The sequence below is a fragment of the Pseudophryne corroboree genome, unplaced genomic scaffold, assembly GCF_028390025.1.
Source record: "Pseudophryne corroboree isolate aPseCor3 unplaced genomic scaffold, aPseCor3.hap2 scaffold_705, whole genome shotgun sequence".
Taxonomy (NCBI): domain Eukaryota; kingdom Metazoa; phylum Chordata; class Amphibia; order Anura; family Myobatrachidae; genus Pseudophryne; species Pseudophryne corroboree.
The window spans coordinates 32,610-309,765 of record NW_026970288.1 but is presented as its reverse complement, the minus strand read 5'-3'; the positions used below and the strand labels follow the sequence as shown (position 1 = coordinate 309,765).

At 45.8% G+C, this 277,156-nt stretch overlaps 117 non-coding genes and 4 pseudogenes across 117 annotated transcripts; 17 read left to right on the top strand and 104 right to left on the bottom strand.

Moving 5' to 3' along the window:
- Positions 1-31,639: 31,639 nt before the first annotated feature.
- Positions 31,640-31,713, bottom strand: TRNAN-AUU (transfer RNA asparagine (anticodon AUU)). The gene has a single exon. It is a non-coding gene; the product is annotated as a tRNA-Asn (tRNA).
- A 7,844-nt stretch (positions 31,714-39,557) lies between these two features.
- Positions 39,558-39,631, bottom strand: TRNAS-ACU (transfer RNA serine (anticodon ACU)). The gene has a single exon. It is a non-coding gene; the product is annotated as a tRNA-Ser (tRNA).
- An 8,922-nt stretch (positions 39,632-48,553) lies between these two features.
- Positions 48,554-48,711, bottom strand: LOC135038261 (U1 spliceosomal RNA). Its single transcript, XR_010232649.1, has one exon. It is a non-coding gene; the product is annotated as a U1 spliceosomal RNA (small nuclear RNA).
- A 671-nt stretch (positions 48,712-49,382) lies between these two features.
- Positions 49,383-49,545, bottom strand: LOC135038246 (U1 spliceosomal RNA). The gene has a single exon (XR_010232635.1). It is a non-coding gene; the product is annotated as a U1 spliceosomal RNA (small nuclear RNA).
- Positions 49,546-49,697: 152 nt separating this feature from the next.
- LOC135038195 (U1 spliceosomal RNA) lies at positions 49,698-49,861 on the bottom strand. Its single transcript, XR_010232587.1, has one exon. It is a non-coding gene; the product is annotated as a U1 spliceosomal RNA (small nuclear RNA).
- Positions 49,862-50,531: 670 nt separating this feature from the next.
- LOC135038229 (U1 spliceosomal RNA) lies at positions 50,532-50,694 on the bottom strand. The gene has a single exon (XR_010232621.1). It is a non-coding gene; the product is annotated as a U1 spliceosomal RNA (small nuclear RNA).
- Positions 50,695-50,846: 152 nt separating this feature from the next.
- Positions 50,847-51,010, bottom strand: LOC135038304 (U1 spliceosomal RNA). The gene has a single exon (XR_010232689.1). It is a non-coding gene; the product is annotated as a U1 spliceosomal RNA (small nuclear RNA).
- Positions 51,011-51,681: 671 nt separating this feature from the next.
- On the bottom strand, positions 51,682-51,844 carry LOC135038259 (U1 spliceosomal RNA). Its single transcript, XR_010232647.1, has one exon. It is a non-coding gene; the product is annotated as a U1 spliceosomal RNA (small nuclear RNA).
- A 152-nt stretch (positions 51,845-51,996) lies between these two features.
- On the bottom strand, positions 51,997-52,160 carry LOC135038185 (U1 spliceosomal RNA). Its single transcript, XR_010232577.1, has one exon. It is a non-coding gene; the product is annotated as a U1 spliceosomal RNA (small nuclear RNA).
- A 671-nt stretch (positions 52,161-52,831) lies between these two features.
- LOC135038223 (U1 spliceosomal RNA) lies at positions 52,832-52,994 on the bottom strand. The gene has a single exon (XR_010232615.1). It is a non-coding gene; the product is annotated as a U1 spliceosomal RNA (small nuclear RNA).
- Positions 52,995-53,146: 152 nt separating this feature from the next.
- On the bottom strand, positions 53,147-53,310 carry LOC135038281 (U1 spliceosomal RNA). The gene has a single exon (XR_010232666.1). It is a non-coding gene; the product is annotated as a U1 spliceosomal RNA (small nuclear RNA).
- A 671-nt stretch (positions 53,311-53,981) lies between these two features.
- Positions 53,982-54,144, bottom strand: LOC135038218 (U1 spliceosomal RNA). Its single transcript, XR_010232610.1, has one exon. It is a non-coding gene; the product is annotated as a U1 spliceosomal RNA (small nuclear RNA).
- A 152-nt stretch (positions 54,145-54,296) lies between these two features.
- Positions 54,297-54,460, bottom strand: LOC135038189 (U1 spliceosomal RNA). Its single transcript, XR_010232581.1, has one exon. It is a non-coding gene; the product is annotated as a U1 spliceosomal RNA (small nuclear RNA).
- A 670-nt stretch (positions 54,461-55,130) lies between these two features.
- LOC135038266 (U1 spliceosomal RNA) lies at positions 55,131-55,293 on the bottom strand. The gene has a single exon (XR_010232652.1). It is a non-coding gene; the product is annotated as a U1 spliceosomal RNA (small nuclear RNA).
- A 152-nt stretch (positions 55,294-55,445) lies between these two features.
- On the bottom strand, positions 55,446-55,609 carry LOC135038191 (U1 spliceosomal RNA). The gene has a single exon (XR_010232583.1). It is a non-coding gene; the product is annotated as a U1 spliceosomal RNA (small nuclear RNA).
- Positions 55,610-56,307: 698 nt separating this feature from the next.
- Positions 56,308-56,442, bottom strand: LOC135038244 (U1 spliceosomal RNA; annotated as a pseudogene).
- Positions 56,443-56,594: 152 nt separating this feature from the next.
- LOC135038199 (U1 spliceosomal RNA) lies at positions 56,595-56,758 on the bottom strand. The gene has a single exon (XR_010232591.1). It is a non-coding gene; the product is annotated as a U1 spliceosomal RNA (small nuclear RNA).
- Positions 56,759-61,557: 4,799 nt separating this feature from the next.
- Positions 61,558-61,631, bottom strand: TRNAS-ACU (transfer RNA serine (anticodon ACU)). The gene has a single exon. It is a non-coding gene; the product is annotated as a tRNA-Ser (tRNA).
- Positions 61,632-70,554: 8,923 nt separating this feature from the next.
- LOC135038260 (U1 spliceosomal RNA) lies at positions 70,555-70,712 on the bottom strand. The gene has a single exon (XR_010232648.1). It is a non-coding gene; the product is annotated as a U1 spliceosomal RNA (small nuclear RNA).
- A 671-nt stretch (positions 70,713-71,383) lies between these two features.
- On the bottom strand, positions 71,384-71,546 carry LOC135038245 (U1 spliceosomal RNA). Its single transcript, XR_010232634.1, has one exon. It is a non-coding gene; the product is annotated as a U1 spliceosomal RNA (small nuclear RNA).
- A 152-nt stretch (positions 71,547-71,698) lies between these two features.
- LOC135038194 (U1 spliceosomal RNA) lies at positions 71,699-71,862 on the bottom strand. The gene has a single exon (XR_010232586.1). It is a non-coding gene; the product is annotated as a U1 spliceosomal RNA (small nuclear RNA).
- Positions 71,863-72,532: 670 nt separating this feature from the next.
- Positions 72,533-72,695, bottom strand: LOC135038235 (U1 spliceosomal RNA). Its single transcript, XR_010232627.1, has one exon. It is a non-coding gene; the product is annotated as a U1 spliceosomal RNA (small nuclear RNA).
- Positions 72,696-72,847: 152 nt separating this feature from the next.
- On the bottom strand, positions 72,848-73,011 carry LOC135038303 (U1 spliceosomal RNA). Its single transcript, XR_010232688.1, has one exon. It is a non-coding gene; the product is annotated as a U1 spliceosomal RNA (small nuclear RNA).
- Positions 73,012-73,682: 671 nt separating this feature from the next.
- On the bottom strand, positions 73,683-73,845 carry LOC135038258 (U1 spliceosomal RNA). The gene has a single exon (XR_010232646.1). It is a non-coding gene; the product is annotated as a U1 spliceosomal RNA (small nuclear RNA).
- A 152-nt stretch (positions 73,846-73,997) lies between these two features.
- On the bottom strand, positions 73,998-74,161 carry LOC135038184 (U1 spliceosomal RNA). Its single transcript, XR_010232576.1, has one exon. It is a non-coding gene; the product is annotated as a U1 spliceosomal RNA (small nuclear RNA).
- A 671-nt stretch (positions 74,162-74,832) lies between these two features.
- On the bottom strand, positions 74,833-74,995 carry LOC135038222 (U1 spliceosomal RNA). The gene has a single exon (XR_010232614.1). It is a non-coding gene; the product is annotated as a U1 spliceosomal RNA (small nuclear RNA).
- Positions 74,996-75,147: 152 nt separating this feature from the next.
- On the bottom strand, positions 75,148-75,311 carry LOC135038280 (U1 spliceosomal RNA). Its single transcript, XR_010232665.1, has one exon. It is a non-coding gene; the product is annotated as a U1 spliceosomal RNA (small nuclear RNA).
- Positions 75,312-75,982: 671 nt separating this feature from the next.
- Positions 75,983-76,145, bottom strand: LOC135038204 (U1 spliceosomal RNA). The gene has a single exon (XR_010232596.1). It is a non-coding gene; the product is annotated as a U1 spliceosomal RNA (small nuclear RNA).
- Positions 76,146-76,297: 152 nt separating this feature from the next.
- LOC135038188 (U1 spliceosomal RNA) lies at positions 76,298-76,461 on the bottom strand. The gene has a single exon (XR_010232580.1). It is a non-coding gene; the product is annotated as a U1 spliceosomal RNA (small nuclear RNA).
- A 670-nt stretch (positions 76,462-77,131) lies between these two features.
- On the bottom strand, positions 77,132-77,294 carry LOC135038265 (U1 spliceosomal RNA). Its single transcript, XR_010232651.1, has one exon. It is a non-coding gene; the product is annotated as a U1 spliceosomal RNA (small nuclear RNA).
- Positions 77,295-77,446: 152 nt separating this feature from the next.
- On the bottom strand, positions 77,447-77,610 carry LOC135038190 (U1 spliceosomal RNA). The gene has a single exon (XR_010232582.1). It is a non-coding gene; the product is annotated as a U1 spliceosomal RNA (small nuclear RNA).
- A 698-nt stretch (positions 77,611-78,308) lies between these two features.
- Positions 78,309-78,443, bottom strand: LOC135038243 (U1 spliceosomal RNA; annotated as a pseudogene).
- A 152-nt stretch (positions 78,444-78,595) lies between these two features.
- LOC135038198 (U1 spliceosomal RNA) lies at positions 78,596-78,759 on the bottom strand. Its single transcript, XR_010232590.1, has one exon. It is a non-coding gene; the product is annotated as a U1 spliceosomal RNA (small nuclear RNA).
- A 2,637-nt stretch (positions 78,760-81,396) lies between these two features.
- On the bottom strand, positions 81,397-81,559 carry LOC135038250 (U1 spliceosomal RNA). Its single transcript, XR_010232639.1, has one exon. It is a non-coding gene; the product is annotated as a U1 spliceosomal RNA (small nuclear RNA).
- A 152-nt stretch (positions 81,560-81,711) lies between these two features.
- On the bottom strand, positions 81,712-81,875 carry LOC135038278 (U1 spliceosomal RNA). The gene has a single exon (XR_010232664.1). It is a non-coding gene; the product is annotated as a U1 spliceosomal RNA (small nuclear RNA).
- A 672-nt stretch (positions 81,876-82,547) lies between these two features.
- LOC135038221 (U1 spliceosomal RNA) lies at positions 82,548-82,710 on the bottom strand. The gene has a single exon (XR_010232613.1). It is a non-coding gene; the product is annotated as a U1 spliceosomal RNA (small nuclear RNA).
- A 152-nt stretch (positions 82,711-82,862) lies between these two features.
- LOC135038186 (U1 spliceosomal RNA) lies at positions 82,863-83,026 on the bottom strand. The gene has a single exon (XR_010232578.1). It is a non-coding gene; the product is annotated as a U1 spliceosomal RNA (small nuclear RNA).
- Positions 83,027-83,697: 671 nt separating this feature from the next.
- Positions 83,698-83,860, bottom strand: LOC135038211 (U1 spliceosomal RNA). The gene has a single exon (XR_010232603.1). It is a non-coding gene; the product is annotated as a U1 spliceosomal RNA (small nuclear RNA).
- Positions 83,861-84,012: 152 nt separating this feature from the next.
- Positions 84,013-84,176, bottom strand: LOC135038293 (U1 spliceosomal RNA). Its single transcript, XR_010232678.1, has one exon. It is a non-coding gene; the product is annotated as a U1 spliceosomal RNA (small nuclear RNA).
- Positions 84,177-84,847: 671 nt separating this feature from the next.
- LOC135038212 (U1 spliceosomal RNA) lies at positions 84,848-85,010 on the bottom strand. Its single transcript, XR_010232604.1, has one exon. It is a non-coding gene; the product is annotated as a U1 spliceosomal RNA (small nuclear RNA).
- Positions 85,011-85,162: 152 nt separating this feature from the next.
- LOC135038277 (U1 spliceosomal RNA) lies at positions 85,163-85,326 on the bottom strand. Its single transcript, XR_010232663.1, has one exon. It is a non-coding gene; the product is annotated as a U1 spliceosomal RNA (small nuclear RNA).
- Positions 85,327-86,000: 674 nt separating this feature from the next.
- LOC135038253 (U1 spliceosomal RNA) lies at positions 86,001-86,163 on the bottom strand. Its single transcript, XR_010232642.1, has one exon. It is a non-coding gene; the product is annotated as a U1 spliceosomal RNA (small nuclear RNA).
- A 152-nt stretch (positions 86,164-86,315) lies between these two features.
- On the bottom strand, positions 86,316-86,479 carry LOC135038289 (U1 spliceosomal RNA). Its single transcript, XR_010232674.1, has one exon. It is a non-coding gene; the product is annotated as a U1 spliceosomal RNA (small nuclear RNA).
- Positions 86,480-87,150: 671 nt separating this feature from the next.
- Positions 87,151-87,313, bottom strand: LOC135038230 (U1 spliceosomal RNA). The gene has a single exon (XR_010232622.1). It is a non-coding gene; the product is annotated as a U1 spliceosomal RNA (small nuclear RNA).
- A 152-nt stretch (positions 87,314-87,465) lies between these two features.
- On the bottom strand, positions 87,466-87,629 carry LOC135038292 (U1 spliceosomal RNA). Its single transcript, XR_010232677.1, has one exon. It is a non-coding gene; the product is annotated as a U1 spliceosomal RNA (small nuclear RNA).
- Positions 87,630-88,297: 668 nt separating this feature from the next.
- On the bottom strand, positions 88,298-88,460 carry LOC135038215 (U1 spliceosomal RNA). Its single transcript, XR_010232607.1, has one exon. It is a non-coding gene; the product is annotated as a U1 spliceosomal RNA (small nuclear RNA).
- Positions 88,461-88,612: 152 nt separating this feature from the next.
- LOC135038295 (U1 spliceosomal RNA) lies at positions 88,613-88,776 on the bottom strand. Its single transcript, XR_010232680.1, has one exon. It is a non-coding gene; the product is annotated as a U1 spliceosomal RNA (small nuclear RNA).
- Positions 88,777-89,450: 674 nt separating this feature from the next.
- On the bottom strand, positions 89,451-89,613 carry LOC135038225 (U1 spliceosomal RNA). The gene has a single exon (XR_010232617.1). It is a non-coding gene; the product is annotated as a U1 spliceosomal RNA (small nuclear RNA).
- Positions 89,614-89,765: 152 nt separating this feature from the next.
- On the bottom strand, positions 89,766-89,929 carry LOC135038283 (U1 spliceosomal RNA). Its single transcript, XR_010232668.1, has one exon. It is a non-coding gene; the product is annotated as a U1 spliceosomal RNA (small nuclear RNA).
- Positions 89,930-90,600: 671 nt separating this feature from the next.
- LOC135038209 (U1 spliceosomal RNA) lies at positions 90,601-90,763 on the bottom strand. The gene has a single exon (XR_010232601.1). It is a non-coding gene; the product is annotated as a U1 spliceosomal RNA (small nuclear RNA).
- Positions 90,764-91,441: 678 nt separating this feature from the next.
- LOC135038214 (U1 spliceosomal RNA) lies at positions 91,442-91,604 on the bottom strand. The gene has a single exon (XR_010232606.1). It is a non-coding gene; the product is annotated as a U1 spliceosomal RNA (small nuclear RNA).
- Positions 91,605-92,282: 678 nt separating this feature from the next.
- Positions 92,283-92,445, bottom strand: LOC135038213 (U1 spliceosomal RNA). Its single transcript, XR_010232605.1, has one exon. It is a non-coding gene; the product is annotated as a U1 spliceosomal RNA (small nuclear RNA).
- A 152-nt stretch (positions 92,446-92,597) lies between these two features.
- Positions 92,598-92,761, bottom strand: LOC135038288 (U1 spliceosomal RNA). The gene has a single exon (XR_010232673.1). It is a non-coding gene; the product is annotated as a U1 spliceosomal RNA (small nuclear RNA).
- Positions 92,762-93,432: 671 nt separating this feature from the next.
- Positions 93,433-93,595, bottom strand: LOC135038208 (U1 spliceosomal RNA). The gene has a single exon (XR_010232600.1). It is a non-coding gene; the product is annotated as a U1 spliceosomal RNA (small nuclear RNA).
- Positions 93,596-94,266: 671 nt separating this feature from the next.
- Positions 94,267-94,429, bottom strand: LOC135038210 (U1 spliceosomal RNA). The gene has a single exon (XR_010232602.1). It is a non-coding gene; the product is annotated as a U1 spliceosomal RNA (small nuclear RNA).
- A 6,875-nt stretch (positions 94,430-101,304) lies between these two features.
- On the bottom strand, positions 101,305-101,467 carry LOC135038239 (U1 spliceosomal RNA). The gene has a single exon (XR_010232630.1). It is a non-coding gene; the product is annotated as a U1 spliceosomal RNA (small nuclear RNA).
- A 152-nt stretch (positions 101,468-101,619) lies between these two features.
- On the bottom strand, positions 101,620-101,783 carry LOC135038262 (U1 spliceosomal RNA). The gene has a single exon (XR_010232650.1). It is a non-coding gene; the product is annotated as a U1 spliceosomal RNA (small nuclear RNA).
- A 674-nt stretch (positions 101,784-102,457) lies between these two features.
- On the bottom strand, positions 102,458-102,620 carry LOC135038224 (U1 spliceosomal RNA). The gene has a single exon (XR_010232616.1). It is a non-coding gene; the product is annotated as a U1 spliceosomal RNA (small nuclear RNA).
- A 152-nt stretch (positions 102,621-102,772) lies between these two features.
- Positions 102,773-102,936, bottom strand: LOC135038276 (U1 spliceosomal RNA). The gene has a single exon (XR_010232662.1). It is a non-coding gene; the product is annotated as a U1 spliceosomal RNA (small nuclear RNA).
- Positions 102,937-103,607: 671 nt separating this feature from the next.
- On the bottom strand, positions 103,608-103,770 carry LOC135038236 (U1 spliceosomal RNA). The gene has a single exon (XR_010232628.1). It is a non-coding gene; the product is annotated as a U1 spliceosomal RNA (small nuclear RNA).
- A 152-nt stretch (positions 103,771-103,922) lies between these two features.
- Positions 103,923-104,086, bottom strand: LOC135038287 (U1 spliceosomal RNA). The gene has a single exon (XR_010232672.1). It is a non-coding gene; the product is annotated as a U1 spliceosomal RNA (small nuclear RNA).
- A 677-nt stretch (positions 104,087-104,763) lies between these two features.
- Positions 104,764-104,926, bottom strand: LOC135038256 (U1 spliceosomal RNA). Its single transcript, XR_010232644.1, has one exon. It is a non-coding gene; the product is annotated as a U1 spliceosomal RNA (small nuclear RNA).
- Positions 104,927-105,078: 152 nt separating this feature from the next.
- On the bottom strand, positions 105,079-105,242 carry LOC135038275 (U1 spliceosomal RNA). Its single transcript, XR_010232661.1, has one exon. It is a non-coding gene; the product is annotated as a U1 spliceosomal RNA (small nuclear RNA).
- Positions 105,243-105,913: 671 nt separating this feature from the next.
- LOC135038220 (U1 spliceosomal RNA) lies at positions 105,914-106,076 on the bottom strand. Its single transcript, XR_010232612.1, has one exon. It is a non-coding gene; the product is annotated as a U1 spliceosomal RNA (small nuclear RNA).
- Positions 106,077-106,228: 152 nt separating this feature from the next.
- Positions 106,229-106,392, bottom strand: LOC135038274 (U1 spliceosomal RNA). The gene has a single exon (XR_010232660.1). It is a non-coding gene; the product is annotated as a U1 spliceosomal RNA (small nuclear RNA).
- A 9,645-nt stretch (positions 106,393-116,037) lies between these two features.
- On the bottom strand, positions 116,038-116,200 carry LOC135038217 (U1 spliceosomal RNA). Its single transcript, XR_010232609.1, has one exon. It is a non-coding gene; the product is annotated as a U1 spliceosomal RNA (small nuclear RNA).
- Positions 116,201-116,352: 152 nt separating this feature from the next.
- Positions 116,353-116,516, bottom strand: LOC135038285 (U1 spliceosomal RNA). Its single transcript, XR_010232670.1, has one exon. It is a non-coding gene; the product is annotated as a U1 spliceosomal RNA (small nuclear RNA).
- A 2,296-nt stretch (positions 116,517-118,812) lies between these two features.
- Positions 118,813-118,975, bottom strand: LOC135038216 (U1 spliceosomal RNA). The gene has a single exon (XR_010232608.1). It is a non-coding gene; the product is annotated as a U1 spliceosomal RNA (small nuclear RNA).
- A 152-nt stretch (positions 118,976-119,127) lies between these two features.
- On the bottom strand, positions 119,128-119,291 carry LOC135038267 (U1 spliceosomal RNA). The gene has a single exon (XR_010232653.1). It is a non-coding gene; the product is annotated as a U1 spliceosomal RNA (small nuclear RNA).
- A 676-nt stretch (positions 119,292-119,967) lies between these two features.
- LOC135038242 (U1 spliceosomal RNA) lies at positions 119,968-120,130 on the bottom strand. Its single transcript, XR_010232633.1, has one exon. It is a non-coding gene; the product is annotated as a U1 spliceosomal RNA (small nuclear RNA).
- Positions 120,131-120,282: 152 nt separating this feature from the next.
- On the bottom strand, positions 120,283-120,446 carry LOC135038296 (U1 spliceosomal RNA). The gene has a single exon (XR_010232681.1). It is a non-coding gene; the product is annotated as a U1 spliceosomal RNA (small nuclear RNA).
- Positions 120,447-121,117: 671 nt separating this feature from the next.
- Positions 121,118-121,280, bottom strand: LOC135038219 (U1 spliceosomal RNA). The gene has a single exon (XR_010232611.1). It is a non-coding gene; the product is annotated as a U1 spliceosomal RNA (small nuclear RNA).
- A 152-nt stretch (positions 121,281-121,432) lies between these two features.
- On the bottom strand, positions 121,433-121,596 carry LOC135038273 (U1 spliceosomal RNA). Its single transcript, XR_010232659.1, has one exon. It is a non-coding gene; the product is annotated as a U1 spliceosomal RNA (small nuclear RNA).
- Positions 121,597-122,267: 671 nt separating this feature from the next.
- On the bottom strand, positions 122,268-122,430 carry LOC135038227 (U1 spliceosomal RNA). Its single transcript, XR_010232619.1, has one exon. It is a non-coding gene; the product is annotated as a U1 spliceosomal RNA (small nuclear RNA).
- Positions 122,431-122,582: 152 nt separating this feature from the next.
- Positions 122,583-122,746, bottom strand: LOC135038272 (U1 spliceosomal RNA). Its single transcript, XR_010232658.1, has one exon. It is a non-coding gene; the product is annotated as a U1 spliceosomal RNA (small nuclear RNA).
- A 672-nt stretch (positions 122,747-123,418) lies between these two features.
- On the bottom strand, positions 123,419-123,581 carry LOC135038226 (U1 spliceosomal RNA). Its single transcript, XR_010232618.1, has one exon. It is a non-coding gene; the product is annotated as a U1 spliceosomal RNA (small nuclear RNA).
- Positions 123,582-123,733: 152 nt separating this feature from the next.
- Positions 123,734-123,897, bottom strand: LOC135038271 (U1 spliceosomal RNA). The gene has a single exon (XR_010232657.1). It is a non-coding gene; the product is annotated as a U1 spliceosomal RNA (small nuclear RNA).
- A 676-nt stretch (positions 123,898-124,573) lies between these two features.
- Positions 124,574-124,736, bottom strand: LOC135038257 (U1 spliceosomal RNA). The gene has a single exon (XR_010232645.1). It is a non-coding gene; the product is annotated as a U1 spliceosomal RNA (small nuclear RNA).
- Positions 124,737-124,888: 152 nt separating this feature from the next.
- LOC135038302 (U1 spliceosomal RNA) lies at positions 124,889-125,052 on the bottom strand. The gene has a single exon (XR_010232687.1). It is a non-coding gene; the product is annotated as a U1 spliceosomal RNA (small nuclear RNA).
- A 675-nt stretch (positions 125,053-125,727) lies between these two features.
- LOC135038234 (U1 spliceosomal RNA) lies at positions 125,728-125,890 on the bottom strand. Its single transcript, XR_010232626.1, has one exon. It is a non-coding gene; the product is annotated as a U1 spliceosomal RNA (small nuclear RNA).
- Positions 125,891-126,042: 152 nt separating this feature from the next.
- Positions 126,043-126,209, bottom strand: LOC135038192 (U1 spliceosomal RNA). Its single transcript, XR_010232584.1, has one exon. It is a non-coding gene; the product is annotated as a U1 spliceosomal RNA (small nuclear RNA).
- A 671-nt stretch (positions 126,210-126,880) lies between these two features.
- Positions 126,881-127,043, bottom strand: LOC135038203 (U1 spliceosomal RNA). The gene has a single exon (XR_010232595.1). It is a non-coding gene; the product is annotated as a U1 spliceosomal RNA (small nuclear RNA).
- Positions 127,044-127,177: 134 nt separating this feature from the next.
- LOC135038301 (U1 spliceosomal RNA) lies at positions 127,178-127,341 on the bottom strand. Its single transcript, XR_010232686.1, has one exon. It is a non-coding gene; the product is annotated as a U1 spliceosomal RNA (small nuclear RNA).
- A 671-nt stretch (positions 127,342-128,012) lies between these two features.
- On the bottom strand, positions 128,013-128,175 carry LOC135038207 (U1 spliceosomal RNA). Its single transcript, XR_010232599.1, has one exon. It is a non-coding gene; the product is annotated as a U1 spliceosomal RNA (small nuclear RNA).
- A 152-nt stretch (positions 128,176-128,327) lies between these two features.
- On the bottom strand, positions 128,328-128,491 carry LOC135038197 (U1 spliceosomal RNA). Its single transcript, XR_010232589.1, has one exon. It is a non-coding gene; the product is annotated as a U1 spliceosomal RNA (small nuclear RNA).
- A 671-nt stretch (positions 128,492-129,162) lies between these two features.
- On the bottom strand, positions 129,163-129,325 carry LOC135038202 (U1 spliceosomal RNA). Its single transcript, XR_010232594.1, has one exon. It is a non-coding gene; the product is annotated as a U1 spliceosomal RNA (small nuclear RNA).
- A 134-nt stretch (positions 129,326-129,459) lies between these two features.
- LOC135038300 (U1 spliceosomal RNA) lies at positions 129,460-129,623 on the bottom strand. The gene has a single exon (XR_010232685.1). It is a non-coding gene; the product is annotated as a U1 spliceosomal RNA (small nuclear RNA).
- A 671-nt stretch (positions 129,624-130,294) lies between these two features.
- On the bottom strand, positions 130,295-130,457 carry LOC135038206 (U1 spliceosomal RNA). Its single transcript, XR_010232598.1, has one exon. It is a non-coding gene; the product is annotated as a U1 spliceosomal RNA (small nuclear RNA).
- A 152-nt stretch (positions 130,458-130,609) lies between these two features.
- LOC135038196 (U1 spliceosomal RNA) lies at positions 130,610-130,773 on the bottom strand. Its single transcript, XR_010232588.1, has one exon. It is a non-coding gene; the product is annotated as a U1 spliceosomal RNA (small nuclear RNA).
- A 671-nt stretch (positions 130,774-131,444) lies between these two features.
- Positions 131,445-131,607, bottom strand: LOC135038233 (U1 spliceosomal RNA). Its single transcript, XR_010232625.1, has one exon. It is a non-coding gene; the product is annotated as a U1 spliceosomal RNA (small nuclear RNA).
- A 152-nt stretch (positions 131,608-131,759) lies between these two features.
- On the bottom strand, positions 131,760-131,923 carry LOC135038193 (U1 spliceosomal RNA). Its single transcript, XR_010232585.1, has one exon. It is a non-coding gene; the product is annotated as a U1 spliceosomal RNA (small nuclear RNA).
- Positions 131,924-132,594: 671 nt separating this feature from the next.
- Positions 132,595-132,757, bottom strand: LOC135038252 (U1 spliceosomal RNA). The gene has a single exon (XR_010232641.1). It is a non-coding gene; the product is annotated as a U1 spliceosomal RNA (small nuclear RNA).
- Positions 132,758-132,909: 152 nt separating this feature from the next.
- Positions 132,910-133,073, bottom strand: LOC135038291 (U1 spliceosomal RNA). The gene has a single exon (XR_010232676.1). It is a non-coding gene; the product is annotated as a U1 spliceosomal RNA (small nuclear RNA).
- A 671-nt stretch (positions 133,074-133,744) lies between these two features.
- Positions 133,745-133,907, bottom strand: LOC135038248 (U1 spliceosomal RNA). The gene has a single exon (XR_010232637.1). It is a non-coding gene; the product is annotated as a U1 spliceosomal RNA (small nuclear RNA).
- A 152-nt stretch (positions 133,908-134,059) lies between these two features.
- LOC135038294 (U1 spliceosomal RNA) lies at positions 134,060-134,223 on the bottom strand. The gene has a single exon (XR_010232679.1). It is a non-coding gene; the product is annotated as a U1 spliceosomal RNA (small nuclear RNA).
- A 695-nt stretch (positions 134,224-134,918) lies between these two features.
- Positions 134,919-135,060, bottom strand: LOC135038264 (U1 spliceosomal RNA; annotated as a pseudogene).
- Positions 135,061-135,212: 152 nt separating this feature from the next.
- Positions 135,213-135,376, bottom strand: LOC135038298 (U1 spliceosomal RNA). Its single transcript, XR_010232683.1, has one exon. It is a non-coding gene; the product is annotated as a U1 spliceosomal RNA (small nuclear RNA).
- Positions 135,377-138,271: 2,895 nt separating this feature from the next.
- On the top strand, positions 138,272-138,436 carry LOC135038228 (U1 spliceosomal RNA). Its single transcript, XR_010232620.1, has one exon. It is a non-coding gene; the product is annotated as a U1 spliceosomal RNA (small nuclear RNA).
- Positions 138,437-161,667: 23,231 nt separating this feature from the next.
- LOC135038284 (U1 spliceosomal RNA) lies at positions 161,668-161,831 on the bottom strand. Its single transcript, XR_010232669.1, has one exon. It is a non-coding gene; the product is annotated as a U1 spliceosomal RNA (small nuclear RNA).
- Positions 161,832-162,502: 671 nt separating this feature from the next.
- On the bottom strand, positions 162,503-162,665 carry LOC135038247 (U1 spliceosomal RNA). The gene has a single exon (XR_010232636.1). It is a non-coding gene; the product is annotated as a U1 spliceosomal RNA (small nuclear RNA).
- Positions 162,666-162,817: 152 nt separating this feature from the next.
- Positions 162,818-162,981, bottom strand: LOC135038251 (U1 spliceosomal RNA). The gene has a single exon (XR_010232640.1). It is a non-coding gene; the product is annotated as a U1 spliceosomal RNA (small nuclear RNA).
- Positions 162,982-163,652: 671 nt separating this feature from the next.
- LOC135038255 (U1 spliceosomal RNA) lies at positions 163,653-163,815 on the bottom strand. Its single transcript, XR_010232643.1, has one exon. It is a non-coding gene; the product is annotated as a U1 spliceosomal RNA (small nuclear RNA).
- A 152-nt stretch (positions 163,816-163,967) lies between these two features.
- Positions 163,968-164,131, bottom strand: LOC135038297 (U1 spliceosomal RNA). Its single transcript, XR_010232682.1, has one exon. It is a non-coding gene; the product is annotated as a U1 spliceosomal RNA (small nuclear RNA).
- Positions 164,132-164,802: 671 nt separating this feature from the next.
- Positions 164,803-164,965, bottom strand: LOC135038249 (U1 spliceosomal RNA). The gene has a single exon (XR_010232638.1). It is a non-coding gene; the product is annotated as a U1 spliceosomal RNA (small nuclear RNA).
- Positions 164,966-165,117: 152 nt separating this feature from the next.
- LOC135038270 (U1 spliceosomal RNA) lies at positions 165,118-165,281 on the bottom strand. Its single transcript, XR_010232656.1, has one exon. It is a non-coding gene; the product is annotated as a U1 spliceosomal RNA (small nuclear RNA).
- A 4,007-nt stretch (positions 165,282-169,288) lies between these two features.
- On the top strand, positions 169,289-169,452 carry LOC135038269 (U1 spliceosomal RNA). The gene has a single exon (XR_010232655.1). It is a non-coding gene; the product is annotated as a U1 spliceosomal RNA (small nuclear RNA).
- A 152-nt stretch (positions 169,453-169,604) lies between these two features.
- LOC135038232 (U1 spliceosomal RNA) lies at positions 169,605-169,767 on the top strand. Its single transcript, XR_010232624.1, has one exon. It is a non-coding gene; the product is annotated as a U1 spliceosomal RNA (small nuclear RNA).
- Positions 169,768-170,438: 671 nt separating this feature from the next.
- On the top strand, positions 170,439-170,602 carry LOC135038299 (U1 spliceosomal RNA). The gene has a single exon (XR_010232684.1). It is a non-coding gene; the product is annotated as a U1 spliceosomal RNA (small nuclear RNA).
- A 152-nt stretch (positions 170,603-170,754) lies between these two features.
- LOC135038254 (U1 spliceosomal RNA) lies at positions 170,755-170,906 on the top strand (annotated as a pseudogene).
- A 657-nt stretch (positions 170,907-171,563) lies between these two features.
- Positions 171,564-171,727, top strand: LOC135038183 (U1 spliceosomal RNA). The gene has a single exon (XR_010232575.1). It is a non-coding gene; the product is annotated as a U1 spliceosomal RNA (small nuclear RNA).
- A 152-nt stretch (positions 171,728-171,879) lies between these two features.
- LOC135038231 (U1 spliceosomal RNA) lies at positions 171,880-172,042 on the top strand. Its single transcript, XR_010232623.1, has one exon. It is a non-coding gene; the product is annotated as a U1 spliceosomal RNA (small nuclear RNA).
- A 671-nt stretch (positions 172,043-172,713) lies between these two features.
- On the top strand, positions 172,714-172,877 carry LOC135038282 (U1 spliceosomal RNA). Its single transcript, XR_010232667.1, has one exon. It is a non-coding gene; the product is annotated as a U1 spliceosomal RNA (small nuclear RNA).
- Positions 172,878-173,029: 152 nt separating this feature from the next.
- LOC135038201 (U1 spliceosomal RNA) lies at positions 173,030-173,192 on the top strand. Its single transcript, XR_010232593.1, has one exon. It is a non-coding gene; the product is annotated as a U1 spliceosomal RNA (small nuclear RNA).
- Positions 173,193-173,863: 671 nt separating this feature from the next.
- Positions 173,864-174,027, top strand: LOC135038286 (U1 spliceosomal RNA). The gene has a single exon (XR_010232671.1). It is a non-coding gene; the product is annotated as a U1 spliceosomal RNA (small nuclear RNA).
- Positions 174,028-174,179: 152 nt separating this feature from the next.
- Positions 174,180-174,342, top strand: LOC135038238 (U1 spliceosomal RNA). The gene has a single exon (XR_010232629.1). It is a non-coding gene; the product is annotated as a U1 spliceosomal RNA (small nuclear RNA).
- Positions 174,343-175,013: 671 nt separating this feature from the next.
- On the top strand, positions 175,014-175,177 carry LOC135038240 (U1 spliceosomal RNA). Its single transcript, XR_010232631.1, has one exon. It is a non-coding gene; the product is annotated as a U1 spliceosomal RNA (small nuclear RNA).
- A 152-nt stretch (positions 175,178-175,329) lies between these two features.
- Positions 175,330-175,492, top strand: LOC135038200 (U1 spliceosomal RNA). Its single transcript, XR_010232592.1, has one exon. It is a non-coding gene; the product is annotated as a U1 spliceosomal RNA (small nuclear RNA).
- Positions 175,493-176,163: 671 nt separating this feature from the next.
- Positions 176,164-176,327, top strand: LOC135038187 (U1 spliceosomal RNA). Its single transcript, XR_010232579.1, has one exon. It is a non-coding gene; the product is annotated as a U1 spliceosomal RNA (small nuclear RNA).
- Positions 176,328-176,479: 152 nt separating this feature from the next.
- LOC135038205 (U1 spliceosomal RNA) lies at positions 176,480-176,642 on the top strand. The gene has a single exon (XR_010232597.1). It is a non-coding gene; the product is annotated as a U1 spliceosomal RNA (small nuclear RNA).
- A 671-nt stretch (positions 176,643-177,313) lies between these two features.
- LOC135038268 (U1 spliceosomal RNA) lies at positions 177,314-177,477 on the top strand. The gene has a single exon (XR_010232654.1). It is a non-coding gene; the product is annotated as a U1 spliceosomal RNA (small nuclear RNA).
- Positions 177,478-177,629: 152 nt separating this feature from the next.
- Positions 177,630-177,792, top strand: LOC135038241 (U1 spliceosomal RNA). The gene has a single exon (XR_010232632.1). It is a non-coding gene; the product is annotated as a U1 spliceosomal RNA (small nuclear RNA).
- Positions 177,793-277,156: the final 99,364 nt, after the last annotated feature.

The following is a 277,156-nucleotide window of genomic DNA, read 5'->3' as shown; positions in this document are numbered from 1 at the left end:
TAGTAGTACTCCTCCTAATAATGCTCCCCAAAATAGTATACTGTGTCTCTCTCTTCTCTAAACGGAGAGGACGCCAGCCACGTCCTCTCCCTATGACTCTATAAATATCACTTCAGCAAGTAGTATAGTAGTATACAGTATAGTAGTACTCCTCCTAATAATGCTCCCCAAAATACTGTGTCTCTCTCTTCTCTAAACGGAGAGGACGCCAGCCACGTCCTCTCCCTATGACTCTCAATGCACGTGTGAAAATGGCGGCGACGCGCGGCTCCTTATATAGAATCCGAGTCTCGCGAGAATCCGACAGCGGGATGATGACGTTCGGGCGTGCTCGGGTTAACCGAGCAAGGCGGGAGGATCCGAGCCTGCTCGGACCCGTGGAAAAAAGCTGAAGTTCGGGCGGGTTCGGATTCAGAGGAACCGAACCCGCTCATCCCTAATGTGTATCAAACCTATGTGAGGCTTACATTGATAGTGCAAGATCAACACTCTATCAACTGTGCAAACTAGACTGCACATAAATGCCATAAAATTTATCTGAGATTTTAGTAAATAAGGCCCGTTGCTGTCCGGGTCACACAGCCGTCACGGCCCGCCCCCATACGGTCCGGTCATGTCTGCGTTGTCCTGACTGTGCCCCCAAAATGGAGGCACAACGCCGCTGGCCCGACTCCTCCTGCCCAGTGACCTCCTCTGCCTGTCAATCAGGCAGAGGCGCTCACTGGGCAGAGATGCTGATCGCATCTCTGGCATGTGCCGGTGCACTGCGGCACCAGCACACACGCACTTCAGACCTGATCTCCTGTTGTGTGAATATGCACAGCAGGGATCAGGTCTTAATTAGGCCCTATATACAGCTGTCAGTAAAGCAGGGATGTGCTGCTGCCAGTGAGGCAGGGATGTTCTGCTGTCAGTGAAGCAGTGATGTGCTGCTGTCAGTGAAGCAGTGATGTGCTGCTGTCAGCGAGGCAGTGATGTGCTGCTGTCAGCGAGGCAGGGATGTGCTGCTATAAGTGAGGCAGGGATGTACTGCCGTCAATGAGGCAGGGATGTGCTGCCGTCAATGTTGCAGGGATGTGTTGCTGTCAACGTTGCAGGGATGTGCTGCTGTCAGTGAAGCAGGAATGTGCTGCTGCAGTGAGGCAGAGATATGCTGCCCACTATCTCCCTATCACCCCTGCCTGAGTCACACACTTTCCCTGTCACCCCTGCCTCAGTTACCCACTATCTCCCAGTCACCGCTGCCTCAGTCAACCACTATACCTGCGACCCCTGCCTCAGTCACCCACTATCCCTGTCTCCCCTGCCTCAGTCACCCACTATCCCTGTCAACCCTGCCTCAGTCTCTTACTGTCCCTGTCACCCCTGCCACAGTCATCCACTATCTCCCTATCATCCCTGCCTTATTCATTTATTATCCCTGTCACCCACTTTCTTCCCATACTTACCCAACCCCTTCCTATCACCCCTCGCTCAGTAACCCACTATCTCCCTGTCACCCCTGCCTCAGTCACCCACTATCACTGTCACCCCTGCATCAGTCACCCACTATCTCCCAGTCACCCCGGCTTCAGTCACCCACTATCTCCCACTCATACATGCTTCAGTCACCCACTATCTCCCAGTCATCCCTGCCTCAGTCACCTACTGACACCAGTGCAGATATTTCTGCTGCAGCCTCTCCACTCTCCAGCGTGAACGTCCTGACGACTGAGGAAATCCGCTTCCCAGTTGAGGACTCCGGGAATGAACACTGCCGATATTGCTGGCAGATGACGTTCTACCCAACTGAGGATTTTTTTATACTTCCAGCTTTGCCATGCAGTTTCGAGTGCCGACTTGATGATTTGTGTACACTACCGTGGTGGCGTTGTCCGATTGTACTTGAACAGGCCTGTTCTGTACTAGAGGCAGGGCCAGTATCAATGAATTGAACACTGCCCGCAATTCCAGAATGTTTATCGGGAGGAGAGATTCCTCCCTGGTCCACCGATGGTGAAGGGTCGTCATCACGGCCATGACCTTGGTGAATTTCCGAGGTGCCGTGGCCAAACCAGAAGGCAGGACCTGAAATCCAAAAACTAACCAGGCACAACACTGCTTAGCTTCCAACATCAGATGAGATTGGACATATCCAGTGTGATGCGGCTGTAGATGATTTTTGCTGTTTCTAACTTCTACATCAATGAATAAGTTTCAAAATAGAATGCATCAAGAGAACGGTGTTGGTAGTATAAAACTACCTACAGCACCTGGTATTCCCAGGTGGTCTCACATCCAAGAACAAACCAGGCCTAAGATCAGGTGATATTGGGCATATACAGTGTGGTGTGGCTGTAGATGAGCTTAGTGGTTTCTGTTAGAGTTCTTCTACTTCTAACTACTAGTACATAAATGAATAAGCGGCCGATTTATTAAACCTGGTGAAATGATAATTTGCATGGTGATAAAGTACCAGCCAATCAGCTCCTAATTGCCATGTCAGAGGCTGGGTTTGAAAAATGACAGTTAGGAGCTGACTGGCTGGTACTTTATCACCTTGCACTTTATCAGTTCACCAGGCTTAATAGATCTGCCCCAATGTTTCAAAATGGAATGCATCAAGAGAACGGTGTTAGTATTGTAAAAATACACACAGCTCCTGGTATTTCCTGGTGGTCTCCCATCCAAGTACTAAAACCAGGACCAACACTGCTCAGCTTCCATGATCAGGAGAGATTGGGCAAATCCAGTGTGCTGTGGCTGTAGATGAGCTGGTGGTTTCTGTTAGAGCTTTTCTACTTCTAACTTCTGGTACATAAAAGAATACGTGTAAAAATTAAATGTACCAAGAAAAGGGTGTTGGTAGTTTAAAAACACCTAAAGAATCTGATAATACATGGATGGGAGACTGCTTGGTAGTAACAAAGTCCAATACTGCTTTGCTTCAAAGATCAAATGAGATTGGGCATATCCAGTGTGGTGTGGCTTTAGATAAGCTTTGTGGTTTCTGTTAGAGCTCTTCTACTTCTAACTACTGGTACATTAATGAATATGTATAAGGTTGTAGTTTATCCAATATGCCTTTACTACCTTACCTTCCCCCCCCCCCTCCCCTCCCCTCCTTATAGCTTCCTTTGTTCTCTCCTCCTCGTGTGTGCGTTATTTGTTTTCTCATACGTCCTAGAGGATGCTGGGATCACATTAAGAACCATGGGGTATAGACGGGATCCGCAGGAGACATGGGCACTTTAAGACTTTCAAAGGGTGTGAACTGTCTCCTCCCTCTATGCCCCTCCTCCAGACTCCAGTTTTAGAATTGTGCCCAGTGAGACTGGATGCACTACAGGGGAGCTCTACTGAGTTTCTCTGAAAAGACTTATGTTAGTTTTTCTTATTTTCAGGGAGGCTGCTGGCAACAGTCTCCCTGCTTCGTGGGACTTAGGGGAGAGAAGTATGACCAACTTCTAGTGAGTTCAATGGCTCTACTTCTGGCTGACAGGACACCATTAGCTCCTGAGGGTGCTGATTGCTGGGTACGCCTAGATGCCCACTCCCGTAGCCTGCCGTCACCCCCTTACAGAGCCAGAAGTCAGAAGACAGGCGAGTAGCAGAAGAACAGATGGCATTCTGAGGTACCACGCAGCGAGCGGAATGCTGTGCGCCATGCTCCCACACAAACACAGGCACTGCAGGGTGCAGGGCGTGGGGGGGGGGCACCCTGGGCAGCATAAATTCCTCACAAAAGGCTGGCAAAAGTGGACATTAGTGCCTGGGCACTGTCCTTACCCCACCAGCGTAATTAATTATTTGTTTCTGAGCGGGACAGAAGCGTGCCATTACAGCGGCGGGGCTTCTTCCTCACCTCACCAGCACATCTATAGAGCGTTACAAGTCTATCCCTATAGAGTTTATTATTTCCCAGACTGTGTACTTTTGACGCTGGGTTGTGAGCTGAAAAATCCCATCTGTCCCTCTGACAGATTTACTGTAGGTCTATCCCCCATAAGCCGATGTGTCTGTGGGTACTTGGTACATGTGTGTCAACATGTCGGTGGCTGAATGTTTTTCCCAAGAGGAAACTATATTAGGAATGCAGACATATGATGGTGGCCCTGTTGGCACCACCAATAACTGACTGGGTGAAAGTTTCAGTAATATCAGAGTGAGGTTGGATAAATCTGTGTCCCAGACACAGACGTAGAGAAAAGATGTGATGTTCATGGCTATGCTTCTTTTCCCTCAGGCCCCGCAAAAATGTTATTTTGCCCAGTTACTACACACTGATACTGACTCGGATACTGATTCCTATGTCGACCATAATATTTCCTGATTAGATCCAATATTGGCAAGGAGCATTCAGTACATGATTGTGGATATTAAGGACATATTAACATCACTGAGGACCCTGCTGTTCCTGACAAAGGGGTCTATATGTATGTATATATAGATATATAATGAAAGCTGATGTAACGTTCCTCCATCTCTGTTTGAGAAAGTCTGGGCCAGCTCGACAAGATGGTTTCAAATCCCCAAAAGGTTTCCGGTTGTTTATTCATTTCCTGCCGCGGACAGAATAAAGTGGGAGTCACCCCCTGTTCTGCACGGGGCCCTGTCACAAATCCAGCAGATCGTATGCAGGAAGCTACATTATTTCTAGTTATGTAACCACGGGTACATTACTTAGACCTGCCATTACATGCGCATGGGTGAGTAGTAGTATTCAAAAATTGGTCGAATAACTTGTCATCCGATATAGATATCCTGGAGACATGGGATGCTCCTTACGTTGGATCATATCAAGGACACTGCAGCATACTTACGACTGCAAGGGATATAGGACTCTTGAGTTCACGGGCCAATTTCATGGCAGTCTCGGATAGGAGGGCATTGTGGATTCACCAAGGGAATGCTGATGCTGACTCCAAGAAGAAAGGGAGTCTCTTCCCTATGAAGGTGAAGCCTTGTTTGGCGACGGCCTAGTTAATTTGATCTCGGCAGCTACCGCAGGTAAGTCAACCTTCTTGCCCTATGTTCCCTCTCAACGGATGAAGACGCATCATTATCTAACGCAGTCATTTTGGCCCAATAGATATGCAAGAAGTTAAGATTCCCCTTTCTTTGCAGGTAGAGGAAGGAGAAGAGGGAAGAGGTCTGTAGCCTCTTCAAGATCGCAGGAGCAGAGATCGTCCTCTGCTTCTGCCAAATCCACTGCATGATGCTGGGGCTCTCTTGCAGGAGCCCACACCAGTGGGGGCACGTCTAAAACACTTCAGTCAGTTCTGGATTAATTTGGACCTGGACTCGTGGGTTTTACAAATAGTGTCCCAAGGGTACAAACTGGGGTTTCAAGACGTTCCCCCTCACCGATTGTTCATATCGGCCTTAGTCAGCAGGGAGAAGGCTTTTATTCAAGCCTCTTCGTGGTCCCGAAGCCGGACGGCTCAGTCAGACCAATCTGAAATCTGAAATCCCTCAATTTCTACCTAAAGAAATTCAATTTCAAGATGGAATCTCTCAGGGTAGGGATCTCCAGTCCGGAGGAAGGAGATTTCATGGTTTTGGTAGACATAAGGATGCCTACTTACATGTTCCCGTTTAGCCACTGCATCAAGCTACCTGAGGTTTGCAATTCAGGATTGTCATTACTAATTTCAGACGTTGCCGTTTGGTCTCTCCACGGCTCCGAGGATTTTCACCAGGGTGATGGCGGAAATGATGGTTCTCCTTCTCAAGCAAGGAGTCACAATTATCCCGTACTTGGATGATCTCTTGATAAAGGCGAGATCCAGGGACCAGTTGTTGCAAAACATTGCACTCTCCCTGACAGTTCTTCAACAACATGGTTGGCTCCTAAACTTGCCAAAATCGCTGTTGGTCCCAATGACGTGGTTGTTGTTTTTGGGAGTGATACTGGACACAGAAGAGGTTTTCTTTCAGTGGAAAGGCTATGGAGATCCAGAGTCTGGTCAAACAAATTCTGAAAGCAGCAAGAGTGTTAATCCATCAATGCATTTGTCACAACTGAGGGCCTGAGCTGACGGGAGGCAGCCTCAGTTGTAGGGGCTGAGATGTACCGGAACCTGGGAGGTTGTATCAGACCCCTGGACATGTAAGTAACATGAATAATAACTGCCCGAAGGCGTGACCACGACAACTTGGATAAAAGTCAATGATGTTTATTATGACAACTCCGCAACACAGCAGCAGTAAAAGAAAACGTAAAAGTCAGCAAAGAATAAATACAGTTCCTGGGTACTACAGGATGGCAGGAGCCACAGGGCACTGGTAGTGTGAGATAGTTCTTATGATCTTCTAGATGGAAAGTCCTTACCAGGCCCGACTGTAGCAATGGAGATAACCCAGGATTGTGCCAGCTGGTGTTCCAGGAAAAGCTGGGTTGCTGAAGATAAAACAGCTGCTGTGGATACTGGCTGGAACCAGACTGTTGTTAGCACGGAGTGGATACTGGCTGGAACCAGTTAAATAATAAATGAACTTGGGAGCGATGAAATATGAACTGAAATGTAGAACTTGAGAGCGGAGAAATAATAATACCGGTGGAGAGTGGTAAAGTGTAGAAAGGACACCGGCCCTTTAAGGGAAGCTGTACTCTGCTGGAAGCTGAGCTGGAAGCAGGTAATGTTGTAGCTGGAAACAGATGAACCACAATGGATTGGAGAGTCAGGCTACACCGCAGGTGGAATGCTGGTGCGGGTCTCTATGGTGGAAGTCTTGAGACAGGAGCTGGAACCTGGAAGACAATCACAGGAGAGAGACAAACAGGAACTAGGTTTGACAACCAAAGCACTGACGCCTTCCTTGCTCAGGCACAGTGTATTTATACCTGCAGCAAGGAAGGGATTGGCTAGGCAATTATGCAGATTATCAATACTGAGAACAGATTGGTGGAAATGATCAGCTGACAGAATCCAAGATGGCTGCGCCCATGCAGACACTTGGAGGGAAGTTTGGTTTGTAATCCATGTGGTAATGAAAACAGTAATGGCGGCGCCGGCCACCGGAGACAGGAGGCGCCAGGCTGACAGATGCACATCCAACCACGCGGACACAGCGGAGGCCGCGGCTGACGTAATCGCCACTCAGACACTCTGCATGCAGAAGTTCAGGGACGGCGGCGGAGGCCGCGGGAGACGCCATGCCAGGTGTAATATGGCGTTTACTGTGACAGCGTCCCAGAGTGACAGGAGAGGATACAGGAATGTACACATCAGGATAACAGATGGGATCCGGTCCTGGAACGCTGAGCCAGCCTTAGGAGGCATCTGATGGGTAAGAAATGGCGTCCAGATACCCGGATCGTGACAGCATTCGGTTGCTGGGGAAGATGATTGCGGCCTACGAGGCCATTCAGTTTGGCAGGTTCCATGCTAGAGTGTTCCAGTGGGACCTGTTGGACAAGTGGTCCGGATCCCACCTACACATGCACCGGAGGATAATCCTGTCTTCCAAGACCAGAATATCACTCCATTGGCGGCTGCACAGTTCTCACCTCCTAGAGGGGCGATGGTTCGGGATCCAGGACTGGATCCTAAAGACCACGGATGCAACCCTCCGAGGCTGGCGAGCAGTCACACAGGGGGAAAACATCCAAGGAAGATGGTCAAGTCGGGAAAGTTGTCTCCACATAAATGTTCTGGAGTTAAGGGCCATTTAATAACTGCAGACACAGTACGCACTGGGACGGGTGCCCAGCATCCTCTACGGACTAAGAGAAAAGGATTTACCGGTAGGTATTAAAATCCTATTTTCTCTAACGTCCTAGAGGACGCTGGGGACTCCGTAAGGACCATTGGGATAGACGGGCTCCGCAGGAGACATGGGCACTTTAAGAAAGACTTTAGTTCTGGGTGTGCAGTGGCTCCTCCCTCTATGCCCCTCCTCCATACCTCAGTTTGATACTGTGCCCAGTGGAAACTGGGTGCTTTTCAGGAGCTCTCCTGAGCTTTCTGACAGAAAGTATTTTGTTAGGTTTTTAATTTTCAGGAAGCACTGCTGGCAACAGACTCCCTGCATCGAGGGACTGAGGGGAGAGAAGCAGCCCTACTCTCTGAGTTGCAAGGTCCTGCTTCTTAGGCTACTGGACACCATTAGCTCCAGAGGGATTGGTACGCAGGATCTCACCCTCGCCGTCCGTCCCAGAGCCGCGCCGCCGTCCCCCTCGCAGAGCCGGAAGATAGAAGCCGGGTGAGTATGAGAAGAAAAGAAAGACTTCAGCGGCGGCAGAAGACTTCATGATCTTCACTGAAGTAACGCACAGCACTGCAGCTGTGCGCCATTGCTCCCATACACCTCACATACTCTGGTCACTGTAAGGGTGCAGGGCGCAGGGGGGGCGCCCTGGGCAGCAATTTAAACCTCTTTTTGCCAAAAATATAACACATATACAGCTGGGCACTGTATATATGTATGAGCCCCCGCCAATTTTACAGTTTAAGCGGGACAGAAGCCCGCCGCCGAGGGGGCGGGGCTTCTCCCTCAGCACTCACCAGCGCCATTTTTTCTCCACAGCACCGCTGAGGAAGCTCCCCAGACTCTCCCCTGCTGAAACCACGGTAGACAAGAGGGTTGAAAAGAGGGGGGGGGGGGCACATAATTCGGCGCAAATTACATACAGCAGCACTACTGGGCAAACATTAAGTTACTGTGTTATTCCTGGGTTATATAGCGCTGGGGTGTGTGCTGGCATACTCTCTCTCTCTGTCTCTCCAAAGGGCCTTGTGGGGAAACTGTCTTCAGAAAAAGCATTCCCTGTGTGTGTGGTGTGTCGGTACACGTGTGTCGACATGTCTGAGGAAGAAGGCTATATTAGAGAGGAGCGGGAGCAAATTAATGTGGTGTCTCCGCCGACAGCTGATTGGATGGATATGTGGAATGTTTTAGGCTTCTTTCCCTTGTACTTATGTACCCTCTTGTCAGGGACAGGGGGTTCCTCTGTGATGTGCAAAACATCTTTTATTGCCATAATCCTATATCGAATGGATTTTGCCAATTTTGGCTGTAACTTTGCATCATCGTAATCGACACTGGAGTCAGAATCCGTGTCAGTATCTGTGTCAACAATCTGGGATAGTGGGCGCTTATGAGACCCTGACAGTCCCTGCGACATAGGATCAGGCATGGGTTGAGACCCTGACTGTCCCGAAGCTTCAGCCTTGTCTAATCTTTTGTGCAATGAGTTTACACTAGCATTTAAAACATTCCACATATCCATCCAATCAGCTGTCGGCGGAGACACCACATTCATTTGCTCCCGCTCCTCTCTAATATAGCCTTCTTCCTCAGACATGTCGACACACGTGTACCGACACACCACACACACAGGGAATGCTTTTTCTGAAGACAGTTTCCCCACAAGGCCCATTGGAGAGACAGAGAGAGAGAGTATGCCAGCACACACCCCAGCGAACTTAATGTTTGCCCAGTAGCGCTGCTGTATGTAATTTGCGCCGAATTATGTGCCCCCCCTCTCTTTTCAACCCTCTTGTCTACCGTGGTATAAGCAGGGGAGAGTCCGGGCAGCTTCCTCTCAGCGGTGCTGTGGAGAAAAAATGGCGCTGGTCAGTGCTGAGGGAGAAGCCCCGCCCCCTCGGCGGCGGGCTTCTGTCCCGCTTAAACTGTAAAATTGGCAGGGGCTCATACATATACAGTGCCCAGCTGTATATATGTTATATTTTTGCCAAAAAGAGGTTTATATTGCTGCCCAGGGCGCCCCCCCTGCGCCCTGCACCCTTACAGTGACCGGAGTATGTGAGGTGTATGGGAGCAATGGTGCACAGCTGCAGTGCTGTGCGTTACCTCAGTGAAGATCATGAACTCTTCTGCCGCCTCTGAAGTCTTCTTTTCTTCTCATACTCACCCGGCTTCTATCTTCTGAATCTGCGAGGGGGACGGCGGCGCGGCTCTGGGACGGACGGCGAGGGTGAGATCCTGCGTACCAATCCCTCTGGAGCTAATGGTGTCCAGTAGCCTAAGAAGCAGGACCTTGCAACTCAGAGAGTAGGGCTGCTTCTCTCCCCTCAGTCCCTCGATGCAGGGAGTCTGTTGCCAGCAGTGCTCCCTGAAAATTAAAAACCTAACAAAATACTTTCTGTCAGAAAGCTCAGGAGAGCTCCTGAAAAGCACCCAGTCTCCACTGGGCACAGTATCAAACTGAGGTATGGAGGAGGGGCATAGAGGGAGGAGCCAGTGCACACCCAGAACTAAAGTCTTTCTTAAAGTGCCCATGTCTCCTGCGGAGCCCGTCTATCCCCATGGTCCTTACGGAATCCCCAGCATACTCTAGGACATTAGAGAAACTAGAATTTTAATACCTACCGGTAAATCCTTTTCTCTTAGTCCGTAGAGGATGCTGGGCACCCGTCCCAGTGTGTACTGTGTTTGCTGTTATTAAATGGCCCTTAACTCCAGAACATTTATGTGGAGACAACTTTCCTGACTTGACCATCTTCCTTGGACGTTTTCCCCCTGTGTGACTGCTCCCCACCTCGAAAGGGTTGCATCCGTGGTCCCTAGGATCCAGTCCTGGATCCCGAACCATCGCCCCTCTAGGAGGTGAGAACTGTGCAGCCACCAATGGAGTGAGATTCTGGTCTTGGAAGACAGGATTATCCTCCGGTGCATGTGTAGGTGGGATCCGGACCACTTGTCCAACAGGTCCCACTGGAACACTCTGGCATGGAACCTGCCAAACTGAATGGCCTCGTAGGCCGCAACCATCTTCCCCAGCAACCGAATGCATTGATGGATTAACACTCTTGCTTGTTTCAGAATTTGTTTGAACAGACTCTGGATCTCCATAGCCTTTCCACTGGAGGAAAACCTCTTCTGTGTCCAGTATTACTCCCAAAAACAACAACCGCGTCATTGGGACCAACTGCGATTTGGGCAAGTTTAGGAGCCAACCATGTTGTTGAAGAACTGTCAGGGAGAGTGCAATGTTTTGCACCAACTGGTCCCTGGATCTCGCCTTTATCAGGAGAACATCCAAGTACGGGATAATTGTGACTCCTTGCTTGCGAAGGAGAACCATCATTTCCGCCATCACCCTGGTGAAAATCCTCGGAGCCGTGGACAGACCAAATGGCAACGTCTGAAATTAGTAATGACAATCCTGAATTGCAAACCTCAGGTAGCTTGATGCAGTGGCTAAATGGGAACATGTAAGTAGGCATCCTTTAAGTTTACCAAAACCATGAAATCTCCTTCCTCCGGACTGGAGATCACTACCGTGAGAGATTCCATCTTGAAATTGAATTTCTTTAGGTAGAAATTGAGGGATTTCAGATTTCAGATTGGTTTGACTGAGCCGTCCGGCTTCGGGACCACGAAGAGGCTTGAATAAAAACCTTCTCCCTGCTGACTAAGGCTGATTTGAACAATCGGTGAGGGGGAACGTCTTGAAACCCCAGTTTGTACCCTTGGGACACTATTTGTAAAACCCACGAGTCCAGGTCCGAATGAATCCAGAACTGACTGAAGAGTTTTAGACGTGCCCCCACTGGTGCGGGCTCCTGCAAGAAAGCCCTAGCGTCATGCAGTGGATTTGGCAGAAGCAGAGGACAATCTCTGCTCCTGCAATCTTGAAGAGGCTACAGACCTCTTCCCTCTTCTCCTTCCTCTACCTGCAAAGAAAGGGGAATCTTAACTTCTTGCATATCTATTGGGCCGAAATGACTGCATCAGATAATGATGCGTCTTTATCCGTTGAGAGGGAACATAGTGCAAGAAGGTTGACTTACCTGCGGGAGCTGCCGAGATCAAATTAACTAGGCCGTCGCCAAACAAGGCTTCACCTTCATAGGGAAGAGACTCCCTTTCTTCTTGGAGTCAGCATCAGCATTTCCTTGGTGAATCCAGATATACAGGGAATGGGGGGAAGGGGATGTGTTCTGCACCAGCTATTAAATTCTAAATATTTGTAAGAAGAGGCCCCAATAAATGTCCATCAGTTATATTAAATATTAATTGTAGGATGTTCGGGGGTGCTACCAGAGACAAGTAATGTTATGCAGGAAAGGAGAAGAGAAAAGAATGTCTCTTTTGCTGGCGCACAAATGATGATTTAAAAATTAACTTTTAATAAATTCGTTAAAATTGTCTAAACACGAAATAAAGTACAATAAGTTTGTATAATGTAATTACCATATATAATAAATGGAAAAACATTTATTAATATCAAGGTTCGCTACCTGTGTTGTGTCTTTATTATTGATCCAAATTGACTATATCAATTAGTCTGATACTGAATTACTGGACACTATGTAATATTAGTTGAATGTATATTAGTAATTCACTTGACAAATGTCAGAACCTGGCAATAGTTCTACATATCATACACTTACAGCACTCTTTCCACAATATTTTCCCTTTATTCCAGATCAAATGGTATAATCCCCCACAGTAATTATTCCTGTTATAGTATAGTACAGTATGGTTGCTGGGGACGTCTTTAATGAAAAGAGAGGGAACATCTAATGTGTCTCCTTATGGGTAAAATACTTGCAAGCTAAGTGCTATGAATAGCATCAGCATGTAGATAAATGCTGAGTGTTAGGTGAGTAATGCAGATAAATAGGGATATCTAATAATTCTATAGAATAGTGGGTGAATTATTAGATATCCCTATTTATCTGCACCTCTAAGCACACTATTTGACTGTCCACACCCTGCTGTGGCTATTACCCATCTCCTCCACCACCCTCAACACTGACCCACACATCATTCACCCACAAAGATACAATAAAGGTAGTTTGGATAAATTAGCTAAATGAAATGGATTTAACCAATTTATCTAAGTGACCATTTTTGGATGTTTTCCAGTGTTTGGGAGCAAATGGTCAATTGTCATTTGCTGCCACATATTAGCATAATTTTGTTTCAACTAGAAAAAAAAATTGGACAGATAATCTAAGTGTGGATCCAGTTTAATGCTGATTTCAGAGCCAACTATAGACTTGATTGAGGTACTGTGTCCCCGGTACCAAATACCAATTAAAATAATAATGTGAGGTGTGAGGTGTTCAAAAAAGACTGAAAATGAGTGGAAATTATGGTTATTGAGGTTAATAATACTATGGGATCAAAATGACCCCCAAATTCTATGATTTAAGCTGTTTTTTAGGGTTTTTTGAAAAAAACACCCGAATCCAAAACACACCCGAATCCGACAAAAAAATTTCGGTGAGGTTTTGCCAAAACGCGTCCGAACCCAAAACACGGCCGCGGAACCGAACCCAAAACCAAAACACAAAACCCGAAAAATTTCCGGTGCACATCACTACTTAATTAGAACTTCGGTCAATGTGAATTAACCATTGGACTCAACCATGGTTATCCTTAAAACCCAGGGGTCTATTTAAGATCGATCTTAATCGATGTTGGGCTTCCAGGTTGAAAAAAACACACACAATTACTAACATTTTAAAATTTATATAAAAAATCATCTGTTCGTAAATGCAGTGCACATGGTTTTGCCCAACTGCTAACAAAAATCCTGCTGCGATCAACTCAGAATTACCCCCCATGTGCACTGCAGGGAAGGCAGATTTAACATGTGCAGAGAGAGGTCCTCATTCCGAGTTGATCGCTCGCAAGCTGCTTTTAGCATCATTGCACACGCTAAGCCGCCGCCTACTGGGAGTGAATCTTAGCATCTTAAAATTGCGAACGAAAGATTCGCAATATTGCGAAAATACATCTCTGTGCAGTTTCTGAGTAGCTCGAGACTTACTCTGCCAGTGCGATCAGTTCAGTGCTTGTCGTTCCTGGTTTGACGTCACAAACACACCCAGCGTTCGCCCAGACACTCCTCCGTTTCTCCAGCCACTCCCGCGTTTTTCCCAGAAACGGTAGCGTTTTTCCCCACACGCCCATAAAATGACCAGTTTCCGCCCAGAAACACCCACTTCCTGTCAATCACACTCCGATCACCAGAACGAAGAAAAAACCTTGTAATGCCGTGAGTAAAATTCCTAACTGTATAGCAAATTTACTTGGCGCAGTCGCAGTGCGAACATTGCGCATGCGCAATAAGCGGAAAATCGCTGCGATGCGAAGAAAATTACCGAGCGAACAACTCGGAATGACCACCAGAGTTAGATTTGGGTGTGGTGTGTTCAATCTGCAATCTGATTTGCAGTGTAAAAATAAAGCAGTCAGTATTTACCCTGCACAGAAACAAATTAACTCACCCAAATCTAACTCTTTCTGCACATGTTATATCTGCCTCCCCTGCAGTACACATGGTTTTGCCCAACTGCTAACAAAATTCCTGCTGCGATCAACTTGGAATTACCCCCATCGATTGATGTTTTCACACTGCTCGTTCCAACCGCAAAAACTATGAAGAGGATGGGGGCATATACGCAGGGTCCATCCTGTGCATGTGCCTACATTTTCTCCGGGTGCCCCGCAGAAAATGCGAATGCCTCTGCCTGTCAATCAGTAGAGGGCGTACCTTCGCAGGTATATCGCGATCATGAGCCATGTCTCCCATTTTTGTCATTATAGGTGCTCTGTGAGCTGCAGGCCATGCCCCAGCCCCTCTGTCTCCCGTGAATAGACATTGGGGCTTATTCAGACCAGATCGCTTCAATTTATTTTCACCCAGCGGGCAATCAGGTCTGCACTGCACATGCGTATGCGCCACAATGCGTAGGTGCGACGGTCCGGAGATCACAAGAAGATTGACAAGAAGAGGGTGTTTGTGTGGGTGGCAACTGAATGTTTCTAGGGAGTGTCCGGAAAAACACTGGAGGGACCCGGCGTTTTGTGGGAGGATTTGTGACGTCACCTCAATGGCTGAGTAAGTGCTGAGCTGTGCAGCTCTTGTGCACATGTGATCACACACCTGCACAGCAAATTTTCCCTTCCGCTGTAGGCGGCAACTACCTGATCACAGGGATGCAAAAAATACACCCTAGCGATCAGGTCTGAATTACCCACAATGTGCATATTTGCAGAGCAACAAGCTACAGGGAGCCTTCCCCCCCCCCCCTTCCCCATGACTATGGGACACTGGGGGGGGGGGGGTTGTTTGGGTTAGCTGGACATTCCCAAAAAAAGTGACTGTCCTGCAAAAATTGGGTTAGTTGGGAGGTATGTGCAAATACATTTATTGTTTTGCATGCAGGGTAAATACTGGCTTCTTTGACATTTAGCCACAAATGCTGCACAGTTGAATTACAGTATTACACTGCAATTAACAGTTATGCTAGAACATTCCTTCTCCCAAAATCTACCTCTCGCTGCATGTTACATCTGTCCCACAGTGGCGTGCGGTGGTCAGTGGCTAGTGAGGCACTACAGCCATAATGTCCGCCGAATCCTGCCAATGACCCTTAGCCAATGCCCGCTACTGCCTCTGAGCCGATACCCACTGCCACCGCCAATGGCTTACAAACTCTCCCACAATCAACTGACCCAGCCCTCCACCACTAATTTCTATCTCAGTCCGATGCCGCCAATGCCCGCTGCCTGCCTGCTCATTGTTCTTGTGATATATTGTAAATTTTTAAAGAAAAAAAAATGAGTGTTTGGGACTGGGAAGGGTGAGGGAGGAGGACATGAATGCAATTTTGTTGTCCAGGGCTTCCATTAACTTAAAGGAGAAGGGTCTGAATGGGTTAAAAAAAAAATGTGTGAGGTCCCCCCTCCTTAGTATAACCAGCCTCTTTGAGCCGGTCCTGGTTATTTAAATACTGGGGGAAAAATTGGACAGAGGTTCCCCGTATTTAGACAACCAGCACCGGGCTCTTAGACGGGTCCTGGTTCCAAAAATACGTGGGACAAAAGATGTAGGGGTCCCCCATATTTTTAAAACCAGCACCGGGCTCCACTAGCCAGAGAGATAATGCCACAGCCGGGGGACACTTATGTAGGTCCCTGCGGCCCTGGCATTACCCATCCAACTAGTCACCCCTGGCCAGGGTTCCCTGGAGGAGTGGGGACCCCTTAAATCAAGAGGTTCCTCCCCTCGAGGCACCCAAGGGCCAGGGGTGAAGCCCGAGGCTGTCCCCAGCACCCCTGGGTGGTGGGTGCCGGGCTGATAGCCATATGTGTAAAAAAAGAATATTGTTTTTTTGTTGTGGAACTACAAGGCCCAGCAAGCCTCCCCCACTTGCTGGTACTTGGAGAACCTCAAGTACCAGCAGGCGGGGAAATAACGGGCTCGCTGGTACCTGTAGTTCTACAACAACAAAAAATACCCAAATAAAAACACAAACACACACACCGTGACAGTAAAATTATTGAGACAGGCTGTAGCATGTGGATGCATGTAACCCTATAAAAGTGATGGATTGGGTGACTATTACAATACCCACTGTTGCTGTCTGAAAAATGATGGATTTATAGATTGCTCTGCCGAGATATGTTTTTTTCTAAAATGCACCACAGGTATGGATGGATAGTATACTTGACGACACAGAGGTAGGTAGAGCATTAGCCTACTGTACCGTACTGCTATATATTATATTATTTATTATTATTCTCCTTTATTTATATGGCGCCATAAGAGTTCCGCAGCACCCAATTACAGAGTACATAAACAAATAATCAAACAGGAAAACAGCAACTTACAGTTGATGACAATATAGGACAAGTACAGGGTAAATAAACATAGCTACATCAGCAGATGACACTGGAATAAGTATCAGGTGGCAGAAGACTGCTGGATTTGGTGCATCTGACAATTATTAAAGTAAGAAAAGAGTAAGCACATGAGGGAAGAGGGCCCTGCTCATGAGAGCTTACATTCTAAAGGGGAGGGGTAGACAGACAGGGGTGAGACAGATGGGGTACATAGAGAGCGTGGAACAGAGGTTTAGGATGAGATTTGGCTGGGTTTGGTGAAGAAGTGGGTCTTGAGAGCCCATTTGAAGTTTTGTGGAGAGTCTGAGGGGGAGAGGTAGGGAATTCCAGAGAAGTGGTGCAGCACATGAAAAATCTTGGAGGTAGGAGTGGGAGGAAGTAATCCGTAGGCAGGAGAGTCGGCGTGCATTAGCAGAGCGAAGAGGACGGGTGGGAGTGTAAAGCGAGATAAGATCAGAGATGTAGATGGGAGAGGAGTGGGTGAGGGCTTTGTAAGCAAGTGTGAGAAGCTTGAAATGGATTCTGAAAGGGAAGGGGAGCCAGTGAAGGACTAGTAAGAGAGGAGAGGTGGACGTAGTGCATTTGGTGAGGAAAATGAGCCGGGCAGCAGCATTGAGGATAGATTGGAGTGGAGAGAAGTATTTGTCAGGAATGCCAGTCAGGAGGAGATTACAGTAGTCCAGTCTGGAGATGACCAGTGAGTGGATAAGAGTCTTAGTAGCATCCTGGGTCAGAAAGGGTCTGATCCTGGAAATATTTTTTAGATGAAAACGGCAGGTTTGTGAGAGGTGCTGAATGTGTGGTTTGAAGGAGAGGGAGGAGTCAAGGATTACTCCAAGACAGCGCACTTGGGGGGTAGAGGAGATAGTAGTGCCATCAATAGATAATGAGATTGTAGGAGGTGAGGTTATGCGGGAGGGAGGGAAGATGATCAGCTCGGTCTTAGACATGTTAAGTTTAAGAAAGCGCTGGGACATCCAGGAAGAGATAGCAGAGAGACAGTTGGAGATACGAGTGAGGAGAGTAGGGGAGAGGTCTGGAGAGGAAAGATAGATTTGAGTGTCATCAGCATAGAGATGATATTGGAAACCAAAAGAACTAATGAGCTTACCTAGTGAGGACGTATAGAGAGAGAAGAGGACCAAGGACAGAACCTTGGGGTACCCCTACAGTTAGTGGAAGTGAGGGGGAGGTGGAGTCATGAGAGGAGACAGAGAATGAACGGTCAGAAAGGTAGGACGACAACCAAGAGAGGGCAGTGTTACGCAGACCAATGGAGTGAAGGATTTGCAGTAGGAGAGGATGGTCCACAGTGTCAAAAGCAGCAGAGAGATCAAGTAGAATAAGTAGAGAGTAGTGTCCCTTAGATTTAGCAGCATGGAGGTCATTGCATACTTTTGTAAGGGCAGTTTCAGTGGAGTGGAGAGGACGGAAGCCAGACTGGAATGGGTCAAGCAGTGAGTGTGAGGAAAGAAAGGAAGTAAGGCGGTTGTAGACAATACGCTCAAGGAGTTTGGAGGCAAAAGGGAGAAGAGAGATGGGTCGGTAGTTGGAGAGAGTGTTTGGATCAAGGGTAGGTTTTTTAAGAATAGGAGAGATGAGAGCGTGCTTGAAGGCAGAGGGGACAGTGCCTGATGAGAGGGAGAGATTGAGAAGGTGGGAAAGATGGGAACAAGCAGAAGAAGAGATGTGGCAGAGGAGGCGGGAGGGGATAGGGTCAAGTGGGGAGGTGGTAAGGGGACAGGAACGAATGAGGGCCATGACTTCCTCTCCAGATGCATGGGAGAAAGATGACAGAGTTGGTGCGAGGGATGGGGGGAGGGTTGGTAAGGGATGGGAGAAGGCTGGTTACTGATAGTCTGGTGTGATGTAATGTCCTGATGTATGGAGTCAATTTTGGATGTGAAGTAAGTGGCAAAGTCAAGAGCAGAGAGTGAGGAAGGGAGACGAGGTGGAGGTGGGCATTGGAGTGAGTTGAGAGTGGCAAAGAGGCGCCGGGGGTTGGAAGACTGGGAGGAGATGAGGTTCTTGAAATATGACTGTTTAGCAAGAGAAAGAGAAAGGGCAGCACTGAAGGATGAGAGCATAAGTTTGAAATGGAGGAAGTCTGCCTTAGAGCGTGATTTCCTCCAGTGTCGCTCAGCAGTACGTGAGCATTTTTGCAGATATCTGGTGCATTTGGTGTGCCAGGGTTGAGGTGTTAATTTGCGAGGGTGAATAGTGGTTGGTGGAGCAACAGAGTCAAGAGCAGAAGTAAGGGAAGCATTGTATGTGGAAGTGGCTTGTTCAGGGCATGAGAGAGAGAGAGAATAGGAGAGAGAAGTGAGTCAAACAGGGAGGAAAGGAATGTGGTGTCAATAGCTTCAATGTTACGCTTAGTGATGGTAGCCTTAGGAGGTAGAGATGGGGAAGTCGAGAGAGATAGGTTGAAGGAGAGCAGGTGGTGGTCAGAGAGGGGAAATGGGGAGTTGGAAAAATCAGAAATATCACAGCGGTGAGTGAAGACCAGATCCAGTGAGCTCCCATTCACATGGGAGGGTGAGGAGGTCCACTGGGAGAGACCAAGTGAAGAGGTGAGGTTAAGGAGTTTAGAGGCAGGGGATTGTGTGGGGATGTCAATAGGGATGTTGAAATCGCCTAGGATAATGGTGGGAATGTCAGAAGAGAGGAAGTGAGGAAGCCAGGAAGCAAAGTTGTCGATGAATTTGGAAGCAGTGCCGGGGGGGGGGGGCGGTAAATGACAGCTACTCTAAGATGGACTGGTTGGAAGAGGCATATGGAGTGGACCTCAAATGTAGAGAATATAAGGGATGGTTCTGGTGGTATGAGTTGGTAGGAGTAACTAGAAGGTAAAAGGACCCCAACACCACCCCCATGGCGACCCCCAGGTCGGGGGGTGTGTGTGAATGTAAGGCCCCCAGCAGAGAGAGCAGCAGCAGAAGTAGTGTCAGAGGGCGTAATCCAAGTTTCAGTATTGGCTAGTAGGTGTAGGGAGTTGGAAATGAAAAGGTCATGAGTGGGGACCAGTTTGTTACAAACAGATCTGGCATTCCAGAGGGCACAGGATAGGGGGTATGAGTTTGTGGGAGAGATGTGAATTAGATTTTCAAGGTTGCTGTAGCGATGAGGTGGGATTAACTTTGAGGGCAGGGATGAGAGAGTAGTGATGGTACGGGTGCCTGAGCTAGGAGGGGAAACTGCAGGAGGTGGGCAGGGAGGGAGGTCAGTGTGATGTAGATGGGGGTGTGGGGAGGTGACAGGGAAGGGAGAGAGGGAGCAGGGCTGAGTTGTGGGGTAGCAGGACCATGGGGCAGAGGTGAATGAAAGTGGGGTAACAGGAAAGGTGGGGGAAGGAAACAGAGGGATGGAGGGGAGACAGAGGAGGAGGTGGAGGAGACTAGGGGGGAAGGATAAAGATACATTATTAGGTAGACACTGAGTGATGTGGGGAGTATAAGAAAGCATTGACATAGTGTTAAGTAGGTAAATAGGTTGAGGGAAAGTGGAAGTAGGAGAGGAGACTGTAAGGGAATCCAAGCAGAAGAATTGTAGAAATGCAGGTGAGAAAAGCAGTGTAGGCTCAAGGGGTGTAGATTTAGTATGAAATGAGTCAAAAGCGTAGATAAAGTGGGTGCAGAAATGTATTTGGAGTGTAAGAAATGAAAGGATTGTGAGAGGTTTAAGAAGCAATGGTAATTATGTTAGATGTTTTAAGTGTTTGCAGGTAAAATTGCATTGGTGCAGCTGTGCTTAAAAAAACAAAATTACAATAATACAGATACAGGCATTTGTAGGTGAAATGGATGGTTTATGAAATGTCCAAGTAAGGTAGTTCTGTGCTATGTAATCAGATGCAACAATCAGGAGGTGAGTGATCTGAGGAGTAAGTGACTCACATTTGTTATCAGTTCTTCAGTTTTCTTTGTTTTGTTAGATTGGTGTGCTTCTGTTTTCCTTCTTTTTCACTTCGATTGAACGCTAATTGAACACTGCTGTTATGTGTCAATTTTATCACGCTTTTATAAAAATGCACGCTTAGATCAATAAATGCACAGCCAAATGGCTTTGCACAGCCTACACCATTGGACTTAAGTAGAAGACTATTACAAGTGAAACCAATAATTGAAATCTGTAACCACACCCCACCCCCTCAAATGCCAGGCAATAAATTACCTTAAAAGCTACAACCAGGCATTCCACAAAGATTAAACTGGGTCTATATCATTCAAAACTTTAAAAAAGTACTTCAAAATCACATACTATGCAATAATGTTTCAATTTGCATTACCCAGCAGAATTAGCTTTGCATATATAGATATAGTGCAGCAGAATATATTGGTGGTTGTAATCAATTGTAATTACCCAGCAGAATTAGCTTTGCATATATAGATATAGTGCAGCAGAATAGATTGGTGGTTGTAGTCAATTGTAATTACCTGTAGGTGACAAGAAGAGAAGAAACGTCAATTCACAATCGATATCAGCTGAAGATAAATTAACGCTGATTGAACGCTGCGTTATGTGTCAATTTTATCACGCTTTGATAAAAATGCATGCTTAGATCAATAAATGCACAGCCAAACGGCTTTGCACATCCTACACCATTGGACTTAAGTAGAAGTCTGGTGGTCAGCAAAATTTTGCACTGTCCTCCTACTATATATAGTGCGCACAACTACTAAAATACACCACAGGTATGGATGGATAGTATACTTGACGACACAGAGGTAGGTAGAGCAGTGTACTGCTATATAATACTGGTGGTCACTGGTCGGCAAAATTCTGCACTGTCCTCCTACTATATACTACAATGCAGCACAGATATGGAGCATTTTTCAGGCAGAGAACATAGATATTTTCAGCACACTGAGCACAGATATTTGCAAGCACACTGAGCACAGATATTTGCAGCACACTGAACACAGAAACTGAGAAAACGCTGCACGTCCTGTCCCTATCATCTCCAATGCACAAGTGAAAATGGCGGCGACACGTGGCTCCTTATATAGAATAGAATAGCTGCTGACGGGCACGATTGAGGGAGGAAAGGGACATTTGAATCCAGCCCACAGATGCAATGTGAATATGTAATTTGTACCTTCCTATCTTAAAATGTATATTCAGTGTATATGTCACAACTGAGGGCCTGAGCTGACTGGAGGCAGCCTCAGTTGTAGGGGCTGAGGTGTAGTGGAACCTGGGAGGTTGTATCAGACCCCTGGACATGTAAGTTAAATGTAGAAGAATTGCCCGAAGGCGTGCCCACGACAACCAGGATAAAAGTCAATGATGTTTATTTTGACAAACTCCATGCATCACAGCAGTAATAAAAGAGAAACATAAAATCAGCAGAGAAATAATACAGTTCCTGGGTACTACAGGAGGGCAAGGACCACAGGGCTCTGGTAGTATGAGACAGTTCTTATTATCTTCTAGTTGGAAAGTCCTTACCAGGCCCGACTGTAGCAATGGAGATAGCCCAGGATCGTACTAGCTGGTGTTCCAGGAAAAGCTGGGCTGCTGTGGATAAAATGGCTGCTGTGGGTACTGGCTGAAACCAGACTGATGTAAGCACGGAGTGGATTGCTGGATGGAACCAGCCAAATAATAAATGAAGCTTGAGAGCGATGAAATATGATTGATATATGGAGTTTGAGAGCGGTGAAATAATAGTACCGGTGGTGAGTGGTAATCTGCGGAAATGATACTGGCACTTTAAGAAGAGCTGATCTCTGCTGGAAGCAGGTAAATCTGTAACTGGAAACAGATGAGTCCCAGAGGACTGGAGAGTCAGGCTGCACCGCAGGTGGTAGACTAGAGCGAGTCTCTTTAGTGGAGGTTTGGAGATGGTAACTGGAACCTGGAAAACAACCACGGGAGAGAGACAAACTGGAACTAGGTTTGACAACCAAAGCACTGACGCCTTCCTTGCTCAGGCACAGAATACTTATACCTGCAGCAAGGAAGGGATTGGCTAGGCAATTATGCAGATTACAATGGAAACAGCGGATTGGTGGAAATGAACAGGTGACAGAATCCAACATGGCTGCGCCCATGCAGACACTTGGAGGGAAGATTGGTTTGATAATCCATGTGGGAACTTTAACAGCAATGGCGGCGCCGGCCACAGTAAACAGGAGACGCCAGACTGATGAGTGCACATTTGAACCACGCGGGCAACAGCGGAGGCCGCGGCTGACATAAGCGCCACTCTGACATCCTGCATGCAGAAACTCAGGGACGGCGGCGGAGGCCGCGGGAGATGCCATTCAAGATGTCACATGGCGCCGCAGTGACAGCGTCTCAGAGTGACAGGAGAGGAGGAAGGAATGTGGACATCAGAATAACAGATGGGATCCGGTCCTGGAGCGCTGAGCCAGCCTTAGGAGGCATCTGAAAGGTAAGTAATGGCGTCCAGATACCCGGATCGTGACAGTATACACTAGAGTTCTTTCCGAACCTCCTAATCCTAACATTGTAATTTGCTTTAGGGCGCACCTCCAATTAGTCTAGTGTTTCTTGCTGCCTTTCCAATAAAGCAAGTTTAATTTAGTAATAGGTGAAAAACCATCCCTACAAAGGTGTTAATCAGAGACTTGGCTTTGTGGACACTTTTCAGAGAACAAATTTGTTAGCATAAAAATAAAGCCAGAAAATTAAGAGCTGTTTAATCACTCAATTGGATTTTTTTGCCAGCATATTTCTTTTTCTCTGCAACCCACTGCTAAATTGTGCTTCCTAGCTGTTTTTATAAAATCACTGAATCAAATCTAACTCTGATTACATCAGAGAAGGCCAGGTACCCTACACCATAAAAGGGGGTTTGAAATTTTGACTTGTCTACTTAAATATCACCAAAATCTGATCACAAGGTCAATTACGTCCCAGGGTGGGATTGAACCACCAACCTTTTGGTTAGTAGCTGGACACACTAACCGATTGCGCCACAGAGACACTTTGCGAAAAGTACATCCTGACAAAGGCTAATAAGCATACATCTAGAACGTTTCCTAGAAAAACTTTAAAAAGTCAATAATCTGGAGAGTTTTTGTAAGATGTTTCTTTCATCAACCAACGAAGAAACACATTGGTACTTTCCCATGATGAGTGAGTGCTTCAGGATCTCTTGCACTTACATGTGCAGCAGAGTACAGCAATGGAAGCATGCTGGGCCCATAACCCAGAGGTAGGCAGATTGAAACTATCCTCTGCTATATGCATTTTTTTTTTTAATTAAAGTAATCCAAAACTGGGATTGATATTTTGGCTCTTTTATTTTTACTTAAAGTACAATAACTTTTACCATTTTAATTTGTTTTAATAGTATATTGACAGTATTGTTTTCTTTCAAAAATCCACTTAATTTTCTTTACCCTATTATTAAAATGGTAATTGACAAAAACAAACTACATTGTCACCAGAAGAGCAATACAAAATGTACAAGTGATATATTAAAATCATCTTTCCAGCTTGAATTTCAATGATGCATTGGGGCAACGATTTTGTGAGAAACATTTTCACCCTTAAATAAAGATTTTCTTAATTCCTTACCTGTGTGCTAATTAGATATGACCTTGTTTTCACATTAAACAGACTTCCACATGAGAAAGCAGCAAGGATGCAGTGGCGTTAATGTTTCCTGGTGTCAACCTGTATTATTTCAGTAGACATTGAAATGAGGATGCATCTTGCTGCCTTTCCAATGAAGCAAGTTTAATTTAGTAATAGTTGAAAAACCATCCTTACAAAGGTGTTAATCAGAGACTTGGCTTTGTGTACACTTTTCAGAGAACAAATTTGTTAGCATAAAAATAAAGCCAGAAAATGAAGAGCTGTTTAATCACTCAATTGGATTTTTCTGCAAGCATATTTCTTTTTCTCTGCAACCCACTGCTAAATTGTGCTTCCTAGCTGTTTTTATAAAATCACTGAATCAAATCTAACTCTGATTACATCAGAGAAGGCCAGGTACCCTACACCATAACAGGGGGTTTGAAATTTTGACTTGTCTACTTAAAGATCACCAAAATCTGATAACAAGGTCAATTACATCCCTGGGTGGGATTGAATCACCAACCTTTTGGTTAATATCCGTACACACTAACTGATTGCGCCACAGAGACACTTTGCAAAAGACCATACTGACAAAGGCTAATAAGCATTCATCTAAAACGTTTCCTAGAAAAACTTTAAAAAGTCAATAATCTGGAGAGTTTTTGTAAGATGTTTCTTCCATCAACCAACGAAGAAACACATTGGTACTTTCCCATGATGAGTGAGTGCTTCAGGATCTCTTGCACTTACATGTGCAGCAGAGTACAGCAATGGAAGCATGCTGGGCCCATAACCCAGAGGTAGGCAGATTGAAACTATCCTCTGCTATATGCATTTTTTTTTAATTAAAGTAATCCAAAACTGGGATTGATATTTTGGCTCTTTTATTTTTACTTAAAGTACAATAACTTTTACCATTTTAATTTGTTTTAATAGTATATTGACAGTATTGTTTTCTTTCAAAAATCCACTTAATTTTCTTTACCCTATTATTAAAATAGTAATTGACAAAAACAAACTACATTGTCACCAGAAGAGCAATACAAAATGTACAAGTGATATATTAAAATCATCTTTCCAGCTTGAATTTCAATGATGCATTGGGGCAACAATTTTGTGAGAAACATCTTCATCCTTAAAGATTTTCTTAATTCCTTACCTGTGTGCTAATTAGATATCACCTTGTTTTCACATTAAACAGACTTCCACATGAGAAAGCAGCAAGGATGCAGTGGCGTTAATGTTTCCTGGTGTCAACCTGTATTATTTCAGTAGACATTGAAATGAGGATGCATCTTGCTGCCTTTCCAATGAAGCAAGTTTAATTTAGTAATAGGTGAAAAACCATCCTTACAAAGGTGTTAATCAGAGACTTGGCTTTGTGTACACTTTTCAGAGAACAAATTTGTTAGCATAAAAATAAAGCCAGAAAATGAAGAGCTGTTTAATCACTCAATTGGATTTTTTTGCCAGCATATTTCTTTTTCTCTGCAACCCACTGCTAAATTGTGCTTCCTAGCTGTTTTTATAAAATCACTGAATCAAATCTAACTCTGATTACATCAGAGAAGGCCAGGTACCCTACACCATAACAGGGGGTTTGAAATTTTGACTTGTCTACTTAAAGATCACCAAAATCTGATAACAAAGTCAATTACGTCCCTGGGTGGGATTGAACCACCAACCTTTTAGTTAATAGCTGTACACACTAACTGATTGCGCCACAGAGACACTTTGCAAAAGGACATACTGACAAAGGCTAATAAGCATTCATCTAAAACGTTTCCTAGAAAAACTTTAAAAAGTCAATAATCTGGAGAGTTTTGTAAGATGTTTCTTCCATCAACCAACGAAGAAACACATTGGTACTTTCCCATGATGAGTGAGTGCTTCAGAATCTCTTGCACTTACATGTGCAGCAGAGTACAGCAATGGAAGCATGCTGGGCCCATAACCCAGAGGTAGGCAGATTGAAACTATCCTCTGCTAATGCATTTTTTTTTAAATTAAAGTAATCCAAAACTGGGATTGATATTTTGGCTCTTTTATTTTTACTTAAAGTACAATAACTTTTACCATTTTAATTTGTTTTAATAGTATATTGACAGTATTGTTTTCTTTCAAAAATCCACTTAATTTTCTTTACCCTATTATTAAAATGGTAATTGACAAAAACAAACTACATTGTCACCAGAAGAGCAATACAAAATGTACAAGTGATATATTAAAATCATCTTTCCAGCTTGAATTTCAATGATGCATTGGGGCAACGATTTTGTGAGAAACATTTTCACCCTTAAATAAAGATTTTCTTAATTCCTTACCTGTGTGCTAATTAGATATGACCTTGTTTTCACATTAAACAGACTTCCACATGAGAAAGCAGCAAGGATGCAGTGGCGTTAATGTTTCCTGGTGTCAACCTGTATTATTTCAGTAGACATTGAAATGAGGATGCATCTTGCTGCCTTTCCAATGAAGCAAGTTTAATTTAGTAATAGTTGAAAAACCATCCTTACAAAGGTGTTAATCAGAGACTTGGCTTTGTGTACACTTTTCAGAGAACAAATTTGTTAGCATAAAAATAAAGCCAGAAAATGAAGAGCTGTTTAATCACTCAATTGGATTTTTTTGCCAGCATATTTCTTTTTCTCTGCAACCCACTGCTAAATTGTGCTTCCTAGCTGTTTTTATAAAATCACTGAATCAAATCTAACTCTGATTACATCAGAGAAGGCCAGGTACCCTACACCATAACAGGGGGTTTGAAATTTTGACTTGTCTACTTAAAGATCACCAAAATCTGATAACAAAGTCAATTACGTCCCTGGGTGGGATTGAACCACCAACCTTTTAGTTAATAGCTGTACACACTAACTGATTGCGCCACAGAGACACTTTGCAAAAGGACATACTGACAAAGGCTAATAAGCATTCATCTAAAACGTTTCCTAGAAAAACTTTAAAAAGTCAATAATCTGGAGAGTTTTGTAAGATGTTTCTTCCATCAACCAACGAAGAAACACATTGGTACTTTCCCATGATGAGTGAGTGCTTCAGAATCTCTTGCACTTACATGTGCAGCAGAGTACAGCAATGGAAGCATGCTGGGCCCATAACCCAGAGGTAGGCAGATTGAAACTATCCTCTGCTAATGCATTTTTTTTTAAATTAAAGTAATCCAAAACTGGGATTGATATTTTGGCTCTTTTATTTTTACTTAAAGTACAATAACTTTTACCATTTTAATTTGTTTTAATAGTATATTGACAGTATTGTTTTCTTTCAAAAATCCACTTAATTTTCTTTACCCTATTATTAAAATGGTAATTGACAAAAACAAACTACATTGTCACCAGAAGAGCAATACAAAATGTACAAGTGATATATTAAAATCATCTTTCCAGCTTGAATTTCAATGATGCATTGGGGCAACGATTTTGTGAGAAACATTTTCACCCTTAAATAAAGATTTTCTTAATTCCTTACCTGTGTGCTAATTAGATATGACCTTGTTTTCACATTAAACAGACTTCCACATGAGAAAGCAGCAAGGATGCAGTGGCGTTAATGTTTCCTGGTGTCAACCTGTATTATTTCAGTAGACATTGAAATGAGGATGCATCTTGCTGCCTTTCCAATGAAGCAAGTTTAATTTAGTAATAGTTGAAAAACCATCCTTACAAAGGTGTTAATCAGAGACTTGGCTTTGTGTACACTTTTCAGAGAACAAATTTGTTAGCATAAAAATAAAGCCAGAAAATGAAGAGCTGTTTAATCACTCAATTGGATTTTTCTGCCAGCATATTTCTTTTTCTCTGCAACCCACTGCTAAATTGTGCTTCCTAGCTGTTTTTATAAAATCACTGAATCAAATCTAACTCTGATTACATCAGAGAAGGCCAGGTACCCTACACCATAACAGGGGGTTTGAAATTTTGACTTGTCTACTTAAAGATCACCAAAATCTGATAACAAGGTCAATTACATCCCTGGGTGGGATTGAACCACCAACCTTTTGGTTAATAGCCGTACACACTAACTGATTGCGCCACAGAGACATTTTGCAAAAGGCCATACTGACAAAGGCTAATAAGCATTCATCTAAAACGTTTCCTAGAAAAACTTTAAAAAGTCAATAATCTGGAGAGTTTTGTAAGATGTTTCTTCCATCAACCAACGAAGAAACACATTGGTACTTTCCCATGATGAGTGAGTGCTTCAGAATCTCTTGCACTTACATGTGCAGCAGAGTACAGCAATGGAAGCATGCTGGGCCCATAACCCAGAGGTAGGCAGATTGAAACTATCCTCTGCTATATGCATTTTTTTTTTTAATTAAAGTAATCCAAAACTGGGATTGATATTTTGGCTCTTTTATTTTTACTTAAAGTACAATAACTTTTACCATTTTAATTTGTTTTAATAGTATATTGACAGTATTGTTTTCTTTCAAAAATCCACTTAATTTTCTTTACCCTATTATTAAAATGGTAATTGACAAAAACAAACTACATTGTCACCAGAAGAGCAATACAAAATGTACAAGTGATATATTAAAATCATCTTTACAGCTTGAATTTCAATGATGCATTGGGGCAACGATTTTGTGAGAAACATTTTCACCATTAAATAAAGATTTTCTTAATTCCTTACCTGTGTGCTAAATAGATATGACCTTGTTTTCACATTAAACAGACTTCCACATGAGAAAGCAGCAAGGATGCAGTGGCGTTAATGTTTCCTGGTGTCAACCTGTATTATTTCAGTAGACATTGAAATGAGGATGCATCTTGCTGCCTTTCCAATGAAGCAAGTTTAATTTAGTAATAGGTGAAAAACCATCCCTACAAAGGTGTTAATCAGAGACTTGGCTTTGTGGACACTTTTCAGAGAACAAATTTGTTAGCATAAAAATAAAGCCAGAAAATTAAGAGCTGTTTAATCACTCAATTGGATTTTTTTGCCAGCATATTTCTTTTTCTCTGCAACCCACTGCTAAATTGTGCTTCCTAGCTGTTTTTATAAAATCACTGAATCAAATCTAACTCTGATTACATCAGAGAAGGCCAGGTACCCTACACCATAAAAGGGGGTTTAAAATTTTGACTTGTCTACTTAAATATCACCAAAATCTGATCACAAGGTCAATTACGTCCCTAGGTGGGATTGAACCACCAACCTTTTGGTTAGTAGCTGGACACACTAACCGATTGCGCCACAGAGACACTTTGCAAAAAGTACATACTGACAAAGGCTAATAAGCATACATCTAGAACGTTTCCTAGAAAACTTTAAAAAGTCAATAATCTGGAGAGTTTTTGTAAGATGTTTCTTCCATCAACCAACGAAGAAACACATTGGTACTTTTCCATGATGAGTGAGTGCTTTAGGATCTCTTGCACTTACATGTGCAGCAGAGTACTGCAATGGAAGCATGCTGGGCTTATAACCCAGAGGTAGGCAGATTGAAACTATCCTCTGCTATATGCATTTTTTTTGTTAATTAAAGTAATCCAAAACTGGGATTGATATTTTGGCTCTTTTATTTTTACTTAAAGTACAATAACTTTTACCATTTTAATTTGTTTTAATAGTATATTGACAGTATTGTTTTCTTTCAAAAATCCACTTAATTTTCTTTACCCTATTATTAAAATGGTAATTGACAAAAACAAACTACATTGTCACCAGAAGAGCAATACAAAATGTACAAGTGATATATTAAAATCATCTTTCCAGCTTGAATTTCAATGATGCATTGGGGCAACGATTTTGTGAGAAACATCTTCACCCTTAAATAAAGATTTTCTTAATTCCTTACCTGTGTGCTAATTAGATATCACCTTGTGTTCACATTAAACAGACTTCCACATGAGAAAGCAGCAAGGATGCAGTGGCATTAATGTTTCCTGGTGTCAACCTGTATTATTTCAGTAGACATTGAAATGAGGATGCATCTTGCTGCCTTTCCAATGAAGCAAGTTTAATTTAGTAATAGGTGAAAAACCATCCCTACAAAGGTGTTAATCAGAGACTTGGCTTTGTGGACACTTTTCAGAGAACAAATTTGTTAGCATAAAAATAAAGCCAGAAAATTAAGAGCTGTTTAATCACACAATTGGATTTTTTTTGCCAGCATATTTCTTTTTCTCTGCAACCCACTGCTAAATTGTGCTTCCTAGCTGTTTTTATAAAATCACTGAATCAAATCTAACTCTGATTACATCAGAGAAGGCCAGGTACCCTACACCATAAAAGGGGGTTTGAAATTTTGACTTGTCTACTTAAATATCACCAAAATCTGATCACAAGGTAAATTACGTCCCTGGGTGGGATTGAACCACCAACCTTTTGGTTAATAGCCGTACACACTAACTGATTGCGCCACAGAGACACTTTGCGAAAGTCTATACTGACAAAGGCTAATAAGCATTCATCTAAAACGTTTCCTAGAAAAACTTTAAAAAGTCAATAATCTGGAGAGTTTTTGTAAGATGTTTCTTCCATCAACCAACGAAGAAACACATTGGTACTTTCCCATGATGAGTGAGTGCTTCAGGATCTCTTGCACTTACATGTGCAGCAGAGTACAGCAATGGAAGCATGCTGGGCCCATAACCCAGAGGTAGGCAGATTGAAACTATCCTCTGCTATATGCATTTTTTTTGTTAATTAAAGTAATCCAAAACTGGGATTGATATTTTGGCTCTTTTATTTTTACTTAAAGTACAATAACTTTTACCATTTTAATTTGTTTTAATAGTATATTGACAGTATTGTTTTCTTTCAAAAATCCACTTAATTTTCTTTACCCTATTATTAAAATGGTAATTGACAAAAACAAACTACATTGTCACCAGAAGAGCAATACAAAATGTACAAGTGATATATTAAAATCATCTTTCCAGCTTGAATTTCAATGATGCATTGGGGCAACGATTTTGTGAGAAACATCTTCACCCTTAAATAAAGATTTTCTTAATTCCTTACCTGTGTGCTAATTAGATATCACCTTGTTTTCACATTAAACAGACTTCCACATGAGAAAGCAGCAAGGATGCAGTGGCGTTAATGTTTCCTGGTGTCAACTTGTATTATTTCAGTAGACATTGAAATGAGGATGCATCTTGCTGCCTTTCCAATGAAGCAAGTTTAATTTAGTAATAGGTGAAAAACCATCCCTACAAAGGTGTTAATCAGAGACTTGGCTTTGTGGACACTTTTCAGAGAACAAATTTGTTAGCATAAAAATAAAGCCAGAAAATTAAGAGCTGTTTAATCACACAATTGGATTTTTTTTGCCAGCATATTTCTTTTTCTCTGCAACCCACTGCTAAATTGTGCTTCCTAGCTGTTTTTATAAAATCACTGAATCAAATCTAACTCTGATTACATCAGAGAAGGCCAGGTACCCAACACCATAAAAGGGGGTTTGAAATTTTGACTTGTCTACTTAAAGATCACCAAAATCTGATAATAAGGTCAATTATGTCCCTGGGTGGGATTGAACCACCAACCTTTTGGTTAATAGCCAAACACGCTAACCGATTGCGCCACAGAGACACTTTGCAAAAAGTACATACTGACAAAGGCTAATAAGCATACATCTAGAACGTTTCCTAGAAAAACTTTAAAAAGTCAATAATCTGGAGAGTTTTTGTAAGATGTTTCTTCCATCAACCAACGAAGAAACACATTGGTACTTTCCCATGATGAGTGAGTGCTTCAGGATCTCTTGCACTTACATGTGCAGCAGAGTACTGCAATGGAAGCATGTTGGGCCCATAACCCAGAGGTAGGCAGATTGAAACTATCCTTTGCTATATGCATTTTTTGTTGTTAATTTAAGTAATCAAAACTGGGATTGATATTTTTGCTCTTTTATTTTTACTTAAAGTACAATAACTTTTACCATTTTAATTTGTTTTAATAGTATATTGACAGTATAGTTTTCTTTAAAAAATCCACTTAAGGGCGTGGCCTGACCGGGATGAGGGATAGCAGCATTTACAGCCAGCTCCTGCCTCACAGTCTACAAAACCCATCTTACAGCCCCTGTACACCGGAACCTGTGTCCCCCACACTGTCCCCTATCCCTACTGACGCCAGCGACTAACCTGGCAGAGCGCTGCGGAGCCGGGAGACACTTTTACAGGTCTCTGCGGGTTGCGGCCTTAACTTCCACCCAAGCCGGGGACTCGAGTTGCGTGGGTGCCCGACGGCCGAGCTCCAAGCCGGAGGCTGCGGGAAAACGGACCCGCGGACGCCGCAGATCCTCCAGCGGACAGCACCTCTCTCCCCTCAGGGGCCCGACGAGCACCACTAGCACTCAGGGCAAATAATCCTACACAATAAAAGAGGTGAGAGAAGTATTTAACAACAGAATATACTCCCTGGATTGTGCTGCTGCGGCAGCCATTTTAAAAATCTTTTATTCTTCTTTCTCCCTCCTGGTGCTGGTTCTTTCCTGGACAGTGTGGTGAGACATTGAACACACCACAGTAGAAATAACAGGAGCATTTATCATTTATCAATAGAAAAATTTTCACCTCTGAACAAGATAATATATTTATTTATCTCATGGTAAATGTATTAATCCTATACACCCGGTCTGTTGCTACCTGAGGATTTTAACATCTCCTAATCCTCCCCCACGTTTCCCGTGCACTCAACAGCTATAATTCTGAATATACTGATTAAGGTCCCTGTGATTTACTGCATACTGTGGAGAAGCTTGCGGTACTGCTGGTCAGACCATTGGCTATCACCACAACACGTACTGCCCTATTAACTCTGTCAGGGATACATCCACGGGAAAAATCATCTACGAGTTTTGATATTTAACCTCGCATATACAATGCGCAAATAGCCTTCCCTGCAGGCCTTGGCTAGATAAATCACTCTCTCTCATTTCGAATTTGTTACCTACCTCCCTGGTCCAAGATATTGCTTATATGGAAAAATACCTTACATCCTCTGCATCCACGCAGCCGCTTCAACAACGCCAAGAAAAATGCAGGGCTGACGCAAACATAACCTCAGACGCAGACACCATGGCTCTATCCCCAGCAACCAAAAAATCTGTAGCTCCTCCAGACTCATATGTTACCTACAATGATGTGGTGGAAGCAATCAAGGCGACTATGGGGCCGTTATTATCACAAGCAGTATCAGATATCACTTCACAATTAAACCGGCTGACTCATCGAGTTGAGGAAACGGAACACAGAGTAGGCACCTTGTTTCAAGACGTCTCACAGCTTACTCAGGTGGTCCCCAAATTGGAGAAAGACAATTACTATCTCTGGAATAAAGTAGACGACCTGGAAAATCGATCGAGAAGAAATAACATCCGCCTCGTTGGACTACCAGAGTCAGTAAAAGGCCCGGCACTGGCCCACTTTGTGAGGTATACCTTACCAACCATCTTGGGAGTAGAAGCGGAATGCAGTGATCTTGTCATAGAGAGAGTTCACAGAGTGGGTCATCAGTCCCCCACTGCGGCTAACCGTCCACGGGTAGTCCTTTTTCGCTGTCTTAATTACTTACATAAACAGACGTTGTGGGCGGCCTCCCGTACAAAAGAACCCTTTAATTTGGGAATCAGCTAAACTTTATCTTTTCCAAGATTTTTCAATTGAACTATCCCGAGCACGAAAAGCTTTCTCTCCCATTTGTTCTCGCCTGGTGGAAGAGCACCGAAAATTCGCTCTGATGTATCCAGCCAGACTTCGTCTATTTGATGGAACGTCCTACAAAGACTTCAACACCCCCGCTGATGCCGAAGCCTTTTTGGCTGAAGCCGACAACACTAACTCTCAATCAGACATTACTGACCCTCCAGCCGCCACCGCCCGCTAGTCTGCGATTAACCCTCTACTTTTTCTTATGGCAAATACCCACTTAACATGCTTAGATTTCTACAGGTATTTTTCTTTGTTTCTGCCTGTTGTATTTGTTTCTCTTTTTTCTTTTTTGCAATAGGTCCAGATGGTAAGGCTTCAATTTAGCAGCTCATGATACTATGCCATGTGCACCGCTGAGGCCTGCACAAGTTATTTTTATTTTGATTGTACTATATTCGCTAAGGCATTTCTTGCACATTGTACTTTATTGTACTCTATAATACTTCATAGTTTTGCTTACATATTACTCATTCTCCTTCTGAGGATGCAGAATTTTTTAGTTCTGTTATGCATATGTTACTGGTCATGTTTCCCATGTCCGTCTGTTTGTGTTTTCCCTACTGTCTCTCCCCCCTCCCCCCTCCCCTATTTCTTTTTGATTGACAGGTTGAGTCTGGATGTTCCTTTCTGGCCCTTGTTTGATACCCCTATCACCTAAATGTCAGTACGAATAGGTACGTGGAATGTGGGAGGGATCAATTCTCCAGCTAAAAGACGTAAGATACTTACTTATATATCCAAGATGAAATTAGACATTGTTTGCCTTCAGGAGACACACCTAACACATTCTGAGTCGCTGAAGTTGCAGATTCTAGGTTGGAAATTGCTGGCAGCCGCCCCTTTCAATTCCAAATCACGTGGAGTAGTCATTTTAGTTAAAAAATCCCTACCCATCTCTATCTCCACTACAGTGATTGATCCTGAGGGTCGGTATCTGATTGTAGAAATACTACTTAATAAATCCCCTTATGTCCTTTGCACGATTTACGCTCCAAATATCTATAAGAAATCTTTCTTTTCTAACTTACTTACTAAATTATTGCCTTATAGCTCCAGCCCTCTCATTCTTATAGGCGATTTTAATCTTATAGCATCTCCTATATTAGACAAATCCTCCTCACAAAAGTCTCATACCAGCCTACCAAAATTGGGAATCCCCGCCCTTTCTGAACAACTATGCCTAATCGATGTTTGGCGTACAATGCATCCGACTGACAAGGACTATACTTGTTTATCGGCCGCACATCAGACCCTATCTCGCATTGATTACATTTTATTAGCTACCTCATTGTTTCCCTCAATACATGAGGCTAACATCGAACCTATAGGTTTGTCAGACCATGCACTAGTCTGGATTACATTGCAGTCCACATTAGATAAAGGCACGTTTAGACTTTGGATATTTCCTAATTACTTGTCTCAATCATTAAAATTTCGCCAAAAAATAGAGGCCGCATGGATGGACTTTAAACATACTAATTTGGAGTGTGAATCCTCAAACCCCTCTTTATTTTGGCAAACAGGGAAAGCATACCTCAGAGGTGTAATCATCGCATATGTCGCTGCTGAAAACAAACGTTTAGCCGCTTCATATTTGAATTTACAATCCAAATTAACTGAATCCTATCAAAGGTATATATCTGCCCCTTCACCGTCCAATAAATTAGAGTATTCCACAGCCAAGATCCACTTCGATGAATATTTTAAATGTAAAAGTGAACGTTCACTTTTCTCTACCAACTACAAATTCCATAAATTCGGTAATAAGACAGGACGCCTTCTCTCCAATCTACTGAAAGGCTCACAGCCGCAAATACTAGTTCACCCCCTCCGTCGTGAAGATGGCTCGTTAACTAACTCGAGTGACCAGATCACTGCTGTCATGAAATCTTTCTATGAAAGAATATATTCTAACCCTAACCACGACAATTCTCCCTCACTTATTAATGATACTTCGCAGTCCTGGACGTTTCCCCCCCTCCCACAGTTTCCTGAGGAATTCTCCCATATGCTGGCGGCCCCTATCACCATTGACGAAATTATGAAAGCTATTCAGTCTTCCAAACCCATGAAAGCCCCGGGTCCGGATGGCTTAACAGCAGAATTATATAAAATTTTATTGCCTAGGTTTGGAGAAAATTTAGTCGCATTTTACAATGACATAATTACCACTCAGTCTGTGCCTCTTCATTTTAACTCAGCACTCATTAAATTACTTCCGAAACCGGGAAGGGAGTTATCCCATCCGGGTTCTTATAGACCAATTTCTTTATTGAATTTTGACTACAAGATGTTTACCAAGATCTTGGCAAACAGACTGAAACTGTATTTACCCCAAATTATACATCCGGACCAGACAGGTTTTATTCTAGGCAGACATTCAGTTGTTAATGTCCGCAAAATCTTGGCAATGATCCATCACTCAACCTCTATTAATTCTTCCCCCCCTAAGATGCTTGTATCCTTTGACGCCGAAAAGGCTTTTGATTTAGTAAACGGGAATTATCTTTTTTCCACTTTGCGTAGGTTTGGCTTACCCCCTTTTTTCATATCTACTATACAAACATTATATCACTCCCCCCAGTCACATATTTCCTGCAATGGCTCTCTCTCACCTTCTTTTACTATTTATCGAGGAACAAGACAGGGATGTCCTCTATCTCCCCTTCTATTTGCGTTTGCCATTGAACCTCTGGCGATCGCAATACGGAACTCACCATCAGTTGAAGGCATTACTATTAGGTCTAAACAACTGAAAGTGTCCTTATACGCAGACGATATGGTTCTTTTTCTTTCCAATCCAGCTTCCTCTCTTCCAAATGTCCTAAACCTCATCTCCTCTTTTGGAACGGTCTCAGGCTATAAAGTCAACCTAGATAAATCTGTGATTCTCCCTATCCATGGCCCTCCCTCATATTTTCAATCGCTTCCTATACTCCAATCCTTTCAGATCTCCCAATCCACCGTTAAATATTTAGGAATACATATATCGAAGGATTTATCAGACCTTTATAAACTCAACTTTACCCCAATCATTGCCAAGATTGCAAACTATCTAGACAACTGGCTGTCGCTACCCATCTCCCTTTTAGGTAGGATAGCAGCCATCAAGAGTGTTCTATTTCCAAAAAATTTTTATGTAATGCAGATGCTGCCGATAAGACTCCGTAGGAAAGACGTACAACTCTTGAATTCTTTATTCTCCCGTTTTCTGTGGCAAGGGAAACGCCCTAGAATAGCTTACTCCAAACTACGACTACCCCGTAAACGTGGAGGCCTCGGCTCTCCGGATTTAAATTTATATTCTAATGCGATATTTTTTCGCTATATCAATGACTGGTTGCTCGACACTAGTTCTTACACAGACAACCATCTAGATTCTGCCTTATTCTCTCCCTGTTCTCCAAATGCCCTGCTACACTCTAAATTGTCAGATATTCCGAATGCCGTAAAAAATAATCTCCTATTTATAGACACATACAGATCCTGGATTATGATTAATAAGAAATTTCACTCCAACCCCAGATACTCTCCGTACATATCACTGTGGGGAAACCCAGCTTTTCCCCCCTCTCTATCCAATGCCTCTTTTCTCCAGTGGAAGGATAAGGGCTTGGCCTCAACAGCAAAAGTATTTGATCCTGGTGGCAATCTACTCTCGTTTGCTGATCTCCAATCTAAATATTCCATACCATCTCAACATTTCTATATGTATCTGCAAGCACGTCATTATATTCAATCCCTCCCCACGCCTTCGAACACAGATAAAGAAACGTCGACATTCACTTCGCTTCTTAAACTTATTTCCTCTGTACCATACAAAATTAGTTTATTATATGAACCCCTAGTTTCCATTTCAGTTTCATCCCACTGGGAATCCTCATTACAAAAATGGTCCAGAGATATCCCAGATATCACTCTGGTATCAGACTTACTTGCACAATATGACACTTCTCTAAAATTTTTGCAATCATCTTACCTGCAGGAAGTCCATATTAGAATAATACATAGAGCATATATTTCCCCTGCTCAAAGGAGATACATGTCACCCCTTGAATCCGGGGCTTGCAATAAATGCGCATGTCACATGCCACATTTTTCCATTGTGTATGGGAATGAGGTAAAATTAAAAAATTCTGGAACAAGATGATCAACTTGATTAACTCCATGTTCACTTCCACCTTAAGCCCTGACCCTTTAGCATGTCTATGTGGAAACTTTAAAAACTGGGATTTAGGTTCTAATAAAAAAGACAAACTTCGTCTACTGATCACTGTAGTTACGGTAGCAAAAAAGGTTATCCTCATTCATTGGACCCAACATTCCGCTCCCTCTATATCAGAAGTCAAACATAAATTGCTACAAATACTATATTATGATAGACGTACTACTATACCAGATATTGAACAAGGAGTCGAAAAATTTTACCGTAAATGGGAATATTTTATTAATATATTAGACATACATTCACAGAATCATATCCTGCAATTGTTCGAAAATACTTCATGGAACTTACTTAGGAAACTTAATTATGACATAGAGCCTTTACCATAGGTTGGCTAATATTTACTTAAATTCTGGCTGACAACACGAACCTGTCAGGTCAGAACTCCAGACTTGAGATGATCTATTTCTTTCTCCCTCACCTTCTCTTCCCCACCCCCTCTTTCCTTATATGTGTTCAGTGTTCCCCCACCCCCTTGATTCTTAATTGGTCTTGTTTCACTCAGTTATGTTCGCACAAATAACCAAAATTGATATTAAATTCTTGGCGACTGCCAGGTATTCTTCCTTTCCTGGCATATAGTTACAACAGGTGCAGTATGCCTGGATGATAATACGTCCAAGGAAGACCTTTGTTCCTGGATTATTGTACGATGATATATCACTGTCTAGGCCTCTGTTTTTGTTTTCTTAAACATTGATGTCCTATGTACTCTGCTTGGCTCATCTTTAGCATAATCTGAACTGTACAATATTTGTTTGGAAAATCTCAATAAAACATATTTAAAAAAAAAAAAAAAATCCACTTAATTTTCTTTACCCTATTATTAAAAGGGTTATTGACAAAAACAAACTACATTGTCACCAGAAGAGCAATACAAAATGTACAAGTGATATATTAAAATCATCTTTCCAGCTTGAATTTCAATGATGCATTGGGGCAACGATTTTGTGAGAAACATTTTCACCCTTAAATAAAGATTTTCTTAATTCCTTACCTGTGTGCTAATTAGATATCACCTTGTTTTCACATTAAACAGACTTCCACATGAGAAAGCAGCAAGGATGCAGTGGCGTTAATGTTTCCTGGTGTCAACCTGTATTATTTCAGTAGACATTGAAATGAGGATGCATCTTGCTGCCTTTCCAATGAAGCAAGTTTAATTTAGTTATAGGTGAAAAACCATCCCTACAAAGGTGTTAATCAGAGACTTGGCTTTGTGGACACTTTTCAGAGAACAAATTTGTTAGCATAAAAATAAAGGCAGAAAATGAAGAGCTGTTTAATCACTCAATTGGATTTTTCTGCCAGCATATTTTTTTTCTCTGCAACCCATTGCTAAATTGTGCTTCCAAGCTGTTTTTTTATAAAATCACTGAATCAAATCTAACTCTGATTACATCAGAGAAGGCCAGGTACCCTACACCATAAGAGGGGGTTTGAAATTTTGACTTGTCTACTTAAATATCACCAAAATCTGATCACAAGGTCAATTACGTCCCTGGGTGGGATTGAACCACCAACCTTTTGGTTAGTAGCCAGACACACTAACCGATTGCGCCACAGAGACATTTTGCAAAAAGTACATACTGACAAAGGCTAATAAGCATACATCTAGAACGTTTCCTAGAAAAACTTTAAAAAGTCAATAATCTGGAGAGTTTTTGTAAGATGTTTCTTCCATCAACCAACGAAGAAACACATTGGTACTTTCCCATGATGAGTGAGTGCTTCAGGATCTCTTGCACTTACATGTGCAGCAGAGTACTGCAATGGAAGCATGCTGGGCCCATAACCCAGAGGTAGGCAGATTGAAACTATCCTCTGCTATATGCATTTTTTTTGTTAATTAAAGTAATCCAAAACTGGGATTGATATTTTAGCTCTTTTATTTTTACTTAAAGTACAATAACTTTTACCATTTTAATTTGTTTTGGTTCAATCATTTTTATTGAAATAGGGTTTTGTATATTTCAAATACAGCAAATCAGCAATAGTATAAATGTAACAGGCAATATAACAGAGACGAGAAATTCCGTAAAGGAATTCTGTTGTATTCGCCAGATCTCGTAGTGAAAAACAGTACAATTCTTAATTCAAAGGAAGGTAGGTCAGAGACCCACTATGTTTCTACAAAGTTAAACCTTAATAAAATAACCAGGAGGAGGGGGGGAGACAAACAAAGACGTGACAGGAGAAGGAGGGGCAGTACATATAGGGAATACTCAATCGGATCACTTTACATTATGTGACAATCAAAGTTAGAACTGAGGAGAAGGATGAGTTAAACTAACAATATAGAATCGAATGTTAAAGTGCTTCAAAGTGGGTGGGGCTAGTGACAGAGATCAGGAAAAAAAAAATATTGTTTCAGTAATAGGGCTCGCCATCCTATCCTTGTAAACCCTGATAGTAGTATAAGTATTGAAAAAGAGGGGTTAAACCATGCTCATGTGAGTAGGGGAGCCTAGAGCAATAGGGGCTGTTGTGTCATATCAAGGGTAGATAGGTAATACTTCCATTTTGGGATAAATTGTCATAGGAAAGAGAGGGGTCTAGTGCTAAGGAGCGTTTGTCAAAAAGGAGTAGTTGTAGTATACTATTCTTCAGGTCATATAGGGACGGGGCTGATCGTACTGTCCAGTGTGTCAAAATCAGTTTTTTGGACATGGTCAGTATGATTGTGAGTAGAGGGATAATCGATGATGAGTTTTCCGGGAGCGTCCAGTTACTAAAATTCATACAGAGGCAAGCAAGAGGGTCAGCTACCAAGGACGTAGAAAAGAGGTTATTGATAAAAACTAGAACCTTCCTCCAGAATTTTAGTATTTTTGAGCATGACCAAAAGCAATGAAAAAATTTAGCATTCACCATTTTGCATTTGCAGCATTCACCTGTCTCAGAGGGATGCATATATTTTCTCTGGGCCGGGGTGATATAGAGTCGATGTAAAGTCTTAAAATGAACTTCTTGGAGGTAAGCAGATTGGAGGATTTTCATAGTGGTATGATGATGAGAAATTAATACTTGGGTAGAAGTAATTTCCGGACAATCCGTGGACCAGGACGTTAGGAGAGGGGTAAGCGGATCTTTATCATTGGAGTCAAGAAGTAATTTATATAGTAAGGCTGTTTTATATTTTCCATTATGTAAGGTCAGGAAAAGTGAGAGTAATGGGTCTGGAGGAGAGAATGAGAGGATAACTGAGTTAATGGTGTCAACATAGTGTCGAGCTTGGAGGTACATGTAGAAGTTGGAGTGTGGAATATCATAAGTCTCACGCAGTGAGGTAAAGGTAAGTATCTGCCCTCCAGGATCAAATAATTTGGTGGCAAGGTCAAGTCCTTTTGTGTGCCAGTTTGAGAAGAAGGGGTTGTGCAGTGAAGGGGGAAAATTAGGGTTGCCCCAGAGAGGAATGTAAGGTGAAATTGCATGATTTCTATTCAGGAGTTTATTTATATGTATCCAGGCGTCGTATGACCCCCTAAATATAATATGATTCAGAATATGGTGTGGGAGGAGGCGTAGTGGGGTATGTAATAGGGCACTAGGTGAAAATGGGGAGAATATAGCATCATCTAGAGAGCGATCTGTGTATGTAGATTTATTGAAGAGCCAGTCCGAGATATACCTGAAATGTATTGACAAGTGGTAGAGAGTGAAATCCGGGATGCCCAGTCCCCCCAGTCTAGTCGGATATGTTAGCTTAGATTATCTCATCCTGGGTCTCTTACCAGACCACAGAAACGAGGAAATTAGTGAATTTAACATTTGTACATCCGACTTTGGCAGGGGGGAAAGTATCATTTGGAGACAGTAAAAGATTTTTGGAAATATTATAGTCTTGATTACTGCAGCTCTGCCTAGTAAAGACAGGGGGAGTTTGGTCCATGAATTGAGTTGGGTTTTAATCTTGGAGAATAGGGGCAAGAAATTCGCCTTATAAATCTGAAGGGGATCTCGAGTGATAAGGATACCTAAATATTTGATATGGGAGGGCTGGATTGTGAATTGTGCTAAAGTGGGGTTAGTGGCCAAGGACGGTGCTAAAGGAGTGATAGGAAGAATTTCTGATTTGTGTACATTTATTTTATATCCGGAAATGGGTCCAAAGGAGGCTACTATGTCTATGATTACCGGTATAGAAACTAAAGGGTTGGACACAAAGAGCAACACGTCGTCTGCATAGAGTGCAAGTTTCAATTCCATATTTGCTAGGGGGATACCAGAGAAATCAGTAGATGACCGAAGAGCAAGTGCTAGGGGTTCTAGGGCGATGGCAAAGAGGAGGGGAGAAAGGGACAACCTTGTCGTGTGCCTTTCTTGATCGGGAAAGGAGGGGATTAGTAGCCATTACAGGCAATTTGGGATGAGGAATTGGTGTATAAAGTCCGAATGAAGGATATGTATTGATCAGGGATTCTAAATTTGGTCATAGTGTCAAATAGATGTGGCCAATAGACAAGATCGAAGGCCTTTTCGGCGTCAATAGATAAGATAAGATTTGGGGAGTCAGTAGACGTCACTGAGGTTAGCTTTTGGGTAGCCGCCAGAACTTTGCGGACATTGCGTACCGAGTGTCTGCCCTTAATAAAGCCGGTCTGGTCCCGATGGATTATATGGGGGAGGAGGGGATTAAGACGTTCTGCCAAAATCTTGGTTAGGATTTTATAATCACAATTCAGTAGTGAAATGGGGCGATAAGAGCCAGGATTGGAGAGATCTCTACCCGGTTTGGGAATCACTTTGACGATGGCAGAATTAAAGTATGCAGGGACATTTTGAGTAATTAAAATATGGTTAAATACTGATTCAAGAACTGGGGTTACTTTATCAAGGAAAAAACTGTAAAATTCCCCAGAAAATCCATCAGGACCAGGAGCCTTGGCAGGTTTGAGTGACCTAATAGCCTTGCTTATTTCAAGAGTGGAAATAGGGGCAGTGAGGGAGTCTGCGAACTCTCCCGGCAATTGTGGATAAGTGAGTTGGGACCAGGTATTGGTCAGCTTACGTTCGTCCATTAGAGGCGAAGTTATAGGTGGGGTGCTGGGCGTAGGGTTAGGGGGGGCATAAATGTCTGTATAGAAGTCTGACATGACCTGAGAAATTTGCGCAGTGGATTTGGTAAGGGAGCCATCTTGTAGTTTGAGGGGGTGGACTATCATCGGTGTCCTGGTGCCATTGAGGATATTGGTAAGGAGTTTACTCGTCTTTTTACCGAATTTGTGATATCGATAATGAGAGGAGAAAGTAATCTTATCAGACATAGACTGAAGCAATTCTTCAAGAAGGGACTTGGCAGAAAGATATTTGGATCGTGTAGTAGTGGTGGGTGTCTGGACATAAGAAGCATAGGCTTCCGTCAATGATTCCTGGAGGGTGGTATAAGAGTGGGAGAGTCGTTTTCGTAAGGAAGCCTCAAAGGCTAAAATAGAACCTCTCAGTACTGATTTGGCCGTCATCCAATAGAGTGAGGGGTCTGTAGCTAGAGTATGTTCATTATGGAAATTAAAATCAGTCCATGTCTGGTCTAAATGTTCTCGAAATTTCAGGGAGCTAAGGAGGTAGGCTGGGAATCTCCATGTTCTATATGGGGATAGCTCTTTTTTCGTGTAAAATGAGAAGGTGACAAGTGCATGGTCAGAGAGTATGATAGGGTGTATGGTTGTATCTTGGACTAGGGGGAAAAGAGAGGAAGAGGGGAAAATAAAATCTATGCGAGACAGTGTGTGGTGCGCTGCAGGTAGGCAAGTAAATTCTCTCTGGGTTGGGTGTAGGGCCCTCCATACGTCTATTAATTGGAGAGTTTTCAACAGTGAAGGAATCCCCAGGGAGGGGGGCGGGGTACGTATTCTTCGCGTGGAGGATCTATCAAGTGTGGGGTGAGCAGTCAAATTGAAGTCGCCACAGAGAATTATAGGGGCAGACATATGTGGGAGGAGTAATTTAATGAGCTTCTGGAGGAAGGATCTAGAATAGACATTGGGTGCGTAAATGGAGGCAAGCGTATACGTTGCGTTAAATAATGAGAAAGATAGTATCAATATCCTGCCTTCAGGATCAGAGTAAGAGGAGAGTATTTCTATAGGTAATGTCTTGGAGCTTAAAATTACAATACCTCTGGATTTGGAATTATAGGGGGCGGAGGCCAGAATTTTTCATTTAAGCATTTGGAGTTTCAAAATCTCAGGGGGTAATAGATGGGTTTCTTGGAGACATGCAATATCTATTGACTGTTTTTGTAAGTATAATAAAACCTTACGGCGATTAGCCGGAGAGTGGATGCCACCGACATTGAAGGAACCTATTTTCAGCTCAGTCATATGTGTCTGGGTGAGGGGAGAATCCATCCATCTGGGTATAATTCTGCCGGGGCAAAATGGCGGTGAACCTAAATGAGAACAAACACGAGGAGAGAAAAGGGGAGGGAAACATGCAATGACAAGACATGGGGAATACATGAAAACATGGCAGTGGCATGGTCAACATGCCAGGAGTCCAAAGGACATAAATGACATTCCGCAAATGTAACAATAGATATAACTGTGGGCTGATCCCATATAGTGGGATAGCACTAGACAACTGTAGATACCGGAGCATGACAGGTGTTCAGGGACCCTGTAAGAAGGGCTAACGTAATGGACCTTAACAACAATGTTGAGGAAAACTATAATCTCTATGTCAAATTGAATTAAAGGGTGAGATTATAAGAAGGCCCAGATCAAACAGTAAAAAAGGGGGGGTGGGGAAGGGGCTAGAGTAATAAACGGTGGACGCAGATATATTTCACATAATAACTGGGAGAAAGCAGAATTTTTTAACCATAAAGAGACAGTTCCAAGGGTGGCGAGAGTTCAAGCAGGGGTGTCAGTGATGTCTGCAGCGGAATCCTCACGGTTACCAGATAGGAAGGCGTGTGCATCTTCAGGCGTCGTGAAGTCGTAGTGGGTGTCATTAATGAAGATCCTTAGCTTAGCCGGATACATAAGGGCAAAACGTCGGTTCATGGAGACTAGCTTCGAGCAGATAGGAGAAAAGGATTTACGCATACGTGAAAGTTCCATAGAGAAGTCTTGGAAAAGGCGTAGTCGGTTTCCTTCCCAGATAAGGTTCTGAATCTTTCGCGAAGCCCTCCAGAATGCCACTTTGTGAAGATAATTTAAACATCTGAATAATGTGACCCTAGGGCGTGATTCATTCGGACGGGGTGGCGGGCCGACTCGGTGAACTCTTTCCATCACCAGGTCCTTACATTCCTCCTCGATGCCTAGTAGCTTAGGGAGAGTCACAGAAACAAAAGTTGCCAATGCTGGGCCTTTAACATTTTCAGGGAGCCCTACCACCCTGATATTATTACGACGTGAACGATTTTCAGCCTCATCAAGTTTGTTCCATAACTGATAATTTTCCTTCTGCAGTTTGATAATGTCTCCTTGTGCCAAATGCATATCATGACATAGCGCTCCTATGCGATTTTCAGAATCTGAGACTCTGGCAGTAAGGTGCTGCAGTTGCTGTGAGATGTCTGCCACAGCCTTAGATAGCAGAGGTGACATTGTGGATTTAATAGCATCCACGATGTCGCCATACGTAGCGGGAGTATCCGGGAAGCGGCGTACCTGTGGAAGATCAGTGAGCTCCGGGGTGAAGCCACCTTCTTAGAGGCCGGGGTGGACGGGGCTGAGGAGGCGTCTGGCGCCATGTTGGGATCGGCGAGGCGCTTCTCCTGACGCGGAGGCTGCGGTTTATGTGAGGCCCCTGGTGCCAGGTATTTGTCCATTGGGGAAGAGGGGGTGATGCGCTGGGTAGCGGTCGCTGTGTGTAGCCGGGAACAGCTACGTATAAGCAGGTGAGCGGTTCCCTGAGCGGAGCAGCGTTTTCAAGCTGCACTCCGCATGCAGCCGGAAGCGGAAGTCCCATTTTAATTTGTTTTAATAGTATATTGACAGTATTGTTTTCTTTCAAAAATCCACTTAATTTTCTTTACCCTATTATTAAAGTGGTAATTGACAAAAACAAACTACATTGTCACCAGAAGAGCAATACAAAATGTACAAGTGATATATTAAAATCATCTTTCCAGCTTGAATTTCAATGATGAATTGGGGCAACGATTTTGTGAGAAACATCTTCACCCTTAAATATTTTCTTAATTCCTTACCTGTGTGCTAATTAGATATCACCTTGTTTTCACATTAAACAGACTTCCACATGAGAAAGCAGCAAGGATGCAGTGGCGTTAATGTTTCCTGGTGTCAACCTGTATTATTTCAGTAGACATTGAAATGAGGATGCATCTTGCTGCCTTTCCAATGAAGCAAGTTTAATTTAGTAATAGGTGAAAAACCATCCCTACAAAGGTGTTAATCAGAGACTTGGCTTTGTGGACCCTTTTCAGAGAACAAATTTGTTAGCATAAAAATAAAGCCAGAAAATGAAGAGCTGTTTAATCACTCAATTGGATTTTTCTGCCAGCATTTTTCTTTTTCTCTGCAACCCACTGCTAAATTGTACTTCCTATCTGTTTTTTTATAAAATCACTTAATCAAATCTAACTCTGATTACATCAGAGAAGGCCAGGTACCCTACACCATAACAGGGGGTTTGAAATTTAGACTTGTCTACTTAAATATCACCAAAATCTGATCACAAGGTCAATTACGTCCCTGGGTGGGATTGAACCACCAACCTTTTGGTTAATAGCCGAACACACTAACCGATTGCGCCACAGAGACACTTTGCAAAAAGTACATACTGACAAAGGCTAATAAGCATTCATCAAGAACGTTTCCTAGAAGAACTTTAAAAAGTCAATAATCTGGAGAGTTTTTGTAAGATGTTTCTTAAATCAACCAACGAAGAAACACATTGGTACTTTCCCATGATGAGTGAGTGCTTCAGGATCTCTTGCACTTACATGTGCAGCAGAGTACTGCAATGGAAGCATGCTGGGCCCATAACCCAGAGGTAGGCAGATTGAAACTATCCTCTGCTATATGCATTTTTTTTGTTAATTAAAGTAATCCAAAACTGGGATTGATATTTTGGCTCTTTTATTTTTACTTAAAGTACAATAACTTTTACCATTTTAATTTGTTTTAATAGTATATTGACAGTATTGTTTTCTTTCAAAAATCCACTTAATTTTCTTTACCCTATTATTAAAATGGTAATTGACAAAAACAAACTACATTGTCACCAGAAGAGCAATACAAAATGTACAAGTGATATATTAAAATCATCTTTCCAGCTTGAATTTCAATGATGCACTGGGGCAACGATTTTGTGAGAAACATCTTCACCCTTAAAAAAAGATTTTCTTAATTCCTTACCTGTGTGCTAATTAGATATCACCTTGTTTTCACATTAAACAGACTTCCACATGAGAAAGCAGCAAGGATGCAGTGGCGTTAATGTTTCCTGGTGTCAACCTGTATTATTTCAGTAGACATTGAAATGAGGATGCATATTGCTGCCTTTCCAATGAAGCAAGTTTAATTTAGTAATAGGTGAAAAACCATCCCTACAAAGGTGTTAATCAGAGACTTGGCTTTGTGGACACTTTTCAGAGAACAAATTTGTTAGCATAAACATAAAGCCAGAAAATGAAGAGCTGTTTAATCACTCAATAGGATTTTTCTGCCAGCATTTTTCTTTTTCTCTGCAACCCACTGCTAAAATGTACTTCCTATCTGTTTTTTTTAATAAAATCACTTAATCAAATCTAACTCTGATTACATCAGAGAAGTACAGGTACCCTACACCATAAGAGGGGGTTTGAAATTTTGACTTGACTACTTAAAGATCACCAAAATCTGATCACAAGGTCAATTACGTCCCTGGGTGGGATTGGACCACCAACCTTCTGCTTAGTAGCCAAACACACTAACTGATTGCGCCACAGAGACACTTTGCAAAAGTTCATACTGACAAAGGCTAATAAGCATTCATCTAGAACGTTTCCTAGAAAAAACTTTAAAAAGTCAATAATCTGGAGAGTTTTTGTAAGATGTTTCTTAAATCAACCAACGAAGAAACACATTGGTACTTTCCCATGATGAGTGAGTGCTTCAGGATCTCTTGCACTTACATGTGCAGCAGAGTACTGCAATGGAAGCATGCTGGGCCCATAACCCAGAGGTAGGCAGATTGAAACTATCCTCTGCTATATGCATTTTTTTTAATTAAAGTAATCCAAAACTGGGATTGATATTTTAGCTCTTTTAATTTTACTTAAAGTACAATAACTTTTACCATTTTAATTTGTTTTAATAGTATATTGACAGTATTGTTTTCTTTCAAAAATCCACTTAATAGTATCTCACCTGGCAGGTAAGTAGGAGTTGGGCTAGAGCTGGGGAGGGTCGCTGCTCGGGCACCCCCCTGTCAAGTGAAGGAGATCCAACTGAGGCAGCACAAGGGAACTCTCGAAAGAAGAACAAGGCTAGAGGAAGATCTGAGACAAAGAAATCTGACTTTTACCAGAGCTGACCAGAAGAAAGCACAAACACAGTCCCCCACTACCACAAATAATGCAGTCGAGTTTCCCACATTTGGGGAAATCACAGGGGTCAGCATACACAGAATGCAATGAATGAACCTCACAGAACAATCTTCATGACCTTGGTATCTCCTATGCAAAATAAGTATGATTTGGGATAGGGCTGGGGAGGGCCACTGCTCAGGCACATCTCTGTCAAGTAAAGGAGAATCAACTGAGGCAGCACAAGGGAACTCTCATCTGGGGATAACAACTGCAGGGAGAACACATATTTTCAGATGAACATGGGAGGGCAGAAGGCTGCCTAATACTGAAGCACCCCCAAACAACAAACCAAATGCAACAACTAGTGCAAGCATTCCTGGGGGAAGGCATGCAGCAGATGGATTTGCATATGGTGATGTCATCCAAGCAGTGGGTCAAAGTTGGCTTCAACCCTCGTCTGCATATGAAAAGAGAAAAGGGGCGTGCAGGGCATGGCGGCCTTTTGCGGCGCTTGGATGACCCCTAGTTCGCATTAAACACCTCCACCCTCCTTCGGTGTGGGGCTCATGTTGGCTATGCCCCAGCCCCTGAAGCATTCAAGCTGATTTCTTGCAGCAGTTGGGCACTGTAACAGCTTCAGAGCTGCTCTGTAAGGCAAGTAAAAGGGTGTGGGCCCTGCAGCACTACCTGTAGTTCGCATTGTGCGTTGGAAGGCACAAAGTAAGCAGACGGGAGAAGTCAGGATAGTGCGCAAGGGCATAGAAGGGAGCGGCTCAAGAAAAGAGAAGTGGAAACAGACAGCAAACTAGGCTGGAGAGAGACCTGAGACAAAGAGATCTGAATTATACGAGAGCCGACCAGGGGAAACACAAATTATGCAGTCAAATGTCCCACATTTGGGGAAATCGCAGGAGCAGCACACCCAGAGTGCAATGGGTGAGCCTTGCCCTGGGAGAAGCACCTTCCTGATCATAGTATCTCACCTGGCAGGTAATTAGGAGTTGGGCTAGAGCTGGGGAGGGTCGCTGCTCGGGCACCCCCCTGTCAAGTGAAGGAGATCCAACTAAGGCAGCACAAGGGTACTATCGAAAGAAGAACAAGGCTAGAGGTAAATCTAAGACAAAGAAATCTGACTTTTACCAGAGCTGACCAGAGGAAAGCACAAACACAGTCCCCCACTATCACAAATAATGTAGTCGAGTTTCCCACATTTGGGGGAATCACAGTGGTCAGCATACCCAGAATGCAATGAATGAACCTCACCCTGGGAGAACAATCTTCATGACCATGGTATCTCCTATGCAAAATAAGTATGATTTGGGATAGGGCTGGGGAGGGCCGCTGCTCAGGCACATCTCTGTCAAGTAAAGGAGATTCAACTGAGGCAGCACAAGGGAACTCTCATCTGGGGACAACAACTGCAGGGAGAACACACATTTTCAGATGAACATGGTAGGGCAGAAGGCTGCCTAATACTGAGCACCCCCAAACAACAAACCAAATGCAACAACTAGTGCAAGCATTCCTGGGGGAAGGCCTGCAGCAGATGGATTTGCATATGGTGATGTCATCCAAGCAGTGGGTCAAAGTTGGCTTCAACCCTCATCTGCATATAAAAAGAGAAAAGGGGCGTGCAGGGCATGGCGGCCTTTTGCGGCGCTTGGATGACCTTTAGTTCGCATTAAACACCTCCACCCTCCTTCGGTGTGGGGCTCATGTTGGCTATGCCCCAGCCCCTGAAGCATTCAAGCTGATTTCTTGCAGCAGTTGGGCACTGTAACAGCTTCAGAGCTGCTCTGTAAGGCAAGTAAAAGGGTGTGGGCCCTGCAGCACTACCGGTAGTTCGCATTGTGCGTTGGAAGGCACAAAGTAAGCAGACGGGAGAAGTCAGGATAGTGCGCAAGGGCATAGAAGGGAGCGGCTCAAGAAAAGAGAAGTGGAAACAGACAGCAAACTAGGCTGGAGAGAGACCTGAGACAAAGAGATCTGAATTATACGAGAGCCGACCAGGAGAAACACAAATTATGCAGTCAAGTGTCCCACATTTGGGGAAATCGCAGGAGCAGCACACCCAGAGTGCAATGGGTGAGCCTTGCCCTGGGAGAAGCACCTTCTTGATCATAGTATCTCACCTGGCAGGTAATTAGGAGTTGGGCTAGAGCTGGGGAGGGTCGCTGCTCGGGCACCCCCCTGTCAAGTGAAGGAGATCCAACTGAGGCAGCACAAGGGAACTATCGAAAGAAGAACAAGGCTAGAGGTAGATCTAAGACAAAGAAATCTGACTTTTACCAGAGCTGACCAGAGGAAAGCACAAACACAGTCCCCCACTATCACAAATAATGCAGTCGAGTTTCCCACATTTGGGGAAATCACAGTGGTCAGCATACCCAGAATGCAATGAATGAACCTCACCCTGGGAGAACAATCTTCATGACCATGGTATCTCCTATGCAAAATAAGTATGATTTGGGATAGGGCTGGGGAGGGCCGCTGCTCAGGCACATCTCTGTCAAGTAAAGGAGATTCAACTGAGGCAGCACAAGGGAACTCTCATCTGGGGACAACAACTGCAGGGAGAACACACATTTTCAGATGAACATGGTAGGGCAGAAGGCTGCCTAATACTGAAGCACCCCCAAGCAACAAACCAAATGCAACAACTAGTGCAAACATTCCTGGGGGAAGGCCTGCAGCAGATGGATTTGCATATGGTGATGTCATCCAAGCAGTGAGTCAAAGTTGGCTTCAACCCTCGTCTGCATATGAAAAGAGAAAAGGGGCGTGCAGGGCATGGCGGCCTTTTGCGGCGCTTGGATGACCCCTAGTTCGCATTAAACACCTCCACCCTCCTTCGGTGTGGGGCTCATGTTGGCTTTGCCCCAGCCCCTGAAGCATTCAAGCTGATTTCTTGCAGCAGCTGGGCACTGTAACAGCTCCAGAGCTGCTCTGTAAGGCAAGTAAAAGGATGTGGGCCCTGCAGCACTACCTGTAGTCCGCATTGTGCGTTGGAAGGCACAAATTAAGCAGACGGGAGAAGTCAGGATAGTGCGCAAGGGCATAGAAGGGAGCGGCTCAAGAAAAGAGAAGTGGAAACAGACAGCAAACTAGGCTGGAGAGAGACCTGAGACAAAGAGATCTGAATTATACGAGAGCCGACCAGGGGAAACACAAATTATGCAGTCAAGTGTCCAACATTTGGGGAAACCGCAGGAGCAGCACACCCAGAGTGCAATGGGTGAGCCTTGCCCTGGGAGAAGCACCTTCATGATCATAGTATCTCACCTGGCAGGTAAGTAGGAGTTGCGCTAGAGCTGGGGAGGGTCGCTACTCGGGCACCCCCCTGTCAAGTGAAGGAGATCCAACTGAGGCAGCACAAGGGAACTCTCGAAAGAAGAACAAGGCTAGAGGAAGATCTGAGACAAAGAAATCTGACTTTTACCAGAGCTGACCAGAGGAAAGCACAAACACAGTCCTCCACTACCACAAATAATGCAGTCGAGTTTCCCACATTTGGGGCAATCATAGGGGTCAGCATACCCAGAATGCAATGAATGAACCTCACCCTAGGAGATCAATCTTCATGACCATGGTATCTCCTATGCAAAATAAGTATGATTTGGGATAGGGCTGGGGAGGGCCGCTGCTCAGGCACATCTCTGTCAAGTAAAGGAGATTCAACTGAGGCAGCACAAAAGAACTCTCATCTGGGGACAACAACTGCAGGGAGAACACACATTTTCAGATGAACATGGTAGGGCAGAAGGCTGCCTAATACTGAAGCACCCCCAAACAACAAACCAAATGCAACAACTAGTGCAAGCATTTCTGGGGGAAGGCCTGCAGCAGATGGATTTGCATATGGTGATGTCATCCAAGCAGTGGGTCAAAGTTGCCTTCAACCCTCGTCTGCATATGAAAAGAGAAAAGGGGCGTACAGGGCATGGCAGCCTTTTGCGGCGCTTGGATGACCCCTAGTTCACATTAAACACCTCCACCCTCCTTCGGTGTGGGGCTCATGTTGGCTATGCCCCAGCCCCTGAAGCATTCAAGCTGATTTCTTGCAGCAGCTGGGCACTGTAACAGCTCCAGAGCTGCTCTGTAAGGCAAATAAAAGGGTGTGGGACCTGCAGCACTACCTGTAGTTCGCATTGTGCGTTGGAAGGCACAAAGTAAGCAGACGGGAGAAGTCAGGATAGTGCGCAAGGGCATAGAAGGGAGTGGCTCAAAAAAAGAGAAGTGGAAACAGACAGCAAACTAGGCTATAGAGAGACCTGAGACAAAGAGATCTGAATTATACGAGAGCCGACCAGAGGAAACACAAATTATGCAGTCAAGTGTCCCACATTTGGGGAAATCACAGGAGCAGCACACCCAGAGTGCAATGGGTGAGCCTTGCCCTGGGAGAAGCACCTTCCTGATCATAGTATCTCACCTGGCAGGTAAGTAGGAGTGGGGCTAGAGCTGGGGAGGGTCGCTGCTCGGGCACCCCCCTGTTAAGTGAAGGAGATCCAACTGAGGCAGCACAAGGGAACTCTCGAAAGAAGAACAAAGCTAGAGGAAGATCTGAGACAAAGAAATCTGACTTTTACCAGAGCTGACCAGAGGAAAGCACAAACACAGTCCCCCACTACCACAAATAATGCAGTCGAGTTTCCCACATTTGGGGAAATCACAGGGGTCAGCATACCCAGAATGCAATGAATGAACCTCACCCTGGGAGAACAATCTTCATGACCATGGTATCTCCTATGCAAAATAAGTATGATTTGGGATAGGGCTGGGGAGGGCCGCTGCTCAGGCACATCTCTGTCAAGTAAAGGAGATTCAACTGAGGCAGCACAAGGGAACTCTCATCTGGGGACAACAACTCCAGGGAGAACACATATTTTCAGATGAACATGGGAGGGCAGAAGGTTGCCTAATACTGAAGCACCCCCAAACAACAAACCAAATGCAACAACTTGTGCAAGCATTCCTGGGGGAAGGCCTGCAGCAGATGGATTTGCATATGGTGATGTCATCCAAGCAGTGGGTCAAAGATGGCTTCAACCCTAGTCTGCATATGAAAAGAGAAAAGGGGCGTGCAGGGCATGGCAGCCTTTTGCGGCGCTTGGATGACCCCTAGTTCGCATTAAACACCTCCACCCTCCTTCGGTGTGGGGCTCATGTTGGCTATGCCCCAGCCCCTGAAGCATTCAAGCTGATTTCTTGCAGCAGCTGGGCACTGTAACAGCTCCAGAGCTGATCTGTAAGGCAAGTAAAAGGGTGTGGGCCCTGCAGCACTACCTGTAGTTCGCATTGTGCGTTGGAAGGCACAAATTAAGCAGACGGGAGAAGTCAGGATAGTGCGCAAGGGCATAGAAGGGAGCGGCTCAAGAAAAGAGAAGTGGAAACAGACAGCAAACTAGGCTGGAGAGAGACCTGAGACAAAGAGATCTGAATTATACGAGAGCCGACCAGGGGAAACACAAATTATGCAGTCAAGTTTCCCACATTTGGGGAAATCGCAGGAGCAGCACACCCAGAGTGCAATGGGTGAGCCTTGCCCTGGGAGAAGCACCTTCATGATCATAGTATTTCACCTGGCAGGTAAGTAAGATTTGGTATAGAGCTGGGGAGGGTCGCTGCTCGGGCACCCCCCTGTCAAGTGAAGGAGATCCAACTGAGGCAGCACAAGGAAACTCTCGAAAGAAGAACAAGGCTAGAGGAAGATCTGAGACAAATAAATCTGACTTTTACCAGAGCTGACCAGAGGAAAGAACAAACACAGTCCCCCACTACCACAAATAATGCAGTCGAGATTCCCACATTTGGGGAAATCATAGGGGTCAGCATACCCAGAATGCAATGAATGAACCTCACCCTGGGAGAACAATCGTCATGACCATGGTATCTCCTATGCAAAATAAGTATGATTTGGGATAGGGCTGGGGAGGGCCGCTGCTCAGGCACATCTCTGTCAAGTAAAGGAGATTCAACTGAGGCAGCACAAGGGAACTCTCATCTGGGGACAACAACTGCAGGGAGAACACATATTTTCAGATAAACATGGTAGGGCAGAAGGCTGCCTAATACTGAAGATCCCCAAACAACAAACCAAATGCAACAACTAGTGCAAGCATTCCTGGGGGAAGGCCTGCAGCAGATGGATTTGCATATGGTGATGTCATCCAAGCAGTGGGTCAAAGTTGGCTTCAACCCTCGTCTGCATATGAAAAGAGAAAAGGGGCGTGCAGGGCATGGCGGCCTTTTGCGGCGCTTGGATGACCCCTAGTTCGCATTAAACACCTCCACCCTCCTTCGGTGTGGGGCTCATGTTGGCTATGCCCCAGCCCCTGAAGCATTCAAGCTGATTTCTTGCAGCAGCTGGGCACTGTAACAGCTCCAGAGCTGCTCTGTAAGGCAAGTAAAAGGGCGTGGGCCCTGCAGCACTACCTGTAGTTTGCATTGTGCGTTGGAAGGCACAAAGTAAGCAGACGGGAGAAGTCAGGATAGTGCGCAAGGGCATAGAAGGGAGCGGCTCAAGAAAAGAGAAGTGGAAACAGACAGCAAACTAGGCTGGAGAGAGACCTGAGACAAAGAGATCTGAATTATACGAGAGCCGACCAGGGGAAACACAAATTATGCAGTAAAGTTTCCCACATTTGGGGAAATCACAGGAGCAGCACACCCAGACTGCAATGGGTGAGCCTTGCCCTGGGAGAAGCACCTTCCTGATCATAGTATCTCACCTGGCAGGTAATTAGGAGTTGGGCTAGAGCTGGGGAGGGTCGCTGCTCGGGCACCCCCCTGTCAAGTGAAGGAGATCCAACTGAGGCAGCACAAGGGAACTCTCGAAAGAAGAACAAGGCTAGAGGAAAATCTGAGACAAAGAAATCTGACTTTTACCAGAGCTGACCAGAGGAAAGAACAAACACAGTCCCCCACTACCACAAATAATGCAGTCGAGTTTCCCACATTTGGGGAAATCATACGGGTCAGCATACCCAGAATGCAATGAATGAACCTCACCCTGGGAGAACAATCTTCATGACCATGGTATCTCCTATGCAAAATAAGTATGATTTGGGATAGGGCTGGGGAGGGCCGCTGCTCAGGCACATCTCTGTCAAGTAAAGGAGATTCAACTGAGGCAGCACAAGGGAACTCTCATCTGGGGACAACAACTGCAGGGAGAACACATATTTTCAGATGAACATGGTAGGGCAGAAGGCTGCCTAATACTGAAGCACCCCCAAACAACAAACCAAATGCAACAACTAGTGCAAGCATTCCTGGGGGAAGGCCTGCAGCAGATGGATTTGCATATGGTGATGTCATCCAAGCAGTGAGTCAAAGTTGGCTTCAACCCTCGTCTGCATATGAAAAGAGAAAAGGGGCGTGCAGGGCATGGCGGCCTTTTGCGGCGCTTGGATGACCCCTAGTTCGCATTAAACACCTCCACCCTCCTTCGGTGTGGGGCTCATGTTGCTATGCCCCAGCCCCTGAAGCATTCAAGCTGATTTCTTGCAGCAGCTTGGCACTGTAACAGCTCCAAAGCTGCTCTGTAAGGCAAGTAAAAGGGTGTGGGCCCTGCAGCACTACCTGTAGTTCGCATTGTGCGTTGGAAGGCACAAATTAAGCAGACGGGAGAAGTCAGGATAGTGCGCAAGGGCATAGAAGGGAGCGGCTCAAGAAAAGAGAAGTGGAAACAGACAGCAAACTAGGCTGGAGAGAGACCTGAGACAAAGAGATCTGAATTATACGAGAGCCGACTAGGGGAAACACAAATTATGCAGTCAAGTTTCCCACATTTGGGGAAATCACAGGAGCAGCACACCCAGAGTACAATGGGTGAGCCTTGCCCTGGGAGAAGCACCTTCATGATCATAGTATCTCACCTGGCAGGTAAGTAGGAGTTGGGCTAGAGCTGGGGAGGGTCGCTGCTCGGGCACCCCCCTGTCAAGTGAAGGAGATCCAACTGAGGCAGCACAAGGGAACTCTCGAAAGAAGAACAAGGCTAGAGGAAGATCTGAGACAAAGAAATCTGACTTTTACCAGAGCTGACCAGAGGAAAGCACAAACACAGTCCCTTATTACCACAAATAATGCAGTCCAGTTTCCCACATTTGGTGAAATCACAGGGATCAGCATACCCAGAATGCAATGAATGAACCTCACCCTGGGAGAACAATCTTCATGACCATGGTATCTCCTATGCAAAATAAGTATGATTTGGGATAGGGCTGGGGAGGGCCGCTGCTCAGGCACATCTCTGTCTAGAATTTATAAAGTCTATACATATATATAACGAAATGTCAATATATATATATATATAGAACCCAGCGCTCCTATCAAAACGTATCTATTTCACCAATTTGTTGCTTATTTAATCTTTATACATCTATTAATTTTCACCATATATTATAAAATGCTGCTCCCACAGGTAGTACTGTTCTACCAATAATAAACCAAATTTTAAAGATAATCACACTTGTTATCAAGGGAGCGCAAAAAATAAAATATACATGCTCTTTATTTAAAAAAAATATATATAGACAGAAGAAAACCACATTCAATAAAATACAATGGAGTCAACATATATAGGCACCACTATCCATATCTAAATGTAATCAGTATCTATTTCATATTGCCCTTGATGACAACGGAATGTCTATTATAGTGTCCAAAAAATCCTCCTGGATACAGCTGTTGTAATTTAATCGTTACTTTCCAATTGTAATTGATACATTAAATTCCTTCTTGTGGATGAACAGCAACAGTTGTAACCAATGCCTCTTATTTACTGCAGTTAAAGTTCATATGTAACTCACGTGAGTAATGAAAGAAAACAGGGGGAGAGCGCTGTGATGGTTGGTGAAACACAGCGGTATGCTACGACCCCCGTTAACCGTGGCTGGATCTTATTGGCACTCGCGGTCGGGATATTCCTCCCTGCCGTGGGGTAAAGACCTCCTTTTGCTCGGTCTCAAATTGCTTTGAGATGAATATTTTAAATGTAAAAGTGAACGTTCACTTTTCTCTACCAACTACAAATTCCATAAATTCGGTAATAAGACAGGACGCCTTCTCTCCAATCTACTGAAAGGCTCACAGCCGCAAATACTAGTTCACCCCCTCCGTCGTGAAGATGGCTCGTTAACTAACTCGAGTGACCAGATCACTGCTGTCATGAAATCTTTCTATGAAAGAATATATTCTAACCCTAACCACGACAATTCTCCCTCACTTATTAATGATACTTCGCAGTCCTGGACGTTTCCCCCCCTCCCACAGTTTCCTGAGGAATTCTCCCATATGCTGGCGGCCCCTATCACCATTGACGAAATTATGAAAGCTATTCAGTCTTCCAAACCCATGAAAGCCCCTGGTCCGGATGGCTTAACAGCAGAATTATATAAAATTTTATTGCCTAGGTTTGGAGAAAATTTAGTCGCATTTTACAATGACATAATTACCACTCAGTCTGTGCCTCTTCATTTTAACTCAGCACTCATTAAATTACTTCCGAAACCGGGAAGGGAGTTATCCCATCCGGGTTCTTATAGACCAATTTCTTTATTGAATTTTGACTACAAGATGTTTACCAAGATCTTGGCAAACAGACTGAAACTGTATTTACCCCAAATTATACATCCGGACCAGACAGGTTTTATTCTAGGCAGACATTCAGTTGTTAATGTCCGCAAAATCTTGGCAATGATCCATCACTCAACCTCTATTAATTCTTCCCCCCCTAAGATGCTTGTATCCTTTGACGCCGAAAAGGCTTTTGATTTAGTAAACGGGAATTATCTTTTTTCCACTTTGCGTAGGTTTGGCTTACCCCCTTTTTTCATATCTACTATACAAACATTATATCACTCCCCCCAGTCACATATTTCCTGCAATGGCTCTCTCTCACCTTCTTTTACTATTTATCGAGGAACAAGACAGGGATGTCCTCTATCTCCCCTTCTATTTGCGTTTGCCATTGAACCTCTGGCGATCGCAATACGGAACTCACCATCAGTTGAAGGCATTACTATTAGGTCTAAACAACTGAAAGTGTCCTTATACGCAGACGATATGGTTCTTTTTCTTTCCAATCCAGCTTCCTCTCTTCCAAATGTCCTAAACCTCATCTCCTCTTTTGGAACGGTCTCAGGCTATAAAGTCAACCTAGATAAATCTGTGATTCTCCCTATCCATGGCCCTCCCTCATATTTTCAATCGCTTCCTATACTCCAATCCTTTCAGATCTCCCAATCCACCGTTAAATATTTAGGAATACATATATCGAAGGATTTATCAGACCTTTATAAACTCAACTTTACCCCAATCATTGCCAAGATTGCAAACTATCTAGACAACTGGCTGTCGCTACCCATCTCCCTTTTAGGTAGGATAGCAGCCATCAAGAGTGTTCTATTTCCAAAAAATTTTTATGTAATGCAGATGCTGCCGATAAGACTCCGTAGGAAAGACGTACAACTCTTGAATTCTTTATTCTCCCGTTTTCTGTGGCAAGGGAAACGCCCTAGAATAGCTTACTCCAAACTACGACTACCCCGTAAACGTGGAGGCCTCGGCTCTCCGGATTTAAATTTATATTCTAATGCGATATTTTTTCGCTATATCAATGACTGGTTGCTCGACACTAGTTCTTACACAGACAACCATCTAGATTCTGCCTTATTCTCTCCCTGTTCTCCAAATGCCCTGCTACACTCTAAATTGTCAGATATTCCGAATGCCGTAAAAAATAATCTCCTATTTATAGACACATACAGATCCTGGATTATGATTAATAAGAAATTTCACTCCAACCCCAGATACTCTCCGTACATATCACTGTGGGGAAACCCAGCTTTTCCCCCCTCTCTATCCAATGCCTCTTTTCTCCAGTGGAAGGATAAGGGCTTGGCCTCAACAGCAAAAGTATTTGATCCTGGTGGCAATCTACTCTCGTTTGCTGATCTCCAATCTAAATATTCCATACCATCTCAACATTTCTATATGTATCTGCAAGCACGTCATTATATTCAATCCCTCCCCACGCCTTCGAACACAGATAAAGAAACGTCGACATTCACTTCGCTTCTTAAACTTATTTCCTCTGTACCATACAAAATTAGTTTATTATATGAACCCCTAGTTTCCATTTCAGTTTCATCCCACTGGGAATCCTCATTACAAAAATGGTCCAGAGATATCCCAGATATCACTCTGGTATCAGACTTACTTGCACAATATGACACTTCTCTAAAATTTTTGCAATCATCTTACCTGCAGGAAGTCCATATTAGAATAATACATAGAGCATATATTTCCCCTGCTCAAAGGAGATACATGTCACCCCTTGAATCCGGGGCTTGCAATAAATGCGCATGTCACATGCCACATTTTTCCATTGTGTATGGGAATGAGGTAAAATTAAAAAATTCTGGAACAAGATGATCAACTTGATTAACTCCATGTTCACTTCCACCTTAAGCCCTGACCCTTTAGCATGTCTATGTGGAAACTTTAAAAACTGGGATTTAGGTTCTAATAAAAAAGACAAACTTCGTCTACTGATCACTGTAGTTACGGTAGCAAAAAAGGTTATCCTCATTCATTGGACCCAACATTCCGCTCCCTCTATATCAGAAGTCAAACATAAATTGCTACAAATACTATATTATGATAGACGTACTACTATACCAGATATTGAACAAGGAGTCGAAAAATTTTACCGTAAATGGGAATATTTTATTAATATATTAGACATACATTCACAGAATCATATCCTGCAATTGTTCGAAAATACTTCATGGAACTTACTTAGGAAACTTAATTATGACATAGAGCCTTTACCATAGGTTGGCTAATATTTACTTAAATTCTGGCTGACAACACGAACCTGTCAGGTCAGAACTCCAGACTTGAGATGATCTATTTCTTTCTCCCTCACCTTCTCTTCCCCACCCCCTCTTTCCTTATATGTGTTCAGTGTTCCCCCACCCCCTTGATTCTTAATTGGTCTTGTTTCACTCAGTTATGTTCGCACAAATAACCAAAATTGATATTAAATTCTTGGCGACTGCCAGGTATTCTTCCTTTCCTGGCATATAGTTACAACAGGTGCAGTATGCCTGGATGATAATACGTCCAAGGAAGACCTTTGTTCCTGGATTATTGTACGATGATATATCACTGTCTAGGCCTCTGTTTTTGTTTTCTTAAACATTGATGTCCTATGTACTCTGCTTGGCTCATCTTTAGCATAATCTGAACTGTACAATATTTGTTTGGAAAATCTCAATAAAACATATTTAAAAAAAAATAAAAAATCCACTTAATTTTCTTTACCCTATTATTAAAAGGGTTATTGACAAAAACAAACTACATTGTCACCAGAAGAGCAATACAAAATGTACAAGTGATATATTAAAATCATCTTTCCAGCTTGAATTTCAATGATGCATTGGGGCAACGATTTTGTGAGAAACATTTTCACCCTTAAATAAAGATTTTCTTAATTCCTTACCTGTGTGCTAATTAGATATCACCTTGTTTTCACATTAAACAGACTTCCACATGAGAAAGCAGCAAGGATGCAGTGGCGTTAATGTTTCCTGGTGTCAACCTGTATTATTTCAGTAGACATTGAAATGAGGATGCATCTTGCTGCCTTTCCAATGAAGCAAGTTTAATTTAGTTATAGGTGAAAAACCATCCCTACAAAGGTGTTAATCAGAGACTTGGCTTTGTGGACACTTTTCAGAGAACAAATTTGTTAGCATAAAAATAAAGGCAGAAAATGAAGAGCTGTTTAATCACTCAATTGGATTTTTCTGCCAGCATATTTTTTTTCTCTGCAACCCATTGCTAAATTGTGCTTCCAAGCTGTTTTTTTATAAAATCACTGAATCAAATCTAACTCTGATTACATCAGAGAAGGCCAGGTACCCTACACCATAAGAGGGGGTTTGAAATTTTGACTTGTCTACTTAAATATCACCAAAATCTGATCACAAGGTCAATTACGTCCCTGGGTGGGATTGAACCACCAACCTTTTGGTTAGTAGCCAGACACACTAACCGATTGCGCCACAGAGACATTTTGCAAAAAGTACATACTGACAAAGGCTAATAAGCATACATCTAGAACGTTTCCTAGAAAAACTTTAAAAAGTCAATAATCTGGAGAGTTTTTGTAAGATGTTTCTTCCATCAACCAACGAAGAAACACATTGGTACTTTCCCATGATGAGTGAGTGCTTCAGGATCTCTTGCACTTACATGTGCAGCAGAGTACTGCAATGGAAGCATGCTGGGCCCATAACCCAGAGGTAGGCAGATTGAAACTATCCTCTGCTATATGCATTTTTTTTGTTAATTAAAGTAATCCAAAACTGGGATTGATATTTTAGCTCTTTTATTTTTACTTAAAGTACAATAACTTTTACCATTTTAATTTGTTTTGGTTCAATCATTTTTATTGAAATAGGGTTTTGTATATTTCAAATACAGCAAATCAGCAATAGTATAAATGTAACAGGCAATATAACAGAGACGAGAAATTCCGTAAAGGAATTCTGTTGTATTCGCCAGATCTCGTAGTGAAAAACAGTACAATTCTTAATTCAAAGGAAGGTAGGTCAGAGACCCACTATGTTTCTACAAAGTTAAACCTTAATAAAATAACCAGGAGGAGGGGGGGAGACAAACAAAGACGTGACAGGAGAAGGAGGGGCAGTACATATAGGGAATACTCAATCGGATCACTTTACATTATGTGACAATCAAAGTTAGAACTGAGGAGAAGGATGAGTTAAACTAACAATATAGAATCGAATGTTAAAGTGCTTCAAAGTGGGTGGGGCTAGTGACAGAGATCAGGAAAAAAAAAATATTGTTTCAGTAATAGGGCTCGCCATCCTATCCTTGTAAACCCTGATAGTAGTATAAGTATTGAAAAAGAGGGGTTAAACCATGCTCATGTGAGTAGGGGAGCCTAGAGCAATAGGGGCTGTTGTGTCATATCAAGGGTAGATAGGTAATACTTCCATTTTGGGATAAATTGTCATAGGAAAGAGAGGGGTCTAGTGCTAAGGAGCGTTTGTCAAAAAGGAGTAGTTGTAGTATACTATTCTTCAGGTCATATAGGGACGGGGCTGATCGTACTGTCCAGTGTGTCAAAATCAGTTTTTTGGACATGGTCAGTATGATTGTGAGTAGAGGGATAATCGATGATGAGTTTTCCGGGAGCGTCCAGTTACTAAAATTCATACAGAGGCAAGCAAGAGGGTCAGCTACCAAGGACGTAGAAAAGAGGTTATTGATAAAAACTAGAACCTTCCTCCAGAATTTTAGTATTTTTGAGCATGACCAAAAGCAATGAAAAAATTTAGCATTCACCATTTTGCATTTGCAGCATTCACCTGTCTCAGAGGGATGCATATATTTTCTCTGGGCCGGGGTGATATAGAGTCGATGTAAAGTCTTAAAATGAACTTCTTGGAGGTAAGCAGATTGGAGGATTTTCATAGTGGTATGATGATGAGAAATTAATACTTGGGTAGAAGTAATTTCCGGACAATCCGTGGACCAGGACGTTAGGAGAGGGGTAAGCGGATCTTTATCATTGGAGTCAAGAAGTAATTTATATAGTAAGGCTGTTTTATATTTTCCATTATGTAAGGTCAGGAAAAGTGAGAGTAATGGGTCTGGAGGAGAGAATGAGAGGATAACTGAGTTAATGGTGTCAACATAGTGTCGAGCTTGGAGGTACATGTAGAAGTTGGAGTGTGGAATATCATAAGTCTCACGCAGTGAGGTAAAGGTAAGTATCTGCCCTCCAGGATCAAATAATTTGGTGGCAAGGTCAAGTCCTTTTGTGTGCCAGTTTGAGAAGAAGGGGTTGTGCAGTGAAGGGGGAAAATTAGGGTTGCCCCAGAGAGGAATGTAAGGTGAAATTGCATGATTTCTATTCAGGAGTTTATTTATATGTATCCAGGCGTCGTATGACCCCCTAAATATAATATGATTCAGAATATGGTGTGGGAGGAGGCGTAGTGGGGTATGTAATAGGGCACTAGGTGAAAATGGGGAGAATATAGCATCATCTAGAGAGCGATCTGTGTATGTAGATTTATTGAAGAGCCAGTCCGAGATATACCTGAAATGTATTGACAAGTGGTAGAGAGTGAAATCCGGGATGCCCAGTCCCCCCAGTCTAGTCGGATATGTTAGCTTAGATTATCTCATCCTGGGTCTCTTACCAGACCACAGAAACGAGGAAATTAGTGAATTTAACATTTGTACATCCGACTTTGGCAGGGGGGAAAGTATCATTTGGAGACAGTAAAAGATTTTTGGAAATATTATAGTCTTGATTACTGCAGCTCTGCCTAGTAAAGACAGGGGGAGTTTGGTCCATGAATTGAGTTGGGTTTTAATCTTGGAGAATAGGGGCAAGAAATTCGCCTTATAAATCTGAAGGGGATCTCGAGTGATAAGGATACCTAAATATTTGATATGGGAGGGCTGGATTGTGAATTGTGCTAAAGTGGGGTTAGTGGCCAAGGACGGTGCTAAAGGAGTGATAGGAAGAATTTCTGATTTGTGTACATTTATTTTATATCCGGAAATGGGTCCAAAGGAGGCTACTATGTCTATGATTACCGGTATAGAAACTAAAGGGTTGGACACAAAGAGCAACACGTCGTCTGCATAGAGTGCAAGTTTCAATTCCATATTTGCTAGGGGGATACCAGAGAAATCAGTAGATGACCGAAGAGCAAGTGCTAGGGGTTCTAGGGCGATGGCAAAGAGGAGGGGAGAAAGGGACAACCTTGTCGTGTGCCTTTCTTGATCGGGAAAGGAGGGGATTAGTAGCCATTACAGGCAATTTGGGATGAGGAATTGGTGTATAAAGTCCGAATGAAGGATATGTATTGATCAGGGATTCTAAATTTGGTCATAGTGTCAAATAGATGTGGCCAATAGACAAGATCGAAGGCCTTTTCGGCGTCAATAGATAAGATAAGATTTGGGGAGTCAGTAGACGTCACTGAGGTTAGCTTTTGGGTAGCCGCCAGAACTTTGCGGACATTGCGTACCGAGTGTCTGCCCTTAATAAAGCCGGTCTGGTCCCGATGGATTATATGGGGGAGGAGGGGATTAAGACGTTCTGCCAAAATCTTGGTTAGGATTTTATAATCACAATTCAGTAGTGAAATGGGGCGATAAGAGCCAGGATTGGAGAGATCTCTACCCGGTTTGGGAATCACTTTGACGATGGCAGAATTAAAGTATGCAGGGACATTTTGAGTAATTAAAATATGGTTAAATACTGATTCAAGAACTGGGGTTACTTTATCAAGGAAAAAACTGTAAAATTCCCCAGAAAATCCATCAGGACCAGGAGCCTTGGCAGGTTTGAGTGACCTAATAGCCTTGCTTATTTCAAGAGTGGAAATAGGGGCAGTGAGGGAGTCTGCGAACTCTCCCGGCAATTGTGGATAAGTGAGTTGGGACCAGGTATTGGTCAGCTTACGTTCGTCCATTAGAGGCGAAGTTATAGGTGGGGTGCTGGGCGTAGGGTTAGGGGGGGCATAAATGTCTGTATAGAAGTCTGACATGACCTGAGAAATTTGCGCAGTGGATTTGGTAAGGGAGCCATCTTGTAGTTTGAGGGGGTGGACTATCATCGGTGTCCTGGTGCCATTGAGGATATTGGTAAGGAGTTTACTCGTCTTTTTACCGAATTTGTGATATCGATAATGAGAGGAGAAAGTAATCTTATCAGACATAGACTGAAGCAATTCTTCAAGAAGGGACTTGGCAGAAAGATATTTGGATCGTGTAGTAGTGGTGGGTGTCTGGACATAAGAAGCATAGGCTTCCGTCAATGATTCCTGGAGGGTGGTATAAGAGTGGGAGAGTCGTTTTCGTAAGGAAGCCTCAAAGGCTAAAATAGAACCTCTCAGTACTGATTTGGCCGTCATCCAATAGAGTGAGGGGTCTGTAGCTAGAGTATGTTCATTATGGAAATTAAAATCAGTCCATGTCTGGTCTAAATGTTCTCGAAATTTCAGGGAGCTAAGGAGGTAGGCTGGGAATCTCCATGTTCTATATGGGGATAGCTCTTTTTTCGTGTAAAATGAGAAGGTGACAAGTGCATGGTCAGAGAGTATGATAGGGTGTATGGTTGTATCTTGGACTAGGGGGAAAAGAGAGGAAGAGGGGAAAATAAAATCTATGCGAGACAGTGTGTGGTGCGCTGCAGGTAGGCAAGTAAATTCTCTCTGGGTTGGGTGTAGGGCCCTCCATACGTCTATTAATTGGAGAGTTTTCAACAGTGAAGGAATCCCCAGGGAGGGGGGCGGGGTACGTATTCTTCGCGTGGAGGATCTATCAAGTGTGGGGTGAGCAGTCAAATTGAAGTCGCCACAGAGAATTATAGGGGCAGACATATGTGGGAGGAGTAATTTAATGAGCTTCTGGAGGAAGGATCTAGAATAGACATTGGGTGCGTAAATGGAGGCAAGCGTATACGTTGCGTTAAATAATGAGAAAGATAGTATCAATATCCTGCCTTCAGGATCAGAGTAAGAGGAGAGTATTTCTATAGGTAATGTCTTGGAGCTTAAAATTACAATACCTCTGGATTTGGAATTATAGGGGGCGGAGGCCAGAATTTTTCATTTAAGCATTTGGAGTTTCAAAATCTCAGGGGGTAATAGATGGGTTTCTTGGAGACATGCAATATCTATTGACTGTTTTTGTAAGTATAATAAAACCTTACGGCGATTAGCCGGAGAGTGGATGCCACCGACATTGAAGGAACCTATTTTCAGCTCAGTCATATGTGTCTGGGTGAGGGGAGAATCCATCCATCTGGGTATAATTCTGCCGGGGCAAAATGGCGGTGAACCTAAATGAGAACAAACACGAGGAGAGAAAAGGGGAGGGAAACATGCAATGACAAGACATGGGGAATACATGAAAACATGGCAGTGGCATGGTCAACATGCCAGGAGTCCAAAGGACATAAATGACATTCCGCAAATGTAACAATAGATATAACTGTGGGCTGATCCCATATAGTGGGATAGCACTAGACAACTGTAGATACCGGAGCATGACAGGTGTTCAGGGACCCTGTAAGAAGGGCTAACGTAATGGACCTTAACAACAATGTTGAGGAAAACTATAATCTCTATGTCAAATTGAATTAAAGGGTGAGATTATAAGAAGGCCCAGATCAAACAGTAAAAAAGGGGGGGTGGGGAAGGGGCTAGAGTAGTAAACGGTGGACGCAGATATATTTCACATAATAACTGGGAGAAAGCAGAATTTTTTAACCATAAAGAGACAGTTCCAAGGGTGGCGAGAGTTCAAGCAGGGGTGTCAGTGATGTCTGCAGCGGAATCCTCACGGTTACCAGATAGGAAGGCGTGTGCATCTTCAGGCGTCGTGAAGTCGTAGTGGGTGTCATTAATGAAGATCCTTAGCTTAGCCGGATACATAAGGGCAAAACGTCGGTTCATGGAGACTAGCTTCGAGCAGATAGGAGAAAAGGATTTACGCATACGTGAAAGTTCCATAGAGAAGTCTTGGAAAAGGCGTAGTCGGTTTCCTTCCCAGATAAGGTTCTGAATCTTTCGCGAAGCCCTCCAGAATGCCACTTTGTGAAGATAATTTAAACATCTGAATAATGTGACCCTAGGGCGTGATTCATTCGGACGGGGTGGCGGGCCGACTCGGTGAACTCTTTCCATCACCAGGTCCTTACATTCCTCCTCGATGCCTAGTAGCTTAGGGAGAGTCACAGAAACAAAAGTTGCCAATGCTGGGCCTTTAACATTTTCAGGGAGCCCTACCACCCTGATATTATTACGACGTGAACGATTTTCAGCCTCATCAAGTTTGTTCCATAACTGATAATTTTCCTTCTGCAGTTTGATAATGTCTCCTTGTGCCAAATGCATATCATGACATAGCGCTCCTATGCGATTTTCAGAATCTGAGACTCTGGCAGTAAGGTGCTGCAGTTGCTGTGAGATGTCTGCCACAGCCTTAGATAGCAGAGGTGACATTGTGGATTTAATAGCATCCACGATGTCGCCATACGTAGCGGGAGTATCCGGGAAGCGGCGTACCTGTGGAAGATCAGTGAGCTCCTGGGGTGAAGCCACCTTCTTAGAGGCCGGGGTGGACGGGGCTGAGGAGGCGTCTGGCGCCATGTTGGGATCGGCGAGGCGCTTCTCCTGACGCGGAGGCTGCGGTTTATGTGAGGCCCCTGGTGCCAGGTATTTGTCCATTGGGGAAGAGGGGGTGATGCGCTGGGTAGCGGTCGCTGTGTGTAGCCGGGAACAGCTACGTATAAGCAGGTGAGCGGTTCCCTGAGCGGAGCAGCGTTTTCAAGCTGCACTCCGCATGCAGCCGGAAGCGGAAGTCCCATTTTAATTTGTTTTAATAGTATATTGACAGTATTGTTTTCTTTCAAAAATCCACTTAATTTTCTTTACCCTATTATTAAAGTGGTAATTGACAAAAACAAACTACATTGTCACCAGAAGAGCAATACAAAATGTACAAGTGATATATTAAAATCATCTTTCCAGCTTGAATTTCAATGATGAATTGGGGCAACGATTTTGTGAGAAACATCTTCACCCTTAAATATTTTCTTAATTCCTTACCTGTGTGCTAATTAGATATCACCTTGTTTTCACATTAAACAGACTTCCACATGAGAAAGCAGCAAGGATGCAGTGGCGTTAATGTTTCCTGGTGTCAACCTGTATTATTTCAGTAGACATTGAAATGAGGATGCATCTTGCTGCCTTTCCAATGAAGCAAGTTTAATTTAGTAATAGGTGAAAAACCATCCCTACAAAGGTGTTAATCAGAGACTTGGCTTTGTGGACCCTTTTCAGAGAACAAATTTGTTAGCATAAAAATAAAGCCAGAAAATGAAGAGCTGTTTAATCACTCAATTGGATTTTTCTGCCAGCATTTTTCTTTTTCTCTGCAACCCACTGCTAAATTGTACTTCCTATCTGTTTTTTTATAAAATCACTTAATCAAATCTAACTCTGATTACATCAGAGAAGGCCAGGTACCCTACACCATAACAGGGGGTTTGAAATTTAGACTTGTCTACTTAAATATCACCAAAATCTGATCACAAGGTCAATTACGTCCCTGGGTGGGATTGAACCACCAACCTTTTGGTTAATAGCCGAACACACTAACCGATTGCGCCACAGAGACACTTTGCAAAAAGTACATACTGACAAAGGCTAATAAGCATTCATCAAGAACGTTTCCTAGAAGAACTTTAAAAAGTCAATAATCTGGAGAGTTTTTGTAAGATGTTTCTTAAATCAACCAACGAAGAAACACATTGGTACTTTCCCATGATGAGTGAGTGCTTCAGGATCTCTTGCACTTACATGTGCAGCAGAGTACTGCAATGGAAGCATGCTGGGCCCATAACCCAGAGGTAGGCAGATTGAAACTATCCTCTGCTATATGCATTTTTTTTGTTAATTAAAGTAATCCAAAACTGGGATTGATATTTTGGCTCTTTTATTTTTACTTAAAGTACAATAACTTTTACCATTTTAATTTGTTTTAATAGTATATTGACAGTATTGTTTTCTTTCAAAAATCCACTTAATTTTCTTTACCCTATTATTAAAATGGTAATTGACAAAAACAAACTACATTGTCACCAGAAGAGCAATACAAAATGTACAAGTGATATATTAAAATCATCTTTCCAGCTTGAATTTCAATGATGCACTGGGGCAACGATTTTGTGAGAAACATCTTCACCCTTAAAAAAAGATTTTCTTAATTCCTTACCTGTGTGCTAATTAGATATCACCTTGTTTTCACATTAAACAGACTTCCACATGAGAAAGCAGCAAGGATGCAGTGGCGTTAATGTTTCCTGGTGTCAACCTGTATTATTTCAGTAGACATTGAAATGAGGATGCATATTGCTGCCTTTCCAATGAAGCAAGTTTAATTTAGTAATAGGTGAAAAACCATCCCTACAAAGGTGTTAATCAGAGACTTGGCTTTGTGGACACTTTTCAGAGAACAAATTTGTTAGCATAAACATAAAGCCAGAAAATGAAGAGCTGTTTAATCACTCAATAGGATTTTTCTGCCAGCATTTTTCTTTTTCTCTGCAACCCACTGCTAAAATGTACTTCCTATCTGTTTTTTTTAATAAAATCACTTAATCAAATCTAACTCTGATTACATCAGAGAAGTACAGGTACCCTACACCATAAGAGGGGGTTTGAAATTTTGACTTGACTACTTAAAGATCACCAAAATCTGATCACAAGGTCAATTACGTCCCTGGGTGGGATTGGACCACCAACCTTCTGCTTAGTAGCCAAACACACTAACTGATTGCGCCACAGAGACACTTTGCAAAAGTTCATACTGACAAAGGCTAATAAGCATTCATCTAGAACGTTTCCTAGAAAAAACTTTAAAAAGTCAATAATCTGGAGAGTTTTTGTAAGATGTTTCTTAAATCAACCAACGAAGAAACACATTGGTACTTTCCCATGATGAGTGAGTGCTTCAGGATCTCTTGCACTTACATGTGCAGCAGAGTACTGCAATGGAAGCATGCTGGGCCCATAACCCAGAGGTAGGCAGATTGAAACTATCCTCTGCTATATGCATTTTTTTTAATTAAAGTAATCCAAAACTGGGATTGATATTTTAGCTCTTTTAATTTTACTTAAAGTACAATAACTTTTACCATTTTAATTTGTTTTAATAGTATATTGACAGTATTGTTTTCTTTCAAAAATCCACTTAATAGTATCTCACCTGGCAGGTAAGTAGGAGTTGGGCTAGAGCTGGGGAGGGTCGCTGCTCGGGCACCCCCCTGTCAAGTGAAGGAGATCCAACTGAGGCAGCACAAGGGAACTCTCGAAAGAAGAACAAGGCTAGAGGAAGATCTGAGACAAAGAAATCTGACTTTTACCAGAGCTGACCAGAAGAAAGCACAAACACAGTCCCCCACTACCACAAATAATGCAGTCGAGTTTCCCACATTTGGGGAAATCACAGGGGTCAGCATACACAGAATGCAATGAATGAACCTCACAGAACAATCTTCATGACCTTGGTATCTCCTATGCAAAATAAGTATGATTTGGGATAGGGCTGGGGAGGGCCACTGCTCAGGCACATCTCTGTCAAGTAAAGGAGAATCAACTGAGGCAGCACAAGGGAACTCTCATCTGGGGATAACAACTGCAGGGAGAACACATATTTTCAGATGAACATGGGAGGGCAGAAGGCTGCCTAATACTGAAGCACCCCCAAACAACAAACCAAATGCAACAACTAGTGCAAGCATTCCTGGGGGAAGGCATGCAGCAGATGGATTTGCATATGGTGATGTCATCCAAGCAGTGGGTCAAAGTTGGCTTCAACCCTCGTCTGCATATGAAAAGAGAAAAGGGGCGTGCAGGGCATGGCGGCCTTTTGCGGCGCTTGGATGACCCCTAGTTCGCATTAAACACCTCCACCCTCCTTCGGTGTGGGGCTCATGTTGGCTATGCCCCAGCCCCTGAAGCATTCAAGCTGATTTCTTGCAGCAGTTGGGCACTGTAACAGCTTCAGAGCTGCTCTGTAAGGCAAGTAAAAGGGTGTGGGCCCTGCAGCACTACCTGTAGTTCGCATTGTGCGTTGGAAGGCACAAAGTAAGCAGACGGGAGAAGTCAGGATAGTGCGCAAGGGCATAGAAGGGAGCGGCTCAAGAAAAGAGAAGTGGAAACAGACAGCAAACTAGGCTGGAGAGAGACCTGAGACAAAGAGATCTGAATTATACGAGAGCCGACCAGGGGAAACACAAATTATGCAGTCAAATGTCCCACATTTGGGGAAATCGCAGGAGCAGCACACCCAGAGTGCAATGGGTGAGCCTTGCCCTGGGAGAAGCACCTTCCTGATCATAGTATCTCACCTGGCAGGTAATTAGGAGTTGGGCTAGAGCTGGGGAGGGTCGCTGCTCGGGCACCCCCCTGTCAAGTGAAGGAGATCCAACTAAGGCAGCACAAGGGAACTATCGAAAGAAGAACAAGGCTAGAGGTAAATCTAAGACAAAGAAATCTGACTTTTACCAGAGCTGACCAGAGGAAAGCACAAACACAGTCCCCCACTATCACAAATAATGTAGTCGAGTTTCCCACATTTGGGGGAATCACAGTGGTCAGCATACCCAGAATGCAATGAATGAACCTCACCCTGGGAGAACAATCTTCATGACCATGGTATCTCCTATGCAAAATAAGTATGATTTGGGATAGGGCTGGGGAGGGCCGCTGCTCAGGCACATCTCTGTCAAGTAAAGGAGATTCAACTGAGGCAGCACAAGGGAACTCTCATCTGGGGACAACAACTGCAGGGAGAACACACATTTTCAGATGAACATGGTAGGGCAGAAGGCTGCCTAATACTGAGCACCCCCAAACAACAAACCAAATGCAACAACTAGTGCAAGCATTCCTGGGGGAAGGCCTGCAGCAGATGGATTTGCATATGGTGATGTCATCCAAGCAGTGGGTCAAAGTTGGCTTCAACCCTCATCTGCATATAAAAAGAGAAAAGGGGCGTGCAGGGCATGGCGGCCTTTTGCGGCGCTTGGATGACCTTTAGTTCGCATTAAACACCTCCACCCTCCTTCGGTGTGGGGCTCATGTTGGCTATGCCCCAGCCCCTGAAGCATTCAAGCTGATTTCTTGCAGCAGTTGGGCACTGTAACAGCTTCAGAGCTGCTCTGTAAGGCAAGTAAAAGGGTGTGGGCCCTGCAGCACTACCGGTAGTTCGCATTGTGCGTTGGAAGGCACAAAGTAAGCAGACGGGAGAAGTCAGGATAGTGCGCAAGGGCATAGAAGGGAGCGGCTCAAGAAAAGAGAAGTGGAAACAGACAGCAAACTAGGCTGGAGAGAGACCTGAGACAAAGAGATCTGAATTATACGAGAGCCGACCAGGGGAAACACAAATTATGCAGTCAAGTGTCCCACATTTGGGGAAATCGCAGGAGCAGCACACCCAGAGTGCAATGGGTGAGCCTTGCCCTGGGAGAAGCACCTTCTTGATCATAGTATCTCACCTGGCAGGTAATTAGGAGTTGGGCTAGAGCTGGGGAGGGTCGCTGCTCGGGCACCCCCCTGTCAAGTGAAGGAGATCCAACTGAGGCAGCACAAGGGAACTATCGAAAGAAGAACAAGGCTAGAGGTAGATCTAAGACAAAGAAATCTGACTTTTACCAGAGCTGACCAGAGGAAAGCACAAACACAGTCCCCCACTATCACAAATAATGCAGTCGAGTTTCCCACATTTGGGGAAATCACAGTGGTCAGCATACCCAGAATGCAATGAATGAACCTCACCCTGGGAGAACAATCTTCATGACCATGGTATCTCCTATGCAAAATAAGTATGATTTGGGATAGGGCTGGGGAGGGCCGCTGCTCAGGCACATCTCTGTCAAGTAAAGGAGATTCAACTGAGGCAGCACAAGGGAACTCTCATCTGGGGACAACAACTGCAGGGAGAACACACATTTTCAGATGAACATGGTAGGGCAGAAGGCTGCCTAATACTGAAGCACCCCCAAGCAACAAACCAAATGCAACAACTAGTGCAAACATTCCTGGGGGAAGGCCTGCAGCAGATGGATTTGCATATGGTGATGTCATCCAAGCAGTGAGTCAAAGTTGGCTTCAACCCTCGTCTGCATATGAAAAGAGAAAAGGGGCGTGCAGGGCATGGCGGCCTTTTGCGGCGCTTGGATGACCCCTAGTTCGCATTAAACACCTCCACCCTCCTTCGGTGTGGGGCTCATGTTGGCTTTGCCCCAGCCCCTGAAGCATTCAAGCTGATTTCTTGCAGCAGCTGGGCACTGTAACAGCTCCAGAGCTGCTCTGTAAGGCAAGTAAAAGGATGTGGGCCCTGCAGCACTACCTGTAGTCCGCATTGTGCGTTGGAAGGCACAAATTAAGCAGACGGGAGAAGTCAGGATAGTGCGCAAGGGCATAGAAGGGAGCGGCTCAAGAAAAGAGAAGTGGAAACAGACAGCAAACTAGGCTGGAGAGAGACCTGAGACAAAGAGATCTGAATTATACGAGAGCCGACCAGGGGAAACACAAATTATGCAGTCAAGTGTCCAACATTTGGGGAAACCGCAGGAGCAGCACACCCAGAGTGCAATGGGTGAGCCTTGCCCTGGGAGAAGCACCTTCATGATCATAGTATCTCACCTGGCAGGTAAGTAGGAGTTGCGCTAGAGCTGGGGAGGGTCGCTACTCGGGCACCCCCCTGTCAAGTGAAGGAGATCCAACTGAGGCAGCACAAGGGAACTCTCGAAAGAAGAACAAGGCTAGAGGAAGATCTGAGACAAAGAAATCTGACTTTTACCAGAGCTGACCAGAGGAAAGCACAAACACAGTCCTCCACTACCACAAATAATGCAGTCGAGTTTCCCACATTTGGGGCAATCATAGGGGTCAGCATACCCAGAATGCAATGAATGAACCTCACCCTAGGAGATCAATCTTCATGACCATGGTATCTCCTATGCAAAATAAGTATGATTTGGGATAGGGCTGGGGAGGGCCGCTGCTCAGGCACATCTCTGTCAAGTAAAGGAGATTCAACTGAGGCAGCACAAAAGAACTCTCATCTGGGGACAACAACTGCAGGGAGAACACACATTTTCAGATGAACATGGTAGGGCAGAAGGCTGCCTAATACTGAAGCACCCCCAAACAACAAACCAAATGCAACAACTAGTGCAAGCATTTCTGGGGGAAGGCCTGCAGCAGATGGATTTGCATATGGTGATGTCATCCAAGCAGTGGGTCAAAGTTGCCTTCAACCCTCGTCTGCATATGAAAAGAGAAAAGGGGCGTACAGGGCATGGCAGCCTTTTGCGGCGCTTGGATGACCCCTAGTTCACATTAAACACCTCCACCCTCCTTCGGTGTGGGGCTCATGTTGGCTATGCCCCAGCCCCTGAAGCATTCAAGCTGATTTCTTGCAGCAGCTGGGCACTGTAACAGCTCCAGAGCTGCTCTGTAAGGCAAATAAAAGGGTGTGGGACCTGCAGCACTACCTGTAGTTCGCATTGTGCGTTGGAAGGCACAAAGTAAGCAGACGGGAGAAGTCAGGATAGTGCGCAAGGGCATAGAAGGGAGTGGCTCAAAAAAAGAGAAGTGGAAACAGACAGCAAACTAGGCTATAGAGAGACCTGAGACAAAGAGATCTGAATTATACGAGAGCCGACCAGAGGAAACACAAATTATGCAGTCAAGTGTCCCACATTTGGGGAAATCACAGGAGCAGCACACCCAGAGTGCAATGGGTGAGCCTTGCCCTGGGAGAAGCACCTTCCTGATCATAGTATCTCACCTGGCAGGTAAGTAGGAGTGGGGCTAGAGCTGGGGAGGGTCGCTGCTCGGGCACCCCCCTGTTAAGTGAAGGAGATCCAACTGAGGCAGCACAAGGGAACTCTCGAAAGAAGAACAAAGCTAGAGGAAGATCTGAGACAAAGAAATCTGACTTTTACCAGAGCTGACCAGAGGAAAGCACAAACACAGTCCCCCACTACCACAAATAATGCAGTCGAGTTTCCCACATTTGGGGAAATCACAGGGGTCAGCATACCCAGAATGCAATGAATGAACCTCACCCTGGGAGAACAATCTTCATGACCATGGTATCTCCTATGCAAAATAAGTATGATTTGGGATAGGGCTGGGGAGGGCCGCTGCTCAGGCACATCTCTGTCAAGTAAAGGAGATTCAACTGAGGCAGCACAAGGGAACTCTCATCTGGGGACAACAACTCCAGGGAGAACACATATTTTCAGATGAACATGGGAGGGCAGAAGGTTGCCTAATACTGAAGCACCCCCAAACAACAAACCAAATGCAACAACTTGTGCAAGCATTCCTGGGGGAAGGCCTGCAGCAGATGGATTTGCATATGGTGATGTCATCCAAGCAGTGGGTCAAAGATGGCTTCAACCCTAGTCTGCATATGAAAAGAGAAAAGGGGCGTGCAGGGCATGGCAGCCTTTTGCGGCGCTTGGATGACCCCTAGTTCGCATTAAACACCTCCACCCTCCTTCGGTGTGGGGCTCATGTTGGCTATGCCCCAGCCCCTGAAGCATTCAAGCTGATTTCTTGCAGCAGCTGGGCACTGTAACAGCTCCAGAGCTGATCTGTAAGGCAAGTAAAAGGGTGTGGGCCCTGCAGCACTACCTGTAGTTCGCATTGTGCGTTGGAAGGCACAAATTAAGCAGACGGGAGAAGTCAGGATAGTGCGCAAGGGCATAGAAGGGAGCGGCTCAAGAAAAGAGAAGTGGAAACAGACAGCAAACTAGGCTGGAGAGAGACCTGAGACAAAGAGATCTGAATTATACGAGAGCCGACCAGGGGAAACACAAATTATGCAGTCAAGTTTCCCACATTTGGGGAAATCGCAGGAGCAGCACACCCAGAGTGCAATGGGTGAGCCTTGCCCTGGGAGAAGCACCTTCATGATCATAGTATCTCACCTGGCAGGTAAGTAAGATTTGGTATAGAGCTGGGGAGGGTCGCTGCTCGGGCACCCCCCTGTCAAGTGAAGGAGATCCAACTGAGGCAGCACAAGGAAACTCTCGAAAGAAGAACAAGGCTAGAGGAAGATCTGAGACAAATAAATCTGACTTTTACCAGAGCTGACCAGAGGAAAGAACAAACACAGTCCCCCACTACCACAAATAATGCAGTCGAGATTCCCACATTTGGGGAAATCATAGGGGTCAGCATACCCAGAATGCAATGAATGAACCTCACCCTGGGAGAACAATCGTCATGACCATGGTATCTCCTATGCAAAATAAGTATGATTTGGGATAGGGCTGGGGAGGGCCGCTGCTCAGGCACATCTCTGTCAAGTAAAGGAGATTCAACTGAGGCAGCACAAGGGAACTCTCATCTGGGGACAACAACTGCAGGGAGAACACATATTTTCAGATAAACATGGTAGGGCAGAAGGCTGCCTAATACTGAAGATCCCCAAACAACAAACCAAATGCAACAACTAGTGCAAGCATTCCTGGGGGAAGGCCTGCAGCAGATGGATTTGCATATGGTGATGTCATCCAAGCAGTGGGTCAAAGTTGGCTTCAACCCTCGTCTGCATATGAAAAGAGAAAAGGGGCGTGCAGGGCATGGCGGCCTTTTGCGGCGCTTGGATGACCCCTAGTTCGCATTAAACACCTCCACCCTCCTTCGGTGTGGGGCTCATGTTGGCTATGCCCCAGCCCCTGAAGCATTCAAGCTGATTTCTTGCAGCAGCTGGGCACTGTAACAGCTCCAGAGCTGCTCTGTAAGGCAAGTAAAAGGGCGTGGGCCCTGCAGCACTACCTGTAGTTTGCATTGTGCGTTGGAAGGCACAAAGTAAGCAGACGGGAGAAGTCAGGATAGTGCGCAAGGGCATAGAAGGGAGCGGCTCAAGAAAAGAGAAGTGGAAACAGACAGCAAACTAGGCTGGAGAGAGACCTGAGACAAAGAGATCTGAATTATACGAGAGCCGACCAGGGGAAACACAAATTATGCAGTAAAGTTTCCCACATTTGGGGAAATCACAGGAGCAGCACACCCAGACTGCAATGGGTGAGCCTTGCCCTGGGAGAAGCACCTTCCTGATCATAGTATCTCACCTGGCAGGTAATTAGGAGTTGGGCTAGAGCTGGGGAGGGTCGCTGCTCGGGCACCCCCCTGTCAAGTGAAGGAGATCCAACTGAGGCAGCACAAGGGAACTCTCGAAAGAAGAACAAGGCTAGAGGAAAATCTGAGACAAAGAAATCTGACTTTTACCAGAGCTGACCAGAGGAAAGAACAAACACAGTCCCCCACTACCACAAATAATGCAGTCGAGTTTCCCACATTTGGGGAAATCATACGGGTCAGCATACCCAGAATGCAATGAATGAACCTCACCCTGGGAGAACAATCTTCATGACCATGGTATCTCCTATGCAAAATAAGTATGATTTGGGATAGGGCTGGGGAGGGCCGCTGCTCAGGCACATCTCTGTCAAGTAAAGGAGATTCAACTGAGGCAGCACAAGGGAACTCTCATCTGGGGACAACAACTGCAGGGAGAACACATATTTTCAGATGAACATGGTAGGGCAGAAGGCTGCCTAATACTGAAGCACCCCCAAACAACAAACCAAATGCAACAACTAGTGCAAGCATTCCTGGGGGAAGGCCTGCAGCAGATGGATTTGCATATGGTGATGTCATCCAAGCAGTGAGTCAAAGTTGGCTTCAACCCTCGTCTGCATATGAAAAGAGAAAAGGGGCGTGCAGGGCATGGCGGCCTTTTGCGGCGCTTGGATGACCCCTAGTTCGCATTAAACACCTCCACCCTCCTTCGGTGTGGGGCTCATGTTGCTATGCCCCAGCCCCTGAAGCATTCAAGCTGATTTCTTGCAGCAGCTTGGCACTGTAACAGCTCCAAAGCTGCTCTGTAAGGCAAGTAAAAGGGTGTGGGCCCTGCAGCACTACCTGTAGTTCGCATTGTGCGTTGGAAGGCACAAATTAAGCAGACGGGAGAAGTCAGGATAGTGCGCAAGGGCATAGAAGGGAGCGGCTCAAGAAAAGAGAAGTGGAAACAGACAGCAAACTAGGCTGGAGAGAGACCTGAGACAAAGAGATCTGAATTATACGAGAGCCGACTAGGGGAAACACAAATTATGCAGTCAAGTTTCCCACATTTGGGGAAATCACAGGAGCAGCACACCCAGAGTACAATGGGTGAGCCTTGCCCTGGGAGAAGCACCTTCATGATCATAGTATCTCACCTGGCAGGTAAGTAGGAGTTGGGCTAGAGCTGGGGAGGGTCGCTGCTCGGGCACCCCCCTGTCAAGTGAAGGAGATCCAACTGAGGCAGCACAAGGGAACTCTCGAAAGAAGAACAAGGCTAGAGGAAGATCTGAGACAAAGAAATCTGACTTTTACCAGAGCTGACCAGAGGAAAGCACAAACACAGTCCCTTATTACCACAAATAATGCAGTCCAGTTTCCCACATTTGGTGAAATCACAGGGATCAGCATACCCAGAATGCAATGAATGAACCTCACCCTGGGAGAACAATCTTCATGACCATGGTATCTCCTATGCAAAATAAGTATGATTTGGGATAGGGCTGGGGAGGGCCGCTGCTCAGGCACATCTCTGTCTAGAATTTATAAAGTCTATACATATATATAACGAAATGTCAATATATATATATATAGAACCCAGCGCTCCTATCAAAACGTATCTATTTCACCAATTTGTTGCTTATTTAATCTTTATACATCTATTAATTTTCACCATATATTATAAAATGCTGCTCCCACAGGTAGTACTGTTCTACCAATAATAAACCAAATTTTAAAGATAATCACACTTGTTATCAAGGGAGCGCAAAAAATAAAATATACATGCTCTTTATTTAAAAAAAATATATATAGACAGAAGAAAACCACATTCAATAAAATACAATGGAGTCAACATATATAGGCACCACTATCCATATCTAAATGTAATCAGTATCTATTTCATATTGCCCTTGATGACAACGGAATGTCTATTATAGTGTCCAAAAAATCCTCCTGGATACAGCTGTTGTAATTTAATCGTTACTTTCCAATTGTAATTGATACATTAAATTCCTTCTTGTGGATGAACAGCAACAGTTGTAACCAATGCCTCTTATTTACTGCAGTTAAAGTTCATATGTAACTCACGTGAGTAATGAAAGAAAACAGGGGGAGAGCGCTGTGATGGTTGGTGAAACACAGCGGTATGCTACGACCCCCGTTAACCGTGGCTGGATCTTATTGGCACTCGCGGTCGGGATATTCCTCCCTGCCGTGGGGTAAAGACCTCCTTTTGCTCGGTCTCAAATTGCTTTTTCCCCTTCACCGCTGTCTTTACATCAGACGTCCGCCGTGATGTAGCTCGTTCATGAACGGGCTTATATCTCAGCAATCAGAGTGTTCGGTAGTCACCTACCGTACGCGTTTCTCTGCTGTTATCCAAGAGCGGTTTCGTCAGAGGATACATCAGCAGCCTAGCAGGCTCTTTTTAAAATGCACCGGACCAATAGCATTACTAATTAGTTGATTGGATACATACATGTACTAATTGGATGCATACATGTAATGACTCACATATGGAACAACTTTCTAATTGCAATTGCACATATAAAGGCATTTCATAATATAAAAATAAGCAACATGGTGATTAAAAATAATAATAAAATAAGCAACAAGGTGGTTTAAAAAATAACAGAAAATATATAATCTATATACAGATTAACCTCTAATCTTTCAATCAATACCTCATATCTATAATCACATATACATAATTCAGAGACTCAGCACTAAGGATCCCCATTTACTTATATAAAACCTTTTAGGGTAACATAAATCCATGCCACTACTAAAGCTGCTCTCGTGGCGCAGGGGAAACATCACCTGCACTCTATGCAGCGAGTCCCATGTTCGAATCCAACCCGCTCAGCTTCACATCCATATTATTTATTTACTTTTAATGGGATCATTCTATCAATTCATTTTTACCTTTAATTTTTGTTAATATTATTTCTATTTTTCATTATTTTAAACCCTGGAATAATTACATTGCTGCTTAAACAACAAAAAGAATTGAATAAAAAATAAATATTAAACAGACAATTTAAGGATTCGAAGATTTAAAGATCTAAAGATTTAAAAATTTAAAACAGGGAGGGGGGGGGGGGAGAAGGGAGGGGGGCCTTTTGGGAGAAGGAGGGGAAAAAATAAAAAATAAAAATAAAAAAATATATATATAGAACCAAGAGAAAGTGTAAAAAGAGGATGGAGGAAGAAATCTAATGTTCATCATTACTAGTGGATTTTACTAAAGAACTTTAAAGGAACACACACAACAGGATTATACAGTTTCATCCTAAGAGGAAAGCTGTTCCCAAAATAGCTACTTCTAATAATTTTGTTTATTTATTAAACATACAATAAATGGATATTCAATAAATAATATATTAGGTAAATCAATAGATAAAATCTTCAGAGACTGCCAATGTTGTTCAGTTCGATGCTCTCATTCAGACCATCAGGTGTAAGGGTACCCAAAGAAAAAATCTAAAATGCCTCCCTTGTCAAGTAAAGGAGATTCAACTGAGGCAGCACAAGGGAACTCTCATCTGGGGACAACAACTGCAGGGAGAACACATATTTTCAGATGAACATGGGAGGGCAGAAGGCTGCCTAATACTGAAGCACCCCCAAACAACAAACCAAATGCAACAACTAGTACAAGCATTCCTTGGGGAAGGTCTGCAGAAGATGGATTTGCATACGGTGATGTCAGCCAAGCAGTGGGCCAAAGTTGGCTGGAACCCTCATCTGCATATGAAAAGAGAAAAGGGGTATGCAGGGCATGGCGGCCTTTTGCGGCGCTTGGATGACCCCTAGTTCGCATTAAACACCCCCACCCTACTTCGGTGTGAGGCTCATGTTGGCTATGCCCCAGCCCCTGAAGCATTCAAGCTGATTTCTTGCAGCAGCTGGGCACTGTAACAGCTCCAGAGCTGCTCTGTAAGGCAACTAAAAGGGTGTGGGCCCTGCAGCACTACCTGTAGTTTGCATTGTGCGTTGGAAGGCACAATGTACGCAGACGGGAGAAGTCAGGATAGTGCGCAAGGGCATAGAAGGGAGCGACTCAAGAAAAGAGAAGTGGAAACAGACAGCAAACTAGGCTGGAGAGAGACCTGAGACAAAGAGATCTGAATTATACGAGAGCCGACCAGGGGAAACACAAATTATGCAGTCAAGTTTCCCACATTTGGGGAAATCGCAGGAGCAGCACACACAGAGTGCAATGGGTGAGCCTTGCCCTGGGAGAAGCACCTTCATGATCATAGTATCTCACCTGGCAGGTAAGCAGGAGTTGTGCAAGAGCTGAGGAGGGTCGCTGCTCGGGCACCCCCCTGTCAAGTGAAGGAGATCCAACTGAGGCAGCACAAGAGAACTCTCGAAAGAAGAACAAGGCTAGAGGAAGATCTGAGATAAAGAAATCTGGCTTTTACCAGAGCTGACCAGAGGAAAGCACAAACACAGTCCCCCACTACCACAAATAATGCAGTCGAGTTTCCCACATTTGGGGAAATCACAGGGGTCAGCATACCCAGAATGCAATGAATGAACCTCACCCTGGGAGAACAATCTTCATGACCATGGTATCTCCTATGCAAAATAAGTATGATTTGGGATAGGGCTGGGGAGGGCCGCTGCTCAGGCACATCTCTGTCAAGTAAAGGAGATTCAACTGAGGCAGCACAAGGGAACTCTCATCTGGGGACAACAACTGCAGGGAGAACACATATTTTCAGATGAACATGGGAGGGCAGAAGGCTGCCTAATACTGAAGCACCCCCAAACAACAAACCAAATGCAACAACTAGTACAAGCATTCCTGGGGGAAGGCCTGCAGCAGATGGATTTGCATATGGTGATGTCATCCAAGCAGTGGGTCAAAGTTGGCTTCAACCCTCGTCTGCATATGAAAAGAGAAAAGGGGCGTGCAGGGCATGGCGGCCTTTTGCGGCGCTTGGATGACCCCTAGTTCGCATTATACACCTCCACCCTACTTCGGTGTGGGGCTCATGTTGGCTATGCCCCAGCCCCTGAAGTATTCAAGCTGATTACTTGCAGCAGCTGGGCACTGTAATAGCTCCAGAGCTGCTCTGTAAGGCAAGTAAAAAGGGTGTGGGCCCTGCAGCACTACCTGTAGTTCGCATTGTGCGTTGGAAGGCACAAAGTAAGCAGACGGGAGAAGTCAAGATAGTGCGCAAGGGCATAGAAGGGAGCGGCTCAAGAAAAGAGATGTGGAAACAGACATCAAACTAGGCTGGAGAGAGACCTGAGACAAAGAGATCTGAATTATACGAGAGCCGACCAGGGGAAACACAAATTATGCAGTCAAGTTTCCCACATTTTGGGAAATCGCAGGAGCAGCACACCCAGAGTGCAATGGGTGAGCCTTGCCCTGGGAGAAGCACCTTCATGATCATAGTATCTCACCTGGCAGGTAAGTAGGAGTTGGGCTAGAGCTGGGGAGGGTCGCTGCTCGGGCACCCCCCTGTCAAGTGAAGGAGATCCAACTGAGGCAGCACAAGGGAACTCTCGAAAGAGGAACAAGGCTAGAGGAAGATCTGAGACAAAGAAATCTGACTTTTACCAGAGCTGACCAGAGGAAAGCACAAACACAGTCCCCCACTACCACAAATAATGCAGTCGAGTTTCCCACATTTGGGGAAATCACAGGAGTCAGCATACCCAGAATGCAATGAATGAACCTCACTCTGGGAGAACAATCTTCATGACCATGGTATCTCCTATGCAAAATAAGTATGATTTGGGATAGGGCTGGGGAGGGCCGCTGCTCAGGTACATCTCTGTCAAGTAAAGGAGATTCAACAGAGGCAGCACAAGGGAACTCTCATCTGGGGACAACAACTGCAGGGAGAACACATATTTTCAGATGAACATGGGAGGGCAGAAGGCTGCCTAATACTAAAGCACCCCCAAACTACAAACCAAATGCAACAACTAGTGCAAGCATTCCTGGGGGAAGGCCTGCAGCAGATGGATTTGCATATGGTGATGTCATCCAAGCAGTGGGTCATAGTTGGCTTCAACCCTCATCTGCATATGAAAAGAGAAAAGGGGCGTGCAGGGCATGGCGGCCTTTTGCGGCGCTTGGATGACCCCTAGTTCGCATTAAACACCTCCACCCTCCTTCGGTGTGGGGCTCATGTTGGCTATGCCCCAGCCCCTGAAGCATTCAAGCTGATTTCTTGCAGTAGCTGGGCACTGTAACAGCTCCAGAGCTGCTCTGTAAGGCAAGTAAAAGGGTGTGGGACCTGCAGCACTACCTGTAGTTCGCATTGTGCGTTGGAAGGCACAAAGTAAGCAGACGGGAGAAGTCAGGATAGTGCGCAAGGGCATAGAAGGGAGCGGCTCAAGAAAAGAATAGTGGAAACAGACAGCAAACTAGGCTGGAGAGAGACCTGAGACAAAGAGATCTGAATTATACGAGAGCCGACCAGAGGAAACACAAATTATGCAGTCAAGTGTCCCACATTTGGGGAAATCGCAGGAGCAGCACACCCAGAGTGCAATGGATGAGCCTTGCCCTGGGAGAAGCACCTTCATGATCATAGTATCTCACCTGGCAGGTAAGTAGGAGTTGGGCTAGAGCTGGGGAGGGTCGCTGCTCGGGCACCCCCCTGTCAAGTGAAGGAGATCCAACTGAGGCAGCACAAGGGAACTCTCGAAAGAAGAACAAGGCTAGAGGAAGATCTGAGACAAAGAAATCTGACTTTTACCAGAGCTGACCAGAGGAAAGCACAAACACAGTCACCCACTACCACAAATAATGCAGTTGAGTTTCCCACATTTGGGGAAATCACAGGGGTCAGCATACCCAGAATGCAATGAATGAACCTCACCCTGGGAGAACAATCTTCATGACCATGGTATCTCCTATGCAAAATAAGTATGATTTGGGATAGGGCTGGGGAGGGCCGCTGCTCAGGCATATCTCTGTCAAGACAAGGAGATTCAACTGAGGCAGCACAAGGGAACTCTCATCTGGGGACAACAACTGCAGGGAGAACACATATTTTCAGATGAACATGGGAGGGCAGAAGGCTGCCTAATACTGTAGCACCCCCAAACAACAAACCAAATGCAACAACTAGTGCAAGCATTCCTGGGTGAAGGCCTGCAGCAGATGGATTTGCATATGGTGATGTCATCCAAGCAGTGTGTCAAAGTTGGCTTCAACCCTCGTCTGCATATGAAAAGAGAAAAGGGGCGTGCAGGGCATGGCGGCCTTTTGCGGCACTTGGATGACCCCTAGTTCGTATTAAACACCTCCACCCTCCTTCGGTGTGGGGCTCATGTTGGCTATGCCCCAGCCCCTGAAGCATTCAAGCTGATTTCTTGCAGCAGCTGGGCACTGTAACAGCTCCAGAGCTGCTCTGTAAAGCATGTAAAAGGGTGTGGGTCCTGCAGCAAAACCTGTAGTATGCATTGTGCGTTGGAAGGCACAAAGTAAGCAGACGGGAGAGGTCAGGATAGTGCGCAAGGGCATAGAAGGGAGCGGCTCAAGAAAAGAGAAGTGGAAACAGACAGCAAACAAAGCTGGAGAGAGACCTGAGACAAAGAGATCTGAATTATACGAGAGCCGACCAGGGGAAACACAAATTATGCAGTCAAGTTTCCCACATTTGGGGAAATCGCAGGAGCAGCACACCCAGAGTGCAATGGGTGAGCCTTGCCCTGGGAGAAGCACCTTCCTGATCATAGTATCTCACCTGGCAGGTAAGTAGGAGTTGGGCTAGAGCTGGGGAGGGTCGCTGCTCGGGCACCCCCCTGTCAAGTGAAGGAGATCCAACTGAGGCAGCACAAAGGAACTATCGAAAGAAGAACAAGGCTAGAGGAAGATCTGAGACAAAGAAATCTGACTTTTACCAGAGCTGACCAGAGGAAAGCACAAACACAGTCCCCCACTACCACAAATAATGCAGTCGAGTTTCCCACATTTGGGGAAATCACAGGGGTCAGCATACCCAGAATGCAATGAATGAACCTCACCCTGGGAGAACAATCTTCATGACCATGGTATCTCCTATGCAAAATAAGTATGATTTGGGATAGGGCTGGGGAGGGCCGCTGCTCAGGCACATCTCTGTCAAGTAAAGGAGATTCAACTGAGGCAGCACAAGGGAACTCTCATCTGGGGACAACAACTGCAGGGAGAACACATATTTTCAGATGAACATGGGAGGGCAGAAGGCTGCCTAATACTGAAGCACCCCCAAACAACAAACCAAATGCAACAACTAGTGCAAGCATTCCTGGGGGAAGGCCTGCAGAAGACGGATTTGTATACAGTGATGTCATCCAAGCAGTGGGCCAAAGTTGGCTGGAACCCTCATCTGTATATGAAAAGAGAAAAGGGGTATGCAGGGCATGTCGGCCTTTTGCGGCGCTTGGATGACCCTTAGTACGCATTAAACACCCCCACCCTCCTTCGGTGTGGGGCTCATGTTGGCAATGCCCCAGCCCCTGAAGCATTCAAGCTAATTTCTTGCAGCAGCTTGGCACTGTAACAGCTCCTGAGCTGCTCTGTAAGGCAAGTAAAAGTGTATGGGCCCTGCAGCACTACCTGTAGTTCGCATTGTGCGTTGGAAGGCACAAAGTAAGCAGACAGGAGGAGAAGTCAGGATAGTGCACAAGGGTATAGAAGGGAGTGGCTCAAAAAAAGAGAAGTGGAAACAGACAGCAAACTAGGCTGGAGAGAGACCTGAGACAAAGAGATCTGAATTATATGAAAACCGACCAGTGGAAACACAAATTATGCAGTCAAGTGTCCCACATTTGGGGAACTCGCAGTAGCAGCACACCCAGAGTGCAATGGGTGAGCCTTGCCCTGGGAGAAGCACCTTCCTGATCATAGTATCTCACCTGGCAGGTAAGTAGGAGTTGGGCTAGAGTTGGGAAGGGTCGCTGCTCGGGCACCTCCCTGTCAAGTGAAGGAGATCCAACTGAGGCAGCACAAGGGAACTATCGAAAGAAGAACAAGGCTAGAGGAAGATCTGAGACAAAGAAATCTGACTTTTACCAGAGCTGACCAGAGGAAAGCACAAACACAGTCCCCCACTACCACAAATAATGCAGTCAAGTTTCCCACATTTGGGGAAATCACAGGGGTCAGCATACCCAGAATGCAATGAATGAACCTCACCCTGGGAGAACAATCTTCATGACCATGGTATCTCCTATGCAAAATAAGTATGATTTGGGATAGGGCTGGGGAGGGCCGCTGCTCAGGCACATCTCTGTCAAGTAAAGGAGATTCAACTGAGGCAGCACAAGGGAACTCTCATCTGGGGACAACAACTGCAGGGAGAACACACATTTTCAGATGAACATGGTAGGGCAGAAGGCTGCCTAATACTGAAGCACCCCCAAACAACAAACCAAATGCAACAACTAGTGCAAGCATTCCTGGGGGAAGGCCTGCAGCAGATGGATTTGCATATGGTGATGTCATCCAAGCAGTGGGTCAAAGTTGGCTTCAACCCTCGTCTGCATATGAAAAGAAAAAAGGGATGTGCAGGGCATGGCGGCCTTTTGTGGCGCTTGGATGACCCCTAATTCGCATTAAACATCTCCACCCTCCTTCGGTGTGGGGCTCATGTTGGCTATGCCCCAGCCCCTGAAGCATTCAAGCTGATTTCTTGCAGCAGCTGGGCACTGTAACAGCTCCAGAGCTGCTCTGTAAAGCATGTAAAAGGGTGTGGGTCCTGCAGCACTACCTGTAGTATGCATTGTGCGTTGGAAGGCACAAAGTAAGCAGACGGGAGAGGTCAGGATAGTGCGCAAGGGCATAGAAGGGTGCGGCTCAAGAAAAGAGAAGTGGAAACAGACAGCAAACTAGGCTGGAGAGAGACCTGAGACAAATAGATCTGAATTATACGAGAGCCGACCAGGGGAAACACAAATTATTCAGTCAAGTTTCCCACATTTGGGGAAATCGCAGGAGCAGCACACCCAGAGTGCAATGGATGAGCCTTGCCCTGGGAGAAGCACCTTCATGTTCATAGTATCTCACCTGGCAGGTAAGTAGGAGTTGGGCTAGAGCTGGGGAGGGTCGCTGCTCGGGCACCCCCCTGTCAAGTGAAGGAGATCCAACTGAGGCAGCACAAGGGAACTCTCGAAAGAAGAACAAGGCTAGAGGAAGATCTGAGACAAAGAAATCTGACTTTTACCAGAGCTGACCAGAGGAAAGCACAAACACAGTCACCCACTACCACAAATAATGCAGTTGAGTTTCCCACATTTGGGGAAATCACAGGGGTCAGCATACCCAGAATGCAATGAATGAACCTCACCCTGGGAGAACAATCTTCATGACCATGGTATCTCCTATGCAAAATAAGTATGATTTGGGATAGGGCTGGGGAGGGCCGCTGCTCAGGCATATCTCTGTCAAGTAAAGGAGATTCAACTGAGGCAGCACAAGGGAACTCTCATCTGGGGACAACTGCAGGGAGAACACATATTTTCAGATGAACATGGGAGGGCAGAAGGCTGCCTAATACTGAAGCACCCCCAAACAACAAACCAAATGCAACAACTAGTGCAAGCATTCCTGGGTGAAGGCCTGCAGCAGATGGATTTGCATATGGTGATGTCATCCAAGCAGTGTGTCAAAGTTGGCTTCAACACTCGTCTGCATATGAAAAGAGAAAAGGGGCGTGCAGGGCATGGCGGCCTTTTGCGGCACTTGGATGACCCCTAGTTCGTATTAAACACCTCCACCCTCCTTCGGTGTGGGGCTCATGTTGGCTATGCCCCAGCCCCTGAAGCATTCAAGCTGATTTCTTTCAGCAGCTGGGCACTGTAACAGCTCCAGAGCTGCTCTGTAAAGCATGTAAAAGGGTGTGGGTCCTGCAGCAAAACCTGTAGTATGCATTGTGCGTTGGAAGGCACAAAGTAAGCAGACGGGAGAGGTCAGGATAGTGCGCAAGGGCATAGAAGGGAGCGGCTCAAGAAAAGAGAAGTGGAAACAGACAGCAAACTAAGCTGGAGAGAGACCTGAGACAAAGAGATCTGAATTATACGAGAGCCGACCAGCGGAAACACAAATTATGCAGTCAAGTTTCCCACATTTGGGGAAATCGCAGGAGCAGCACACCCAGAGTGCAATGGGTGAGCCTTGCCCTGGGAGAAGCACCTTCCTGATCATAGTATCTCACCTGGCAGGTAAGTAGGAGTTGGGCTAGAGCTGGGGAGGGTCGCTGCTCGGGCACCCCCCTGTCAAGTGAAGGAGATCCAACTGAGGCAGCACAAAGGAACTATCGAAAGAAGAACAAGGCTAGAGGAAGATCTGAGACAAAGAAATCTGACTTTTACCAGAGCTGACCAGAGGAAAGCACAAACACAGTCCCCCACTACCACAAATAATGCAGTCGAGTTTCCCACATTTGGGGAAATCACAGGGGTCAGCATACCCAGAATGCAATGAATGAACCTCACCCTGGGAGAACAATCTTCATGACCATGGTATCTCCTATGCAAAATAAGGATGATTTGGGATAGGGCTGGGGAGGGCCGCTGCTCAGGCACATCTCTGTCAAGTAAAGGAGATTCAACTGAGGCAGCACAAGGGAACTCTCATCTGGGGACAACAACTGCAGGGAGAACACATATTTTCAGATGAACATGGGAGGGCAGAAGGCTGCCTAATACTGAAGCACCCCCAAACAACAAACCAAATGCAACATCTAGTGCAAGCATTCCTCGGGGAAGGCCTGCAGAAGACGGATTTGTATACAGTGATGTCATCAAAGCAGTGGGCCAAAGTTGGCTGGAACCCTCATCTGCATATGAAAATAGAAAAGGGGTATGCAGGGCATGGCGGCCTTTTGCGGCGCTTGGATGGCCCTTAGTTCGCATTAAACACCACCACCCTCCTTCGGTGTGGGGCTCATGTTGGCAATGCCCCAGCCCCTGAAGCATTCAAGCTAATTTCTTGCAGCAGCTTGGCACTGTAACAGCTCCAGAGCTGCTCTGTAAGGCAAGTAAAAGTGTATGGGCCCTGCAGCACTACCTGTAGTTCGCATTGTGCGTTGGAAGGCACAAAGTAAGCAGACAGGAGGAGAAGTCAGGATAGTGCACAAGGGTATAGAAGGGAGGGGCTCAAAAAAAGAGAAGTGGAAACAGACAGCAAACTAGGCTGGAGAGAGACCTGAGACAAAGAGATCTGAATTATATGAAAGCCGACCAGTGGAAACACAAATTATGCAGTCAAGTGTCCCACATTTGGGGAAATCGCAGGAGCAGCACACCCAGAGTGCAATGGGTGAGCCTTGCCCTGGGAGAAGCACCTTCCTGATCATAGTATCTCACCTGGCAGGTAAGTAGGAGTTGGGCTAGAGTTGGGGAGGGTCGCTGCTCGGGCACCCCCCTGTCAAGTGAAGGAGATCCAACTGAGGCAGCACAAGGGAACTCTCGAAAGAAGAACAAGGCTAGAGGAAGATCTGAGACAAAGAAATCTGACTTTTACCAGAGCTGACCAGAGGAAAGCACAAACACAGTCCCCCACTACCAGAAATAATGCAGTCGAGTTTCCCACATTTGGGGAAATCACAGGGGTCAGCATACCCAGAATGCAATGAATGAACCTCACCCTGGGAGAACAATCTTCATGACCATGGTATCTCCTATGCAAAATAAGTATAATTTGGGATAGGGCTGGGGAGGGCCGCTGCTCAGGCACATCTCTGTCAAGTAAAGGAGATTCAACTGAGGCAGCACAAGGGAACTCTCATCTGGGGACAACAACTGCAGGGAGAACACATATTTTCAGATGAACATGGGAGGGCAGAAGGCTGCCTAATACTGAAGCACCCCCAAACAACAAACCAAATGCAACAACTAGTGCAAGCATTCCTGGGGGAAGGCCTGCAGCAGATGGATTTGCATATGGTGATGTCATCCAAGCAGTGGGTCAAAGTTGGCTTCAACCCTCGTCTGCATATGACAAGAAAAAAGGGATGTGCAGGGCATGGCGGCCTTTTGTGGCGCTTGGATGACCCCTAATTCGCATTAAACATCTCCACCCTCCTTCGGTGTGGGGCTCATGTTGGCTATGCCCCAGCCCCTGAAGCATTCAAGCTGATTTCTTGCAGCAGCTGGGCACTGTAACAGCTCCAGAGCTGCTCTGTAAAGCATGTAAAAGGGTGTGGGTCCTGCAGCACTACCTGTAGTATGCATTGTGCGTTGGAAGGCACAAAGTAAGCAGACGGGAGAGGTCAGGATAGTGCGCAAGGGCATAGAAGGGTGCGGCTCAAGAAAAGAGAAGTGGAAACAGACAGCAAACTAGGCTGGAGAGAGACCTGAGACAAAGAGATCTGAATTATACGAGAGCCGACCAGGGGAAACACAAATTATTCAGTCAAGTTTCCCACATTTGGGGAAATCGCAGGAGCAGCACACCCAGAGTGCAATGGGTGAGCCTTGCCCTGGGAGAAGCACCTTCATGATCATAGTATCTCACCTGGCAGGTAAGTAGGAGTTGGGCTAGAGCTGGGGAGGGTCGCTGCTCAAGCACCCCCCTGTCAAGTGAAGGAGATCCAACTGAGGCAGCACAAGGGAACTCTCATCTGGGGACAACAACTGCAGGGAGAACACATATTTTCAGATGAACATGGGAGGGCAGAAGGCTGCCTAATACTGATGCACCCCCAAACAACAAACCAAATGCAACAACTAGTGCAAGCATTCCTGGGGGAAGGCCTGCAGAAGACGGATTTGTATACAGTGATGTCATCCAAGCAGTGGGCCAAAGTTGGCTGGAACCCTCATCTGCATATGAAAAGAGAAAAGGGGTATGCAGGGCATGGCGGCCTTTTGCGGCGCTTGGATGACCCTTAGTTCGCATTAAACACCCCCACCCTCCTTCGGTGTGGGGCTCATGTTGGCAATGACCCAGCCCCTTAAGCATTCAAGCTAATTTCTTGCAGCAGCTTGGCACTGTAACAGCTCCAGAGCTGCTCTGTAAGGCAAGTAAAAGGGTGTGGGCCCTGCAGCACTACCTGTAGTTCGCATTGTGCGTTGGAAGGCACAAAGTAAGCAGACAGGAGGAGAAGTCAGGATAGTGCACAAGGGTATAGAAGGGAGGGGCTCTAAAAAAAAAAAAGAAGTGGAAACAGACAGCAAACTAGGCTGGAGAGAGACCTGAGACAAAGAGATCTGAATAATATGAAAGCCGACCAGGGGAAACACAAATTATGCAGTCAAGTGTCCCACATTTGGGGAAATCGCAGGAGCAGCACACCCAGAGTGCAATGGGTGAGCCTTGCCCTGGGAGAAGCACCTTCATGATCATAGTATCTCACCTGGCAGGTAAGTAGGAGTTGGGCTAGAGCTGGGGAGGGTCGCTGCTCAAGCACCCCCCTGTCAAGTGAAGGAGATCCAACTGAGGCAGCACAAGGGAACTCTCATCTGGGGACAACAACTGCAGGGAGAACACATATTTTCAGATGAACATGGGAGGGCAGAAGGCTGCCTAATACTGATGCACCCCCAAACAACAAACCAAATGCAACAACTAGTGCAAGCATTCCTGGGGGAAGGCCTGCAGAAGACGGATTTGTATACAGTGATGTCATCCAAGCAGTGGGCCAAAGTTGGCTGGAACCCTCATCTGCATATGAAAAGAGAAAAGGGGTATGCAGGGCATGGCGGCCTTTTGCGGCGCTTGGATGACCCTTAGTTCGCATTAAAAACCCCAACCCTCCTTCGGTGTGGGGCTCATGTTGGCAATGACCCAGCCCCTTAAGCATTCAAGCTAATTTCTTGCAGCAGCTTGGCACTGTAACAGCTCCAGAGCTGCTCTGTAAGGCAAGTAAAAGGGTGTGGGCCCTGCAGCACTACCTGTAGTTCGCATTGTGCGTTGGAAGGCACAAAGTAAGCAGACAGGAGGAGAAGTCAGGATAGTGCACAAGGGTATAGAAGGGAGGGGCTCTAAAAAAAAAAAAGAAGTGGAAACAGACAGCAAACTAGGCTGGAGAGAGACCTGAGACAAAGAGATCTGAATAATATGAAAGCCGACCAGGGGAAACACAAATTATGCAGTCAAGTGTCCCACATTTGGGGAAATCGCAGGAGCAGCACACCCAGAGTGCAATGGGTGAGCCTTGCCCTGGGAGAAGCACCTTCATGATCATAGTATCTCACCTGGCAGGTAAGTAGGAGTTGGGCTAGAGCTGGGGAGGGTCGCTGCTCAAGCACCCCCCTGTCAAGTGAAGGAGATCCAACTGAGGCAGCACAAAGGAACTATCGAAAGAAGAACAAGGCTAGAGGAAGATCTGAGACAAAGAAATCTGACTTTTACCAGAGGTGACCAGAGGAAAGCACAAACACAGTCCCCCACTACCACAAATAATGCAGTCAAGTTTCCCACATTTGGGGAAATCACAGGGGTCAGCATACCCAGAATGCAATGAATGAACCTCACCCTGGGAGAACAATCTTCATGACCATGGTATCTCCTATGCAAAATAAGTATGATTTGGGATAGGGCTGGGGAGGGCCGCTGCTCAGGCACATCTCTGTCAAGTAAAGGAGATTCAACTGAGGCAGCACAAGGGAACTCTCATCTGGGGACAACAACTGCAGGGAGAACACATATTTTCAGATGAACATGGGAGGGCAGAAGGCTGCCTAATACTGAAGCACCCCCAAACAACAAACCAAATGCAACAACTAGTGCAAGCATTCCTGGGGGAAGGCCTGCAGCAGATGGATTTGCATATGGTGATGTCATCCAAGCAGTGGGTCAAAGTTGGCTTTAACCCTCGTCTGCATATGACAAGAAAAAAGGGATGTGCAGGGCATGGCGGCCTTTTGTGGCGCTTGGATGACCCCTAATTCGCATTAAACATCTCCACCCTCCTTCGGTGTGGGGCTCATGTTGGCTATGCCCCAGCCCCTGAAGCATTCAAGCTGATTTCTTGCAGCAGCTGGGCACTGTAACAGCTCCAGAGCTGCTCTGTAAAGCATGTAAAAGGGTGTGGGTCCTGCAGCACTACCTGTAGTATGCATTGTGCGTTGGAAGGCACAAAGTAAGCAGACGGGAGAGGTCAGGATAGTGCGCAAGGGCATAGAAGGGTGCGGCTCAAGAAAAGAGAAGTGGAAACAGACAGCAAACTAGGCTGGAGAGAGACCTGAGACAAAGAGATCTGAATTATACGAGAGCCGACCAGGGGAAACACAAATTATTCAGTCAAGTTTCCCACATTTGGGGAAATCGCAGGAGCAGCACACCCAGAGTGCAATGGGTGAGCCTTGCCCTGGGAGAAGCACCTTCATGATCATAGTATCTCACCTGGCAGGTAAGTAGGAGTTGGGCTAGAGCTGGGGAGGGTCGCTGCTCAAGCACCCCCCTGTCAAGTGAAGGAGATCCAACTGAGGCAGCACAAGGGAACTCTCATCTGGGGACAACAACTGCAGGGAGAACACATATTTTCAGATGAACATGGGAGGGCAGAAGGCTGCCTAATACTGATGCACCCCCAAACAACAAACCAAATGCAACAACTAGTGCAAGCATTCCTGGGGGAAGGCCTGCAGAAGACGGATTTGTATACAGTGATGTCATCCAAGCAGTGGGCCAAAGTTGGCTGGAACCCTCATCTGCATATGAAAAGAGAAAAGGGGTATGCAGGGCATGGCGGCCTTTTGCGGCGCTTGGATGACCCTTAGTTCGCATTAAACACCTCCACCCTCCTTCGGTGTGGGGCTCATGTTGGCTATGCCCCAGCCCCTGAAGCATTCAAGCTGATTTCTTGCAGCAGCTGGGCACTGTAACAGCTCCAGAGCTGCTCTGTAAGGCAAGTAAAAGGGTGTGGGCCTTGCAGCACTACCTGTAGTTCGCATTGTGCGTTGGAAGGCACAAAGTAAGCAGACGGGAGAAGTCAGGATAGTGCGCAAGGGCATAAAAGGGAGCGGCTCAAGAAAAGAATAGTGGAAACAGACAGCAAACTAGGCTGGAGAGAGACCTGAGACAAAGAGATCTGAATTATACGAGAGCCGACCAGAGGAAACACAAATTATGCAGTCAAGTGTCCCACATTTGGGGAAATCGCAGGAGCAGCACACCCAGAGTGCAATGGATGAGCCTTGCCCTGGGAGAAGCACCTTCATGATCATAGTATCTCACCTGGCAGGTAAGTAGGAGTTGGGCTAGAGCTGGGGAGGGTCGCTGCTCAAGCACCCCCCTGTCAAGTGAAGGAGATCCAACTGAGGCAGCACAAGGGAACTCTCATCTGGGGACAACAACTGCAGGGAGAACACATATTTTCAGATGAACATGGGAGGGCAGAAGGCTGCCTAATACTGATGCACCCCCAAACAACAAACCAAATGCAACAACTAGTGCAAGCATTCCTGGGTGAAGGCCTGCAGCAGATGGATTTGCATATGGTGATGTCATCCAAGCAGTGTGTCAAAGTTGGCTTCCACCCTCGTCTGCATATGAAAAGAGAAAAGGGGCGTGCAGGGCATGGTGGCCTTTTGCGGCACTTGGATGACCCCTAGTTCGTATTAAACACCTCCACCCTCCTTCGGTGTGGGGCTCATGTTGGCTATGCCCCAGCCCCTGAAGCATTCAAGCTGATTTCTTGCAGCAGCTGGGCACTGTAATAGCTCCAGAGCTGCTCTGTAAAGCATGTAAAAGGGTGTGGGTCCTGCAGCAAAACCTGTAGTATGCTGTCAGAGACGGTTTTGTTTGTGTCCCCGGAGGGGGCGCTAGTGGGTCAGTGGAGGTAGGTGGAATGAAGTGAGGAGGCTGTACTGGGTTTCTGCGCATGTGCACAATGTAGATTTATTAATAACAGAAAAGTCCAGATAATAATGCAGCAGAAAGTAAACAAACGAATGCAATGGAAATGACAATGGTAACGGCAATGGTAATAGTATGGTTTGAAACTGAAAGTCTATGGCAGAGTTTGTAGCATGGAAATGAAACCGGAATGGTTAAAACGTGGAGCCAGCAGAGATAGGAATAGTAGTAGCAAACCTGGTAGCAATGCAGGAGACGTGGTGTTAATGTCCACTGTGCTGGTGGAAAGCACAATCAGCTTGCAGGCTGAATCACAGGTGAGTTGTTAGAATGCACCTGGATAGGGAGTCTCTACTGCTGATGGCTGGAGCACACTGCAGGTGTGGAAGGTGTGAAGCCAGAAAGGTATTGCTGTGGTGCTGGTGCTTGTAGTTCCACGGAGTAGCAGATACAGGAGAATATCCAGGAACACGGAGACACAGGGGAGTATCCAGGAACACGGAAGATCAGGTGAATATCCAGGAACACAGAGGAACAGGATAACAGGTCCAAACACACGAGTCGCAGGAGTGACACAAAGTTCAGGACAACCTCTGACTCACCCAGCAGCTCCTGATATACCCCCTGACCGGCAGGCATTGGCTGGAGTGAGACAAGGGGGTGCGGCCAAGCTCCGGATTGGCCGCCGCACTTACACTGGGGAATACTGTCATGGCGGCGCACATGCCGCGGCCCGGCAGGGACGCGGCGCACTCACACGCCCGTTGACTCCAGAGGCGCCTCCAGGCCCGCGGCGACATCCATGAGCAGGGCGACAGGTGACAGCAACATGCAGTGACCCCAGACGGAGTCCGCTCCGGCGGACCGACATAACAGTGGTGAGTCGATTCCTGACAGTACCCCCTCCTTTATGGGTGGGCACCGAACACCCACGTGGCTTGGAAGGATGAGACCTGTGGAAAACACGGACCAACCTGGGAGCGTGGACATCAGCAGAGTTCACCCAACTCCTCTCCTCAGGACCATAACCGGCCCAGTCGATGAGATATTGCAGACGACCATACCGGTGACGGGAGTCCAGGATCTTCTCTATCTCGAACTCTATGCCCCGCTGAGTTGGAATGCTGGGGCCAACTGGAAGAGCTCTTTGGAAGCGATTCAGGACTAATGGTCTGAGGAGAGAGACATGGAAAGCATTAGGAATACGCAAAGAAGAGGGTAACTTGAGCTTGTAAGCCACAGGATTTAGAACTCTTTCGATGGAGAAAGGACCGATGAAGCGTGGTGCAAACTTCATCGAAGGCACTTTAAGACGAAGATTCCGGGTTGACAGCCAGACTTTATCCCCAGGTTTCAAGCTGGGAACTGCACGTCTCTTGCGGTCAGCAAATAATTTGTACCGAGCAGAAGCCTTTTTGAGTGAAGTATGAATCTTCCTCCAGATGGTTGAGAACTGACTGAGGACAGTAGTGGCAGCAGGAACATCGATGCTAGGAAGGTCTTGAAAATCAGGAACTCGTGGATGTTGCCCATAAACAGCGAAGAACGGAGTGGTTTCAGTAGCTGTGTGGTAGCGGAAATTGTGAGCGAATTCGGCCCACGGGAGCAAATCCACCCAGTCATCTTGGGAAGATGATACGTACAGTCTCAGGAAAGTTTCCAACTCCTGGTTTACCCTCTCTGTCTGCCCATTCGTCTGAGGATGATATGCTGACGAGAACTTGAGATGGACCTGCATGGCAGAACAGAGAGCTCTCCAAAACCTTGCCACAAACTGGACTCCACGGTCAGATATTATTTCAGTGGGTAGTCCATGTAAACGGAAAATCTCCCGCAGGAAGATTTGAGCCAGTTTTGGAGCTGAAGGAAGTCCTTGGAGTGGAACAAAATGAGCCATTTTGGTGAATCTGTCGACCACTACCCAGATGGTGTTGTATCCTTGGGAGGAGGGAAGGTCAGAGACGAAATCCATCGACAGATGTGACCAAGGACGGCTGGGGATGGATAATGGCTGTAGTTGACCTGCTGGAGACTGACGAGGAGTCTTGTGCTGCACACATTTAGGACAAGACGCTACAAAGTCCTTGATGTCAACTTTCATTTTTGGCCACCAATATGTCCCGGAGAGAAATTTAAAAGTCTTTAGGACACCAGGATGCCCAGTAAACTTAGACTGATGGGCCCAAGACAGCAACTTAGAACGGAGTTCAGGAGCAACAAAAATCTTACCAGGAGGCGGAGCTGGAGAAACTTGTGATGAGGCAAATGCCACAGGATCCAGGATGGAGCGTGGTGCTGAATCGGACATCTCGTCCTCGGATTCCATGGATCGAGACAGGGCATCTGCTTTGGTATTCTGAGAACCTGGGCGGAAATGGAGCTTAAAATTAAAACGGGAGAAGAACATAGCCCATCGGGACTGGCGAGGATTAAGGCACTGAGCTGCCTTCAGATAGAGCAGGTTTTTATGATCCGTATAGATGTTAAATGGAAACTTCGCCCCTTCCAGGAGATACCTCCATTCCTCAAGGGCCAGTTTAATCGCCAGAAGCTCTTGATCTCCGATGGAATAATTAACTTCAGCAGGAAGAAATTTGCGGGAAAAGAATCCACAGGGATGGATCTTCCCGTCAGCTCCTATCTGAGAGAGAACAGCTCCCACTCCTACTGTGGAGGCATCCACCTCCAACTCGAATGGCTTATTAACATCAGGTTGTAGCAAGACTGGTGCGGTCATAAAAGCCATCTTGATTTTCTGAAACGCAGCCAGGGCATCTTCTGACCAGTTGGAATGATCTGCCCCTTTTCGAGTTAAGCTGGTAATAGGAGCAATGAGAGTTGAAAAGCCTCGGATGAATTTCCTATAATAATTGGCGAAGCCCAGGAATCGTTGAATTGACTTGAGAGTATTCGGAATGGACCAATTGGCAATGGCTTCCAATTTTGCCGGGTCCATCTGAAGATCCGATCCAGAAATTATATACCCCAGGAAGGGTACGGAGGCAACTTCGAAGGTGCACTTGGACAACTTGCCGTAGAGACGATTCTCACGAAGACGTCGGAGAACTTCACGGACTTGGAGACGATGAGAGGAGAGGTCTTGAAAGAAGATGAGGATATCGTCCAGGTAAACTACGAGATATTTGTACAGAACGTCACGGAAGATTTCATTAACAAAGTGCTGGAACACTGCTGGGGCATTGCTCAACCCGAATGGCATTACCAGGTACTCGTAATGGCCATCCCGAGTATTGAAAGCCGTCTTCCATTCATCACCGCTGCGGATTCTGATGAGATTATAGGCACCGCGGAGATCTAACTTGGTGAAGATGCGGGCTCCTTTGACCCTATCAAATAACTCGGTAATAAGAGGTAACGGGTAGCTGTTCTTAATGGTAATGTCATTAAGTCCCCGGTAGTCAATACATGGACGTAGTCCTCCATCTTTCTTTTTAACAAAAAAGAAACCTGCCCCAGCAGGTGATGATGAGGGACGGATGAATCCTTTCTGTAGATTTTCTTGGATGTATTTACTCATCGCTTCGGTTTCAGGAACAGATAACGGGTAGGTGCGCCCCCTAGGTGTTTTTTTGCCAGGAACAAGGTCGATGGGGCAATCCCACTCTCTATGGGGCGGTAGAACATCAGCGGCCTTTTCGCTGAAGACGTCAGCGAAGTCTTGGTAGGCCGTAGGAAGAGTAGATGGGGTCTTGATTTCAGAAGTCTTGACAGGAACAACTTGGGCTAAACAAGACTGACGGCAATGTGACCCCCAAGCAGTTAGTTGTAATGTAGACCAGTCAATCTGTGGGTTATGTAGCTGGAGCCAGGGCATACCTAACACAATCTCCTGAGTTGCCTGTGGAATAACTAAAAACTTAATTAACTCAGAATGTAGGAACCCAACCCCCAGTATCACTGGCCTGGTTTGTTGAGTGATATACCCCTTAGAGATACGGCTACCATCTACTGCCGTAATGTAGACGGGACATGAAAGTTCACAGACCGGCAGATTAAACTTGTCTACCGCAGCTTGAGTGATGAAATTCCCCGCTGCACCACAGTCTACCAACGCAGTTGCAGATTGGAGTCCAGCCGCCGTCTCTAAGGTCACAGGAAGAATGAGATCTTGGGTTGAAGGAGCTTGCTTGAAAGATCCCAACTTGACTCCTCCCTTACAAGTCAGGATCTGGCGTTTCCCGAACGCACTGGACAAGAACTTATTTGGTGGCCTACTGCCGCACAGTAAAGACACAGTCTCTCACGGAGTCTCCTTGACCGCTCCTCAGCAGTTAAGCGGGACCTATTAATTTGCATAGGTTCATCAGAAGGTGGAGGCTGCAACTGTACAGGAGGTACCATTCTTGGTTTGCGACACTCAGCACGAGCACGCTCATTGTTGCGTTCGCGGATGCGAGAGTCCAACTTGATACATAGGGAGATTAGCTCGGGTAATTGCTCAGGAATATCACGAGTTGCCAGTTCATCTTTTATCCTCTCTGAGAGTCCATGCCAGAAGGCTGCTACTAAGGCTTGGTTATTCCACTGGATCTCTGCGGCTAGCGTCTGGAACTGGATGACGTATTGACCCATACTGCGAGTCCCTTGACGGAGCTGGAGAAGATCTGCGGAGGCTGAAGTTGCACGACCCGGTTCATCGAAGATGCGTCTGAAGATGGAAACAAACTCGGCATAGTTGTTCATCAACGGGTCGGCACGTTCCCACAGAGGAGACACCCAGCTCAGGGCTGATCCAGAGAGCAGTGAGATGATATAAGCAACCTTGGATCTTGGCGTGGGAAAATTATGAGGTAAAAGTTCAAACTGGACTTCACACTGGTTGAGGAACCAACGGCATAACTTCGGACTGCCATCATACCTGCTAGGCACAGGCAAGTGCAAACGAGATACAGGAGCAGATGCAGCCGGAGAAGAAGAAGAACCCCCAACACTGGCATGTGCAGGGGTAACAGGAACTGGAGGTGCAGGCGCACTTAGCAGAGATTGTTGTAACGTATCAATCCGGGAAGACATCCCTTGCAGAAACTGGAATATCTGCTGCTGCACAACCTCTTGTCCATCCAAACGGGAGACCAGATTTTTTAAGGCCCCTGACCCCACACTCTGACCACCGTCCGAGTCCATGGTCCTGAACTTACTGTCAGAGACGGTTTTGTTTGTGTCCCCGGAGGGGGCGCTAGTGGGTCAGTGGAGGTAGGTGGAATGAAGTGAGGAGGCTGTACTGGGTTTCTGCGCATGTGCACAATGTAGATTTATTAATAACAGAAAAGTCCAGATAATAATGCAGCAGAAAGTAAACAAACGAATGCAATGGAAATGACAATGGTAACGGCAATGGTAATAGTATGGTTTGAAACTGAAAGTCTATGGCAGAGTTTGTAGCATGGAAATGAAACCGGAATGGTTAAAACGTGGAGCCAGCAGAGATAGGAATAGTAGTAGCAAACCTGGTAGCAATGCAGGAGACGTGGTGTTAATGTCCACTGTGCTGGTGGAAAGCACAATCAGCTTGCAGGCTGAATCACAGGTGAGTTGTTAGAATGCACCTGGATAGGGAGTCTCTACTGCTGATGGCTGGAGCACACTGCAGGTGTGGAAGGTGTGAAGCCAGAAAGGTATTGCTGTGGTGCTGGTGCTTGTAGTTCCACGGAGTAGCAGATACAGGAGAATATCCAGGAACACGGAGACACAGGGGAGTATCCAGGAACACGGAAGATCAGGTGAATATCCAGGAACACGGAGGAACAGGATAACAGGTCCAAACACACGAGTCGCAGGAGTGACACAAAGTTCAGGACAACCTCTGACTCACCCAGCAGCTCCTGATATACCCCCTGACCGGCAGGCATTGGCTGGAGTGAGACAAGGGGGTGCGGCCAAGCACCGGATTGGCCGCCGCACTTACACTGGGGAATACTGTCATGGCGGCGCCCATGCCGCGGCCCGGCAGGGACGCGGCGCACTCACACGCCCGTTGACTCCAGAGGCGCCTCCAGGCCCGCGGCGACATCCATGAGCAGGGCGACAGGTGACAGCAACATGCAGTGACCCCAGACGGAGTCCGCTCCGGCGGACCGACATAACAGTGGTGAGTCGATTCCTGACATATGCATTGTGCGTTGGAAGGCACAAAGTAAGCAGACGGGAGAGGTCAGGATAGTGCACAAGGGCATAGAAGGGAGCGGCTCAAGAAAAGAGAAGTGGAAACAGACAGCAAACTAAGCTGGAGAGAGACCTGAGACAAAGAGATCTGAATTATACGAGAGCCGACCAGGGGAAACACAAATTATGCAGTCAAGTTTCCCACATTTGGGGAAATCGCAGGAGCAGCACACCCAGAGTGCAATGGGTGAGCCTTGCCCTGGGAGAAGCACCTTCCTGATCATAGTATCTCACCTGGCAGGTAAGGAGGAGTTGGGCTAGAGCTGGGGAGGGTCGCTGCTCGGGCACCCCCCTGTCAAGTGAAGGAGATCCAACTGAGGCAGCACAAAGGAACTATCGAAAGAAGAACAAGGCTAGAGGAAGAACTGAGACAAAGAAATCTGACTTTTACCAGAGCTGACCAGAGGAAAGCACAAACACAGTCCTCCACTACCACAAATAATGCAGTCGAGTTTCCCACATTTGGGGAAATCACAGGGGTCAGCATACCCAGAATGCAATGAATGAACCTCACCCTGGGAGAACAATCTTCATGACCATGGTATCTCCTATGCAAAATAAGTATGATTTGGGATAGGGCTGGGGAGGGCCGCTGCTCAGGCACATCTCTGTCAAGTAAAGGAGATTCAACTGAGGCAGCACAAGGGAACTCTCATCTGGGGACAACAACTGCAGGGAGAACACATATTTTCAGATGAACATGGGAGGGCAGAAGGCTGCCTAATACTGAAGCACCCCCAAACAACAAACCAAATGCAACAACTAGTGCAAGCATTCCTGGGGGAAGGCCTGCAGAAGACGGATTTGTATACAGTGATGTCATCCAAGCAGTGGGCCAAAGTTGGCTGGAACCCTCATCTGCATATGAAAAGAGAAAAGGGGTATGCAGGGCATGGCGGCCTTTTGCGGCGCTTGGATGACCCTTAGTTCGCATTAAACACCCCCACCCTCCTTCGGTGTGGGGCTCATGTTGGCCATGCCCCAGCCCCTGAAGCATTCAAGCTAATTTCTTGCAGCAGCTTGGCACTGTAACAGCTCCAGAGCTGCTCTGTAAGGCAAGTAAAAGTGTATGGGCCCTGCAGCACTACCTGTAGTTCGCATTGTGCATTGGAAGGCACAAAGTAAGCAGACAGGAGGAGAAGTCAGGATAGTGCACAAGGGTATAGAAGGGAGGGGCTCAAAAAAAGAGAAGTGGAAACAGACAGCAAACTAGGCTGGAGAGAGACCTGAGACAAAGAGATCTGAATTATATGAAAGCCGACCAGTGGAAACACAAATTATGCAGTCAAGTGTCCCACATTTGGGGAAATCGCAGGAGCAGCACACCCAGAGTGCAATGGGTGAGCCTTGCCCTGGGAGAAGCACCTTCCTGATCATAGTATCTCACCTGGCAGGTAAGTAGGAGTTGGGCTAGAGTTGGGGAGGGTCGCTGCTCGGGCACCCCCCTGTCAAGTGAAGGAGATCCAACTGAGGCAGCACAAGGGAACTCTCGAAAGAAGAACAAGGCTAGAGGAAGATCTGAGACAAAGAAATCTGACTTTTACCAGAGCTGACCAGAGGAAAGCACAAACACAGTCCCCCACTACCACAAATAATGCAGTCGAGTTTCCCACATTTGGGGAAATCACAGGGGTCAGCATACCCAGAATGCAATGAATGAACCTCACCCTGGGAGAACAATCTTCATGACCATGGTATCTCCTATGCAAAATAAGTATAATTTGGGATAGGGCTGGGGAGGGCCGCTGCTCAGGCACATCTCTGTCAAGTAAAGGAGATTCAACTGAGGCAGCACAAGGGAACTCTCATCTGGGGACAACAACTGTAGGGAGAACACATATTTTCAGATGAACATGGGAGGGCAGAAGGCTGCCTAATACTGAAGCACCCCCAAACAACAAACCAAATGCAACAACTAGTGCAAGCATTCCTGGGGGAAGGCCTGCAGCAGATGGATTTGCATATGGTGATGTCATCCAAGCAGTGGGTCAAAGTTGGCTTCAACCCTCGTCTGCATATGACAAGAAAAAAGGGATGTGCAGGGCATGGCGGCCTTTTGTGGCGCTTGGATGACCCCTAATTCACATTAAACATCTCCACCCTCCTTCGGTGTGGGGCTCATGTTGGCTATGCCCCAGCCCCTGAAGCATTCAAGCTGATTTCTTGCAGCAGCTGGGCACTGTAACAGCTCCAGAGCTGCTCTTTAAAGCATGTAAAAGGGTGTGGGTCCTGCAGCACTACCTGTAGTATGCATTGTGCGTTGGAAGGCACAAAGTAAGCAGACGGGAGAGGTCAGGATAGTGCGCAAGGGCATAGAAGGGAGGGGCTCAAAAAAAAAGAAGTGGAAACAGACAGCAAACTAGGCTGGAGAGAGACCTGAGACAAAGAGATCTGAATTATATGAAAGCCGACCAGTGGAAACACAAATTATGCAGTCAAGTGTCCCACATTTGGGGAAATCGCAGGAGCAGCACACCCAGAGTGCAATGGGTGAGCATTGCCCTGGGAGAAGTACCTTCCTGATCATAGTATCTCACCTGGCAGGTAAGTAGGAGTTGGGCTAGAGCTGGGGAGGTTCACTGCTCGGGCACTCCCCTGTCAAGTGAAGGAGATCCAACTGAGGCAGCACAAGGGAACTCTCGAAAGAAGAACAAGGCTAGAGGAAGATCTGAGAAAAAGAAATCTGACTTTTACCAGAGCTGACCAGAGGAAAGCACAAACACAGTTCCCCACTACCACAAATAATGCAGTCGAGTTTCCCACATTTGGGGAAATCACAGGGGTCAGCATACCCAGAATGCAATGAATGAACCTCACCCTGGGAGAACAATCTTCATGACCATGGTATCTCCTATGCAAAATAAGTATGATTTGGGATAGGGCTAGGGAGGGCCGCTGCTCAGGCATATCTCTGTCAAGTAAAGGAGATTCAACTGAGGCAGCACAAGGGAACTCTCATCTCGGGACAACAACTGCAGGGAGAACACATATTTTCAAATGAACATGGGAGGGCAGAAGGCTGCCTAATACTGAAGCACCCCCAAACAACAAACCAAATGCAACAACTAGTACAAGCATTCCTGGGGGAAGGTCTGCAGAAGACGGATTTGCATACAGTGATGTCATCCAAGCAGTGGGCCAAAGTTGGCTGGAACCCTCATCTGCATATGAAAAGAGAAAAGGGGTATGCAGGGCATGGCGGCCTTTTGCGGCACTTGGATGACCCTTAGTTCGCATTAAACACCCCCACCCTCCTTCGGTGTGGGGCTCATGTTGGCAATGCCCCAGCCCCTGAAGCATTCAAGCTGATTTCTTGCAGCAGCTTGGCACTGTAACAGCTCCAGAGCTGCTCTGTAAGGCAAGTAAAAGGGTGTGGGCCCTGCAGCACTACCTGTAGTTTGCATTGTGCATTAGAAGGCCCAAAGTAAGCAGACAGGAGGAGAAGTCAGGATAGTGCACAAGGGTATAGAAGGGAGGGGCTCAAAAAAAAAAAAGAAGTGGAAACAGACAGCAAACTAGGCTGGAGAGAGACCTGAGACAAAGAGATCTGAATTATATGAAAGCCGACCAGTGGAAACACAAATTATGCAGTCAAGTGTCCCACATTTGGGGAAATCGCAGGAGCAGCACACCCAGAGTGCAATGGGTGAGCCTTGCCCTGGGAGAAGCATCTTCATGCTCATAGTATCTCACCTGGCAGTTAAGTAGGAGTTGGGCTAGAGCTGGGGAGGGTCGCTGCTCAAGCACCCCCCTGTCAAGTGAAGGAGATCCAACTGAGGCAGCACAAGGGAACTCTCGAAAGAGGAACAAGGCTAGAGGAAGATCTGAGACAAAGAAATCTGACTTTTACCAGAGGTGACCAGAGGAAAGCACAAACACAGTCCCCCACTACCACAAATAATGCAGTCGAGTTTCCCACATTTGGGGAAATCACAGGGGTCAGCATACCCAGAATGCAATGAATGAACCTCACCCTGGGAGAACAATCTTCATGACCATGGTATCTCCTATGCAAAATAAGTATGATTTGGGATAGGGCTGGGGAGGGCCGCTGCTCAGGCACATCTCTGTCAAGTAAAGGAGATTCAACTGAGGCAGCACAAGGGAACTCTCATCTGGGGACAACAACTGCAGGGAGAACACATATTTTCAGATGAACATGGGAGGGCAGAAGGCTGCCTAATACTGAAGCACCCCCAAACAACAAACCAAATGCAACAACTAGTGCAAGCATTCCTCGGGGAAGGCCTGCAGCAGATGGATTTGCATATGGTGATGTCATCCAAGCAGTGGGTCAAAGTTGACTTCAACCCTCGTCTGCATATGAAAAGAGAAAAGGGGCGTGCAGGGCATGGCGGCCTTTTGCGGCGCTTGGATGACCCCTAGTTCGCATTAAACACCTCCACCCTCCTTCGGTGTGGGGCTCATGTTGCCTATGCCCCAGCCCCTTAAGCATTCAAGCTGATTTCTTGCAGCAGCTGGGCACTGTAACAGCTCCAGAGCTGCTCTGTAAGGCAAGTAAAAGGGTGTGGGCCCTGCAGCACTACCTGTAGTTCGCATTGTGCGTTGGAAGGCACAAAGTAAGCAGACGGGAGAAGTCAGGATAGTGCGCAAGGGCATAGAAGGGAGCGGCTCAAGAAAAGAGAAGTGGAAACAGACAGCAAACTAGGCTGGAGAGAGACCTGAGACAAAGAGATCTGAATTATATGAAAGCCGACCAGTGGAAACACAAATTATGCAGTCAAGTGTCCCACATTTGGGGAAATCGCAGGAGCAGCACACCCAGAGTGCAATGGGTGAGCCTTGCCCTGGGAGAAGCACCTTCATGATCATAGTATCTCACCTGGCAGGTAAGTAGGAGTTGGGCTAGAGCTGGGAAGGGTCGCTGCTCAAGCACCCCCCTGTCAAGTGAAGGAGATCCAACTGAGGCAGCACAAGGGAACTATCGAAAGAGGAACAAGGCTAGAGGAAGATCTGAGACAAAGAAATCTGACTTTTACCAGAGGTGACCAGAGGAAAGCACAAACACAGTCCCCCACTACCACAAATAATGCAGTCGAGTTTCCCACATTTGGGGAAATCACAGGGGTCAGCATACCCAGAATGCAATGAATGAACCTCACCCTGGGAGAACAATCTTCATGACCATGGTATCTCCTATGCAAAATAAGTATGATTTGGGATAGGGCTGGGGAGGGCCGCTGCTCAGGCACATCTCTGTCAAGTAAAGGAGATTCAACTGAGGCAGCACAAGGGAACTCTCATCTGGGGACAACAACTGCAGGGAGAACACATATTTTCAGATGAACATGGGAGGGCAGAAGGCTGCCTAATACTGAAGCACCCCCAAACAACAAACCAAATGCAACAACTAGTGCAAGCATTCCTGGGGAAAGGTCTGCAGAAGACGGATTTGCATACAGTGATGTCATCCAAGCAGTGGGCCAAAGTTGGCTGGAACCCTCATCTGCATTTGAAAAGAGAAAAGGGGTATGCAGGGCATGGCGGCCTTTTGCGGCGCTTGGATGACCCTTAGTTCGCATTAAACACCCCCACCCTCCTTCGGTGTGGGGCTCATGTTGGCAATGCCCCAGCCCCTGAAGCATTCAAGCTGATTTCTTGCAGCAGCTTGGCACTGTAACAGCTCCAGAGCTGCTCTGTAAGGCAAGTGTCAAAGTCAAAAATATTACATAGAGAGAACATACAAACCACACACACACATTTAAGTCGCTATACTTGCAAATATGCGCAGCTTGCACAGCAATATATGGAAACACACGCATTTGCTCGGACATGGCACGGAGATGGATTCGGCGCTTGTTTCATACAGTACATGGTTATAATAATGTCAAGCACCATACATCATGGAGATTTAGAATTGGCTGATGAATTGATGTCATGAATATGTATTATTTGAACAGAACCAGATGCGCCCGTCATGTTTGGTATTGAAGCAAGCAGTTTGATGTGTGGGTTAGTTTGAAGCTTGTTGTGAAGTTGTGGGACATTGCAGCGGATAGATATGATTATATGTATAAAAGCTAAGATCACTTTGTTAAGAACAATGGATGATCAAGCCAACCCTTTACTAAGATTTTCAGGGCTGAACCTGATTAGCATATACAAAGGAGAAAGAGAGACCCCTCCCCTAGGAACAGACACACAGGAGAATAGTTCCTGTCTGGGGGGGGGTCGGGGTCAGTGTTGCTGGTGGCCTCAGAGAACAGATGTAATGAAGCTACACTCAGAACAAAGCTCTCAGAAGCATGGCTGGATCATCACCAGGCACCAAAGGCTAAGTATCATCATCTCAATATCTCATGGCTGATTGGCATAGAATAGTTAAATATGTGTCTGTGGTATAGTAGTTGTAGAATGATAGGTAAGCATAGATTAGTTAGTTTGGAGAGACAAATGGCTTAAGGTTAACGAGGTTTGGGCAGTTGTGTGATCGTTGGGTGTTTGTGTTAATACTCTGTGAAGTCTGTGATGAATTGGAACAGTAGACAATCTGTAGCATAGTATTTGTGGTATTTGTTTGCCTATGGTGATTATAAATAGATTGTGCTGGTTTGTTATAATATATGTGTGGTTACATTGTGATCTGGTCTTGTGATGAATATGCTCTGGTTATTGAGATACTGAAGTTGTTTGGACCTGCAAATCTAAAATGGCTGCTAGCATCCCCCTTTCAACCATGTGGTGCAGTCTTTGGAATCCTGGGAGCTTTCCCAAAATGGAGTCTAGCTTCCATCCCATGCGGTATTCAGCATTGACTAACTGCGCAGCGATTGTTCCTCACATGTGTAAGCTTCTCTGCAACCATATTGTCTTATTGTTATTGTGAGCCATATCTCTCTCTCTCTTCTCCTCTTTCTCCCTCATTTTCCCTTAAGTGTATAATTGTATTGTATTGTATTTCCTGTGTAGTTAACTTGGTTAGATATTCTATGTTATATTGGTAGTGTATAATTGTATTGTATTATTCTTTTGCAAGCATACCATCCATAATATATATATAAGGCGTTAGACCCTAAGCCCAGGTATCTGTGTATTTCTTATAGTGTTAAGTACTTTCAGAGCGTCGGTGACGCTCAAACAGCTTTGAAGTTAATAAGGTTACACTGTGTTGCATTTACACTCTACCACTACACAGAGGTTTACAGTATAAGTACATTCCTTAAGGTATAGTTAAGGGAGTACCCTTGCGGTACTTTTTGCGCCAATTGCGTACTGTGTTCTTTAACCTTTAACGTGTTTTTAATAAGATAAATATTTAGCTTTCATAGATGGGGGCTCTGGTCCGCGATATCACGATCTTAATGATGCACTGTACATTACAAACGCGGCTGTAATTGACCGGCTAATGATGGACATCTCGCAAAATGCTGAAAAAAAAAAAAACATCCACGTTAATGTATTGTGGTATCAGTAAGACGCTGATAGGAAATTTTAAGGGACAAGGCGTTTCTCATAATATTTAAGATGCTAAAATGTATTTTTATTGTCGCAAAACCAGGTTCAAATGGATCATATTGTGTTTGATTAAGATTAGATTGCTTATCCGTTTAAGTAGGTTTAAAAGTACATTTAAAAGTTACTTTGGGAGCTAGCATGGTGATTTTCTTTATGGCAGGAGAGGCCGCATGGTCTGTCCACCATTTTGTGTGACCCTCATGGAGGTGGAAGGGGGAGGAGCAGCGGCCATTTTGGGAAGGTCAAATTTTTTTTTTTTGAACGGCTGCTTTTCAGTTGACTCAGGAAATAATCAGCCATCCATTGTCAAAAATAAAAATAAAAATAAAAAATCACCATTTATGAGTTACCAATGCATTTATTTAACCAGTGTCATAGTCAATTATAAATAGTTCAGATAGGGCTTAATGAAAGTTGTTGTTTTGTTTTTTGTTGTGTTTTTTTCTTTTTCCCCTCTCACCTCCAAGATTCTAGGATTCTCTGCTAGTTGTGAGATGGGCCATTGAAATGCAAATGAACTTGTGTGACTGGTTTGTTGTTTTTTTTTTCTCTCCCAGCAGTGAAGGAGATTGCCTTCACAGATAGTTTGAAAGCACATTCGTATGCAAATTGGAAGCACTGAATAAGGTCTCATATATGTAATAAGTGATTAGTACATATATGTAATGTCTATATGTCTGTGCTTACATCAATGTATGTTATTAGATTAATTTAGAATTGCATTTTCATCTGTGTACTTTCACATATCTCACCTTCCTGTTTGCCATTTGCATTGATAACGTGCTGAGAAAATTTGCTGCTATTTAAAAAAAAAAAAAAAGTAAGGAGTAATACTTAAGGGAGTAATTGAAAAAAAACAAGCACACAGCATAGAAGATACTGTGTGGTGTTTGGTAAGCGTTTATATAGTGAAATATCGCTTGCATTTATAGTAAGGCGATACAGAAGCCACAAGACAATAGCACACATTTGTTCAGTTTCCAAAATTTTGTTTAAATACCTTACTTTACTGTAATGCCTCTGGGGAGAGCTATCAGATTACGGGAAATGATTTTTCTGATCAGAAAACTATAAGAATGATAGTGGGTTGAAAACGGTATGAGTGTATTGAATCCCGCTTTGTGGACTTTGTGATCTGTGTGATAAAACGGTATTGAATCCCGCTTTGTGGACTTTGTGATCTGTGTGATCTTTGGTGGAACGTGATGAGCACGGTCTGAGTGAAAACGTGCAACAGAGTGTGATAAAGTTTTCGTTGTATTACGCTCTGGCTGTTTTGGAGCACAGTAGGGAGACTCCAATGATCCTACCATTTATGGGCAACAAGTGTCTATAAGTGGTACGATTGGACCGCACGGTTGTAGGTGTGACCAATAACGCAACGTGATACGAGGTAAATTGCCCTCATACGTGTTGTGGGAAGCACATGCAAGCGTGATTTGTGTAAAGAAAAAGGAAGGGAATTTTCTCAGGAAAATCTCTAGAGATAGGGCCTGCAACGGTTACACGTGTCTGCTAAAAGGGGCGGATTCGTTGTACTCGGAGCAGAAGGAGTTCAGTGGAAGAGCTTTAAGGATTTCCACCGTAGACTTCTGTGTTTGGTGCATTTTAGGAAGTTTTTCTGTGTTAAAAAAGGTCCACAATGGAAGCCAAGTGCACAACACAGGGACGTTCAGCAGTCAGGGTTCAGACTGCAGAGGCTTGCAGACCCCGAGGGTCTGCTCGGTTAGTAATGTGGAGGAGGTATGGTCCCCACACTGAGACCTTTTGTGATGAATGGACACGAATGACTGCGGGGGATAAGGCACCATTTCCCGGGATAGGTAGTTTTGACACAGAGGTGTTGCATAATTTAAGGCGGAGGATCTGTCTCATAAAATCCTGGAAACGAGTTAAACATGATGATTGTTTGCAGTTATGGCAACAGGAAAGTGAAATGCAAAGAAATGTAACTTACATACCTAACTTTCATCTTGAGAGGAGAGACATGGCAATGGAGAGGATTATGGTTGCAGAGAAATGGCACAATGTTGTATGATAAAAATGCACTTAGTAACTGTATTAAGAACGAAAGTAACAAATGTAATAATGTTTATAAAAATGAAAGTGTAAAAATCACAAATGTTAACCTGTGCAAGTCGCACCCCATGTTAAACTTCCCTCAGGATTATCAGCAAGAAAGTGAGCCCAGAACGATGTCGGCATCTCTTCCAGCAGCCAGCCTACAAGACATCCAAGTGGACGCGACCAAATTGGTAAAGGCAATAATCAAACCCCCTAACGGAGGGTCAGGTGAGGTCGTGTCCACAGGTACGTACAATGTTTTATATCACGCACAAACAAATGTACCCCATATTGTAAGACCAAAACAAGGTGATGTAATTGAGTTTAGTCCTGTCAGGGTGATCACAGTCCTCAATGGGAAGACTGACGATCAGGGAACCATTCCCGTCATGGACAGTGCAATGCCCCATCCCTGGTCCCGGACAGAATTGAGATCAATCATGTCTGATTACCCAGATCCTAGGAAAGATCTAACTGTATGATCAAAGATTCACAGAAGGTATATCAACTCCCTAGACAATGACATAATCATGGTATCCAAGGAATCAGGTAGGTACAGGGAAAGCGGTTGATGGTGATGAGCATCCAAGCGTTTGAGGAGGCATCAAATCAACCAAAACCCCAGGCCATTGGCACATGGAGGAACTCAAGGATTTGTTATCTTTGTAAAAGAGAAGGGCATTATGCCAGTAACTGCAACAGCCCACATAAAATCAGACCCCCTAGACATGAAAATGAGCAAAAGTTAGGACACACCAAATTATAATCAGGGAACATATAGGAAGAATTTTGGGCCACACCCATAATATATAGTCAGGAAAGGTGATCATTAGGACTGATGGTAAGCCTGAGGTAATCGTTAATACATTGGGAGGTCATTCCCTGAAGACACAGGAATGACCAGGTGAAACATTGTAAATGTATCTGTGAAATGTTTTTTTTTTTCCTCTCTCTCTCTATCTCCCCATCTCTGACGATTATTGGTAGGACTTAAACATTGCATATCTACTTGGTCTTTGCAAAAGTCTACCAAACCCCAGCATGACTTGCCCACATCAATGTATTGTGGCCAGATACAAAGGGTGGAGTATAGAGGTGCTGGTGGGAGGGACTGCGCAAGGAAACCATCAGACATGTAGATATGACAGCCTGATGATCTGACAATGTTTTAAAATGTTTGAAAACTGTTTGTTTGAAAAATGTTTTTTTTTTCCTGTTATTGTTTATTGATGTGTTATGTTATATATATACATATATGAATTGTTCTCTCTCTCTTTTGTTTTTTTTTTGCTGTTGTTGTTTTCTCTCTCTTCTCACTCATGCTTTCATGTTTTAAAGATGGTATGTCACCCATCAGTTAGACAAATGGTAATGCAAGATTTTTGCTCCTTACAGAAAGATCGCTGGTTTGGAGGGAATATTGCATCACCAGAATGTTCGTTTGGAAGACTGAGAGACAGCACCTTTGAGAAGACAGCAGAACAAGAAGAACAACAAGACGAGAGAACTAATTATCGTAACAAGTTTCTCTCCCCCTCAAACTGATTTTCTGTACCCCATTACAAATTTCTTCTTTTCTCCTCCTGTAAGATGGACTTGCCCCAAGAGACTGTGATATGGATTTTTCCTGTTGACCATGATGTTGACCAGAGCAGTCTGTTTCGGTGAGAGTACCAGTGAGGTCGAGAAAGAAGTTTTGACACCAGAAAGGTTCCAATGACTAAGACGGAGGTGTAAATTTCCAATAGCAACACAAGCACCGAACAAAGGCGAGTACCGGAAACAATCTAACAGCCATGTTATTTGTAAACATTTTTTTTTTTTGGATTGTTAGCTGAAGAAAACTATATCTGTAGGCTCTGTGACAATGTAGTTGAGGATGGGTGCATTAAGAAATGCCAATCCAGTTTTAATATCCACATGGACCGGCATCCATTGAGTGACTATCACTCCTTAGTGGGTAGTGTGTTAAATAAGACAGATTGTTGGGTATGCTCTCAAGTACCTCAAGGTCATAGCAAATCAGGGCTAGTACCATTTCCTTTAACGTTAGGGGAGGTACTTGAGTTAAGTGGTGGGAGACCGGTGGACAGGAGGTTTAATATCTCCAGCCCTCCTAGTTTGAAGCTCCACCAATATCATGTGGATAGGTCCCTATTATGTTTTAACATCTCCAATCCCCGAAAGCCGGGAAATTGGGAAGTGTCATGGAGTAACCAAACCATGACCTTTTCATATAGAACCGATAGAATGCCTACAGATACAGAGCTCATACGCCACATAGCCGATAGTGGAAAATATTTCCGATATAGGTATACCCTAGGAAGTAGGATTACGAGAGTTGGAGAGGTATCACTAGGATACAGTGCACAGATCGTACAAACTGATAGGTGTACTAAACAGATGGGAGAATTAGGGTTAGGAGAGTTCACATGGAAAATGTGTAACATGGTAATGACATATTCCGTCCCATATGTTCTCCCCGATGATGCATATTTCATATGCGGGAGAAAGGCGTATGAGCGGCTTGCCCCAAACTCTGAAGGATTGTGTTATATTGGAAAAGTACTACCTGAGGTAATGAGTCTAAGGAGTGAGGAAACTGTAATTTCAACGGATTTGATTTATGACCCAACTGTAGAAACAATGATGTGATGAAAATGCGATTATACGGTCCGTTTCTTTCACCTGTTTTTCCGTTTTCCTCCAAGGTAAAAAGACCCACTTGGACGAGGAATTTGATGAGCCGATATACAGACAACAGATGGATTAAAGAAGAAGTTTTGACAACCTTATACACAGATTTTTGATGAACAATGCCATAGATCCCCAGTTTCCCTAGAAATGTTAAAATTACGCCAGCCCAACACTTTTGTAAATCTATGGACATTGACAAAGCTTTTGCTCGCACCTTATGGGCAAAAGCACAAAGAAGACTGCAACCAACAGACACCGAACAAGACTTCAACCGACAAATGTACATTAACCTGACATAGAATACCACTGCATTTACCATAAGTGTTCTTTATCTTCATTTCTACAACCCTCAGGTAGTGACACACATAGTCGATAGGGAATACAGGCACAGATATCAGCAATCACATATTCCCCCATTCATGTATCATCAACTAAAATGTGCTCCCCCATTTTGTTGCAACCAAAAGCCGAAACGAGCTCGGTAAAGTTTGACAGCCCATCCACAGACCCTTAGTACGGGATAAGAAGGAATTCAAATGTATACTTCGCAATACCTCGAAGCTTGATTTAAAACACGTACGGCACGATGATACATGACCCCCCAAACATGGATTCATACATACATACTTCTGCTATCTCACTAGGTCATACCTTTTTCCCACCTTCTTCTCTCCTCCCTTACCCAATCATAGAAATGTATTTACATATGACATATATTTTTCTCTTTTTGAAATGTTTTAGGAAGTGGCAGTTATTGGTGACTGCCAAAGGGTGGACTGTCAAAGTCAAAAATATTACATAGAGAGAACATACAAACCACACACACACATTTAAGTCGCTATACTTGCAAATATGCGCAGCGAGCACAGCAATATATGGAAACACACGCATTTGCTCGGACATGGCACGGAGATGGATTCGGCGCTTGTTTCATACAGTACATGGTTATAATAATGTCAAGCACCAGACATCATGGAGATTTAGAATTGGCTGATGAATTGATGTCATGAATATGTATTATTTGAACAGAACCAGATGCGCCCGTCATGTTTGGTATTGAAGCAAGCAGATTGATGTGTGGGTTAGTTTGAAGCTTGTTGTGAAGTTGTGGGACATTGCAGCGGATAGATATGATTATATGTATAAAAGCTAAGATCACTTTGTTAAGAACAATGGATGATCAAGCCAACCCTTTACTAAGATTTTCAGGGCTGAACCTGATTAGCATATACAAAGGAGAAAGAGAGACCCCTCCCCTAGGAACAGACACACAGGAGAATAGTTCCTGTCTGGGGGGGGTCGGGGTCAGTGTTGCTGGTGGCCTCAGAGAACAGATGTAATGAAGCTACACTCAGAACAAAGCTCTCAGAAGCATGGCTGGATCATCACCAGGCACCAAAGGCTAAGTATCATCATCTCAATATCTCATGGCTGATTGGCATAGAATAGTTAAATATGTGTCTGTGGTATAGTAGTTGTAGAATGATAGGTAAGCATAGATTAGTTAGTTTGGAGAGACAAATGGCTTAAGGTTAACGAGGTTTGGGCAGTTGTGTGATCGTTGGGTGTTTGTGTTAATACTCTGTGAAGTCTGTGATGAATTGGAACAGTAGACAATCTGTAGCATAGTATTTGTGGTATTTGTTTGCCTATGGTGATTATAAATAGATTGTGCTGGTTTGTTATAATATATGTGTGGTTATATTGTGATCTGGTCTTGTGATGAATATGCTCTGGTTATTGAGATACTGAAGTTGTTTGGACCTGCAAATCTAAAATGGCTGCTAGCATCCCCCTTTCAACCATGTGGTGCAGTCTTTGGAATCCTGGGAGCTTTCCCAAAATGGAGTCTAGCTTCCATCCCATGCGGTATTCAGCATTGACTAACTGCGTAGCGATTGTTCCTCACATGTGTAAGCTTCTCTGCAACCATATTGTCTTATTGTTATTGTGAGCCATATATCTCTCTCTCTCTCTTCTCCTCTTTCTCCCTCATTTTCCCTTAAGTGTATAATTGTATTGTATTGTATTTCCTGTGTAGTTAACTTGGTTAGATATTCTATGTTATATTGGTAGTGTATAATTGTATTGTATTATTCTTTTGCAAGCATACCATCCATAATATATATATAAGGCGTTAGACCCTAAGCCCAGGTATCTGTGTATTTCTTATAGTGTTAAGTACTCTCAGAGCGTCGGTGACGCTCAAACAGCTTTGAAGTTAATAAGGTTACACTGTGTTGCATTTACACTCTACCACTGCACAGAGGTTTACAGTATAAGTACATTCCTTAAGGTATAGTTAAGGGAGTACCCTTGCGGTACTTTTTGCGCCAATTGCGTACTGTGTTCTTTAACCTTTAACGTGTTTTTAATAAGATAAATATTTAGCTTTCATACAAGTAAAAGGGTGTGGGCCCTGCAGCACTACCTGTAGTTCGCATTGTGCATTGGAAGGCACAAAGTAAGCAGACAGGAGGAGAAATCAGGATAGTGCACAAGGGTATAGAAGGGAGGGGCTCAAAAAAAAAGAAGTGGAAACAGACAGCAAACTAGGCTGGAGAGAGACCTGAGACAAAGAGATCTGAATTATATGAAAGCCGACCAGTGGAAACACAAATTATGCAGTCAAGTGTCCCACATTTGGGGAAATCGCAGGAGCAGCACACCCAGAGTGCAATGGGTGAGCCTTGCCCTGGGAGAAGTACCTTCCTGATCATAGTATCTCACCTGGCAGGTAAGTAGGAGTTGGGCTAGAGCTGGGGAGGTTCGCTGCTCGGGCACTCCCCTGTCAAGTGAAGGATATCCAACTGAGGCAGCACAAGGGAACTCTCGAAAGAAGAACAAGGCTAGAGGAAGATCTGAGACAAAGAAATCTGACTTTTACCAGAGCTGACCAGAGGAAAGCACAAACACAGTCCCCCACTACCACAAATAATGCAGTCGAGTTTTCCACATTTGGGGAAATCACAGGGGTAAGCATACCCAGAATGCAATGAATGAACCTCACCCTGGGAGAACAATCTTCATGACCATGGTATCTCCTATGCAAAATAAGTATGATTTGGGATAGGGCTGGGGAGGGCCGCTGCTCAGGCATATCTCTGTCAAGTAAAGGAGATTCAACTGAGGCAGCACAAGGGAACTCTCATCTCGGGACAACAACTGCAGGGAGAACACATATTTTCAAATGAACATGGGAGGGCAGAAGGCTGCCTAATACTGAAGCACCCCCAAACAACAAACCAAATGCAACAACTAGTACAAGCATTCCTGGGGGAAGGTCTGCAGAAGACGGATTTGCATACAGTGATGTCATCCAAGCAGTGGGCCAAAGTTGGCTGGAACCCTCATCTGCATATGAAAAGAGAAAAGGGGTATGCAGGGCTTGGCGGCCTTTTGCGGCGCTTGGATGACCCTTAGTTTGCATTAAACACCCCCACCCTACTTCGGTGTGGGGCTCATGTTGGCAATGCCCCAGCCCCTGAAGCATTCAAGCTGATTTCCTGCAGCAGCTTGGCACTGTAACAGCTCCAGAGCTGCTCTGTAAGGCAAGTGTCAAAGTCAAAAATATTACATAGAGAGAACATACAAACCACACACACACATTTAAGTCGCTATACTTGCAAATATGCGCAGCGAGCACAGCAATATATGGAAACACACGCATTTGCTCGGACATGGCACGGAGATGGATTCGGCGCTTGTTTCATACAGTACATGGTTATAATAATGTCAAGCACCAGACATCATGGAGATTTAGAATTGGCTGATGAATTGATGTCATGAATATGTATTATTTGAACAGAACCAGATGCGCCCGTCATGCTTGGTATTGAAGCAAGCAGATTGATGTGTGGGTTAGTTTGAAGCTTGTTGTGAAGTTGTGGGACATTGCAGCGGATAGATATGATTATATGTATAAAAGCTAAGATCACTTTGTTAAGAACAATGGATGATCAAGCCAACCCTTTACTAAGATTTTCAGGGCTGAACCTGATTAGCATATACAAAGGAGAAAGAGAGACCCCTCCCCTAGGAACAGACACACAGGAGAATAGTTCCTGTCTGGGGGGGGTCGGGGTCAGTGTTGCTGGTGGCCTCAGAGAACAGATGTAATGAAGCTACACTCAGAACAAAGCTCTCAGAAGCATGGCTGGATCATCACCAGGCACCAAAGGCTAAGTATCATCATCTCAATATCTCATGGCTGATTGGCATAGAATAGTTAAATATGTGTCTGTGGTATAGTAGTTGTAGAATGATAGGTAAGCATAGATTAGTTAGTTTGGAGAGACAAATGGCTTAAGGTTAACGAGGTTTGGGCAGTTGTGTGATCGTTGGGTGTTTGTGTTAATACTCTGTGAAGTCTGTGATGAATTGGAACAGTAAACAATCTGTAGCATAGTATTTGTGGTATTTGTTTGCCTATGGTGATTATAAATAGATTGTGCTGGTTTGTTATAATATATGTGTGGTTACATTGTGATCTGGTCTTGTGATGAATATGCTCTGGTTATTGAGATACTGAAGTTGTTTGGACCTGCAAATCTAAAATGGCTGCTAGCATCCCCCTTTCAACCATGTGGTGCAGTCTTTGGAATCCTGGGAGCTTTCCCAAAATGGAGTCTAGCTTCCATCCCATGCGGTATTCAGCATTGACTAACTGCGCAGCGATTGTTCCTCACATGTGTAAGCTTCTCTGCAACCATATTGTCTTATTGTTATTGTGAGCCATATCTCTCTCTCTCTTCTCCTCTTTCTCCCTCATTTTCCCTTAAGTGTATAATTGTATTGTATTGTATTTCCTGTGTAGTTAACTTGGTTAGATATTCTATGTTATATTGGTAGTGTATAATTGTATTGTATTATTCTTTTGCAAGCATACCATCCATAATATATATATAAGGCGTTAGACCCTAAGCCCAGGTATCTGTGTATTTCTTATAGTGTTAAGTACTCTCAGAGCGTCGGTGATGCTCAAACAGCATTGAAGTTAATAAGGTTACACTGTGTTGCATTTACACTCTACCACTACACAGAGGTTTACAGTATAAGTACATTCCTTAAGGTATAGTTAAGGGAGTACCCTTGCGGTACTTTTTGTGCCAATTGCGTACTGTGTTCTTTAACCTTTAACGTGTTTTTAATAAGATAAATATTTAGCTTTCATACAAGTAAAAGGGTGTGGGCCCTGCCGCACTACCTGTAGTTCGCATTGTGCGTTGGAAGGCACAAAGTAAGCAGACAGGAGGAGAAATCAGGATAGTGCACAAGGGTATAGAAGGGAGGGGCTCAAAAAAAAAGAAGTGGAAACAGACAGCAAACTAGGCTGGAGAGAGACCTGAGACAAAGAGATCTGAATTATATGAAAGCCGACCAGTGGAAACACAAATTATGCAGTCAAGTGTCCCACATTTGGGGAAATCGCAGGAGCAGCACACCCAGAGTGCAATGGGTGAGCCTTGCCCTGGGAGAAGTACCTTCCTGATCATAGTATCTCACCTGGCAGGTAAGTAGGAGTTGGGCTAGAGCTGGGGAGGTTCGCTGCTCGGGCACTCCCCTGTCAAGTGAAGGAGATCCAACTGAGGCAGCACAAGGGAACTCTCGAAAGAAGAACAAGGCTAGAGGAAGATCTGAGACAAAGAAATCTGACTTTTACCAGAGCTGACCAGAGGAAAGCACAAACACAGTCCCCCACTACCACAAATAATGCAGTCGAGTTTTCCACATTTGGGGAAATCACAGGGGTCAGCATACCCAGAATGCAATGAATGAACCTCACCCTGGGAGAACAATCTTCATGACCATGGTATCTCCTATGCAAAATAAGTATGATTTGGGATAGGGCTGGGGAGGGCCGCTGCTCAGGCATATCTCTGTCAAGTAAAGGAGATTCAACTGAGGCAGCACAAGGGAACTCTCATCTCGGGACAACAACTGCAGGGAGAACACATATTTTCAAATGAACATGGGAGGGCAGAAGGCTGCCTAATACTGAAGCACCCCCAAACAACAAACCAAATGCAACAACTAGTACAAGCATTCCTGGGGGAAGGTCTGCAGAAGACGGATTTGCATACAGTGATGTCATCCAAGCAGTGGGCCAAAGTTGGCTGGAACCCTCATCTGCATATGAAAAGAGAAAAGGGGTATGCAGGGCATGGCGGCTTTTTGCGGCGCTTGGGTGACCCTTAGTTCGCATTAAACACCCCCACCCTCCTTCGGTGTGGGTGCTCATGTTGGCAATGCCCCAGCCCCTGAAGCATTCAAGCTGATTTCTTGCAGCAGCTTGGCACTGTAACAGCTCCAGAGCTGCTCTGTAAGGCAAGTAAAAGGGTGTGGGCCCTGCAGCACTACCTGTAGTTTGCATTGTGCATTGGAAGGCCCAAAGTAAGCAGACAGGAGGAGAAGTCAGGATAGTGCACAAGGGTATAGAAGGGAGGGGCTCAAAAAAAAAAGAAGTGGAAACAGACAGCAAACTAGGCTGGAGAGAGACCTGAGACAAAGAGATCTGAATTATATGAAAGCCGACCAGTGGAAACACAAATTATGCAGTCAAGTGTCCCACATTTGGGGAAATCGCAGGAGCAGCACACCCAGAGTGCAATGGGTGAGCCTTGCCCTGGGAGAAGCATCTTCATGATCATAGTATCTCACCTGGCAGTTAAGTAGGAGTTGGGCCAGAGCTGGGGACGGTCGCTGCTCAAGCACCCCCCTGTCAAGTGAAGGAGATCCAACTGAGGCAGCACAAGGGAACTCTCGAAAGAGGAACAAGGCTAGAGGAAGATCTGAGACAAAGAAATCTGACTTTTACCAGAGGTGACCAGAGGAAAGCACAAAAACAGTCCCCCACTACCACAAATAATGCAGTCGAGTTTCCCACATTTGGGGAAATCACAGGGGTCAGCATACCCAGGATGCAATGAATGAACCTCACCCTGGGAGAACAATCTTCATGACCATGGTATCTCCTATGCAAAATAAGTATGATTTGGGATAGGGCTGGGGAGGGCCGCTGCTCAGGCACATCTCTGTCAAGTAAAGGAGATTCAACTGAGGCAGCACAAGGGAACTCTCATCTGGGGACAACAACTGCAGGGAGAACACATATTTTCAGATGAACATGGGAGGGCAGAAGGCTGCCTAATACTGAAGCACCCCCAAACAACAAACCAAATGCAACAACTAGTGCAAGCATTCCTGGGGGAAGGCCTGCAGCAGATGGATTTGCATATGGTGATGTCATCCAAGCAGTGGGTCAAAGTTGGCTTCAACCCTCGTCTGCATATGAAAAGAGAAAAGGGGCGTGCATGGCATGGCGGCCTTTTGCGGCGCTTGGATGACCCCTAGTTCGCATTAAACACCTCCACCCTCCTTCGGTGTGGGGCTCATGTTGGCTATGCCCCAGCCCCTTAAGCATTCAAGCTGATTTCTTGCAGCAGCTGGGCACTGTAACAGCTCCAGAGCTGCTCTGTAAGGCAAGTAAAAGGGTGTGGGCCCTGCAGCACTACCTGTAGTTCGCATTGTGCGTTGGAAGGCACAAAGTAAGCAGACGGGAGAAGTCAGGATAGTGCGCAAGGGCATAGAAGGGAGCGGCTCAAGAAAAGAGAAGTGGAAACAGACAGCAAACTAGGCTGGAGCGAGACCTGAGACAAAGAGATCTGAATTATATGAAATCCGACCAGTGGAAACACAAATTATACAGTCAAGTGTCCCACATTTGGGGAAATCGCAGGAGCAGCACACCCAGAGTGCAATGGGTGAGCCTTGCCCTGGGAGAAGCACCTTCATGATCATAGTATCTCACCTGGCAGGTAAGTAGGAGTTGGGCTAGAGCTGGGAAGGGTCGCTGCTCAAGCACCCCCCTGTCAAGTGAAGGAGATCCAACTGAGGCAGCACAAGGGAACTCTCGAAAGAGGAACAAGGCTAGAGGAAGATCTGAGACAAAGAAATCTGACTTTTTCCAGAGGTGACCAGAGGAAAGCACAAACACAGTCCCCCACTACCACAAATAATGCAGTCGAGTTTCCCACATTTGGGGAAATCACAGGGGTCAGCATACCCAGAATGCAATGAATGAACCTCACCCTGGGAGAACAATCTTCATGACCATGGTATCTCCTATGCAAAATAAGTATGATTTGGGATAGGGCTGGGGAGGGCCGCTGCTCAGGCACATCTCTGTCAAGTAAAGGAGATTCAACTGAGGCAGCACAAGGGAACTCTCATCTGGGGACAACAACTGCAGGGAGAACACATATTTTCAGATGAACATGGGAGGGCAGAAGGCTGCCTAATACTGAAGCACCCCCAAACAACAAACCAAATGCAACAACTAGTGCAAGCATTCCTGGGGGAAGGCCTGTAGCAGATGGATTTGCATATGGTGATGTCATCCAAGCAGTGGGTCAAAGTTGGCTTCAACCCTCGTCTGCATATGAAAAGAGAAAAGGGGTATGCAGGGCATGGCGACCTTTTGCGGCGCTTGGATGACCCCTAGTTCGCATTAAACACCTCCACCCTCCTTCGGTGTGGGGCTCATGTTGGCTATGCCCCAGCCCCTTAAGCATTCAAGCTGATTTCTTGCAGCAGCTGGGCACTGTAACAGCTCCAGAGCTGCTCTGTAAGGCAAGTAAAAGGGTGTGGGCCCTGCAGCACTACCTGTAGTTCGCATTGTGCGTTGGAAGGCACAAAGTAAGCAGACGGGAGAAATCAGGATAGTGCGCAAGGGCATAGAAGGGAGCGGCTCAAGAAAAGAGAAGTGGAAACAGACAGCAAACTAGGCTGGAGAGAGACCTGAGACAAAGAGATCTGAATTATACAAGAGCCGACCAGGGGAAACACAAATTATGCAGTCAAGTGTCCCACATTTGGGGAAATCGCAGGAGCAGCACACCCAGAGTGCAATGGGTGAGCCTTGCCCTGGGAGAAGCACCTTCCTGATCATAGTATCTCACCTGGCAGGTAAGTAGGAGTTGGGCTAGAGCTGGGGAGGGTCGCTGCTCGGGCACCCCCCTGTCAAGTGAAGGAGATCCAACTGAGGCAGCACAAGGGAACTCTCGAAAGAAGAACAAGGCTAGAGGAGGATCTGAGACAAAGAAATCTGACTTTTACAAGAGCTGACCAGAGGAAAGCACAAACACAGTCCCCCACTACCACAAATAATGCAGTCGAGTTTCCCACATTTGGGGAAATCACAGGGGTCAGCATACCCAGAATGCAATGAATGAACCTCACCCTGGGAGAACAATCTTCATGACCATGGTATCTCCTATGCAAAATAAGTATGGTTTGGGATAGGGCTGGGGAGGGCCGCTGCTCAGGCATATCTCTGTCAAGTAAAGGAGATTCAACTGAGGCAGCACAAGGGAACTCTCATCTGGGGACAACAACTGCAGGGAGAACACATATTTTCAAATGAACATGGGAGGGCAGAAGGCTGTCTAATACTGAAGCACCCCCAAACAACAAACCAAATGCAACAACTAGTACAAGCATTCCTGGGGGAAGGTCTGCAGAAGACGGATTTGAATACAGTGATGTCATCCAAGCAGTGGGCCAAAGTTGGCTGGAACCCTCATCTGCATATGAAAAGAGAAAAGGGGTATGCAGGGCATGGCGGCCTTTTGCGGCGCTTGGATGACCCTTAGTTCGCATTAAACACCCCCACCCTCCTTCGGTGTGGGGCTCATGTTGGCAATGCCCCAGCCCCTGAAGCATTCAAGCTGATTTCTTGCAGCAGCTTGGCACTGTAACAGCTCCAGAGCTGCTCTGTAAGGCAAGTAAAAGGGTGTGGGCCCTGCAGCACTACCTGTAGTTCGCATTGTGCGTTGGAAGGCACAAAGTAAGCAGACAGGAGGAGAAATCAGGATAGTGCACAAGGGTATAGAAGGGAGGCTCAAAAAAAAAGAAGTGGAAACAGACAGCAAACTAGGCTGGAGAGAGACCTGAGACAAAGAGATCTGAATTATATGAAAGCCGACCAGTGGAAACACAAATTATGCAGTCAAGTGTCCCACATTTGGGGAAATCGCAGGAGCAGCACACCCAGAGTGCAATGGGTGAGCCTTGCCCTGGGAGAAGTACCTTCCTGATCACAGTATCTCACCTGGCAGGTAAGTAGGAGTTGGGCTAGAGCTGGGGAGGTTCGCTGCTCGGGCACTCCCCTGTCAAGTGAAGGAGATCCAACTGAGGCAGCACAAGGGAACTCTCAAAAGAAGAACAAGGCTAGAGGAAGATCTGAGACAAAGAAATCTGACTTTTACCAGAGCTGACCAGAGGAAAGCACAAACACAGTCCCCCACTACCACAAATAATGCAGTCGAGTTTCCCACATTTGGGGAAATCACAGGGGTCAGCATACCCAGAATGCAATGAATGAACCTCACCCTGGGAGAACAATCTTCATGACCATGGTATCTCCTATGCAAAATAAGTATGATTTGGGATAGGGCTGGGGAAGGCCGCTGCTCAGGCATATCTCTGTCAAGTAAAGGAGATTCAACTGAGGCAGCACAAGGGAACTCTCATCTCGGGACAACAACTGCAGGGAGAACACATATTTTCAAATGAACATGGGAGGGCAGAAGGCTGCCTAATACTGAAGCACCCCCAAACAACAAACCAAATGCAACAACTAGTACAAACATTCCTGGGGGAAGGTCTGCAGAAGACGGATTTGCATACAGTGATGTCATCCAAGCAGTGGGCCAAAGTTGGCTGGAACCCTCATCTGCATATGAAAAGAGAAAAGGGGTATGCAGGGCATGGCGGCTTTTTGCGGCGCTTGGATGACCCTTAGTTCGCATTAAACACCCCCACCCTCCTTCGGTGTGGGGCTCATGTTGGCAATGCCCCTGCCCCTGAAGCATTCAAGCTGATTTCTTGCAGCAGCTTGGCACTGTAACAGCTCCAGAGCTGCTCTGTAAGGCAAGTAAAAGGGTGTGGGCCCTGCAGCACTACCTGTAGTTCGCATTGTGCATTGGAAGGCCCAAAGTAAGCAGACAGGAGGAGAAGTCAGGATAGTGCACAAGGGTATAGAAGGGAGGGGCTCAAAAAAAGAAAGAAGTGGAAACAGACAGCAAACTAGGCTGGAGAGAGACCTGAGACAAAGAGATCTGAATTATATGAAAGCCGACCAGTGAAAATACAAATTATGTAGTCAAGTTTCCCACATTTGGGGAAATCACAGGGGCAGCACACCCAGAGTGCAATGGGTGAGCCTTGCCCTGGGAGAAGCACCTTCATGATCATAGTATCTCACCTGGCAGGTAAGTAGGAGTTGGGCTAGAGCTGGGGAGGGTCGCTGCTCGGGCATCCCCCTGTCAAGTGAAGGAGATCCAACTGAGGCAGCACAAGGGAACTCTCGAAAGAAGAACAAGGCTAGAGGAAGATCTGAGACAAAGAAATCTGACTTTTACCAGAGCTGACCAGAGGAAAGCACAAACACAGTCCCCCACTACTACAAATAATGCAGTCAAGTTTCCCACATTTGGGGAAATCACAGGGGTCAGCATACCCAGAATGCAATGAATGAACCTCACCCTGGGAGAACAATCTTCATGACCATGGTATCTCCTATGCAAAATAAGTATGATTTGGGATAGGGCTGGGGAGGGCCGCTGCTCAGGCACATCTCTGTCAAGTAAAGGAGATTCAACTGAGGCAGCACAAGGGAACTCTCATCTGGGGACAACAACTGCAGGGAGAACACATATTTTCAGATGAACATGGGAGGGCAGAAGGCTGCCTAATACTAAAGCACATCCAAACAACAAACCAAATGCAACAACTAGTGCAAGCATTCCTGGGGGAAGGCCTGCAGCAGATGGATTTGCATATGGTGATGTCATCCAAGCAGTGGGTCAAAGTTGGCTTCAACCCTTGTCTGCATATGAAAAGAGAAAAGGGGAGTGCAGGGCATGGCGGCCTTTTGTGGCGCTTGGATGACCCCTAGTTCGCATTAAACACCTCCACCCTCCTTTGCTGTGGGGCTCATGTTGGCTATGCCCCAGCCCCTTAAGCATTCAAGTTGATTTCTTGCAGCAGCTGGGCACTGTAACAGCTCCAGAGCTGCTCTGTAATGCAAGTAAAAGAGTGTGGGCCCTGCAGCACTACCTGAAGTTTGCATTGTGCATTGGAAGGCCCAAAGTAAGCAGACAGGAGGAGAAATCAGGATAGTGCACAAGGGTATAGAAGGGAGGGGCTCAAAAAAAAAAGAAGTGGAAACAGACAGCAAACTAGGCTGGAGAGAGACCTGAGACAAAGAGATCTGAATTATATGAAAGCCGACCAGTGGAAACACAAATTATGCAGTCAAGTGTCCCACATTTGGGGAAATCACAGGGGCAGCACACCCAGAGTGCAATGGGTGAGCCTTGCCCTGGGAGAAGCACCTTCATGATCATAGTATCTCACCTGGCAGGTAAGTAGGAGTTGGGCTAGAGCTGGGGAGGGCCGCTGCTCAAGTACCCCCCTGTCAAGTGAAGGATATCCAACTGAGGCAGCACAAGGGAACTCTCGAAAGAAGAACAAGGCTAGAGGAAGTTCTGAGACAAAGAAATCTGACTTTTACCAGAGCTGACCAGAGGAAAGCACAAACACAGTAGTCCCCCACTACCACAAATAATGCAGTCAAGTTTCCCACATTTGGGGAAATCACAGGGGTCAGCATACCCAGAATACAATGAATGAACCTCACCCTGGGAGAACAATCTTCATGACCATGGTATCTCCTATGCAAAATAAGTATGATTTGGGATAGGGCTGGGGAGGGCTGCTGCTCAGGCACATCTCTGTCAAGTAAAGGAGATTCAACTGAGGCAGCACAAGGGAACTCTCATCTGGGGACAACAACTGCAGGGAGAACACATATTTTCAGATGAATATGGGAGGGCAGAAGGCTGCCTAATACTGAAGCACCCCCAAACAACAAACCAAATGCAACAACTAGTGCAAGCATTCCTGGGGGAAGGCCTGCAGCAGATGGATTTGCATATGGTGATGTCATCCAAGCAGTGGGTCAAAGTTGGCTTGAACCCTTGTCTGCATATGAAAAGAGAAAAGGGGAGTGCAGGGCATGGCGGCCTTTTGTGGCGCTTGGATGACCCCTAGTTCGCATTAAACACCTCCACCCTCCTTCGGTGTGGGGCTCATGTTGGCTATGCCCCAGCCCCTTAAGCATTCAAGCTGATTTCTTGCAGCAGCTGGGCACTGTAACAGCTCCAGAGCTGCTCTGTAAGGCAAGTAAAAGGGTGTGGGCCCTGCAGCACTACCTGTAGTTCGCATTGTGCGTTGGAAGGCACAAAATAAGCAGACGGGAGAAGTCAGGATAGTGCGCAAGGGCATAGAAGGGAGGGGCTCAAGAAAAGAGAAGTGGAAACAGACAGCAAACTAGGCTGGAGAGAGACCTGAGACAAAGAGATCTGAATTATACGAGAGCCGACCAGAGGAAACACAAATTATGCAGTCAAGTGTCCCACATTTGGGGAAATTGCAGGAGCAGCACACCCAGAGTGCAATGGGTGAGCCTTGCCCTGGGAGAAGCACCTTCATGATCATAGTATCTCACCTGGCAGGTAAGTAGGAGTTGGGCTAGAGCTGGGGAGGGTCGCTGCTGAAGCACCCCCCTGTCAAGTGAAGGAGATCCAACTGAGGCAGCACAAGGGAACTCTTGAAAGACGAATAAGGCAAAGAAATCTGACTTTTACCAGAGCTGACCAGAGGAAAGCACAAACACAGTCCCCCACTACCACAAATAATGCAGTCGAGTTTCCCACATTTGGGGAAATCACAGTGGACAGCATACCCAGAATGCAATGAATGAACCTCACCCTGGGAGAACAATCTTCATGACCATGGTATCTCCTATGCAAAATAAGTATGATTTAGGATAGGGCTGGGGAGGGCCGCTGCTCAGGCACATCTCTGTAAAGTAAAGGAGTTTCAACTGAGGCAGCACAAGGGAACTCTCATCTGGGGACAACAACTGCAGGGAGAACACATATTTTCAGATGAACATGGGAGGGCAGAAGGCTGCCTAATACTGAAGCACCCCCAAACAACAAACCAAATGCAACAACTAGTGCAAGCATTCCTAGGGGAAGGCCTGCAGCTGATGGATTTGCATATGGTTATGTCATCCAAGCAGTGGGTCAAAGTTGGCTTCAACCCTCATCTGCATATGAAAAGAGAAAAGGGGCGTGCAGGGCATGACGGCCTTTTGCGGCGCTTGGATGACCCCTAGTTCGCATTAAACACCTCCACCCTCCTTTGGTGTGGGGCTCATGTTGGCTATGCCCCAGCCCCTTAAGCATTCAAGCTGATTTCTTGCAGCAGCTGGGCACTGTAACAGCTCCAGAGCTGCTCTGTAAGGCAAGTAAAAGGGTGTGGGCCCTGCAGCACTACCTGTAGTTTGCATTGTGCATTGGAAGGCACAAAGTAAGCAGACGGGAGAAGTCAGGATAGTGCGCAAGGGCATAGAAGGGAGCGGCTCAAGAAAAGAGAAGTGGAAACAGACAGCAAACTAGGCTGGAGAGAGACCTGAGACAAAGAGATCTGAATTATACGAGAGCCTACCAGAGGAAACACAAATTATGCAGTCAAGTGTCCCACATTTGGGGAAATCGCAGGAGCAGCACACCCAGAGTGCAATGGGTGAGCCTTGCCCTGGGAGAAGCACCTTCATGATCATAGTATCTCACCTGGCAGGTAAGTAGGAGTTGGGCTAGAGCTGGGGAGGATCGCTGCACAAGCAACCCCCTGTCAAGTGAAGGAGATCCAACTGAGGCAGCACAAGGGAACTCTCGAAAGAAGAATAAGGCTAGAGGAAGAAATGAGACAAAGAAATCTGACTTTTACAAGAGCTGACCAGAGGAAAACACAAACACAGTCCCCCACTACCACAAATAATGCAGTCGAGTTTCCCACATTTGGTGAAATCACAGGGGTCAGCATACCCAGAATACAATGAATGAACCTCACCCTGGGATAACAATCTTCATGACCATGGTATCTCCTATGCAAAATAAGTATGATTTGGGATAGGGCTGGGGAGGGCTGCTGCTCAGGCACATCTCTGTCAAGTAAAGGAGATTCAACTGAGGCAGCACAAGGGAACTCTCATCTGGGGACAACAACTGCAGGGAGAACACATATTTTCAGATGAATATGGGAGGGCAGAAGGCTGCCTAATACTGAAGCACCCCCAAACAACAAACCAAATGCAACAACTAGTGCAAGCATTCCTGGGGGAAGGCCTGCAGCAGATGGATTTGCATATGGTGATGTCATCCAAGCAGTGGGTCAAAGTTGGCTTGAACCCTTGTCTGCATATGAAAAGAGAAAAGGGGAGTGCAGGGCATGGCGGCCTTTTGTGGCGCTTGGATGACCCCTAGTTCGCATTAAACACCTCCACCCTCCTTCGGTGTGGGGCTCATGTTGGCTATGCCCCAGCCCCTTAAGCATTCAAGCTGATTTCTTGCAGCAGCTGGGCACTGTAACAGCTCCAGAGCTGCTCTGTAAGGCAAGTAAAATGGTGTGGGCCCTGCAGCACTACCTGTAGTTCGCATTGTGCGTTGGAAGGCACAAAATAAGCAGACGGGAGAAGTCAGGATAGTGCGCAAGGGCATAGAAGGGAGCGGCTCAAGAAAAGAGAAGTGGAAACAGACAGCAAACTAGGCTGGAGAGAGACCTGAGACAAAGAGATCTGAATTATACGAGAGCCGACCAGAGGAAACACAAATTATGCAGTCAAGTGTCCCACATTTGGGGAAATTGCAGGAGCAGCACACCCAGAGTGCAATGGGTGAGCCTTGCCCTGGGAGAAGCACCTTCATGATCATAGTATCTCACCTGGCAGGTAAGTAGGAGTTGGGCTAGAGCTGGGGAGGGTCGCTGCTGAAGCACCCCCCTGTCAAGTGAAGGAGATCCAACTGAGGCAGCACAAGGGAACTCTTGAAAGACGAATAAGGCAAAGAAATCTGACTTTTACCAGAGCTGACCAGAGGAAAGCACAAACACAGTCCCCCACTACCACAAATAATGCAGTCGAGTTTCCCACATTTGGGGAAATCACAGTGGACAGCATACCCAGAATGCAATGAATGAACCTCACCCTGGGAGAACAATCTTCATGACCATGGTATCTCCTATGCAAAATAAGTATGATTTAGGATAGGGCTGGGGAGGGCCGCTGCTCAGGCACATCTCTGTCAAGTAAAGGAGTTTCAACTGAGGCAGCACAAGGGAACTCTCATCTGGGGACAACAACTGCAGGGAGAACACATATTTTCAGATGAACATGGGAGGGCAGAAGGCTGCCTAATACTGAAGCACCCCCAAACAACAAACCAAATGCAACAACTAGTGCAAGCATTCCTAGGGGAAGGCCTGCAGCTGATGGATTTGCATATGGTTATGTCATCCAAGCAGTGGGTCAAAGTTGGCTTCAACCCTCATCTGCATATGAAAAGAGAAAAGGGGCGTGCAGGGCATGACGGCCTTTTGCGGCGCTTGGATGACCCCTAGTTCGCATTAAACACCTCCACCCTCCTTCGGTGTGGGGCTCATGTTGGCTATGCCCCAGCCCCTTAAGCATTCAAGCTGATTTCTTGCAGCAGCTGGGCACTGTAACAGCTCCAGAGCTGCTCTGTAAGGCAAGTAAAAGGGTGTGGGCCCTGCAGCACTACCTGTAGTTTGCATTGTGCATTGGAAGGCACAAAGTAAGCAGACGGGAGAAGTCAGGATAGTGCGCAAGGGCATAGAAGGGAGCGGCTCAAGAAAAGAGAAGTGGAAACAGACAGCAAACTAGGCTGGAGAGAGACCTGAGACAAAGAGATCTGAATTATACGAGAGCCTACCAGAGGAAACACAAATTATGCAGTCAAGTGTCCCACATTTGGGGAAATCGCAGGAGCAGCACACCCAGAGTGCAATGGGTGAGCCTTGCCCTGGGAGAAGCACCTTCATGATCATAGTATCTCACCTGGCAGGTAAGTAGGAGTTGGGCTAGAGCTGGGGAGGGTCGCTGCACAAGCAACCCCCTGTCAAGTGAAGGAGATCCAACTGAGGCAGCACAAGGGAACTCTCGAAAGAAGAATAAGGCTAGAGGAAGAAATGAGACAAAGAAATCTGACTTTTACCAGAGCTGACCAGAGGAAAACACAAACACAGTCCCCCACTACCACAAATAATGCAGTCGAGTTTCCCACATTTGGTGAAATCACAGGGGTCAGCATACCCAGAATACAATGAATGAACCTCACCCTGGGATAACAATCTTCATGACCATGGTATCTCCTATGCAAAATAAGTATGATTTGGGATAGGGCTGGGGAGGGCCGCTGCTCAGGCACATCTCTGTCAAGTAAAGGAGATTCAACTGAGGCAGCACAAGGGAACTCTCATCTGGGGACAACAACTGCAGGGAGAACACATATTTTCAGATGAACATGGGAGGGCAGAAGGCTGCCTAATACTGAAGCACCCCCAAACAACAAACCAAATGCAACAACTAGTGCAAGCATTCCTGGGGGAAGGCCTGCAGCATATGGATTTGCATATGGTGATGTCATCCAAGCAGTGGGTCAAAGTTGGCTTCAACCCTCGTCTGCATATGAAAAGAGAAAAGGGGCGTGCATGGCATGGCGGCCTTTTGCGGCGCTTGGATGACCCCTAGTTCGCATTAAACACCTCCTCCCTCCTTCGGTGTGGGGCTCATGTTGGCTATGCCCCAGCCCCTTAAGCATTCAAGCTGATTTCTTGCAGCAGCTGGGCACTGTAACAGCTTCAGAGCTGCTCTGTAAGGCAAGTAAAAGGGTGTGGGCCCTGCAGAACTACCTGTAGTTCGCATTGTGCGTTGAAAGGCATAAAGTAAGCAGACGGGAGAAGTCAGTATAGTGCGCAAGGGCATAGAAGGGAGCGGCTCAAGAAAAGAGAAGTGGAAACAGACAGCAAACTAGGCTGGAGAGAGACCTGAGACAAAGAGATCTGAATTATACGAGAGCCGACCAGGGGAAACACAAATTATGCAGTCAAGTTTCCCACATTTGGGGAAATCGCAGGAGCAACACACCCAGAGTGCAATGGGTGAGCCTTGCCCTGGAAGAAGCACCTTCATGATCATAGTATCTCACCTGGCAGGTAAGTAGGAGTTGGGCTAGAGCTGGGGAGGGTCGCTGCTCGGGCACCCCCCTGTCAAGTGAAGGAGATCTAACTGAGGCAGCACAAGGGAACTCTCGAAAGAAGAACAAGGCTAGAGGAAGATCTGAGACAAAGAAATCTGACTTTTACCAGAGCTGACCAGAGGAAAGCACAAACACAGTCCCCCACTACTACAAATAATGCAGTCAAGTTTCCCACATTTGGGGAAATCACAGGGGTCAGCATACCCAGAATGCAATGAATGAACCTCACCCTGGGAGAACAATCTTCATGACCATGGTATCTCTTATGCAAAATAAGTATGATTTGGGATAGGGCTGGGGAGGGCCGCTGCTCAGGCACATCTCTGTCAAGTAAAGGAGATTCAACTGAGGCAGCACAAGGGAACTCTCATCTGGGGACAACAACTGCAGGGAGAACACATATTTTCAGATGAACATGGGAGGGCAGAAGGCTGCCTAATACTGAAGCACCCCCAAACAACAAACCAAATGCAACAAATAGTGCAAGCATTCCTGGGGGAAGGCCTGCAGCAGATGGATTTGCATATGGTGATGTCATCCAAGCAGTGGGTCAAAGTTGGCTTCAACCCTTGTCTGCATATGAAAAGAGAAAAGGGGCGTGCAGGGCATGGCATCCTTTTGTGGCGCTTGGATGACCCCTAGTTCGCATTAAACACCTCCACCCTCCTTCGGTGTGGGGCTCATGTTGGCTATGCCCCAGCCCCTTAAGCATTCAAGCTGATTTCTTGCAGCAGCTGGGCACTGTAACAGCTCCAGAGCTGCTCTGTAAGGCAAGTAAAAGGGTGTGGTCCCTGCAGCACTACCTGTAGTTTGCATTGTGCGTTGGAAGGCACAAATTAAGCAGACGGGAGAAGTCAGGATAGTGCGCAAAGGCATAGAAGGGAGCGGCTCAAGAAAAGAGAAGTGGAAACAGACAGCAAACTAGGCTGGAGAGAGACCTGAGACAAAGAGATCTGAATTATACGAGAGCCGACCAGGGGAAACACAAATTATGCAGTCAAGTTTCCCACATTTGGGGAAATCGCAGGAGCAGCACACCCAGAGTGAAATGGGTGAGCCTTGCCCTGGGAGAAGCACCTTCATGATCATAGTATCTCACCTAGCAGGTAAGTAGGAGTTGAGCTAGAGCTGGGGAGGGTCGCTGCTCGGGCACCCCCCTGTCAAGTGAAGGAGATACAACTGAGGCAGCACAACGAAACTCTCGAAAGAAGAACAAAGCTAGAGGAAGATCTGAGACAAATAAATCTGACTTTTACCAGAGCTGACCAGAGGAAAGAACAAACACAGTCCCCCACTACCACAAATAATGCAGTCGAGTTTCCCACATTTGGGGAAATCATAGGGGTCAGCATACCCAGAATGCAATGAATGAACCTCACCCTGGGAGAACAATCTTCATGACCATGGTATCTCCTATGCAAAATAAGTATGATTTGGGATAGGGCTGGGGAGGGCCGCTGCTCAGGCACATCTCTGTCAAGTAAAGGAGATTCAACTGAGGCAGCACAAGGGAACTCTCATCTGGGGACAACAACTGCAGGGAGAACACATATTTTCAGATGAACATGGGAGGGCAGAAGGCTGCCTAATACTGAAGCACCCCCAAACAACAAACCAAATGCAACAACTAGTGCAAGCATTCCTGGGGGAAGGCCTGCAGCAGATGGATTTGCATATGGTGATGTCATCCAAGCAGTGGGTCAAAGTTGGCTTAAACCCTCGTCTGCATATGAAAAGAGAAAAGGGGCGTGCAGGGCATGGCGGCCTTTTGCGGCGCTTGGATGACCCCTAGTTCACATTAAACACCTCCACCCTCCTTCGGTGTGGGGCTCATGTTGGCTATGCCCCAGCCCCTGAAGCATTCAAGCTGATTTCTTGCAGAAGCTGGGCTCTGTAACAGCTCCAGAGCTGCTCTGTAAGGCAAATAAAAGGTTGTGGGACCTGCAGCACTACCTGTAGTTCGCATTGTGCGTTGGAAGGCACAAAGTAAGCAGACGGGAGAAGTCAGGATAGTGCGCAAGGGCATAAAAGGGAACGGCTCAAGAAAAGAGAAGTGGAAACAGACAGCAAACTAGGCTGGAGAGAGACCTGATGCAAAGAGATCTGAATTATACGAGAGCCGACCAGAGGAAACACATATTATGCAGTCAAGTGTCCCACATTTTGGGAAATCACAGGAGCAGCACACCCAGAGTGCAATGGGTGAGCCTTGCCCTGGGAGAAGCACCTTCCTGATCATAGTATCTCACCTGGCAGGTAAGTATGAGATGGGCTAGAGCTGGGGAGGGTCGCTGCTCGGGCACCCCCCTGTCAAGTGAAGGAGATCCAACTGAGGCAGCACAAGGGAACTCTCGAAAGAAGAACAAGGCTAGAGGAAGATCTGAGACAAAGAAATCTGACTTTTACCAGAGCTGACCAGAGGAAAGCACAAACACAGTCCTCCACTACCACAAATAATGCAGTCGAGTTTCCCACATTTGGGGAAATCATAGGGGTCAGCATACCCAGAATGCAATGAATGAACCTCACCCTGGGAGATCAATCTTCATGACCATGGTATCTCCTATGCAAAATAAGTATGATTTGGGATAGGGCTGGGGAGGACCGCTGCTCAGGCACATCTCTGTCAAGTAAAGGAGATTCAACTGAGGCACCACAAGGGAACTCTCATCTGGGGACAACAACTGCAGGGAGAACACATATTTTCAGATGAACATGGGAGGGCAGAAGGCTGCCTAATACTGAAGCACCCCCAAACAACAAACCAAATGCAACAACTAGTACAAGCATTCCTGGGGGAAGGTCTGCAGAAGACGGATTTGCATACGGTGATGTCATCCAAGCAGTGGGCCAAAGTTGGCTGGAACCCTCATCTACATATGAAAAGAGAAAAGGGGTATGCGGGGCATGGCGGCCTTTTGCGGCGCTTGGATGACCCCTAGTTCGCATTAAACACCCCCACCCTCCTTCAGTGTGGGGCTCATGTTGGCCATGCCCCAGCCCCTGAAGCATTCAAGCTGATTTCTTGCAGCAGCTGGGCACTGTAACAGCTCCAGAGCTGCTCTGTAAGGCAAGTAAAAAGGTGTGGGCCCTGCAGCACTACCTGTAGTTTGCATTGTGCATTGGAAGGCACAAAGTAAGCAGACGGGAGGAGAAGTCAGGATAGTGCACAAGGGTATAGAAGGGAGGGGCTCAAGAAAAAAGAAGTGGAAACAGACAGCAAACTAGGCTGGAGAGAGACCTGAGACAAAGAGATCTGAATCATATGAGAGCCGACCAGGGGAAACACAAATTATGCAGTCAAGTTTCCCACATTTGCGGAAATCGCAGGGGCAGCACACCCAGAGTGCAATGGGTGAGCCTTGCCCTGGGAGAAGCAACTTCATGATCATAGTATCTCACCTGGCAGGTAAGTAGGAGTTGGGCTAGAGCTGGGGAGGGTCGCTGCTCGGGCACCCCCCTGTCAAGTGAAGGAAATCCAACTGAGGCAGCACAAGGGAACTCTCGAAAGAAGAACAAGGCTAGAGGAAAATCTGAGACAAAGAAATCTGACTTTTACCAGAGCTGACCAGAGGAAAGCACAAACACAGTCCCCCACTACCACAAATAATGCAGTCGAGTTTCCCACATTTGGGGAAATCACAGTGGTCAGCATACCCAGAATGCAATGAATGAACCTCACCCTGGGAGAACAATCTTCATGACCATGGTATCTCCTATGCAAAATAAGTATGATTTGGGATCAGTGGCGTAACTAGAAATTTTTCTCCCCCAAGCCAAAAAATTCTTTGGCGCTCCCCACAATTGGCACTATTAAAGGGATAAATGTGCGCGCGCCGCAAAATAGGGTGTGTGGCTTCGTTGGGATGGGCGTGGCTTTACTGTTCCATTGGGCCCTGTTGGACAAGTGGTCCGGATCCCACCTACACACGCACCGGAGGATAATCCTGTCTTCCAAGACCAGAATCTCACTCCATTGGTGGCTGCACAGTTCTCACCTCCTAGAGGGGCGAAGGTTCGGGATCCAGGACTGGATCCTAGGGACCATGGATGCAACCATCCGAGGCTGGGGAACAGTCACACAGGGGGAAAACATCCAAGTAAGATGGTCAAGTCGGGAAAGTTGTCTCCACATAAATGTTCTGGAGTTAAGGGCCATTTAATAACTGCAGACACAGTACGCACTGGGACGGGTGCCCAGCATCCTCTACGGACTAAGAGAAAAGGATTTACCGGTAGGTATTAAAATCCTATTTTCTCTAACGTCCTAGAGGATGCTGGGGACTCCGTAAGGACCATGGGGATAGACGGGCTCCGCAGGAGACATGGGCACTTTAAGAAAGACTTTAGTTCTGGGTGTGCACTGGCTCCTCCCTCTATGCCCCTCCTCCATACCTCAGTTTGATACTGTGCCCAGTGGAGACTGGGTGCTTTTCAGGAGCTCTCCTGAGCTTTCTGACAGAAAGTATTTTGTTAGGTTTTTAATTTTCAGGGAGCACTGCTGGCAACAGACTCCCTGCATCGAGGGACTGAGGGGGGAGAAGCAGCCCTACTCTCCGAGTTGCAAGGTCCTGCTTCTTAAGCTACTGGACACCATTAGCTCCAAAGGGATTAGCTCCAAATGGATTGGTACGCAGGATCTCACCCTCGCCGTCCGTCCCCCTCGCAGAGCCGGAAGATAGAAGCCGGGTGAGTATGAGAAGAAAAGAAGACTTCAGAGGCGGCAGAGGACTTCATGATCTTCATTGAGGTAACGCACAGCACTGCAGCTGTGCGCCATTGCTCCCATACACCTCACATACTCCGGTCACTGTAAGGGTGCAGGGCGCAGGGCGCAGGGGGGGCGCCCTGGGCTGCAATATAAACCTCTTTTTGGCAAAAATATAACATATATACAGCTGGGCACTGTATATATGTATGAGCCCCCGCCAATTGTACAGTTTAAACGGGACAGAAGCCCGCCGCCGAGGGGGCGGGGCTTCTCCCTCAGCACTCACCAGCGCCATTTTTTCTCCAAAGCACCGCTGAGAGGAAGCTCCCCGGACTCTCCCCTGCTTATACCACGGTAGACAAGAGGGTTAAAAAGAGAGGGGGGGGGGCACATAATTCAGCGCAAATTACATACAGCAGCGCTACTGTGCAAACATTAAGTTACTGTGCTATTCCTGGGTTATATAGCGCTGGGGTATGTGCTGGCATACTCTCTCTCTGTCTCTCCAAAGGGCCTTGTGGGGGAAATGTCTTCAGTAAAAGTATTCCCTGTGTGTGTGGTGTGTCGGTACGCGTGTGTCGACATGTCTGAGGAAGAAGGCTATATTAGAGAGGAGCGGGAGCAAATGAACGTGGTTTCTCCGCCGACACCTGATTGGATGGATATGTGGAATGTTTTAAATGCTAGTGTAAACTCATTGCACAAAAGATTAGACAAGGCTGAAGCTTTGCGACAGTCAGGGTCTCAACCCATGCCTGATCCTATGTCGCAGGGACTGTCAGGGTCTCATAAGCGCCCACTATCCAGATTGTTGACACAGATACTGACACGGATTCTGACTCCAGTGTCGATTACGATGATGCAAAGTTACAGCCAAAATTGGCAAAATACATTTGATATATGATTATGGCAATAAAAAATGTTTTGCACATCACGGAGGAGCCCTCTATCCCTGACAAGAGGGTACATATGTACAAGGTAAAGAAGCCTGAGGTAACCTTTCCCCCCTCACACGAGCTGAACGAGTTATGTGAAAAAGCTTGGGAATCCCCTGCAGATTTCCAAAAGGATTCTTATGGCGTATCCTTTCCCATCAACGGATAGGTTACGATGGGAATCCTCCCCTTGGGTGGACAAAGCATTAACACGCTTATCCAAGAAGGTAGCCCTCCCGTCCCAGGATACGGCTTCCCTCAAAGAGTCTGCTGACCGCAAACAGGAGATTACCCTGAAGTCCATTTATACACATTCAGGTACCTTACTCAGACCGGCAATTGCGTCGGCCTGGGTGTGTAGTGCTGTAGCGGCTTGGACGGATACCCTAGATAAGGCTACTATTTTATTGCCCCTGGGGCATATAAGAGATGCTGTCCTATATATGTGTGTATGCAAACTACAGGTGGTGCTGCAGGGCTCACACCCTTTTACTTGTCTTGTAGAGCAACTCTGGAGCTGTTACTGGGTCCAGCTGCTGCAAGAAATCAGCTTGAATGCTTCAGGGGCTTGGGCATGGCCAACATGAGCCCCACACTGATGGGGGTGTATAAAGCGATCTAGGGGTCATCCAAGCGCAACCCCACAAAGGCCGCCATGCCCTGCGTGACCATTTTCTCTTTTCATATGCAGACGAGGGTTGCAGCCAACTATGCCCATTGCTTGGATGACATCACCATATGCGAATCCATCTGCTGCAGGCCTTCCCCCAGGAATGCTTGCACTAGTTGTTGCATTTGGTTTGTTGTTTGGGGGGTGCTTCAGTATTAGGCAGCCTTCTGCCCTCCCACATTCATCTGAAAATGTGTTCTCCCTGCAGTTGTTGTCCCCAGATGAGAGTTCCCTTGTGCTGCCTCAGTTGAATCTCCTTTACTTGACGGAGGTGTGCCTGAGCAGCGGCCCTCCCCAGCCCTATCTCAAATCATACTTATTTTGCATAGGTGATAAAATGGTCATGAAGATTGTTTTCCCAGGGTGAGGTTCATTCATTGCATTCTGGGTATGCTGACCTCTGTGATTTCCCCAAATGTGGGAAACTCGACTGCATAATTTGTGGTAGGGGGGGGACGGCATTTGTGCTTTCCCCTGGTTGGCTCTGGTATAATTCAGATCTCTTTGTCTCAGGTCTCTCTCCAGCCTAGTTTGCTGTCTGTTTCCACTTCTCTTTTCTTGAGCCCCTCCCTTCTATGCCCTTGCGCACTATCCTGACTTCTCCCGTCTGCTTACTTTGTGCCTTCCAACGCACAATGCGAACTACAGGTAGTGCTGCAGGGCCCACGCCCTTTTACTTGCCTTACAGAGCAGCTCTGGAGCTGTTACAGTGCCCAGCTGCTGCAAGAAATCAGCTTGAATGCTTCAGGGGCAGGGGCATGGCCAACATGAGCCCCACACCGAAGGAGGGTGGGGGTGTTCAATGCGAACTAGGGGTCATCCAAGCGCCCCTTTTCTCTTTTCATATGCAGATGAGGGTTCCAGCCAACTTTGGCCCACTGCTTGGATGACATCACCGTATGCAAATCCGTCTGCTGCAGACCTTTCCCCAGGAATGCTTGCACTAGTTGTTGCATATGGTTTGATGTTTGTGGGTGCTTCAGTATTAGGCAGCCTTCCGCCCTCTCATGTTTATCTGAAAATATGTGGTCTCCCTGCAGTTGTTGTCCCCAGACAAGAGTTTTCTTGTGCTTCCTCAGTTGAATCTCCTTAACTTGACGGGGGTGTGCCCGAGCAGCCGCCCTCCACAGCCCTATCTCAACACATGCTTTTCTTGCGTATGAGATCTCTCGATCATGAAGATAGTTCTCACAGGGTGAGGTTCATCCATTACATTTTAAAGTAGGAAGGTACAAATTACATATTCAAATAACATATATGTGCTGGATTCAAATGTTTTCCCCCCTTCCTTTCTCAATTGTGCCCATCAGCAGCTATTCTAATGTTGCTGCCAATGGGTGTGACACATTCATTTCTTCTGTGGGGTACACTGGACTCCACAAGGATTCACATTGGGGTGTAGAGTAGGATCTTGATCTGAGGCACCAACAGGCTCAAAGCTTTTGACTGTTCCCAAGATGCTCAGCGCCCCCTCCTCTATAACCTCGCTTCCATGAACAGGGAGCTCAGTTTGTAGTTGGTGCCTTCAGTAGCAGGCCACTTAACAGGGGGCTGCCTCAGGCAGCCTATTCTTAGCTATTAATTTTGACAAGAAAAGAAGAACTTTTTTTTATAAGAATCTACAAGGGCTGCAGCAGGCTAGGTCTAATAGACATCTTTACTGCAGCTCCATCACTCCCAGCGGCGCAGTATACTCCCGTGCCCTGGTTGCTGGGTCACTGCAGCGGAGGCTCCGGTTTCTTCCTAAGGTCAGTCACACACACACCGCCCTCCGGGATCACGAGGCCGCTGATGAAAGGGAGGTAAGGTACTTCTGTGCCCGCACTATACCGTGATCCAGCGTGGCTGTAGGGGGCGGGCCATGTGCGCACTGGCGTGGACACTGATTACTGGGCAGCCGCTACACTAGCCACCAGGGACAGTTAAGGAGCACAGCTCTGGGGGTTTTTCTCTTATATTAACCCCATTTTGTACTACCCGCAGTGCATTGTGATAGGTAATAGAGCCTGATTCAGGTTGGATTGCAATCGCAATAAGCAATCCAACTGCAAAAATTGCTAAGAGCATACGCATGCGCCTGCATTTTCTGCGGCACCCCGCAGATAATGCGATCGCCTCTGACTGTCAATCGGTGCTGGGGGGGGGGTCAGCAACACTCCATTTCTAAGTCGGAGATGGAGCGGTGCGTGGGCAGGGCTTCAAAATGGGGTCGGCAATGGAGAAACAGGAGGCGTGGTCAGAGCGGCTGCATGACATCACATGCAGCAGCTGCGATCACAAAAATGGTGGCGGCTTCCTGCGCACACATACAGTCTGCACCAACTGGAGGCTAACCCATTTTTTATGATCACGCTGAACTGCACTGCGACTGCAATTTCAGCGTGGTCAAGAAGGGAGGCGGCATGCTGGGTGGCCCCAGCATGTGAACCAAAGGATTGCAAATTCTGTTACTTAGCGGATTTTGCAATCCTTACTGAATTAGGCCCATTGATTACAAAATTTATTTGTAAATATTTGAAGTTTTTCTTCAGGGACTAACACAAAAGATGCTTGGGGCTGCTAACACATGGGTAAGCCACGTAAAGCTTTCCATGGGTCAGTGGCATCACAATGGGGTTGCGGCCCACACCCGAGTGTCACCCGCCAAGGGGGGTGACACCAAAGTGCCGGCTCCTCTTCAGTGACAGAATATGGGTGTTTCACTGTGACATTACGTGCAACACCCAGTTTCTGTCACTGTGCAGGAGCCAGCACCACTCACACACTAGTCCCCGGGTGCAGCCCCCAACCCCCGGGATACCCGGAGCAACAAAATGGAGATTCAGGCCAACAGGCCACACCCCTACCTATGAGACCATGCCTCCTTTTTACCATTGCGCTGCTTATCTGCGCGCACTGCATTACAATCTCCCTCGCTGCCTCTCTGGGTGTCACCAATGATAGTGACACCTTTGCCATGCTTGTAGCAGCTGGTCCTAAGATCTACGCCTCCAGCCCTGAGTGTTTGCCCTTGTGACTTGTTGATCATCATAGCGAAGCAGATTCTTACAGAAAACTGCAGGGGCTTAGATTGAAAAGAAAAACATTGACGAACCCATAATTTCAGCAACAGGGTCTGCCACACGGCTGACTGAAATGACTGGGTGGTTTGGGCCCCCACCAAAAAAGAAGCAATCAATCTCTCCTTGCACAAACTGGCTCTACAGAGGCAAGATGTCCACCTCATCATCCTCCGATTCCTCACCCCTTTCACTGTGTACATCGCCCTCCTCACAGATTATTAATTCGTCCCCACTGGAATCCACCATCTCAGATCCCTGTGTACTTTCTGGAGGCAATTGCTGGTGAATGTCTCCACGGAGGAATTGATTATAATTCATTTTGATGATCATCATCTTCTCCACATTTTCTGGAAGTAACCTCGTACACCGATTGCTGACAAGGTGAGCGGCTGCACTAAACACTCTTTTGGAGTACACACTGGAGGGAGGGCAACTTAGGTAGAATAAAGCCAGTTTGTGCAAGGGCCTCCAAATTGCCTCTTTTTCCTGCCAGTATACATACGGACTGTCTGACGTGCCTACCTGGATGCGGTCACTCATATAATCCTCCACCATTCTTTCAAAGGTGACAGAATCATATGCAGTGACAGTAGACGACATGTCAGTAATCGTTGCCAGGTCCTTCAGTCCGGACCAGATGTCAGCACTTACGACAGACTGCCCTGCATCACCGCCAGCGGGTGGGCTCAGAATTCTTAGCCTTTTCCTCGCACCCCCAGTTGCGGGAGAATGTGAAGGAGGAGCTGTTGACGGGTCACGTTCCGCTTGACTTGACAATTTTCTCACCAGCAGGTCTTTGAACCTCTGCAGACTTGTGTCTGCCGGAAAGAGAGATACAATGTAGGTTTTAAATCTAGGATCGAGTACGGTGGCCAAAATGTATTGCTCTGATTTCAACAGATTGAATCCTGGTTAAGCGAATTAAGGGCTCCATCCACAAGTCCCACATGCCTAGCGGAATCGCTCTGTTTTAGCTCCTCCTTCAATGTCTCCAGCTTCTTCTGCAAAAGCCTGATGAGGGGAATGACCTGACTCAGGCTGGCAGTGTCTGAACTGACTTCACGTGTGGCAAGTTCAAAGGGTTGCAGAACCTTGCACAACGTTGAAATCATTCTCCACTGCGCTTGAGTCAGGTGCATTCCCCCTACTTTGCCTATATCGTGAGTAGATGTATAGGCTTGAATGGCCTTTTGCTGCTCCTCCATCCTCTGAAGCATATAGAGGGTTGAATTCCACCTCGTTACCACCTCTTGCTTCAGAGGATGGCAGGGCAGGTTCAGGAATGTTTGGTGGTGCTCCAGTCTTCGGCACGCGGTGGCTGAATGCAGAAAGTGGCCCGCAATTCTTCGGGCCACCGACAGCATCTCTTGCACGCCCCTGTCATTTTTTAAATAATTCTGCACCACCAAATTCAATGTATGTGCAAAACATGGGACGTGCTGGAATTTGCCCAGATGTAATGTACGCACAATATTGGTGGCGTTGTCCGATGTCACAAATCCCCAGGAGAGTCCAATTGGGGTAAGCCATTCTGCGATGATGTTCCTCAGTTTCCGTAAGAGGTTGTCAGCTGTGTGCCTCTTATGGAAAGCGGTGATACAAAGCGTAGCCTGCCTAGGAACGAGTTGGCATTTGCGAGATGCTGCTACTGGTGCCGCCGCTGCTGTTCTTGCTGCGGGAGGCAATACATCTACCCAGTGGGCTGTCACAGTCATATAGCCCTGAGTCTGCCCTGCTCCACTTAACCACGGACATGTGGACTAGTGGACATTGGGTACAACTGCATTTTTTAGGACACTGGTGACTCTTTTTTGAGGTCTGTGTACATTTTCGGTATCGCCTGCCTAGAGAAATGGAACCTAGATGGCATTTGGTACCGGGGACACAGTACCTCAATCAAGTCTCTAGTTGCCTCTGAATTAACGATGGATACCGGAACCACGTTTCTCACCACCCAGGCTGACAAGACCTGAGTTATCCGCTTTGCAGCAGGATGACTGCTGTGATATTTCATCTTCCTCGCAAAGGACTGTTGGACAGTCAATTGACTACTGGAAGTAGTACAAGTGGTCTTCCGACTTCCCCTCTGGGATGATGATCGACTCCCAGCAGCAACAACAGCAGCGCCAGCAGCAGTAGGCGTTACACTCAAGGATGCATCGGAGGAATCCCAGGCAGGAGAGGACTCGTCAGACGTGCCAGTGACATGGCCTGCAGGACTATTGGCTTTCCTGTCTAAGGAGGAAATTGACACTGAGGGAGTTGGTGGTGTGGTTTGCAGGAGCTTGGTTACAAGAGGAAGGGATTTAGAGGTCAGTGGACTGCTTCCGCTGTCATCCAAAGTTTTTGAACTTGTCACTGACTTATGATTAATGTGCTGCAGGTGACGTATAAGGGAGGATGTTCTGAGGTGGTTAACGTCCTTACCCCTACTTATTACAGCTTGACAAAGGCAACACACGGCTTGACACCTGTTGTCCGCATTTGTGTACAGGATGCATACCTTCATGTTCCCATTTATCCATCTCATCAGGCGTACCTCAGATTTGCGGTACAGGACTGTCATTGCCAATTTCAGACGTTGCTGTTTGGTCTCTCCACGGCCCAGAGAATTTTCACCAAGGTAATGGCGGAAATGATGGTTCTCCTGCGCAAGCAAGGTGTCACAATTATCCCGTACTTGAGCGATCTCATAAAAGCGAGATCAAGAGAGCAGTTGCTGAACAGCGTATCACTTTCACTGGATTTTCGGCTGGATTTTCAATATCCCAAAGTCGCAGTTGGTTCCTACGACTCGTCTGTCTTTCTTGGGCATGATTCTGGACACAGACCAGAAGAGGGTTTATCTCCTGATAGAAAAGGCCCAGGAACTCATGACTCTTGTCAGGAACCTATTGAAACCAAAACTTGTGTCAGTGCATCACTGCACTCGAGTCCTGGGAAAGATGGTGGCATCATACGAAGCCATTCCATTCGGCAGGTTCCATGCGAGGACTTTCCAATGGGACCTACTGGACAAGTGGTCTGGGTCACATTTACAGATGCATTGGTTGATCACCCTGTCCCCCAGGGTCAGGGTATCACTCCTGTGGTGGCTACAGAGTGCTCACCGTCTCGAGTGACGCAGATTCGGCATTCAGGACTGGATCCTGGTGACCACAGATGCAAGCCTCCAAGGTTGGGGAGCAGTCACACATTGAAGAAATTTCCAAGGTCTTTGGTCAAGTCAAGAGACTTGTCTTCACATCAACATCCTGAAACTAGGGGCCATATACAATGCCCTACGTCAAGCGGAGACCTTACTTTGCGACCAACCGGTTCTGATCCAGTCAGACAACATCACCGCAGTGGCTCATGTAAACCGCCAAGGCGGCACAAGGAGCAGAGTGGCGATGGCACAAGCCACCAGAATTCTTCGCTGGGTGGAGAATCACGCAAGCGCACTGTCAGCAGTGTTCATTCCGGGAGTGGACAACTGGGAAGCAGACTTCCTCAGCAGACACAACCTACATCCGGGAGAGTGGGGACTTCATCAGGAAGTCTTTGCACAGATTACAAGTTGGTGGGAACTGCCACAGATAGACATGATGGCGTCCCGGCTCAACAAAAAGCTACAGAGGTATTGCGCAAGGTCAAGAGACCCTCAGGCAGTAGCTGTAGACGCCCTAGTGACACCGTGGGTGTTCCGGACGGTCTATGTATTTCCTCCTCTTCCTCTCATACCCAAGGTGTTGAGGATAATAAGACAAAGAGGAGTGAGAACAATCCTCATTGTTCCAGATTGGCCACGGAGGACCTGGTTTCCGGATCTGCAGGAAATGCTCACAGAAGATCCGTGGCCTCTTCCTCTAAGACAGGACCTGTTGCATCAGGGGCCCTGTCTGTTCCAAGACTTACCGCGGCTGCGTTTGACGGCATGGCGGTTGAATGCCGGATCCTAGCAGTGAAAGGCATTCCGGTTGAGGTCATCCCTACGCTGATAAAGGCTAGGAAGGATGTAACGTCAAAACATTACACCGTACATGGCGAAATTATGTTTCTTGGTGTGAGGCCAGGAATGCTCCTATGGAAGAATTCCATCTGGGCTGTTTCCTTCACTTCCTACAAACTGGAGTGAATTTGGGCCTAAAATTAGGCTCTATTAAGGTCCAGATTTCGGCCTTATCCATTTTCTTTCAAAAAGAATTGGTTTCTCTTCCAGAAGTTCAGACTTTTGTAAAAGGAGTGCTGCATATTCAGCCTCCTTTTGTGCCTCCGGTGGCACCTTGGGACCTTAACGTGGTGTTAAGTTTTCTAAAATCACACTGGTTTGAACCACTTAAAACGGTGGAGTTAAAATATCTCACGTGGAAGGTGGTCATGTTATTAGCCTTGGCTTCGGCTAGGCGAGTGTCGGAATTAGCAGCTTTGTCACATAAAAGCCCATATTTGGTGTTCCATGTGGATAGAGCGGAATTGCGGACCCGTCCTCAATTCCTACCAAAAGTGGTCTCATCTTTTCATATGAACCAACCTATTGTGGTGCCTTTGGCTACGCGTGACTTGGAGGATTCCGAGTTACTTGATGTGGTCAGGGCTTTGAAAATTTACGTGGCCAGGATGGCTAAAGTCAGGAAAACTGAAGCGCTGTTTGTCCTGTATGCAACCAACAAGATTGGTGCCCCTGCTTCAAAGCAGGCTATTGCTCACCGGATTTGTAACACGATTCAGCAAGCGCATTCTATGGCTGGATTGCAGTTACCGAAATCGGTCAAGGCCCATTCCACGAGGAAAGTGGGCTCTTCTTGGGCGGCTGCCCGAGGGGTCTCGGCACTACAGCTGTGTCGAGCTGCTACTTGGTCAGGTTCAAACACCTTTTCAAAATACTATAAGTTTGATACCCTGGCTGAGGAGGAACTCATGTTTGCTCAATCGGTGCTGCAGAGTCATCCGCACTCTCCCGCCCGTTTTGGAGCTTTGGTATAATCCCCATGGTCCTTACGGAGTCCCCAGCATCCTCTAGGACGTTAGAGAAAATAAGATTTTAAACCTACCGGTAAATCTTTTTCTCGTAGTCCGTAGAGGATGCTGGGCGCCCGTCCCAAGTGCGGACTACTTCTGCAATACTTGTATATAGTTATTGCTTCAATAAGGGTTATGTTATAGTTGCATCGATCCTGCACTGATGCTACAGTATGTTGTTTTTTCGTACTCATTTCTGGGTAGTTTATCACAAGTTATACGGTGTGATTGGTGTGGCTGGTATGAATCTTGCCCTGGATTAACAAAATCCTTTTCTCATACTGTCAGTCTCCTCTGGGCACAGTTTCTCTAACTGTGGCATAGAGGGGCATAGAGGGAGGAGCCACTGCACACCCAGAACTAAAGTCTTTCTTAAAGTGCCCATGTCTCCTGCGGAGCCCGTTTATCCCCATGGTCCTTACGGAGTCCCCAGCATCCTCTACGGACTACGAGAAAAAGATTTACCGGTAGGTTTAAAATCTTATTTTCTACTTTATTCTTTTCTATCCTAGTTTATTACGACCAACTCTCATCCAAGGAGTTTGACATTCTACTACCTGCATGCAATTTAAATTGCTTAAATTGTTTATATGGTTGATTTGTACTTCACAATCCATAATCTGCAACTTGGATGTACTTGTGTCATTGAAAATCTTATAATAAAAATGTTTATATATTGAATTAAAAAGTTATAAGACATATGCATTCAATATTTGAAGAAACAAAATAAAATAAAGCTATGTATTGGGTTTTACTAACAAGCACATTGGAAGACTTGACTACTGTTAAAAGACATGCATTACATGGTATAGAGCCACAAACCACAATGTAGTAAAATAAAAAAGGCTTACATTGATAGTGCAAGATCAACACTCTATCAACTGTGCAAACTAGACTGCACATAAATGCCATAAAATGTATCTGAGATTTTAGTAAATAAGGCCTGTTGCTGTCCGGGTCACACAGCCGTCACAGCACGCCCCCATACGGTCCGGTCATGTCTGCGTTGTCCTGACTGTGCCCCCAAAATGGCGGCACAACGCCGCTGGCCCGACTCCTCCTGCCCAGTGACCGCCTCTGCCTGTCAATCAGGCAGAGGCGCTCACTGGGCAGAGATGCTGATCGCATCTCTGGCATGTGCCGGTGCACTGTGGCACCAGCACACACGCACTTCAGACCTGATCTCCTGTTGTGTGAATATGCACAGCAGGGATCAGGTCTTAATTAGGCCCTATATACAGCTGTCAGTAAAGCAGGGATGTGCTGCTGCCAGTGAGGCAGGGATGTGCTGCTGTCAGTGAAGCAGTGATGTGCTGCTGTCAGCGAGGCAGTGATGTGCTGCTGTCAGCGAGGCAGGGATGTGCTGCTATAAGTGAGGCATGGATGTGCTGCCGTCAATGAGGCAGGGATGTGCTGCCGTCAATGTTGCTGGGATGTGCTGCTGTCAACGTTGCAGGGATGTGCTGCTGTCAGTGAAGCAGGAATGTGCTGCAGCAGTGAGGCAGAGATATGCTGCCCACTATCTCCCTATCACCCCTGCCTGAGTCACACACTTTCCCTTTCACCCCTGCCTCAGTTACCCACTATCTCCCAGTCACCGCTGCCTCAGTCAACCACTATACCTGCGACCCCTGCCGCAGTCACCCACTATCCCTGTCAACCCTGCCTCAGTCACCCACTGTCACCCTATCACCCCTGCTTCAGTCACCCACTATCCCTGTCAACCCTGCCTCAGTCTCTTACTGTCCCTGTCACCCCTGCCACAGTCATCCACTATCTCCCTATCATCCCTGCCTTATTCATTTATTATCCCTGTCACCCACTTTCTTCCCAAACTTACCCAACCCCTTCCTATCACCCCTCCCTCAGTAACCCACTATCTCCCTGTCACCCCTGCCTCAGTCACCCACTATCATTGTCACCCCTGCATCAGTCACCCACTATCTCCCAGTCACCCCGGCTTCAGTCACCCACTATCTCCCACTCATACATGCTTCAGTCACCCACTATCTCCCAGTCATCCCTGCCTCAGTCACCTACTGACACCAGTGCAGATATTTCTGCTGCAGCCTCTCCACTCTCCAGCGTGAACTTCCTGACGACTGAGGAAATCCGCTTCCCAGTTGAGGGACCGATATTGCTGGCAGATGACGTTCTACCCAACTGAGGATTTTTTTATACTTCCAGCTTTGCCATGCAGTTTCGAGTGCCGCCTTGATGATTTGTGTACACTACCATGGTGGCGTTGTCCGATTGTACTTGAACAGGCCTGTTCTGTACTAGAGGCAGGGCCAGTATCAATGAATTGAACACTGCCCGCAATTCCAGAATGTTTATCGGGAGGAGAGATTCCTCTCTGGTCCACCGATGGTGAAGGGTCGTCATCACGGCCATGACCTTGGTGAATTTCCGAGGTGCCGTGGCCAAACCAGAAGGCAGGACCTGAAATCCAAAAACTAACCAGGCACAACACTGCTTAGCTTCCAACATCAGATGAGATTGGACATATCCAGTGTGATGCGGCTGTAGATGATTTTTGCTGTTTCTAACTTCTACATCAATGAATAAGTTTCAAAATAGAATGCATCAAGAGAACGGTGTTGGTAGTATAAAACTACCTACAGCACCTGGTATTCCCAGGTGGTCTCACATCCAAGAACAAACCAGGCCTAAGATCAGGTGATATTGGGCATATACAGTGTGGTGTGGCTGTAGATGAGCTTAGTGGTTTCTGTTAGAGTTCTTCTACTTCTAACTACTAGTACATAAATGAATAAGCGGCCGGTTTATTAAACCTGGTGGAATGATAATTTGCATGGTGATAAAGTACCAGCCAATCAGCTCCTAATTGCCATGTCACAGGCTGGGTTTGAAAAATGACAGCTAGGAGCTGACTGGCTGGTACTTTATCACCTTGCACTTTATCAGTTCACCAGGCTTAATAGATCTGCCCCAATGTTTCAAAATGGAATGCATCAAGAGAATGGTGTTGGTATTGTAAAAATACACACAGCTCCTGGTATTTCCTGGTGGTCTCCCATCCAAGTACTAAAACCAGGACCAACACTGCTCAGCTTCCATGATCAGGAGAGATTGGGCAAATCCAGTGTGCTGTGGCTGTAGATGAGCTGGTGGTTTCTGTTAGAGCTTTTCTACTTCTAACTTCTGGTACATAAAAGAATATGTGTAAAAATTAAATGTACCAAGAAAAGGGTGTTGGTAGTTTAAAAACACCTAAAGAATCTGATAATACATGGATGGGAGACTGCTTGGTAGTAACAAAGTCCAATACTGCTTTGCTTCAAAGATCAAATGAGATTGGGCATATCCAGTGTGGTGTGGCTTTAGATAAGCTTTGTGGTTTCTGTTAGAGCTCTTCTACTTCTAACTACTGGTACATTAATGAATATGTATAAGGTTGTAGTTTATCCAATATGCCTATACTACCTTACCTTCCCCCCCCCCCTCCCCTCCTTATAGCTTCCTTTGTTCTCTCCTCCTCGTGTGTGCGTTATTTGTTTTCTCATACGTCCTAGAGGATGCTGGTATCACATTAAGAACCATGGGGTATAGACGGGATCCGCAGGAGACATGGGCACTTTAAGACTTTCAAAGGGTGTGAACTGTCTCCTCCCTCTATGCCCCTCCTCCAGACTCCAGTTTTAGAATTGTGCCCAGTGAGACTGGATGCACTACAGGGGAGCTCTACTGAGTTTCTGTGAAAAGACTTATGTTAGTTTTTCTTATTTTCAGGGAGGCTGCTGGCAACAGTCTCCCTGCTTCGTGGGACTTAGGGGAGAGAAGTATGACCAACTTCTAGTGAGTTCAATGGCTCTACTTCTGGCTGACAGGACACCATTAGCTCCTGAGGGTGCTGATCGCTGGGTACGCCTAGATGCCCACTCCCGTAGCCTGCCATCACCCCCTTACAGAGCCAGAAGTCAGAAGACAGGCGAGTAGCAGAAGAACAGATGGCATTCTGAGGTACCACGCAGCGAGCGGAATGCTGTGCGCCATGCTCCCACACAAACACAGGCACTGCAGGGTGCAGGGCGTGGGGGGGGGGGCACCCTGGGCAGCATAAATTCCTCACAAAAGGCTGGCAAAAGTGGACATTACTGCCTGGGCACTGTCCTTACCCCGCCAGCGTAATTAATTATTTGTTTCTGAACGGGACAGAAGCGTGCCATTACAGCGGCGGGGCTTCTTCCTCACCAGCACACCTATAGAGCGTTACAAGTCTATCACTATAGAGTTTATTATTTCCAGACTGTGTACTTTTGACGCTGGGTTGTGAGCTGAAAAATCCCATCTGTCCCTCTGACAGATTTACTGTAGGTCTATCCCCCATAAGCCGATGTGTCTGTGGGTACTTGGTACATGTGTGTCAACATGTCGGTGGCTGAATGTTTTTCCCAAGAGGAAACTATATTAGGAATGCAGACATATGATGGTGGCCCTGTTGGCACCACCAATAACTGACTGGGTGAAAGTTTCAGTAATATCAGAGTGAGGTTGGATAAATCTGTGTCCCAGACACAGACGTAGAGAAAAGATGTGAGGTTCATGGCTATGCTTCTTTTCCCTCAGGCCCCGCAAAAATGTTATTTTGCCCAGTTACTACACACTGATACTGACTCGGATACTGATTCCTATGTCGACCATAATATTTCCTGATTAGATCCAATATTGGCAAGGAGCATTCAGTACATGATTGTGGATATTAAGGACATATTAACATCACTGAGGACCCTGCGGTTCCTGACAAAGGGGTCTATATGTATGTATATATAGATATATAATGAAAGCTGATGTAACGTTCCTCCATCTCTGTTTGAGAAAGTCTGGGCCAGCTCGACAAGATGGTTTCAAATCCCCAAAAGGTTTCCGGTTGTTTATTCATTTCCTGCCGCGGACAGAATAAAGTGGGAGTCACCCCCTGTTCTGCACGGGGCCCTGTCACAAATCCAGCGGATCGTATGCAGGAAGCTACATTATTTCTAGTTATGTAACCACGGGTACATTACTTAGACCTGCCATTACATGCGCATGGGTGAGTAGCAGTATTCAAGAATTGGTCGAATACCTTGTCATCCGATATATATATCCTGGAGACATGGGATACTCCTTACGTTGGATCATATCAAGGACACTGCAGCATACTTACGACTGCAAGGGATATAGGACTCTTGAGTTCACGGGCCAATTTCATGGCAGTCTCGGATAGGAGGGCATTGTGGATTCACCAAGGGAATGCTGATGCTGACTCCAAGAAGAAAGGGAGTTTCTTCCTTATGAAGGTGAAGCCTTGTTTGGCGACGGCCTAGTTAATTTGATCTCGGCAGCTACCGCAGGTAAGTCAACCTTCTTGCCCTATGTTCCCTCTCAACGGATGAAGACGCATCATTATCTAACGCAGTCATTTTGGCCCAATAGATATGCAAGAAGTTAAGATTCCCCTTTCTTTGCAGGTAGAGGAAGGAGAAGAGGGAAGAGGTCTGTAGCCTCTTCAAGATCGCAGGAGCAGAGATCGTCCTCTGCTTCTGCCAAATCCACTGCATGACGCTGGGGCTCTCTTGCAGGAGCCCACACCAGTGGGGGCACGTCTAAAACACTTCAGTCAGTTCTGGATTAATTTGGACCTGGACTCGTGGGTTTTACAAATAGTGTCCCAAGGGTACAAACTGGGGTTTCAAGATGTTCCCCCTCACCGATTGTTCAAATCGGCCTTAGTCAGCAGGGAGAAGGCTTTTATTCAAGCCTCTTCGTGGTCCTGAAGCAGGACGGCTCAGTCAGACCAATCTGAAATCTGAAATCCCTCAATTTCTACCTAAAGAAATTCAATTTCAAGATGGAATCTCTCAGGGTAGGGATCTCCAGTTCGGAGGAAGGAGATTTCATGGTTTTGGTAGACATAAGGATGCCTACTTACATGTTCCTGTTTAGCCACTGCATCAAGCTACCTGAGGTTTGCAATTCAGGATTGTCATTACCAATTTCAGACGTTGCCGTTTGGTCTGTCCACGGCTCCGAGGATTTTCACGAGGGTGATGGAGGAAATGATGGTTCTCCTTCGCAAGCAAGGAGTCACAATTATCCCGTACTTGGATGAAATCTTGATAAAGGCGAGATCCAGGGACCAGTTGTTGCAAAACATTGCACTCTCCCTGACAGTTCTTCAACAACATGGTTGGCTCCTAAACTTCCCAAAATCGCAGTTGGTCCCAATGACGCGGTTGTTGTTTTTGGGAGTGATACTGGACACAGAAGAGGTTTTGTTCCAGTGGAAAGGCTATGGAGATCCAGAGTCTGGTCAAACAAATTCTGAAACCAGCAAGAGTGTTAATCCATCAATGCATTCGGTTGCTGGGGAAGATGGTTGCGGCCTACGAGGCCATTCAGTTTGGCAGGTTCCATGCTAGAGTGTTCCAGTGGGACCTGTTGGACAAGTGGTCCGGATCCCACCTACACATGCACCGGAGGATAATCCTGTTTTCCAAGACCAGAATATCACTCCATTGGCGGCTGCACAGTTCTCACCTCCTAGAGGGGCGATGGTTCGGGATCCAGGACGGGATCCTAGGGACCACGGATGCAACCCTCCGAGGCTGGGGAGCAGTCACACAGGGGGAAAACATCCAAGGAAGATGGTCAAGTCGGGAAAGTTGTCTCCACATAAATGTTCTGGAGTTAAGGGCCATTTAATAACTGCAGACACAGTACGCACTGGGACGGGTGCCCAGCATCCTCTATGGACTAAAAGAAAAGGATTTACCGGTAGGTATTAAAATCCAATTTTCTCTAATGTCCTAGAGGATGCTGGGGACTCCGTAAGGACCATGGGGATAGACGGGCTCCGCAGGAGACATGGGCACTTTAAGAAAGACTTTAGTTCTGGGTGTGCAGTGGCTCCTCCCTCTATGCCCCTCCTCCAGACCTCCATTTGATACTGTGTCCAGTGGAGACTGGGTGCTTTTCAGGAGCTCTCCTGAGCTTTCTGACAGAAAGTATTTTGTTAGGTTTTTAATTTTCAGGGAGCACTGCTGGCAACAGACTCCCTGCATCGAGGGACTGAGGGGAGAGAAGCAGCCCTAATCTCTGAGTTGCAAGGTCCTGCTTCTTAGGCTACTGGACACCATTAGCTCCAGAGGGATTGGTACGCAGGATCTCACCCTCGCCGTCCATCCCAGAGCCGCGCCGCCGTCCCCCTCGCAGAGCCGGAAGATAGAAGCCGGGTGAGTATGAGAAGAAAAGAAAGACTTCAGCGGCGGCAGAATACTTCATGATCTTCACTGAAGTAACGCACAGCACTGCAGCTGTGTGCCATTGATCCCATACACCTCCCATACTCTGGTCACTGTAAGGGTGCAGGGCGCAGGGGGGGCGCCCTGGGCAGCAATATAAACCTCTTTTTGCCAAAAATATAACACATATACAGCTTGGCACTGTATATATGTATGAGCCCCCGCCAATTTTACAGTTTAAGCGGGACAGAAGCCCGCCGCCGAGGGAGCGGGGCTTCTCCCTCAGCACTCACCAGCGCCATTTTTTCTCCACAGCACCGCTGAGGAAGCTCCCGAAACTCTCCCCTGCTGAAACCTCGGTAGACAAGAGGGTTGAAAAGAGGGGGGGGGGGCACATAATTCGGCGCAAATTACATACAGCAGCACTACTGGGCAAACATTAAGTTACTGTGTTATTCCTGGGTTATATAGCGCTGGGGTGTGTGCTGGCATACTCTCTCTCTGTCTCTCTAAAGGGCCTTGTGGGGAAACTGTCTTCAGAAAAAGCATTCCCTGTGTGTGTGTGGTGTGTCGGTACACGTGTGTCGACATGTCTGAGGAAGAAGGCTATATTAGAGAGGAGCGGGAGCAAATTAATGTGGTGTCTCCGCCGACAGCTGATTGGATGGATATGTGGAATGTTTTAAATGCTAGTGTAAACTCATTGCACAAAAGATTAGACAAGGCTGAAGCTTTGGGACAGTCAGGGTCTCAACCCATGCCTGATCCTATGTCGCAGGGACTGTCAGGGTCTCATAAGCGCCCACTATCCCAGATTGTTGACACAGATACTGACACGGATTCTGACTCCAGTGTCGATTACGATGATGCAAAGTTACAGCCAAAATTGGCAAAATCCATTTGATATATGATTTTGGCAATAAAAGATGTTTTGCACATCACAGAGGAACCCCCTGTCCCTGACAAGAGGGTACATATGTACAAGGGAAAGAAGCCTGAGGTAACCTTTCCCCCCTCACACGAGCTGAACGAGTTATGTGAAAAAGCTTGGGAATCTCCAGATAAAAGACTGCAGATTTCCAAAAGGATTCTTATGGCGTATCCTTTCCCATCAATGGATAGGTTACGATGGGAATCCTCCCCTAGGGTGGACAAAGCATTAACACGCTTATCCAAGAAGGTAGCCCTCCCGTCCCAGGATACGGCTACCCTCAAAGAGTCTGCTGACAGCAAACAGGAGATAACCCTGAAGTCCATTTATACACATTCGGGTACCTTACTCAGACCGGCAATTGCGTCGGCCTGGGTGTGTACTGTGTAGTGCTGTAGCAGCATGGACGGATACCTTATCTGAGGGGATGGATACCCTAGATAAGGATACTATTTTATTGACCCTGGGGCATATAAGAAATGCTGTCCTATATATGTGTGTATGCAAAGTACAGGTGGTGCTGCAGGGCTCACACCCTTTTACTTGTCTTGTAGAGCAACTCTGGAGCTGTTACTGGATCCATCTGCTGCAGGCCTTCCCCCAGGAATGCTTGCACTAGTTGTTGCATTTGGTTTGTTGTTTGGGGGTGCTTCAGTATTAGGCAGCCTTCTGCCCTCCCACATTCATCTGAAAATGTGTTCTCCCTGCAGTTGTTGTCCCCAGATGAGAGTTCCCTTGTGCTTCCTCAGTTGAATCTCCTTAACTTGACGGGGGGGTGCCCGAGCAGCCGCCCTCCACAGCCCTATCCCAACACATACTTATCTTGCATATGAGATCTTTTGATCATGAAGATAGTTCACACAGGGTGAGGTTCATCCATTACATTTTAAAGTAGGAAGGTACAAATTACATATTCGAATTACATATATGTGCTGGATTCAAATGTTTTCCCCCCTTCCTTTCTCAATTGTGCCCATCAGCAGCTATTCTAATGTTGCTGCCAATGGTTGTGACACATTTTTTTCTTCTGTGGGGTACACTGGACTCCACAAGGATTCACATTGGGGTGTAGAGTAGGATCTTGATCTGAGGCACCAACAAGCTCAAAGCTTTTGACTGTTCCCAAGATACTCAGCGCACCCTCCTCTATTACCTCGCTTCCATGAACAGGGAGCTCAGTTTGTAGTTGGTGCCTTCAGTAGCAGGCCACTTAACAGGGGGCTGCCTCAGGCATCCTATTCTTAACTATTAATTTTGACAAGAAAAGAAGAACTTTTTTAATAAGAATCTACAAGGGCTACAGCAGGCTAGGTCTAATAGACATATTTACTGCAGCTCCATCACTCCCAGCGGCGCAGTATACTCCCGTGCCCCGGTTGCTGGGTCACTGCAGCGGAGGCTCCGGTTTCTTGTTTTAATAGTTTTTTGACAGTATTGTTTTCTTTCAAAAATCCACTTAATTTTCTTTACCCTATTATTAAAATGGTAATTGACAAAAACTAACTACATTGTCACCAGAAGAGCAATACAAAATGTACAAGTGATATATTAAAATCATCTTTCCAGCTTGAATTTCAATGATGCATTGGGGCAACGATTTTGTGAGAAACATCTTCACCCTTAAATAAAGATTTTCTTAATTCCTTACCTGTGTGCTAATTAGATATCACCTTGTTTTCACATTAAACAGACTTCCACATGAGAAAGCAGCAAGGATGCAGTGGCGTTAATGTTTCCTGGTGTCAACCTGTATTATTTCAGTAGACATTGAAATGAGGATGCATCTTGCTGCCTTTCCAATGAAGCAAGTTTAATTTAGTAATAGGTGAAAAACCATCCCTACAAATGTGTTAATCAGAGACTTGGCTTTGTGGACACTTTTCAGAGAACAAATTTGTTAGCATAAAAATAAAGCCAGAAAATGAAGAGCTGTTTAATCACGCAATTTGATTTTTTTGCCAGCATATTTCTTTTTCTCTGCAACCCACTGCTAAATTGTGCTTCCTAGATGTTTTTATAAAATCACTGAATCAAATCTAACTCTGATTACATCAGAGAAGGCCAGGTACCCTACACCATAACAGGGGGTATGAAATTTGACTTGTCTACTTAAAGATCACCAAAATCTGATAACAAGGTCAATTACGTCCCTGGGTGGGATTGAACCACCAACCTTTTGGTTAATAGCCTTACACACTAACTGATTGCGCCACAGAGACACTTTGCAAAAGTACATTCTGACAAATGCTAATAAGCATTCATCTAAAACGTTTCCAAGAAAAACTTAAAAAAGTCAATAATCTGGAGAGTTTTTGTAAGATGTTTCTTCTATCAACCAACGAAGAAACACATTGGTACTTTCCCATGATGAGTGAGTGCTTCAGGATCTCTTGCACTTACATGTGCAGCAGAGTACAGCAATGGAAGCATGCTGGACCCATAACCCAGAGGTAGGCAGATTGAAACTATCCTCTGCTATATGCATTTTTTTGTTTGTTATTTAAAGTAATCCAAAACTGGGATTGATATTTTGGCTCTTTTATTTTTACTTAAAGTACAATAACTTTTACCATTTTAATTTGTTTTAATAGTATATTGACAGTATTGTTTTCTTTCAAAAATCCACTTAATTTTCTTTACCCTATTATTTAAATGGTAATTGACAAAAACAAACTACATTGTCACCAGAAGAGCAATTCAAAATGTACAAGTGATATATTAAAATCATCTTTCCAGCTTGAATTTCAATGATGCATTCGGGCAACGATTTTGTGAGAAACATCTTCACCCTTAAATAAAGATTTTCTTAATTCCTTACCTGTGTGCTAATTAGATATCACCTTGTTTTCATATTAAACAGACTTCCACATGAGAAAGCAGCAAGGATGCAGTGGCGTTAATGTTTCCTGGTGTCAACCTGTATTATTTCAGTAGACATTGAAACGAGGATGCATCTTGCTGCCTTTCCAATGAAGCAAGTTTAATTTAGTAATAGGTGAAAAACCTATCCCTATCAGAGACTTGGCTTTGTGGACACTTTTCAGAGAACAAATTTGTTAGCATAAAAATAAAGCCAGAAAATGAAGAGCTGTTTAATCACGCAATTTGATTTTTTGCCAGCATATTTCTTTTTCTCTGCAACCCACCTCTAAATTGTGCTTCCTAGATGTTTTTATAAAATCACTGAATCAAATCTAACTCTGATTACATCAGAGAAGGCCAGGTACCCTACACCATAACAGGGGGTATGAAATTTGACTTGTCTACTTAAAGATCACCAAAATCTGATAACAAGGTCAATTAGGTCCCTGGGTGGGATTGAACCACCAACCTTTTGGTTAATAGCCATACATACTAACTGATTGCGCCACAGAGACACTTTGCAAAAGTTCATACTGACAAAGGCTAATAAGCATTCATCTAAAACGTTTCCTAGAAAAACTTTAAAAAGTCAATAATCTGGAGAGTTTTTGTAAGATGTTTCTTCCATCAACCAACGAAGAAACACATTGGTACTTTCCCATGATGAGTGAGTGCTTCAGGATCTCTTGCACTTACATGTGCAGCAGAGTACTGCAATGGAAGCATGCTGGGCCCATAACCCAGAGGTAGGCAGATTGAAACTATCCTCTGCTATATGCATTTTTTTTTGTTAATTAAAGTAATCCAAAACTGGGATTGATATTTTGGCTCTTTTATTTTTACTTAAAGTACAATAACTTTTACCATTTTAATTTGTTTTAATAGTATATTGACAGTATTGTTTTCTTTCAAAAATCCACTTCATTTTCTTTACCCTATTATTAAAATGGTAATTGACAAAAACAAACTACATTGTCACCAGAAGAGCAATACAAAATGTACAAGTGATATATTAAAATCATCTTTCCAGCTTGAATTTCAATGATGCATTGGGGCAACGATTTTGTGAGAAACATCTTCACCCTTAAATAAAGATGTTCTTAATTCCTTACCTGTGTGCTAATTAGATATCACCTTGTTTTCACATTAAACAGACTTCCACATGAGAAAGCAGCAAGGATGCAGTGGCGTTAATGTTTCCTGGTGTCAACCTGTATTATTTCAGTAGACATTGAAATGAGGATGCATCTTGCTGCCTTTCCAATGAAGCAAGTTTAATTTAGTAATAGGTGAAAAACCATCCCTACAAAGGTGTTAATCAGAGACTTGGCTTTGTGGACACTTTTCAGAGAACAAATTTGTTAGCATAAAAATAAAGCCAGAAAATGAAGAGCTGTTTAATCACTCAAATTGATTTTTTTGCCAGCATATTTCTTTTTCTCTGCAACCCACTGCTAAATTGTGCTTCCTAGCTGTTTTTATAAAATCACTGAATCAAATCTAACTCTGATTACATCAGAGAAGGCCAGGTACCCTACACCATAACAGGGGGTATGAAATTTGACTTGTCTACTTAAAGATCACCAAAATCTGATAACAAGGTCAATTACATCCCTGGGTGGGATTGCACCACCAACCTTTTGGTTAATAGCCTTACACACTAACTGATTGCGCTACAGAGACACTTTGCAAAAGTACATACTGACAAATGCTAATAAGCATTCATCTAAAACGTTTCCTAGAAAAACTTAAAAAAGTCAATAATCTGGAGAGTTTTTGTAAGATGTTTCTTCTTTCAACCAACGAAGAAACACATTGGTACTTTCCCATGATGAGTGAGTGCTTCAGGATCTCTTGCACTTACATGTGCAGCAGAGTACAGCAATGGAAGCATGCTGGGCCCATAACCCAGAGGTAGGCAGATTGAAACTATCCTCTGCTATATGCATTTTTTTGTTTGTTAATTAAAGTAATCCAAAACTGGGATTGATATTTTGGCTCTTTTATTTTTACTTAAAGTACAATAACTTTTACCATTTTAATTTGTTTTAATAGTATATTGACAGTATTGTTTTCTTTCAAAAATCCACTTAATTTTCTTTACCCTATTATTTAAATGGTAATTGACAAAAACAAACTACATTGTCACCAGAAGAGCAATTCAAAATGTACAAGTGATATATTAAAATCATCTTTCCAGCTTGAATTTCAATGATGCATTGGGGCAACGATTTTGTGAGAAACATCTTCACCCTTAAATAAAGATTTTCTTAATTCCTTACCTGTGTGCTAATTAGATATCACCTTGTTTTCATATTAAACAGACTTCCACATGAGAAAGCAGCAAGGATGCAGTGGCGTTAATGTTTCCTGGTGTCAACCTGTATTATTTCAGTAGACATTGAAATGAGGATGCATCTTGCTGCCTTTCCAATGAAACAAGTTTAATTTAGTAATAGGTGAAAAACCATCCCTACAAAGGTGTTAATCAGAGACTTGGCTTTGTGGACACTTTTCAGAGAACAAATTTGTTAGCATAAAAATAAAGCCAGAAAATGAAGAGCTGTTTAATCACGCAATTTGATTTTTTTGCCAGCATATTTCTTTTTCTCTGCAACCCACTGCTAAATTGTGCTTCCTAGATGTTTTTATAAAATCACTTTATCAAATCTAACTCTGATTACATCAGAGAAGGCCAGGTACCCTACACCATAACAGGGGGTATGAAATTTGACTTGTCTACTTAAAGATCACCAAAATCTGATAACAAGGTCAATTAGGTCCCTGGGTGGGATTGAACCACCAACCTTTTGGTTAATAGCCATACTTACTAACTGATTGCGCCACAGAGACACTTTGCAAAATTTCATACTGACAAAGGCTAATAAGCATTCATCTAAAACGTTTCCTAGAAAAACTTTAAAAAGTCAATAATCTGGAGAGTTTTTGTAAGATGTTTCTTCCATCAACCAACGAAGAAACACATTGGTACTTTCCCATGATGAGTGAGTGCTTCAGAATCTCTTGCACTTACATGTGCAGCAGAGTACTGCAATGGAAGCATGCTGGGCCCATAACCCAGAGGTAGGCAGATTGAAACTATCCTCTGCTATATGCATTTTTTTTTGTTAATTAAAGTAATCCAAAACTGGGATTGATATTTTGGCTCTTTTATTTTTACTTAAAGTACAATAACTTTTACCATTTTAATTTGTTTTAATAGTATATTGACAGTATTGTTTTCTTTCAAAAATCCACTTAATTTTCTTTACCCTATTATTTAAATGGTAATTGACAAAAACAAACTACATTGTCACCAGAAGAGCAATTCAAAATGTACAAGTGATATATTAAAATCATCTTTCCAGCTTGAATTTCAATGATGCATTGGGGCAACGATTTTGTGAGAAACATCTTCACCCTTAAATAAAGATTTTCTTAATTCCTTACCTGTGTGCTAATTAGATATCACCTTGTTTTCATATTAAACAGACTTCCACATGAGAAAGCAGCAAGGATGCAGTGGCGTTAATGTTTCCTGGTGTCAACCTGTATTATTTCAGTAGACATTGAAATGAGGATGCATCTTGCTGCCTTTCCAATGAAGCAAGTTTAATTTAGTAATAGGTGAAAAACCATCCCTACAAAGGTGTTAATCAGAGACTTGGCTTTGTGGACACTTTTCAGAGAACAAATTTGTTAGCATAAAAATAAAGCCAGAAAATGAAGAGCTGTTTAATCACGCAATTTGATTTTTTTGCCAGCATATTTCTTTTTCTCTGCAACCCACTGCTAAATTGTGCTTCCTAGATGTTTTTATAAAATCACTGAATCAAATCTAACTCTGATTGCATCAGAGAAGGCCAGGTACCCTACACCATAACAGGGGGTATGAAATTTGACTTGTCTACTTAAAGATCACCAAAATCTGATAACAAGGTCAATTACGTCTCTGCTTGGGATTGAACCACCAACCTTTTGGTTAATAGCCGAACACACTAACCGATTGCGCCACAGAGACACTTCGCAAAATGTACATACTGACAAAGGCTAATAAGCATTCATCTAGAACGTTTCCTAGAAAAACTTTAAAAAGTCAATAATCTGGAGAGTTTTTGTAAGAATTTTCTTAAATCAACCAATGAAGAAACACATTGGTACTTTCCCATGATGAGTGAGTGCTTCAGGATCTCTTGCACTTACATGTGCAGCAGAGTACTGCAATGGAAGCATGCTGGGCCCATAACCCAGAGGTAGGCAGATTGAAACTATCCTCTGCTATATGCATTTTTTTTGTTAATTAAAATAATCCAAAACTGGGATTGATATTTTAGCTCTTTTATTTTTACTTAAAGTACAATAACTTTTACCAATTTTATTTGTTTTAATAGTATATTGACAGTATTGTTTTCTTTCAAAAATGCACTTAATAGTATCTCACCTGGCAGGTAAGTAGGAGTTGGGCTAGAGCTGGGGAGGGTCGCTGCTCGGGCACCCCCCTGTCAAATGAAGGAGATCCAACTGAGGCAGCACAAAGGAACTCTTGAAAGAAGAACAAGGCTAGAGGAAGATCTGAGACAAAGAAATCTGACTTTTACCAGAGCTGACCAGAGGAAAGCACAAACACAGTCCCCCACTACCACAAATAATGCAGTCGAGTTTCCCACATTTGGGGAAATCACAGGGGTCAGCATACCCAGAATGCAATGAATGAACCTCACCCTGGGAGAACAATCTTCATGACCATGGTATCTCCTGTGCAAAATAAGTATGATTTGGGATAGGGCTGGGGAGGGCCACTGCTCAGGCACATCTCTGTCAAGTAAAGGAGATTCAACTGAGGCAGCACAAGGGAACTCTCATCTGGGGACAACAACTGCAGGGAGAACACATATTTTCAGATGAACATGGGAGGGCAGAAGGCTGCCTAATACTGAAGCACCCCCAAACAACAAACCAAATGCAACAACTAGTGCAAGCATTCCTGGGGGAAGGCCTGCAGCAGATGGATTTGCATATAGTGATGTCATCCAAGCAGTGGGTCAAAGTTGGCTTCAACCCTCGTCTGCATATGAAAAGAGAAAAGGGGCGTGCAGGGCATGGCGGCCTTTTGCGGCGCTTGGATGACCCCTAGTTCGCATTAAACACCTCCACCCTCCTTCGGTGTGGGGCTCATGTTGGCTATGCCCCAGCCCCTGAAGCATTCAAGCTGATTTCTTGCAGCAGTTGGGCACTGTAACAGCTCCAGAGCTGCTCTGAAAGGCAAGTAAAAAGGTGTGGGCCCTGCAGCACTACCTGTAGTTTGCATTGTGCGTTGGAAGGCACAAAGTAAGCAGACGGGAGAAGTCAGGATAGTGCGCAAGGGCATAGAAGGGAGCGGCTCAAGAAAAGAGAAGTGGAAACAGACAGCAAACTAGGCTGGAGAGAGACCTGAGACAAAGAGATCTGAATTATACGAGAGCCGACCAGGGGAAACACAAATTATGCAGTCAAGTTTCCCACATTTGGGGAAATCGCAGGATCAGCACACCCAGAGTGCAATGGGTGAGCCTTGCCCTGGGAGAAGCACCTTCCTGATCATAGTATATCACCTGGCAGGTAAGCAGGAGTTGGGCTAGAGCTGGGGAGGGTCGCTGCTCGGGCACCTGCCTGTCAAGTGAAGGAGATCCAACTGAGGCAGCACAAGGGAACTCTCGAAATAAGAACAAGGCTAGAGGAAGATCTGAGACAAAGAAATCTGACTTTTACCAGAGCTGACCAGAGGAAAGCACAAACACAGTCCCCCACTACCACAAATAATGCAGTTGAGTTTCCCACATTTGGGGAAATCACAGGGGTCAGCATACCCAGAATGCAATGAATGAACCTCACCCTGGGAGAACAATCTTCATGACCATGGTATCTCCTATGCAAAATAAGTATGTTTTGGGATAGGGCTGGGGAGGGCCGCTGCTCAGGCACATCTCTGTCAAGTAAAGGAGATTCAACTGTGGCAGCACAAGGGAACTCTCATCTGGGGACAACAACTGCAGGGAGAACACATATTTTCAGATGAACATGGGAGGGCAGAAGGCTGCCTAATACTGAAGCACCCCCAAACAACAAACCAAATGCAACAACTAGTACAAGCATTCCTGGGGGAAGGTCTGCAGAAGACGGATTTGCATACGGTGATGTCATCCAAGCAGTGGGCCAAAGTTGGCTGGAACCCTCGTCTGCATTTGAAAAGAGAAAAGGGGTATGCAGGGCATGGCGGCCTTTTGCGGCGCTTGGATGACCCCTAGTTCGCATTAAACACCTCCACCCTCCTTCGGTGTGGGGCTCATGTTGGCTATGCCCCAGCCCCTGAAGCATTCAAGCTGATTTCTTGCAGCAGCTGGGCACTGTAACAGCTCCAGAGCTGCTCTGTAAGGCGAGTAAAAGGGTGTGGGCCCTGCAGCACTACCTGTAGTTCGCATTGTGCGTTGCAAGGCACAAATTAAGCATACGGGAGAAGTCAGGATAGTGCGCAAGGGCATAGAAGGGAGCGGCTCAAGAAAAGAGAAGTGGAAACAGACAGCAAACTAGGCTGGAAAGAGACCTGAGACAAAGAGATCTGAATTATACGAGAGCCGACCAGGGGAAACACAAATTATGCAGTCAAGTTTCCCACATTTGGGGAAATCGCAGGAGCAGCACACCCAGAGTGCAATGGGTGAGCCTTGCCCTGGGAGAAGCAACTTCATGATCATAGTATCTCACCTGGCATTTAAGTAGGAGTTGGGCTAGGGCTGGGGAGGGTCGCTGCTCGGGCACCCCCCTGTCAAGTGAAGGAGATCCAACTGAGGCAGCACAAGGGAACTCTCGAAAGAAGAACAAGGCTAGAGGAAAATCTGAGACAAAGAAATCTGACTTTTACCAGAGCTGACCAGAGGAAAGCACAAACACAGTCCCCCACTACCACAAATAATGCAGTCGAGTTTCCCACATTTGGGGAAATCACAGTGGTCAGCATACCCAGAATGCAATGAATGAACCTCACCCTGGGAGAACAATCTTCATGACCATGGTATCTCCTATGCAAAATAAGTATGATTTGGGATAGGGCTGGGGAGGGCCGCTGCTCCGGCATATATCTGTCAAGTAAAGGAGATTCAACTGAGGCAGCACAAGGGAACTCTCATCTGGGGACAACAACTGCAGGGAGAACACATATTTTCAAATGAACATGGGAGGGCAGAAGGCTGCCTAATACTGAAGCACCCCCAAACAACAAACCAAATGCAACAACTAGTACAAGCATTCCTGGGGGAAGGCCTGTAACAGATGGATTTGCATATTGTGATGTCATCCAAGCAGTGGGTCAAAGTTGGCTTCAACCCTCGTCTGCATATGAAAAGAGTAAAGGGGCGTGCAGGGCATGGCGGCCTTTTGCGGCGCTTGGATGACCCCTAGTTCGCATTAAACACCTCCACCCTCCTTCGGTGTGGGGCTCATGTTGGCTATGCCCCAGCCCCTGAAGCATTCAAGCTGATTTATTGCAGCAGCTGGGCACTGTAACAGCTCCAGAGCTGCTCTGTAAGGCGAGTAAAAGGGTGTGGGCCCTGCAGCACTACCTGTAGTTCGCATTGTGCATTGGAAGGCACAAATTAAGCAGACGGGAGAAGTCAGGATAGTGCGCAAGGGCATAGAAGGGAGCGGCTCAAGAAAAGAGAAGTGGAAAAAGACAGCAAACTAGTCTGGAGAGAGACCTGAGACAAAGAGATCTGAATTATACGAGAGCCGACCAGGGGAAACACAAATTATGTAGTCAAGTATCCCACATTTGGGGAAATCGCAGGAGCAGCACACCCAGAGTGCAATGGGTGAGCCTTGCCCTGGGAGAAGCACCTTCATGATCATAGTATCTCACCTGGCAGGTAAGTAGGAGTTGGGCTAGAGCTGGGGAGGGTCGCTGCTCGGGCACCCCCCTGTCAAGTGAAGGAGATCCAACTGAGGCAGCACAAAAGAACTCTCGAAAGAAGAACAAGGCTAGAGGAAGATCTGAGACAAAGAAATCTGACTTTTACCAGAGCTGACCAGAGGAAAGCACAAACACAGTCCCCCACTACCACAAATAATGCAGTCGAGTTTCCCACATTTGGGGAAATCACAGGGGTCAGCATACCCAGAATGCAATGAATGAACCTCACCCTGGGAGAACAATCTTCATGACCATGGTATCTCCTATGCAAAATAAGTATGATTTGGGATAGGGCTGGGGAGGGCCGCTGCTCAGGCACATCTCTGTCAAGTAAAGGAGATTCAACTGAGGCAGCACAAGGGAACTCTCATCTGGGGACAACAACTGCAGGGAGAACACATATTTTCAGATGAACATGGGAGGGCAGAAGGCTGCCTAATACTGAAGCACCCCCAAACAACAAACCAAATGCAACAACTAGTGCAAGCATTCCTGGGGGAAGGCCTGCAGCAGATGGATTTGCATATGGTGATGTCATCCAAGCAGTGGGTCAAAGTTGGCTTCAACCCTCGTCTGCATATGAAAAGAGAAAAGGGGCGTGCAGGGCATGGCGGCCTTTTGCGGCGCTTGGATGACCCCTAGTTCGCATTAAACATCTCCACCCTCCTTCGGTGTGGGGCTCATGTTGGCTATGCCCCAGCCCCTGAAGCATTCAAACTGATTTCTTGCAGCAGCTGGGCACTGTAACAGCTCCAGAGCTGCTCTGTAAGGCGAGTAAAAGGGTGTGGGCCCTGCAGCACTACCTGTAGTTCGCATTGTGCGTTGGAAGGCACAAATTAAGCAGACGGGAGAAGTCAGGATAGTGCGCAAGGGCATAGAAGGGAGCGGCTCAAGAAAAGAGAAGTGGAAACAGACAGCAAACTAGTCTGGAGAGAGACCTGAGACAAAGAGATCTGAATTATACGAGAGCCGACCAGGGGAAACAGAAATTATGCAGTCAAGTTTCCCACATTTGGGGAAATCGCAGGAGCAGCACACCCATTTAGTAATAGGTGAAAAACCATCCTTACAAAGGTGTTAATCAGAGACTTGGCTTTGTGGACACTTTTCAGAGAACAAATTTGTTAGCATAAAAATAAAGCCAGAAAATAAAGAGCTGTTTAATCACTCAATTGGATTTTTCTGCCAGCATATTTTTTTTCTCTGCAACCCACTGCTAAATTGTGCTTCCTAGCTGTTTTTATAAAATCACTGAATCAAATCTAACTCTGATTACATCAGAGAAGGCCAAGTACCCTACACCATAACAGGGGGGTGGAAATTTTGACTTGTCTACTTAAAGATCACCAAAATCTGATAACAAGGTCAATTAGGTCCCTGGGTGGGATTGAACCACCAACCTTTTGGTTAATAGCCGTACATACTAACTGATTGCGCCACAGAGACACTTTGCAAAAGTCCATACTGACAAAGGCTAATAAGCATTCATCTAAAACGTTTCCTAGCAAAACTTTAAAAAGTCAATAATCTGGAGAGTTTTTGTAAGATGTTTCTTCCATCAACCAACGAAGAAACACATTGGTACTTTCCCATGATGAGTGAGTGCTTCAGGATCTCTTGCACTTACATGTGCAGCAGAGTACTGCAATGGAAGCATGCTGGGCCCATAACCCAGAGGTAAGCAGATTGAAACTATCCTTTGCTATATGCATTTTTTTTTGCTAATTTAAGTAATCAAAACTGGGATTGATATTTTTGCTCTTTTATTTTTACTTAAACTACAATAACTTTTACCATTTTAATTTGTTTTAATAGTATATTGACAGTATTGTTTTCTTTCAAAAATCCACTTCATTTTCTTTACCCTATTATTAAAATGGTAATTGACAAAAACAAACTACACCATTGTCACCAGAAGAGCAATACAAAATGTACAAGTGATATATTAAATTCATCTTTCCAGCTTGAATTTCAATGATGCATTGGGTCAACAATTTTGTGAGAAACATCTTCACCCTTAAATAAAGATTTTCTTAATTCCTTACCTGTGTGCTAATTAGATATCACCTTGTTTTCACATTAAACAGACTTCCACATGAGAAAGCAGCAAGGATGCAGTGGCGTTAATGTTTCCTGGTGTCAACTTGTATTATTTCAGTAGACATTGAAATGAGGATGCATCTTGCTGCCTTTCCAATGAAGCAAGTTTAATTTAGTAATAGGTGAAAAACCATCCTTACAAAGGTGTTAATCAGAGACTTGGCTTTGTGGACACTTTTCAGAGAACAAATTTGTTAGCATAAAAATAAAGCCAGAAAATGAAGAGCTGTTTAATCACTCAATTGGATTTTTCTGCCAGCATATTTTTTTTCTCTGCAACCTACTGCTAAATTGTGCTTCCTAGCTGGTTTTTATAAAATCACTGAATCAAATCTAACTCTGATTACATCAGAGAAGGCCAGGTACCCTACACAATAAGAGGGGGTTTGAAATTTTGACTTGTCTACTTAAATATCACCAAAATCTGATCACAAGGTCAATTACGTCCCTGGGTGGGATTGAACCACCAACCTTTTGGTTAATAGCCGAACACACTAACCGATTGCGCCACAGAGACACTTTGCAAACAGTACATACTGACAAAGGCTAATAAGCATACATCTAGAACGTTTCCTAGAAAAACATTAAAAAATCAATAATCTGGAGAGTTTTTGTAAGATGTTTCTTCCATCAACCAATGAATAAACACATTGGTACTTTCCCATGATGAGTGAGTGCTTCAGGATCTCTTGCACTTACATGTGCAGCAGAGTACTGCAATGGAAGCATGCTGGACCCATAACCCAGAGGTAGGCAGATTGAAACTATTCTTTGCTATATGCATTTTTTTTTTGTTAATTTAAGTAATCAAAACTGGGATTGATATTTTTGCTCTTTTATTTTTACTTAAAGTACAATAACTTTTACCATTTTAATTTGTTTTAATAGTATATTGACAGTATAGTTTTCTTTCAAAAATCCACTTAATTTTCTTTACCCTATTATTAAAATGGTAATTGACAAAAAAAACTACATTGTCACCAGAAGAGCAATACAAAATGTACAAGTGATATATTAAAATCATCTTTCCAGCTTGAATTTCAATGATGCATTGGGGCAACAATTTTGTGAGAAACATCTTCACCCTTAAATAAAGATTTTCGTAATTTCTTACCTGTGTGCTAATTAGATATCACCTTGTTTTCACATTAAACAGACTTCCACATGAGAAAGCAGCAAGGATGCAGTGGCGTTAATGTTTCCTGGTGTCAACCTGTATTATTTCAGTAGACATTGAAATGAGGATGCATCTTGCTGCCTTTCCAATGAAGCAAGTTTAATTTAGTAATAGGTGAAAAACCATCCCTACAAAGGTGTTAATCAGAGACTTGGCTTTGTGGACACTTTTCAGAGAACAAATTTGTTAGCATAAAAATAAAGCCAGAAAATGAAGAGCTGTTTAATCACGCAATTTGATTTTTTTGCCAGCATATTTCTTTTTCTCTGCAACCCACTGCTAAATTGTGCTTCCTAGATGTTTTTATAAAATCACTGAATCAAATCTAACTCTGATTACATCAGAGAAGGCCAGGTACCCTACACCATAACAGGGGGTATGAAATTTGACTTGTCTACTTAAAGATCACCAAAATCTGATAACAAGGTCAATTAGGTCCCTGGGTGGGATTGAACCACCAACCTTTCGGTTAATAGCCGTACATACTAACTGATTGCGCCACAGAGACCGTTTTACTTGCCTTACAGAGCAGCTCTGGAGCTGTTACAGTGCCCAGCTGCTGCAAGAAATCAGCTTGAATGCTTAAGGGGCTGGGGCATAGCCAACATGAGCCCAACACCGAAGGAGGGTGGAGGTGTTTAATGCGAACTAGGGGTCATCCAAGCGCCGCAAAAGGCCGCCATGCCCTGCACGCCCCTTTTCTCTTTTCATATGCAGACGAGGGTTGAAGCCAACTTTGACCCACTGCTTGGATGACATCACCATATGCAAATCCATCTGCTGCAGGCCTTCCCCCAAGAATGCTTGCACTAGTTGTTGCATTTGGTTTGTTGTTTGTGGGTGCTTCAGTATTAGGCAGCCTTCTGCCCTCCCATGTTCATCTGAAAATATGTGTTCTCCCTGCAGTTGTTGTCCCCAGATGAGAGTTCCCTTGTGCTGCCTCAGTTGAATCTCCTTTACTTGACAGAGATGTGCCTGAGCAGCGGCCCTCCCCAGCTCTAGCCCAAATCATACTTATTTTGCATAGGAGATACCATGGTCATGAAGATTGTTCTCCCAGGGTGAGGTTCATTCATTGCATTCTGGGTATGCTGACCCCTGTGATTTCCCCAAATGTGGGAAACTCGACTGCATTATTTGTGGTAGTGGGGGACTGTGTTTGTGCTTTCCTCTGGTCAGCTCTGGTAAAAGTCAGATTTCTTTGTCTCAGATCTTCCTCTAGCCTTGTTCTTCTTTCGAGAGTTCCCTTGTGCTGCCTAAGTTGGATCTCCTTCACTTGACAGGGGGGTGCCCGAGCAGCGACCCTCCCCAGCTCTAGCCCAACTCCTACTTACCTGCCAGGTGAGATACTATGATCAGGAAGGTGCTTCTCCCAGGGCAAGGCTCATCCATTGCACTCTGGGTGTGCTGCCCCTGTGATTTCCCCAAATGTGGGAAACTTGACTGCATAATTTGTGTTTCCACTGGTCGGCTTTCATATAATTCAGATCTCTTTGTCTAAGGTCTCTCTCCAGCCTAGTTTGCTGTCTGTTTCCACTTCTCTTTTCTTGAGCCGCTCCCTTCTATGCCCTTGCGCACTATCCTGACTTCTCCCGTCTGCTTACTTTGTGCCTTACAATGCACAATGCAAACTACAGGTAGTGCTGCAGGGCCCACACCCTTTTACTTGCCTTACAGAGCAGCTCTGGAGCTGTTACAGTGCCCAGCTGCTGCAAGAAATCAGCTTGAATGCTTCAGGGGCTGGGGCATAGCCAACATGAGCCCCACACCGAAGGAGGGTGGAGGTGTTTAATGCGAACTAAGGGTCATCCAAGCGCCGCAAAAGGCCGCCATGCCCTGCACGCCCCTTTTCTCTTTTCATATTCAGACGAGGGTTGAAGCCAACTTTGACCCACTGCTTGGATGGCATTACCATATGCAAATCAATCTGCTGCAGGCCTTCCCCCAGAAATGCTTGCACTAGTTGTTGCATTTGGTTTGTTGTTTGGGGGTGCTTCAGTATTAGGCAGCCTTCTGCCCTCCCATGTTCATCTGAAAATATGTGTTCTCCCTGCAGTTGTTGTCCCCAGATGAGAGTTCCCTTGTGCTGCCTCAGTTGAATCTCCTTTACTTGACAGAGATGTGCCTGAGCAGCGGCCCTCCCCAGCCCTATCCCAAATCATACTTATTTTGCATAGGAGATACCATGGTCATGAAGATTGTTCTCCCAGGGTGAGGTTCATTCATTGCATGCTGGGTATGCTGACCCCTGTGATTTCCCCAAATGTGGGAAGCTCGACTGCATTATTTGTGGTAGTGGGGGACTGTGTTTGTGCTTTCCTCTGGTCAGCTCTGGTAAAAGTCAGATTTCTTTGTCTCAGATCTTCCTCTAGCCTTGTTCTTCTTTCGAGAGTTCCCTTGTGCTGCCTCAGTTGGATCTCCTTCACTTGACAGGGGGGTGCACGAGCAGCGACCCTCCCCAGCTCTAGCCCAACTCCTATTTACCTGCCAGGTGAGATACTATGATCAGGAAGGTGCTTCTCCCAGGGCAAGGCTCACCCATTGCACTCTGGGTGTGCTGCTCCTGCGATTTCCTCAAATGTGGGACACTTGACTGCATAATTTGTGTTTCCTCAGGTCGGCTCTCATATAATTCAGATCTCTTTGTCTCAGGTCTTTCTCCAGCCTAGTTTGCTGTCTGTTTCCACTTCTCTTTTCTTGAGCCGCTCCCTTCTATGCAGTTGCGCACTATCCTGACCTCTCCCGTCTGCTTACTTTGTGCCTTCCAACGCACAATGCATACTACAGGTAGTGCTGCAGGGCCCACACCCTTTTACATGCTTTACAGAGCAACTCTGGAGCTGTTACAGTGCCCAGCTGCTGCAAGAAATCATCTTGAATGCTTCAGGGGCTGGGGCATAGCCAACATGAGCCCCACACCGAAGGAGGGGTCATCCAAGCGCCACAAAAGGACACCATGCCCTGCACATCCCTTTTTTCTTTTCATATGCAGACGAGGGTTGAAGCCAACTTTGACCCACTGCTTGGATGACATCACCATATGCAAATCCATCTGCTGCAGGCCTTCCCCCAGGAATGCTTGCACTAGTTATTGCATTTGGTTTGTTGTTTGGGGGTGCTTCAGTATTAGGCAGCCTTCTGCCCTCCCATGTTCATCTGAAAATATGTGTTCTCCCTACAGTTGTTGTCCCCAGATGAGAGTTCCCTTGTGCTGCCTCAGTTGAATCTCCTTTACTTGACAGAGATGTGCCTGAGCAGCGGCCCTCCCCAGCCCTATCCCAAATCATACTTATTTTGCATAGGAGATACCATGGTCATGAAGATTGTTCTCCCAGGGTGAGGTTCATTCATTGCATTCTGGGTATGCTGACCCCTGTGATTTCCCCAAATGTGAGAAACTCGACTGCATTATTTGTGGTAGTGGGGGACTGTGTTTGTGCTTTCTTCTGGTCAACTCTGGTAAAAATCAGATTTCTTTGTCTCATATCTTCCTCTAGCCTTGTTCCTCTTTTGAGAGTTCCCTTGTGCTGCCTCAGTTGGATCTCCTTCACTTGACAGGGGGGTACCCGAGCAGCGACCCTCCCCAGCTCTAGCCCAACTCCTACTTACCTGCCAGGTGAGATACTATGATCAGGAAGGTGCTTCTCCCAGGGCAAGGCTCACCCATTGCACTCTGGGTGTGCTGCCCCTGTGATTTCCCCAAATGTGGAAAACTTGACTGCATAATTTGTGTTTCCCCTGGTCGTCTCTCGTATAATTCAGATCTTTTTGTCTCAGGTCTCTCTCCAGCCTAGTTTGCTGTCTGTTTCCACTTCTCTTTTCTTGAGCCGCTCCCTTCTATGCCCTTGCGCACTATCCTGACTTCTCCCGTCTGCTTACTTTGTGCCTACCAACACACAATACAAACTACAGGTAGTGCTGCAGGGCCCACACCCTTTTACTTGCCTCACAGAGCAGCTCTGGAGCTGTTACAGTACCCAGCTGCTGCAAGAAATCAGCTTGAATGCTTCAGGGGCTGGGGCATTGCCAACATGAGCCCCACACCGAAGGAGGGTGGAGGTGTTTAATGCGAACTAAGGGTCACCCAAGCGCCGCAAAAGGCCGCCATGCCCTGCATGCCCCTTTTCTCTTTTCATATGCAGACGAGGGTTGATGCCAACTTTGACCCACTGCTTGGATGGCATTACCATATGCAAATCAATCTGCTGCAGGCCTTCCCCCAGGAATGCTTGCACTAGTTGTTGCATTTGGTTTGTTGTTTGGGGGTGCTTCGGTATTAGGCAGCCTTCTGCCCTCCCATGTTCATCTGAAAATATGTGTTCTCCCTGCAGTTGTTGTCCCCAGATGAGAGTTCCCTTGTGCTGCCTCAGTTGAATCTCCTTTACTTGACAGAGATGTGCCTGAGCAGCGGCCCTCCCCAGCCCTATCCCAAATCATACTTATTTTGCATAGGAGATACCATGGTCATGAAGATTGTTCTCCCAGGGCGAGGTTCATTCATTGCATTCTGGGTATGCTGACCCCTGTGATTTCCCCAAATGTGGGAAACTCGACTGCATTATTTGTGGTAGTGGGGGACTGTGTTTGTGCTTTCCTCTGCTCAGCTCTGGTAAAAGTCAGATTTCTTTGTCTCAGATCTTCCTCTAGCCTTGTTCTTCTTTCGAGAGTTCCCTTGTGCTGCCTCAGTTGGATCTCCTTCACTTGACAGGGGGGTGCCCGAGCAGCGACCCTCCCCAGCTCTAGCCCAACTCCTACTTACCTGCCAGGTGAGATACTATGATCAGGAAGGTGCTTCTCCCAGGGCAAGGCTCACCCATTGCACTCTGGGTGTGCTGCTCCTGCGATTTCCCCAAATGTGGGAAACTTGACTGCATAATTTGTGTTTCCTCTGGTCGGCTCTCGTATAATTCAGATCTCTTTGTCTCAGGTATTTCTCCAGCCTAGTTTGCTGTCTGTTTCCACTTCTCTTTTCTTGAGCCGCTCCCTTCTATGCCCTTGCGCACTATCCTGACCTCTCCCGTCTGCTTACTTTGTGCCTTCCAACGCACAATGCATACTACAGGTAGTGCTGCAGGGCCCACACCCTTTTACATGCTTTACAGAACAGCTCTGGAGCTGTTACAGTGCCCAGCTGCTGCAAGAAATCATCTTGAATGCTTCAGGGGCTGGGGCATAGCCAACATGAGCCCCACACCGAAGGAGGGTGGAGATGTTTAATGCGAATTAAGGGTCATCCAAGCACCACAAAAGGACGCCATGCCCTGCACATCCCTTTTTTCTTTTCATATGCAGACGAGGGTTGAAGCCAACTTTGACCCACTGCTTGGATGACATCACCATATGCAAATCCATCTGCTGCAGGCCTTCCCCCAGGAATGCTTGCACTAGTTGTTGCATTTGGTTTGTTGTTTGGGGGTGCTTCAGTATTAGGCAGCCTTCTGCCCTCCCATGTTCATCTGAAAATATGTGTTCTCCCTGCAGTTGTTGTCCCCAGATGAGAGTTCCCTTGTGCTGCCTCAGTTGAATCTCCTTTACTTGACAGAGATGTGCCTGAGCAGCGGCCCTCCCCAGCCCTATCCCAAATCATACTTATTTTGCATAGGAGATACCATGGTCATGAAGATTGTTCTCCCAGGGTGAGGTTCATTCATTGCATTCTGGGTATGCTGACCCCTGTGATTTCCCCTAATGTGGGAAACTCAACTGCATTATTTGTGGTAGTGGGGGACTGTGTTTGTGCTTTCTTCTGGTCAACTCTGGTAAAAATCAGATTTCTTTGTCTCAGATCTTCCTCTAGCCTTGTTCCTCTTTCGAGAGTTCCCTTGTGCTGCCTCAGTTGGACCTCCTTCACTTGACAGGGGGGTACCCGAGCAGCGACCCTTCGCAGCTCTAGCCCAACTCCTACTTACCTGCCAGGTGAGATACTATGATCATGTAGGTGCTTCTCCCAGGGCAAGGCTCACCCATTGCACTCTGGGTGTGCTGCCCCTGTGATTTCCCCAAATGTGGGAAACTTGACTGCATAATTTGTGTTTCCCCTGGTCGGCTCTCGTATAATTCAGATCTCTTTGTCTCAGGTCTCTGTCCAGCCTAGTTTGCTGTCTGTTTCCACTTCTCTTTTCTTGAGCCGCTCCCTTCTATGCCCTTGCGCACTATCCTGACTTCTCCCGTCTGCTTACTTTGTGCCTTCCAACACACAATGCAAACTACAGGTAGTGCTGCAGGGCCCACACCCTTTTACTTGCCTCACAGAGCAGCTCTGGAGCTGTTACAGTGCCCAGCTGCTGCAAGAAATCAGCTTGAATGCTTCAGGGGCTGGGGCATTGCCAACATGAGCCCCACACCGAAGGAGGGTGGGGGTGTTTAATGCGAACTAAGGGTCACCCAAGCGTTGCAAAAGGCCGCTATGCCCTGCACGCCCCTTTTCTCTTTTCATATGCAGACGAGGGTTGAAGCCAACTTTGACCCACTGCTTGGATGGCATTACCATATGCAAATCAATCTGCTGCAGGCCTTCCCCCAGGAATGCTTGCACTAGTTGTTGCATTTGGTTTGTTGTTTGGGGGTGCTTCAGTATTAGGCAGCCTTCTGCCCTCCCATGTTCATCTGAAAATATGTGTTCTCCCTGCAGTTGTTGTCCCCAGATGAGAGTTCCCTTGTGCTGCCTCAGTTGAATCTCCTTTACTTGACAGAGATGTGCCTGAGCAGCGGCCCTCCCCAGCCCTATCCCAAATCATACTTATTTTGCATAGGAGATACCATGATCATGAAGATTGTTCTCCCAGGGTGAGGTTCATTCATTGCATTCTGGGTATGCTGACCCCTGTGATTTCCCCAAATGTGGGAAACTCGACTGCATTATTTGTGGTAGTGGGGGACTGTGTTTGTGCTTTCCTCTGCTCAGCTCTGGTAAAAGTCAGATTTCTTTGTCTCAGATCTTCCTCTAGCCTTGTTCTTCTTTCGAGAGTTCCCTTGTGCTGCCTCAGTTGGATCTCCTTCACTTGACAGGGGGGTGCCCGAGCAGCGACCCTCCCCAGCTCTAGCCCAACTCCTACTTACCTGCCAGGTGAGATACTATGATCAGGAAGGTGCTTCTCCCAGGGCAAGGCTCACCCATTGCACTCTGGGTGTGCTGCTCCTGCGATTTCCCCAAATGTGGGAAACTTGACTGCATAATTTGTGTTTCCTCTGGTCGGCTCTCGTATAATTCAGATCTCTTTGTCTCAGGTCTTTCTCCAGCCTAGTTTGCTGTCTGTTTCCACTTCTCTTTTCTTGAGCCGCTCCCTTCTATGCCCTTGCGCACTATCCTGACCTCTCCCGTCTGCTTACTTTGTGCCTTCCAACGCACAATGCATACTACAGGTAGTGCTGCAGGGCCCACACCCTTTTACATGCTTTACAGAACAGCTCTGGAGCTGTTACAGTGCCCAGCTGCTGCAAGAAATCATCTTGAATGCTTCAGGGGCTGGGGCATAGCCAACATGAGCCCCACACCGAAGGAGGGTGGAGATGTTTAATGTGAATTAGGGGTCATCCAAGCGCCACAAAAGGACGCCATGCCCTGCACATCCCTTTTTTCTTTTCATATGCAGACGAGGGTTGAAGCCAACTTTGACCCACTGCTTGGATGACATCACCATATGCAAATCCATCTGCTGTAGGCCTTCCCCCAGGAATGCTTGTACTAGTTGTTGCATTTGGTTTGTTGTTTGGGGGTGCTTCAGTATTAGGCAGCCTTCTGTCCTCCCATGTTCATCTGAAAATATGTGTTCTCCCAGCAGTTGTTGTCCCCAGATGAGAGTTCCCTTGTGCTGCCTCAGTTGAATCTCCTTTACTTGACAGAGATGTGCCTGAGCAGCAGCCCTCCCCAGCTCTATCCCAAATCATACTTATTTTGCATAGGAGATACCATGGTCATGAAGATTGTTCTCCCAGGGTGAGGTTCATTCATTGCATTCTAGGTATGCTGACTCCTATGATTTCCCCAAATGTGGGAAACTCGACTGCATTATTTGTGGTAGTGGGGGACTGTGTTTGTGCTTTCCTCTGGTCAGCTCTGGTAAAAGTCAGATTTATTTGTCTCAGATCTTCCTCTAGCCTTGTTCTTCTTTCGAGAGTTCCCTTGTGCTGCCTCAGTTGGATCTCCTTCACTTGACAGGGGGGTGCCCGAGCATCGACCCTCCCCAGCTCAAGCCCAACTCCTACTTACCTGCCAGGTGAGATACTATGATCATGAAGGTGCTTCTCCCAGGGCAAGGCTCACCCATTGCACTCTGGGTGTGCTGCTCCTGCGATTTCCCCAAATGTGGGAAACTTGACTGCATAATTTGTGTTTCCCCTGGTCAGCTCTCGTATAATTCAGATCTCTTTGTCTCAGGTCTCTCTCCAGCCTAGTTTGCTGTCTGTTTCAACTTCTCTTTTCTTGAGCCGCTCCCTTCTATGCCCTTGCGCACTATCTTGACTTCTCCCATCTGCTTACTTTGTGCCTTCCAACGCACGATGCGAACTACAGGTAGTGCTGCAGGACCCACACCCTTTTACTTGCCTTACAGAGCAGCTCTGGAGCTATTACAGTGCCCAGCTGCTGCAAGTAATCAGCTTGAATGCTTCAGGGGCTGGGGCATAGCCAACATGAGCCCCACACCGAAGTAGGGTGGAGGTGTTTAATGCGAACTAGGGGTCATCCAAGCGCCGCAAAAGGCCGCCATGCCCTGCACGCCCCTTTTCTCTTTTCATATGCAGACGAGGGTTGAAGCCAACTTTGACCCACTGCTTGGATGACATCACCATATGCAAATCCATCTGCTGCAGGCCTTCCCCCAGGAATGCTTGTACTAGTTGATGCATTTGGTTTGTTGTTTGGGGGTGCTTCAGTATTAGGCAGCCTTCTGCCCTCCCATGTTCATCTGAAAATATGTGTTCTCCCTGCAGTTGTTGTCCCCAGATGAGAGTTCCCTTGTGCTGCCTCAGTTGAATCTCCTTTACTTGACAGAGATGTGCCTGAGCAGCGGCCCTCCCCAGCCCTATCCCAAATCATACTTATTTTGCATAGGAGATACCATGGTCATGAAGATTGTTCTCCCAGGGTGAGGTTCATTCATTGCATTCTGGGTATGCTGACCCCTGTGATTTCCCCAAATGTGGGAAACTCGACTGCATTATTTGTGGTAGTGGGGGACTGTGTTTGTGCTTTCCTCTGGTCAGCTCTGGTAAAATCCAGATTTCTGTGTCTCAGATCTTCCTCTAGCCTTGTTCTTCTTTCGAGAGTTCTCTTGTGCTGCCTCAGTTGGATCTCCTTCACTTGACAGGGGGGTGCCCGAGCAGCGACCCTCCTCAGCTCTTGCCCAACTCCTACTTACCTGCCAGGTGAGATACTATGATCATGAAGGTGCTTCTCCCAGGGCAAGGCTCACCCATTGCACTCTGTGTGTGCTGCTCCAGCGATTTCCCCAAATGTGGGAAACTCGACTGCATAATTTGTGTTTCCCCTGGTCGGCTCTAGTATAATTCAGATCTCTTTGTCTCAGGTCTCTCTCCAGCCTAGTTTGCTGTCTGTTTCCACTTCTCTTTTCTTGAGCCGCTCCCTTCTATGCCCTTGCGCACTATCCTGACTTCTCCTGTCTGCTTACTTTGTGCCTTCCAACGCACAATGCGAACTACAGGTAGTGCTGCAGGGCCCACACCCTTTTAGTTGCCTTACAGAGCAGCTCTGGAGCTGTTACAGTGCCCAGCTGCTGCAAGAAATCAGCTTGAATGTTCTTCGTTGATTGATGGAAGAAACATCTTACAAAAACTCTCCAGATTATTGACTTTTTAAAGTTTTTCTAGGAAACGTTCTAGATGAATGCTTATTAGCGTTTGTCAGAATGTACGTTTGCAAAGTGTCTCTGTGGCGCAATCAGTTAGCGTGTTCGGTTATTATCCAAAAGGTTGGTGGTTCAATCCCACCCAGGGACGTAATTCACCTTGTTATCAGATTTTGGTGATATTTAAGTAGACAAGTCAAAATTTCAAACCTCATCTTATTGTGTAGGGTACCTGGCCTTCTCTGATGTTATCAGAGTTAGATTTGATTCAGTGATTTTATAAAAAAACAGCTAGGAAGCACAATTTAGCAGTGGGTTGCAGAGAAAAAAAATATGCTGGCAAAAAAACCCAATTGAGTGATTAAACAGCTCTTCATTTTCTGGTTTATTTTTATGCTAACAAATTTGTTCTCTGAAAAGTGTCCACAAAGCCAAGTCTCTGATTAACACCTTTGTAGGGATGGTTTTTCACCTATTACTAAATTAAACTTGCTTCATTGGAAAGGCAGCAAGATGCATCCTCATTTCAATGTCTACTGAAACAATACAGGTTGACACCAGGAAACATTAACGCCACTGCATCCTTGCTGCTTTCTCATGTGGAAGTCTGTTTAATGTGAAAACAAGGTGATATCTAATTAGCACACAGGTAAGGAATTAAGAAAATCTTTATTTAAGGGTGAAGATGTTTCTCACAAAATCGTTGCCCCAATGCATCATTGAAATTCAAGCTGGAAAGATGATTTTAATATATCACTTGTACATTTTGTATTGCTCTTCTGGTGACAATGTAGTTTGTTTTTGTCAATTACCATTTTAATAATAGGGTAAAGAAAATTAAGTGGATTTTTGAAAGAAAACAATACTGTCAATATACTATTAAACAAATTAAAATGGTAAAAGTTATTGTACTTTAAGTAAAAATAAAAGAGCTAAAATATCAATCCCAATTTTGGATTACTTTAATTTAAAAAAAATGCATATAGCAGAGGATAGTTTCAATCTGCCTACCTCTGGGTTATCGGCCCAGCATGCTTCCATTGCAGTACTCTGCTGCACATGTAAGTGCAAGAGATCCTGAAGCACTCACTCATCATGGGAAAGTACCAATGTGTTTCTTCGTTGGTTGATGGAAGAAACATCTTACAAAAACTCTCCAGATTATTGACTTTTTAAAGTTTTTCTAGGAAACGTTCTAGATGAATGCTTATTAGCCTTTGTCAGTATATACTTTTTGCAAAGTGTCTCTGTGGCGCAATCGGTTAGTGTGTTCGGCTATTAACCAAAAGGTTGGTGGTTCAATCCCACCCAGGGATGTAATTGACTTTGAGATCAGATTTTGGTGATATTTAAGTAGACAAGTCAAAATTTCAAACCCCCTGTTATGGTGTGGGTACCTGGCCTTCCCTGATGTAATCAGAGTTAGATTTGATTCAGTGATTTTATAAAAACAGCTAGGAAGCACAATTTAGCAGTAGGTTGCAGAGAAAAAAAATATGCTGGCAGAAAAATCCAATTGAGTGAATAAACAGCTCTTCATTTTCTGGCTTTATTTTTATGCTAACAAATTTGTTCTCTGAAAAGTGTCCACAAAGCCAAGTCTCTGATTAACACCTTTGTAAGGATGGTTTTTCACCTATTACTAAATTAAACTTGCTTCATTGGAAAGGCAGCAAGATGCATCCTCATTTCAATGTCTACTGAAATAATACAGGTTGACACCAGGAAACATTAACGCCACTGCATCCTTGCTGCTTTCTCATGTGGAAGTCTGTTTAATGTGAAAACAAGGTGATATCTAATTAGCACACAGGTAAGGAATTAAGAAAATCTTTATTTAAGGGTGAAGATGTTTCTCACAAAATCGTTGCCCCAATGCATCATTGAAATTCAACCTGGAAAGATGATTTTAATATATCACTTGTACATTTTGTATTGCTCTTCTGGTGACAATGTAGTTTGTTTTTGTCAATTACCATTTTAATAATAGGGTAAAGAAAATTAAGTGGATTTTTGAAAGAAAACAATACTGTCAATATACTATTAAAACAAATTAAAATGGTAAAAGTTATTGTACTTTAAGTAAAAATAAAAGAGCAAAAATATCCATCCCAGTTTTGGATTACTTTAATTAACAAAAAAAATGCATATAGCAAAGGATAGTTTCAATCTGCCTACCTCCGGGTTATGGGCCCAGCATGCTTCCATTGCAGTACTCTGCTGCACATGTAAGTGCAAGAGATCCTGAAGCACTCACTCATCATGGGAAAGTACCAATGTGTTTCTTTGTTGGTTGATGGAAGAAACATCTTACAAAACTCTCCAGATTATTGACTTTTTAAAGTTTTTCTAGGAAACGTTCTAGATGAATGCTTATTAGCCTTTGTCAGTATGTACTTTTTGCAAAGTGTCTCTGTGGCGCAATTGGTTAGTGTGTACGGCTATTAACCAAAAGGTTGGTGGTTAAATCCTACCCAGGGACGTAATTGACCTTGTGATCAGATTTTGGTGATATTTAAGTAGACAAGTCAAAATTTCAAACCCCCTCTTATTGTGTAGGGTACCTAGCCTTCTCTGATGTAATCAGAGTTAGATTTGATTTAGTGATTTTATAAAAACAGCTAGGAAGCACACTTTAGCAGTGGGTTGCAGAGAAAAAGAAATATGCTGGCAAAAAAATCCAATTGAGTGATTAAACAGCTCTTCATTTCTGGCTTTATTTTTATGCTAACAAATTTGTTCTCTGAAAAGTGTCCACAAAGCCAAGTCTCTGATTAACACCTTTGTAGGGATGGTTTTTCACATATTACTAAATTAAACTTGCTTCATTGGAAAGGCAGCAAGATGCATCCTCATTTCAATGTCTACTGAAACAATACAGGTTGACACCAGGAAACATTAACGCCACTGCATCCTTGCTGCTTTCTCATGTGGAAGTCTGTTTAATGTGAAAACAAGGTGATATCTAATTAGCACACAGGTAAGGAATTAAGAAAATCTTTATTTAAGGGTGAAGATGTTTCTCACAAAATCGTTGCCCCAATGCATCATTGAAATTCAAGCTGGAAAGATGATTTTAATATATCACTTGTACATTTTGTATTGCTCTTCTGGTGACAATGTAGTTTGTTTTTGTCAATTACCATTTTAATAATAGGGTAAAGAAAATTAAGTGGATTTTTGAAAGAAAACAATACTGTCAATATACTATTAAAACAAATTAAAATGGTAAAAGTTATTGTACTTTAAGTAAAAATAAAAGAGGCAAAATATCAATCCCAGTTTTGGATTACTTTAATTAACAAAAAAAAATGCATATAGCAAAGGATAGTTTCAATCTGCCTACCTCTGGGTTATGGGCCCAGCATGCTTCCATTGCAGTACTCTGCTGCACATGTAAGTGCAAGAGATCCTGAAGCACTCACTCATCATGGGAAAGTACCAATGTGTTTCTTCGTTGGTTGATGGAAGAAACATCTTACAAAAACTCTCCAGATTATTGACTTTTTAAAGTTTTTCTAGGAAACGTTCTAGATGAATGCTTATTAGCCTTTGTCAGTATGTACTTTTGCAAAGTGTCTCTGTGGCGCAATTGGTTAGTGTGTAAGGCTATTAACCAAAAGGTTGGTGGTTCAATCCCACCCAGGAATGTAATTGACCTTGTGATCAGATTTTGGTGATATTTAAGTAGACAAGTCAAAATTTCAAACCCCCTCTTATTGTGTAGGGTACCTGGCCTTCTCTGATGTAATCAGAGTTAGATTTGATTCAGTGATTTTATAAAAAACAGCTAGGAAGCACAATTTAGCAGTGGGTTGCAGATAAAAAAAATATGCTGGCAAAAAAATCCAATTGAGTGATTAAACAGCTCTTCATTTTCTGGCTTTATTTTTATGCTAACAAATTTGTTCTCTGAAAAGTGTCCACAAAGCCAAGTCTCTGATTAACACCTTTGTAGGGATGGTTTTTCACCTATTACTAAATTAAACTTGCTTCATTGGAAAGGCAGCAAGATGCATCCTCATTTCAATGTCTACTGAAATAATACAGGTTGACACCAGGAAACATTAACGCCACTGCATCCTTGCTGCTTTCTCATGTGGAAGTCTGTTTAATGTGAAAACAAGGTGATATCTAATTAGCACACAGGTAAGGAATTAAGAAAATCTTTATTTAAGGGTGAAGATGTTTCTCACAAAATCGTTGCCCCAATGCATCATTGAAATTCAAGCTGGAAAGATGATTTTAATATATCACTTGTACATTTTGTATTGCTCTTCTGGTGACAATGTAGTTTGTTTTTGTCAATTACCATTTTAATAATAGGGTAAAGAAAATTAAGTGGATTTTTGAAAGAAAACAATACTGTCAATATACTATTAAAACAAATTAAAATGGTAAAAGCTATTGTACTTTAAGTAAAAATAAAAGAGCAAAAATATCAATCCCAGTTTTGGATTACTCTAATTAACAAAAAAAATGCATATAGCAAAGGATAGTTTCAATCTGCCTATCTCTGGGTTATGGGCCCAGCATGCTTCCATTGCAGTACTCTGCTGCACATGTAAGTTCAAGAGATCCTGAAGCACTCACTCATCATGGGAAAGTACCAATGTGTTTCTTCATTGGTTGATGGAAGAAACATCTTACAAAAACTCTCCAGATTATTGACTTTTTAAAGTTTTTCTAGGAAACGTTCTAGATGAATGCTTATTAGCCTTTGTCAGTATGTACTTTTGCAAAGTGTCTCTGTGGCGCAATTGGTTAGTGTGTAAGACTATTAACCAAAAGGTTGGTGGTTCAATCCCACCCAGGGACGTAATTGACCTTGTGATCAGATTTTGGTGATATTTAAGTAGACAAGTCAAAATTTCAAACCTCATCTTATTGTGTAGGGTACCTGGCCTTCTCTGATGTTATCAGAGTTAGATTTGATTCAGTGATTTTATAAAAAAACAGCTAGGAAGCACAATTTAGCAGTGGGTTGCAGAGAAAAAAAATATGCTGGCAAAAAAATCCAATTGAGTGATTAAACAGCTCTTCATTTTCTGGTTTATTTTTATGCTAACAAATTTGTTCTCTGAAAAGTGTCCACAAAGCCAAGTCTCTGATTAACACCTTTGTAGGGATGGTTTTTCACCTATTACTAAATTAAACTTGCTTCATTGGAAAGGCAGCAAGATGCATCCTCATTTCAATGTCTACTGAAACAATACAGGTTGACACCAGGAAACATTAACGCCACTGCATCCTTGCTGCTTTCTCATGTGGAAGTCTGTTTAATGTGAAAACAAGGTGATATCTAATTAGCACACAGGTAAGGAATTAAGAAAATCTTTATTTAAGGGTGAAGATGTTTCTCACAAAATCGTTGCCCCAATGCATCATTGAAATTCAAGCTGGAAAGATGATTTTAATATATCACTTGTACATTTTGTATTGCTCTTCTGGTGACAATGTAGTTTGTTTTTGTCAATTACCATTTTAGTAATAGGGTAAAGAAAATTAAGTGGATTTTTGAAAGAAAACAATACTGTCAATATACTATTAAAACAAATTAAAATGGTAAAAGCTATTGTACTTTAAGTAAAAATAAAAGAGCAAAAATATTAATCCCAGTTTTGGATTACTTTAATTAACAAAAAAAATGCATATAGCAAAGGATAGTTTCAATCTGCCTATCTCTGGGTTATGGGCCCAGCATGCTTCCATTGCAGTACTCTGCTGCACATGTAAGTTCAAGAGATCCTGAAGCACTCACTCATCATGGGAAAGTACCAATGTGTTTCTTCATTGGTTGATGGAAGAAACATCTTACAAAAACTCTCCAGATTATTGACTTTTTAAAGTTTTTCTAGGAAACGTTCTTGATGAATGCTTATTAGCCTTTGTCAGGATGTACTTTTTGCAAAGTGTCTCTGTGGTGCAATTGGTTAGTGTGTAAGGCTATTAACCAAAAGGTTTGTGGTTCAATCCCACCCAGGAATGTAATTGACCTTGTGATCAGATTTTGGTGATATTTAAGTAGACAAGTCAAAATTTCAAACCCACACTTATTGTGTAGGGTACCTAGCCTTCTCTGATGTAATCAGAGTTAGATTTGATTCATTGATTTTATAAAAACAGCTAGGAAGCACAATTTAGCAGTGGTTTGCAGAGAAAAAAAATATGCTGGCAGAAAAATCCAATTGAGTGATTAAACAGCTCTTCATTTTCTGGCTTTATTTTTATGCTAACAAATTTGTTCTCTGAAAAGTGTCCACAAAGCCAAGTCTCTGATTAACACCTTTGTAAGGATGGTTTTTCACTTATTACTAAATTAAACTTGCTTCATTGGAAAGGCAGCAAGATGCATCCTCATTTCAATGTCTACTGAAATAATACAAGTTGACACCAGGAAACATTAACGCCACTACATCCTTGCTGCTTTCTCATGTGGAAGTCTGTTTAATGCGAAAACAAGGTGATATCTAATTATCACACAGGTAAGGAATTAAGAAAATCTTTATTTAAGGGTGAAGATGTTTCTCACAAAATCGTTGCCCCAATGCATCATTGAAATTCAAGCTGGAAAGATGATTTTAATATATCACTTGTACATTTTGTATTGCTCTTCTGGTGACAATGTAGTTTGTTTTTGTCAATTACCATTTTAATAATAGGGTAAAGAAAATTAAGTGGATTTTTGAAAGAAAACAATACTGTCAATATACTATTAAAACAAAATAAAATGGTAAAAGTTATTGTACTTTAAGTAAAAATAAAAGAGCCAAAATATCAATCCCAGTTTTGGATTACTTTAATTAACAAAAAAAAAGCATATAGCAGAGGATAGTTTCAATCTGCCTACCTCTGGGTTATGGGCCCAGCATGCTTCCATTGCTGTACTCTGCTGCACATGTAAGTGCAAGAGATCCTGAAGCACTCACTCATCATGGGAAAGTACCAATGTGTTTCTTCGTTGGTTGATGGAAGAAACATCTTACAAAAACTCTCCAGATTATTGACTTTTTAAAGTTTTTCTAGGAAACGTTTTAGATGAATGCTTATTAGCCCTTGTCAGTATATGCTTTTGCAATGTGTCTCTGTGGCGCAATCAGTTAGTGTGTAGGGCTATTAACCAAAAGGTTGGTGGTTCAATCCCACCCAGGTACGTAATTGACCTTGTTATCAGATTTTGGTGATCTTTAAGTAGACAAGTCAAAATTTCAAACCCCCTGTTATGGTGTAGGGTACCTGGCCTTCTCTGATGTAATCAGAGTTAGATTTGATTCAGTGATTTTATAAAAACAGCTAGGAAGCACAATTTAGCAGTGGGTTGCAGAGAAAAAGAAATATGCTGGCAGAAAAATCCAATTGAGTGATTAAACAGCTCTTCATTTTCTGGCTTTATTTTTATGCTAACAAATTTGTTCTCTGAAAAGTGTCAACAAAGCAAAGTCTCTGATTAACACCTTTGTAGGGATGTTTTTTCACCTATTACTAAATTAAACTTGCTTCATTGGAAAGGCAGCAAGATGCATCCTCATTTCAATGTCTACTGAAATAATACAGGTTGACACCAGGAAACATTAACGCCACTGCATCCTTGCTGCTTTCTCATGTGGAAGTCTGTTTAATGTGAAAACAAGGTGATATCTAATTAGCACACAGGTAAGGAATTAAGAAAATCTTTATTTAAGGGTGAAGATGTTTCTCACAAAATCGTTGCCCCAATGCATCATTGAAATTCAAGCTGGAAAGATGATTTTAATATATCACTTGTACATTTTGTATTGCTCTTCTGGTGACAATGTAGTTTGTTTTTGTCAATTACCATTTTAATAATAGGGTAAAGAAAATGAAGTGGATTTTTGAAAGAAAACAATACTGTCAATATACTATTAAAACAAGTTAAAATGGTAAAAGTTATTGTACTTTAAGTAAAAATAAAAGAGCCAAAATATCAATCCCAGTTTTGGATTACTTTAATTAACAAAAAAAATGCATATAGCAGAGGATAGTTTCAATCTGCCTACCTCTGGGTTATGGGCCCAGCATGCTTCCATTGCTGTACTCTGCTGCACATGTAAGTGCAAGAGATCCTGAAGCACTCACTCATCATGAGAAAGTACCAATGTGTTTCTTCGTTGGTTGATAGAAGAAACATCTTACAAAAACTCTCCAGATTATTGACTTTTTTAAGTTTTTCTAGGAAACGTTTTAGATGAATGCTTATTAGCATTTGTCAGTATGTACTTTTGCAAAGTGTCTCTGTGGCGCAATCAGTTAGTGTGTACGGCTATTAACCAAAAGGTTGGTGGTTCAATCCCACCCAGGGACGTAATTGACCTTGTTATCAGATTTTGGTGATCTTTAAGTAGACAAGTCAAATTTCATACCCCCTGTTATTGTGTAGGGTACCTGGCCTTCTCAGATGTAATCAGAGTTAGATTTGATTCAGTGATTTTATAAAAACATCTAGGAAGCACAATTTAGCAGTGGGTTGCAGAGAAAAAGAAATATGCTGGCAAAAAAATCAAATTGCGTGCTTAAACAGCTCTTCATTTTCTGGCTTTATTTTTATGCTAACAAATTTGTTCTCTGAAAAGTGTCCACAAAGCCAAGTCTCTGATTAACACCTTTGTAGGGATTGTTTTTCACCTATTACTAAATTAAACTTGCTTCATTGGAAAGGCAGCAAGATGCATCCTCATTTCAATGTCTACTGAAATAATACAGGTTGAAACCAGGAAACATTAACGCCACTGCATCCTTGCTGCTTTCTCATGTGGAAGTCTGTTTAATGTGAAAACAAGGTGATATCTAATTAGCACACAGGTAAGGAATTACGAAAATCTTTATTTAAGGGTGAAGATGTTTCTCACAAAATTGTTGCCCCAATGCATCATTGAAATTCAAGCTGGAAAGATGATTTTAATATATCACTTGTACATTTTGTATTGCTCTTCTGGTGACAATGTAGTTTTTTTTGTCAATTACCATTTTAATAATAGGGTAAAGAAAATTAAGTGGATTTTTGAAAGAAAACTATACTGTCAATATACTATTAAAACAAATTAAAATGGTAAAAGTTATTGTACTTTAAGTAAAAATAAAAGAGCAAAAATATCAATCCCAGTTTTGATTACTTAAATTAACAAAAAAAAATGCATATAGCAAAGGATAGTTTCAATATGCCTACCTCTGGGTTATGGGTCCAGCATGCTTCCATTGTAGTACTCTGCTGCACATGTAAGTGCAAGAGATCCTGAAGCACTCACTCATCATGGGAAAGTACCAATGTGTTTATTCGTTGGTTGATGGAAGAAACATCTTACAAAAACTCTCCAGATTATTGATTTTTTTATGTTTTTCTAGGAAACGTTTTAGATGAATGCTTATTAGCCTTTGTCAGTATGTACTTTTGCAAAGTGTCTCTGTGGCGCAATCAGTTAGTATGTACGGCTATTAACCAAAAGGTTGGTGGTTCAATCCCACCCAGGGACCTAATTGACCTTGTTATCAGATTTTGGTGATCTTTAAGTAGACAAGTCAAAATTTCAAACCCCCTGTTATGGTGTAGGGTACCTGGCCTTCTCTGATGTAATCAGAGTTAGATTTGATTCAGTTATTTTATAAAAACAGCTAGGAAGCACAATTTAGCAGTGGGTTGCAGAGAAAAAAAATATGCTGGCAGAAAAATCCAATTGAGTGATTAAACAGCTCTTCATTTTCTGGCTTTATTTTTATGCTAACAAATTTGTTCTCTGAAAAGTGTCCACAAAGCCAAGTCTCTGATTAACACCTTTGTAAGGATGGTTTTTCACCTATTACTAAATTAAACTTGCTTCATTGGAAAGGCAGCAAGATGCATCCTCATTTCAATGTCTACTGAAATAATACAAGTTGACACCAGGAAACATTAACGCCACTGCATCCTTGCTGCTTTCTCATGTGGAAGTCTGTTTAATATGAAAACAAGGTGATATCTAATTAGCACACAGGTAAGGAATTAAGAAAATCTTTATTTAAGGGTGAAGATGTTTCTCACAAAATCGTTGCCCCAATGCATCATTGAAATTCAAGCTGGAAAGATGATTTTAATATATCACTTGTACATTTTGTATTGCTCTTCTGGTGACAATGTAGTTTGTTTTTGTCAATTACCATTTTAGTAATAGGGTAAAGAAAATGAAGTGGATTTTTGAAAGAAAACAATACTGTCAATATACTATTAAAACAAATTAAAATGGTAAAAGTTGTTGTACTTTAAGTAAAAATAAAAGAGCCAAAATATCAATCCCAGTTTTGGATTACTTTAATTAACAAAAAAAAATGCATATAGCAGAAGATAGTTTCAATCTGCCTACCTCTGGGTTATGGGCCCAGCATGCTTCCATTGCTGTACTCTGCTGCACATGTAAGTGCAAGAGATCCTGAAGCACTCACTCATCATGGGAAAGTACCAATGTGTTTCTTCGTTGGTTGATGGAAGAAACATTTTACAAAAACTCTCCAGATTATTGACTTTTTAAAGTTTTTCTAGGAAACGTTTTAGATGAATGCTTATTAGCCTTTGTCAGTATGTACTTTTGCAAAGTGTCTCTGTGGCGCAATCAGTTAGTATGTACGGCTATTAACCAAAAGGTTGGTGGTTCAATCCCACCCAGGGACCTAATTGACCTTGTTATCAGATTTTGGTGATCTTTAAGTAGACAAGTCAAAATTTCAAACCCCCTGTTATGGTGTAGGGTACCTGGCCTTCTCTGATGTAATCAGAGTTAGATTTGATTCAGTGATTTTATAAAAACAGCTAGGAAGCACAATTTAGCAGTGGTTTGCAGAGAAAAAAAATATGCTGGCAGAAAAATCCAATTGAGTGATTAAACAGCTCTTTATTTTCTGGCTTTATTTTTATGCTAACAAATTTGTTCTCTGAAAAGTGTCCACAAAGCCAAGTCTCTGATTAACACCTTTGTAAGGATGGTTTTTCACCTATTACTAAATTAAACTTGCTTCATTGGAAAGGCAGCAAGATGCATCCTCATTTCAATGGTAAGTCAACCTTCTTGCCCTATGTTCCCTGTCAACGGATGAAGACGCATCATTATCTACCGCAGTCATTTTGGCCCAATAGATATGCAAGAAGTTTAGATTCCCCTTTCTTTGCAGGTAGAGGAAGGAAAAGGAAGAGGTCTGTAGCCTCTTCAAGATCGCAGGACCAGAGATTGTCCTCTGCTTCTGCCAAATCCACTGCATGACACTGGGGCTTTCTTGCAGGAGCCCACACCAGTGGGGGCACGTCTAAAACTCTTCAGTCAGTTCTGGATTCATTCGGACCTGGACTCGTGGGTTTTACAAATAGTGTCCCAAGGGTACAAACTGGGGTTTCAAGACGTTCCCCCTCACCGATTGTTCAAATTGGCCTTAGTCAGCAGGGAGAAGGTTTTTATTCAAGCCTCTTCGTGGTCCCGAAGCCGGACGGCTCAGTCAGACCAATCTTAAATCTGAAATCCCTCAATTTCTTCCTAAAGAAATTCAATTTCAAGATGGAATTTCTCAGGGCAGTGATCTCCAGTCCGGAGGACGGAGATTTCATGGTTTTGGTAGACATAAAGGATGCCTACTTACATGTTCCCATTTAGCCACTGCCTCAAGCTACCTAAGGTTTGCAATTCAGGATTGTCATTACCAATTTCAGACATTGCCGTTTGGTCTGTCCACGGCTCCGAGGATTTTCACCAGGGTGATGGCGGAAATTATGGTTCTCCTTCGCAAGCAAGGAGTCACAATTATCCCGTACTTGGATGATCTCCTGATAAAGGCGAGATCCAGGGACCAGTTGGTGCAAAACATTGCACTCTCCCTGACAGTTCTTCAACAACATGGTTGGCTCCTAAACTTGCCAAAATCGCAGTTGGTCCCAATGACGCGGTTGTTGTTTTTGGGAGTCATACTGTTAGGCGCCGGGGTCCGCTTGATGGTCTGCGCGGCCCGGCGCCTAGCAACTACAGACGCCGTGCACGTACAGCCGCCGGCTCCCTAGCAACGCTAGACGCCGGGCGCGCTGAGCCGCACGGACCCTAGCAACGGGGACACCACTGGCGGACCGCGTTCCCCGTTGCTAGGCTTTAGGAAATTAAGATATTCACCTGCTCTCTGGCCGTGCAGCAAGGCAGCTGCACGGCATTTATTCTAATCAGCCTTTAGCAGCTGATTGGAGGACTCCTTGTTAAATACACTCCCAGGGCTTCTCACAGACGCCGGTAATAGCTTCATGCATGCTGCCTTTGTTTGCTGAGAGTCTGTTTCCAGTCCTGCTGTATCCGGTCATTCCAGTCCGCAGAAGTCCGGTATTCGGGAGTTGTCATCTCATCCCAAGAGGTCGTTTGGTTCCCTGGAGTCCTGACTGATCACCGTTTTATATCCAGTGGTGTTCGTGAGTTGCGGCTCTGCCGTGTGTTGCGGCTCAGCCGCTTTACCTTTTATATTTTGTGTTTGGAGCATTTGCGGAGGGTTCCGCTTCCACAAGTCCTCTCTGGTACTTGGCGGTGCCGGGTAGGAGAATTGGACAAGTGGATATTTTGGTTGTCCTTTTTCCTGGCGGTTTCTCCGCACATATTATAGTTTTGAGTTTGCTTAGCCCCTGGCCTGGTTGTTTAGTTAGAGGGCCTCTTGTTATCACCCTGTCTCAGGTTTCCCTTTGTCTCTCATTAAGACCGGGGGGCATCGAAGTTGGGCAGACATAATCCGCCCTTCAAACGCGGCTGCCAAGGGCTCAAGAAACCATAGTCTCGCAGGGGATTTCTGACAACACGGGTGAGACAACAGAGTTAGGGCGCCAGGGGCTATTTTCCTGTCCTGCTCCCTTCCCCAGCATTCCGTTCCAGTGCTCCAGTCCTTGCCATAAGATCTTCTCTGACCAGAGTGCTGGAATCATAACATTATTACCGGCCATACCAAAACTTAAAATTAAACGGGGTTTAATTTTTTCTCATTCAGTTTTGTGAGAGTTTATCGGCCTCATGAATCCAACAGGTTTAGGGCCAAATCCTGGTCAGCTCTTAGTCAGCCAGATTCAAGAACTTACTCAGATGGTTCAGGATCTTTCTCTTCTGGTGAAGTCGCAGGAAGATCTTTTGCGAGCTTCCCCAAGGGTAGTCCCTGAACCAAAGATGCATTTGCCTGACCGTTTTTCTGGTGATAGAAAAGAGTTTTTTAATTTTAAAGAATCCTGTAAACTTTATTTTCGTTTAAGACCGACTTCCTCGGGTACTGAATCTCAGCGGGTCGGGTTTATTATTTCTTTGCTCCAGGGGGATCCTCAGACCTGGGCATTTGGTTTAAGAGCAGAGGATCCGGCATTGTTGTCAATTGACGCTTTTTTTGAGTCTTTAGGGTTCTTGTATGATGACCCTGATAGAGAGGCGTCCGCTGAAAGTCAGTTGCGCGCTCTCAGACAGGGTAGAAATCCTGCAGAGGTTTATTGTACGGAGTTTCGCCGTTGGTCGAACGACTGTGGCTGGAATGACCCAGCCCTGCGCAGTCAGTTTCGCCTCGGCTTATCAGAGTCTATAAAAGACAGTCTCCTTCAGTACCCCGCTCCTGAGACTCTCGATAAACTCATGGAGCTTTCTATTAAGATTGATCGTCGTCTCAGAGAGCGGAGGGCTGAAAAAGGAGCACCTGTAAGGTCAAGTCCATGTGTATATTCCATTCCTGAAGACGTAGAGGAGACCATGCAGATGGGTCTCTCACGGCTGTCTCCTGAAGAAAGAGCCAGAATGCAAAATTCTGGTCTTTGTCTGTACTGTGGGGGTAAGGGACATTTTGCTCGTAATTGTCCGAACAAGTCGGGAAACGCTTTGACCAGGTGAATTGTGAGGGGGTTCACCTAGGTCTGCAGCTTATCTCCTCGAATAACTCCCTTTTAGTCCCAGTTAAAGTTTCCTTTGGCAGCCTCAGTTCTTTGGTGTCGGCTTTTGTTGACAGTGGAGCTGCAGGAAACTTTATGGATTTAACTTGGGCTAAGGCCTTAGGCATTCCTCAGTTACCTTTGGGTAGGTGTGTCACCATGCATGGCTTAGATGGGAGTCCGCTGTCTAATGGGATTATTTCTCTCCGTACACCCCCTGTACTACTTACAGTAGGAGCTCTACATTCCGAGAAAATCGAGTTCTTTCTTACACATTGCCCAGCAGTTCCAGTTGTTCTGGGTCACCCTTGGCTGGCCTTTCATAATCCCACCATTGATTGGCGGTCGGGGGAGATTTCACATTGGGGTACTTTTTGTGATAAGGAATGTATCACGTTTCCAGTCAGAGTAGCAGCTATCATTCCAGAACTCATTCCGGTGGAATACCAGGAGTTTGCTGATGTTTTCTCCAAAGGCAATGCGGACATTCTGCCTCCCCATCGGCCTTATAATTGTGCTATTGAGTTAATTCCTGGTGCCGCATTGCCAAAGGGAAGATTATATGCATTATCCGGGCCAGAAACTGCGGCTATGAATGATTATGTAAAGGAGAGCCTTGAGAAAGGATTTATTAGACCATCAAAATCTCCTTTAAGTGCAGGCTTCTTCTTTGTGGAGAAAAAGGATGGCTCGCTTAGACCTTGCATTGATTTTAGAGCCCTGAATAAGATCTCAGTTAAAAACACCTATCCTTTGCCGTTGATTTCTGTACTCTTTGATCAGTTACGTTCTGCTGTGATTTTTTCTAAAATTGACCTTAGAGGAGCGTACAACCTCATCCGAATTAAATCTGGAGATGAGTGGAAAACGGCCTTCAGTACTCAGTCGGGTCACTACGAATACCTGGTGATGCCGTTCGGCCTGTCCAATGCTCCGGCAGTTTTTCAAGACCTCATTAACGATGTGCTCCGTGACTTCCTAGGGAAATTCGTGGTCGTTTACTTAGACGACATCCTGATTTTTTCTAAATCAATGGAACAACATGTTACCCAGGTGCGTCTGGTTCTTCAAAAGTTATGTGAGAATCATTTATATGCCAAGCTGGAGAAGTGTGAGTTTCATGTCACGGAAGTATCTTTTTTAGGGTACATAATTTCCCCTCAGGGATTTTCCATGGAACCAAAGAAACTCCAGGCCATCCTTAGTTGGGCGCAACCACCCAATTTAAAAGCAATTAAGCGTTTTTTAGGGTTTGCGAATTATTATAGGAGGTTCATTCATTCTTTTTCTGACCTGGTTGCTCCCATTGTAGCTCTGACAAAGAAAGGAGCGGATCCTACCAACTGGTCGCGTGAAGCTGAGTTGTCCTTCCGGGCCTTGAAACAAGCCTTTGTCTCGGCTCCAGTCCTCAGACATCTTAATCCGGAATTGCCCTTTGTGGTGGAGGTTGATGCCTCGGAGGTTGGAGTGGGGGCTATCCTTTCTCAAAAGGATCCGGAGTCTCTGGAGTTACATCCTTGTGCCTTTATGTCCAGGAAATTCTCCTCCGCTGAATCCAACTATGACGTTGGTAATCGGGAGTTACTGGCAGTAAAATGGGCTTTCGAGGAGTGGAGGCATTGGCTGGAGGGAGCAAAACATACTATTTCGGTATTGACTGACCATAAGAACCTGCAATAGATTGAATCGGCTAAGCGGCTTAATGCCCGGCAGGCACGTTGGGCATTATTTTTTACGCGTTTCAAATTTATAATCACTTTCAGGCCTGGTTCCAAGAATACTAAGGCTGATGCCCTGTCACATAGCTTTCTTCCGGTTCACAATAACAATCCTGTTACCCCCATACTTCCATCTTCGGTCATCTGGGCGGGCCTCACACAAGATTTATTTACCCAGTTAAAACAGCTTCAACACCAAGCTCCTAGAATTACTCCTGCTGGTCGTCTTTACGTCCCTGAGTTTTTGAGAGTTACTGTTTTAACGGAATTCCATGATAACAAAGTTTCAGGGCATCCAGGAGTCTCTAAGACACTGGAGTTAGTCTCTCGCTCAGTATGGTGGCCTGGTCTTTCTAAAGACGTCAAGGAATTTGTTTATTCATGTCAGGTTTGTGCACAGCATAAGGTTCCCCGTTCCTTGCCCATCGGGCAACTTATGCCCTTAAATGTTCCTCTCAGGCCGTGGTCTCATATTTCCATGGATTTTGTGGTTGACCTTCCCCTTTCAGCCGGATTCCGAGTCATATGGGTGGTAGTGGACCGTTTTAGTAAAATGGCTCATTTTATTGCTCTTCCCCGATTGCCTTCTGCCCAAGGGTTGGCAGTTTTGTTTCTCCGCCATGTATTCAGGCTTCATGGGTTGCCTACTGATATTGTTTCTGATCGGGGTCCACAATTCATCGCACAATTCTGGAAATGTTTTTGTGCCTCATTGAAGATGAAATTGTCGTTAACATCCGGTTACCACCCACAATCCAACGGGCAAACCGAACGAGTTAACCAATCATTGAAACAATATTTGCGCTTGTATTCAGCCAAACTCCAGAATGATTGGTCCGAGTTTCTTCCGTTGGCTGAATTTGCTTACAATAATTCTTGTCATTCCTCCACTAAAGAGTCTCCATACTTTTCAGTTTTTGGTTTTCACCCCAGAGCTAATTCTTTTTTTCATCATTCCTCAGTCTCCTCGCTTACCTTAACCTCCCATCTCAGAGCCATTTGGAAAAAGGTGCACCTTGCTCTCAGAAAAGCGGCCTTTCGAGAGAAGAAATTTTCTGACAGGCTCCGACGTCCTTGCACTTTTAAGGTGGGAGATAGGGTGTGGTTGTCGACTCGCAACATCAGGCTTCGACAATCCTCAGCTAGACTGGGACCCAAATTTATTGGGCCATTTCTTATTATTAAAAGAGTCAACCCAGTTGCCTTTCGGTTACGTTTACCAAGATCTCTCAGGATTGGAAATACGTTTCATTGTTCCCTGTTGAAACAATACGTTTCTTCCAGTAGATTTCCTCGGAAGATCTCTCAGGGTAGATCTCCAGTGGATGTACAGGGACAACAGGAGTTCTTGGTAGAGAAGGTTCTCGATTCCAAATTGTCCCGGGATCGGCTGTATTTTCTGGTTCACTGGAAAGGCTATGGTCCGGAGGAAAGGTCTTGGGTCCTGGATAAGGATCTTCATGCCCCGAGGCTCAAGAGGGCATTTTTTCGGGAATTTCCTCAGAAACCTGGCTTTAGGGGTTCCTTGACCCCTCCTCAAGGGGGGGGTACTGTTAGGCGCCGGGGTCCGCTTGATGGTCTGCGCGGCCCGGCGCCTAGCAACTAGAGATGCCGTGCACGTACAGCCGCCGGCTCCCTAGCAACGCTAGACGCCGGGCGCGCTGAGCCGCACGGACCCTAGCAACGGGGACGCCACTGGTGGACCGCGTTCCCCGTTGCTAGGCTTTAGGAAATTAAGATATTCACCTGCTCTCTGGCCGTGCAGCAAGGCAGCTGCACGGCATTTATTCTAATCAGCCTTTAGCAGCTGATTGGAGGACTCCTTGTTAAATACACTCCCAGGGCTTCTCACAGATACCGGTAATAGCTTCCTGCATGCTGCCTTTGTTTGCTGAGAGTCTGTTTCCAGTCCTGCTGTATCCGGTCATTCCAGTCCGCAGAAGTCCGGTATTCGGGAGTTGTCATCTCATCCCAAGAGGTCGTTTGGTTCCCTGGAGTCCTGACTGATCACCGTTTTATATCCAGTGGTGTTCGTGAGTTGCGGCTCTGCCGTGTGTTGCGGCTCAGCCGCTTTACCTTTTATATTTTGTGTTTGGAGCATTTGCGGAGGGTTCCGCTTCCACAAGTCCTCTCTGGTACTCGGCGGTGCCGGGTAGGAGAATTGGACAAGTGGATATTTTGGTTGTCCTTTTTCCTGGCGGTTTCTCCGCACATATTATAGTTTTGAGTTTGCTTAGCCCCTGGCCTGGTTGTTTAGTTAGAGGGCCTCTTGTTATCACCCTGTCTCGGGTTTCCCTTTGTCTCTCATTAAGACCGGGGGGCATCGAAGTTGGGCAGACATAATCCGCCCTTCAAACGCGGCTGCCAAGGGCTCAAGAAACCATAGTCTCGGAGGGGATTTCTGACAACACGGGTGAGACAACAGAGTTAGGGCGCCAGGGGCTATTTTCCTGTCCTGCTCCCTTCCCCAGCATTCCGTTCCAGTGCTCCGGTCCTTGCCATAAGATCTTCTCTGACCAGAGTGCTGGAATCATAACACATACTGGACACAGAAGAGGTTTTCTTCCAGTGGAAAGGCTATGGAGATCCAGAGTCTGGTCAAACAAATTCTGAAACCAGCAAGAGTGTTAATCCATCAATGCATTCAGTTGCTGGGGAAGATGGTTGTGGCCTACGAGGCCATTCAGTTTGGCAGGTTCCATGCCAGAGTGTTCCAGTGGGACCTGTTGGACAATTGGTCCGGATCCCACCTACACATGCACCGGAGGATAATCCTGTCTTCCAAGACCAGAATCTCACTCCATTGGTGGCTGCACAGTTCTCACCTCCTAGAGGGGCGATGGTTCGGGATCCAGGACTGGATCCTAGGGACCACAGATGCAACCCTCCGAGGCTGGGGAGCAGTCACACAGGGGGAAAACGTCCAAGGAAGATGGTCAAGTCAGGAAAGTTGTCTCCACATAAATGTTCTGGAGTTAAGGACCATTTAATAACTGCAGACACAGTACACACTGGGACGGGTGCCCAGCATCCTCAACAGACTAAGAGAAAAGGATTTACCGGTAGGTATTAAAATCCTAGTTTCTCTAACGTCCTAGAGGATGCTGGGGACTCCGTAAGGACCATGGGGATAGACGGGCTCCACAGAGTTCATGATCTTCACTGAGGTAGCGCACAGCACTGCAGCTGTGCGCCATTGCTCCCATACACCTCACATACTCCGGTCACTGTAAGGGTGCAGGGCGCAGGGGGGGCGCCCTGGGCAGCAATATAAACCTCTTTTTGGCAAAAATATAACATATATACAGCTGGGCACTGTATATATGTATGAGCCCCCACCAATTTTACAGTTTAAGCGGGACAGAAGCCCGCCGCCGAGGGGGCGGGGCTTCTCCCTCAGCACTCACCAGCGCCATTTTTTCTCCACAGCACCGCTGAGAGGAAGCTCCCCGGACTCTCCCCTGCTTATACCACGGTAGAGAAGAGGGTTGAAAAGAGAGGGGGGGCACATAATTCGGCGCAAATTACATACAGCAGCGCTACTGGACAAACATTAAGTTACTGTGTTATTCCTGGGTTATATAGCGCTGGGGAGTGTGCTGGCATACTCTCTCTCTGTCTCTCCAAAGGGCCTTGTGGGGAAACTGTCTTCAGAAAAAGTATTCCCTGTGTGTGTGGTGTGTCGGTACACGTGTGTCGACATGTCTGAGGAAGAAGGCTATATTAGAGAGGAGCGGGAGCAAATGAATGTGGTGTTTCCGCTGACACCTGATTGGATGGATATGTGGAATGTTTTAAATGCTAGTGTAAACTCATTGCATAAAAGATTAGACAAGGCTGAAGCTTTGGGACAGTCAGGGACTCAACCCATGCCTGATCCTATGTTGCAGGGACTGTCAGGGTCTCATAAGCGCCCACTATCCCAGATTGTTGACACAGATACCGACACGGATTCTGACTCCAGTGTCGATTACGATGATGCAAAGTTACAGCCAAAATTGGCAAAATCCATTCGATATATGATTATGGCAATAAAAGATGTTTTGCACATCACAGAGGAACCCCCTGTCCCTGACAAGAGGGTACATATGTACAAGGGAAAGAAGCCTGAGGTAACCTTTGAGGGGGTCACACGAGCTGAACGAGTTATGTGAAAAAGCTTGGGAATCTCCAGATAAAAGACTGCAGATTTCCAAAAGGATTCTTATGGCGTATCCTTTTCCATCAACGGATAGGTTACGATGGAAATCCTCCCGTAGGATGGACAAAGCATTAACACGCACAGCTACAGTTGGAAAATCAAATTTTTTACCTTATGTTCCCTCACAGCATAAGAAAGCTCCGCATTATCAAATGCAGTCCTTTCGGTCACAAAGAAACAAGAAAGTGCGAGGTGCGTCCTTTCTTGCCAGAGGTAGGGGCAGAGGAATAAAGCTGCACAACACAGCTAGTTCCCAGGAACAGAAGTCCTCCCCGGCCTCTACAAAATCTACCTCATGACGCTGGGGCTCCACTGGCAGAGTCCGGCCCATGTGATGTCATGCAGCTGCTCTGACCACGCCTCCTGTTTCTCCGTTGCCGACCCCATTTTGAAACCGTGCCCCCGCACCGCTCCATCTCCGACTTGGAAATGGAGTGTTGTTGACCCCCCTCCCCCCCCCCCCTTCACCGATTCACAGGCAGAGGTGATCGCATTATCTGCGGGGTGCCGCAGAAAATGCAGGCGGATGCGTATGCTCTTAGCAGTTTTTGCAGTTGGATTGCGATCCAACCTGAATCAGGCCCCATTACCTATCACAATGCACTGCGGGTAGTACAAAATGGGGTTAATATAGGAGAAAAAACCCCAGAGCTGTGCTCCTTAACTGTCCCTGGTGGCTAGTGGAGCGGCTGCCCAGTAATCAGTGTCCACGCCAGTGCGCACACGGCCCGCCCCCATCAGCGGCCTCGTGATCCCGGAGGGCGGTGTGTGTGTGACTGACCTTAGGAAGAAACCGGAGCCTCCGCTGCAGTGACCCAGCAACCGGGGCACGGGAGTATACTGCGCCACTGGGAGTGATGGAGCTGCAGTAAAGAGGTCTATTAGACCTAGCCTGCTGCAGCCCTTGTAGATTCTTATAAAAAAAGTTCTTCTTTTCTTGCCAAAATTAATAGCTAAGAATAGGCTGCCTGAGGCAGCCCCCTGTTAAGTGGCCTGCTACTGAAGGCACCAACTACAAACTGAGCTCCCTGTTCATGGAAGCGAGGTTATAGAGGAGGGGGCGCTGAGCATCTTGGGAACAGTCAAAAGCTTTGAGCCTGTTGGTGCCTCAGATCAAGATCCTACTCTGGTGTACATATACAATGTGAATCCTTGTGGAGTCCAGTGTACCCCACAGAAGAAATGAATGCGTCACACCCATTGGCAGCAACATTAGAATAGCTGCTGATGGGCACAATTGAGAAAGGAAGGGGGGAAAACATTTGAATCCAGCACATATATGTAATTTGAATATGTAATTTGTACCTTCCTACTTTAAAATGTAATGGATGAACCTCACCCTGTGAGAACTATCTTCATGATCAAGAGATCTCATATGCAAGATGAGTATGTGTTGGGATAGGGCTGTGGAGGGCGGCTGCTCGGGCACACCCCTGTCAAGTTAAGGAGATTCAACTGAGGAAGCACAAGGGAACTCTCATCTGGGAACAACAACTGCAGGGAGAACACATTTTCAGACGAATGTGGGAGGGCAGAAGACTGCCTAATACTGAAGCACCCCCAAACAACAAACCAAATGCAACAACTACTGCAAGCATTCCTGGGGGAAGGCCTGCAGCAGATGGATTTGCATATAGTGATGTCATCCAAGCAGTGGGCATAGTTGGCTGCAACCCTCGTCTGCATATGAAAAGAGAAAAGGGTCACGCAGGGCATGGCGGCCTTTGTGGGGTTGCGCTTGGATGACCCCTAAATCGCTTTATACACCCCCACCCCCCATCAGTGTGGGCTCATGTTGGCCATGCCCCAGCCCCTGAAGCATTCAAGCTGATTTCTTGCAGCAGCTGGACCCAGAAACAGCTCCAGAGTTGCTCTACAAGACAAGTAAAAGGGTGTGAGCCCTGCAGCACCACCTGTAGTTTGCATACACACATATATAGGACAGCATCTCTTATATGCCCCAGGGTCAATAAAATAGTATCCTTATCTAGGGTATCCATCCCCTCAGATAAGGTATCCGTCCATGCCGCTACAGCACTACACACCCAGGCCGACGCAATTGCCGGTCTGAGTAAGGTACCTGAATGTGTATAAATGGACTTCAGGGTAATCTCCTGTTTGCGGTCAGCAGACTCTTTGAGGGTAGCCGTATACTGGGACGGGAGGGCTACCTTCTTGGATAAGCGTGTTAATGCTTTGTCCACCCTAGGGGAGGATTCCCATCGTAACCTATCCATTGATGGGAAAGGATACGCCATAAGAATCCTTTTGGAAATCTGCAGTCTTTTATCTGGAGATTCCCAAGCTTTTTCACATAACTCGTTCAGCTCGTGTGACCCCCTCAAAGGTTACCTCAGGCTTTTTCACCTTGTACATATGTACCCTCTTGTCAGGGACAGGGGGTTCCTCTCTGATGTGCAAAACATCTTTTATTGCCATAATCATATATCGAATGGATTTTGCCAATTTTGGCTGTAACTTTGCATCATCGTAATCGACACTGGAGTCAGAATCCGTATCTGTATCTGTGTCAACAATCTGGGATAGTGGGCGCTTATGAGACCCTGACAGTCCCTGCAACATAGGATCAGGCATGGGTTGAGACCCTGACTGTCCCAAAGCTTCAGCCTTGTCTAATCTTTTGTGCAATGAGTTTACACTAGCATTTAAAACATTCCACATATCCATCCAATCAGCTGTCGGCGGAGACACCACATTCATTTGCTCCTGCTCCTCTCTAATATAGCCTTCTTCCTCAGACATGTCGACACACGTGTACCGACACACCACACACACAGGGAATGCTTTTTCTGAAGACAGTTTCCCCACAAGGCCCTTTGGAGAGACAGAGAGAGAGTATGCCAGCACACACCCCAGCGCTATATAACCCAGGAATACACAGTAACTTAATGTTTGCCCAGTAGTACTGCACCATGTAATTTGCGCCAAATTATGTGCCCCCCCCCCCCCCTCTTTTCAACTCTCTTGTCTACCGTGGTATAAGCAGGGGAGAGTCCGGGGAGCTTCCTCTCAGCGGTGCTGTGGAGAAAAAATGGCGCTGGTGAGTGCTGAGGGAGAAGCCCCGCACCCTCGGCGGCAGGCTTCTGTCCCGCTTAAACTGTAAAATTGGCGGGGGCTCATACATATATACAGTGCCCCGCTGTATATGTGTTATATTTTTGCCAAAAAGAGGTTTATATTGCTGCCCAGGGTGCCCCCCCCCCCCCTGCGCCCTGCACCCTTACAGTGACCGGAGTGTGTGAGGTGTATGGGAGCAATGGCGCACAGCTGCAGTGCTGTGCGTTACTTCAGTGAAGATCATGAAGTCTTCTGCCGCCTCTGAAGTCTTCTTCTCTTCTCATACTCACCCGGCTTCTATCTTCCGGCTCTGCAAGGGGGACGGAGGCGCGGCTCTGGGACGGACGGCGAGGGTGAGATCCTGCGTACCAATCCCTCTGGAGCTAATGGTGTCCAGTAGCCTAAGAAGCAGGACCTTGCAACTCAGAGAGTAGGGCTGCTTCTCTCCCCTCAGTCCCTCGATAAGGGAGTCTGTTGCCAGCAGTGCTCCCTGAAAATTAAAAACCTAACAAAATACTTTCTGTCAGAAAGCTCAGGAGAGCTCCTGAAAAGCACCCAGTCTCCACTGGGCACAGTATCAAACTGAGGTCTGGAGGAGGGGCATAGAGGGAGGAGCCAGTGCACACCCAGAACTAAAGTCTTTCTTAAAGTACCCATGTCTCCTGCGGAGCCTATCTATCCCCATGGTCCTTACGGAGTCCCCAGCATCCTCTAGGACGTTAGAGAAAATAGGATTTTAATACCTACCGGTAAATCCTTTTCTCTTAGTCCGTAGAGGATGCTGGGCACCCGTCCCAGTGCGTACTGTGTCTGCAGTTATTAAATGGCCCTTAACTCCAGAACATTTATGTGGAGAAAACTTTCCTGACTTGACCATCTTCCTTGGATGTTTTCCCCCTGTGTGACTGCTCCCCAGCCACGGAGGGTTGCATCCATGGTCCCTAGGATCCAGTCCTGGATCCCGAACCATCGCCCCTCTAGGAGGTGAGAACTGTGCAGCCACCAATGGAGTAAGATTCTGGTCTTGGAAGACAGGATTATCCTCCGGTGCATGTGTAGGTGGGATCCGGACCACTTGTCCAACAGGTCCCACTGGAACACTCTGGCATGGAACCTGCCAAACTGAATGGCCTCGTAGGCCGCAACCATCTTCCCCAGCAACAGAATGCATTGATGGATTAACACTCTTGCTGGTTTCAGAATTTGTTTGACCAGACTCTGGAACTCCATAGCCTTTCCACTGGAAGAAAGCCTCTTCTGTGTCCAGTATGACTCCCAGAAACAACAACCGCGTCATTGGGACCAACTGCGATTTTGGCAAGTTTAGGAGCCAACCATGTTGTTGAAGAACTGTCAGGGAGAGTAGATGTTTTGCACCAACTGGTCCCTGGATCTCGCCTTTATCAGGAGATCATCCAAGTACGGCATAATTGTGACTCCTTGCTTGCGAAGGAGAACCATCATTTCCACCATCACCCTGGTGAAAATCCTCGGAGCCGTGGACAGACCAAACGGCAACGTCTGAAATTGGTAATGACAATCCTGAATTGCAAACCTCAGGTAGCTTGATGCAGTGGCTAAACGGGAACATGTAATTAGGCATCCTTATGTCTACCAAAACCATGAAATCTCCTTCCTCCGGACTGGAGATCCCTACCCTGAGAGATTCCATCTTGAAATTGAATTTCTTTAGGTAGAAATTGAGGGATTTCAGATTTCAGATTGGTCTGACTGAGCCGTCCGGCTTCGGGAGCACGAAGAGGCTTGAATAAAAACCTTCTCCCTGCTGACTAAGGCTGATTTGAACAATCGGTGAGGGGGAACGTCTTGAAACCCCAGTTTGTACCCTTGGGACACTATTTGTAAAACCCACGAGTCCAGGTCCAAATTAATCCAGAACTGACTGAAGTGTTTTAGACGTGCCCCCACTGGTGTGGGCTCCTGCAAGAGAGCCCCAGCGTCATGCAGTGGATTTGGCAGAAGCAGAGGACGATCTCTGCTCCTGCGATCTTGAAGAGGCTACAGACCTCTTCCCTCTTCTCCTTCCTCTACCTGCAAAGAAAGGGGAATCTTAACTTCTTGCATATCTATTGGGACAAAATGACTGCGTTAGACAATGATGCGTCTTCATCCGTTGAGAGGGAACATAGGGCAAGAAGGTTGACTTACCTGCGGGAGCTGCCGAGATCAAATTAACTAGGCCTTTGCCAAACAAGGCTTCACCTTCATAGGGAAGAGACTCCCTTTCTTCTTGGAGTCAGCATCAGCATTCCCTTGGTGAATCCACAATGCCCTCCTATTCGACACTGCCATGAAATTGGCCCGTGAACTCAAGAGTCCTATATCCCTTGCAGTCGTAAGTATGCTGCAGTGTCCTTGATATGATCCAACGTAAGGAGTATCCCATCTCTCCAAGATATCTATATCGGAAGACAAGGTATTCGACCAATTCTTGAATACTACTACTCACCCATGCGCATGTAATGGCAGGTCTAAGTAATGTACCCGCATAGGCGTGCGCACGGGGGGTGCCTGGTGCGCACAGGCACCCCCTAATGTCCAGCAACCCTGACATTTGACAGGTGGCAGTGGAGAACGTAGCGGGCAGTCAGAGCCGGCCCTATCTATAGGCAAACACCTAGGGCATGCCAGAGCTGGCTCACCTAGACGTTGGGCAATGGAAGGACCTGATAGTTCCCCCCACCGTGGACAATTTTATTTTATTTTTCTAGTGGGTCCCTGTCCCGGCGATTGAAGCCCCGCCCCCTCGCGGCTATATGCCGCGATTTGCGGGTCGGTGCTGAGGGGCGGAGCCATTATGACATGTTTCTCTTTGAATGGTGTCATATTGGCTCCACCCCCACCGACCCGCGAATCGCGGCATAAGCCACTAGGGGGCGGAGCTTAATGATGAAAAGTGCCATGCACGACCCCCAGCACTGCCAGCACTGATTTGTTCCTGGTTTCTGCAGCTACCGCCAGGCTCCATCTTCCAGGTGTCTGTGGGTTTGTAGTGTCTATATATGTGCATATGTATGTGTTCTGTGTGTGTTTGTTTATATGTACTGCATGTGTATGTGTTCTATATGTGTATATGTATGTTTTGTATTTGTGTGTATATGTACAGTGTGTGTACTATGTCTGTGTATGTGTTAGGATCCTGGCCATTTTAAGTATAGCCACAGAGCTTTGACTACTGCCGGAAAGGGGGGAGAGGGGGGGGGTAGATTTAGCCAACACTGTAGGGGATAGGGTTAGGCTGCGGACAGGGGGGGTTAGGGTAAGGCACCACCGGGGGGAGGTTAGGGTTAGGCACTAAGAGGGGAGGTTAGGGTAGGCTGCGAGAAGGGAGAGTTAGGCTTAGGGGGGTAGGGGACAGGGGTTAGATTAGTTAAATCACCCCTGTCAGGATTTCATTCCTCTGGATGCTGGCGTCGGTATTTTGACTGCCGGCATCCCATCCAGCTGTCATGCATACCAAACCCATATGTGTGTTTATATGTATATGTTCTATGTGTATGCATATGTATGTGTTCTATGCATAGGCGTGCGCATGGGGGGTATTGCACAGGCATACCCTAATGTCAGGTACCCCTCAGTGTTAGCCTATTACATATACCAGCTCCACAGTCACGGTGAAGTGGGTCCACTAAGGATCATGGAGAAGCGGGCAAGTTTCTACTCAACAGGTGCCGTCTGTACTCCCCCCAGCGGCCCCTGCTCTTGTGTGACATGACTTGTTTGACAGATTCTGTTTAAAGGATGCCATGGCTGCGGGACCCGCGGAGGTGATGAACGGAGCAGAGTGCACACTGAAAGAGCTGCTGAGGGGCCAGGACTCAGAGCGTCTGCAGGGCAAGGTGTCCGCGGAGCTGAGCCAGCTGGTGGTACTGGAGAGAATAGCCGCCCGCAGCCAAGGTTTGTCCCACTTACCCAACTCTCTGATACATGCTGGCTCTTCCCTGTGTCTGTCAGTGCTCCACATTAATGGATGTGGTGTGGCCAGGGTACCTGGTCTTCTCTCAGCTTTTTCATTAGGAGCGTTCTCAATACAGTCCCACCTGCTGCCCACACATGCTCCACTCTCCCCTCACAGCTCCAAATGCCCATCTGCTGCACCCCCAACCTTCCTCCATGTCACCCAGTATGTATCACTAGTGTCTCCCTATGCATGTCACCCACTACTTGTCCATAGTATGCCCCTCTGTCTATCTCCCATTGCCTCACCCCAGTGTCACCCTCTCTGCCTGTCCCCACTACATGTCCCCAGTGTCACCCTCTGCCTGTCATCTACTAAGTATACTCAGTGTCACCCTCTGCCTTTCTCCCACTGCCTCACCCCAGTGCTACCCTCATGGCTGTCACCCTCTCTGCCTGTCACCCACTACATGTCCCCAGTGTTACCATTTGCCTGTCACCCACTGTGTAACCCCAGTATCACCCTCTGTATCCCACTACATGTCACCCTCTGCTTTTCTCCGACTGCATCACCCCAGTGTCACCCTCATGGCTGTCACCCTCTGCCTCACCCCAGTGTCATCCTCTGAATATGAAAACCAGAATATGAATTTCGGCTCATACCTTGTGGCATATTCTGAATTTCAGCTCATATCTTGTGGCGTAATGTGAATTTCGGCTCATACCTTGTGGCATAATGTGAATTTCGGCTCATACCGTGTGGCATATTGTGAATTTCGGCTCATACCTTGTGGCATATTGTGAATTTCGGCTCATACCTTGTGGCGTAATGTGAATTTCGGCTCATACCATGTGGCATATTGTGAATTTCGGCTCATACTGTGTGGCATATTCTGCATTTCGGCTCATGCCTTGTGGTATAATGTCAATTTCATCTCATACTGTGCGGCATAATGTGAATTTTGGCTCATACTGTGTGGCATAATGTGAATTTCGGCTCATACTGTGTGACATAATGTGAATAACACAAGTGTTCGCCCCCCTAAATCTCACATACTTTTCAGAGTGTCCCACTTAAAATCAGGGTGTAAGTGCTGGGGGTGCAAGAGAATGCATATGCACCTAGGCCCACCACTCTCTAGTTCTGCCACTGGGTCAGGTATAGATTGGGGAAGTGTAAGCAGCGACAGGGCGCAGTGGCAGCTGGGGCTCAGGGTTATGCCATAGTGGAGTACTGGCCAGTGGTCTCGCCATTATGCTTCATTTTATTAATTTTATTTCTCTGAGGTGTATTATATCTACATGTACTATTAGGAACTAGGGATAAATTAGATTAAGCCATGTGATTTTACTGAGAGAATGTAAAATAGTGCTAGACAAGCCCCTCTGGCGGTGCACACCCTAATAAAATAAGCTGCGCACGCCTATGTGTACCCGTGGTTACATAACTAGAAATAATGTAGCTTCCTGCATATGATCCGCTGGATTTGTGACAGGGCCCCGTGCAGAACAGGGGGTGACTCCCACTTTATTCTGTCCGCAGCAGGAAATGAATAAACAATCGGAAACCTTTTGGGGATTTGAAACCATCTTCTCGAGCTGGATCAGACTTTCTCAAACAGAGATGGAGGAACGTTACATCAGCTTTCATTATATATCTATATATACATACATATAGACCCCTTTGTCAGGAACAGCAGGGTCCTCAGTGATGTTAATATGTCCTTAATATCCACAATCATGTACTGAATGCTCCTTGCCAATATTGGATCTAATCAGGAAATATTATGGTCGACATAGGAATCAGTATCCGAGTCAGTATCAGTGTGTAGTAACATTTTTGCGGGCCTGAGGGAAAAGAAGCATAGCCATGAACATCACATCTATTCTCTACGTCTGTGTCTGGGACACAGATTTATCCAACCTCACTCTGATATTATTGAAACTTTCACCCAGTCAGTCATTGGTGGTGCCAACAGGGCCACCATCATATGTCTGCATTCCTAATATAGTTTCCTCTTGGGAAAAACATTCAGCCACCGACATGTTGACACACATGTACCAAGTACCCACAGACACATCGGCTTATGGGGGATAGACCTACAGTAAATCTGTCAGAGGGACAGAGAGGATTTTTCAGCTCACAACCCAGCGCCAAAAGTACACAGTCTGGGAAATAATAAACTCTATAGTGATAGACTTGTAACGCTCTATAGATGTGCTGGTGAGGTGAGGAAGAAGCCCCGCCGCTGTAATGGCACGCTTCTGTCCCGCTCAGAAACAAATAATTAATTACGCTGGCGGGGTAAGGACAGTGCCCAGGCACTAATGTCCACTTTTGCCAGCCTTTTGTGAGGAATTTATGCTGCCCAGGGTGCCCCCCCCCCCACCCACCCACATGCCCTGCACCCTGCAGTGCCTGTGTTTGTGTGGAAGCATGGCGCACAGCATTCCGCTCGCTGCGTGGTACCTCAGAATGCCGTCACTGGAGAAGAAGTCTTCTGTTCTTCTGCTACTCGCCTGTCTTCTGACTTCTGGCTCTGTAAGGGGGTGATGGCAGGCTACGGGAGTGGGCATCTAGGCGTACCCAGCGATCAGCACCCTCAGGAGCTAATGGTGTCCTGTCAGCCAGAAGCAGAGCCATTGAACTCACTAGAAGTTGGTCATACTTCTCTCCCCTAAGTTCCACGAAGCAGGGAGACTGTTGCCAGCAGCCTCCCTGAAAATAAGAAAAACTAACATAAGTCTTTTCAGAGAAACTCAGTAGAGCTCCCCTGTAGTGCATCCAGTCTCACTGGGCACAATTCTAAAACTGGAGTCTGGAGGAGGGGCATAGAGGGAGGAGACAGTTCACACCCTTTAAAAGTCTTAAAGTGCCCATGTCTCCTGCGGATCCCGTCTATACCCCATGGTTCTTAATGTGATCCCAGCATCCTCTAGGACGTATGAGAAAACAAATAACGCACACACGAGGAGGAGAGAACAAAGGAAGCTATAAGGAGGGGAGGGGAGGGGAGGGGAGGGGGGGGGGGGAGGTAAGGTAGTAAAGGGATATTGGATAAACTACAACCTTATACATATTCATTAATGTACCAGTAGTTAGAAGTAGAAGAGCTCTAACAGAAACCACAAAGCTTATCTAAAGCCACACCACACTGGATATGCCCAATCTCATTTGATCTTTGAAGCAAAGCAGTATTGGACTTTGTTACTACCAAGCAGTCTCCCATCCATGTATTATCAGATTCTTTAGGTGCTTTTAAACTACCAACACCCTTTTCTTGGTACTGTACATTTAATTTTTACACATATTCTTTTATGTACCAGAAGTTAGAAGTAGAAGAGCTCTAACAGAAACCACGAGCTCATCTACAGCCACAGCACACTGGATTTGCCCAATCTCTCCTGATCATGGAAGCTGAGCAGTGTTGGTCCTGGTTTTAGTACTTGGATGGGAGACCACCAGGAAATACCAGGAGCTGTGTGTATTTTTACAATACCAACACCGTTCTCTTGATGCATTCCATTTTGAAACATTGGGGCAGATCTATTAAGCCTGGTGAACTGATAAAGTGCAAGGTGATAAAGTACCAGCCAGTCAGCTCCTAACTGTCATTTTTCAAACCCAGCCTGTGACATGGCAATTAGGAGCTGATTGGCTGGTACTTTATCACCATGCAAATTATCATTTCACCAGGTTTAATAAATCGTCCGCTTATTCATTTATGTACTAGTAGTTAGAAGTAGAAGAACTCTAACAGAAACCACTAAGCTCATCTACAGCCACACCACACTGTATATGCCCAATATCACCTGATCTTAGGCCTGGTTTGTTCTTGGATGTGAGACCACCTGGGAATACCAGGTGCTGTAGGTAGTTTTATACTACCAACACCGTTCTCTTGATGCATTCTATTTTGAAACTTATTCATTGATGTAGAAGTTAGAAACAGCAAAAATCATCTACAGCCGCATCACACTGGATATGTCCAATCCAGTGGCGTAACTAGAAATTTTTCTCCCCCAAGCCAAAAAATTCTTCGGCGCCCCCCCCCCCCTTCATGCTCCATAATTGGGAGCAAGAAAGGGATAAATATGCGCGCGCCTAAGGCGCGCGCGTCAAAAAAGGGGCGTTGTTTTGTTGGAGTGGGCGTGGTTTCACATAAAGGGGCGTGGCATTGCAGGAAAAGACTACCTTATACCCCAGTTTTGCAACCTGCACGCCCATACCTTGGCCACCACAGGAAAGAAAAATAATCCTGATTCATGCCCCTTACATTATTTGTCATTTTTCCTCCTTATAGTAATGCCCAGTATACATTATGCCACATACTGCAATGGCCCTTAGACATTATGCCGCACACAATAATGCACGACACAATATGCACACACTGTAATGCCCCCGACACATTATGCCACACACCGTAATGTCTGTGACACATTATGCCACACACCGTAATGCCTGTGACACATTATGACAGGAATCGCAATGCCCGTTATACATTATGCTACACACTGCAATGCCCCTGATACATTATAGCACATACAATGTCTGTGACACATTATGACACACACCGCAATGTCCGTGATACATTATGCCACACACTGCAATGCCCGATACATTATAGCACATACAATGCCTGTGACACATTATGCCACACACTGCAATGACCTTGAGACATTATACCACAATGCCCGTGATATAGTATACCATACACCGTAATGCCTGTGACACATACCGCAATGCCCTGCCCGTTATACCCTATGCCACACATCGCAATGCCCGTTATGTATTATGCCACACTGCAATGACCCTGAGACATTATACCACATACCACAATGCCCGTGATATAGTATACCACACACCGTAATGCCTGACACATTATGTCACACACCGCAATGTCCGTGATACATTATGCCACACACTGCAATGACCCTGAGACATTATACCACATATCACAATGCCCGCGATATAGTATACCATACACCGTAATGCCTGCGACACATTATGACACACACCGCAATGTCCGTGATACATTATGCCACACACCGTAATGCCCATTACACATTAAGTCCTACAGTAATGCTTCTAATTACTTTTCAATTACCTGCTCGTTGTCAGGGGTTTCATGCACTGGGTGTCATGCTCGTTGCCAGGGGTTTCATGCTCTTGGTTCCATGCACGGTGCCAGGGGTTTTCATGCTCAGGGTGTCATGCTCGTTGCCAGGGGTTTCATGCACTGGGTGTCATGCTCGTTGCCAGGTGTTTCATGCACTGGGTGTCATGCTCGTTGCCAGATGTTTCATGCACTGGGTGTCATGCTCGTTGCTAGGAGGTAGTCCTTGTTGCTAGGGCTGTGCTCCCAGTGCCACATATGTCCCCAGTGCCAGATATTCCCCCACGGTGCCAGGTACTTACATGCCCCAGTGCCAAATATAGTCGTCGTCCCCATGTGCCAGGTACACATATGCCCCCAGTGCCAGATATTCCCCCCCAGTGCCATATATGCCCCCAGTGCCAGATATTCCCCCCAGTGCCATATATGCCCCCCGTGCCATATATGCCCCCAGTGCCAGATACCCCCCCAGTGCCATATATGCCCCCAGTGTCAGATATTCCCCCCCAGTGCCATATATGCCCCAGTGCCAGATATCCCCCCAGTGCCAGATATGCCCCCAGTGCCAGATATTCCCCCCAGTGCCAGAAATGCCCCAGTGCCAGATATTCCTCCCTACCCCCCCGTGCCATATATGCCCCCAGTGCCAGATATTTACACCCCCCCCCCCCCGCCGTCGCTTTTTGGAGGGACACGGAGGGCACAGCTCGTCTCTCCTGTGTCCCTCCTGCTGCATCATCTCCGGCGGCCGCGGGTCTAATAGGGGGAAGTGCCGGTTCGTGAGCGAATTAGAGCTCACGGACGGCACTTCCCCCTATTAGACCCGCGGCCGCCGGAGATGATGCAGCAGGAGGGACACAGGGAGGCGCGCTGTGTGCCCTCCGTGTCCCTCCAAAAAGCGGCGGAGGGAAGGAGACTGCAGACTGACATGCGGACGCTCGTCCGCATGTCAGTCTGCTGTAAATCAGTGGCGCCCCCGCAGCCCCTCGCCCCCAAGCCACCGCGAGGACTACGGGGGCAGTAGTTACGCCACTGGTCCAATCTCATCTGATGATGGAAGCTAAGCAGTGTTGTGCCTGGTTTGTTTTTGGATTTCAAGTCCTGCCTTCTGGTTTGGCCACGGCACCTCGGATATTCACCAAGGTCATGGCCGTGATGACGACCCTTCACCATCAGAGAATCAGGATCCTGCCAAATCTGGACGACTTGCTGATCCTGGTGAACTCCCAAGAGGTTCTCCACAGTTATCTGGAACTGGCGGTCCAATTCCTAAAAGTCCACGGGTGGCTCATCAACTGAAAAAAGTCCTCGCTGGTCCCTGCTCGGAACATTGTGCACCTAGGGGCACTGCTGGACACACACAGCCAACAATTGTTTCTGTCTCCAGAGAAAGTCCTGAAAATTCAGGACAGTATCGTCCTCTCTCGCCCAAGAGTGTTGATACACACAGCGATGCAAGTACTAGACCTCATGGTGTCGGCTTTCGATATGGTAGAGTACGCTCAATTTCATTACCGCCCTCTGCAGAGGTTAATCCTCTCCAAGTGGGACGGCCTGCCTCATCGGATGATGTCTCAAATGATCTCCTTGACTCCGGAGGTTCGTCTGACACTGAGCTGGTGGCTACAGGACCAACAGTTGAGCAGGGGCCATCCCTTCTGGATCTCCAACTGTGTCCTTCTGACAATGGATGCCAGTCTTTTGGGCTGAGCCATGGTGTTGGAGCAACACTTTCTCCAGGGTCGGTGGACCAGGGAGGAATCTCTCCTCCTGATATACATTCTGGAATTGCAGGCAGTGTTCAATTAATTGACACTGGCCCTGCCTCTAGTACAGAACAGGCCTGTTCAAGTACAATCTGACAACGCCACCACGGTAGTGTACACAAATCATCAAGGCGGCACTCGAAACTGCATGGCAAAGCTGGAAGTATCAAAAATCCTCCGTTGGGTAGAAAGTCATCTGACAGCAATATCGGCAGTGTTCATTCCCGGAGTCCTCAACTAGGAAGCGGATTTCCTCAGTCGTCAGGAAGTTCACGCTGGAGAGTGGAGAGGCCGCAGCAGAAATGTCTGCACTGGTGTCAGTAGGTGACTGAGGCAGGGATGACTGGGAGATAGTGGGTGACTGAAGCATGTATGAGTGGGAGATAGTGGGTGACTGAGGCCGGGGTGACTGGGAGATAGTGGGTGACAAGGAGATAGTGGGTTACTGAGGGAGGGGTGATAGGAAGGGGTTGGGTAAGTATGGGAAGAAAGTGGGTGAAAGGTATAATAAATGACTAAGGCAGGGGTGATAGGGAGATAGTGGATGACTGTGGCAGGGGTGACAGGGACAGTAAGAGACTGAGGCAGGGGTGACAGGGATAGTGGCTGACTGAGGCAGGGGTGACTGGGAGATAGTGGGTGACTGAGGCAGGGTTGACAGGGATAGTGGGTGACTGAAGCAGGGGTGATAGGGTGACAGTGGGTGACTAAAGCAGGGGTGACTGGTATAGTGGGTGACTGAGGCAGGGATCGCAGATATAGTGGTTGACTGAGGCAGCGGTGACTGGGAGATAGTGGGTAACTGAGGCAGGGGTGACAGGGAAAGTGTGTGACTCAGGCAGGGGTGATAGGGAGATAGTGGGCTGCATATCTCTGCCTCACTGCAGCAGCACATTCCTGCTTCAATGACAGCAGCACATCCCTACCTCACTTATAGCAGCACATCCCTGCCTCGCTGACAGCAGCACATCCCTGCCTCGCTGACAGCAGCACATCCCTGCCTCGCTGACAGCAGCACATCCCTGCTTCACTGACAGCAGCACATCCCTGCTTCGCTGACAGCAGCACATCCCTGCTTCGCTGACAGCAGCACATCCCTGCCTCGCTGACAGCAGCACATCCCTGTCTCGCTGACAGCAGCACAGCACTGCTTCGCTGACAGCAGCACATCACTGCTTCACTACCAGCAGCACATCCCTGCCTCACTGGCAGCAGCACATCCCTGCCTTACTGACAGCTGTATATAGGGCCTAATTCAGACCTGATCCCTGCTGTGCATATTCACACAACAGGAGATCAGGTCTGAAGTGCGTGTGTGCTGGTGCCGCAGTGCACCGGCACATGCCAGAGATGCGATCAGCATCTCTGCCCAGTGAGCGCCTCTGCCTGATTGACAGGCAGAGGCGGTCACTGGGCAGGAGGAGTCGGGCCAGCGGCGTTGTGCCGCCATTTTGGGGGCACAGTCAGGACAACGCAGACATGACCGGACCGTATGGGGGCGGGCCGTGACGGCTGCGTGACCCGGACAGCAACGGGCCTTATTTACTAAAATCTCAGATAAATTTTATGGCATTTATGTGCAGTCTAGTTTGCACAGTTGATAGAGTGTTGATCTTGCACTATCAATGTAAGCCTCACATAGGTTTGATACACATGTAAGTTTGTTTTTATTTTACTACATTGTGGTTTGTGGCTCTATACCATGTAATGCATGTCTTTTAACAGTAGTCAAGTCTTCCAATGTGCTTGTTAGTGAAACCCAATAGATAGCTTTATTTTATTTTGTTTCTTCAAATATTGAATGCATATGTCTTATAACTTTTTTTTTTTTTCAATATACAGGTTGAGTATCTGTATATACATTTTTATTATAAGACTTTCAATGACACAAGTACATCCAAGTTGCAGATTATGGATTGTGAAGGACAAATCAACCATATAAACAATTTAAGCAATTTAAATTGCATGCAGGTAGTAGAATATCAAACTCCTTGGATGAGAGTTGGTCGTAATAAACTAGGATAGAAAAGAATAAAGTAGAAAATAAGATTTTAAACCTACCGGTAAATCTTTTTCTCGTAGTCCGTAGAGGATGCTGGGGACTCCGTAAGGACCATGGGGATAGACGGGCTCCACAGGAGACATGGGCACTTTAAGAAAGACTTTAGTTCTGGGTGTGCACTGGCTCCTCCCTCTATGCCACAGTTAGAGAAACTGTGCCCAGAGGAGACGGACAGTATGAGGAAAGGATTTTGTTAATCCAGGGCAAGATTCATACCAGCCACACCAATCACACCGTATAACTTGTGATAAACTACCCAGTTATCAGTATGAAAAAACAACATAGCATCAGTGCAGGACCGATGCAACTATAACATAACCCTTATTGAAGCAATAACTATATACAAGTATTGCAGAAGTAGTCCGCACTTGGGACGGGCGCCCAGCATCCTCTACGGACTACGAGAAAAATATTTACCAGTAGGTTTAAAATCTTATTTTCTCTAACGTCCTAGAGGATGCTGGGGACTCCGTAAGGACCATGGGGATTATACCAATGCTCCAAAACGGGCGGGAGAGTGCGGATGACTCTGCAGCACCGATTGAGCAAACATGAGTTCCTCCTCAGCCAGGGTAACAAACTTATAGTATTTTGCAAAGGTGTGTGAACTAGAGATGAGCGGGTTCGGTTTCTCTGAAACCGAACCCGCACGAACTTCATGTTTTTTTCACGGGTCCGAGCAGACTCGGATCCTCCCGCCTTGCTCGGTTAACCCGAGCGCGCCCGAACGTCATCATGACGCTGTCGGATTCTCGCGAGACTCGGATTCTATATAAGGAGCCGCGCGTCGCCGCCATTTTCACACGTGCATTGAGATTGATAGGGAGAGGACGTGGCTGGCGTCCTCTCCATTAGAAATTAGATTAGAAGAGAGAGAGAGATTGTGCAGAGTCAGACAGAGTTTACCACAGTGACCAGTGCAGTTGTTGTTAGTTAACTTTTATTTATTTTAATATATATCCGTTCTCTGCTATATCCGTTCTCTGCCTGAAAAAAAACGATACACAGCAGCAGCCAGTCACACAGTGTGACTCAGTCTGTGTGCACTCAGCTCAGCCCAGTGTGCTGCACATCAATGTATAAAAGGCAAAGCTTATAATAATTGTGGGGGAGACTGGGGAGCACTGCAGGTTGTTATAGCAGGAGCCCCCAGGAGTACATAATATTATATTAATTTAAAATTAAACAGTGCACACTTTTGCTGCAGGAGTGCCACTGCCAGTGTGACTAGTGGTGACCAGTGCCTGACCACCAGTATAGTAGTATATTGTTGTATGTATTGTATACTATCTCTTTATCAACCAGTCTATATTAGCAGCAGACACAGTACAGTGCGGTAGTTCACGGCTGTGGCTACCTCTGTGTCGGCAGTCGGAACTCGGCAGGCAGTCCGTCCATCCATAATTGTATTACAATATATACCACCTAACCGTGGTATTTTTTTTTCTTTCTTTATACCGTCATAGTGTCATACTAGTTGTTACGAGTATACTACTATCTCTTTATCAACCAGTGTACAGTGCGGTAGTTCACGGCTGTGGCTACCTCTGTGTCGGCAGTCGGCAGGCAGTCCGTCCATCCATAATTGTATTATTATTATAATATATACCACCTAACCGTGGTTTTTTTTCCATTCTTTATACCGTCGTCATAGTGTCATACTAGTTGTTACGAGTATACTACTATCTCTTTATCAACCAGTGTACAGTGCGGTAGTTCACGGCTGTGGCTACCTCTGTGTCGGCAGTCGGCAGGCAGTCCGTCCATCCATAATTGTATTATTATTATAATATATACCACCTAACCGTGGTTTTTTTTCCATTCTTTATACCGTCGTCATAGTGTCATACTAGTTGTTACGAGTATACTACTATCTCTTTATCAACCAGTGTACAGTGCGGTAGTTCACGGCTGTGGCTACCTCTGTGTCGGCAGTCGGCAGGCAGTCCGTCCATCCATAATTGTATTATTATTATAATATATACCACCTAACCGTGGTTTTTTTTCCATTCTTTATACCGTCGTCATAGTGTCATACTAGTTGTTACGAGTATACTACTATCTCTTTATCAACCAGTGTACAGTGCGGTAGTTCACGGCTGTGGCTACCTCTGTGTCGGCAGTCGGCAGGCAGTCCGTCCATCCATAATTGTATTATTATTATAATATATACCACCTAACCGTGGTTTTTTTTCCATTCTTTATACCGTCGTCATAGTGTCATACTAGTTGTTACGAGTATACTACTATCTCTTTATCAACCAGTGTACAGTGCGGTAGTTCACGGCTGTGGCTACCTCTGTGTCGGCAGTCGGCAGGCAGTCCGTCCATCCATAATTGTATTATTATTATAATATATACCACCTAACCGTGGTTTTTTTTCCATTCTTTATACCGTCGTCATAGTGTCATACTAGTTGTTACGAGTATACTACTATCTCTTTATCAACCAGTGTACAGTGCGGTAGTTCACGGCTGTGGCTACCTCTGTGTCGGCAGTCGGCAGGCAGTCCGTCCATCCATAATTGTATTATTATTATAATATATACCACCTAACCGTGGTTTTTTTTCCATTCTTTATACCGTCGTCATAGTGTCATACTAGTTGTTACGAGTATACTACTATCTCTTTATCAACCAGTGTACAGTGCGGTAGTTCATGGCTGTGGCTACCTCTGTGTCGGCAGTCGGCAGGCAGTCCGTCCATCCATAATTGTATTATTATTATAATATATACCACCTAACCGTGGTTTTTTTTCCATTCTTTATACCGTCGTCATAGTGTCATACTAGTTGTTACGAGTATACTACTATCTCTTTATCAACCAGTGTACAGTGCGGTAGTTCACGGCTGTGGCTACCTCTGTGTCGGCAGTCGGCAGGCAGTCCGTCCATCCATAATTGTATTATTATTATAATATATACCACCTAACCGTGGTTTTTTTTCCATTCTTTATACCGTCGTCATAGTGTCATACTAGTTGTTACGAGTATACTACTATCTCTTTATCAACCAGTGTACAGTGCGGTAGTTCACGGCTGTGGCTACCTCTGTGTCGGCAGTCGGCAGGCAGTCCGTCCATCCATAATTGTATTATTATTATAATATATACCACCTAACCGTGGTTTTTTTTCCATTCTTTATACCGTCGTCATAGTGTCATACTAGTTGTTACGAGTATACTACTATCTCTTTATCAACCAGTGTACAGTGCGGTAGTTCACGGCTGTGGCTACCTCTGTGTCGGCAGTCGGCAGGCAGTCCGTCCATCCATAATTGTATTATTATTATAATATATACCACCTAACCGTGGTTTTTTTTTCATTCTTTATACCGTCGTCATAGTGTCATACTAGTTGTTACGAGTATACTACTATCTCTTTATCAACCAGTGTACAGTGCGGTAGTTCACGGCTGTGGCTACCTCTGTGTCGGCAGTCGGCAGGCAGTCCGTCCATCCATAATTGTATTATTATTATAATATATACCACCTAACCGTGGTTTTTTTTCCATTCTTTATACCGTCGTCATAGTGTCATACTAGTTGTTACGAGTATACTACTATCTCTTTATCAACCAGTGTACAGTGCGGTAGTTCACGGCTGTGGCTACCTCTGTGTCGGCAGTCGGCAGGCAGTCCGTCCATCCATAATTGTATTATTATTATAATATATACCACCTAACCGTGGTTTTTTTTTCATTCTTTATACCGTCGTCATAGTGTCATACTAGTTGTTACGAGTATACTACTATCTCTTTATCAACCAGTGTACAGTGCGGTAGTTCACGGCTGTGGCTACCTCTGTGTCGGCAGTCGGCAGGCAGTCCGTCCATCCATAATTGTATTATTATTATAATATATACCACCTAACCGTGGTTTTTTTATACCACCTAACCGTGGCAGTCCGTCCATAATTGTATACTAGTAAACTATCCAATCCATCCATCTCCATTGTTTACCTGAGGTGCCTTTTAGTTCTGCCTATAAAATATGGAGAACAAAAAAGTTGAGGTTCCAAAATTAGGGAAAGATCAAGATCCACTTCCACCTCGTGCTGAAGCTGCTGCCACTAGTCATGGCCGAGACGATAAAATGCCAGCAACGTCGTCTGCCAAAGCCGATGCCCAATGTCATAGTACAGAGCATGTCAAATCCAAAACACCAAATATCAGAAAAAAAAGGACTCCAAAACCTAAAATAAAATTGTCGGAGGAGAAGCGTAAACTTGCCAATATGCCATTTACCACACGGAGTGGCAAGGAACGGCTGAGGCCCTGGCCTATGTTCATGGCTAGTGGTTCAGCTTCACATGAGGATGGAAGCACTCAGCCTCTCGCTAGAAAACTGAAAAGACTCAAGCTGGCAAAAGCACCGCAAAGAACTGTGCGTTCTTTGAAATCCCAAATCCACAAGGAGAGTCCAATTGTGTCGTTTGCGATGCCTGACCTTCCCAACACTGGACGTGAAGAGCATGCGCCTTCCACTATTTGCATGCCCCCTGCAAGTGCTGGAAGGAGCACCCGCAGTCCAGTTCCTGATAGTCAGATTGAAGATGTCAGTGTTGAAGTACACCAGGATGAGGAGGATATGGGTGTTGCTGGCGCTGGGGAGGAAATTGACCAGGAGGATTCTGATGGTGAGGTGGTTTGTTTAAGTCAGGCACCCGGGGAGACACCTGTTGTCCGTGGGAGGAATATGGCCGTTGACATGCCAGGTGAAAATACCAAAAAAATCAGCTCTTCGGTGTGGAGGTATTTCACCAGAAATGCGGACAACAGGTGTCAAGCCGTGTGTTCCCTTTGTCAAGCTGTAATAAGTAGGGGTAAGGACGTTAACCACCTCGGAACATCCTCCCTTATACGTCACCTGCAGCGCATTCATAATAAGTCAGTGACAAGTTCAAAAACTTTGGGTGACAGCGGAAGCAGTCCACTGACCAGTAAATCCCTTCCTCTTGTAACCAAGCTCACGCAAACCACCCCACCAACTCCCTCAGTGTCAATTTCCTCCTTCCCCAGGAATGCCAATAGTCCTGCAGGCCATGTCACTGGCAAGTCTGACGAGTCCTTTCCTGCCTGGGATTCCTCCGATGCATCCTTGCGTGTAACGCCTACTGCTGCTGGCGCTGCTGTTGTTGCCGCTGGGAGTCGATGGTCATCCCAGAGGGGAAGTCGTAAGCCCACTTGTACTACTTCCAGTAAGCAATTGACTGTTCAACAGTCCTTTGCGAGGAAGATGAAATATCACAGCAGTCATCCTACTGCAAAGCGGATAACTGAGTCCTTGACAACTATGTTGGTGTTAGACGTGCGTCCGGTATCCGCCGTTAGTTCACAGGGAACTAGACAATTTATTGAGGCAGTGTGCCCCCGTTACCAAATACCATCTAGGTTCCACTTCTCTAGGCAGGCGATACCGAGAATGTACACGGACGTCAGAAAAAGACTCACCAGTGTCCTAAAAAATGCAGTTGTACCCAATGTCCACTTAACCACGGACATGTGGACAAGTGGAGCAGGGCAGGGTCAGGACTATATGACTGTGACAGCCCACTGGGTAGATGTATGGACTCCCGCCGCAAGAACAGCAGCGGCGGCACCAGTAGCAGCATCTCGCAAACGCCAACTCTTTCCTAGGCAGGCTACGCTTTGTATCACCGCTTTCCAGAATACGCACACAGCTGAAAACCTCTTACGGCAACTGAGGAAGATCATCGCGGAATGGCTTACCCCAATTGGACTCTCCTGTGGATTTGTGGCATCGGACAACGCCAGCAATATTGTGTGTGCATTAAATATGGGCAAATTCCAGCACGTCCCATGTTTTGCACATACCTTGAATTTGGTGGTGCAGAATTTTTTAAAAAACGACAGGGGCGTGCAAGAGATGCTGTCGGTGGCCAGAAAAATTGCGGGACACTTTCGGCGTACAGGCACCACGTACAGAAGACTGGAGCACCACCAAAAACTACTGAACCTGCCCTGCCATCATCTGAAGCAAGAAGTGGTAACGAGGTGGAATTCAACCCTCTATATGCTTCAGAGGTTGGAGGAGCAGCAAAAGGCCATTCAAGCCTATACAATTGAGCACGATATAGGAGATGGAATGCACCTGTCTCAAGTGCAGTGGAGAATGATTTCAACGTTGTGCAAGGTTCTGATGCCCTTTGAACTTGCCACACGTGAAGTCAGTTCAGACACTGCCAGCCTGAGTCAGGTCATTCCCCTCATCAGGCTTTTGCAGAAGAAGCTGGAGGCATTGAAGAAGGAGCTAACACGGAGCGATTCCGCTAGGCATGTGGGACTTGTGGATGCAGCCCTTAATTCGCTTAACAAGGATTCACGGGTGGTCAATCTGTTGAAATCAGAGCACTACATTTTGGCCACCGTGCTCGATCCTAGATTTAAAGCCTACCTTGGATCTCTCTTTCCGGCAGACACAGGTCTGCTGGGGTTGAAAGACCTGCTGGTGACAAAATTGTCAAGTCAAGCGGAACGCGACCTGTCAACATCTCCTCTTTCACATTCTCCCGCAACTGGGGGTGCGAGGAAAAGGCTCAGAATTCCGAGCCCACCCGCTGGCGGTGATGCAGGGCAGTCTGGAGCGACTGCTGATGCTGACATCTGGTCCGGACTGAAGGACCTGACAACGATTACGGACATGTCGTCTACTGTCACTGCATATGATTCTCTCAACATTGATAGAATGGTGGAGGATTATATGAGTGACCGCATCCAAGTAGGCACGTCACACAGTCCGTACTTATACTGGCAGGAAAAAGAGGCAATTTGGAGGCCCTTGCACAAACTGGCTTTATTCTACCTAAGTTGCCCTCCCACAAGTGTGTACTCCGAAAGAGTGTTTAGTGCCGCCGCTCACCTTGTCAGCAATCGGCGTACGAGGTTACATCCAGAAAATGTGGAGAAGATGATGTTCATTAAAATGAATTATAATCAATTCCTCCGCGGAGACATTGACCAGCAGCAATTGCCTCCACAAAGTACACAGGGAGCTGAGATGGTGGATTCCAGTGGGGACGAATTGATAATCTGTGAGGAGGGGGATGTACACGGTGATATATCGGAGGGTGAAGATGAGGTGGACATCTTGCCTCTGTAGAGCCAGTTTGTGCAAGGAGAGATTAATTGCTTCTTTTTTGGGGGGGGTCCAAACCAACCCGTCATATCAGTCACAGTCGTGTGGCAGACCCTGTCACTGAAATGATGGGTTGGTTAAAGTGTGCATGTCCTGTTTTGTTTATACAACATAAGGGTGGGTGGGAGGGCCCAAGGATAATTCCATCTTGCACCTCTTTTTTCTTTTCTTTTTCTTTGCATCATGTGCTGATTGGGGAGGGTTTTTTGGAAGGGACATCCTGCGTGACACTGCAGTGCCACTCCTAGATGGGCCCGGTGTTTGTGTCGGCCACTAGGGTCGCTAATCTTACTCACACAGCTACCTCATTGCGCCTCTTTTTTTCTTTGCGTCATGTGCTGTTTGGGGAGGGTTTTTTGGAAGGGCCATCCTGCGTGACACTGCAGTGCCACTCCTAGATGGGCCCGGTGTTTGTGTCGGCCACTAGGGTCGCTAATCTTACTCACACAGCTACCTCATTGCGCCTCTTTTTTTTCTTTGCGTCATGTGCTGTTTGGGGAGGGTTTTTTGGAAGGGACATCCTGCGTGACACTGCAGTGCCACTCCTAGATGGGCCCGGTGTTTGTGTCGGCCACTAGGGTCGCTTATCTTACTCACACAGCGACCTCGGTGCAAATTTTAGGACTAAAAATAATATTGTGAGGTGTGATGTGTTCAGAATAGGCTGAAAATGAGTGTAAATTATGTTTTTTGAGGTTAATAATACTTTGGGATCAAAATTACCCCCAAATTCTATGATTTAAGCTGTTTTTTAGGGTTTTTTGAAAAAAACACCCGAATCCAAAACACACCCGAATCCAACAAAAATAATTCGGTGAGGTTTTGCCAAAACGCGTTCGAACCCAAAACACGGCCGCGGAACCGAACCCAAAACCAAAACACAAAACCCGAAAAATTTCAGGCGCTCATCTCTAGTGTGAACCCGACCAAGTAGCAGCTTGACACAGCTGTAGTGCCGAGACCCCTCGGGCAGCCGCCCAAGAAGAGCCCACTTTCCTCGTGGAATGGGCCTTGACCGATTTCAGTAACTGCAATCCAGCCATAGAATGCGCTTGCTGAATCGTGTTACAAATCCGGCGAGCAATAGCCTGCTTTGAAGCAGGGGCACCAATCTTGTTGGTTGCATACAGGACAAACAGCGCTTCAGTTTTCCTGACTCTAGCCGTCCTGGCCACGTAAATTTTCAAAGCCCTAACCACATCAAGTAACTCGGAATCCTCCAAGTCACGCGTAGCCACAGGCACCACAATAGGTTGGTTCATATGAAAAGATGAGACCACTTTTGGTAGGAATTGAGGACGGGTCTGCAATTCCGCTCTATCCACATGGAATACCAAATATGGGCTTTTATGTGACAAAGCCGCTAATTCCGACACTCGCCTAGCCGAAGCCAAGGCTAATAACATGACCACCTTCCATGTGAGATATTTTAACTCCACTGTTTTAAGTGGTTCAAACCAGTGTAATTTTAGAAAACTTAACACCACGTTAAGGTCCCAAGGTGCCACCGGAGGCACAAAAGGAGGCTGAATATGCAGCACTCCTTTTACAAAAGTCTGAACTTCTGGAAGAGAAGCCAATTCTTTTTGAAAGAAAATGGATAAGGCCGAAATCTGGACCTTAATAGAGCCTAATTTTAGGCCCAAATTCACTCCAGTTTGTAGGAAGTGAAGGAAACGGCCCAGATGGAATTCTTCCGTAGGAGCATTCCTGGCCTCACACCAAGAAACATAATTTCGCCATATACGGTGTAATGTTTTAACGTTACATCCTTCCTAGCCTTTATCAGCGTAGGGATGACCTCAACCGGAATGCTAGGATCCGGCATTCAACCGCCATGCCGTCAAACGCAGCCGCGGTAAGTCTTGGAACAGACAGGGCCCCTGATGCAACAGGTCCTGTCTTAGAGGGAGAGGCCACAGATCTTCTGTAAGCATTTCCTGCAGATCCGGATACCAGGTCCTCCGTGGCCAATCTGGAACAATGAGGATTGTTCTCACTCCTCTTTGTCTTATTATCCTCAACACCTTGGGTATGAGAGGAAGAGGAGGAAATACATAGACCGACCGGAACACCCACGGTGTCACTAGGGCGTCTACAGCTACTGCCTGAGGGTCTCTTGACCTTGCGCAATACCTCTGTAGCTTTTTGTTGAGCCGGGACGGCATCATGTCTATCTGTGGCAGTTCCCACCGACTTGTAATCTGTGCAAAGACTTCCTGATGAAGTCCCCACTCTCCTGGATGTAGGTCGTGTCTGCTGAGGATGTCTGCTTCCCAGTTGTCCACTCCCGGAATGAACACTGCTGACAGTGCGCTTGCGTGATTCTCCACCCAGCGAAGAATTCTGGTGGCTTGTGCCATCGCCACTCTGCTTCTTGTGCCGCCTTGGCGGTTTACATGAGCCACTGCGGTGACGTTGTCTGACTGGATCAGAACCGGTTGGTCGCAAAGTAAGGTCTCCGCTTGACGTAGGGCATTGTATATGGCCCTTAGTTCCAGGATGTTGATGTGAAGACAAGTCTCTTGACTTGACCAAAGACCTTGGAAATTTCTTCCCTGTGTGACTGCTCCCCAACCTTGGAGGCTTGCGTCTGTGGTCACCAGGATCCAGCCCTGAATGCTGAATCTGCGTCCCTCGAGAAGGTGAGCACTCTGCAGCCACCACAAGAGTGATACCCTGACCCTGGGGGACAGGGTGATCAACCAATGCATCTGTAAATGTGACCCGGACCACTTGTCCAGTAGGTCCCTTTGGAAAGTCCTCGCATGGAACCTGCCGAATGGAATGGCCTCGTATGATGCCACCATCTTTCCCAGGACTCGAGTGCAGTGATGCACTGACACCTGTTTTGGTTTCAATAGGTTCCTGACAAGAGTCATGAGTTCCTGGGCCTTTTCTATCAGGAGATAAACCCTCTTCTGGTCTGTGTCCAGAATCATGCCCAAGAAAGACAGACGAGTAGTAGGAATCAACTGCGACTTCGGGATATTGAGAATCCAGCCGTGTTGCTGTAACACTTTCAGTGAAAGTGATACGCTGTTCAGCAACTGCTCTCTTGATCTCGCTTTTATGAGATCGCCCAAGTACGGGATAATTGTGACACCTTGCTTGCACAGGAGCACCATCATTTCCGCCATTACCTTGGTGAAAATTCTCAGGGCCATGGAGAGACCAAACAGCAACGTCTGAAATTGGCAATGACAGTCCTGTACCGCAAATCTGAGTTACGCCTGATGAGGTGGATAAATGGGGACATGAAGGTATGCATCCTGTACACAAATGCGGACAACAGGTGTCAAGCCGCGTGTTGCCTTTGTCAAGCTGTAATAAGTAGGGATAAGGACGTTAACCACCTCGGAACATCCTCCCTTATACGTCACCTGCAGCGCATTCATCATAAGTCAGTGACAAGTTCAAAAACTTTGGATGACAGCGGAAGCAGTCCACTAACCACTAAATCCCTTCCTCTTGTAACCAAGCTCCTGCAAACCACACCACCAACTCCCTCAGTGTCAATTTCCTCCTTAGACAGGAGAGCCAATAGTCCTGCAGGCCATGTCACTGGCAAGTCTGACGAGTCCTCTCCTGCCTGGGATTCCTCCGATGCATCCTTGAGTGTAACGCCTACTGCTGCTGGCGCTGCTGTTGTTGCTGCTGGGAGTCGATCGTCATCCCAGAGGGGAAGTCGGAAGACCACTTGTACTTCTTCCAGTAAGCAATTAACTGTCCAACAGTCCTTTGCGAGGAAGATGAAATATCACAGCAGTCATCCTGCTGCAAAGCGGATAACTCAGGTCTGGGTGGTGAGAAACGTGGTTCCGGTATCCATCGTTAATTTAGAGGCAACTAGAGACTTGATTGAGGTACTGTGTCCCCGGTACCAAATACCCTCTAGGTTCCATTTCTCTAGGCAGGCGATACCGAAAATGTACACAGACCTCAGAAAAAGAGTCACCAGTGTCCTAAAAAATGCAGTTGTACCAAATGTCCACTTGTCTGTGGTTAAGTGGAGCAGGGCAGACTCAGGATTATATGACTGTGACAGCCCACTGGGTAGATGTATTGCCTCCCGCAGCAAGAACAGCAGCGGCGGCACCAGTAGCAGCATCTCGCAATTGCCAACTCGTTCCTAGGCAGGCTACGCTTTGTATCACCGCTTTCCATAAGAGGCACACAGCTGACAACCTCTTACGGAAACTGAGGAACATCATCGCAGAATGGCTTACCCCAATTGAACTCTCCTGGGGATTTGTGACATCGGACAACGCCACCAATATTGTGCGTGCATTACATCTGGGCAAATTCCAGCACGTCCCATGTTTTGCACATACATTGAACTTGGTGGTGCAGAATTATTTAAAAAACGACAGGAGCGTGCAAGAGATGCTGTCGGTGGCCCGAAGAACTGCGGGCCACTTTCTTCCTTCAGCCACCGCATGCCGAAGACTGGAGCACCACCAAACATTCCTGAACCTGCCCTGCCATCATCTGAAGCAAGAGGTGGTAACGAGGTGGAATTCAACCCTCTATATGCTTCAGAGGATGGAGGAGCAGCAAAAGGCCATTCAAGCCTATACATCTGCCCACGATATAGGCAAAGGAGGGGGAATGCACCTGACTCAAGTGCAGTGGAGAATGATTTCAACGTTGTGCAAGGTTCTGCAACCCTTTGAACTTTCCACACGTGAAGTCAGTTCAGACACTGCCAGCCTGAGTCAGGTCATTCCCCTCATCAGGCTTTTGCAGAAGAAGCTGGAGACATTGAAGGAGGAGCTAAAACAGAGCGATTCAACTAGGCATGTGGGACTTGTGGATGGAGCCCTTAATTTGCTTAACCAGGATTCAATCTGTTGAAATCAGAGCACTACATTTTGGCCGCCGTGCTCGATCCTAGATTTAAAACCTACATTGTATCTCTCTTTCCGGCAGACACAAGTCTGCAGAGGTTCAAAGACCTGCTGGTGAGAAAATTGTCAAGTCAAGCGGAACGTGACCCGTCAACAGCTCCTCCTTCACATTCTCCCGCAACTGGGGGTGCGAGGAAAAGGCTAAGAATTCCGAGCCCACCCGCTGGCGGTGATGCAGGGCAGTCTGGAGTGAGTGCTGACATCTGGTCCAGACTGAAGGACCTGGCAACGATTACTGACATGTCGTCTACTGTCACTGCATATGATTCTGTCACCTTTGAAAGAATGGTGGAGAAAAAGAGGCAATTTGGAGGCCCTTGCACAAACTGGCTTTATTCTACCTAAGTTGCCCTCCCTCCAGTGTGTACTCCGAAAGAGTGTTTAGTGCGGCCGCTCACCTTGTCAGCAATCGGCGAACAAGGTTACTTCCAGAAAATGTGGAGAAGATGATGATCATCAAAATTAATTATAATCAATTCCTCCGTGGAGACATTCACCAGCAATTGCCTCCAGAAAGTACACAGGGATCTGAGATGGTGGATTCCAGTGGGGACGAATTAATAATCTGTGAGGAGGGGGATGTACACAGTGAAAGGGGTGAGGAATCGGAGGATGATGAGGTGGACATCTTGCCTCTGTAGAGCCAGTTTGTGCAAGGAGAGATTGATTGATTCTTTTTTGGTGGGGGCCCAAACCAACCAGTCATTTCAGTCAGTCGTGTGGCAGACCCTGTCGCTGAAATGATGGGTTCGTCAATGTTTTTCTTTTCAATCTAAACCCCTGCAGTTTTCTGTAAGCATCTGCTTCGCTATGATGATCAACAAGTCACAAGGGAAAACACTCAGGGCTGGAGGCGTAGATCTTAGGACCAGCTGCTACAAGCATGGCAGAGGTGTCACTATCACTGGTGACACCCAGAGAGGCGGCGAGGGAGATTGTAATGCAGTGCGCGCAGATAAGCAGCGCAATGGTAAAAAGGAGGCATGGTCTCATAGGTAGGGGCGTGGCCTGAATCACCATTTTGTTGCTGCGGGTATCCCGGGGGTTGGGGGCTGTACCCGGGGACTAGTGTGTGAGTGGTGCTGGCTCCTGCACAGTGACAGAAACTGGGTGTTGCACGTAATGTCACAGTGAAACACCCATATTCTGTCACTGAAGAAGAGCCGGCACTTTGGTGTCACCCCACTTGGCGGGTGACACTCGGGTGTGTGCCGCAACCCCGTTGTGATGCCACTGACCCATGGGAAGCTTTACGTGGCTTACCCATGTGTTAGTAGCCCCAAGCATCTTTTGTGTTAGTCCCTGAAGAAAAACTTCAAATATTGTTTACAATTTTGTAATCAATGGCCTAATTCAGTAAGGATTGCAAATTCTGCTAAGTAACAGAATTTGCAATCCTTTGGTTCGCATGCTGGGGCCACCCATCACAGGGCATGGCCACCCAGCATGCCGCCTCCCTTCTTGACCACGCTGAAATTGCAGTCTCAGTGCAGTTCAGCGTGATCATAAAAAATGGGTTAGCCTCCTGTTGGTGCAGACTGTACGTGTGCGCAGGAAGCCGCCACCATTTTTGTGATCGCAACGGCTGCATGTGATGTCATGCAGCCGCTCTGACCACGCCTCCTGTTTCTCCGTTGAAGCCCTGCCCCCGCACCGCTCCATCTCCGACTTTGAAATGGAGTTTTGCTAACCCCCCCCCCCCCCCGCACCGATTGACAGTCACAGAAAATGCAGGCGCATGCGTATGCTCTTAGCAATTTTTGCAGTTGGATTGCTTATTGTGATTGCAATCCAACCTGAATCAGGCTCTATTACCTATCACAATGCACTGCAGGTAGTACAAAATGGGGTTAATATAGGAGAAAACCCCCCAGAGCTGTGCTCCTTAACTGTCCCTGGTGGCTAGTGGAGCGGCTGCCCAGTAATCAGTGTCCACGCCAGTGCGCACACGGCCCGCCCCCTACAGCCATGCTGGATCACGGTATAGTGTGGGCACAGAAGCCCCTTACCTCCCTTTCATCAGCGGCCTTGTGATCCCGGAGGGCGGTGTGTGTGTGACTGACCTTAGGAAGAAACCGGAGCCTCCGCTGCAGTGACCCAGCAACCAGGGCACGGGAGTATACTGCGCCGCTGGGAGTGATGGAGCTGCAGTAAAGATGTCTATTAGACCTAGCCTGCTGCAGCCCTTGTACATTCTTATAAAAAAAGTTCTTCTTTTCTTGTCAAAATTAATAGCTAAGTATAGGCTGCCTGAGGAAGCCCCCTGTTAAGTGTCCTGCTACTGTAGGCACCAACTACAAACTGAGCTCCCTGTTCATGGAAGCGAGGTTATAGAGCAGGGGGCGCTGAGCATCTTGGGAACAGTCAAAAGCTTTGAGCCTGTTGGTGCCTCAGATCAAGATCCTACTCTACACCACAATGTGAATCCTTGTGGAGTCCAGTGTACCCCACAGAAGAAATGAATGTGTCACACCCATTGGCAGCAACATTAGAATAGCTGCTGATGGGCACAATTGAGAAAGGAAGGGGGGAAAACATTTGAATCCAGCACATATATGTAATTTGAATATGTAATTTGTACCTTCCTACTTTAAAATGTAATGGATGAACCTCACCCTGTGAGAACTATCTTCATGATCAAGAGATCTCATATGCAAGATAAGTATGTGTTGGCAGAGGCGCTCACTGGGCAGAGATGCTGATCGCATCTCTGGCATGTGCCGGTGCACTGCGGCACCAGCACACACACACACACTTCAGACCTGATCTCATGTTGTGTGAATATGCACAGCAGAGATCAGGTCTGAATACAGCTGTCAGTAAGGCAGGGATCTGCTGCTGCCAGTGAGGCAGGGATGTGCTGCTGTCAGTGAAGCAGTGATCTGCTGCTGCCAGTGAGGCAGGGATCTGCTGCTGCCAGTGAGGCAGGGATGTGCTGCTATAAGTGAGGCAGGTATGTGCTGCTGTCAATGAGGCAGGGATATGCTGCTGTCAGTGAAGCAGGGATGTGCTGCTGTCAGCGAGGCAGTGATCTGCTGCCCACTATCTCCCTATCACCCCTGTCTGAGTCACACACTTTCCCTGTCACCCCTGCCCCAGTTACTCACTATCTCCCAGTCACCGCTGCCTCAGTTAACCACTATACCTGCGACCCCTGCCTCAGTCACCCACTATACCAGTCACCCCTGCTTTAGTCACCCACTATCTCTGTCACCCCTGCCTCAGTCAACCACTATCTCCATATCACCCCTACCTCAGTCACCCACTATCCCTGTCACCTCTGCCTCAGTCACCCACTGTCACCCTATCACCCCTGCCTCAGTCACCCACTATCCCTGTCACCCCTGCCTCAGTCTCCTACTGTCCCTGTCACCCCTGCCACAGTCATCCACTATATCCCTATCACCCCTGCCTTAGTCACTGACTATCTCCCAGTCACCCCGGCCTCAGTCACCCACTATCTCCCAGTCATACATGCTTCAGTCACCCACTATCTCCCAGTCATCCCTGCCTCAGTCACCTACTGACACCAGTGCAGACATTTCTGCTGCGGCCTCTCCACTCTCCAGCGTGAACGTACTGACGACTGAGGAAATCCGCTTCCCAGTTGAGGACTCCTGGAATGAACACTGCCGATATTGCTGGCAGATGACGTTCTACCCAACTGAGGATTTTTGATACTTCCAGCTTTGCCATGCAATTTCGAGTGCCGCCTTGATGATTTGTGTACACTACCGTGGTGTCGTTGTCCGATTGTACTTGAACAGGCCTGTTCTGTACTAGTGGCAGGGCCAGTGTCAATGAATTGAACACTGCCCGCAATTCCAGAATGTTTATCGGGAGGAGAGATTCCTCCCTGGTCCACCGATGGTGAAGGGTCGTCATCACGGCCATGACCTTGGTGAATTTCCGAGGTGCCGTGGCCAAACCAGAAGGCAGGACCTGAAATCCAAAAACTAACCAGGCACAACACTGCTTAGCTTCCAACATCAGATGAGATTGGACATATCCAGTGTGATGCGGCTGTAGATGATTTTTGCTGTTTCTAACTTCTACTTCTAACTACTGGTACATCAATGAATAAGTTTCAAAATATAATGCATCAAGAGAACGGTGTTGGTAGTATAAAACTACCTACAGCACCTGGTATTCCCAGGTGGTCTCACATCCAAGAACAAACCAGGCCTAAAATCAGGTGATATTGGGCATATACAGTGTGGTGTGGCTGTAGATGAGCTTAGTGGTTTCTGTTAGAGTTCTTCTACTTCTAACTACTCGTACATAAATGAGTAAGCAGCCGATTTATTAAACCTGGTGAAATGATAATTTGCATGGTGATAAAGTACCAGCCAATCAGCTCCTAATTGCCATGTCACAGGCTGGGTTTGAAAAATGACAGTTAGGAGCTGACTGGCTGGTACTTTATCACCTTGCACTTTATCAGTTCACCAGGCTTAATAGATCTGCCCCAATGTTTCAAAATGGAATGCATCAAGAGAACGGTGTTAGTATTGTAAAAATACACACAGCTCCTGGTATTTCCTTGTGGTCTCCCATCCAAGTACTAAAACCAGGACCAACACTGCTCAGCTTCCATGATCAGGAGAGATTGGGCAAATCCAGTGTGCTGTGGCTGTAGATGAGCTGGTGGTTTCTGTTACAGCTCTTCTACTTCTAACTTCTGGTACATAAAAGAATACATGTAAAAATTAAATGTACCAAGAAAATGGTGTTGGTAGTTTAAAAACACCTAAAGAATCTGATACTACCAAGCAGTCTCCCATCCATGTATTAACAAAGTCCAATACTGCTTTGCTTCAAAAATCAAATGAGATTGGGCATATCCAGTGTGGTGTGGCTTTAGATAAGCTTTGTGGTTTCTGTTAGAGCTCTTCTACTTCTAACTACTGGTACATTAATGAATATGTATAAGGTTGTAGTTTATCCAATATGCCTTTACTACCTTACCTTTCAACCCCCCCTCCCTCCCCTCTTCTCCTTATAGCTTCCTTAGTTCTCTCCTCCTCGTGTGTGCGTTATTTGTTTTCTCATACGTCCTAGAGGATGCTGGGGTCACATTAAGAACCATGGGGTATAGACGGGATCCGCAGGAGACATGGGCACTTTAAGACTTTCAAAGGGTGTGAACTGTCTCCTCCCTCTATGCCCCTCCTCCAGACTCCAGTTTTAGTATTGTGCGCAGTGATACTGGATGCACTACAGGGGAGCTCTACTGAGTTTCTCTGAAAAGACTTGTTAGTTTTTTTTATTTTCAGGGAGGCTGCTGGCAACAGTCTCCCTGCTTCGTGGGACTTAGGGGAGAGAAGTATGACCAACTTCTAGTGAGTTCAATGGCTCTGCTTCAGGCTGACAGGACACCATTAGCTCCTGAGGGTGCTGATCGCTGGGTACGCCTAGATGCACACTCCCGCAGCCTGCCGTCACCCCCTTACAGAGCCAGAAGACAGGTGAGTAGCAGAAGAACAGAAGACTTCTTCTTCAGTGACGGCATTCTGAGGTACCGAGCAGCGAGCGGAACGCTGCGCGCCATGCTCACACACAAACACAGGCACTGCAGGGTGCAGGGCACGGGGGGCACCCTGGGCAGCATAAATTCCTCACAAAAGGCTGGAAAAAGTGGACATTAGTGCCTGGGCACTGTCCTTACCCCACTAGCGTAATTAATTATTTCTGAGCGGGACAGATACGCGCCATTACAGCGGCGGGGCTTCTTCCTCACCTCACCAGAACATCTTCAGAGCATTACAAGTCTATCACTATAGAGTTTATTATTTCCCAGACTGTGTACTTTTGGCGCTGGATTGTGAGCTGAAAAATCCTCTGTGTCCCTCTGACAGATTTACTGACGGTCTGTCCCCCATAAGCCGGTGTGTCTGTGGGTACTTGGTATATGTGTGTCAACATGTCGGTGGCTGAATGTTTTTCCCAAGAGGAAACTATATTAGGAATGCAGACATATGATGGTGGCCCTGTTGGCACCACCAATAACTGACTGGGTAAATGTTTCAGTAATATCAGAGTAAGGTTGGATAAATCTGTGTCCCAGACACAGACGTAGAGAATAGATGTGATATTCATGGCTATGTTTCTTTTCCCTCAGGCCCCGCTGGGTCGCAAAAATGTTATTTTGCCCAGTTACTACACACTGATACTGACACGGATACTGAAACTTATGTCGACCATAATGTTTCCTGATTAGATCCAATATTGGCAAGGAGCATTCAGTACATGATTGTGGATATTAAGGACATATTAAAATCACTGAAGACCCTGCTGTTCCTGACAAAGGGGTCTATATGTATGTATATATAGATATATAATGAAAGCTGATGTAACGTTCCTCCATCTCTGTTTGAGAAAGTCTGGGCCAGCTCGACAAGCTGGTTTCAAATCCCCAAAAGGATTCTGGTTGTTTATTCATTTCCCGCCGCGGACAGAATAAAGTGGGAGTCACCCCCTGTTCTGCACGGGGCCCTGTCACAAATCCAGCGGATCGTATGCAGGAAGCTACATTATTTCTAGTTATGTAACCACGGGTACATTACTTAGACCAGCCATTACATGTGCATGGGTGAGTAGTAGTATTCAAGAATTGGTCGAATACCTTGTCATCCGATATAGATACCCTGGAGAGATGGGATACTCCTTACGTTGTATCATATCAAGGACACTGCAGCATACTTACGTGAGACTGCAAGGGATATAGGACTCTTGAGTTCACGGGCCAATTTCATGGCAGTGTCGGATAGGAGGGCATTGTGGATTCACCAAGAGAATGCTGATGCTGACTCCAAGAAGAAAGGGAGTCTCTTCCCTATGAAGGTGAAGCCTTGTTTGGTGACTGCCTAGTTAATTTGATCTCGGCAGCTCCCGCAGGTAAGTCAACCTTCTTGCCCTATGTTCCCTCCCAACGGATGAAGACGCATCATTATCTGATGCAGTCATTTCGGCCCAATAGATATGCAAGAAGTTAAGATTCCCCTTTCTTTGCAGGTAGAGGAAGGAGAAGAGAGAAGAGGTCTGCATCCTCTTCAAGATCGCAGGAGCAGAGATCATCCTCTGCTTCTGCCAAATCCACTGCATGACGCTGGGGCTCTCTTGCAGGAGCCCGCACCAGTGGGGGCACGTCTAAAACTCTTCAGTCAGTTCTGGATTCATTCGGACATGGACTCGTGTGTTTTACAAATAGTGTCCCAAGGGTACAAACTGGGGTTTCAAGATGTTCCCCCTCACCGATTGTTCAAACATTAAGTTACTGTGCTATTCCTGGGTTATATAGCGCTGGGGTATGTGCTGGCATACTCTCTCTCTGTCTCTCCAAAGGGCCTTGTGGGGGAAATGTCTTCAGTAAAAGTATTCCCTGTGTGTGTGGTGTGTCGGTACGCGTGTGTCGACATGTCTGAGGAAGAAGGCTATATTAGAGAGGAGCGGGAGCAAATGAACGTGGTGTCTCCGCCGACACCTGATTGGATGGATATGTGGAATGTTTTAAATGCTAGTGTAAACTCATTGCACAAAAGATTAGACAAGGCAGAAGCTTTGGGACAGTCAGGGTCTCAACCAATGCCTAATCCTATGTCGCAGGGACTGTCAGGGTCTCATAAGCGCCCACTATCCAGATTGTTGACACAGATACCGACACGGATTCTGACTCCAGTGTCGATTACGATGATGCAAAGTTACAGCCAAAATTGGCAAAATACATTTGATATATGATTATGGCAATAAAAGATGTTTTGCACATCACAGAGGAGCCCCCTATCCCTGACAAGAGGGTACATATGTACAAGGGAAAGAAGCCTGAGGTAACCTTTCCCCCCTCACACGAGCTGAACGAGTTATGTGAAAAAGCTTGGGAATCTCCTGCAGATTTCCAAAAGGATTCCCCTTTCCCATCAACGGATAGGTTACGATGGGAATCCTCCCCTTGGGTGGACAAAGCATTAACACGCTAATCCAAGAAGGTAGCCCTCCCGTCCCAGGATACGGCTACCCTCAAAGAGTCTGCTGACCGCAAACAGGAGATTACCCTGAAGTCCATTTATACACATTCAGGTACCTTACTCAGACCGGCAATTGCGTCGGCCTGGGTGTGTAGTGCTGTAGCGGCATGGACGGATACCCTAGATAAGGCTACTATTTTATTGCCCCTTGGGGCATATAAGAGATGCTGTCCTATATATGTGTGTATGCAAACTACAGGTGGTGCTGCAGGGCTCACACCCTTTTACTTGTCTTGTAGAGCAACTCTGGAGCTGTTACTGGGTCCAGCTGCTGCAAGAAATCAGCTTGAATGCTTCAGGGGCTTGGGCATGGCCAACATGAGCCCCACACTGATGGGGGTGTATAAAGCGATCTAGGGGTCATCCAAGCGCAACCCCACAAAAGCCGCCATGCCCTGCGTGACCATTTTCTCTTTTCATATGCAGACGAGGGTTGCAGCCAACTATGCCCATTGCTTGGATGACATCACCGTATGCAAATCCGTCTGCTGCAGACCTTTCCCCAGGAATGCTTGTACTAGTTGTTGCATATGGTTTGATGTTTGAGGGTGCTTCAGTATTAGGCAGCCTTCCGCCCTCTCATGTTCATCTGAAAATATGTGGTCTCCCTGCAGTTCCCTTGTGCTTCCTCAGTTGAATCTCCTTAACTTGACGGGTGTGTGCCCGAGCAGCCGCCCTCCACAGCCCTATCCCAGCACATGCTTTTCTTGCGTATGAGATCTCTTGATCATGAAGATAGTTCTCACAGGGTGAGGTTCATCCATTACATTTTAAAGTAGGAAGGTACAAATTACATATTCAAATTACATATATGTGCTGGATTCAAATGTTTTCCCCCCTTCCTTTCTCAATTGTGCCCATCAGCAGCTATTCTAATGTTGCTGCCAATGGGTGTGACACATTCATTTCTTCTGTGGGGTACACTGGACTCCACAAGGATTCACATTGGGGTGTAGAGTAGGATCTTGATCTGAGGCACCAACAGGCTCAAAGCTTTTGACTGTTCCCAAGATGCTCAGCGCCCCCTCCTCTATAACCTCGCTTCCATGAACAGGGAGCTCAGTTTGTAGTTGGTGCCTTCAGTAGCAGGCCACTTAAGAGGGGGCTGCCTCAGGCAGCCTATTCTTAGCTATTAATTTTGACAAGAAAAGAAGAACTTTTTTTATAAGAATCTACAAGGGCTGCAGCAGGCTAGGTCTAATAGACATCTTTACTGCAGCTCCATCACTCCCAGCGGCGCAGTATACTCCCGCGCCCTGGTTGCTGGGTCACTGCAGCGGAGGCTCCGGTTTCTTCCTAAGGTCAGTCACACACACACCGCCCTCCGGGATCACGAGGCCGCTGATGAAAGGGAGGTAAGGGACTTCTGTGCCCACACTATACCGTGATCCAGCGTGGCTGTAGGGGGCGGGCCATGTGCGCACTGGCGTGGACACTGATTACTGGGCAGCCGCTCCACTAGCCACCAGGGACAGTTAAGGAGCACAGCTCTGGGGGGTTTTCTCTTATATTAACCCCATTTTGTACTACCCGCAGTGCATTGTGATAGGTAATAGAGCCTGGTTCAGGTTGGATTGCAATCGCAATAAGCAGTCCAACTGCAAAAATTGCTAAGAGCATACGCATGCGCCTGCATTTTCTGCGGCACCCCGCAGTTAATGCGATCGCCTCTGACTGTCAATCGGTGCTGGGGGGGGTCAGCAACACTCCATTTCCAAGTCGGAGATGGAGCGGTGCGTGGGCAGGGCTTCAAAATGGGGTCGGCAACGGAGAAACAGGAGGCGTGGTCAGAGCGGTTGCATGACATCACATGCAGCAGCTGCGATCACAAAAATGGTGGCGGCTTCCTGCGCACACATACAGTCTGCACCAACAGGAGGCTAACCCATTTTTTATGATCACGCTGAACTGCACTGCGACTGCAATTTCAGCGTGGTCAAGAAGGGAGGCGGCATGCTGGGTGGCCCCAGCATGCGAACCAAAGGATTGCAAATTCTGTTACTTAGCAGAATTTGCAATCCTTACTGAATTAGGCCCATTGATTACAAAATTTATTTGTAAATATTTGAAGTTTTTCTTCAGGGACTAACACAAAAGATGCTTGGGGCTACTAACACATGGGTAAGCCACGTAAAGCTTCCCATGGGTCAGTGGCATCACAACGGGGTTGCGGCCCACACCCGAGTGTCACCCGCCAAGGGCGGTGACACCAAAGTGCCGGCTCCTCTTCAGTGACAGAATATGGGTGTTTCACTGTGACATTACGTGCAACACCCAGTTTCTGTCACTGTGCAGGAGCCAGCACCACTCACACACTAGTCCCCGGGTGCAGCACTCAACCCCCGGGATACCCGGAGCAACAAAATGGAGATTCAGGCCAACAGGCCACACCCCTACCTATGAGACCATGCCTCCATTTTACCATTGCGCTGCTTATCTGCGCGCACTGCATTACAATCTCCCTCGCTGCCTCTCTGGGTGTCACCAATGATAGTGACACCTTTGCCATGCTTGTAGCAGCTGGTCCTAAGATCTACGCCTCCAGCCCTGAGTGTTTGCCCTTGTGACTTGTTGATCATCATAGCGAAGCAGATTCTTACAAAAAACTGCAGGGGCTTAGATTGAAAAGAAAAACATTGACGAACCCATCATTTCAGCAACAGGGTCTGCCACACGGCTGACTGAAATGACTGGTTGGTTTGGACCCCCACCAAAAAAGAAGCAATCAATCTCTCCTTGCACAAACTGGCTCTACAGAGGCAAGATGTTCACCTCATCATCCTCCGATTCCTCACCCCTTTCACTGTGTACATCGCCCTCCTCACAGATTATTAATTCGTCCCCACTGGAATCCACCATCTCAGATCCCTGTGTACTTTCTGGAGGCAATTGCTGGTGAATGTCTCCACGGAGGAATTGATTATAATTCATTTTGATGATCATCATCTTCTCCACATTTTCTGGAAGTAACCTCGTACGCCGATTGCTGACAAGGTGAGCGGCTGCACTAAACACTCTTTTGGAGTACACACTGGAGGGAGGGCAACTTAGGTAGAATAAAGCCAGTTTGTGCAAGGGCCTCCAAATTGCCTCTTTTTCCTGCCAGTATACATACGGGCTGTCTGACGTGCCTACCTGGATGCGGTCACTCATATAATCCTCCACCATTCTTTCAAAGGTGACAGAATCATATGCAGTGACAGTAGACGACATGTCAGTAATCGTTGCCAGGTCCTTCAGTCCGGACCAGATGTCAGCACTCACTCCAGACTGCCCTGCATCACCGCCAGCGGGTGGGCTCGGAATTCTTAGCCTTTTCCTCGCACCCCCAGTTGCGGGAGAATGTGAAGGAGGAGCTGTTGACGGGTCACGTTCCGCTTGACTTGACAATTTTCTCACCAGCAGGTCTTTGAACCTCTGCAGACTTGTGTCTGCAGGAAAGAGAGACACAATGTAGGTTTTAAATCTAGGATCGAGCACGGTGGCCAAAATGTATTGCTCTGATTTCAACAGATTGAATCCTGGTTAAGCGAATTAAGGGCTCCATCCACAAGTCCCACATGCCTAGCGGAATCGCTCTGTTTTAGCTCCTCCTTCAATGTCTCCAGCTTCTTCTGCAAAAGCCTGATGAGGGGAATGACCTGACTCAGGCTGGCAGTGTCTGAACTGACTTCACGTGTGGAAAGTTCAAAGGATTGCAGAACCTTGCACAACGTTGAAATCATTCTCCACTGCGCTTGAGTCAGGTGCATTCCCCCTCCTTTGCCTATATCGTGGGTAGATGTATAGGCTTGAATGGCCTTTTGCTGCTCCTCCATCCTCTGAAGCATATAGAGGGTTGAATTCCACCTCGTTACCACCTCTTGCTTCAGAGGATGGCAGGGCAGGTTCAGGAATGTTTGGTGGTGCTCCAGTCTTCGGCACGCGGTGGCTGAATGCAGAAAGTGGCCCGCAATTCTTCGGGCCACCGACAGCATCTCTTGCATGCCCCTGTCGTTTTTTAAATAATTCTGCACCACCAAATTCAATGTATGTGCAAAACATGGGACGTGCTGGAATTTGCCCAGATGTAATGCACGCACAATATTGGTGGCGTTGTCCGATGTCACAAATCCCCAGGAGAGTCAAATTGGGGTAAGCCATTCTGCGATGATGTTCCTCAGTTTCCGTAAGAGGTTGTCAGCTGTGTGCCTCTTATGGAAAGCGGTGATACAAAGCGTAGCCTGCCTAGGAACGAGTTGGCATTTGCGAGATGCTGCTACTGGTGCCGCCGCTGCTGTTCTTGCTGCGGGAGGCAATACATCTACCCAGTGGGCTGTCACAGTCATATAGTCCTGAGTCTGCCCTGCTCCACTTAACCACGGCCATGTGGACTAGTGGACATTGGGTACAACTGCATTTTTTAGGACACTGGTGACTCTTTTTCTGAGGTCTGTGTACATTTTCGGTATCGCCTGCCTAGAGAAATGGAACCTAGATGGCATTTGGTACCGGGGACACAGTACCTCAATCAAGTCTCTAGTTGCCTCTGAATTAACGATGGATACCGGAACCACGTTTCTCATCACCCAGGCTGACAAGACCTGAGTTATCCGCTTTGCAGCAGGATGACTGCTGTGATATTTCATCTTCCTCGCAAAGGACTGTTGGACAGTCAATTGCCTACTGGAAGTAGTACAAGTGGTCTTCCGACTTCCCCTCTGGGATGACGATCGACTCCCAGCAGCAACAACAGCAGCGCCAGCAGCAGTAGGCGTTACACTCAAGGATGCATCGGAGGAATCCCAGGCAGGAGAGGACTCGTCAGACTTGCCAGTGACATGGCCTGCAGGACTATTGGCTCTCCTGTCTAAGGAGGAAATTGACACTGAGGGAGTTGGTGGTGTGGTTTGCAGGAGCTTGGTTACAAGAGGAAGGGATTTAGTGGTCAGTGGACTGCTTCCGCTGTCATCCAAAGTTTTTGAACTTGTCACTGACTTATGATTAATGCGCTGCAGGTGACGTATAAGGGAGGATGTTCTGAGGTGGTTAACGTCCTTACCCCTACTTATTACAGCTTGACAAAGGCAACACATGGCTTGACACCTGTTGTCCGCATTTGTGTACAGGATGCATACCTTCATGTCCAAATTTATCCATCTCATCAGTCGTACCTCAGATTTGCGGTACAGGACTGTCATTGCCAATTTCAGACGTTGCTGTTTGGTCTCTCCACGGCCCAGAGAATTTTCACCAAGGTAATGGTGGAAATGATGGTTTTCCTGCGCAAGCAAGGTGTCACAATTATCCCGTACTTGAGCGATCTCATAAAAGCGAGATCAAGAGAGCAGTTGCTGAACAGCGTATCACTTTCACTGAAAGTGTTACAGCAACACGGCTGGATTTTCAATATCCCAAAGTCGCAGTTGGTTCCTACGACTCGTCTGTCTTTCTTGGGCATGATTCTGGACACAGACCAGAAGAGGGTTTATCTCCCGATAGAAAAGGCCCAGGAACTCATGACTCTTGTCAGGAACCTATTGAAACCAAAACTTGTGTCAGTGCATCACTGCACTCGAGTCCTGGGAAAGATGGTGGCATCATACAAAGCCATTCCATTCGGCAGGTTCCACGCGAATACTTTCCAATGGGACCTACTGGACAAATGGTCTGGGTCACATTTACAGATGCATTGGTTGATCACCCTGTCCCCCAGGGTCAGGGTATCACTCCTGTGGTGGCTGCAGAGTGCTCACCTTCTCGAGTGACGCAGATTCGGCATTCAGGACTGGATCCTGGTGACCACAGATGCAAGCCTCCAAGGTTGGGGAGCAGTCACACAGGGAAGAAATTTCCAAGGTCTTTGGTCAAGTCAAGAGACTTGTCTTCACATCAACATCCTGAAACTAGGGGCCATATACAATGCCCTACGTCAAGCGGAGACCTTACTTTGCGACCAACCGGTTCTGATCCAGTCAGACAACGTCACCGCAGTGGCTCATGTAAACCGCCAAGGCGGCACAAGGAGCAGAGTGGCGATGGCACAAGCTACCTTTGCATTTTTCTCCCAAACGAAGGACACTAGAATGAAAATTTTAAAGCCTCCTGTTAGTGCTTCATCTACACGGTATAGCCCTGAATTTTCCAATGCGTAGCTCTTTGCAAAAGAGAGATATTGGCAAGGAAAAGCTGTCTTTCAACTCTTCCACAACTGAAAAACAGATAGTGTTCCCAAGCCTTCCATCCTGTAATATCTTCAGTCTCTCGTCAATGAAGAAAACAATCCCTCCAGCAGACTCTTCAACCACGATACAAGATCACAGCCAAAAGGGCGAGAAGCAACTACACTTGCGTTTAACCAAAATGGCTAAAACTTAGCGGAGGAAAGTGCAGTGCACCAAAACATAAGCTGACACAATCATGGAGAATGCGCCAGCATATATGCTCTTCTATCTATATTTTGCAAACCTGCTCTTGTCCCCTCCAGCTGCTCCATGTAGATTTGACGCCTGGCAAGGTGCATAACCCACTGACAAGCAGGCACACTCCTGCATGAGTTTTCACTCTCACTAGCAGGATGATACACATTCATTTGCATGTGCTCCACCTCTGACACACCGCCCACCCAACCACCCAGTCACCAGAGCCACCCACAAGCCAACTGGCTCCGTGATTTAATTTGCACAGTGCAGTCATCCAGGCAGCATGTCCTTCTCAATGGAATAATCTCTGGTTCCATGGAATCTTCCGCATTGGAATGCTGCGGAACAAAAAGGATTTAAACATTCAGCTTGCTAGCATTCAATGTACCTGCGACTTGGCTCTAGCACATGGGTCTTCATCCTGTGGCCCTCCAGTTGCTGTGAAACTACACATCCCAGCATGCCCTGCCACAGTTTTGCTATTAAGGTATGCTAAAACTGAGGCAGGGCATGCTGGTATATGTAGTTCCACAGCAGCTGGAGGGTCGCAGGTTGAAGACCCATATTCTAGCATGCCTGTTCTATGATGCATGTTCCGTGATGTCACAATCAGCTTGGAATGGGGTGTCTAGCATGCATTTGCTGACAGCCACTTGAGGGAGAGACACATCAGGAGATGCAGCATATCGGAGGTCTTCGATGCCTTTCCAGCAAATGCACACCACCAGCTGCTGGTCTGGACACAAAACAATACCCACAATTGAAGGCTCAAAATGCCCAACTACAGGATTAATGTAAGTAGTGAATTTAGGAATGAATTTAGAAGTAGGAAATTAAGTTAGTTCACAAGTACATTCAAATTCCTATCTAAAGTCTAGGTAGGCCTCACGTCCTGGCAGCCCCCAGCATTTAAAAATGCCTTGATTAGAGGTAGGGAATTAAATGTAGATAAGAAGTAGACACAAAATAACACTCCACAGAGCAATTATCAGGTGTCTTTATCAATTGTTGCATTTAAAAAATCAAGCAATTAGGGAACACAATGTTGCGACAATGTAACCCTATTTGCAAAATAGTACAAGTTGAGTATCCCATATCCAAATATTCCGAAATACGGAATATTCCGAAATACGGACTTTTTTGAATGAGACTGAGATAGTGAAACCTTTTGTTTTTTGATGGCTCAATGTACACAAACTTTGTTTAATACACAAAGTTATTAAAAATATTGTATTAAATGACCTTCAGGCTGTGTGTATAAGGTGTATATATGAAACATAAATGAATTGTGTGAATGTACACACATTGTTTAATGCACAAAGTTATAAAAAATATTCTCTAAAATGACCATCAGGCTGTGTGTATAAGGTGTATATGTAACATAAATGCATTCTGTGCTTAGATTTAGGTCCCATCACCATGATATCTCATTATAGTATGCAATTATTCCAAAATACGGAAAAATCCGATATCCAAAATACGTCTGGGCCCAAGCATTTTGGATAAGGGATACTCAACCTGTACTAAATAAGTTTGTCGATGTAAGACATTTGCAAAGGCGCAAACAAAACACGCTGGAAAATGCAACTGAATCTGTTTTTGGAGGTTAGAATAGATGCAGGATCAAGTAGCTCAATGGGTAGGGTGTTTGATTAGAATTCAACAGGTTATAGATTTGAATCCTGGGTATGATAGTTTGAGGTGTTATTTAATAAAGTATGTTTATATATTAGTCACACATGGCTTACTTGTACAAATGGCATGTCACCAGTTAGTGCTGACTGCTGATATGCCATTTGCACAAACACGCCATGTGTGACTGTATATGCATTTAAGGAGGGCACCCCGGCAACACCACAAACCATTGAGTGTCAAGTATACTAGATATATCTTCATATCTCATGTGCTTTCTCTGAGACCAATCTTGTTATGCCCCTTCCCCACAAGGCATGCGCCTTTTGTCCATATTGCAAAAATGGGGAGGGGAGGGGGGGGCATATAATTCTCTGTCACAGGGCACCAAAAAGTCTAGTTATGGCTCTGGTATGCATTATGTAATCTGGCAGACCATATCTCCAACACTGGCTGGTTGGAATAGAAATCCGGTTATCTATGTGAGCAAATGACCATCAACGATTTACTCTCAAACACTAGAAAATGGACAAACATGGTCCCCTAAACAAATTGGTTAAATTTTGGGTTTAACCAATTTGTGTAATGACCATTTTTGACCACTTTTCTAGTGTTTGGGAGCAAATGGTTAATTGACATTTGCTACTATACATTACCAGATTTTCATTCCATCCATCCAGACTGGATAGATAGCCTGACAGATAATTGTGTAGTGTACGCCCAGGATAACTGTCAATTGTGCTTTCTTTTATGACGGCACATAAATGGGTGGGCAGATCCAGAGCAAGCACTGCCCACTCATGCATAGTTGTCAACTGATGTGAAGTTCCAGGGGGCAATCTCAGTTATAAAGAAAAGTATCTGGAAATTGTCCCTAGTTTAAAAAAAAAATAAAAAAAAAAATTGATCAACTCCATTTATTTAGTATGATATCCCAGCAGTCAGAACAACATACTTTATTAAATAACACATCTCAAACTACCATACCCAGGATTCAAACCTATAACCTGTTGAATTCTAATCAAACACCCTACCTATTGAGCTATTTGATCCTGCATAAAAATTGTGAACATTATATGAAGCTATTGGTACTTTGCAAAAAAAAAGTATCAGCATTACAACGCAGCAGATCCATGCAGTTTGCAGCCACACACTACATGTATCTGCTCAGCCACAATGCTGATTATTTCTTCACAAAGTACAAGGTGAGCTCCAAACAGAATTCTCTAGCTTAGAATTATACCTTTCTATGCCAAACCTAAAAGTCGGGCCCCCCACCCTGGGATCCCCCAGAGGGAGGCCTGCACCGTCATGCGGCAGGCTTGTCCGTTTTGGAAGCAGGCTGATGGGCAGCCCAGGCTTGCTTCAGTCTGGGCTTGGCAGGTCTGGAAGCATGAGCTTGCTTTGGGTATGCCTGACCTTGGGTACGCTTTACCTGAGGGATGAAAGGGCCAAGGGAAAGTACTTTTAGCCTTCTGCGTGGTAGGAGTCATACGAGGTAGGCAAGCTGTTTTAGCAGTAGCCAGATCAGCTACAATCTTATTGAGGTCTTCTCCAAAGAGAGTGTCTCCCTTGAAAGGAAGCACCTCCAGGGTTTTCTTGGAATCCATATCCACCGACCAGGATCTCAACCAGCTGTATAAAGTATTACCTTGGAACTGGCTCTCCACTCCCCATTATCTGGTTATCATGGCTTCCTCCGCCAGTGTCCAGACTCGCTTGCTGAAGCTCGGCCACTTCTTCCTAGCAGCAGGCTCCTGGATCACTGGGCAGCAGAGGTGCTTGGGAGCCGGAAGGGGGCGGAGCAATCAGGCAGGCAGTTGCAGTGCTGCCCAGCTATCTGTGGTGTGAGAAGAAGCAGGGGCACCCCACCGCTGGCAGTGCTGCAGCTAGCGGTGGTGGCAGCGGCGAGGCTGCTGGGCTGGGTCTTGAAAAAGGTGGAAAGAAGGGTGTTACGGCATGGAATGTACAAACTGCGAGACCCTGCTGGTAGCGCCTTTGTCTATTTAGTAGGAAGGGCACGTAACAGCCGGGGGGCAATGGAGGAAGCCCCTTTAGGGCTGGAGCCCCTTCAGGGCTGGAGCCCGGCGGCAACTGACTCCGTTGTCTCTGGCAGTTCTGCCCCTGTACTAGAGGAATGGTCAAGAACATGGCAACATTTAATGCCAAAAAATGCAAAATCATACACGTCTCAAAAATGCAAAGGCTAACTATAATATTAAGGGCATTATAATGGCAAGAGGAAAGCTATCTAAGTATTACTATTTCAGGTGAGCAATGTAACAAAGCAATAGGAAAGGCAAGTCAGATGCTTGTTTGCATAGGTTAAAGAACCAGTAGCAGAAAAAAGTAATACAGGTTGAGTATCCCATATGCAAATATTCCGAAATACGGAATATTCCGAAATACGGACTTTTTTGAGTGAGACTGAGATAGTGAAACCTTTGTTTTTTGATGGCTCAGTGTACACAAACTTTGTTTAATACTCAAAGTTATTAAAAATATTGTATTAAATGAACTTCAGACTGTGTGTATAAGGTGTATATGACACATGAATGAATTCTGTGAATGTACACACACTTTGTTTAATGCACAAAGTTATAAAAAATATTGGCTAAAATGACCTTCAGGCTGTGTGTATAAGGTGTATATGAAACATAAATGCATTCTGTGCTTAGATTTAGGTCCCATCACCATAATATCTCATTATGGTATGCAATTATTCCAAAATACAGAAAAATCCGATATCCAAAATTCCTCTGGTCCCAAGCATTTTGGATAAGGGATACTCAACCTGTAATGCCACTGTATAGGTCCTTGGTACAGCCACATTTAGAATCCTGTGTTCAGTTCCAGAAGCCATATCTCCAGAAGGCTGTAAATACATTAGGGCAACTAAAATTGTGCATGGCCTACATCACAAAACTTACCTGGAAATACTAAAAGATTATGTGTATAGTTTGGAGAAGGGAAGAGGGAACATACAGTAATAGAAACATTTAAATATATAGGGAGGAATGTAATAGGGTGTGAGAATCAGAAAGTGAGAGATTTTGTGTTTTTTCCTGTTGTTTTTTTTTTTTTTATTGTTTGTTTTTTAAAGTGGCAATCCTTTACATGGCAAAACCAGGTTGATATTTGCCATGTAAAGGATTGCCACCGTGGGCATGTGTAGAAGGGGCACTGCTACTGTTGGCATTATGTGTGTAAGCTGCACTGATATGGTGGTTATGTGTATAAAGGGCACTGCGACTGTGGGTATTATTATTATTATTATTATTATTATTATTACATGCGGTGTAATGACAATAAGATAGTGCTACTGTGTGGCGTATTTTGATTTGGGGTGCTATTGTGTGGCCATGCCCCTTCCTTGTGATACCACACCTTCTTTTTTTAAGGAGCGCACTGTCCCTTTATTAAGTATTGGAGAGAGGGCCCAAATTAATAGTTTGCAGGGAGGCGCCAAACACCCTAGCACTGGCCCTTTGGTAGGGGACAGGATTTGCTTCTGCTTGTGCACATATGTTATGATTGCCAGCCAACAGCACTGGTTTTGCCTATAACACTAACTATAAATATTTTGAATTGGTCCTGGACCACCAATCCAAGGCACCCCTGCAAGTGTCCTGAGGCACCCCAGGGTGCAGTTTGAGAACCACTGGTCTAGTGAGTACCCAGGATAATTATTGTAGCTGGTCTGCGGGTAACAGCTCTCAGATCCACTTCTAGAAAAAATGCAGCAATGTAATTTGAGTGACAAACTGCAGAGATGAACCCTTTCTGTGACTGCTGCACAGGGATCACACAAACTCTATTCATAGGGCTGACTTCACTTAGGGGAGATGTTCTCACCCCGCAAAGAAGTGCGAGTATATACCGCACTTACGGTACCATTGGATTTACAGATATTTTCTTGCAATACACTATGGGGGTCATTCTGAGTTGATTGCTCGCTAGCAGTTTTTAGCAGCCATGCAAACGCATTGTCGCTGCCCACTGGAGAGTGTATATTCACTTTGGAGAAGTGCGAACACTTGAGCAGCAGAGCGCCTGCAAAATCGTTTCAAAATAAGACCAGCACTGTAGTTACACTTCGTGTGCGTTGATTCTAACAACCGAGGGACGGCTTTTGATGTCACACACCCATCCAGCGAATGCCCAGCCACGTCTGCATTTCTTCTGCCACGCCTGCATTTTTCCAAGCACTCCCTGAAAACGGTCAGTTGACACCCAGAAACGCCCTCTTTCTGTCAATCTCCTTGTGGCCTGTTCTGTGATTGGAATAATCGCTAGAACTAGTGCAAAACCACAATGGACTTTGTACCCGTACGATGCGCATGCACATTACGGAGCATGCGCATGCACAGATTAGCCATTTTTTTTCAACTGATTGCTACGCAGCGAACAACGGCAGCAAGCGATCAACTCGGAATGACCCCCTATATACATAGAAACATGGATTTTTACTGCAGGAATTCTGGTTAGTTTAGGGGTATCGGTTAGGGTCAACAGAGGTGTAGCTAGGGGTCCAAGCGCCCCTGGCAAAGTAAGGGACTGGCGCCCCCCCTTTCGATAAAGCATTGCAGTCCATTGGCGGTTACCATGTTGGAGCCACAGCAACTGACCCCCTCCCCCACACGCTGCCCTACATCATCGGCTGGGATTCACTGTTGGTGTGAAGCCACTGGGAACATTCTGGTAGCATTAGCAGCAGTCTGTGTCATAGATAGGGAAGGCAGAAGGTTAACTAGCTAATAGCAGTCTGTTGGCAGCAGAGGCTGGGCGGGGGGCTGAGAATGAGCCAACGCTGATCAGTGTCCAGTCTGCTCAGACAAAAATATTTTGTGATCAGGGCTGGTTCTAGACCAAAGGAGCCAATAGCAAAAATTTCCTTTGGCACCACCCCCCCCACACACACACACACACACACATACACACACACACACACACACACACACCCACACCAAAAAAGAACATATCCCAGTTTAACATAACGCTATGTGGTGCAAGGTGTGGAGCTGGTCACTTGTATCAGACCTCTGACATTTGCCTTTTCACCCATATTGCATACTTTTTCTTGCAGGTTGTGTCTTAATTCAAGAAGTGTTCTAAGTACTTCAGCTTAGTATCTTTACTGACCCCTCTTTACCCCACACTACATAACTGACCCCTCTATACCCTACACTACATCACTGACCTTTCTATAACCATCACTGCATTACTGACCCCTCTATACAGTACACTGACCTCTATATACCTGCTAGTACATCCCTGATGCCTATATTCCCTAAGCTAAATCCCTGACGCCTCTATTCCCTACGCTACATCCCTGACGCCTCTATTCCCTATGCTACATCCCTGACGCCTCTATACCCTACGCTACATACCTGATGCCTCTATTCCCTACGCTACATTCCTGATGCCTCTATAACCTACGCTACATCCCTGACGCCTCTATACCCTACGCTACATCCCTGACGCCTCTATACAGTACAATGCATTACTGATCCCTCTAGACCATACATCCTCATTACATCAGAGAGATAGTGAAACACTGGAAAAAATAAGGATAAAGTGGACTACAGAAACTGATGCTCTAAACAAAGGAGAGAGAGAGAAAAGCACAAGGGAAAGTGGTCAATCGGAACACCATAGAGAGAGGAGAGATAGAAATGCCTGAAAAAGTAAAGGGGGTTGGGTATGGCATCCGGCGCTCGGGATTCCAGCAGTCACATGATACCTAATCCTAATCCTAACCCTCTGGGGGGGTGGCGGATAGGGCTAACCCTCAGGGGGTGGCAGCTAGGACTAACCCCCCCCCCCTCCTAGTGCCTTCCCTAACACCCCCTCCCCCGGTCCTAACCCTCCCTCCAATACTCGCCTTCGGGATGTTGGCTGTCTGTGTGCCGGCACCAGTCTCCCAAGTGGTGTCAGGATTCCAACATCGGTCAAATGACCGCCGGTATACCGTCTGCCGGGATGGTAAATGTATCCTGAGGACAGGTAGTGAGTGTGGAGGGATAGGTGGTTCAGTAAAATGTAACAGCTCAAACTGCGATCATTCACTGATAAATTGATTTATAGCTCTCCCTTTTTAACCATTGCAGTCATAAAAGCAATGTTTTTTAAACTTTTAAATAAAGCTTGTTAGCATCCCCAGCACACTGTATATGCTGGGAGATGTAGTTCTCAATATGAAAACATTTAATTACTGTATGAACTCTAATTCCCCAACTGAAACCTCTCACAAACACACACTCCTAAATCTAGTACACACACACACACACACACACACACACACACACACACACATTTCCCCAGTACTGACAACTCTCATCACTTCCACACACTGACAACTCCCTCCTGCTCCTCTCCCCACTGACACTGACAGCTCCCTCACAGTCACACACATCCTCCACCCCCCCCCCACCCCCCCCACACACACACTGATAGCACACATGCACAAATCCCCCCCTCCTCGACACTAACTGTCACGGACTGCTTGGGCAGCAGGGGGCAGGCTCTGACTTGAAGTGCTGAAATTCAACAGCTCTCTCGAACTTGCAAGGCATGGCTGTGCAGCTGTCTCCAGCCATCTCCTTGCCCACTGTGTAATTTGTGGCGTTCTCTGATGTTCCCCGCTCTGCCTCTACAACCGGCACATAATGTACAGCAGTGGTGACTCCTGAGTATGGGCCTGGAGAACTCCGCCTACCGGGGGGTAGGGATTAATAATTTCAAAGGGGCAGAGCTAGGAGTGAAGCAGTGGACAGCAGTTGAGGGGCGTTTCAAACTGTAACAGGGTTGGGACAATTTCAGTATCCTTCCCTCACCGTCTAATTGATCAGTCCCACGCTGATTGCCATAGCGCCCTTTTCGAGACTGCAGAACTCTATCCCTTAGCCACGGTTGGCACAGCTGGATGGTGCCCTGGCAAGTGCCATCCTGGCCAAGGGGTAGATACGCCCCTGAGGGTCAGGGCCAGCAACAGAAATCTCGGGGCCCAGTACACTGATATCTCTGGGGCCCCCTCAACCCCCCCTTAACTTGGCAGAGGGATCTTTAAAAAAAAATGGAGCCTTTGACTCGGACCGTCAGTGAGGCCGGCAGGTGGTTTTCATACTGGGCTATCCAGCTCTTCGGTGGCGGTGGCAGGGACATTCAGAAAAGGGCCAGCACAGCAACATGCATAATAATGGCAATACAGTATGGACCACAGGGACTGGACAAAGTGATGGGGTAAAAGGAGGGGGGAGGGTTTAGTTGGCCTGTTAATTGTTTTCCTGCTTAAATTGAGCAGTTGGTGGATACACTTTAAAAAGCAATATTGGCACTGAGGCCCCATTATTTCTGTTCTTAATACTTGGAGCCCTGAACAAGTGTCCCCTTTGTCCCCCCTGTCACCGGGCCTGTTCAGGCGTTACCTATGGAGAAGCTGCGACATGACATCCTAGGACACGATACTGCACCATGCATCACCATTATATTTCAGTGTGCCTTGTCAATATTTAAATCTTGTTCTGTGTGACGTGAGTTGTAAATGGTTGAAAATCTCTGTGCTACAGTATCGTCACCATGTAGTTATAACAACACCGCAAAACCACCAAAAGACGTGTTTTGGTAGAGGGACTGCTGGAGGGGCCCATTGGGGCCCCCAGTTTGCTACCCCACCCCAGTATACCTGTGCTGTAGCCAGTGGAAGGGGCACTATCTTCCCGGTGATCTCTTCGGGAAGATGGTGCCGCACATAGAAAGCAAAGACTCTGGCTGCACTCTCCTGCCCTCGCTCTAAGCAAGGTGATCGGGCCACAAAAGGACCCCTGTCGGACCCCTGCCGGACCCCGGCCTGTGGGCCACAAAAGGATGCATTGGGGGCGGCATGCGGCCCATGGGTTTGACACCCCTGCCCTAGAGTATCAAAATTTGTTTCACGGCACCCCTAGGCCAAAGTTTTTTTTATTGAGAAATTCAGAAAAAAATATAAAATTAAGTAAATTGTGTTTATAGCATGTCATCCTCAGGTTCAGTTATGTTGTGAGGGAATGGTTTTGCCAATTTAATAAAGTATAAATAATTTTAATTGGTCCTGGACCACCAAACTATGCTACCAGTGCAAGAACCCCAGTTTGGAAACTACTGCCATAAAATAAACCTTTTTTGTTTTTTTTAAACTACATGTAATACACCTTAGAGCTCAGTTCCTAAAAGGTTTTAAACCCTTGCATACAGTAAACTACACATATTTAAAAATCCTACACCGGGCACAAGTGCTCACGGGCCAATTTCATGGCAGTCTCGGATAGGAGGGCATTGTGGATTCACCAAGGGAATGCTGATGCTGACTCCAAGAAGAAAGGGAGTCTCTTCCCTATGAAGGTGAAGCCTTGTTTGGCGACGGCCTAGTTAATTTGATCTCGGCAGCTCCCGCAGGTAAGTCATCCTTCTTGCCCTATGTTCCCTCTCAACGGATGAAGATGCATCATTATCTGACGCAGTCATTTCGGCCCAATAGAAATGCAAGAAGTTAAGATTCCCCTTTCTTTGCAGGTAGAGGAAGGAAAAGAGGGAAGAGGTCTGTAGCCTCTTCAAGATCGCAGGAGCAGAGATCGTCCTCTGCTTCTGCCAAATCCACTGCATGACGCTGGGGCTCTCTTGCAGGAGCCCGCACCAGTGGGGGGCACGTCTAAAACTCTTCAGTCAGTTCTGGATTCATTCGGACCTGGACTCGTGGGTTTTACAAATAGTGTCCCAAGGGTACAAACTGGGGTTTCAAGACGTTCCCCCTCACCGATTGTTCAAATCAGCCTTAGTCAGCAGGGAGAAGGTTTTTATTCAAGCCTCTTCGTGGTCCCGAAGCCGGACGGCTCAGTCAGACCAATCTTAAATCTGAAATCCCTTAATTTCTACCTAAAGAAATTCAATTTCAAGATGGAATCTCTCAGGGTAGTGATCTCCAGTCCGGGGGATAAAGGAGATTTCATGGTTTTGGTAGACATAAAGGATGCCTACTTATATGTTCCCATTTAGCCACTGCATCAAGCTACCTGAGGTTTGCAATTCAGGATTGTCATTACCAATTTCAGACGTTGCCGTTTGGTCTGTCCACGGCTCCGAGGATTTTCACCAGGGTGATGGCGGAAATGATGGTTCTCCTTCGCAAGCAAGGAGTCACAATTATCCCGTACTTGGATGATCTCCTGATAAAGGCGAGATCCAGGGACCAGTTGGTGCAAAACATCTACTCTCCCAGACAGTTCTTCAACAACATGGTTGGCTCCTAAACTTGCCAAAATCGCAGTTGGTCCCAATGACGCGGTTGTTGTTTTTGGGAGTGATACTGGACACAGAAGAGGTTTTCTTCTAGTGGAAAGGCTCTGGAGATCCAGAGTCTGGTCAAACAAATTCTGAAACCAGCAAGAGTGTTAATCCATCAATGCATTCAGTTGCTGGGGAAGATGGTTGCGGCCTACGAGGCCATTCAGTTTGGCAGGTTCCATGCCAGAGTGTTCCAGTGGGACCTGTTGGACAAGTTGTCCGGATCCCACCTACACATGCACCGGAGGATAATCCTGTCTTCCAAGACCAGAATCTCACTCCATTGGTGGCTGCACAGTTCTCACCACCTAGAGGGGCGATGGTTCGGGATCCAGGACGGGATCCTAGGGACCACGGATGCAACCCTCCGAGGCTGGAGAGCAGTCACACATGGGGAAAACATCCAAGGAAGATGGTCAAGTCTTCCTTGGATGTTTTCATCTCCACATAAATGTTCTGGAGTTAAGGGCCATTTAATAACTGCAGACACAGTACGCACTGGGACGGGTGCCCAGCATCCTCTACGGACTAAGAGAAAAGGATTTACCGGTAGGTATTAAAATCCTATTTTCTCTAACGTCCTAGAGGATGCTGTGGACTCCGTAAGGACCATGGGGATAGACGGGCTCCGCAGGAGACATGGGCACTTTAAGAAAGACTTTAGTTCTGGGTGTGCACTGGCTCCTCCCTCTATGCCCCTCCTCCAGAACTCAGTTTGATACTGTACCCAGTGGAGACTGGGTGCTTTTCAGGAGCTCTCCTGAGCTTTCTGACAGAAAGTATTTTGTTAGGTTTTTAATTTTCAGGGAGCACTGCTGGCAACAGACTCCCTCATCGAGGGACTGAGGGGAGAGAAGCAGCCCTACTCTCTGAGTTGCAAGGTCCTGCTTCTTAGGCTACTGGACACCATTAGCTCCAGTGGGATTGGTACGCAGGATCTCACCCTCGCCGTCCGTCCCAGAGCCGCGCCGCCGTCCCCCTCGCAGAGCCGGAAGATAGAAGCCGGGTGAGTATGAGAAGAAAAGAAGACTTCAGAGGCGGCAGAAGACTTCATGATCTTCACTGAGGTAACGCATAGCACTGCAGCTGTGCGCCTTTGCTCCCATACACCTCACATACTCCGGTCACTGTAAGGGTGCAGGGCGCAGGGGGGGCGCCCTGGGCAGCAATATAAACCTCTTTCGCAAAAATATAACATATATACAGCTGGGCACTTTATATATGTATAAGCCCCCACCAATTTTACAGTTTAAGCGGGACAGAAGCCCGCCTCCGAGGGGGCGGGGCTTCTCCCTCAGCACTCACCAGCGCCATTTTTTCTCAACAGCACCGCTGAGAGGAAGCTCCCCGGACTCTACCCTGCTTATACCACGTTAGACAAGAGGGTTGAAAAGAGGGGTGGGGGGGGCACATAATTCGCAAATTACATACAGCAGCACTACTGGGCAAACATTAAGTTACTGTTTTATTCCTGGGTTATATAGCGCTGGGGGGTGTGCTGGCATACTCTCTCTCTGTCTCTCCAAAGGGCCTTGTGGGGAAACTGTCTTCAGAAAAAGCATTCCCTGTGTGTGTAGTGTGTCGGTACACGTGTGTCGACATGTCTGAGGAAGAAGGCTATATTAGAGAGGAGCGGGAGCAAATGAATGTGGTGTCTCCGCCGACAGCTGATTGGATGGATATGTGGAATGTTTTAAATGCTAGTGTAAACTCATTGCACAAAAGATTAGACAAGGCAGAAGCTTTGGGACAGTCAGGGTTTCAACCCATGCCTGATCCTATGTTGCAGGGACTGTCAGGGTCTCATAAGCGCCCACTATCCCAGATTGTTGACATAGATACCGACACGGATTCTGACTCCAGTGTCGATTACGATGATGCAAAGTTACAGCCAAAATTGGCAAAATCCATTCGATTTATGATTATGGCAATAAAAGATGTTTTGCACATCACAGAGGAACCCCCTGTCGCTGACAAGAGGGTACATATGTACAAGGGAAAGAAGCCTGAGGTAACCTTTCCCCCCTCACACGAGCTGAACGAGTTATGTGAAAAAGCTTGGGAATCTCCAGATAAAAGACTGCAGATTTCCAAAAGGATTCTTATGGCGTATCCTTTCCCATCAACGGATAGGTTACGATGGGAATGCTCCCCTAGGGTGGACAAAGCATTAACACGCTTATCCAAGAAGGTAGCCCTCCCGTCCCAGGATACGGCTACCTTCAAAGAGTGTGCTGACCGCAAACAGGAGATTACCCTGAAGTCCATTTATACACATTCAGGTACCTTACTCAGACCGGCAATTGCGTCGGCCTGGGTGTGTAGTGCTGTAGCGGCATGGACAAATACCTTATCTGAGGGGATGGATAGCCTAGACAAGGATACTATTTTATTGACCCTGGGGCATATAAGAGATGCTGTCCTATATATGTGTGTATGCAAACTACAGGTGGTGCTGCAGGGCCCACACCCTTTTACTTGTCTTGTAGAGCAGCTCTGAAGCTGTTACAGTGCCCAGCTGCTGAAAGAAATCAGCTTGAATGCTTCAGGGGCTTGGGCATGGCCAACATGAGCCCCACACCGAAGGAGGGTGGGGGTGTTTAATGCAAACTTGGGGTTATACAAGCGCCGCAAAAGGCCGCCATGCCCTGCATGCCCCTTTTCTCTATTCATATACAGATGAGGGTTCCAGCCAACTTTGGCCCACTGCTTGGATGACATCACCGTATGCAAATCCGTCTGCTGCAGACCTTCCCCCGGGAATGCTTGCAATAGTTGTTGCATATGGTTTAATGTCTGAGGGTGCTTCAGTATTAGGCAGCCTTCCGCCCTCCCATGTTCATCTGAAAAGATGTGGTCTCCCTGCAGTTGTTGTCCCCAGACGAGAGTTCCCTTGTGCTTCCTCAGTTAAATCTCCTTAACTTGACGGGGGTGTGCCCGAGCAGCCGCCCTCCCCAGCCCTATCCCAACACATACTTATCTTGCATATGAGATCTCTTGATCATGAAGATAGTTCTCACAGGTTGAGGTTCATCCTGGACCCGCTCCCCGCTGGAGAGCGCTGATGGGGACAGCAGCGGGGCTTCAGCAGAAGGGTGAGTATGTGTGGCCAGAGACCTCCCTTCCCATGTGCAGGCCTGCAGAGTCTGCCACGCAGGATGGGGCATGTGGCACTCTCCCTCCCAGGGGCTCTTCCAGATGTAGCTCCTCAGCAGTATTTTTCCCGGGCTGCGCGGCGCTCTCCCCGACTGGCATCCGCCCTGGAACACTGCCTTCCTCAACGCAACATCAGCAGGGGGCCCTGGCCTCATCACCATCCCAGGTCTTTCTCATGTATGTATCATGTATGTGTGTGTGATATATGTATGAATCATATATGTTTGTGATATATATATGTATGTATCTATCTATCTATCGTATGTGTGTGTATATATATGTATCTATCATGTATGTATGTATGTATCTATCTTGTATGTATGTGTTCTATCTATCTATCTATCTATCTATCTATCTATCTATCTATCTATCGTGTGTGTGATATATGTATGTATCTATCATGTATGTGTTATATGTATGTATCACACCTTCCTCTATACATATACATACATACATACATACATACATACATACACACACCTATATCTGTACGTACACTGACATACACACACCAACATCTATAGATAAACACGCTGACCCCTAAACGTACACCAACGTACCCACACCTGCATCTATACCTACACATGCTGACACGTGGACGTACACCGGCTTACCCACATGTGAATCTATACATACATGTGCTGACACCTGGACATACACTGATGTACCCACACCTAACATCTATACATACACATGCTAACACCTGGACGTATACAGACGTACCCACATTTGCATCCATGCATATATAGATGTAGGTGTGTGTACGTCAGTGTACGTCCAGGTGTCAACGCGTGTATGTATAGATGCAGGTGTGGGTACGTCTGTGTATGTCCAGGTGTCAGAATGTGTATGTATAGATGCAGGTGTGGGAACGTCAGTGTAGGTTCAGGTGTCAGCGCGTGTATGTATAGATGCAGGTGCTTGTATGTCCAGATGTCAGTGCATGTATGTATAGATGCAAGTGTGGGTACGTCGGTGTATGTCCATTTGTCAGCGCGTGTATATATAGATGCAGGTGCTTGTATGTTGGTGTATGTCCAGGTGTCAGCATGTGTATGTATAGATGCAGGTGTGGGAATGTTGGTGTATGTCCAGGTGTCAGGGCGTGTATGTATGGATATTAGGTGTGGGTACATCAGTGTATGTCCAGGTGTTAGCGCATGTATATATAGATGCAGGATAATAATCACACAGCGTGCCCCCCACCAACCACAAACCTCCCCCACCCCCCTGTATGACATAAACACCGCTAATTCCACTTACACACAATAATTTCAGTTTGCGACCAGGAGCCGGCAATGTATGTGCACCCAAATGAAGCCACTGTACATGCCCTGCAGGCTGCTATGTACTGCACAGGTGCAACAAATGTAAATGCCCTATCTTTAAAATGGGGCATATTTTACTAAATTAAAAAAACCTGTAACTTTCTGTAAAACCTTAACCCCAAAAGGCACTACACTAACATCGGGGTGTAGAGTTGGATCTTGATCCAAGGCACCAACAGGCTAAAGCTTTGACTGTTCCCAGGATGCCTTGCACCGCCTCCTCTACAACCCTGCCCAGTGGCGTAACTAGACCTTTGTGGGCCCCATAGCAAAATTCTGAATGGGCCCACCAGCACTCAACAAGAATGAGTGGCGTTTGGGGTCAGAAAAGTAGAGGGGAAGGGGTCTGACAGAGTAGGGGGCAGGACATGAATGAATAGAAACTGAGGTGTCCATTATATAAAGAAATACAGTATGTGTGTCTGTGTGTATATCACACACACACACATATAAGGGAAATTCAAATGCCCTCAATTATTGCGCCCATTACACTCTGGTTTAGGTGCACAAAGCACCTAAACCTGAATAAAGTAATGGGCGCGATCATGAAAAGACACCGTTTGGTTGCCCAAATGGGTCTCTTTGCACACATTTCAGCTTGTTTCCCCTGGGGGTAGCGAGCTGAAATAAACATGTCGCACCCGTTGGCAGCAACATTAGAATAGCTGCTGACGGGCACGATTGAGGGAGGAAAGGGACATTTGAATCCAGCCCATAGATGCAATGTGAATATGTAATTTGTACCTTCCTATCTTAAAATGTATATAGTAGTGTTTACACTAGAGGTCTTTCCGAACCCCCTAATCCTAACATTGTAATTTGCTTTAGGGCGCACCTCCAATTAGTCTAGTGTTTCGTATTTTCACATTAAATACTTTCTTGCATTGGTTGGTTAAAGATTAGATCGTATATTTTTCTAGATATAGCTGTACAAGGCTACATGCTTCTCCCCTAACTAGAGATGTGCAGCGGGCATTTTTCGTGTTTCATGTTTTGGTTTTGGTTTCGGATCCGCAGTTGTGTTTTGGATACGGACGCGTTTTGGCAAAACCACCCTTTCGGGTTTTGTATTCGGGTGATTTTTTTTTAAAACCTCAAACAGCTAAAATCTTAGAATTTGGGGGTAATTTTGATCCTATAGTATTAAGCTCAATAACCATAATTTCTACTCCTTTCCAGTCTATTCTGAACACCTCACACCTCCCAATATTATTTTTAGTCCTAAAATTTGCACCAAGGTCCCTGGATGACTAAGCTAAGCGACCCAAGTGGGCAGCACAAACACCTGGCCCATCTAGGAGTGGCACTGCAGTGTCAGACAGGATGGCACTTAAAAAAATAGCCCCAAACAGCACATGATGCAAAGATAAATAAAAAAAGAGGCGCAAGATGAAATTGTAGTGTGTCCCTCCTGCTCAGTGTCAGTTCTCAGTAGTATCCTCATCAGTGCTCAGTATCACTGCTCATTGTCTTGTGCTGCAATGTGGTGCTCAGTATACTAGAGTACATTACTAATAGTCCAGTGCTGCATCTTGCTGCTCAGTGTCAGTTCTAGTATCCTCATCAGTGCTCAGTATCACTGCTTACTGTCTTGTGCTGCATTGTGGTGCTCAGTATACTACAGAACATTACTAATAGTCCAGTGCTGCATCTGGCTGCTCAGTGTCAGTTCTAGTAATCTCATCAGTGCTCCGTATCACTGCTCATTGTCTTGTGGTGCTCAGTATACTACAGTATATTACTAATACTCCAGTGTCTTGTGCCGCATATGGCTGCTGTAGGGTGCTGTGGTAGTGTCCTGTCACTGTGCATATGTCATCATTCCAGTCACAGTGATATCTGGTATCTATCTAGTGGTATCTAATTCCAGACATTACCACCGTCTAATTCCAGATATATTACTGGCATATAATTCCACACATTAAAAAATGGAGAACAAAAAGGTGGAGGGTAAAATAGGGAAAGATCAAGATCCACTTCCACCTAGTGCTGAAGCTGCTGCCACTAGTCAAGGCAGAGACAATTCAATGCCATCAACATTATGTAATGATTATACGATACATTATATATCATATCATTGTATGGTTGTAAAATACAACTTAAAAACTTTAATGAATAAATACATAAAGTAGCTTTTATGTAACCTTTTTAAACCTATTAGCATAGACCGAATCTCATCGTGTGTATAGGCCTTTAGTTCAACAACAGCATGGGACCAGTTAGTGTGTTTTGACCACTGCACAGCACCTGGTGTTATATAGTAAGCACCACTATGGCATAGTATACAGCATTATGGGCCTGATATGAGTGTGACCAGCGGTGATGTGGAATGCAGTAGGAGGTGCTGTTTAGCAAGCACCACTTCTATATTCACCATGCAGTATATTGTGTGACTATAGAAGTGTTGGCTGTGTTATGTATTAGAGTAATTATTGCAGCTCCCAGCTAAAATTGCAACAATGTAATTTAGTGACAAGCTGCAGAGATTAACCCTTTCTGTGGCTGCTGCACAACCTCTATTCATATCGCTGAATTCAATTAGGGAGATGTTCTCACCCCGCGAGCAAGCGCAGGTATATGCCACACTTAAATGTATGGGTATGGTCTCCATAAAATGAGCGTAGCCTTGCAGGCAAAGACTACCTTACACCCTAGTTCTTGACCCTGCACCAACAGACCTCGGCCACCACAGGGAAAAAAGTACAGTAATTTCCACCATGTTAAGCCCCACACATTAATGCCCTTTGGAACATATTATGTCACACACCACAATATCTGTGATACACTATGCCCTACAGTAAAGCTTCTAATTACTTTTACAAAAACTGCTCAACGCCAAGAGTTTCACGTGCTGGGTGTCATGCTCATTGCCAGGGGTTTCACTCTCTGGGTGTCATGCTCATTGCCAGGGGGAACGCAGTAGGAGGTGTTATATAGTAAGCACCACTATGGCATAGTATATAGCATTATATATATTGTGAGCACTGGTGATGTTGAGTGCAGTAGAGCTGCTGCTGGGTAATTACAATTTACTACAACCACCAATATATTCTGCTGCACTATATATATGCAAAGCTAATTCTGCTGGGTAATTACAATTGACTACAACCACCAATATATTCTGCTGCACTATATCTATATTTGCAAAGCTAATTCTGCTGGGTAATTACAATTGACTACAACCACCAATATATTCTGCTGCACTATATCTATATATGCAAAGCTAATTCTGCTGAGTAATTACAATTGACTACAACCACCAATATATTCTGCTGCACTATATCTATATATGCAAAGCTAATTCTGCTGGGTAATGCAAATTGAAACATTATTGCATAGTATGTGATTTTTAAGTACTTTTTTAAAGTTTTGAATGATAAAGACCCAGTTTAATCTTTATGGAATGCCTGGTTGTTGTTTTTAAGGTAATTTATTGCCTGGCATTTGAGGTGGGGGGGGTTTGGTTACAGATTTCAATTATTGGTTTTACTTGTAATAGTCTTCTACTTAAGTCCAATGGTGTAGGCTGTGCAAAGCCGTTTGGCTGTGCATTTATTGATCCAAGCGTGCATTTTTATCAAAGCGTGATAAAATTGACACATAACAGCAGCGTTCAATCAGCGTTAATTTATCTTCAGCTGATATCGATTGTGAATTGACGTTTCTTCTCTTCTTGTCACCTACAGTTAATTACAATTGACTACAACCACCAATATATTCTGCTGCACTATATCGATATATGCAAAGCTAATTCTGCTGGGTAATGCAAATTGAAACATTATTGCATAGTATGTGATTTTGAAGTACTTTTTTAAAGTTTTGAATGATATAGACCCAGTTTAATCTTTGTGGAATGCCTAGTTGTTGTTTTTAAGGTAATTTATTGCCTGGCATTTGAGGAAGTGGGGTGTGGTTACAGATTTCAATTATTGGTTTCACTTGTAATAGTCTTCTACTTAAGTCCAATGGTGTAGGCTGTGCAAAGCCGTTTGGCTGTGCATTTATTGATCTAAGCGTGCATTTTTATCAAAGCGTGATAAAATTGACACATAACAGCAGCGTTCAATCAGCGTTAATTTATCTTCAGCTGATATCGATTGTGAATTGACGTTTCTTCTCTTCTTGTCACCTACAGTTAATTACAATTGACTACAACCACCAATATATTCTGCTGCACTATATCTATATATGCAAAGCTAATTCTGCTGGGTTATGCAAATTGAAACATTATTGCATAGTATGTGATTTTGAAGTACTTTTTTAAAGTTTTGAATGATATAGACCCAGTTTAATCTTTGTGGAATGCCTGGTTGTTGTTTTTAAGGTAATTTATTGCCTGGCATTTGAGGGGGTGGGGTGTGGTTACAGATTTCAATTATTGGTTTCACTTGTAATATCTTCTACTTAAGTCCAATGGTGTAGGCTGTGCAAAGCCGTTTGGCTGTGCATTTATTGATCTAAGCGTGCATTTTTATCAAAGCGTGATAAAATTGACACATAACAGCAGTGTTCAATCAGCATTAATTTATCTTCAACTGATATCAATTGTGAATTGACGTTTCTTCTCTTCTTGTCACCTACAGGTAATTACAATTGACTACAACCACCAATATATTCTGCTGCACTATATCTATATATGCAAAGCTAATTCTGCTGGGTAATGCAAATTGAAACATTATTGCATAGTATGTGATTTTGAAGTACTTTTTTAAAGTTTTGAATGATATAGACCCAGTTTAATATTTGTGGAATGCCTGGTTGTTGTTTTTAAGGTAATTTATTGCCTGGCATTTGAGGGGGTGGGGTGTGGTTACAGATTTCAATTATTGGTTTCACTTGTAATAGTCTTCTACTTAAGTCCAATGGTGTAGGCTGTGCATTTATTGATCTAAGCATGCATTTTTATCAAAGCGTGATAAAATTGACACATAACAGCAGTGTTCAATCAGCATTAATTTATCTTCAGCTGATATCGATTGTGAATTGACGTTTCTTCTCTTCTTGTCACCTCCAGGTAATTACAATTGACTACAACCACCAATATATTCTGCTGCACTATATCTATATATGCAAAGCTAATTCTGCTGGGTAATGCAAATTGAAACATTATTGCATAGTGTGTGATTTTGAAGTACTTTTTTAAAGTTTTGAATGATATAGACCCAGTTTAATCTTTGTGGAATGCCTGGTTGTTGTTTTTAAGGTAATTTATTGCCTGGCATTTGAGGGGGTGGGGTGTGGTTACAGATTTCAATTATTGGTTTCACTTGTAATAGTCTTCTACTTAAGTCCAATGGTGTAGGCTGTGCAAAGCCATTTGGCTGTGCATTTATTGATCTAAGCGTGCATTTTTATCAAAGTGTGATAAAATTGACACATAACAGCAGTGTTCAATCAGCGTTCAATCGAAGTGAAAAAGAAGGAAAACAGAAGCACACCAATCTAACAAAACAAAGAAAACTGAAGAACTAATAACAAATGTGAGTCACTTACTCCTCAGATCACTCACCTCCTGATTGTTGCATCTGATTACATAGCACAGAACTACCACCTTACTTGGACATTTCATAAACCATCCATTTCACCTACAAATGCCTGTATCTGTATTATTGTAATTTTGTTTTTTAAGCACAGCTGCACCAATGCAATTTTACCTGCAAACACTTAAAACATCTAACATAATTACCATTGCTTCTTAAACCTCTCACAATCCTTTCATTTCTTACACTCCAAATAAATTTCTGCACCCACTTTATCTACGCTTTTGACTCATTTCATACTAAATCTACACCCCTTGAGCCTACACTGCTTTTCTCACCTGCATTTCTGCAATTCTTCTGCTCGGATTGCCTTACAGTCTCCTCTCCTACTTCCACTACTTCAACCTATTTACCTACTTAACACTATGTCAAGGTTTTCTTATACTCCCCACATCACTCAGTGTCTACCTAATAATGTATCTTTATCCTTCCCCACTAGTCTCCTCCACCTCCTCCTCTCTCCCCTCCTCTGTCTCCCCTCCATCCCTCTGTTTCCTTCCCCCACCTTTCCTGTTACCCCACTTTCATTCACCTCTGCCCCATGGTCCTGCTACCCCACAACTCAGCCCTGCTCCCTCTCTCCCTTCCCTGTCACCTCCCCACACCCCCATCCACATCACACTGACCTCCCTCCCTGCCCACCTCCTGCAGTTTCCCCTCCTAGCTCAGGCACCCGTACCATCACTACTCTCTCATCATCCCTGCCCTCAAAGTTAATCCCACCTCATCGCTACAGCAACCCTGAAAATCTAATTCACATCTCTCCCACAAACTCATACCCCCTATCCTGTGCCCTCTGGAATGCCAGATCTGTTTGTAACAAACTGGTCCCCACTCATGACCTTTTCATTTCCAACTCCCTACACCTACTAGCCATTACTGAAACTTGGATTACGCCCTCTGACACTACTTCTGCTGCTGCTCTCTCTGCTGGGGGCCTTACATTCACACACACACCCCGACCTGGGGGTCGCCATGGGGGTGGTGTTGGGGTCCTTTTACATTCTAGTTACTCCTACCAACTCATACCACCAGAACCATCCCTTATATTCTCTACATTTGAGGACCACGCCATATGCCTCTTCCAACCAGTCCATCTTAGAGTAGCTGTCATTTACCGCCCCCCTGGCACTGCATCCAAATTCATCGACAACTTTGCTTCCTGGCTTCCTCACTTCCTCTCTTCTGACATTCCCACCATTATCCTAGGCGATTTCAACATCCCTATTGACATCCCCACACAATCCCCTGCCTCTAAACTCCTTAACCTCACCTCTTCACTTGGTCTCTCCCAGTGGACCTCCTCACCCTCCCATGTGAATGGGAGCTCACTGGATCTGGTCTTCACTCACCGCTGTGATATTTCTGATTTTTCCAACTCCCCATTTCCCCTCTCTGACCACCACCTGCTCTCCTTCAACCTATCTCTCTCGACTTCCCCATCTCTACCTCCTAAGGCTACCATCACTAAGCGTAACATTGAAGCTATTGACACCACATTCCTTTCCTCCCTGTTTGACTCACTTCTCTCTCCTATTCTCTCTCTCTCATGCCCTGAACAAGCCACTTCCACATACAATGCTTCCCTTACTTCTGCTCTTGACTCTGTTGCTCCACCAACCACTATTCACCCTTGCAAATTAACACCTCAACCCTGGCACACCAAATGCACCAGATATCTGCAAAAATGCTCATGTACTGCTGAGCGACACTGGAGGAAATCACGCTCTAAGGCAGACTTCCTCCATTTCAAACTTATGCTCTCATCCTTCAGTGCTGCCCTTTCTCTTGCTAAACAGTCATACTTCAAGAACCTCATCTCCTCCCAGTCTTCCAACCCCCGGCGCCTCTTTGCCACTCTCAACTCACTCCTCTGCCCACCTCCACCTCGTCTCCCTTCCTCACTCTCTGCTCTTGACTTTGCCACTTACTTCACATCCAAAATTGACTCCATACGTCAGGACATCACATCACACCAGACTATCAGTAACCAGCCTTCTCCCATCCCTTACCAACCCTCCCCATCCCTCGTACCAACTCTGTCATCTTTCTCCCATGCATCTGGAGAGGAAGTCATGGCCCTCATTCGTTCCTGTCCCCTCACCACCTCCCCACTTGACCCTATCCCCTCCCGCCTCCTTTGCCACCTCTCTTCTTCTGCTTGTTCCCATCTTTCCCACCTTCTCAATCTCTCCCTCTCATCAGGCACTGTCCCCTCTGCCTTCAAGCACGCTCTCATCTCTCCTATTCTTAAAAAACCTACCCTTGATCCAAACACTCTCTCCAACTACCGACCCATCTCTCTCCTCCCTTTTGCCTCCAAACTCCTTGAGCGTATTGTCTACAACCGCCTTACTTCCTTTCTTTCCTCACACTCACTGCTTGACCCATTCCAGTCTGGCTTCCGTCCTCTCCACTCCACTGAAACTGCCCTTACAAAAGTATGCAATGACCTCCATGCTGCTAAATCTAAGGGACACTACTCTCTACTTATTCTACTTGATCTCTCTGCTGCTTTTGACACTGTGGACCATCCTCTCCTACTGCAAATCCTTCACTCCATTGGTCTGCGTAACACTGCCCTCTCTTGGTTGTCGTCCTACCTTTCTGACCGTTCATTCTCTGTCTCCTCTCATGACTCCACCTCCCCCTCACTTCCACTAACTGTAGGGGTACCCCAAGGTTCTGTCCTTGGTCCTCTTCTCTTCTCTCTCTATACGTCCTCACTAGGTAAGCTCATTAGTTCTTTTGGTTTCCAATATCATCTCTATGCTGATGACACTCAAATCTATCTTTCCTCTCCAGACCTCTCCCCTACTCTCCTCACTCGTATATCCAACTGTCTCTCTGCTATCTCTTCCTGGATGTCCCAGCGCTTTCTTAAACTTAACATGTCTAAGACCGAGCTGATCATCTTCCCTCCCTCCCGCATAATCTCACCTCCTACAATCGCACTACTATCTCCTCTACCCCCCAAGCGCGCTGTCTTGGAGTAATCCTTGACTCCTCCCTCTCCTTCAAACCACACATTCAGCACCTCTCACAAACCTGCCGTTTTCATCTAAAAAATATTTCCAGGATCAGACCCTTTCTGACCCAGGATGCTACTAAGACTCTTATCCACTCACTGGTCATCTCCAGACTGGACTGTTGTAATCTCTTCCTGACTGGCATTCCTGACAAATACCTCTCTCCACTCCAATCTATCCTCAATGCTGCTGCCCGGCTCATTTTCCTCACCAAACGCACTACGTCCACCTCTCCTCTCTTACTAGTCCTTCACTGGCTCCCCTTCCCTTTCAGAATCCATTTCAAGCTTCTCACACTTGCTTACAAAGCCCTCACCCACTCCTCTCCCATCTACATCTCTGATCTTATCTCGCTTTACACTCCCACCCGTCCTCTTCGCTCTGCTAATGCACACCGACTCTCCTGCCTACGGATTACTTCCTCCCACTCCTACCTCCAAGATTTTTCACGTGCTGCACCACTTCTCTGGAATTCCCTACCTCTCCCCCTCAGACTCTCCACCTCTCTACAAAACTTCAAACGGGCTCTCAAGACCCACTTCTTCACCAAACCCAGCCAAATCTCATCCTAAACCTCTGTTCCATGCTCTCTATGTACCCCATCTGTCTCACCCCTGTCTGTCTACCCCTCCCTTTTAGAATGTAAGCTCTCACGAGCAGGGCCCTCTTCCCTCATGTGCTTACTCTTTTCTTACTTTAATAATCTTCAGCTGCACCAAATCCAGCAGTCTTCTGCCACCTGATACTTATTCCAGTGTCATCTGCTGATGTAGCTATGTTTATTTACCCTGTACTTGTCCTATATTGTCGTCAACTGTAAGTTGCTGTTTTCCTGTTTGATTATTTATGTACTCTGTAATTGGGCACTGCGGAACCCTTGTGGCGCCATATAAATAAAGGATAATAATAATAATAATAATAATAATAATAATAAATAATATAATATATAGCAGTACGGTACAGTAGGCCACTGCTCTACCTACCTCTGTGTCGTCAAGTATACTATCCATCCATACCTGTGGTGCATTTTAGAAAAAAACATGTCTCGGCAGAGCAATCTATAAATCCATCATTTTTCAGACAGCAACAGTGGGTATTGTAATAGTCACCCAATCCATCACTTTTATAGGGTTACATGCACCCACATGCTACAGCCTGTCTCAATAATTTTACTGTCACGCTGTGTGTGTTTGTGTTTTTATTTGGGTATTTTTTGTTGTTGTAGAACTACAGGTACCAGCAAGCCCGTTATTTCCCCGCCTGCTGGTACTTGAGGTTCTCCAAGTACCAGCAAGCGGGGGAGGCTTGCTGGGCCTTGTAGTTCCACAACGAAAAAACAATATTCTTTTTTTACACACATGGCTATCAGCCCGGCACCCACCACCCAGGGGTGCTGGGGACAGCCGCGGGCTTCACCCCTGGCCCTTGGGTGCCTCGAGGGGAGGAACCTCTTGATTTAAGGGGTCCCCACTCCTCCAGGGAACCCCGGCCAGGGGTGACTAGTTGGAGGGGTAATGCCAGGGCCGCAGGGACCTACATAAAAGTGTCCCCCGGCTGTGGCATTATCTCTCTGGCTAGTGGAGCCCGGTGCTGGTTTTAAAAATATGGGGGACCCCTACATCTATTGTCCCACGTATTTTTGGAACCTGGACCGGTCTAAGAGCCCGGTGCTAGTTGTCTAAATACGGGGAACCCTTGTCCAATTTTTCCCCCAGTATTTAAATAACCAGGACCGGCTCAAAGAGCCCGAGGCTGGTTATACTAAGGAGGAAGGACCTCACGCATTTTTTTTAACCCATTCAGACCCTTCTCCTTTAAGTTAATGGAAGCCCTGGACAACAAAATTGCATTCATGTCCTCCTCCCTCACCCTTCCCAGTCCCAAACACTCATTTTTTTTTCTTTAAAAATTTATAATATATAACGAGAACAATGAGCAGGCAGGCAGCGGGCATTGGCGGCATCGGACTGAGATAGAAATTAGTGGTGGAGGGCTGGGTCAGTTGATTGTGGGCGAGTTTGTAAGCCATTGGCGGTGGCAGCGGGTATCGGCTCAGAGGCAGTAGCGGGCATTGGCTAAGGGTCATCGGCAGGATTCGGCGGACATTATGGCTGTAGTGCCTCACTAGCCACTGACCTCACCGCACGCCACTGTGGGACAGATGTAACATGCAGAGAGAGGTAGATTTGGGAGGGGGAATGTCCTAGCATAACTGTTAATTGCAGTGTAATACTGTAATTCAGCTGTGCAGCATTTGTGGCTAAATGTCAAAGAAGCCAGTATTTACCCTGCATGCAAAACAATAAATGTATTTGAACATACCTCCCAACTATCCCAATTTTTGCAGGACAGTCACTTTTTTGGGGAATGTCCAGCTAACCCAAACAACCCCCCCCCCTTCCCATGGGGAAGGGGGGGGGTGGAAGGCTCCCTGTAGCTTGTTGCTCTGCAAATATGCACATTGTGGGTAATTCAGACCTGATCGCTAGGGTGTGTTTTTTGCATCCCTGTAATCAGGTAGTTGCCGCCTACAGCGGAAGGGAAAATTTGCTGTGCAGGTGTGTGATCACATGTGCACAAGAGCTGCACAGCTCAGCACTTACTCAGCCATTGAGGCGACGTCACAAATCCTCCCACAAAACGCCGGGTCCCTCCAGTGTTTTTCCAGACACTCCCTAGAAACATTCAGTTGCCACCCACACAAACACCCTCTTCTTGTCAATCTTCTTGTGATCTCCGGACCGTCGCACTTACGCATTGTGGCACATACGCATGTGCAGTGCAGACCAGATTGCCCGCTGGGTGAAAATAAATTGAAGCGATCTGGTCTGAATAAGCCTCAATGTCTATTCACGGGAGACAGAGGGGCTGGGGCATGGCCAGCAGCTCACAGAGCACCTATAATGACAAAAATGGGAGACATGGCTCATGATCGCGATATACCTGCGAAGGTACGCCCTCTACTGATTGACAGGCAGAGGCATTCGCATTTTCTGCGGGGCACCCGGAGAAAATGTAGGCACACGCACAGGATGGACCCTGCGTATATGCCCCCATCCTCTTCATAGTTTTTGCGGTTGGAACGCGTATTACGATCCAAACTGAATTAGGCCCTATGTCTTATATACACGAGCAGTGTGAAAACATCAATCGATGGGGGTAATTCCAAGATGATCGCAGCAGGAATTTTGTTAGCAGTTGGGCAAAACCATGTGTACTGCAGGGGAGGCAGATATAACATGTGCAGAAAGAGTTAGATTTGGGTGAGTTATTTTGTTTCTGTGCAGGGTAAATACTGACTGCTTTATTTTTACACTGCAAATTAGATTGCAGATTGAACACACCACACCCAAATCTAACTCTCTCTGCACATGTTAAATCTGCCTTCCCTGCAGTGCACATAGGTGGTCATTCCGAGTTGTTCGCTCTGTAATTTTCTTCGCATCGCAGCGATTTTCCGCTTAATGCGCATGCACAATGTTCACACTGCGACTGCGCCAAGTAAATTTGCTATGCAGTTAGGAATATTACTCACGGTTTTTTCATCGTTCTGGTGATCGTAATGTGATTGACAGGAAGTGGGTGTTTCTGGGCGGAAACAGGCCGCTTTAGGGGCGTGTGGGAAAAAATGCTACAGTTTCTGGGAAAAACGCGGGAGTGGCTGGAGAAACGGAGGAGTGTCTGGGCGAATGCTGGGTGTGTTTGTGACGTCAAACCAGGAACGACAAGCACTGAACTGATCGCACTGGCAGAGTAAGTCTCGAGCTACTCAGAAACTGCACAGAGATGTCTTATCGCAATATTGCAAATCTTTCGTTCGCAATTTTAAGATGCTAAGATTCACTCCCAGTAGGCGGCAGCTTAGCGTGTGCAATGCTGCTAAAAGCAGCTTGCGAGCGAACAACTCGGAATGAGGGCCATGGGGGGTAATTCTGAGTTGATCGCAGCAGGATTTTTGTTAGCAGTTGGGCAAAACCATGTGCACTGCATTTACGAACAGATGATTTTTTTATATAAATTTTAAAATGTTAGTAAATGTGTGTGTTTTTTTCAACCTGGAAGCCCAACATCGATTAAGATCGATCTTAAATAGACCCCTGGGTTTTAAGGATAACCATGGTTGAGTCCAATGGTTAATTCACATTGACCGAAGTTATAATTAAGTCACCTGTGCTCAAGCATGATATCCTTAAAATCTGGATTGCAATGACAGCATTTTGGAACTATGCCTAAGGGTTTAATTTTTACATTTATCCACTGACAATAAATCTACCTACAATATCCCTGTAACTGTTATGATTACAGTATTTCACTAAATAATTTAATTTGCTGAACCTTATGTAAAAAGAAATATTAAGCTGCTGTAATTCCCAGATGCAGCAAATTTGTTAGCTAGTGGGCAAAACCATGTGCACTGCAGGGATGGGGGGGGGGGGGGGGCAGATATAACATTTGCAGAGAGATTTAGGTGGGTTATATTGTTTGTGTGCAGGGTAAATACTGGCTGTTTTGTTTTTACACTGCAATTTAGATTTCAGTTTGAACACACCGCACCAAAATCTAACTCTCTCTGCACATATTATACACCCCCCCCTGCAGTGTACATGGTTTTAGCTAATAACTTTGCTGCTGTGATCAGATCTGAGTTAAGCCCTATGTATTTGGCACTGGCAAAGGGTTAGAGGCCTTGCTGTAGAGCTCACACCTTTCTTATCATGCATTGTAATATTTCCTATGTCCTGATGTTGTGCTCTCTGCTCCATCCAAGTAAACAGCAATGTAGCATGGCTATCAAAGAGCGTGAAGTTTGCAGATTTCCTGGGATTAATGCTAAGGAATGCTATTCCAGAGGCTGCTGCTTTAATTCAAGTGTCACTGGGGTTAAATGGTGTTTTTACCTTAAAAACACAGGTAGAGTATATAGTACAGTGGTAAAGTGGGAGCATGTAGTGCTATTGATTACAGATTTGATGGAGCTTAAACATGGATAAGGTCCATGGCTCTAAGAGTTTATCTTGTGTATCCTTTATTCTTAGTCATGGTCAGATAAGATTAGAAAATACCATTTAAGTGGAAATTTCCTGTTAGCTGTTTTTCAGTTTGCTCAACTGTCTGATTAACTGGTCCTAAAAAAGGACCAAAGGAGCTAAATTGCCCTGTGATCTAGCTAAATTGCCCCAGTAAAAAAAAAAAAAAAAAACTAAGCTGCTGTAATTCCTGGATGTTTCCTTACTGCATCAACAGGAAGTGACAAGAAACAATGTAATGTGGAACCGTACAGCAGAAGGGATTGTGGCTACCCCACAATAAGTGCAGCGGAATGTAAGAAGAGGAATTGTTGCTTTGACTGCAGCATTCCCGGGGTTAACTGGTGTTTCTTCAAGTCACAAGGTATGGAGCTGCTGTATAGTTACTCGCAAGTCAGTAGTTGTATGATGCTCACACCTGTTAAACTGGATACACACAGAATGCCCTACACAGGGGGTGAAATGAGCGCCCCCCCCCACCCCCCGTACGCTCAGCACACATCACGCTGTGCTGAGCGGGGGGAGAGATGTGTGCTGAGCAGTTCGCTCAGCACACATCTCTCCCCAAAATCGGGCCGTGAATACGGACCTTTAAACTGGATCCACACTTAGATTATCTGTCCAATTTTTTTTTCTAGTTGAAACAAAATTATGCTAATATGTGGCAGCAAATGACAATTGACCATTTGCTCACAAACACTGGAAAACATCCAAAAATGGTCATTTAGATAAATTGGTTAAATCCATTTCATTTAGATAATTTATCCAAACTACCTTTATTGTATCTTTGTGGGTGAATGATGTGTGGGTCAGTGTTGAGGGTGGTGGAGGAGATGGGTAATAGGCACAGCAGGGTGTGGACAGTCAAATAGTGTGCTTAGAGGTTCAGAGTCATTGTATGAGACTCTGGCAACAGTGACTTGATGAGTCTGGTGTCCATAGGGTGGGACGCATTAACCTTTTTATGCTATTGAAATAGTTCTCCTCCTGACCGACGCAGTTCCTTGCTCCGAGGTTGGTGTATTGTCCTGTTGCAGCGCCTCTCCACTGTGGTCACAGTGAGCTGTGTGGTGTTGCTGGCGCATGCCAATCTCCCCCCAACCTCCCTCTTGCATTTCAGACCTACGTACGCATGATGGGATCTTGTATGATATGCGCGTGTGCTGTAGAGATGAAAGTGGGGGTGAGGAGGCAGATCGTGAGATGGGGAAACTTTGTGGACTGTTAGCGAAGGGGAGCACTGGGCAATCTGAGTTGCAAAGAGGGCAGCAGAAGAGGTTATTGCATGTGCACTGGTGACAGGTCCATCATTGGTGGCCAGCCTCAGTGGTAAAGGGGTACATGAGCTAGTGTCCCTTGGCCAGCCATGTACCATGGCCACCTCCCTACCTCCTATATATTCTCCCTGATCTGTCACTTTGTTACGGTCTGCTGCTGGCACTGGTGTATCGTCCTGCAGTTGCCGTCTCCGCCCATTGCTGTGACTTCCCCCAGAGTTAGCCACACAGAGTGACAGATCTGGGAAAATATATAGGAGATCATTACTTTCACTTGCAGCCTACCTTATTTTTTGCAGCCTAGCATGCTCCTGACCACTTCTCTCACTAATACTTATACAACATTCATGAACTCATCTTAAGGTTTCTTTATTATTCAGTCACACTGTCTTGGATCCAAACCATTTCCTGTGGCATTGCAGTCAAACAATTGAGCTATTTACCCTTGCATAGAAAGGTATAATCTAAGCTAGAGAATTCTATTTGGAGCTCACCTTGTACTTTGTGAAGAAATAATCAGCTTTGTGGCTGAGCAGATATATGGAGTGTGTGGCTGCACACTGCATTGATCTGCTGAGTTGCAATGCTAATAATTTTTTTTTTTTGCAAAGTACCAATAGCTTCATTGTGAAGGTGGAAAGAAGGGTGTTACGGCATGGAATGTACAAACTGCGAGACCCTGCTGGTAGCGCCTTTGTCTATTTAGTAGGAAGGGCACGTAACAGCCGGGGGGCAATGGAGGAAGCCCCTTTAGGGCTGGAGCCCGGCGGCAACTGACTCCGTTGTCTCTGGCAGTTCCGCCCCTGGACTAGAGGAATGGTCAAGAACATGGCAACATTTAATGCCAAAAAATGCAAAATCATACACGTCTCAAAAATGCAAAGGCTAACTATAATATTAAGGGCATTATAATGGCAAGAGGAAAGCTATCTAAGTATTACTATTTCAGGTAAGCAATGTAACAAAGCAATAGGAAAGGCAAGTCAGATGCTTGTTTGCATAGGTTAAAGAACCAGTAGCAGAAAAAAGTAATACAGGTTGAGTATCCCATATCCAAATATTCCGAAATACGGAATATTCCGAAATACAGACTTTTTTGAGTGAGACTGAGATAGTGAAACCTTTGTGTTTTGATGGCTCAGTGTACACAAACTTTGTTTAATACTCAAAGTTATTAAAAATATTGTATTAAATGAACTTCAGACTGTGTGTATAAGGTGTATATGAAACATAAATGAATTCTGTGAATGTACACACACTTTGTTTAATGCACAAAGTTATAAAAAATATTGGCTAAAATGACCTTCAGGCTGTGTGTATAAGGTGTATATGAAACATAAATGCCTTCTGTGCTTAGATTTAGGTCCCATCACCATAATATCTCGTTATGGTATGCAATTATTCCAAAATACAGAAAAATCCGATATCCAAAATTCCTCTGGTCCCAAGCATTTTGGATAAGGGATACTCAACCTGTAATGCCACTGTATAGGTCCTTGGTACAGCCACATTTAGAATCCTGTGTTCAGTTCCAGAAGCCATATCTCCAGAAGGCTGTAAATACATTAGGGCAACTAAAATTGTGCATGGCCTACATCACAAAACTTACCTGGAAATACTAAAAAATGTTGATGTGTATAGTTTGGAGAAGGGAAGAGGGAACATACAGTAATAGAAACATTTAAATATATAGGGAGGAATGTAATAGGGTGTGAGAATCAGAAAGTGAGAGATTTTGTGTTTTTTCCTGTTGTTTTTTTTTGTTTTTGTTTGATTGTTTGTTTTTAAAGTGGCAATCCTTTACATGGCAAAACCAGGTTGATATTTGCCATGTAAAGGATTGCCACCGTGGGCATGTGTAGAAGGGGCACTATTGGCATTATGTGTGTAAGCTGCACTGATATGGTGGTTATGTGTATAAAGGGCACTGCGACTGTGGGTATTATTATTATTACATGCGGTGTAATGACAATAAGATAGTGCTACTGTGTGGCATATTTTGATTTGGGGTGCTATTGTGTGGCCATGCCCCTTCCTTGTGATACCACACCTTCTTTTTTTAAGGAGCGCACTGTCCCTTTATTAAGTATTGGAGAGAGGGCCCAAATTAATAGTTTGCAGGGAGGCGCCAAACACCCTAGCACTGGCTCTTTGGTAGGGGACAGGATTTGCTTCTGCTTGTGCACATATGTTATGATTGCCAGCCAACAGCACTGGTTTTGCCTATAACACTAACTATAAATATTTTGAATTGGTCCTGGACCACCAATCCAAGGCACCCCTGCAAGTGTCCTGATGCACCCCAGGGTGCAGTTTGAGAACCACTGGTCTAGTGAGTACCCAGGATAATTATTGTAGCTGGTCTGCGGGTAACAGCTCTCAGATCCACTACTAGAAAAAATGCAGCAATGTAATTTGAGTGACAAACTGCAGAGATGAACCCTTTCTGTGACTGCTGCACAGGGATCACACAAACTCTATTCATAGGGCTGACTTCACTTAGGGGAGATGTTCTCACCCCGCAAAGAAGTGCGAGTATATACCGCACTTACGGTACCATTGGATTTACAGATATTTTCTTGCAATACACTATGGGGGTCATTCTGAGTTGATTGCTCGCTAGCAGTTTTTAGCAGCCATGCAAACGCATTGTCGCTGCCCACTGGAGAGTGTATATTCACTTTGGAGAAGTGCGAACACTTGAGCAGCAGAGCGCCTGCAAAATCGTTTCAAAATAAGACCAGCACTGTAGTTACACTTCGTGTGCGTTGATTCTAACAACCGAGGGACGGCTTTTGATGTCACACACCCATCCAGCGAATGCCCAGCCACGTCTGCATTTCTTCTGCCACGCCTGCATTTTTCCAAGCACTCCCTGAAAACGGTCAGTTGACACCCAGAAACGCCCTCTTTCTGTCAATCTCCTTGTGGCCTGTTCTGTGATTGGAATAATCGCTAGAACTAGTGCAAAACCACAATGGACTTTGTACCCGTACGATGCGCATGCACATTACGGAGCATGCGCATGCACAGATTAGCCATTTTTTTTCAACTGATTGCTACGCAGCGAACAACGGCAGCATGCGATCAACTCGGAATGACCCCCTATATACATAGAAACATGGATTTTTACTGCAGGAATTATGGTTAGTTTAGGGGTATCGGTTAGGGTCAACAGAGGTGTAGCTAGGGGTCCAAGCGCCCCTGGCAAAGTAAGGGACTGGCGCCCCCCCTTTCGATAAAGCATTGCAGTCCATTGGCGGTTACCATGTTGGAGCCACAGCAACTGACCCCCTCCCCCACACGCTGCCCTACATCATCGGCTGGGATTCACTGTTGGTGTGAAGCCACTGGGAACAGTCTGGTAGCATTAGCAGCAGTCTGTGTCATAGATAGGGAAGGCAGAAGGTTAACTAGCTAATAGCAGTCTGTTGGCAGCAGAGGCTGGGCGGGGGGCTGAGAATGAGCCAACGCTGATCAGTGTCCAGTCTGCTCAGACAAAAATATTTTGTGATCAGTGCTGGTTCTAGACCAAAGGAGCCAATGTCAAAAATTTCCTTCGGCACCCCCCCCCCCCCCCACACACACACACGTACACACACACACACCAAAAAAGAACATATCCCAGTTTAACATAACGCTATGTGGTGCAAGGTGTGGAGCTGGTCACTTGTATCAGACCTCTGACATTTGCCTTTTCACCCATATTGCATACTTTTTCTTGCAGGTTGTGTCTTAATTCAAGAAGTGTTCTAAGTTCTTCAGCTTAGTATCTTTACTGACCCCTCTTTACCCCACACTACATAACTGACCCCTCTATACCCTACACTACATCACTGACCTTTCTATAACCATCACTGCATTACTGACCCCTCTATACAGTACACTGACCTCTATATACCTGCTAGTACATCCCTGATGCCTATATTCCCTAAGCTAAATCCCTGACGCCTCTATTCCCTACGCTACATCCCTGACGCCTCTATTCCCTATGCTACATCCCTGACGCCTCTATACCCTACGCTACATCCCTGATGCCTCTATTCCCTACGCTACATTCCTGATGCCTCTATAACCTACGCTACATCCCTGACGCCTCTATACCCTACGCTACATCCCTGACGCCTCTATACAGTACAATGCATTACTGATCCCTCTAGACCATACATCCTCATTACATCAGAGAGATAGTGAAACACTGGAAAAAATAAGGATAAAGTGGACTACAGAAACTGATGCTCTAAACAAAGGAGAGAGAGAGAGAGAGAGAGAGAGAGAGAGAAAAGCACAAGGGAAAGTGGGCAATCGGAACACCATAGAGAGAGGAGAGATAGAAATGCCTGAAAAAGTAAAGGGGGTTGGGTATGGCATCCGGCGCTCGGGATTCCAGCAGTCACATGATACCTAATCCTAATCCTCTGGGGGGGTGGCGGATAGGGCTAACCCTCAGGGGGTGGCAGCTAGGACTAACCCCCCCCCCCTCCTAGTGCCTTCCCTAACACCCGCTCCCCCGGTCCTAACCCTCCCTCCAATACTCGCCTTCGGGATGTTGGCTGTCTGTGTGCCGGCACCAGTCTCCCAAGTGGTGTCAGGATTCCAACATCGGTCAAATGACCGCCGGTATACCGTCTGCCGGAATGGTAAATGTATCCTGAGGACAGGTAGTGAGTGTGGAGGGATAGGTGGTTCAGTAAAATGTAACAGCTCAAACTGCGATCATTCACTGATAAATTGATTTATAGCTCTCCCTTTTTAACCATTGCAGTCATAAAAGCAATGTTTTTTAAATTTTTAAATAAAGCTTGTTAGCATCCCCAGCACACTGTATATGCTGGGAGATGTAGTTCTCAATATGAAAACATTTAATTACTGTATGAACTCTAATTCCCCAACTGAAACCTCTCACAAACACACACTCCTAAATCTAGTACACACACACACACACACACACATTTCCCCAGTACTGACAACTCTCATCACTTCCACACACTGACAACTCCCTCCTGCTCCTCTCCCCACTGACACTGACAGCTCCCTCACAGTCACACACATCCTCCACCCCCCCACCCCCCCCACACACACACTGATAGCACACATGCACAAATCCCCCCCTCCTCGACACTAACTGTCACGGACTGCTTGGGCAGCAGGGGGCAGGCTCTGACTTGAAGTGCTGAAATTCAACAGCTCTCTCGAACTTGCAAGGCATGGCTGTGCAGCTGTCTCCAGCCATCTCCTTGCCCACTGTGTAATTTGTGGCGTTCTCTGATGTTCCCCGCTCTGCCTCTACAACCGGCACATAATGTACAGCAGTGGTGACTCCTGAGTATGGGCCTGGAGAACTCCGCCTACCGGGGGGTAGGGATTAATAATTTCAAAGGGGCAGAGCTAGGAGTGAAGCAGTGGACAGCAGTTGAGGGGCGTTTCAAACTGTAACAGGGTTGGGACAATTTCAGTATCCTTCCCTCACCGTCTAATTGGTCAGTCCCACGCTGATTGCCATAGCGCCCTTTCGAGACTGCAGAACTCTATCCCTTAGCCACGGTTGGCACAGCTGGATGGTGCCCCTGGCAAGTGCCATCCTGGCCAAGGGGTAGATACGCCCCTGAGGGTCAGGGCCAGCAACAGAAATCTCGGGGCCCAGTACACTGATATCTCTGGGGCCACCTCAACCCCCCCTTAACTTGGCAGAGGGATCTTTAAAAAAAATGGAGCCTTTGACTCGGACCGTCAGTGAGGCCGGCAGGTGGTTTTCATACTGGGCTATCCAGCTCTTCGGTAGCGGTGGCAGGGACATTCAGAAAAGGGCCAGCACAGCAAAATGCATAATAATGGCAATACAGTATGGACCACAGGGACTGGACAAAGTGATGGGGTAAAAGGAGGGGGGAGGGTTTAGTTGGCCTGTTAATTGTTTTCCTGCTTAAATTGAGCAGTTGGTGGATACACTTTAAAAAGCAATATTGGCACTGTGGCCCCATTATTTCTGTTCTTAATACTTGGAGCCCTGAACAAGTGTCCCCTTTGTCCCCCCTGTCACCGGGCCTGTTCAGGCGTTACCTATGGAGAAGCTGCGACATGACATCCTAGGACACGATACTGCACCATGCATCACCATTATATTTCAGTGTGCCTTGTCAATATTTAAATCTTGTTCTGTGTGACGTGAGTTGTAAATGGTTGAAAATCTCTGTGCTACAGTATCGTCACCATGTAGTTATAACAACACCGCAAAACCACCAAAAGACGTGTTTTGGTAGAGGGACTGCTGGAGGGGCCCATTGGGGCCCCCAGTTTGCTACCCCACCCCAGTATACCTGTGCTGTAGCCAGTGGAAGGGGCACTATCTTCCCGGTGATCTCTTCGGGAAGATGGTGCCGCACATAGAAAGCAAAGACTCTGGCTGCACTCTCCTGCCCTCGCTCTAAGCAAGGTGATCGGGCCACAAAAGGACCCCTGTCGGACCTTGGCCTGTGGGCCACAAAAGGATGCATTGGGGGCGGCTTGCGGCCCATG